Raw genomic sequence first — 288,358 nt, forward strand, 5'->3', positions numbered from 1 at the left:
TAGATGGTAGCTAACTACTATCTACTATTCCTCGTTGCTCATGGTAAAAGAACCCTCGTTGCCAAAGCTGTGCAATGTAACACTAACAAAAAAAATCATAAAGCCGTAGTGGAAATTTACTCCAGATCTAACTTAATGCTTTGTAGGGTGCTGAACAGAGTCAAAGCTAGTCAGGGATACATGATAGACTAAAATTATTCTTAGCATTCTGAGTTTTAATACAGGGTTATATATCCGCATTATTGTATAAATTAAATTATTAAAAATAATCTGGCCTCACCATGAATCTTGCACTCCTGAAGCGACTGGGGAGGAAATGTATTCTTCAAATCACAGATTACAATCAATCTGATCAATTGATCACCAATAATATAAAGGGTGAAAGAGCAGATTATTTTTAAGTTGGTTAAAATCTGCAAGAAATTTTTTTTTACAAATTATAAACAATGTTTATGTAAGTCAAATCTGGCACTGGCATAGAACATAAAGTCCTTGTTAAGCTCTGCCTCAGCAGGAACTGTTCTGGTAAAAAAAATCTGAAAAAAATCAACCTGGATTATTTGACCCATTTATATAGTCATTATATGCTATTCAGTCTAATGCTCTAGTGGATGTAAAGCAAGTTCCTACAGCAGTCTTTTTATAGCATTTTAAACTGATATACTTTATACCATATTTAAGGCTGAGCATTATTTGTTTTTGTGGCTTATAATCCAAAGAAGAGGTACGGGTTATAAGAGTCTGGCATATAGTTGTTGACCAAAGTTTGCTTCTTAGCCTTCTGGGTTGGTTACATTAATGTTGTGCTAAATTAGCTCTGCTGGAAGTCTGACTTCTGACCTGAGACCAGCAGTGACCTGATGATGGCAGTTAAGAACTGTCTCAACCACTTCATTATTTTCTGTTTTCCTTTTTATAACTTAAGAAGATGGGTGATCACAGGAAGTTGAATTCCATAAATATCAACAATCTTTGAATGACTCTAACCAATATCAGTGTATTATCTAGTACTGTAAATGCAGTCTGCCTAAAAGGTTGTGAGGATATATTACACCTGCAATGAGAGTTTCTCTGTAAGGTAATGGTTTGTGATTATTTGATATTGATATATGTGTTCTCTCCATGGGTTAGATAATTCCTTGTCATGACTGACAGTCATTTTAATTTTGCTGGTCTCTAATTAATCTGTAAATGTCACATTCCAAGTTACTTAAATGATGGAGATTTCTGGAGTTTGAAGACTATTTCTTTTTGCAAATGATAAATGATCTGACAGAGATGGTCTGCTAGGCTTGCCATTTACAAACAAGAAAATTAGTTGAAAATGAGGAAGTTGAGACAAGGTTTAACTGCAGGGATCATTAGACTGTGGAGCTTAAAACCCTGAAAGAACCTTAGGCTTTAGAGCAGCAGATTTTTGACTTCTTCAGGGAATCTTCTTGGCAGGAACCCATGAAGCACTTCCCTCGTGGCAAACAGGGCTGAAGAAAACTCTCTGACCTGCAAGTGTAACATCACTGGAACACACAGAGAGGCCATTCAATGTGCAGAAGGTAGAGGAGGCCTTGTGGAAGGCCAGCATAGATGAACACAGAGGGTGTGAACTCAAACATGCAAGCCTCCTTAGAAGCTTGGGATGAAGTAGAATCAGGGATGGGCCACCCAGGAAGGATATAGAGACAATGCTTGCATTCACAGAGTTAAGAAGCTCAGCTGGAACTTGTGAGGAGGGCCAAGGGAAATAGCAGTGTTGTTTCTCAGTACACTGTTAGCACAAGATACTGTAGGCCCACTGCTCAGGGGAACAGGGGGCTAAGGAGCAAAGAACATGGGCAAGGCTGAGGTTTTTAGTGACTTTTAAAATCAGTTTTCGTGAGCTGGCTTTGCCCTCTGGCTCTTTTAGGCCTTTGAGCCTCCTTGCAGAATGCACAGAAATGATTACCTATGGTAGCCAAAGATAGTGTCAGGGAGCACTTAAGCCAGTTGGGTGTACAGAAGCCCATGGGAGCAGATAAGATATACCTGAGGGTCCTGAGAGAGGAAACCACTGTCATTTTGAGGCCCATCTGTCTTTGAAAGGCCATGATGATCTGGGGAGATTGCTGATAACTGGAAAAAGACAAATGTGACACCTGCCACAGACTCACTATTAGTTAAGCTGGAAAAGACCTTTGAGATCATCAAGTCCAACCTGTGACTGAACACCACAGTGTCAACTAGACCATGGCTCTAGGTGCCGTATCCAGTCTTTTCTTAACACCTCCAGAGACAGTGACTCCATCACCTCCCTGGGCAGCCTCTTCCAATGTCTAATCACCCTTTCTGTGAAGATATTCTTCCTAGTGTCCAACATAAACCTCCCCTGGAGCAGCTTAAGACTGTGTCCTCTTGTCTTCAAAGAGGAGAAAAGGGAAGATCCTGGGAATGACACACCAACCAGCTGCTCCTCAGGCCCATTTAAGGTTGAGGGTAAACTGTTCTGGAAGCCATTTCATGGCACATGAAATGCCAAGAAGCTGGGTGCCAGCAGCCATCATAGATTTAGCAGTGTCAAATGCTTTGTGATCTGTCTGATTGCCTTCTGTGGTCAGATGGATGGCTGTGCAGACAAACGGGAAGCAGCAGTGGTGGGTACTGAGACAACTGTGCTCATTTAGCTACAGGAAGAAAAGGCAAAGGGGAGTTCTTATTGTAGCCTATAATTGTCTAATGAGAGGGTAGAGAGGCAGAGCTGAATTCTTCATTAAGGTGTGCAGTAATAAGAGGCAACATACACAAGCTGGAACATGGGGAATTTCAGCTAGATGGGAACAGTCTTTATGTTGGGCACTGTTACATAGCCCCAGAGGCTGCATCCTAAGACATTTTCAAACTGCAAACATCTCCATGCAACCCACTCTAATTGGACTTGATTTGAGAAAAAGACTAGTCTTGATGACTTTCTGGGGTCTCTTAAAATTCTTGTAATTCTGTGATTCTGGAAGTTATTTGCTGTAACTTATAGCATTTTAGGAAAAATCTCCATGATTTCTAGATGGTTTTTCAAGAGATTTATTTAAAGAGGGATTTTTTCCCCTCATTTTTTAAAAGAAGAACTTCTATTGCTGCATGGCAAATTTAAGCCTGTTGGGCTGAGTTTTTACACTGGAAGTCACATACAAAGACCTCATACACCATGCAAAGAAGTATAGAATCATAGAATGGTTTGGATCGGAAGGAACCTTAGAGATCATCTAGTTCCAAGCCCCCTGCCATGGGCAGTGACCCCTTCCACTAGACCAGATTGTTCAGAGCTCCATCCAGCCTGGCCTTGAACATGATCAGGCATGGGACATCCACAGCTTCTTTGGGCAACCTGTGTCAGTGCCTCAACCACCCTCATAGTGAAGACCTTGCCATCCTGCAGCTTAAGGCCATTCCCCCTTGTCCTGTCTCTACATGCCCTTGTGAAAAGTCCTTCCAGCCTTCTTTTGGGCCTCCTTTATGAGCTGGAACATTTCCTCATTGTCTGCTCTTGTCCAGACAGAACAGCTCCAACCCTCTCAGTCTGTCTTCACAAGAGAGCTGCTCCAGCCCTGTGATCAGCTTAGTGGTTCTCCTCTGGACTCTTTCCAACAGAATGTAAATAATTAATTCCTCAGTGGTTTGAATATATCCATAGGAATTAACTCTATATGTAATATTTAGTAGCATGTTTAATTTTAAATGATAACTCTGTAAAAGGTCAGAGAAAGCTATGGATATTTACTTTTACCTAAATACAATTTTTCAGTCTTTCAAATGTGTATGCACAACTGGATTTGACTATAGTAGGTGGGGAAAATGCAGATAATGCTGGGAAAATGGTTTTTACTCGTGTGATTTTTATCAACATAAGGATGTCAAGTGCTTTTAGACATTGATATGAGTGGAAGCATAGATATTTAGGGACGTTTTAAGCCAGGAATAGCTGTAAAAATGTCTGTTTTCTTGTTCCTAATACTGGATAATTAGATTGTTTTTCTTGGCATTTTCAAGAGGACATTGGATTATATTCTGTCACTGAAGTGGAAAAAATTAAGGCTCTTTTAAGAAGAAAAAACCCTAACATTTCTTGCTGAAGAAAAATTGCTATACTAAGCAACCATTGTACAACTGAAAAATAAGCATGACTGAATGGACTTGTATAAAAAATATGAATAGAAAACTCAGTAATTTACAAGTCTGTAGGTAAAAGATATTTGAAAGTTGCTTGACTGTAGTTACTATATATTCAAACAGTCACCTGTGACAAGGAAACAAAGCTGTCTGTTGACACGAGGATTGCTTCAGAAGACTAAACACAAATCAGAGAAGCAGTTATAAAATTGACTTCTGCAAATAGTTATGTTGCCCTTGAGTATGATGAATTGTATCCAGCCATGTTTGCATGTAAACAGTATCACCTTAACAACACTGTGGTTGGTAGCAGTAACTTTCGAGGCCTAATCTACAGGCAGTAAATTCTGGTGCCTAGAGACCTCTGGTTTCTGTGGTAGTGCAATGTAATTTTCAAGCAATTTGTATGCTCACTAGAACTGAATTTTAAATACAGAGATAAGGTTAATAGGTGCTGGTTTTTTTAGGTCCTTACTCTATTTTCCAGAGTTGTTTTGGTGTTCCTACTAAAAAGGAATGAAACAAGTGTAAACAAAAGTCTGGGGGGAGAGTGCAAAATTATGGAGGTAGAAGTTTTCTCCATGGTTTAGGGCTTGTTCCTGAAAAACACTACTTGATGCTATATTGAATAGTACAATGTTCAGAGCTGGAAGAAAGCAACTTTGGAAACGGAGCATTGTCAGAGTGATACAGGTAAGAAAAACTCAATTTTGAGCTAGATTTAGACTAATAACTATATCATTTGAATGAAGGTGTGTATTGGGGGGAGGGCATAGAAAAACCTGTGTTTCAAAATAAGTGTAAATGGATGATGTTAGTTGCACATTTTGTTTTGAAAGACAAATTTGTACTGGGAGGTGTTTATGTGTTTGACTAGTGGTGCTTCTATCTTGCCCAGATTGTTGCAATGGTCTGGTAATGGCATAATTTCACAAATGCTATGTTAGTATATTGAAGACTTTGATGTTGGATCTGGCAACAAAACAGGGGTGGACTCTGCCAGCAAGGAAAATAGAAGTGTAACTTCACTTTTCCCATATTTCTAAGGTAGGAATAGAATTTTGAAGACAATACTTAGCATTGAGAAGCAACAATAAAATATAAAAGTCATTAAGATACTTAGACTCATTTTAAATCTGATTGTTTAAGCAAACTGTTCCTGAATTAATGGAATTTGATAACACATTTGCATTTGAATTTTGAATTTGAACACATTTGAATTTTGAGATTTAAGAGTTAGCTAAGGGGACAGCCCCAATTCTTTAGAGTTTATATTGTTTTGGAAAGAGGGAATAAAAATGTGTGTTTCTCTTGAAAAGTCAGGGTGCATGAAAACATGTAAAATCGTTTGCAGTTTACTTTTGCAGGGAAATTCATGAGCAAGGTTAATGCAATATAAAATATCTTAGCAAGTTAAAGGAGAGACAAAGGAATTTCCATGTTGATTATATAAATTTTGGATAAAACAGTAAATTAACAATAGAACATTCTGATGTTTTGACTCTTTCACTATTGAATTTTGCAGGAAAGTCTTGCTCATCCATATGACTGATTTGAGCATGTCTAAATTCAGTGATGCACAGTATTCTGACTACAAAATGCGTCATTTGTTGGGTAAAGAGTGTTCAGAACAAGTTTTCTCTTGTGTAATTATGACTTGCATACTAAATAACTTTCTTGCTAAGGCTATTCAGGGTATCTGCATCAGCAGCTACAGTTGGTAATAGAGAAGCTGGCAATAGTCAATAGCTGGTTTCTGAGCCTGTTGTTTCAAACCCTGTTCAAAACCTGTTGTTTCAAAGAACCCCTGGAATCTCTGACTTGTGCTTTTTTAGTACCTGCTGCTTAAATATATATATTTTGTAACAGCTAGGAAACTTCTTTTAAATTTTAATTTAATCTCCCTTTGTTTCTTCAGATTGATGGTGAGATGATTATGGGTTTAGGTATATGTGAAGATAGGTTTAGAAATCTCTTCCTTTTCTTCTTTAGGAGAAGATGTCTACTGAAATTAGTTGCCTGTGCCAAATTTGTTAGTATTTAGGTACTAGGAATTTTAAGGTTTTTTGTAACATAAAACAAGCTACTTGTTATAACTGGACTAACAATCAAAAAAGGACTTTTCAGTTAATTGGTTTAGCTTTGGACCTTCGTCTGTTGTGGAACTGTCATATGTCATATGTGGAACTGTCATATTGTCATATGACTTTTCTTACCTTCATAACCAAGAGTGGTAAAAGAAACTCCCAAACTAAACTTGGCTGTGTTACCTCTGTTCTGTACATGAAATGCTGAGGTGAAGCTCTACCATAAAAAACTTGGACAATCCTTCCAGATATTTGAGCGAGACAGTGTTTATGTCCAGTAAATACTACTTCTTCTGAATCCTCCCACATCATGGGGCATTAGGAAGAGGCTTTTATGTATGACCTTGATCAGAATTGCTACTGATATTTTTCAGGTTCTCATGCAAGTGTTACTGCATGCAGCAGCAATATCTCTCTTACCTACATAAATGATAGCATGTGTGTTTCAGCATCCTTCCATCTTCAAACCTTACTCTTTCAGTGTTCTATGAAATTTTGAATTACATAGAGCTGCCTATTCTTGGGAAGTTTTTTTGTAGAGTTGCTGTTTAGGCCTATGTACTTCTGTACTGATTTCTGCAGGATATAAAATTCACAAAAACTCCTAGGCCATGGCCACGATGTTGGTTTGAAGTGGGTTGTGAGGGTAGCTAGAGGGGAAAGGGAAGAATGAGAGGTAGAAAGCTCAACATTTTCTTGTAAATAGTTCTCTGAGATTCCTAGTCCTAAGTAAAGAATATCTTAAAAATTTATTCTTCTATTAGTATGGGAATGGAAGCTCAGAAGCTAGACTGAAAGACAGTTTCCAGCGTAGATTCTTAGTGTTTTTAAACATGTAAATCAGTGACTTTCTACTGAAAGCGCTGAAGTTAGGTTTCCTCTACTTTTCTGCGTACAACTTAATCCTAAAAGTGAGGCAGAAGTTTCTTCTAATGACCACAACAACTAATGTGTGAGTTTGTGATTGAGCAACACTACAATTGGGAAGGAAGTCTGTAGAAATTATAACTCATCAAATTATAGAAGCATGACAGTTTGAATTGCATTGAATTTTCTTGCATTGCATTGCAGCAACTATCAGGAAAAAAAAGTGTGGAATTTGCATTAGTTATAGAGATATCCAACATATCCATGCAAATGCCTTCCAGCAGTGACATGTGATAAATACAAGTCAGTGTCTTAATCTTCATAAAACCATAGCTTTACTGTGTAGTTAATAGCTTCCGTTTCTCTAGGTACAGTTCATTAAGTAATTTAAGTTAATTACACTTTTAAAGTTTTGTGATATCTTAATGAATACTCTTGTTACTGGACTTAGACATCAAATATTGTCCAATGCTTGTATATTTGTTATAGGGTTTGAGACACAGCAATTAAAAAAAAATTAAAAACCAGAAACAAACACTGGGAAATGATTACTAAGTTTCAGAAGAAGGTGCTCATGATTTCAGTCTGGACAAGCAGCAACTTGTAGAAGAAATGGAGTCTATGAACATGTGAAGAGCATCTGTATAGGTGGAGTTGTTGACTAACCACCACTGTAAGATGTAGTCTTGTATAGCAAAATATCTGGAGCTCTGTGTTGGAGACACAAGCAGAGTACAAAAGTAGTCTCCCTGTAGTTTAGGTAAAACAAAAGGCTTCTTCCTGTATAAAATAAGAGGCCCTATCAGTTGTGTTCAAGTTACTGGAACGATAGTTTTGAGGATTCTAGTGTTTTCATCTAGTGTGAATGAAGCTATTCAGGCAACATGGTGGCTTTTTGCATGTCTAAGTAGGAGGAAAAATTCTACTCATATTTAAAAACATGTAGGAAAGGTCAATCTTGTGAGGACACCTCACTTTCAGGGTACTGGAGACCATGTTAGGGTATGAGAGAGGTAAAGTAGCATAAAGTACATGTACAAATTATCTGCTACTGTGTTTTTCAGACATATCTGTGTAAAGAATAGGATTTGTATGTTTGTCTTCTATATGGAAAAATATTTCTGATGCTTTCAGCATTTATGAAGGCATGGTAGTAATTACAAGTTTAGCAAATATTTCAAAATTCTGTCAGAAAATAGGAAAGATATTTACATAAGGGTATAAAGTATATTGTGCAGGTCGTTTTGGCTCTGCAGAAGCTTGTGGATAAATCACTTATGCATACTTTATAAAGTTACTATTTTTCTCCTAATCACCAGGGAAATAAGGATTGAATTTACCACCAATGAAACATAATTCTAAATTTCTTTTGAAAACGAAATGATATTGAATGCTGTAATCCACAAGCACAGTAATACCAGTAACTATTCCAGAAGGCTATTTTGTCTATAATGTAATGAGGTGTGTTACATATGGGAATTCAATTTAATTAGAAGAGTAGGCTTACTGCTGAAGAATGGTATAATAGCTATAGTTAAGCACATTTGTAAACACTTGTGTACCTTAAGGCTTGTGGTTTGTTTTGCTTCTCATTATATTAAAGAGATAATGTATAAAACCCTGGCTTCCTCTAGCAGCATCTGTCTTTATTAGGGAATGCTTACAATATCTTCCATGAATAACAAAGATCAGTCAGAATCCTGTCTTGACTTGGTTGTCATACGTGACTAGACTGAAAAACTGAGAGGTAGGACTTGGGGTGTTGAAGATAACTTGCAGAATAATGGAGCTGTATGAGTAAAATACATTTTTTTTCCCCTACAAAGCCTTTCAACAAATTAGCCTTCTGTACAACATTATTTATGATAGAAAGGTTGTGATAAATCTGAAAATAGAACACCAGAAACAAACTGTAAAATTATAACAAAGGCTGCTTTTAAAATTTTCATTTGAGTGCCATAAAAACATAAATCACAAGTGTGGAAGAATGGAATAGCCTTATATTTTTAAAATAAATTTTAAAGCTTTCTTTGTTTTTGTCTTCAAATTAGATCGTGAATTTTTCATTGTCCACTTTGTGTTTTATAATAGCAAAAGCTCAAGGAAGAGAGGGAGGCTAAACGTGCTCGTCTGGATGGCAGGCATGATTACTTACTGGATACTGTTGCCTCTTGTGTGAATCTGGACAAAGCAGAAGTAGAAGATGCTATTCTTGATGGTAACCAGGTAATCTGATGAATTTGAAAGTGAAGCTTATAGTATACTTTGGAACGAATATTACTAATAAATACTTGGTGACACAGTTATTAGACTCCATGTCTCAGATTACTCAAGTCTTCTCCTGGAAAAAATATTTTTCAGCATTTTTAAATTAAGTTGAACAGAAGTGTCCTTAATTCCAGGACTTATTGCAACAGTCTTGATTTTTAAATTGATTAGAATTTCTCCTTTCCAGTGGTTATAGATAATATGGTAAAATGTGTGTCTGTATTTCATAGTGGAGCCCCAGTGTGAAATCTTCCAGTCCTTGAATAAACAGCACATACAGGTTCAAGAGTCCTGTTCACAGTAGGTTGCATGTTGTTGTTTCTGTAAGGCTGCCATCGGTGTTTGTGAGACTACATTGTGATCTAGCTTAGCAAATTAAAATAGGTAGAAACTATTTCACGAAATAGAATTATGTGGTCTGACTGACTGCTTGAGGGCTGATGGAGGGGCTAAACAGCTACCAATTCATATATTGAGATATTGAAAAAAATATCAATTAAAAAAACCCCAGCTAGACAGAAGTAGATCTTTTATTTCACTTCCTGACACTAAAGCAAACATGGTTGTGTTTGGGGGTTTTGTTTGTTTTCTCTTGTATTCTCTTTCTGTGTGCCTTCAATTCCCATTTCAGTGCTAATAGTGTTGAGAAATTGAAGGAAGTCCAGTGCAAGAAAGAGGACACAGAGCATATGAAGTGTGAGATGAGGGAGAAGAGGAGATTGAGTGGCAGTCAAATAGTAGCCTGTAGTTCCTTGAAGAGTAGTTACAAAGATGACAGAGCTGAGCTATTCTCAGTGATTGCAGATAACTACAAAGACAAAGCCACATCTTGCAAAATGGCCAAGAGAGCCTTCTTCACCAGGAGGGTAATGCGGCGTGGGAATAGGTTACTTCAAGTCAGTTGTGGAATTTCTGTCCTTGGGGTTTTTGAGAGTCAGCTAGGAAAAGGTCTAGATGATTTGAGCTGTTGGTGATACAGGAGGCTGGCCTCAAGATCTCCCAGATGTCACTTCCAGCATTTCTGTGACTTCATGTGATAGCAGATAAGCTCTGTGGAACACTATCATGCACATTAAAAAACAAGATTTGTTTCAGCCTTTGTGCATACTATCTCAATGGGTTTCCTGGCAAACTATACTGCCTGAGAATAGCTGTCAGATGAGGAAAATATTGGCTGTTGCTATACTTGGAAAGAGAAAAGTGTAATAGTTGTTTTGACCTCATCTTGGAGGGCTCAGCCAAGAGTTTCTGGAATAGCAGTCTGTTATCTTGGTGTAACTGAGGCTTACTATTAATGGAAGAGGGATAATTGTGGCTTTCTTCCTGCTTCTGGTGATCTTTTAGCCTTTTTTTTCTGCACTGGGAAGCATAAATGGTACCAGCTAATGTTTCTGAAGATGAACTTGAAGGAGCCTTTTCTGCTAAAGATAGCTATGTAGTTAGGCACTACATGAAAGAGTGACTCAGATCTAGAAAAATAATGGATGAGGCCAGGCTTTCAAGTGCTGAGACATGGATCAGCATACTGGCATAAAGCAATTCAGTTTCTTCCTCAGCCTGTATGGCCTATACATGAGATTTGGGGACTGCACTCCAACACGTGCTTCAGTGATGCTTGATGGCAGCCTTGAATTGGTGGAGAACTGTGAAATTGTCCTGATGCTTATGAATAAATAATTAAAGGCTTCCTCTCTTGCTATGTTATGAATCAAATCAGTGATGTGTTATGATCTCAACATGATTTCAAACAGATAGAGCGCATTGACAGGTTCCTGGCCCCCGGAGGTCTGCGTCATCTGGTGTTCTACTATCAAGATGTGGAGGTAATGGATACAGGTAAAGCAGCTTATGTTCTTGGGCAATATGTTATAGTTGTGCTGAGCAAATGTGCAAGCAAAAAGCGAAGAGTCAAGTTCTTATAAACTGGGACTTAAAGCAAGTCTGGTTTGGTCATTGATCACTGCTCATGAAATGAGGATTGATGAAATTACTGAAGCTTAGTAGAGTGCTTCTGCATACTGCTGGTATGAAGCATCAAGGTACTTCTTGTGAGCTCAGCAGCTCTTGTCTGTGGGACTGAGAACTGTTTTTTGATAATTAAAAGATGACTTTCACACAAGGTGAGCAGTGACAGGTGCTCTTCCCCCTCCTCTCGAATCACACTATCAGCTGGCCCTAGAAGCCATCCACATTTCTGAGCACATGACCATCCATCTAGGTGGTCCTGTTATATGGCAAATGCCTTCATGAAGCCAACATTATGGGTAGAAGGGGTGTTACCCCAGAAGTCTCTCCTGCGCCTATCCCTTTACCAGTGCCCCCGTGTTCCACACTTGTGGGGGTAGCCTCCTTCTCCCCCTGGAGGTAGATCAGGACCCCTGTGACAAGGACATCCTCCCTTTTCCCGTGGCTTCTCTCCCAGGGCCTCCACTGCTGCTGCTGTTGGGATTAGCCAGGTGCTCTGTGACCTCTCAGGGCCTGTGACTGGTTGGTGGGAGTTCACCCTGCGCTGGTTACCCTGGATGTACACCACAGTCCTGTAAACTTAGCTATGTATATCTGTATAAATGTTTGTACATAGGTAACCATGTACCTAGATGGAGGTACAAATACATATTTATATTTCCTGTATTTTCAGTATATGTGTATGTATCTAAAAGGGATGAAAAGAATGTTTAATATGATCTAAGCAACTTTAATAAAAAAAGTTTCAATGCACATAGAAGTACAGTTAAATGAAAATACAAACCCCAGCCACTAATTTAGAAATCTGATGTGCAGGTTTTAACATGCCTAAGACAAAGTGGTGAAAATGTGACAAAGAGAGTGTGAGGCAAGGGTCAAAGCCTAGGAATCTAATGGGAGTTGCCCTTGCCCACTCCCAAACCAATCAAATCACCCTACAGTATGGTATGATTGTAGTAGCCTTTTTGAGGTGTGGTACTAAATGTAAGCCATGTGGAAAGCAGTACGAAGAAAAACACAACCAAAACCCAAACTAATTCACAGCAACGTGTGCATTGGGTGAATAAGTAAAAGTCCCTAAAACATCACATACACAGGAGGAAAAAAAAAGTTAGAAAATGGTAGTGATGGAGAAGACAGTGGGGATTAAGTGGGTGGTTTGGAGACTGACTTTGTCCACAGCTGTAAGTGTATTTACTTGTAATACTATGAAAGTGTAAAACTTCTGCAGTCCAGTTTCCTTTTGTAGGTGGACAGAGTTTGTAAAAGAATTATCTGTACTGGTTGTTAAAGATGTGGTTCACAGTTTGTCAAAGCAAAAATCTCAGTTGTGGAGATGGCTACTAATTGGTACATCTAAGGGAATTTTTGTGCCATTACATGCACCTTCTTGGCAAGGGCACTTACTACAGCCACTGCATATACAAGCTGGTTTTCTGACCCTGATGTGGATCAACAAACACTTCTGTTAGGGGAGAATATGATCCTGTGAAGGGAGTCCACAAGACATTTTGTGTCCCTGCAGAGCAGGAGACTCTATCTGCAAGTTCAGGAAGATGTACTTCAGAGTCCTAAGGGACTTTTAAATTAAAGTTTGATTTCTTGTAGTGTTTTGGGTATCACTACTAGTGTGCATTTTGAAAACTTCTAGCACCCTTTTCAGTAACAGTACATCTTTTCTAAAGGGACTGCAAGTTGTACTACCTACTTCACCTCCACAAATTGTGTGAATGCTCTGAGAACTTGGATGACTATAGCTGGTCTTGCCTCTGTAATTACTGCAGTACAAAGATAGTGCAAGTTTATTAGCAGCCAAGAAATCAAATTAATAACATTTCCAGGGTTAGGTCTTTTGCTGGTGGCAGAACCCTTGTTGTACTTTTGAGGTATATGAAAAGGAGACTTCTTTAGAGCTGTGGTGGAAAAAGGAAAGGGGAAAGATGATGAGAACAGAAGGGTGGGGAAAGAACTTATGGTGGCCACCTGATCCAAAACAGGGATTGTTGGGGCAGATGGTCATGTACCTGAAATAAAAAAAAATGTGCAGAGGGATCTATCACTTTTTGGATGTTGTCCTTTAACTGCTGGTATCAACAATTCACTTTTTTCTCTTTTTATTGTTATAATGTCTCACTGAGATGTGTATGCATGCAATTTTACTCTGAGGTAATAGTAAAAAGCTAGTAACAAAGAAGAAATGTAACCAAAACCATATTTAAAAGAAATATTTTGCCCTCCAAAGACACTACTGCTTCTTAATGACCCTTTATAAGTGTTGCAAACAGTCTGATCATGGGAACAGTATATTCATGTTGGGGGAAGAAGAAAGCATAAGGAAGTCCCTTGTAGCTCCCTTATTTGTTTGTTTGTTTGCTTTTCCCCCAAAGAATCTGCTGTGGCCTCTTTCTCCTTGTTTTCAGAAGCACCCTATTTATTTTTTCTTTCCCCATGTCTGCATGTTTTTAAGGAAAGACAGTTGATAAAAGCTCCTCTAAGGTAAACTACATCACTGCATTTTCTGATTTTTCTTTAATTTTTCTTTTTCAAGCAATAGGGCATTATCTACAACTGCATGATAGAACCATATAAAAAGACCTTGAGTCTGAACCATTATTTAGAAGGAATAGAAAAAGAAGTAAATGAATAGAAATGAAAGGCTTTTGATGGAAGCATAGCAAAACTAGATTAAATAGTTATTACTGTGCCATGAAGACTCTGAATGCTGCATACTTTCTGTGGATAGTTCCATGAGGTGCCTCCAGGACACTGGGACTCAGAGATGCACAAATAATGACTGAATTGTTTGTGTAGAAAACTTTTCTTTGAATAAATAATCAGTGTGTCTTAACTGTTTCATTTGTTTGAATCTGTAGAACACTTTGGCCTTCCAGGAACAGGAATGAACTCTCATTTGACTAAGAAGAAGAAACTTAAAGTATTTGTGACAGAGGGAAAAGAAGTTGCTCTGACTGGTGTATGTGTTTTCTTCATTAGATCTAGTCTTTCTAAACCCATCACAACTGAGAATATCTATCAGGTAAGTCAGTGACTGCTCATCTCTGTACATAATCTTGTTTGAAATTAACTTTCACCTTGGGGCATTTGCTATTAGGATATAATTTGACAGCTCTTGACATGGGGAAATGAGTAAAGGCACACAGATGGACTAAATAAAACAGGACAAGAAAGGAGGGGAATAGAAAAATAGATACTATCTTGAGGCACCCACTTGAAGTATATAATTGATATGAAAAAATGGTGCTAAGGAAGAAAATTTAAGACAATCTGGAATGACAGAGTAATTACTCAATTCCTAAATAATGCGTTAAATTTTAATAAATTCTAGAAAATTAATTAGAAAAACAGAAATTATTTTAGCTTTGAGAGTGTATGTATAAATTGTATATAACAAAGTTTTTACTGGTGAAAGACTCCTTGTATCGTGTCTCTTTTACAGGAAGTAAATTTTAATATGATGGATATAGGTCGAGATGGCTTATTAAAAAGTGTTGAGCAGTTGATATCGGAAATCTTCATTCCAGCCTTACAGACTATGGACCATGGCCGGGTTGAACCTCAACAAGTTTCGAATATTAAGCAGGACTTCCTTCGTGCCCTTGAAGCATTTGTTAGTGTCCTATCAGGAACTCAGCAAAATCTGTTGGAGAAGGTACTGTGTTCACATGGCAAATACAAAGTGAGCTAGCTGTGGAATGTCTCGAGCTCTGGAGCTTTTGAATTAACTGCTGTTGTAGATTACTCATAAGTATTGCTTTTGTTAAACTGGAGAAAAACCCAACAGTTTTGTTTATTGTCATCTGTAAGTTGTTATACTTTGATCTGTGGTTTTAATAGTTCTGTAGGTGCTTCTGTTCTGTTAATTTTGGGGCTAGTTCTTTAGAGCTATTAACTTCTTGATTCTCCAATGGCTGTGGTCACTCTTAAACAGAGAATGATTAATGTATCACAAAACTGTTGCTTTAACAGTTGGTTTCTACTCAGCTTTTGTGAAGAAAAGGGCATGACAGCATAGCTGCCTGGCTGGTGAATTGTCCAGATTCTGGAGGCCAGTTCTGGCTCAAAACAGTTTAATTTAGACTGAGCTGGGAAGTGAGGTACCCCAAGCAGGACAACCACTTACTATTTAAAGTTCCTGGATTATTTGTCATGAGCTTTCAGCATTTTTTTTTTTTTTTTTTTTGTGTTTTAGGTCAGCCTGAAGAAATGTGAAACATATGATCTGAAATCTCTGAGAGGACCTTCAGATTACTTGATGGTTGCTAACAGCATAGATGCTCTTGAAAAAATAGAAATCTGCATGAAAGAATGGACCAGACAAATTGAACAGGTACACTGGACAAATGAGAAATATGGCAACATCTGCATCATTGCAGATGAATTTAATCCTATTGGTGTTATAGCTGTCTTTCTTTAAATTTAGATGACTTCAATCTCCTCATTTTAAAGTATTGTTGGTATGCTTTCTGTGCTTTTACTTCTCAATGAGAATATTATTGAGAGCTTTTTCCACCTGCTAGTAAATAGAGGATATACAGTTTGGGAAGCTTAGTCCCTTGTCTTTGATAATCACCTGTTGTTAAAGTACAAAACATTCAGTGGTCCCCAGTGGATTTAATGAAAACAAAAAACACAGTAATTGAGCAAACACTATTCTCAGTGGTCACATTTGTACTTTGAAACATGCTTTACAGGTTATTTGGAGAAAATATAACTGTCTGTAACAGTGCTCTTGGAACAGAAGGAAGTGTCTCTTTAACTTGAAAATAAAAGGGCCAACCAAAATTAAATTTCTTATGTGAGGTGGAGGTCAAGTTAGGTAATTTACCAGGAGAGGTTAATACTAGGTGTTAAATGTAGAATTAATCTATGCTACCTCTGCAGATGAAAAATATTAGCATCACTCACTAACATTACTGTATGATAAAAGGTTCTTGCAGCAAATGACCAGTTGAGAAAAGAAGCTGATGACCTTGGACCACGAGCAGAGCTTGATTACTGGAAAAAGAAATTGTCAAAATTCAGCTACCTTATGGAACAGCTGAAGAGCCCAGATATGAAGGCAGTGCTTGGAGTACTCACTGCTGCTAAATCCAAACTGCTGAAGGTTTTTATTTTAAATTATGACAGATATATGGAGTAAAAATGCTCGTTATACCCTAGCTCATTTTGATAATGTATGTAACAATGCTGGTGGGGAAAACATTGTAACATCTTTGGCTTTTGTTTTCTTTCTCCTTCCCTATTTCTTAGCTTGAGTAGATAAAGTTTAAATCTTGTTCAATTTATTGAAAAACACTGGGAATCCCTTCAGTCTAAAGGCTGATAATGTACTGCATACACATGGCTCAAGAGAAATTAATACTTAAAAATATTTGAAAAGTTGCTTATTAAATCAGAATATTGAATTAATGAACTGCATATTTAATGACAAAAAAATCATTCCCCATTTTTTAAAGCCTCTTTTTAATGTTGTTACAGTGCCTGTGAGAGTTGTTTGTGGGATCATAACTTTTTACAGTGACACAACAACTTTAAAGTCCCATAACCAACAGAAAAATAAGTAAATAAAACAAAAAAATCTTGTCTCGTCAAAAGGAGATGTGGAACAAATACATAGTTATATAACTGTCATTCATATATTTTGCAGCAGCTTGACTGGACACTAACACTGACATATTTGTTTAGTTGAGAGGTCTAAATTAACTCTGTTTTCACAGTCAAGTTAGTGAAGCAACATAAAGATCTCATCCTGGGTGAAAAATTATAACTCTGAAGTAACAGATCTGTGCTTTCAAATGTGCTTAAACGCTAATGACGAAACAGGCTGATCTCAGAACTTTTTTTTTTCTGAAGCGCATGGCTTTTTTTTCTTTTCCAACTTTCTGTTCTTAGAAGTGGCGAGCATTGGATATTCGCATCACAGATGCAGCAAATGAAGCTAAAGATAACGTCAAATATCTATATTCTCTGGAAAAATATTATGACCCAGTATACAATAGTGATCCTGTAAGCAGAACTTTTAAATTCTTACTGTAAATGTCTTGAGATAAGCAACATGAATATATTCTGTAGGATTGGTTTGGAAATGAAACAGAGAAAATTTTTCATATGCAACTCCAGTTTGAGATTTTGTGCAGTTGTGGTAAAAGTGGCTTAATGGGAATTTCTGGCAACAAAATAAAGCACCTGTTATTTTCATACCATAGTATCTGTAAAGCTTTTGATATGATGAAGAAACTGGATCCTGTGCTGTGGGAGAAAGTGAATTCCTTATGATAAAAAAAGGAAAAAAGAAGGAAAAAAAAGTAAACCTAGTGCTATGCTAAAGATAAAGTTTGGTCTTTTGTCTCTGTATTGGTGACCACATTATGGTTAGACTAACATTTATGGGGCAATTTTCAGCTTCTTGGGTTAGGAAGAGATAAACAGGATTATGTAAATATTAAGGTGTAATTACAAATCACCTTCTCATACCATAGTATGGAAATGAATTGGGTGATGCAACAAGTAGTAAACAAAACCAGCCACACTAAAGTACAGGATTGGAGGAAAGAGTCTCCTTCTCCCATTATCCTCTAAAATAGGTGACAAATAATTGTTTTTATTAAAACTGGTTTTGCAACTAACTGTATGTGTCTTGCTAGTCAAAGAAATATGACTGGTACGCATGAAGACTCAAAACTTTGACCTGTCCTAGCTTCCTCTCACTCCCCCCAAACTTCCCAAAACCAAATTGCTTCCCAAGAGTGCTCTGGGCAACCATGTTTGTTTCCATTTACTGGGTGCTATTAGAGCAGTGTGTTCTTTCAGTGTTTCCAATCTGCTGTTTTAGTTTTTCTATTGAAAGGTTGGCATGATACCCATAAAAACAGAGTAAAAGTGATTATGCTTTGTCCTGGCACTGTATAGGGTCTGTTGAACTGGCCTGCTTTGTGCTTCCAATGTAGGTTTTCACCAAGGAGAAAGTGGTGTCTGCTTTGGAGATGTTTAGTTTTGAGATGGTGTAGCACTTGGCATAAAAGCCATAGAGGCATGGGGTGTTAAGCCTTTCCCTTACTGATGTTCACCTGTACAATTTTGAGAATGATTTTGTTAATAGAGTAAAAGTGTCATTGTTTTGGAAATACAGATGTGATGAAGAGTTGTGTCCAAAATCTTTGTCTGGCACACTTATGGGTTGAAGACAGGACTGCTACACTTTTGAAATGATGCTTTTAAAAAACCTATTTAGTAAAAGGCATTTCTCTTGTACACAAAACTTACTGAAAACCACAAAGGGTATGGAGAATTGAAGTGGGTGTGATAGGCTACCCTTGGCTATGCATCAAGTGCTCTCTCAATTGTAGTCTTCAACAGGATGGGATGAAAATATAGTATGAAAAAGCTCTTAGATTTTTCCAAGACAGGGACATCACTAACTTATTATAATCATGGGCAAAACAGACTCAACTTGGGGAAAAATGTCTTTATTGACAATGAAACTATGAGTGGCGACAAACAAAATCAGAAATTAAAACCACATCACTGCGCCACCATGCTCAGCTTCACCCTTCAATCCCCTTTTCTTTTCCTCCTCTCTCCAAATGGTGAAGGGGCTCTCTTTACGTGCAAGCTTACAACAGGTTTAGCAACTGAGCATATAAACATGTTTTTTGTGAAAAAACAAGCTCTTTTGAAGAGGCCTTTACTTCTACCAAATTTTACTCACTGATCTGAATTCTTCCAGCCAAAACTCTTGTGAATTTTTTTCCCCAAAATGAGATTGTGGAGCTTGGTGATGATGTAGGATGGGCAGCTCTGCAGGAGAGGCCCAGGCAGACAGGGACCAAACCATTCTGAAGACCATGTTCACAATGCTCCTGCATCCACTAATTAGGTGTTGTGCTAGTGTGTGGTAACAGAGGCACTGAGCGGAGTTCAGACTGTGTGTTTCTTTCCAGGTGTCCATGCTGGATGCTATTCCAGGACTCATAAATGCAATTAAAATGATTCAGAGTGTCTCTCAGTATTACAACACTTCTGAAAAGATCTCTTTACTATTTGTGAAGGTTGGTGCTCATTAGGAAATGAAATATTCCCAGATTGTTTTCTGTGTTGTTCCTTGAGTGTGAGAGATTACACAAAGGAACCAAACAATTGGAGAGGCAGCATTTCAGTCACTTTAATGCTGTTTTTTGAACGTATTGAGAATTTGAAATAGTGATAAACTACTTCAAATTTAGGACTTATTTTCCTGCCTGTAATTTGGAATTGTAGGAACATTTTCAGACTAAAATCTCACCCAATGTGAATAGAGTAACTTTTTGTTATGAGTTTTGCCTGTTATGAATATTTTTTTAGAACCAGGTACCTTAAATGCACATTGCCCTTAAACCTCCATATGCCCATATTGCCCATAAACCTCCATAAAGAAGGAAATAGAGTTGGAAGGACAACCTATTGTTTAACATTTGTAATCTCATGGGCTCTTGATTTTACCTTTGCCTTCAGAAGAGACAAAGTCTTATGACTTTGTAACCCTCAATGCTATTTCAAGGTTGGTACAAGATGTCTAGATTTAGGATGAGTATAGTTAACATCATTTTCATTATGTCATGTTCTGAAGGCTGGAAGTTGCAAGAAGGATAGTCTGTTGATAGGGCTGGAATTTCATATTGCTATTTGTCAGGCTTTAGACCAGTGGAGTCAGAGGAATGGGATGAGAGTGAGAGAATGGCAAGACCTGCTTTGTCTTGAAATGCTGCTTTTATTCACAAAGTTAAAACTGCTTTTAGGTGACCAATCAGATGATCACAGCATGTAAATCTTACATTGCAAACAACAATACAGCCACCATCTGGAATCAGCCACAGGAGAGAGTTATGGAAAAGCTACAAGCAGCTATTAGACTCAAACAGGTAGGTGGGAAGAACATGTGGAAAACAGATTATAAGGTGATATTTAGGAGGGCAGGGATAGGAAAATTTTATTCTATATAAGAAAACACTTTATAATGAAGAAAAATGAAGCAAATGAAAAATATCCTTTGGAACTGTAATGCTTATATTGGAGCTAACAACGAATTTAGTCTGTTGTCTGTTGATCTTCTGGAAACAGAATTTTCATGCTTAGTCTAGCTTAACTATTCTTCTTGTAAGAGAATTTCTTGGATTTTCATGCCTGTGTTTCTCTAGGTGGTTTGTTCTCACATGATGTGGAGAGATACGCAATGGAAATTAAAGCAAGGAGAGTTACTCAGCTGAATATATTCCAAAGATGTGTGGACAAGCTATGCATTTAGAAAGGGCAATTTAGTGAACTGAGAAAAATTCAGCTGTTCAGTTTGCCTAGACTTTTTAGGAAGATAGTCTTTATTTTTTATTTTTTTAATACACTTCTGTGATAATTTTTAAATTTTATTTTTATTTTGGCTTTTCTTTCCCCCCCTTTAAAGCATAGTATTATAGGATAATTCAGCTTGGAAGGGTCCTCAGCAGGTATCTAGTTCAACATTCTGCTCAAAGCCAAAGCAGGGGCAGCTATGAGATCAAACTTGGTTTCCCAATCCTTTATCCAATCTGACCTTGGAGTTCTCCAAGGATGGAGAGATCACACAGTGTTTTTGGGCAGCCTCTTTTAGTGTTTGACTGTCCTTGGGATGGAGGATTTTCTCCTTACATTTAGTCAGAACTTCATCCATTTCAATTTATGCCCTTGGCTTCTGTCCATGTGTTACTGTGAAGAGTAACTGACTCTGTCTCTGACTCTGTCTTTGGTGACCTCCCTCTACAGATTGGAAGCTTCATATAGACTGTCTCCATTATTACTTTTTTTTGTTGTGCTTTTAAGACTAGAGATTTATCCTATCCTGAAACAAAAAATCTTGCATAGTTCTAACACAAATTAGTGTAAATTTGTATGACATCTTACCATCATCAATAAGCACTAAATTTGTATTTTTCTATAAAGATATATCAGATTGTCCAGTTGCTGCATGAAAACATGTTGAAAGTTTAGGTTTTTGTTGGAGTCGAATTAGTTCCAGAAACTTTCAGAAATTCAGCGGATTAAAACTTACAATTTGAATCACCAACATCTTAGGAAAGTCTGGACCCTTTGTATTGATATTTCCAAGTGGGGCTATTAATACATTAGGATGATAAAAAGAATGAACATCATATTATAAAGAAAACTACTGCTGAAAGAAACCATTTCAAGCAAATCTGTTGACTATGGACTCTGAGTTTGGGAAGAATTTAGCATGCTTGGAGTAAGGTTTGTGCCTTGTTATGAATGCAGAATGAAAAGTGGAAGCTGCTATGTAGGAGGATTAGAACTTCAGAAAAGGTTTTGTTCTTGAAAGTGATTTTTTGAACCATGGTTATTCAGTAAAACTGCTCAGCATGCAAAAATTTTCAGTCTCTGAAAACTGAAATCTGGGTTGTTGTCTTGGTTGTTCAGTAAATACATCAAGCCCTGCTATGAAATGGGGGGAACAGAATTTCACCCTAGCTAAGGGTATCTACAAGTACATATATGTGCAGTTCAGTCATTTGATGAAGTGTGTAATCCTATAATGATGTTGCTGGGTTAGTTTTCAGAGGCAAGTTCTGTTACTCTCTTTATAGTGTTCATGATTGTTTATTGATGAAACTTCGACTTGCTATCGAGTTAGGATTATACCTGTCTGTGTAACATTTGTTCTAGCTAAAGACACTGTCTTTTGTTATATGCTTAACATTCTTCGTTTAAATTCTTTGTTTTAAGGAGTATCAGAATTGCTTCCACAAGGTAAAAGAGAACTTGGAACAAAATCCAGCTGAAAGGCAGTTTGATTTTAGTGAGATGTATATATTTGGAAAATTTGAAAGCTTTCATCGTCGCCTGGTAAAGATAATAGATGTTTTCAGTGCTATGAAAACCTACTCAGTTCTACAGGAGTCTAAGATAGAGGGATTGGAAGGAATGATCACAAAATATCAGGTACACAGTAAATTTTGTATATCATGTCAGTCTAACTTGAACCTTAAAAGAAAATTATGAAAATTAGAAAAATGTTTATTGAGAGAAAAATTAACTCGTAAATTGTGCTAAAATTATGAGGTAATAATGTAAATACATGATTACTGGCAAAAAGAGCAGACAAGATGAAGGAAAAGGTGGAAGTGGATGTGTGAAAAAAAATGCTAAAATCAAAGTTGATTGAAAAAAGCTACAAAGTGGGGAACTTGTAACAGGAGTAATTGGAACATGTTTTTGTGCTATGATCAGGAAAAAAAGTGAGAAGTGCAACGTTTCCATCTCTACAAATGTTGGGCTAGCTATGAGTGCCACTTAGCTTGTTAATGTAACTGCAGTATTCGTGCAGTATCATAATTTTGGCACTTATAAATATTAAAATTAATCAGAACTATTCAATGTGTAGACTTTGTAGATTGCTTTTTTGAGATCACATATGGTACGGCGGCTGTACAGGCAAATATGACATTCCAGTTTGCTTTACTCTGTCCTTTGCCTTTTTGTGATGGTCAGGAGTCAATCAGTTTGCTTTAGAGAAATAATTATACTGTAAAATGTGAGCATTCCATGGTCCTCCTGGTTCAATTTACTCCCTTTTGCAGTCTGGGATTTTGATTCTTTGAATACATCCTCCACTTTGCTCTCTTTTGTGGGCTCCTGAGAGTTAGCAAGGGCGCAGCTGGAAGAATAGCTTGTTCCAAGACTCTTCCATTTGGGCAGGGCAGGAGTAGACTGCTCTAAATTTTGCTTCCAAGAGCTGCTCTCCAAAGCTGTGCCACCAGGCTTCTCAGCAACCCAGGTTGCTGAGAATTTTGCAATGAAGGCGCTATTTTGGTAGGCTGGAACACAGGAATCTCATTTGTTTGGGGCATTTGTGTTTGAAAAGCTGCCTGTGACCATTAGTCCAGGCTGTGATGCAAACTATACAGATACAGCTCATTATCCATGGCACCACCCAAGTCCTTAAATAAGAGCTGTGTTAGACCCAGCTACTGCACGGCCAGTTGTGTTTGGGGATGATGAATTATACATGCTTGGGTAAAAAGTGCTGCATGGAAGGTTCTGGATAGTTTGCGTAAAGGGCAGAAAAGTGATTGCACTTCTTTTTAACAGTGACAAAATTGAGGCACTGAAGTGTTTGACATGGACTACAGCTATAGTTATATGACTGATTATATGACTTGAAAAACTTTTACAGTAGGAATTTACTACTTTGCTGTTCTTTATGCTTTAACACTTAGTCCCTATCTAGGATTTGTTTGTTGTTAGAGGAAAATATGGAATGGTTATTTTCAGTAATGCAATGAAACTGAAGTCTAGTTGACTTGCAAAAGAATGTGGGATGTCAGCTGAGCTGAAAATATGCTGAGTTTCATAGTTGCATTGTAGTAAACTATTAGGATGTTGAACAGTAGTTTATCATTAGAAATCCTTTATCTGTGTGTACAGCTCAAGGGAGATGCTGATTAAGATGTACTTTCCTGTGAGTGGACAGCAGCTGTATAAGAGACGCCAGGAATACTAAATTTTGGACTGGTGATGTGCTGCATCTTACCGTGACTTTTGAATAGTCTGTTTATATATGGAATCAGTTGTTTAAAAGACGTGGAAAATAATAGCATGAAAATATTTTTCTATGTTGAACAGTAAATTTTGAATAGAAATGAACATCTGCATGACAGAATGTTTAACGAGTAACAAACGTCTTTGGTGAAAAGCGAGAGTCTGAATTTTCTCTCAGTTATAATTGACTTAAAACAGAAAAAAATAGCATCATTTATTTATAAATGAAATTCAAATTGACATTACACCATCTTGATTCCTTCAAATACTTAAGTTGTTTGCTTATATTGCTCAACAAGTACTGGGAACTAATAGCAAATATAAAATGTGAGCAGGTACAGCCTGTTGTGCTAAATAGATGGCATTGTAAGTCTTTTTGATAAGACATTTTTTGGTAATAGTTTTCTTTTTCTGTGAAACTGTTTAGGGCATTGTTGAAAACATGAAGAATAAGCATTATGATTTCTTGGATCAACGGAAGACTGATTTTGACCAAGACTATGAAGAGTTTTGCAGAGACATAAATGATCTTCATGTAGGTTTTATGATACAAATAAGAATTTAATTTATTGATGAATCCTTATTATTCTCTCTGAGTTACCACCAAAAAAAAATGCAAATACCAAAGTTCATATTCTGAAATTGAACAATTATTCCAATATATTTCCATTTTAAAGCATCCATTTATTATCTTTCCAGCCAGTTTCATGGAACAGATGAATAGACCATTAAGGGCCTGCCTCCAACAAAAGGATTTTTCATTACTGTATGCTAGCAAGAATAACACAGAAATGGGTGATATCGTTTGGGTGATTTCACTGAGTGAATGGTAGTGCAGCACAAATAAGTCAGATAATTAACTTTCCCATAGTTCTGAAATCATAAGCTGGTGAAAGGAAAGGGTATCTACAGAAGAAAAAAAAAATTAAATAAGTGCTTGTGTTGCTTTGGCTGCCAAGAGGTAAGCAAGCATTCTTTGAGGCTTCTCAGCATGGTAAAACATTGGAGGGTACAAAGTCTTTTGTTGGTTGCACAGCTACAGAGGGAATTTGGAAAGAAAATGCCTCAGAAGTTGGGTGTGTTTTGTTTAATTATTGTGGGAAGGAAAAAAGGGGGAAATATTATTTATTGAGATTAGTTTCACATAAACAAATTATCTTCTAATATATTGCATGATAAATCCTGTCAAATAATACCTGGTGTATTTGAGGTGTGTGCCCTATGCGCTTCTCTGATGTAGAATTATTTACTCTTCTTCAGGATCAATTAAGGAGTTTCATGGACACTACTTTTGAAAGTATTCTGAACACTGAAAGGGCACTGAACATGTTGCAGAAATTTGAAAGGTAATATGTCCTATCATCTAGATTGCTAAAACTCTTCCAGGCTGTGGAAATAAGACATTGAGGATGGTGGAAAGGGCAGGGGGAAAGAAGGAAGGGAGCAGAGCAGGAGGCATTTTCTTAAATACAAACAAAACCAGCTCAGTCTATTCTCAATCAACTGTTCAGCTCTGTTAAGGGTTGTCTTCTCAGTAGTTTGAATGAATAAAAGCCATGTTTTTTGTATCAGCAAACTCAAAATACAAGTGGACTTTGAACTTCATCTTTCAAAATCAGCTTAAGTACAGGAATACTTTGTCTGTTGGCATGTTTGCCTTGGCTTTGTGCTTGAACAATGACATTAATTTGTTACCACAGTGCAGTTGGAAGAGAGTAAAATGCTTTTATTAGCAAACAGTGAAATTTTTCTTTATAAATTAACATTGTGCAAAACAGGCTCACTCTTTATTCTGTCAGTTTTCTTATTATAATCTGTTTAATGGAATAGACAGCTAGTGGTGAATTGGTTACAGTTTGCTGCACATAATTTCAGCCCAGTGTTTGAAAACAGTGACAAACCAGAAAATATGTAGGCTTACTTGGAAACTTTTGTCATCTGGTCTAAGTCTTGGTTGCTTGGAATCAGGTTGTGACAGCATTTGTTCAAGCTGAAAACTGCTTCTAAAATAGTTATTTTCTAAAGCAGGCAAAGGAATCTGGAATGACTGTATTTTCCAACAATGCATTAGAAGGATTTCAGAAGTGTTGAAAGAATTTTTTCATGATTATTGTTTTTCTAAGCAGATTGCAAATCCCCAATCTTGGCATTGATGAGAAGTATCAGAAAATATTTCAAAACTATGGCCATGACATAGAAACCATCTGTAAGATCTACACTAAGCAGAAGAAGGACCCTCCACTGGCTCGTAATCTGCCTCCAATAGCTGGTAAGATCTTGTGGGCACGCCACCTATTCCATAGGATCAAGGAGCCCATGGAGACTTTCCAGAGACACCCAGCAGTTCTGCAAACACCAGATGGCAGGCGCATAATCTGCAACTACAACAAAGTAGCAAAAGTTCTTATGAAATTTGAGGTGATCTACCACAGGGAATGGCTTCAGCAGGTAAGCCAGCTGATTTTGATTAAGACATTCCTTAAAGAAAAAATTTTAAAAATGGTTGAATCCCTGGTTAGTAGCAGTAGTCAGGTATGCTAAACTATAGATTTACGATGCCTCTTAAGTGAGGGATGGAATAAGAAAAAGTACTTTAGAAAAAGCGTTCCTGTTAAAAAAACAACACCTTGTAGTACTGTAGCTGAATGCAGAAAAAACTGAAAGACCATTATAATTAAGAAGTTAGAAAGAAAAATATTTCTTTTGGAAAGGTATAATGAATATCCAGTGGTAGGCTTAGCTGCCCCTTTGTCTCTGCCATATGCTTCTGACTGGTGCAAAATCATCATGTGTGGGGAGAGGAGTTTTGTCAGCTGATTAGCTTAAGGTCAAAGCAGACACAGAGGTTTCTTCTGCTCTGGACATTACAAATTTTATTTTGAGTGAAAATCCATGGGTATACTCTGTAAATGTACATTTAAAAAGCATCCAGTCTGAACAGATAATAGGATACTCAGTGCCTAAGCAGGCTTTGAGCCTGGTGTGGGTTTACCCTGACAGCTAAGCACCACACAAATGATTGTTCACTTCCCCCCTTGCACCCCCAGTGAGACAGGGAAGAGGAAAGGAAAAGCAAAAGAAAGGAAACTTGTGGGTCAAGATAAGTTGTTTGGTTAGTGAAGGAGAAGAGGAGGAAGAAAGAAAGAAAGAAAGGAGTGTTGCAGAGGCAATCAGTCACCTCCCATAGGTCAAACAATGTCTAACCAATTCCAGAGCAAGGGGTGGCTAACCCTTTTGACTGCTGCCTTTCCCTTTTTGTTGCTGAGAGTGATGTTATATGGCATGGAATATCCCTTTGCTTATTTTATAACATCCTTTTGTTATTTCACGACATCTGCCTGGTTTTGTCCCTTCGCAGCCTCTTTTTCACCCTTCATCCCCATTCCCACACTCCAATCTATTCACTGCGTGGACAGAGTGAGAACAAGAGAAGGCCTTGATGCTGTGCAAGCTGCAACTGTTCATCTGAAACATTACTGTGTTATCAGCTTTGTTTTGATAACAAATCTGATGGCACCATGCAAGCTGCTATGGAGAAAATTAAATGCAGTCAGAAAATTAACCCAGTCAGACGCAGTACAAAGTAATTTAATTTCCTGTTGAACATTTTGGGATGCATGTGTGGGGGGGGAAGGGGCAGGTCAGGCTTTGCCCTGGTGAGGCAGTGCACTGTCCCACACCCCACCCCTACAGCCTGCATCCCAGCCCTGCAGTGGCTGCCAGTGCCTGGTACACCAAAGGCACTCCTCCACACCCACCTCTGGAACCCTTATTCCAGCACCTGGGTGGCCAAATGACTGCAAGTCCCACCTGGAGGAAGGGCCCAGGATGGCCAAGGGGTATTTAAGGCTGAACATGAGGCTATCAGATGTCTTGACCCTACCTCCTCTTGGAATTTACATCTGGACACTGCTGGAACCCAGGCTTTGTTAGCTATATGTGTGCTTTTCTGTCTCTTTTCTTTTTATCTTTCTTCTTCTAATTCCCCTTCTTTGGAATTTTTTGGGTAACTTAAAATCAAGTGGGCTTAGATTTTGCAAAGTTGAATGGGCCAAGTTAATACTTTGAGAAGTGTTTCATATTGATTGCGTGTTGTACTAAACTTTTGCCAAACTTTTCTGATTTTTCTAAAGTTGCCAGTAAAATATTTTTTGTTGTTTTGATCTCTTGAGAATATCTGGTTGGTGTTTCTGCTGTTCATCTAACTCTGAGCGCATGAACAGCCATAAGCCCTTTTAAGTATCTCATCAAATGACTTGTTTGGGGCCTTACAGGCAGAACATTTTGTAGCCTGCATATTCTTCAGAGACCATGGCTTATCTTAAATTCTAAATCTTATTTGACTCATTTTGCCCTCTTGGGTTTTGTACATAGAACCTCTGACTACTTTTATATTATCAGATGGCTTCTGTAGGGCCTACTTTAAAGTCTTGGAATCTCTGCAAGTTTCTACTATCATTTTGGCAAATTTTTCACCTGCAGTTCCTTTGTTGCCTTGTCAAGAACACATTATAGAAAAATTGGCTGCAGCCCTACAGAGCTGAAAAAGAAGGATCAGAATCCCAGATTATGGTTTTGGAGGTGGTATCACACTTATCAGTGCATCTGCCTGATGTTTTTAGAACTCAGGCCCAGCTTTTGTACAATGTGGGAATATCTGGTGTTGATAAACATCAGTCTTCTCACAGGTAGAGTCTTGAGATCTGGAACCAGAGGTACCAACTACCTTTTCTCCAGTCTGTATATATTGAGATTTCCTGACTCTTCATTCCTCTTTCACACCTGGATTTGATATGCACTGTGAAATGTAGTTTAAAGAATCACCAGATTTGATTGTCTGATACTGAAAGTGGGAATGTTTGTGTCAATTTGGTATACTAAGTTTGGAGAAATGATTGCGATATTAGAGTACATATAAGATGTTGTGTTCAGACTTCCTTGACTCTGGTGCTGGATATATATTATTGATGATTAATCCAGTGTTGAGTGCAATTTTGGCATCAAGGAACCTGAAGAGTAGCACCTCAATTGTTGTTTCATTATAGATTATGTTGCAGAAACATCAGATCCAAATTTGGCACCATTAACCTGTCTATAGTTGCTCCTGCTCCCAGGCAGTAATTAAAACTGCTATTGCACTTAGAAAGATCTTTAACTTCAGTGCCTATTCTGCTAACTTGGGAAGGTCATATTTGTTTTCATGCACTCTTCACAGAGAGCTGATGTGTATCCTTCATATTTTATGGAAGGAATTGCAATGCTTCAGGAAGCCTTCTGCATTTGTTTAGTGTTTCTATCTTGGACTCTGTTTCTGTTTTGATTCCAGTACTGAGCTGGATACCTGTATTATTCCTAGTATATGGATGATAATTTTCACTTCATTGTTTCATCTATAAAGACTAAGGAGAATATATGCTTCTTGTGGGGCCACATCTGTCCCCTTTGGCTAGATGATTTAGTGATCAGATTTTCTGACAGATATCATGCCTGGATGGAGCAGTCAAGTACTCTCAAAAGTATTTTATCTTTTGTAAAATAGCTAAAGCACCCAGGGCATCTCGCCTGAACTGGTGCCTTCCTTTATGAGGTCTGAATGATCTGTGATCTGACTCTGATCTGTGCTAAAACAACCCATCTGGTTTCTCCTGTAGCACAGTCAAATCACACTTGGCAGCCGTATAAACTTCCCAAGCCCGCTCCAAATTTATATTCATTAGGTGGGAATAAAGGGAGGTGGATTTGAACAAAATGTCAAGTTTTGAAACATACACACGTCTTGAAAACACGTGAAAAGTATATCCCCTTTGACATCCATGCACTTGTCTACCAGGTACGGCAGAAAAATGTGACTATTACTCAGTAGTCTCGTCTCTTGAGGCAAGAAATGCACACGGGTTGGACATCAGTGTCACAGAACACAAGGTGGAGCTCCTGCTCTTCTCCTGAGCAAAAGGAAATCGGGAGGGGGGCAAGTGTCCTGTGGGGAGTAGAAATGGAACTCAAATAGGGATGTACCTCCTATTGCTTTTTATTCCTCTGTACAATGTAAATGTTAAGCTTTAGTGTCCCTTTCTGATATTTCTGAACATTTTCCCCCCTCTTTTCTCTACTTGTTACTGCATGGTTACTATCTTATTAACCCAGTTATATTTTTTTAATAGCATAAGATTTAAGACCATATTTTTTTTTCTAATACAAAAAAATTAACATAATTTGGCATATTAAAATAATTACCTGGAAGTTTAAAAGTTACTGTAATTCTTTGGAAGTGTAAGATTTGTTCCTTCAATGTACCCCTCATTTCCATTACCAGTTTCTGTTACCCTGGCGATGAAAACTGCATGTAAAGAAAACATAAACATGAAAGGAAGACTTGATAGTAGGAATAATAAGTATGAAGCTCAGAACTGAGTGCAGTAAGATTTGCTGTGGAATTTTACAGAAAAAAAATCAGCTTCTATTTAACGCAGTTGTGTGGTTTTTTGGGGTTTTTTTTTAAGACTGATGATAGCAGCTAGAGCATGACAACTTCATTGACAAAACTTCATTAGATGATTTCTTTAAAAATGCTGCCTAAAATGTCTTGATAGTACATGATATTGCTGAAGCAAGCTGTATACTCCATTATATTTTAGATGTTGAAAGGCAAATTTTCTTTGTGTTCCATAATAAAAGTAAAAAAGCGCACTGAAGGATATCTGTGGGTTATGAAACTGTTGCCTAGAAATATGCTCCATCTCAGTGTAATGTGGTGCATGAAATTTGAGGAGTGAATAAAGAACAATAAAATTACTTCAACAAAAGGACAATTGGAGAATAGGAATGGCAGCATAGTTTTTAACACAGGAAAAATTTGCCTGCCTGAGACAGGATTGCTTCTTGGTGTAAGCCAAGTTTTCAGTATGTGATGATCTAAGGAATGCTCTCCCTTCTAATCACACAGAGAACAAATCGACTTCTGATATTTAAATAAGGCAGTTAAACCAATTGTGTGATTAGACTTTCCTTTCAAGAAATTAAAAAAAAATCTATAATGAACTTTAATTTTATTATTTTAAAAGATTTGCCCAGGGTTTGGATATAATTGGCAGTATCATTAAGATTGGAATGTGGTGTGTCTGTTAGGTATTGGGAAAAAAAGTGGAAGGAGAAATGGGGATACTTTTATTCAAAAAATATACAAAGAGGTTATCCAAGAATACTTTAATTCATTGAGGAGCTTGTGTGCAGCCTTATTGCAGAATGTACAATAAGTTCTAAGGAGATGAGGGTTAAGATTGAAGATGATTGAAGCAAGAAAATCTATGGCTTTGATTTGATTTTGGACTGTGGAATGCAGCTTATAACATCCAAGACTCAACAGAAAAATATCTTTTGGATAAATACCAGTTTGATTGTTAAGCATTTAGGTACATACAGATCGTGTTAATAAATTTTTGTTTTGGACTCATATACCATATCAATCTTTGTCAGCAGTACTTGATTTTAGTATCTGCCAAAGTAATATTTATATCCAAAGCAAAGTATTTTGTTGTAGTGGTTTGTCTGATCAGGAATGATGACTTTATTCCCTGCAGGTTGAATTAACCAAAAGAGGACTTCAAGCAACTCTCTTGGTAAAAGCACCAGAAACAGGAGAAATATTTGTGAATTTTGACCCTCAAATATTAACTTTAATCAGAGAAACAGATTGCATGGCTTACATGTGCCTTGAAATTCCACCACTCGCAAGTGTTATTCAACAGCAGAGAGACTGGTACAAGAAGATTGTCAACAATTTGCATGTGGGTTTACTTTAGTTATTTTACGTATGTGTCGTGTACATTGAGATGCCTGGGTTCTATACATATGGAAGAGGAAAAATTAAGATCAACAATTATGCACTAAGAAAACATTTCCAAATGTAATTTTTTTTTTTTTGTATGACTGTCTTGAGGCACTTCAAAAAAATCTTGGCTTTATGTTTTCTGTGAAGTTGTTTTGCAGATGCATGAGTTTGGGGAAGCTCTGCAGAGTTTGGGACAGAGATGCAGGTGGGGAGGAAAGGAGGATTACCAGATGCCTCGTGATGTTGCTTGCTTTCTAGATGATAAGCAATTTATCTCTCATCCAATAGTAAAGTCAACATTGGACAGAATTTGTTTTGAGGATAGCTGGGAGGGAGGAACAGGTGGTTTGCCTTAAAAAAGTGTAAAGCATGCAGCAAGTAGCAGCTTTTTTTTCAAGCACTGGTGTATTACACAGATGTCTTTGGAATAGTTTAAAAAAGAGAAGCCAAAACTTCCCTTTCTCTCATCTTTTAAATCCTTTGGATCATTTTATCTGCCTATGAACAGACAAGATTCTTGATGACTCAAGATGTGGATTCGAAGATAGGCGTCCGGAAACCTATAGCTTTAACGGACTACTTGATTCTGAAATAAAAAAAAAAATAATAAAAAACCCCATAAGTCATAAAGTCTTTATGACTTTAAGTCATAAAGTTGTTGCCAAACATGTGAAACTAGATCTGCAGGTTAAAGAGGCTTTAGAAAGCAAAAAGTATATTAAAGTTCTGGTAAGTCTGATCTTACTAGAATTGCTGGAAAGTTCACTTAGATGTATTTTTTTCCTTGGGCTTTTTTGCCTTCTGTAACACCCATTTACAGGTTGAAATTTGCAAGCTTTTTCTGTCATGTGTTTTAAACCCAGGAGGCAGCCAAGCATCATACAGTTGCTGCCTTACACCCCTCCTTGAAACAGGGGAGAGAATCTGAAGGTTAAAATAGAAAACCATGTGAGTTGAGATAAAGACAATTGAATAGGGAAGGCAAAAACTCCATGCATGAGGAAAATGAAATAAGGAAATCATTTACTACTTCCCAGTGGCTGGTGTTTAACCATTTCCAGGAAGACAAGGCAGCATCACAGCTACTTGGGAAGACAAACACTGTAGCTCTGAGTGTCCTCCTCCTTCCTCCTTCCCCCAGCTTTCATTTTTAAGCATGATGTCATGTGCATGAGATCCCATTAATCAGATGGAGTCCTGGCTGCATTCCTTCCGAGCTTCTTTTGTGTCCCCAGGCACCAGCAGGGTAGTGTGAGAAGCAGAAAAGGACTCAATGCTGTATGATAACTGTTAGCAATACCCAAAATATCGCCATGTTAGCAACACAGTTGTGGTCACAAATATAAAACATGGCATCATGTGAGCACTGTGAAAGAAATTAACTCCATCACAGCACCAGTGCAATCAAAGATTGATTTCTGTGTGAAGTACTACTTCACACAGAGCAACAATTATATATAGAGATATAAAGAGAAACAAATAGTGAACTGCCAAAAATAATGAAAGCCTTTCCCAAGCAATTAATTATAACTTCTTAAGAATATCAGTAATGTATATGCAGATGAATTTTGTTAGTTTAAGTAATCATAAATATGTGTCTATAAAGAGGTTCAAATCAGTGTATATTAACTAATGTTCTCATTGTTTCAGGTGATGCTGGCAGAATACAAAAGAATTAAAGTGAAAATACAACCCCCTTTTGAACAACTGATGGCCCCTCGATTAGTAAATGTAGATGATGCTATCCAGCCAGGTCTAATGTTACTGAACTGGACATCCTTGAATATTGAAAAATACATTAATACAGTTTTTCACAAGCTAGGTAGGCCACTTGCCTCTTTCCATTAACTTCTGGTTATTTGTTCTATACAAATGCAAGTTATAATATGAGATTACAGTTCTTTACATGATTTGCACTGAATTGATTTATACATGAAAGATATTGGAATTTTCCCATCCTGTATTTCAGAAAACCTTTGTTTATAACACCACCTTTTTGTCTCAAATGTTCATCAAATTTTTACTAACATATATGTTAGGCAATTGGGATTACATCAAACATTAAATACTGTGCAAAGGTTCCAGTGTATTCTGAATTTAAGGATTGATAGCTACTTTTTTAAAGAGGTCTTAGGTTTCAGACTTTTCCTAGTCCTGTTTCTTGTTTCTTTAATGTACAAAACAACTTTTCAGGGGATAATACATTGACTCATTTGGCACTGTTGTTGCTCAATAGCATTTCATATTAATATTTTTATTTTTTAACATCAATCTCTTTAAAATTAATGCATACACAACTGGGACAACAGCTTTAGAAAACAGGTGAGCTTGTAATCTTTTCGAAAGATTATCACAAGGTTGCACTGAGATGCATTTTTTTTCCTCAAGGTACCAAATTCCTTTTTCTTCAACTTAATTGATACAGCAAACAGATTTTGTTTCTTGCATAAGTAGTTATAGTGGAAATTTTCTTTATTTGAAATGGCAAACTCAAGTGCATTTTGGATGCTAGCCTGACATTACGCTCAATTTAATTTTGAATAATACAAGTAGTTTGACTCTGGAATGGGCACCTTGCTGCTATTTCACCTTCAGCATTGAGAGCAGATTACTATTAAACTTTGAAAATTCAAGTGATTGTTTTCTTTTAATGGTTGTTTGGCTTCTAACATTTGTTTGAAGCACAAGGATTTTATTTGCTGAAAGTTTCTGTTGCTAGTAGGTACTCCAAGTTGTAACTAGTTCAAGCTATAGGAGAAGGTAAAATATTCTTGGCCCTCAATTAAATATTACTGTCTTCATGTTTGAAATATGTATCCTTTAAGTTAATCTTATATATATTTATACAATAGATTATATTTATGTGATATAGTTATTTTTTAGCATGTAGATAGCATATGCTAGGTAAGCTTGTGTTATGCAAAAAGTTAATTGTGATATCTGTGGTGAAGCTGGCCATAGAAGTTTAGATGTTTGAAGTAAATTGGTTAAGGTGCAGAATTCATTGCATCGATTGAATATCCTAGTTTGTTGAAGCAGAAATTTAAGCAGAACTCTGCAAAGGCTATTGTTCCAAACTTTTAAGCCTGTCTTGAGTCTTCTGTTTTCTCCACAAGCTGGGCTGGAGTTATTGCTTGATCGAGTGAATGACTTGGTTGAATTTCGTATTGATGCTGTCCTTCAAGAGATGAATGGAGTGCCACTCTGTATGCTGCCAGAAGATGAACCACTGAGCTGTGAGGATTTTCTCCAAAAGACAAAAGTTAGTAGATAAAAGTCTCATGAAGAGGAGATTGATGACTTTGAATTCAGATATTTTTCTTTTTTATGAGATAAAAAATTCTGAATGCAGAATTAATGAAGCATACATGGGATACCATGAAAATACCCACTTGCTTGGCTGGCACCTTAAAAAGGAACAAAAGTCCCAAATGCAAAGAGATCTGAGCTGAGATGTTCTTTCCTATTCATTATCAATGTCAAGTGAGATAGTGTATGATATTTATTTTATGCTTTCATATAATTCAAAAATTTTACCTCTGTGATAGTATTTTTTATGTCATTATTCGTGTTTAATTAAGGGAATTCTCCAGCAGATACCTGAAGAGAGTGAAAAGCCCCTTCCTTCACCCCATCGAAATACTTTCATGTTGAGGGTAATTAATCATAAACATGTAACTTGTTGGTTAGAAAGCTGATTAAGGTCATAATTAAATTGTTAGAATAATTTTCTGAGGCAATAGTAAGGTATTCTTGCATTTTAGGTTATGACGTCTAATGTACTTTCTCCTGAAATAAACTTTGGTTTGATAAAGATTGTAGAAAATCAAGTAGAAAATCCCCATCCCTTTTCTTTTGTTGCTGTAAATATTACAAATGAAAGTCTCAATTTTCTTAGTGTTTTTAACTCTTTGGCCTTTTCTCTTTTGGCCATTGTAACAGCTCACCTTGTTAAATACAGAGTAAAATTAAAAATATTGTTTTATGAATGAGTAGTAGTTTGTAAGCCTCACAATCCATCGTTGTTTTTGTTGATCCTGCTGCCCCCTTCCTGATTGGGCAGGTACTAAAATGTGTATTCACTAAGGTATAAATATGTTAGAGTGAGCACTCTGCACTGTATGATAACTTGAAAACTTGAACTGCTACATGGCAATTACACACATAGCAATTACAACAGCCAGTTGAGTTAGCAGAGTAATTGGCATACCATCCCTGGTTATGGGTACAATAAAAATAGTAACAGTTTTTAAGCTTATTGTAATTTTTAATTAGAGTGGGCTAGAAATAAATTATGTCACCTAACAGGTGTCTTTAAGTTTCTAAAGAAATCGCTGCAACAAAAATAATTACCCAGTGGAAAAATCCCAGTGTACTTTTAGTGGTTGCTGTGATACTGCAAATCAGATCTGCCTTCTCTCTCAACTCCACAGAATCATGAAGAAGGCCAAAGATTATGTCCTAAAATTTGGAAATGACTTAAACTTTTCAGTGGCTGAATATTTCCAAATATTGATTTCTAATTAAGCAAAGGTAGCCATGTTTGATTAAGCTGAATCTAAATGAAATATAAGACAAAGAAGAAAAAAGTTTAAAGGCTATTATAGGTAAAAATTGTAGGTAGCTGAAGCATACTTGATTGATTTTATCATAAGTATTAGAGAAAAAAGATGCACAATACTGTAATAAGTTTCTGAATTTTATTTAATCTCAATCTTTGATTTCTTCTCTCTCCAGCTGATAATTTTTGTGTTTATTCTAGTAATACAACTTGTATAGATTTTATTTTCTATTTAGCTGTAAATGGGAAATATATTTGACTAGTACTCATTTTGGCACAGCCAATTAATGTAAAATGACAATGATTAATAGAAGTGTTGAATCTCCCATGTCTACTTTGGAAAGCTATGAAAATTAAGAAGTGCTTGATTTTGGGAGCTTTTTAGTGAAACCAGGCTTTATAAACATTGGTTCATGATATTAACTATGGTTGAATCATGTGATTTGAGAAAGAAGCCTAGGCAATTTTGGAAGAAATCTATGACATCTTGTCAACAGTTAGTAGTTTGGAACAGAGGAATTTAAAATTAATGTTATAGGGATCTGTTTTTTCCCAAATCTTAGGCTTTGACATTTGTGGTAATAAAGGCTGCTATGACTGTGAAACTGACATGAGAACTGTGAAGATAAGAGCATATCTTTGTTTTGGTTTGATAACAGGAGCTCTGTGTAAAAGGTTCTCGGACTTTACACTTAAAAAGCTCACTGGTGGAAGCTGCTGCTAATGATCTGATTAACATGTTACTTGACACAGAGGAACAGGCCAGTAAAGATGAGAAGTCAGTTGTATCCACAGGTGAAAAGAAGGTAAAAAATGCAGGTAAGAAGAATTTATTGTATTGTATTATATTACTTGGTGTTTCTTTTTTGTTTCTTTTTTGTTTTGAGGGATATTGTAGTTTAGGTGACTGAAGTACTGAAGAGTATATTAAAAAACGTCTAAAGACTTTTCTTTGAATTTTCCTGGATAATGCATAATCTGATAATCACTTATAGTCTACAGAATAGGGCAATATTATTTATCTAAATTGCACATTAAAAAGTCAGTGCCATAAAAGCAGCTACTTAGTATCCTTGGTTAATTGCTGGACTTCCTAGAGAGCGAGAGCAAGAAATAATACCTAAATTTTGATAGTGATCATGCTAGTTTTTACTGAATAAGAAGGCAGACAGGAATAAAAGGCCTGTTACATTGAGTTTAAGATTACAAATGAGTAATTCTGCGCTTCTTTAAAATTATTCCAGACACCTGTGGAGGTGTTGCTTTATTGTATTTTCAAATCACTTAAGTCAACTTAACTAACAAGATTTATGATGTTTTAGCAACAGAAGAGGAAAGAAGATCAAAGAGCTTGACTTTCTCACAAAATTCCAGTGAGATGTGGGCTGGCCTGTCTCCTACAGCAAAGAGGAAGAGAATGGATTTAGAAAAGTTAGAGGAAGAAGCCAATGAACTGCTTTCTTACTTCAATAATTGTAATGTTGATGCCCTTTTGAAAGTCACTCGAAACACTCTGGAGACCATCCGGAAGCGCATTCATGTATCTTCCAACATCAACTTCTCAGGTGGCTGCATTGCAGTACATTGCTCTCTTAGGCTATATTAAGAAAATTGTAAATGTAATATCCCACAACTGTACAAATAACAGTTGCAAGTGTAAAAGAGAGGAAAACAAAGGGAATTTGATTAATCTGTCTTGCTAAATTACAGTTGAAATTGTGTATTTCTGAAGGTGGTTTTTTTTCCTGTGACAGTAGGAAAGTGTCATTACAATGCTGTTTCTCTTAGGACTCACTGTACTGTTGTGAAGATGGATATCATATTTGGAGCTAGAGATAATATATAAGTCTTTTATAAGACCTTAATAACTTGATAAGTTATCACTTAAGTTACAAATTATCAATGATTAACTTGACAAGTTAAGACCTTGATAACTTGACAAGACCTGTTTGACCTTGGCTTTTACGTAAAACTGCATGAAAAAAGTAGAGAGATGTGTTTTTTCTCTTACTAATTGCCTTCAGATATTTCCATACATGGTGATGGAACACTCTTCTGAAGTGTTTTATTGTTGCATGCCTTCAAGAAACAAATATAAAGACAATACTAGGAGACTGTAAGGAGGCTCTGTGCTCAATTTAATATGCTGACTGGGAGTACCAGCTGGATAACAAAATTGTCTGCTAAAGAGAGTTTAGCTGCACAGAACAAGCTGAAGAGGAGCTTCATGGAGAAAAATAGCTTGACGCTTACTTTTTGCTTGAGCTGCTAGAGAGTTCAGCAGTATATCTTATAAATTACTCAGGAATCTTTTTTCCCTTCAGAAATTACACTCAGTACTCTACACTAGAAGATACATATATTGGTTTATATCAAAACAATACCTAGTTTGGTGTCTTGAAAAAAATGTGAACAACCTTTTGTTTTTGGCTTTTTTTTTTTTGTCTCCTGTTTTTGTCTTTTATTTAGAAAATCACAGTAATTATAAGCAGAAAAAAGGTCCTCATCCTATAATTAGGACTGATATTAACCTAGCTATCCCTAATATCATCATGACACCCTCTTTGGATGAGGTACAGCAAACGCTTAATAAAGCTGTAGACAGCATTGTGAAAGTAATGAAAGGAGTTCAACAGTGGAGTAAGGAGAGAATATCCAAGGTGAGAATCTTTAACAGCCTTACTTAGAACTAATGGTTCAAAACTGCTGCAAATAAAAAATAAATTTTACTCTCTCTTCAGAAGAAAGTGCTAGAGAGAAAAGTTGTTCTGTTGCAGTGTGGGAGCAGAGACAGCGATTCTGATGATGGAATGAAAGAGACTGGAAAGAAAAATATCCATGGTAATGGTAAGCTCTGACATCACTGCATTTGAATGTTACTTAAATGTGACTTATACAGAATGTATTGGAAAATATTAATTACAAAATACATCAGAAACAGTAGACTTCATATATTTTATATTACCTCATAGCTTTTAAGCTCCCTCAGAGAAGAAATCTTTCTCATTAGAAACCAGGTTTGCCACTTCTCCTTGTGTAGATTTGAAAAAGGGGATTTTTTTGGTGCTTCTTGAAGTGTTGTACTGCTTTGGGTTATAGCATATATATTGGGGACAATTAAAGTCACTCTTGCTACAATAATCTTTCATGATTTGCCAGTGTAGTTTGTAACCTAGCACGTTCAAATGGAATCTTAAACCTTGTGCTTACTCTTTAAGAAGGGTAAGTTGAACTTACACAAAACCTGGTACTGAATAGAAATGTCTATATTCACACAGAGAGGATTGTGTAGAAGACTGAATAGACTAGAATTTCTAAAAGGATTGTAATTAATCTGTTTTGTGATCAGACATTGTTATTGAAGTCATTAGTTCAAGGAAATTTAAGATGGTATCTTTGCTTGCTGGGTTTTTCTTCTCTGAAGTGGTTTAAAATCAAGCCTAGTTAATTGTTCTGTGTTGTACCTGAGATACTTAAAAAATACACTGGAGTCTTTTTAAGTTGGCTCTTTCTTATACACCTAAAATATGACAGTAATATGGAACTGGTTAAGAAGTTAAATTAGTCTTTCAAAACTAAGAATTTTGCTTGCAAGACATGAAATAAAAGATGATGGTAAACTCAAACTTGTGGATATTTGCTAACTGATGGCCCTTCCTTTTATTTCTTTTTAGGGACTGGCTATGGTCATCTTCTCTGAGTTAATATTAATTTGTATTTTTAATTGTCAATTGTGGGCTATTTCAGAAAATAAAAATGTTCAATGCTGATACATAAATAAATATGGATATTTAAGTAAACCACTTAGGTGAAGTATACAGGATAAATCTTGTGGAGTGGTGAGAGGAAAGGAAAGATTGTATTTGAAAGATTGGAGTGGAACTTTTTCCAAACTTGACAGGGTACCTAGATGAAGCAATTTTCCTAAAATGGAGATGTTTATGACTTTACGTTGGCCTACTTGACTTCTAGTTGCCTTTTTGAATAAAAGGAGCACCTAACTTTAAAATGCATGTTTATTGAAGAAATAAATAATTTGTTTTTTTTTCTGTAGGAATTTACTTGTCCGAAACAGTATGTCTGTCTTAAACCTGCTTTTGTATTTGAATCTGCTTTGATAGATAGTGTATCAGATGCAGCATCACTCAGTTCATCTGATCCAGGGCAAAGCCAGAACTACTTCAAGAGTGTTTCAGAGAACAAAGAAATTATTAAATTAGTGTCTTTACTCAGCAGTGCTATCAATTCTACAAAAAGGGTAAGACAATTGAGATATTAATTTAATATCGCTATCCAAAGAGCATTAATGTATTACTTTTAATATCCTTGGGTAATAAGTGTAGGCATTTAAAGCTGTGATTAAATGTAATAGCGAAAATGTTTAGGATGGTGGATTGAAAACAGTTGGCAGAGAATTTGCAAATACGCTTTAAAAGTTTAACATGGATTAAGTGTACTCTGTTCCAAAATTTAGGAGGTTTTGAATACTGCATAAATTAAAACATCACAAAAAACTCTAGGTTTAGTTAGGTTGTGTATAGCTAATGAAGCCAGCATGGTTTCTGCCCCATTATGAAGAGGTTATGAGGGTTTTTAGAAGAAAACTGTCTGTCAGATTGACATTTGTAAAGTGCTGCGTAGGATTTGCTAGCGTAAGTTAGGATTTAGCTTCAAGGATATGAATAACTTCTTTGCCTTGTTCTAATTCTATGCACTCTTTAGTGAACTGTAGGTATGGAACTGTTACTTTGTTAGGGAGCTCTGCATTAGTTTCTTCTGGGGCTGATACAACCTTTTAAGAGTCTTTCCATGTGAGAATCTTTGACTCAAGACCTTGTGACTTCAGTGGTGCTAAAGCATAACTACCAGGCTGATGCTGAGCAGTTGGTAATGGTGGATAGTTATGGTATTTTGGTGCTTGATATTCTGTAATGTTGTACACTTTTATCATTTATCCAGCTTTAAGGTCTGCATGCACATTATTGTAAATCATGACGTGGATTATCTCTCATAGCAGTCATCTTTCTCTTAGCTTTAACTTTCTCACATTTTTCTGAACTCCTGAGAACCAGAAAAATTATTCTCTTGCACACTCCTTAAATGATACTCAAATCAAAGAGACCTGAATTGAGTGTAGAAATTAATGTTAAAAAAACTTTGTCTCAGAGCTTCATTACTTGAGAATTAATTGTTCTTGTTACGTTGGGCCCTGGAGCTCAGGTTCCAGTTGCTAGCCCAATAAATGGCAAGGAAGGATAAGTGTACTATATCCTAGTTTTAAACTTTACTTCCCACTGATTCCTATGATTTTATGGACTGAAGAATCACTTAACTGCTGAATGTTTAAACTGATCTGACAAACTGGTTGTGATAAACATACAGTTTCTAGCATGAGTTCTGATCAGTAATGGAACTTGATTTAGCATAAATTTATCAGCAGCCTTTTGTTTAGTGAGGTGATTCAACCTGCTCTGCTGTGGAGTTTGTAGTGTACTCTAATGAGCAGCTGCTAAGAAAGCTTATATATATGCTATACATGTGGTGCTGAGAATCTTTTTCTGACCTTATAAATGTTTTTCAGGAGGTTCTTACAGCTTTGGAGAGTTTTAGTTGTTACCACCATATATGGCAGAGGGACAAGGAGGAAACCATTGATAAATTGATGATGGGAAACCCATTACTCTCTCAATTTGAATCTGAAATTCTGCATTTCCAAGACCTGGACCTGAAAATCAATTCTGAGCCTGAATACATCTGCGTGGGAGCTATTGCACTGTGCACTGGTAGAGTTCAGCTTCTCTCCAGAGACATATACTTTCTGACTGCAGTAGGAAGGAGAGATATGACTTAGTTTTGGATGGATGAACTAGATTAAAATGGAAAGCAGAGAGAGAGAAGGGTTGTTTGCTGTTTTGGCTGTAAATGCATGCAAACAAAACACACAAGAATATCTGCAAGGCTCAGCTGGTGTTGATTACTCCACCTGGATACTTCTGCTCACTTATAGGGTGGATGGTAGATGTTTGCCTGTCCTTCTGTCACTGATTCCCAGGGGTACATATTTCATGGGGGTAAGACTCTAAGTTTATGCTGCTTTTCTCCTTGCCTGGCTGCATGCAGTGAGAAAGCTGAACCCCCTTCCATTTAACAGTTATTTTGTTCTGCTGAGGCTATGATTGAACTTTGTTTCTTCAGCTTCCTCATTTTCTCCCCACATTATTTTTTTTAAGATTTATTTTTGAAAAAAATTTAGACTTAGATGAGAATATTAACCAATTCGTTAGTGTTGTATAGGACAGAGGTTTGTATAATGGTATACGAACAAGGTGACAAATATGGAGTCCAGCCTCATCTTTCCAGGAGATACACCCTAAAAAATTTCTATGGTATCTAATATCTATTAACTGGTTAGTGCTTTTAGATGATCTTTCCAGTAGAAAAGATGATAAATTCTGAGAAGAATAGGAGAAAAGAAATTGTGAATTGCAAGCAATTTAATAAACCACTTCAAGGTGTCTATGTAATTTCATCATATCTGTATGTGAATGGTTGGACTGAAAAACCAGAGCTGATACCAAAGAGAACACATGTAAAAAAAAAGATTGAGTGCATCTTAAAGAATATCTACAATATCTGACATCTATTAATTATTCAATGTTTTTAGCTGATCTGAAGCTAGCATTGAGATCAGAAACCAAAGCCTGGATGACTTTGCTGGGGTATCATTGCAATAAGAAGTACCGAACAGAGATGGAAGAAATTTTGACTTTTATAGAGGAAACTGGCAAGAAGTTAAATCGCAGCATCATGGACCTGGATGATATCAGGATAGCCATGTCAGCTTTAAAAGAGATCAGAGAACGACAGATCTCTATTGACTCTCAAATTGGGCCCATTGAGGTAGCTAATGGGAATGTTGCATGTATGGGTACTATTTCAACAGAGCAGTTATTTTCTGGGTTAAACTTAACTGTTCACTTTGAAAATGTATGATTTAATATATGTTGAATGTTGGTTGACATACCTGTTGCTTTCCTGTAAACCTTTTTGTGTGAAATTCTGATTTGGGCAAATGTGAACTTGCTGAGGTGAGAGGTACTTTTGTGAACAGTGCAGATTTTGAGTGATGTAGGTAGGAGATCAGAAGATGAGAATACAGATATTTAATGCAAGAAATCTTCTCATGCTTTGTGGAAGTCTGTGTCTGAAAAGGAATGAGATTCCTAATTTTTTTTTTTTAGCTAAGCCTACAGAGGAGTGAAAAGCCAATGTTGAGCAGACTGTACGAGATTGATTGCTTTAATCAGCTATACCATAGGTTAAAATAAACAAAAGCAACTGACTTCCTTAAAGAAGTTAATGTGATAGAATGCATTTACTGAAGATCTGACAAATGACAGAATTAAAAACAGTTGGTGACTGTTTCTCTACATCCCTGACTGGAGTATTTATTTAAGAATGCTATAGTGTGGCAAAATACACCATTGGTTTTTCAGTAGAATTCTTTTTTCTAAGACATGTTCATGATTCCTGATTGCCCATAATTTCATTATAAGTTTCCAATTCTGCAAGCAGGAGCCTCGAGTCCCTAGGCACAAGAAGCAATGCTTCAGGTTTTTGAAAGGGAGTCTGACATATTTTCCACATACTGGGGTAGTAGACAGATAATTACACTTCCATTTTTGCAATTTGCCTACAATTTGATCAAAATGGAAAACATAAATGAAAATCATTTCACTTCATACAAAAATTTTCAAATGAAACTGTTATGCCACAGGTCCCTTGCTACCCTACCCTGTGCTAATTTACAGAAAGTGAATTTCAGTTGCGTTTTTGTGAAACGTCACTAAGGGTTTTCAGTATGTGGACTGTTCATATGTTGGTGGTGCAAATACATATTCTGAGAAAATAAAATTCTGATGTTTCTTCCAGTTTGGTATTGGTTTCCCATTTTGATAATGGCTATGCAAAAAGAACAGAGTTTCTTTTTCTAACAAATCGCTCTCTGTTCTTAAAAATTTAAAATGCTAGTGTACATATATGTATACAAAGTTAACCGAATTTGCCATTTTACATATCTTGATCCAATCTTCTGGCAGGAATCCTACATTATGTTGAACAAATATGATCTGCTTGTTGCCAAGGAAGAGACTGAGAAGGTGGACACTTTGCGCTACACTTGGGAAAAACTGCTAATCCGTGCAAATGAAGTGCAGAATAAGCTCGTTGCTTTGCAGCCAAACTTCAGAGGAGAGCTTATTAGTGCTGTGAAGACTTTTACTGAAGACTGTGCACAGTTCTATTCAGATTATGATCAGGCAAGAGTTTCTATTTTATTGTATTAGAGAAATTTTTGAGCAGCAGTGGGAGCTTGGAAAGAATTTTGGATTTGACTAATTGATGGGATGGGCCTCTACTGTTGAGTAGGTTTATTCTTGTTAGCATGGTTGAGTTTCAGTGCAGGGAAGGCTTTGGTTAATGTTTTGCATGTGACTGAAGCATGTAATGCTAGTAATCAGTACCTGAAAATGAAGAATTGAGATATGTAAAGTGTATGAAAAACATCTATTTAGCATGAGCAAATGTGAAGACTAGGATTAATGAGAAATTATGTTAGTAAGAAGAGTTTTCTGAAGCTGGATATATTCACAAATGACTTAAGCTCTTACGTACTTTTTCATTAGAATACGAATGAATGAAGCTGAACAAGTCTTGTATAATCTCTTAAGTAATGCTGACTTTTACTCAAAAAGGGAGCTATGATTGCCTAGATTTTACAGTGTAATGAAAAATTTCTGCATTAAAAAGACAATTAGCTACCTTCTTTTTTTTTTTTTTAATCCTTTTAAAAAAAGTGCTTGTTCTAGTAGGTTAAACATTATCTCCTGGTTCAACTGTTATCTGATGTAGTGAGGGGATCCTGGAGGCTGCAAAAGTATTTACCCTGGAGGGTATAAATGTTTTAGAAAATGCTGATTAGAAATATGTTGTGATTTTTTTCACCCTCTATATTCACTTTGTTTTTGGGGTTTTTTGTATGTTTGTGTTTGTTTTGGTTTTGATTTCTTTTTCCTTTTAGAATGGGCCAATGGTGGTTGGTTTAACCCTGCAGGAGGCCAATGACAGGCTTACTATATTCCAGGTACTGTTAATTCTAAGACATAACTTAATACTTTTTGCAAGTGAGCTAACACCTAAAGGCTCTGAGAATGAATCTCAGCAGTTGAATGAATTTTCATTGACAGATAGCATACTGATTTGCCAAAGTCTGTTTTAACTTAGTGATAGCTAAGTTGGAATTTTTTTATAAATTTGCAAGGAATGCTGATTAAATCTAGATTTTTTAGGAGTTAACAGAAAGGCTGCATAGATAATCAGTAATGATTACTACATAGAAATATCCTGATGAGAGCCTTCTCACAAATTCAGTGTATTTGGCTATAGGCTATTCTTGTATTCATTGTCGTGTTCATTTTTTGCTATTTTTTTTCTTCCCCCCATAGAATTAAAGGTTTTCAATTAAACTGACAATTTCCCCTGTTGAAATCTTTGCATCATTATTAATATCTATTTCTGCAATGACAACTTTTAATGCTTTTCCTTTTCCCATACTGCTTTTCATTTGACGTCCTACTATGTTCCCTGAGTTATATTGCAATTGACAATTAAATTAGGTTTTTCTTTGCTGCTTTAATGGCAGTAATTTCTATTTCAACATTCAATAAAATATTTGCACAGCATACTTGGAGTGGTAGAATTTGCTGTATCCAGCTTTTTTTGCTTTGTGTGTCATGCTTCACCTCTTTCAAGTGTGATCTTAGCATTTATTGTTCTGTCAATGTGCCACATGAAGTAAATGGCTTTCCTGTCAGCTTCTAAAGATGTGCCTCCAAGCTAGCTAAAAGTTAGTTTTCTCAAGAAAATTGTTGACAAAACTGTTGACAGTGTAAGCGTTATTATCTCTCTATATATTTCTATTATTTCCTAGATTTTTTTCTGATGTAGCTGTAATAATAATTTCAGAGCTTGAATATTTAGTTATTTGATTTTATTTAATATTTTTCTCTTCTTTCTTAGAATCGATGCGATAATCTGTTTCGGAAATACATTACTTGTACAGATGGAGAAGATCTTTTTGGTTTGCCAGTTACTCAGTATCCTCAACTGCTTGAAATAAAGAAGCAACTGAATCTGTTACAGAGACTCTATAATCTATATAACAGTGTCATTGACACAATCAGTGGCTACTACGATATTCTTTTGTCAGAATTAGATATTGAAAAAATTAACAGTGAACTTCTGGAGTTTCAGAACAGGTGAGAAACTGCTGCTATGTTAAAGTTGCCTAAAGTACTTCTTGAATATGATTAAAATTTATTAGCACCAATAACTGTATATGAACACATATTTATTGAGGCACAAAAATGTGAATTTTAATTGAAAAAGATATTCATTTACAATATCATAAAATAAATAAACAAAGTTAGATTCTAAATATTGAGCATTATTTTTCATGAGACAGATTTTTGGCTAACTTTTTAAATGGGTTTGGAATATATGTTAAAATTGGTATTTCTTCTGTTCATGAAGGAAAGTTTCACCTTTGTGTTGTAGTATTGTTATTCATGGGAGACAGATTTATGCTAGATGTCAAAGGCAAGTTAGTGAATTGCTGAATAGTTTTTCTACAAAATGGGTTATGTTACGTGCAAAGAAACTGAACTTTCCATCAAACCAGGAATCAAACAATGTAAAGAACTAAACCCTTAGGAACAGGGTTCTTCTACAATTCAGAGCAGTGCATAGCATCAGCCTCACCAAAAGATGAAGTCAAAATGTAAAGCATTTCAACTGGATTTGAAGATAGCTTGCACAGAGTTATTAGAATGATGCAGCTACACTCCTTAAGGGGAGCCTGTAAGGCGCCTACCCAGTTATCAGTTATTAAAATAGAGTGGAAACAGATTTTCTCACAAGGAGAATCACATACAGAAGCTCCAAATTACAGGTAACCTGAATTTGGAAGGTATGTGTTCTGCTGTTAAAACCATATACTGTGGCTTTAGAGAAAGAGTATTTGGAACCTTTTGAAAAAGCTTGCTTTGTCTCAACATAGGTGCCGTAAGCTCCCTCGTGCTGTAAAGGAATGGCAGCCTTTTCTTGACCTAATGAAGACCATAGAGGACTTCAGTGAATGTTGCCCATTGCTTGAGCACATGTCAAGTAAAGCAATGATGCCTCGGCACTGGAAGCAGATTACAGATCTCACTGAACACAGATTTGATGTGGAGAGTGAAATGCTCAGACTGAGGAATATAATGGAAGCTCCACTATTAAGATATAAAGATGAAATAGAGGTATTGTGAAGGAAGAAAGATAGGTATATGAAACCAAACAATCTGCTCATATAGTGTAGGATTAACAGCAGCAAGAAGGAAATCAAAACATCTCTATAGAAAGAGCAGAAAAATGGACTATCTCTTCAGGTTTTTCTATAAAATAATGATGCAAATATATTCTGGTGACAACATGTTTTTTTAAAATCATGCAGTTTGGCCCAGGAGTTCATTTGTGAGGGTGCCTTGCTTTGTGACATTAAAGATATGAGCAGTAATCACTATGTTGTCATTTTATTCCCCCAGAGTTGATTAAATTGTGATGTGGTATACAGATGATTAACTATGGTGTTTGTATATCTGTAGATCTTTCCACTAAATAGTTGCTCATGAGCCTTACCTAGTGTTAAAGGAAATAAGAGCTAGATTTGTATACCAGGGACTTGAAGCATTCATAGCTTGTTTTGGCATGTTGTTTATTTAAAAGGATATCTGCATAAGTGCTGTGAAGGAGAGAGACATTGAGCAGAAGTTAAAACAAGTGATAGCTGAATGGGATAACAAAACGTTTATCTTCTCAAACTTTAAAACTCGTGGAGAACTTCTTTTAAGAGGTGACAGCATGTCAGAAACAATTGCTACCCTGGAGGACAGCTTGATGGTTCTTGGTTCTCTCATGAGTAACAGGTAACAGGAAAGGGAGGGACGGAATGGGGGAAGAGATAAAAATATTAGCAAAAGGCTTTGTATTAGTGAACAAATCTATTACAGAAGAGAAGGTAAATAAACATCTAAATAAAACCTAAGAGCTTGCTCGTCCTTGAACTGTTCATGGGCTAGTTCTTATCGTATCTAGTGTATCCCTCCAATAAGCTCTTTTGAAAACATGTAGATGCACTTCAGATTTCCTGAATAAACCACTGGACAGTTTTCATTGATGCAACAAAGTAAGGGAAAACACTGGCTGGTTATGGCAGGCATGGTATGGGCGTTACAGGCACTGCTACTTTGCTCCTGTGATAGGTCATTGCCTCATGCCAAAAGTACTGAAAATCCCAGTTCAAGTGAACTTCAGTTTGTCTGATTTCACATGCCAAAACACACAGATAAAATCAGGAGCACAGAACCTGATCATCAGGCAGGTGCTCAAAAGCACAAGTTTAGGAGAGTTCAGGAACACTGTAATTTCCCAGCATTCATGTTGTGTGGTCCCTTTTTGAAACCACTTTAACTTAGAGTGAAATTGAAGTATTACTCTTATTCAGCATCTCTTGGATCAGAGCTGTGCTATGCACCTTGTGTAGACAGCAGCAAGTTGGAGCTGATTTGATTTAGAGCTGCCAATTAGATGAAGTGAGCATGGGTTTTTATACTTTCAACTGAAAAATTTTAAGCAAAGAAATTATTCCTCATCCTGTGAGTACTATGCTACTTTTCAAGAGTCTTGTTTTCCTCTTGAAATGAAGAAATGTCTCTTTTTTTTTTTTTACTGTAGATACAACACACCCTTCAAGACGCAGATTCAGAAATGGCTGCACTATCTTTCCAACACAACAGATATCATTGAGAACTGGTTGACTGTGCAGAATTTGTGGATTTACTTAGAAGCTGTTTTTATTGGTGGTGACATAGCAAAGCAGCTTCCAAAGGTTTCTAGACATGCCTTTTTTTCAGTTTGCTTATCAACATTTTAAGAATAAAACTTAACTGTGATGTCATAATTGATGCAGTAACTTATTTTCTTTTGCTATTTAACAAAACTGGCTCAGAAATTAGGTAAGCAGTGCTGATGGAAGGTATGGTGTGAGAAAGAATAATAAAATTGTCTGAGCTATTTGGTCTTTTTATTTCTAGATTGTAAAGCTGTTAACCAATATGTATTTAAACATTGTGCCTAGTAGCCTAGTCTAGTGTACCTACTACTAGCAAAGTAGTACCTAGGAATCTTTATCTTAAACTTGCCAAAATGGCTTTTCAAATTAAAAAATGAGCTTTAGTTTTAGAAAAAAAACTTCAGATTTGAAGCACTCAATTCAAGCATAATGAGTTTTCTGTCTTTTTCTCTAAAAATGATTGTAAGAGAAAGTACATAGCAGGCTTGACAGCCAAGTATAAAATAAGCTCTATTGTGTAAGGAGAAAGAATTGTGGTTTTCTTAGCTGAAAAATTTCTAGAAGCCACGATTACTAGTGAGAAGATTGCTGTTGAGATTACTGGGTGCTGGTTCTGCAAGCAGGTGCCTCTTCCCTCTTCTTCCTTCCTCAGTTTCTTCCATTCCACATTCATTGTCATGTTTCAACAGGAAGCAAAGCGTTTCTCTAACATTGATAAATCCTGGGTAAGGATCATGACCCGAGCTCATGAAACACCCAATGTTGTTCAGTGCTGTGTTGGAGATGAAATAATGGGACAGTTATTGCCACATTTACTGGAACAGCTTGAAATCTGTCAGAAATCGCTCACAGGGTAAGATTACTATGAGACCACATTCTTGGCCAGATGGTTGTGTGCTGTGTAACATGGGAAAGAGCAATTGCACAAGTGCTGCCCCATAAACTTTGCAAAGATCATGTTCTTATTCTATTATGAATTCACTTGAACTGAGCAAACAATTCAGCAGGATAATACAACACCTCCAAAGAAATTTATGCCAACTCATTGATAAGTATTTGATTTGTGGCTAAGGTGTCACCCACTGTCTATCTCTGTTGAAACCAAAGCTTGTTTCAGACTAGTTTCAATCCAGAAGGCAGTCTTGATTTGTGTGTGCCATTCACACTTTTCACAGATCTGGGAGAAATTCAGCTTGAGAAATCTAAATAGCAAATAATAGAGTTCATGTAAAAATATGTTTTTTCAGTTTAGTTTCTTTTCTTTTTACTGGTGTTCAGATTATAGCAAATAATAAAAGTTTTCTGTGAAATGATTTCTGATACTAAAACAGTAGCTTTAAAACAGATGCTTAACATGAATGTGTGATAGATAAAAATTGTCATTGTTAGAGCTAAAAATTGGAATAACAAATTGTGAGAAATACCACTTTTAAAGAGGGAAGGATGTATAAATTAACTTAAATCACTTGCTATTTACCCCCTCCTGGCTTCTCTAACAATTTTTTAAAAAATGCAGGTACCTGGAGAAAAAGCGCCTGCTGTTTCCAAGGTTCTTCTTTGTGTCAGATCCTGCTCTGTTAGAAATTCTTGGCCAGGCATCCAACTCTCACAATATCCAAGCACATCTGCTGAACGTGTTTGACAACATTAAAACTGTCAGGTTCCATGAAAGGGTAGGTACTGCTTTCACCTCACTGTTACATTCCTGCACATTAACAATGTAGGATACCTGCTAAATTAGAGAGCTACTTGGTTGCATAAGGCATTCTACTGTTGTACCACGTTCACCATTTGATGCTGAGTAGGTTTTCTTCATTTAAGATTTAGTTTAATATCTTCATTTATGTCATAGTGAAACTTCAGGTAGAAGAACAAACCAAAAAATTGCACTGATGCTTTTTCAGAAAAAAACACCCATGTACTGAGTTGTTTTCTGTTGCATCCTCTCAAATAAGCTTTTGAGCCTTTATGAGCTTATCTTTACGTTGCCTGTATTTGTAATTTTCCATTCATTTTATCATTGTAAATAAAAGTGTATCTAGAGTCTCTCTTCTTTCTGAGTTGTCCTTACAATGCCTTCAGACACAGTGTTTGAAGAACACTCCACTTATACCCTTTACAAGAACAGATAGCAACATTTTTTCATTTGTATGTATGTGTTTTCTAAAAAAGTAATTACTTCTCCATGCTTTTGAAATTATTTTGATTGCCCATGTTCTTTAACTTTTCTGTTTCCGTTATTTTTGATTCTAAGGCTGTAAATTTTGTTAGGCTATTAATCCACCAGTAATGGGAGAAGGTTTCCTATATTGTGATCAGCAAGTGAATGTTGTCACAAAATCATCGAATGGGTCAGGGTGGAAGGGACCACAATGGGTCATCTGGTCCAACCTCCCTGTTCAAGCAGGGTCATCCTAGTGCACATTGCACAGGATTGTCATGGAAACTTTAGTGAAATTCGGGAATTGTCAGTATATTTGGGCTTGTCTCCTTGTTCATGACAGTGTTTTGTTTAAAGCCTTTATGCACAGCAAAGTAATGATTTAATAGTTTTTACATTTCATTGAACAAGTTGATATAATTTATTAGTTACTTATTTAATGGAATGATTGCAGAAAAATGTAAAGTATTTTAAAGCTAAACAATGGATCTATAAACACAGGATGTTTTTGCTTTTATTAGATATATGATCGTATATTGTCAATTAGTTCACGAGAGGGTGAGACTGTAGAGCTGACTAGACCTGTAATGGCTGAAGGTAATGTGGAAGTTTGGCTCAGTTCTCTCTTGAAGGAATCCCAGCTATCACTTCATCAAGTTATTCGCCAGGCAGCTATGGACATCCAGGAAACAAGTTTCCAGATTACTGAATTTCTTTCAACTTACCCAGCCCAGGTAATATTGTTAAATTAATGAAGAATTATTCACAGATGTGTGTCCAGTTTTTTTTCCTGTCTTTGCATTCCAATTTGCAGCCAGTGTTAAATGCAAAACTAGCATTTAAATTTATTTGAATTTCCTCAGTCTTTTAAGTTATACTTCACATATCTGAAACCAAAAGAAGAAAACTTACCCTAAAGCTCTTGTTTAAAACCCATGTTGAATGCAATAAATTAGTGTAATGAAGTTAACACTATTTCTTTACAAGCTTAATACTCAACTACTGGAGGAAAAGTAATAAAATTATATGTTTGTTCATATATTCAGGGTAATGCTATATATTGCTGAAGATTTGAAACTGAGGATAGTGTTGAGGGAAGATTATTTTCCTAGTAGAAGCTTCACTAGTGATGAGGAATGTTGTTGGAGATAGAATGAAGACTGAGTTACTGGAAAAAGTATTTTAAATTTAAGTTCCAGTTATTCATTGCTTAGTTACAATTTATATAAAGTCTATTTGTTACATGTAGTATTTTTTAATCTACTGTAAATTATACTGAGCAGTTATATGAGCAATGCACTGTAGGCAGCATCTACAAGATTGAAGTGCAGACTTAACTATTTGTTTATGGGTGGAGTTGAAACACACGAAATAAGTGTGTAGGTTCAATGACCTCAGTATGAATGCATGAAAAGTAATTTTATACACACAGTAGGAGAACCATTTCTTTATTTTTTCTTTGTCTGTGAATGTACATTTTAGGTGAAAGAGAAAAGATTATGGAGCATATGTTTTTATGTTTCCTAAGGTTGGGTTGTTGGGGATCCAAATGATTTGGACTAGAGACTCAGAAGAAGCTTTGACTCTTGCCAAGCATGATAAAAAAGTTATGCGTAAGACAAACCAGTTTTTCCTGGATCTTCTAAACATGTTGATAGATATGACAACAAAAGACCTTAGTCCAGTTGAACGAGTTAAATATGAGACATTAATCACTATTCATGTGCATCAGAGGGACATTTTTGATGGTCTTGTAAGTATTAAAAAATTGGCAGTGGGTTATTAAGGGTTTTTCACTTGAAACAATGTGAAATTATAACAAGAAAATATTACTTTACCTATGAACTCCTGCTTCCTAAGGTAAACGTTTAATTTCAGGACTGTAATGATTATGTGACCTGGAATATTATAAAAATGCTGATTTTGCTTCAACCGTGTCTTAGTTTCTTTTTAAGTAATTCAGTGGGGTTTCCCCTCCCCAAGCAGTAGCAGAATTTTATAATGTTTCATGTTGGTCCACTAAAGTTAAACACCTCTGTTGCATGATCAGTTAGGGGCTTCTTTTTCCTCATACATTTTGTTGCAAGTAATTGTCCTTTCTTTGGACTGCATTATGAATTTCCATGAGTAAATAAAATTAATGTGGGGTTATAGTACAGGAAAAGCTTTGAAGCTGGTTGAAGCTGCCATTCTCTCTGTTCTAGTTCCAATAGCATACTTAATTATTACTTAGGGATTTGTTTACTCACTTTACACCTTCTCATGCTGACACAGGATGCTAAAATTGGGAAAATGAAAGCATTTAGCTTAATCAAACTTTAAGCTAGCATACCATTTTACCTATAGGAAGCCTTGGACCTAATTCTGAAATTAAGCTGTCCAAGAAAAAAAATATTGAGTTTTAGCCCATTGTTGATAGTCAGGCACTTATATTTGCACTGCAGAATAATTGGTTTCTAGTTGTAATCATTTTATGTAAAGTGTAATTTTTAGATACAGCCTGAATGACATTTTTTAAAAAATCCTCTTTTAATATATGATGTGGCAACTTCGAATTATTATTGTCAGCTCTGCTGAATTTCTTAGATAGTACCTGCACCATAACACTGCCTTGAAATATCTTTCTTTTCCCCAGTATTCCTGTGGTTTCATACAATTTTTATAGCAGTTTTTGAAATCAAGTATCACATTATGTGCTTCCTACTGATGTAAAACTAAATTGGTAGAGATGACTAAAATGAATGGCAATTTTAAGGTTAAACTGAACTTAATGACTCTTGTCTGAGGCTTATGGACTGTTGATTTGTATTTGGAATTTTGACACACCCATCTAAAGCCTGAAGTTCCTCTGCCTCAGTATGTGATTCAGCACTAACACATTAGCAATTTTTGCCGTAAAAATCCATATCCACTATTCTTTTGTCACTAGCTGTTATTTATGCCTTTAATTGTGTTTGCAGAGCTGCCTTTGCATCTACTGCTTAGGTGGCATAATATAAATGTGAAAGTAAATGTTAACCATGAATGCCACATCCTTGTCTTCCCTCTCTTCTTAGTGTTGCATGCATATCAAGAGCCCTACGGACTTTGAGTGGCTGAAACAATGTAGATTTTATTTTAATGAAGACTCTGATAAAATGGTGATTAAGATCACTGATGTGAGCTTCACATACCAGAACGAATTCTTGGGCTGTACTGACAGGCTTGTCATAACACCTCTTACAGACAGGTGAAAAAACTACTTTTATTCCTTTAGTCTTTGCTGCCAAATCTCAGCTTTTACAAGAGCAATTTAGTCATTCCTGTTGGATATGAAGTTGATCTCTGCAGAATTTATCCTTCACCGTCTTGTCAAAGTCAATAATTTTATATGGAATGCTTCAATATGTGCTTATTTCTGTGCTGTGTCATGTGAATAATATCCAAAGTATTTTCTGCCACATACTTGCATGGTCCCCACATACATTATATATGACCTTCATTCTTATGTATTTCAAGGCAATATTCCTGAGGATCAGTTATATCTAACAGATACAACATGTAGAGATACAGGACAAAAGTAGGTGTTTAAAGGCAAGCTAATGAAAATAGCTAGGGCAAATAGACAGGAAAACCAATTTTATTCGGCTTAAATAGTTGGGAGATCTTTGATCTCAAAGGATGTTGAAAGAATTGAAGTCCCATTAACAGAGAGGTATAACTGTCTGACTCAAATAAGGCAAAGAATGCGTTATAACCTATTATGGGCAAAATAAGGGCATTGTTTGTTTTGTTTTGATTTGTTTTTTTCTTAATTGTTCCACACAAAAAATTCTAGAGCTAGTCTTGATATATAATTATCACCTGGTGTTTTGCTGCATTATGCTTAGATGTTTCATTTATGAAAATGGGATGCACTGTGTGATCAAATTTTAAAGACGCATGAGAAAAGTAAAGTTGGCTGTCTTTCATTATTGTACTCCACAGTATAATGTATGTCCAAAACACTCCAGATAAAATAACTCAGTATCCAAGCTAATCAAACTAAGATTAGACAGCATCTCTGTATCTGCTATCTTCTGTTCTTGTGATCTTTCAGGTTGCTGATTATGGAGGATTGTCTGTTCTTTCACTTTATTTACAATGAAATGAACCTTAATATTCCCTGCATCAGAGGCTGGGTGAAGGGGTTTTGTCCTTACTGGTCTAAATTGTAGTTAGTGGAATGTAATTTCATTGCTTTCCTTTTCTGCTTAAATCAGACCTTGTGTAAGTTCCTCTGGTGCTATAGAAAAAACTCTCTGTTTCAGCTTGATTGATTGTTGCCTTTTAGATGTTACATCACCTTGGCCCAAGCTTTGGGCATGAACATGGGGGGAGCACCTGTGGGACCTGCAGGAACTGGAAAAACTGAAACTGTCAAAGACATGGGACGGTGCCTTGGAAAATATGTGGTGGTCTTCAACTGCTCAGACCAGATGGATTTCCGAGGACTTGGGAGGATCTTCAAAGGTAAGATGTGGGCCAAAGGTAAGCTGCCAACCAAACAGGCAACTGCTTTCTGGAGTGCACTAAGCACAGTATAACTAACTGGGCAGAGAAAGTGATAGTTCCACTGTACTCAGCTTTGGACTGGCCTCATCTCAAGCACTCTCTCCTTTTCTGGAGTCAACAATGTAAGAGCGTATAAAAATACTGGAATGTGTCCAAATGAGAGCAAAAAAAGATGGTGAAACAGCTAGAGGGTATAACAAGAGGAACATATAAGAGGGTATATTCAAGAGGAACAGCTGAATATATTATGTTTGTTTTGCTTTGAGAAAAGGAGACTGAGGGGTGCTCTCATTGCTGTTTAAAATTTCCTCATGATGTTTAGTGGAGATGGAGGTGCTGATGGCTCTGGTGTCTTATAATAGGACATGAGGGAATAGCTTGAAGCTGCATAAGGTGAAGTTCAAGCTAGATATCCACTGAGAGTGTAAAGAACTAGAACAAACTTTCCAAGGAAGTCATTGGGGTCTCAAGCCTGTTAGTGTCCGAACAGTGCTTAGACAACAATCTTAAATATATGGTTTAACTTTTAGATACCCCTTTGTGGAGTCAGGAGTGGTACTTGTTGATCCTCATGAATCCTTTATAGGTCAGGATATTCTGAGATGATATGATTTTAAGAACTATGTGAAAGTTTAAAATGCTAAGAGGACGTCTTTATCAAACAATGTTGACTCATAACTGGCAGATGGTTTCAGCCTTTTAATAAATGCAAGTAATTAATATCTTGTTATGAATTTCAGTATTTTGTCTCCTTCAAATGCTGAAGTTTCCATCAGTAGAAGGAAATGCATGGATAGTGCTATGTATGTTAAAAACAATTGGCAGAGCTCACTGAAGTTAGGTACAGATAAAATTTTTTTTGACATCTGAAATTGATACCTGTCAGTCATGGCAGATGTCAGATTAAAGATCAAATGGAGGTTCTTGACTATTGTATTGTTGCAAGTGACTGAATCTATGATTTTTTTTTTTGTTTTCCACAAAAAATCTGAGAAAAAATGCAATTCTGGAACAGACTAACCTCCAACTTCTTTTCCAGGGAATGCAACTGTATTGTTCATTTTAATATGTGCAGTAATCTATTGACAGCCTGTCATATTTTCATAGAATTACTGCAGGAATTTTTATTGGAGGGGTAAAGATGCACAGAAAAACATTCAAGATACGAGAAAAGGAGAAGAAATCAAAGAACATAGTATCCTAGAAAATCTTAAGGACTTCGGGAACTTGTATATTCTTACTGGAAAAAAAAAAATATTCTTCTCTTTGTCCCTAGCCCAAGACTCAAAATAAACACATTTTCCCCCCACCCCAAGACAGATTAACCTAATTTTTGGCTTGTGAATTGTACCTCAAGGTATCAATTAAAGTCAAAAAAGGGTTAAACACATGATAGTCGTGTGCTTAGTTGCTTCTCTCTTTGAAGGTCTTGCTCAGTCTGGCTCCTGGGGTTGCTTTGATGAATTCAATCGTATTGATTTACCAGTACTATCAGTTGCTGCACAGCAAATAGCAATTGTGTTGACGTGTAAGAAAAAACGTAAAAAAAGGTTTATTTTTACTGATGGAGACAATGTGGAAATGAACCCAGAATTTGGCATCTTTCTTACTATGGTGAGTATTCAGTAAGTTTCTAATACGCCAGTGATGGTTGTACAACAATTGAGTCTAACATGGTGTATTTAATGTATTTGCTAACTCTTATGTCAGTCAGCTCTTAGAACCAACTCACTGATAATTTGAGAACATTGAGCATTATTGTAAAAGTTACAGGGTGTTGTTTCAATAACATCACTCACATGTAACTAACAAATGCAGGCAGCACCATAAATACAAATTATTATCTCAATTTTGGATTGCTTCTGCATGCCAAATTCTGGCTCCCAAAATATGCTTTTTTTTACAATTACAGAAAAATCACCATAGAGATATAGGTAGAAGTAACCAGTAAAAATAGGACCTATAAGACAAGCTCAGATTAGGTGGAACATTTTTCGTATCTCATGGATGTACAAGGGACAAAAATTCCATAGAGATATGGTGGTAAGTCTGCATGGAAATTAATTCTGACATGTGACTTAAAACCATCAAATTATTTTTATCTACCAAGATGACATATTCCTTTGCTGTTTCTTCTGTTTGTGCAAGGCACACTCAACTTCAACACCTGTTTTTCCTCTCCAGAATCCAGGATATGCTGGGCGACAAGAACTTCCTGAAAACTTGAAGATCAATTTCCGTTCAGTGTCTATGATGGTTCCTGATCGTCAAATCATAATTCGTGTTAAATTGGCTAGTTGTGGTTTCATTGCTAATGTTGTGCTGGCAAGGAAATTCTTTACACTCTACAAGCTGTGTGAAGAGCAACTGTCAAAGCAGGTGATTATGCTCATATGATGAAACTTGATTATTTAGGGAAAAGCTATATATGAAGTCACAAAATATTCATGTGAAGAAAATGGAAAGGTTCATGTTCACTAAATAAGCTAGGTGACACTTGCAGTTTTAATGCACCCCTCTGCTCTCCTGGAAGATTAACTCCTGCTGCGGGTTGTCGGTTCAAGAATGGGGCTTTCATTCAGAACGCTGCTTATCATTAAGATTTAGCTTTAATCAAAGGTGGCAACTGAGAAAAATAAAGGCTTTGTATACAGCCTTTTTTGGTCTTACAGAGTGGATTGAGAGGTATTTGGTTTGTGCTGCTTGTTCTTGTACAGGTGTTTCTCAGCTTCCAAGGGCTACAGAGAATTCAAAATAATACTGATAGAGTTTCTCAGTAGTCCTTAGGAACCCTGTTTTGATTCAATGACTTATGATTACATTTCTTTTTTCCTGTCATACCTTAGACTTTAATAGATAGTAGCAGATTTGGAGAGTGAAGTTTCCTACGGTCATACAGGCAAAGAATAATTGTTGGATGTTTGGAGGCATTTGAAACACGTGTGCCACTTGTCCTACATATCCATGTCTTAAATAGTAAATAAGAACTGTTTCATTCCTGTTGTTAACTTGGAAAAATTTTTTGCAAACTTCACATACCTTGTAGGTGCATTATGATTTTGGCTTGCGGAATATACTGTCTGTGCTGCGTACACTGGGAGCAGCAAAAAGAGCAAATCCCACAGACACTGAATCTACCATTGTCATGCGTGTGCTGAGAGATATGAACCTGTCTAAACTGGTAAGTTCTGAGGGCCTGATAAATAATTTAAATTGCACTTTGGAGCTACGTGATGACTAGAAGATTGTATGTGACCTTTACACTGAAGCTAGCTTGGAAATATTTCATTCTCTGTGTGGAAAATTTTGGCTGGGATAGAGATAAATTTCTCATAGTACCCTGTGTGGTGCTGAGGAGAGAGGGAAGGAGGGGCTGTCTGTTGCTTGGCTTCCTAACCAGATTAAATCTTGAATTTTTCAGATTTTTTTCCCATATTTCCCCTACTGCCTTTAGAAATAAGTGACAAAATAGATGTCTGTACAGTAACTTCTTTAGAAACTTTGTCTTAAAGTATTTAGGCACCTTGAAAGAATCTGTTATTCATAGTAAGGAGTACCATCTCATCTGTCTAAATAGCTAACAACCCTCTTCTGTTGCTGCGCTACCTTGTCTTTTTTTTTTTTTTACACCAAATAAAACAGACAAAAAATTTTCTAAATGTTATTGCTAAAATCTACAATAACAAGTTCAGTCTGTATGTTAGAGGTTTATTTAGACTAATAGCAGTATCACGTGATGTCTTTCTGCTGGGTCCTTCTAGTGTTTAGCACCTAGGGGATTGCCGTAGATGGCTCCTTATGTTCTCAAACATTTCTTTAGCTCTTCAGGATTTAGGAATTGGGGTTTTTTAAATTATGAAATAAATAAACCAGGTTTTAATCTGTGTGGATTTTTGTTTTCCCTGGTTTTCACCAGATTGATGAAGATGAACCCCTATTTCTGAGTCTGATTGAAGATCTGTTTCCAGATATCCAGCTTGATAAAGCAAGCTATCCTGAACTTGAAGCAGCCATTGACAAACAGGTGATGTTTCTTGTGATCTGTGGCATAACTATCATGATATGATACCTAAGAAAATTATTGTTGTGGAGTCTATCCAGCTGGCAATACTATATTTTACTATTTAGAGGAAGCACAAGTTTCCCATAAATCTTTACCACTGGTATATTGTTATTAAGCTTATTCTTCACGAGGCCACTGAATTGGGATTGTAGTGTCCTGTGGTTTTCTTGACTTATGGTTGTTGGGGTTCAGTTTGAAAAATGCATTTATATGGGCTTGTCTTATGTGACACAGGATTTAGTATTTGTCTAAAGTCTTAACAATTGGAATATCAACTTGACAAAAGATTTACCTAAAATGACATTTCTCCTATTTAATTTCTCATTAGATGTTTGTAACATTTCAGTAGGGCCAGCTTAAGAATATAAAATGTGTGTGTATATATATATATATATATCTAATATATATATTATAGATGTATCTAATAGATAGATTGTAATGTGTACAGAGGCTGGTTTACCTTATTTTTCTGAATCCATATTTGAATACCAAATACAGCTTGTATTTTCAGCTCTAAAATAGTAATTTGATTTTCTGTTAATGTCTCTTAGGTGGAGGAATCTGGCCTTGTTTGTCATCCTCCTTGGAAACTGAAAGTTATCCAGCTTTTTGAAACCCAGAGAGTAAGGCATGGATTGATGACCCTAGGGCCTAGTGGTGCAGGAAAAACTACTTGTATCCACACCTTAATGAAAGCCCTGACAGGTAGGTTAGTACTTACATGGTAAACTGCTACTGAACTTTCATAGTGTAAACTTTAAACCCCACTGCTTCTTTTCAGAAAACCTCAATTGCTTCACTGTGAGAATGTATTACTGGAAGAATGAGTTTGTGTGTTGAGAAGAAAGAGGAATACTGTCTAGGTAGGCAGCTCAGACAAAAATTTAAAATGTCTACTGGGTTTTGCTGAGGTAATGCTGAAACCTTTCCCTAATTGTAAGTATTTAGGTATTTTTGAACACAGTACACAAGACAGAGTCTTTGCAGTATAAAATAACTGGTTTTATAACCATAAATTCCCGGTTTAGGCAGTTACAAAGTCTTCAAGGGTATTAATTTTGTGTCCTGGCTGGAGGCTTGAGGACTGTGTGTGCTTTTTCTGTCATCTGTATTTCTAAACAAAAGTATTAGTTGAAGAATGTCTGTTTGATTTTATTAAAATAAAAGGCCATAGCCTGGGGAGAAAAACATCTCTTTTGAGGTAAGCTTGTGTCACCCCACTTCACAAGCTGCTTATATGATTTTCCAAAAATGGATAAATTCTGTAAAAAATAGTTCAGCAAGTCTCTCATACATGCAGTACTATGCTGCGCTTAAGGAACAATGTAAGCTCTACATTGCAGTGGAAATTACTGTTCCACTTAGGAAAAAAGCAGAAAGAACTAAGTTGCATTGCACTATTTTCCTATCTTTTTTTCTAGCACTGAGATGTGAACTACTACCAAGATAAAGCCACCACACTACTTTTGACAAAACTGATCTTCTGCCACAGCCTCATGAAATGTTAAACTACATGATTTGTCAGGCTTCTATCTTATGTGATAGTGAAATCTGATTATAATGAAGATATTTTAAAATAAGTAGTTTTTTCAGCTCTTTCTTTCAATGTCTTACTGCTGGCTCCTGGTTAAGTCTTAATATTGGCTTTTCTAAAGATGTCTGGCATAGTAGTTTTTAAGCTGTTGCTAATGAGATAAAAATAAAAGTTATATGATCATGGTATGAATAGATAGAATTTATCTGTCTAAGAGAATTCCCAGGAATATGCCAGTATCATATACTTTACTTATTCTAAGATGTATGCAAGTCGACAGAAAGACAAAATAAAAAAATTCCACTCAATCCTGTGCAGAATCTGTCTGGTATTTAGTCATTGGGTTTTAAACATGTGCATCCAAACCAAAGGTTTTAAAGCCCTATTATTTGATAAGCCTTCAAAATATTAAACTAAACCTTGAATAAATTTCAGCTTGCTGCTCTTCTGTTCCTAATGAAGCTATGAAATGCGAATTGTATATTCACAATTTCAGAACTTTGTTCTACTCTTTTTGATGTCTCAAATTAATGAATTTTGCATAGCAAGAGAATTTTTCCCAGTAAATACACAAGTTCTTATAATTGTGAATGCATATTAAAGCATACATTTAGGTGTAATGACTTTGAATTTATCAAAGTTCTCTTACTGCTGATAAGAAATGCAAAAACTAACTGATGATCTGCCTTCATAGATTGTGGACAGCCACATCGTGAAATGAGAATGAATCCTAAAGCTATAACTGCTCCACAAATGTTTGGACGTCTTGACGTGGCAACAAATGATTGGACAGATGGAATATTTTCAACGCTCTGGAGAAAAACTTTAAGAGCAAAGAAAGGTATTGTGGTGGATTGACCTTGGCTGGACTCCAAATGCCCACCAAGTTGCACTACCATTCCTTTTCCCAGCTGGACAGGGGAGAGAAAATAAGATTGGAAAAACCCCATAGGTTGAGATAAGGCAATTTATTAAAGTAAAAGCAAAAAATTTGTGCATGCATAAGCAAAGAGGAAAAAAAAGGCTTATTTTCTACTTCTCATCAGCAAGTGCAGCAAGTGATGTTCAGCCAATTCCCAGGGTGCAGGGCTTCAGCACATGTTGTGGTTGCTCCAGAAAGCAAACATTGCAAATAACAAATGCCGCATCTTCCTCCTCCTTTCCTTGCTTTTATATCTGAGCTGATGTCACATGATGTGGAATATCCCTTTGGTTATTTTGGGTCAGCTGGCCCAGTTGTGTTCTCTCCCAGGATCTTGCCCACCCCCAGCCCCTGATGGTGGGAATATGGGATAGACAGCACTGATGCTGTGCCAGCATTGCTCAGCAGTACCCAAAGCACTGCTGTGTTATCAACACCTTTCCAGACACCAGTGCAGAGCACAGCACTCTGAGGGCTGCTGTGAGAAAATGAACTCCATCTTAGCCAGACCCAATACAGGTATAATGAAAAAGACTTCCCTTCAAAATAAAACAATGAAACACCCCAAGATGCAGGACATCTCTATAAAGCACATTAGCAGTTAGCAGGCTTTTTTGTTTTCTTACATGGAAGTGTTGGGAAATTGCTGCAAGAACTCCTGTCCCTTTTATAGTCTCTATTCTAAATGCTTTGTGTTCAAACCATGTAGTGTAACAAATATTCTTTCCCTGCATTTACTGAATCCTCTCTTTTGAATATTAGGCCCTTGTATAGAACAAAAGTGTAAGGAAAGATCAGCTTCCCAGATACTGGTATCCTATAAAAAACTCTCGTGCTGTCAGGCTTTCTACCTGTTTTCCAGCTGCCATGTTATAGGGAAATGGTTCTCATCAGTTGTGTCATACCAGCTAGCCCTGCACATATCATAGTCCATTTCAAATTACACTAGATAATTCTATTTAGACAATCAATTTCTGCCTAAAATTAGGCTGAGATATATTCTTAGACTGCTATATTAATGAAAAGAGTGGCCTTGATATTTTGATGCTAGAGGGATTCTTCCTTGTTTTGTCTGAAAATTAGCATGCAATCTTATCATTAGGCCTTAAGTACTAAAGAAAAAAAAGAAGAAAATCCTAACACTTGTTGCACTATTTTCATACAAAAATTCTTCATCCTCAACAATATAAAATGTTTTTAATTTAATTTTTATAGGTTTGTTTCAAATCTAAAAATGTTGCACCCTTGAGAATGTAGCATAGTGTTAACTACTGATTTTTATATCTTTTTCCTTCAAGATGAAATATACATTAGCACACTCATATGACTTCCTCAGATTTACTCTTTGCAACAATTCTGTAATTTCTCTGTATGAATTAGACACCAGACCCCATCCCATGTTTGAAATGCCTGAACTGTAGCTGTAAAACCCCTCTGCATATAAGCAGTTGATAATCTGGTTCATATCTCCTTGGTTCAATGCTAGCAACTCTCCAAGCCAGCTAGGCCAAGATAGTAAGGATTGACTCTGAAGGCAGATGGACCATCTCTGGCTAAAGAGCTGTCTAGCAATGCACAGCAGGGCTGTCTACTCCCTAATGGCTGGGCAGCCAGAAGCCAGGGTGGGATCTCTTTCCAGCCAGGTCCTGTTGCTCAGGACCCAAGTGAGGTGAGCAGAACAGACCCAGATCCCCCCTAGGAAACAGAGCCAGGCTTTAAAATTAATTTCTGTTACTAAATGGAAAGCAATGGAAAAACTTAAAAGGAAGCTGAGTCAAATTTAGGCACAGAACATATTACAAGAATCTTCCCTTAATGGACCTCTTTTACTTATGACAGTGTGCATGCTATTTGAAAGAGTGATTTTTCAAGTGTTCCTTTCATTTAATTTCTCTACATTTACAAAACTCATTGGAAACAAATTAATGGTGTTTAAATTTAAATATATCTGTAGTTGTTATCTTCTTTATGTTGTTTTATGTAACTTGAAATAAACATAATTTATTACTGTCTTGAAGACTGGATCTGTAAAACTCATGTTTAAAAATTCATGTATTAAAATTCATGACTTATGCTGATGGCACTTTATATACTGAAGAATGGATAATTATTATCAATAGGTGATAAAAGGAAGTACCCCATAGAAATTGAGTGATGGAAATTGTAATGCTAATAAAAGCTGCAATTGTGGCTGTGTGCATGAATTCACAATTAGTTAAAAATTTCTTTGTAGACATAAGAAACTGGTCCTTATTATCCATAGGACTTTTTATATGTTATTTTGGATTATAGGTGACCACATCTGGATAGTTCTTGATGGTCCAGTTGATGCTATTTGGATTGAGAACCTTAATTCTGTCCTGGATGACAACAGAACTCTAACACTAGCAAATGGTGATCGGATACCTATGGCGCCAAATTGCAAAATAGTCTTTGAACCTCATAACATTGATAATGCTTCTCCAGCAACAGTTTCGAGAAATGGGATGGTGTTCATGAGCTCATCAGTTCTCAGCTGGAGTCCTATCCTTGAGGTAAAATAGCCAAGTGTCTGTGCATGTACTGAAAGTTTTTCTGGTTGCATATTCAACACTTCAGTGTCGTTACTTTAGGACCTATTTTTGTGCCTTTTGCTATTAAATACCTTTTACTCTGTGTAAACTTATGGGTCAGTACTTAAAATAGCAATGTTTCTGGTAGTTTGTACAAGAGTGGATAACCTTTAAAAGAACATAGTTGACACATTACACTTTTAAAAACATTGCTATTTCACTTTGGGACAAATTTGTAATGAAAAGTATTTTGTACAATTGAAGGACAACTCACTTCTTGAAATACTAACTACCTGGCAACCCCTTGTGAGGTTTTCTCACTCTGGGGAGGCAGGGAAATCCCAAAAAACCCACAAAAAGAGATTCCCCCCGAGTGCCTACCACGCTACTGTGGGCGGAGCGGATCCAGAACGCGGAGAGCCTGGGCTCGAGCTGGCTTCTCGAAGGCAGGATAATAGGAGCCTCAGCGATTAAAGGAAATGCAGTCTCTCAGCTTTTAGAGGTTTATTGGTGGGACAGTGGGGAGGAGAAGGCAGATGGGACCGGGACGGAACGCGGGGGAGGATAGAGCTGGGTTCTGAAGAGCAGACAGCGCCAAACAGTAGCGAACATCGGGTTAAGAGGAATGGAAAGATGGGAGGGGTCTTGAGAGGATAAACAGTAGGAGCACGAGGGATACAGAACTGACAGATAAAATGGGGAATAGGAGTGGAAGGGGGGCAGATACAGAACTTTGAAAACCAATAAGAACACTGTGGGTAAAGAACTTCCTAGCTTTTGAACTGTAAATGGGATAAAGAGGAGGAGAACTCCAGGAACCAATACCTCTGATTCCTGACCCATATTCATGGGGCTAGCCTCAAAGCTTGTTGGGGAGACAATTTTCTGTCACCCTAACCAGAAAGGTTCTTCAAACCCAGGGGGGTTTGCTGGTTATTTCAGACTCTAAGCTCACCTGAGTAGATCTCACTGCTACACCCTAGTACAGCTTCAGACTAAAGAAGAAAAAAGAGTAAACAAGTTGATTCAGTGAACCTTAAATCGTCAAGAAAATATAAATTCTCTTGATATTTCTTAAAATCTATTGCAGTTCGGATTTAGAACCAGAATAAAGTCAATGCAGCATCAAAGCATGTAATTTTTAAATTGATGTTCTTACTTGGTTGCCTATTAATGTTCCTAGAAGTAAAGTATCTCAAGAACCAGGCAGTAGCTACTGTCTCTCTGGCATGGAATGAGTAATTCAGAAAAACAGAGCATGTTTTAGGTGTGTTTTGGGAGTCAAAATCCAGTATATAACATATTGAAATATAAAAGCCATTTATAAAGTCATTTTTAAAAAAATTCTATTTGTCATCTTACATCTTCCAAAACCCACTAAAAGTAAATCCTGATCTTGACAGAATGCTTGTAACAGTATAGTGAATGACAACTTCTGAGACTTGAGCATACTATTTTTTTTCATGTAGCAAAAATCTTGATAAAGACGAAATATGAGAGTTCCCAAGAATCTGCCTAATGTTCCACAGTAATATATTTCAACAAAGCTTTCAGCACTTTATTCCAGTTTTCTTCCCTAATAGGAAAACAAAAGACAATGGCAGTTAGAAAAAAGTTGGTTTCTGATTTTTTTTCTTAGGCCCTATATTGCCTTAGAAATTTATCAGTGAAGTAGACTACTCAGGATTAACGCTTAAAAAAATAAAGTAAAATACATAGCAATTTGTTTTTTCTGCATTTTTTCTTGTCTAGGCCATCTTATTGAGAATGTTTGGTTGACATTATTTTGCTTTGATAAAATGTGGACTGTTTCCTGAGTATCAAAAATGAAAACTTTCTCCTGTGTGGCTAAGACACTGATTGCTGTGATCATACAGATGATTGCTTAATTATTTTTCCCCAAAACCCAAGTTATACTTGGTATACTTGGTCTATTTCAGTATAATCCCAAATCAAATTCCTTTATATGGGCTTTAAACTTTATTTTAAGGTAGGAATTATTTACTGTTTATGAAATTGGAACGCCATCCAGGTATTTTTAGTGTATTTGTAACCTGTTTTTCAGACTCAAAACAACAAACTTTATAGGTTACTATGAATTAACTGGCTAAATTTTACTGTCTTCTCTTCTAGAATGTATTACATGAACAAGTTTTTAAAAATATTTTTGAAGATTTATGTTTCACAGCCTCATTCAGTCATTTCTTTTTCCAAATCAAATAGGGTAATGGTGGAAAATGCAACTAATCCTCACCTAGTTGGTGTTGCTCAACTAGCCCCCTGAAAATACTGTTTGCCTCACATTAACTTTCAGATATCTGCATTTTGTAGTGGTTACTGTGTTATTCTCAGCTTTCTTATTTTTTTAACTGTAAAGGTTCTTATGCTTGTAAGTTTTATATAGCGTGCTTGTTTATAACCATATTCCTTGTCCATAAATCCCTGATTTGTCTGGAAATGGAGGAAAAGTTGGCTTGTGGCTCTGTCAAGAACCACTGTCCTTAGCAAATTAGAGGTTTCAGCCCAGACAGAAATCAGAAGAGACTTTATACTGTGTGGCCCAAGCCCTGAGTGCCAGGCAGTGCCTGCTGCCTCTCTTTGGGACTGGAGAAAGTGGAGTCCCTCTGGGAAAAGTGTACCCAGGGTGTGGATTTTGGTGAAGAGAAGCTATCAAGATGAGGAAGGCTGTAAACTTGTGATTTCTGGCAATAGACACACGGTTTCTTTTCCACCTGTGGATCTGAAATGGCCTGTCAGGCACAATGCCCTCAAAATAGGTGAGGAGCAGCAAAACCCACCAGAGAAGGCACCAGAACCCAGCTTAGCCTTAACCCATTAAGAGGAAAAGGAGTGGGATTGTCATCAGATACTCCTTCCTGTGTTGGAGGCACCTGTGCTCTGTGACTTGTCAATTGTGGAGGTTTGGTGCTTGTGAAGAGCTAAGGGTTGCTGCAGAGGGCTGATGCTATATTTTTTCTGTAGTGTCTGAAGCTCTTTCCTTTTAGAATGGCATTAAAGTGTATGGAACTGTCTGTCAGCCACAGCTCTCTGTAACACTTGAGAATCATAGCTAATTCATTTGATAAGTTCCTTTGCCAAGTCCAAAATATTTGTAATCTTATTATGAAAAAAGTGTTTAACAAGTTTCCTGAAAAACTGTCTTGGAAAACTTCAGTTTTACCAATGCAAATATGTGCAGTCAACACAAGCGCCTTATGTATGTTGCTACCAAGCTTTACTTTTTTAATTTTTTTTTTTAATTTAACTAATATGGATACTTGGGAAAGTGTAAGTGTAAATTATGCATCTAGGACAGTGGCTTCCATGAGATTCCACTTGTGTTGTTCCTTTCTGAGCTTACAATGCTGCATAGGGCCTACTGATGTTAGGTTCTCACAGTTCTGCCTCCTTGCATTGGTTAGTTTGCAGACAACCACTTCTTGAATGTTTAAATTGTGCTAAAGATTCAGCTGTGAAGACAGCAGAAAGAAAAGCATTTTATTATGCATTAGCACTCATTATTTACCTTCTCACTTTCAAGTGAGATGCAGGATAAATTTAGTTGTGTTGAAGTGTTATATGAAGCTAGTTTTCCTTAATCCATAACCTTATGATTTTAGTATATTTTGGTGATAGCAACAGTGTAAAGAAAAGAAACCTTTTTTTTTCTGTAAATTTGGATAACATGAACCAAATTATGTTCATTTCACCATGAAGTAACCTTTCCAACTTCCCTTTCTTTCCTTCTTGAAAAAACTGACTATAAAGTTGATGCTTATAGTTATATATAATTTGATCTAATAGCATTTGTTTGGTTTTTATGTTTGGTCTTAGTTCATCAATAAAATATTTTGAGGGCTTTTTCAGTATACCTCTCTTTAAATCTATTTTGTAATGCAATATACTCCGTATTGTAACAGGTCAGGGTAGGTGTTAACCTTGTTAATTCTCAGCTGCTGAATAAAATATAGCGTTTGTTGATATTTCAGAAGAACTTTAAAAAATAATTGAAGGCAAATATGTATAACTCAGGAAGTCGTTTTATGTGTTTATATTTTTAAACCTTACCCTTTGCAAACAAATAAATATAGCTGCCTGTTGGGAGGCCACTATTATGATATATGCAACTTCCTAGTTCAGTGAAAGAGTTCTCAAACTTTTCATGTTGCTGTTCTTGTTAAGCAGATTTTCCAAAGTGATCAAATGTATTGGATCCATTACTTGTCAACATTCTCCAATGCAAAAGCATCTTATCAGGGTTTCTACTTACCCCTAATATTTTCTTTTAACAATCAGTGAATTTTTGGCTATCTGTTTTAAGTACTTTTGCCCTTTAATTTTTATCACTTTGTTTTACACCTACCCATTTCTAGAAAGATTTTTCACACATATACCTATTTGACATCAGCCCCAAACTTTATTTACTTTGGGAAGTAAAAGTAGAATTTCAATATATTACGAAGGTAGTAGAGAAAATCATAGAAGCACAATATAGTTGAGCTTGGAATGGACCTCTAGAGATAATGCGGAATACGACATAAGTCAACCTAGAGGAGGTTGCTGAGGTCTGTGTCCTGTTGAGTTTTGAGATGAAGACTCCAGGAGCTCACTGAGAAGCCTGTTCCAATATTTATTACTCTCACAAGAGAAAAGCATCCTATGTTTGAAGCAAATTTATTTGATTACAATTTGTGCCATATTTTGAGTTTTGGGGAAGAATCTACAGCAGCATTTTTGCTGGTGATTGTGTTTTATGTAGGAAATAAATTCATGGGAAGTAAATGAAAAGTATTCTGCCATGCAGATGAGAGAAAGCTTCAAGGTAACTCAGTCATGTTACTACTTTGAATTAAAGTCATCAAAGAAAGAATCCTGTTCTATGATCTTAAGAAATAGGTAGTTTTACTTAGGTTTTGTTTATCCACCATTACAGATATTGGGGTACACCATAAAAACACTATGCACATCAGCAGACATCCCCCTGATAGCCTGAATTATCTTCTACATCTTCCAGATTTTGGGGTTATCCTGTATCACTGTTAGAAATAATGTTGTGCAGAATAAATCAAACTTGTGTTCAGTACTTATTATACTCTTTCTTTCTAGAATTTTTGCATACCTTTTACAGCTGTTGTGATTTAAAATATTTGAAATTCATGATTTTTGTGCTGTTGAAAACTTTGAAGTGCTTTTTCTCTTCAGTGTATCTTTAAGATACAATTGGAATTATGTACACTCAGGTAAAATTAGACCTTCTGTTACTTAAGCCCTGCCCAACGGGTAGGGAATCTCAACCACCCTATTTTCCCCCTGGAAGAAATCAACTTTCCATGCTTGCCAAACTTTTTCAATTGCTGTATTCTATTATTTTACTATTTCATTAGTTATTTTCATTTTTTAATTATATTATTACTATTTTATTTATTGCTATATATGATATTATATTTTGAATGTACTGACACTTGCACTGGGAACTAAATTTGTTTTCTTGATGTGCTTTGCAACAGGGATTTTTGAAAAGATGTTCCTTCCAAGAGGCTGAAATTCTACGTCAGCTGTATTCTTCATCCTTCCCAGACTTGTATCGCTTCAGCATTCAGTCTCTGCATTGCAAGACTGAGATGCTGGAAGCCTTTGTGATCATGCAGAGCATTAATATGCTGCAGGGCCTTATCCCGCCTAAGGTAGGTGGTGTGAATGTTTTTAGATATGCTTAACATATTGGACATAATTTTAAGTAATGAAGTTTTGTTGAGAGGGATTATTTAAAGACTTGGAGTATCAATGGAGATATGGGTTAGTAAGAAATACCTTCTATTTCTTTAGAAAGTAATAGCTAGGTTGTGTCATCTTGCATGATCTCACATTTGGATCTGATGTTAAGTACGTGATGATGTTAAGTATGTTAAGCACATGGAGCATGAACCAGCAGTTTTTCCTTTTCCTTTGGCTGGATTTTTATAGTTTTTTAAAATTGATTCTGTCTGTTCATTAAAGACATCTGTAAATTTAAATATGATTGGAGACTTCTAACCTGATGTTAGTAGTGATTATCAAATAGAATTTTCAGACTGTTGAAAATTAAAACCTAACTCAATCCTTCAGGAGCATGGTGGGGAATTGACTCCAAAATACTTGGAAAGGCTGTACATCTTCTCTCTGATGTGGAGTGTAGGAGCATTGCTAGAGCTGGAGGACAGATGCAAAATGGAGTACTGGCTTCGAAACCAGACAACAGTAAAGCTTGATCTTCCCTGTATCCCAGAAGGCAGTGAAGATACAATGTTTGATTACTATGTGGCTTCTGATGGTTAGTAACTCAGTAGGGTGATATGGGGTAAAATTTAAAAGGTATTTTTAAATTGTGCTTCTTTTAGAGAATTAATTGGGAGGTATTTTGTAGCTTCCCTTTTTTGTGTCCCTTAGCAAGTTTTGTTTTACAGCTATACTTTATTGGTGATGTTGTGTTTAGCTTTTTCTCTGTTTCCAGTAGGAAGTCAGAATGTGGATATACTTCTACAAAAAGCTGCATGGACTTTGTGGTGATCAACTGTCAAGCGAACAAAACCAGATAATCCTTGTCTTTGTCACAATTTATGTAGGAAAGAGGAGTAAGCCTCTTAGATACAACTTGAGGGATTCTATGGTTATGTGATTCTATAAATTTTAGTCTGAATAGAGAGAGATTGCTCTATGTGAGACAGAAGCACAGACAGATGAGTCAGCTCCGTGGAAAATAAAGGAAGCAATGATGCCTTGTATTTCTAAAACATTAACTTAATTTCTTTCTGGTTAGGTACATGGATGCACTGGAATACACAAGTTGAAGAGTATGTGTATCCCAGCAGTGGTACACCAGAGTATGCCTCAATTCTTGTGCCTAATGTTGACAATGTGAGAATGGATTTCCTTATTGAAACCATAGCAAAACAGGGCAAGGTACTTTTTCCATATTTCATATCAAAGCAGTGCCGACAGTACACATGATATAAGTTTTAGATTAGCAGTGAAATATTATGTTATTGAAAAGGAATAAATTAATTTTTTTAGATACAAAATGGTGTTTCCAGAGGTACATTCATGCAAATATATTTTAACTCTTGAATAGTCACTGCTTCCAGACTTTTTTGTCTTTCCCTCACCCCTTCTTTCTGTAGTGGAAATAACTGTAATTACAGCTGAGTTCAGGTCAGACAGAACCATTATTTTCGTGTACTGATGGGAGAGGGAGAAGCACATAGGTCAGAGACTCATATCTGACTCTGCTGATCAAATTCTGACAGCATGGGGCAGTTACAGAATTTATGTAACTTTAGGTTATGCATCCCTATTCTTCACCAAAACTGTGTCATATACGCAATTGAACTTTTACAGATACTGAGTGTCTAGACAATTAAACCCTTTTTCAAATAATATGCTCCTTTCCTTGTTAGTTTGATTGTGCTGACTGACATGACCATTAACTGCAAATATTTTTAACTTGTCAGGCCTGCAAAAATCTATTGACATTAACTATTTTACTTGTACCTGTCACTTGTTAAGAGTTCACTTTACAAAACTTTTCTAGTTTCTTTTCTCTTTAAATGCTTCTAGTTTCTTTTCTCTTTAAACGCTAAATGAGACTGTTGAGCCTTTGCCAAGACACACAGCTCTTGTGTTTTATCTTATTTCAATATTGTCTTTGTCTAGGCTGTCCTACTAATTGGTGAGCAAGGAACTGCAAAGACTGTTATTGTCAAAGGTTTTATGTCAAAATATAACCCTGAAAGCCATGTGACTAAGAGTTTGAATTTTTCATCTGCAACAACCCCATTAATTTTCCAGGTATAGTAGTGATTAATCTTCTCATACAACATGTCTGGATTCAGAAAATGTTCTGATAATATGCCAGGAGGATGCCTCTGAAAGTGATTCTGAACAGCAAAAAAGCACCTGCCCAAATGGTCCATGTGTCCTAACACATGATTTAAGACTTCTGTAAAAAAACGTTCTTTTCAACTTCTTCAGTAGTTACTGAGCTGTTCTTGCACTGCTACTATACCGTGCATATTATTTTGTTCATCATATTAAATATTTTTGTGTCAAATATATCAGTTCTCACTAACTGAGAAGAGCTGTTAGATTTCACTAAACACCATGAGTAAAATAAGTGTTACCCACAACAATCTGTCATTAAAAGTGTGCTGTCTGCAACTTAAATTTCAGTAATTTCAACTAGCCAATAAAAAAGTAACACATGCAGTGTAACTGCTCTACATGCAATTATGAATGCTTAAATCCTGAACTGTACTGCCTGTCCACATTTCTACTGAGTTAATTTGAATTATTTCAGGTGTCTTTAACCTGCTGACAATATATTTGGGAAATATTTTTAATGCAGTCTGGTATGCCAGGCCAAAGCACTATGTGGGCTCCAAGTGCTGTCTATAAGCTTGATGAATCACCTCTCATTTGCCTCTATAGCATAGCAGAAAGTATTAACAGCTTATATAATATACATGTATGTAATTTTGATCTAAATTTCCTTAGGATTTTTCTTTCTACTTACTGGGCTATAGACAAAAGTGACTTATTTCTATAAAATAAATGTAGATGTAATTGATGATAGATGAGAGTCTGATGATCAAGACATCTGAAATAGATGTGCAAGACTAAGTTGATTCTCTGTTAACAATCTAGATCAAAACATTCTGTTACAGCACATGCTTTAAAATTACTTTAACTTCTTAAAAGCTTGGTCTAAATGATGCCACTTGTGTCAGAAGACAGGAATCTAGGCTTAGTGTAAGAATGCAGATATTTAGGTTTATACTGAAGAATAATTATGTATGGCTAGGTGAGCTTTCACTTGGTATAGAGGAAATAAAAACTGACCTTAGGAAGAACAGAGAAAAAAAAGATGATGAGAAGAACAGTAGTGGTAAGGCTACCATTAGGCAAAATTATCTCATCAAGTGTATTTATATATGTGAGTTTAACTATCACTGTATGCCTTTAGGAAGTACATTGATACTTGCTGGAAAGGTTTTCCAGAATTGCATCTTTAATTTAATCTTTATTGCTAGAAATCATCGATTTTGCTGATAAATTAATAAAATGAAAGACAAGTTTGAAACTTCATATTTATGAAACTGTTAGGCATAATTTTCTGCTATAGACATGAACCTAGTGCTGTATAGCTTGGGATTTCAGACATTCTAGTTGAACTAGTGGAATTGCCTCCTGCAGATGCTTTGTCTAAACCTCACTTAGTAAAATTCTGTGTAACAGAACCATCAATATGTTTAAATGATTGAATCATGTATGAAATGAAATTCTCTTTGTAACTATGCTGCTAATTGCTTTTTAACAGCGTACAATAGAAAGTTACGTGGATAAGCGCATGGGCACAACTTATGGTCCACCTGCAGGCAAGAAGATGACAGTCTTCATTGATGATGTGAACATGCCCATAATCAATGAATGGGGAGATCAGGTTAGTTTGTGAAAGAAGGAAAAAGAAGACAAAAGATTTTCTTTCTGTTCTTGCTACACTGTAAAATCAGCTTGTCAATCATTCAGAAGAGGGTAAATTGATATGTAGTACATTAATTTAAAACGGTCTTTTTAAAGAACCCATCTACATTACTTTGTCAGGAATAAATTGAAAACAGATATGCTCCCTGCAAGAAGCAATTTGAGTACTCCTTAAAACACGCCTGTATAATTTTAATAATGCTTTTAAACAACATTCATTTTATAATTAAAAAAATAAGTATTTGGCACATGAATTGTGATAGCAAACTGACGTGGGCAATAATTAAAATACTGTGAAACCTGCGAGATAAGAAGTGTCTTCTCTGCTTTAGATAAAATGGAAGTAATCTTTATGTGTATTGACAATGTTGTTCTGAAGTTTATTGCTTTGGAAGCTAATGTTAGAATTTCTATAGAAGTATAGCTGTAGGATGTACTCTCTGTGGGGTGTTTTCAGCTTGTCAAAGAGAAATATAGGGTATCTGTTTACGGCTTAAGAGAAGGATGTGGCATTCTTTTGTATGGAAGTAATTCTGTTTTCAGCTTGAAGACTATGCTTGTGATTGTTACATAGGAAACAATACAAATATTTTGTATCATTTGCAACATGTAAAGATGCATTAGTTTGGGCTTGATTAGAACAAACGGGATATTTTGTGTTAAAAGGGAGAGGTATTTCCAGCAGTAATAGAAATCGTGCACCATTCAAGTGAGAATAAATTGTAGTATGAATGATTAATTCTAAATTAGGGATTCCCCTCTACTCCCAAGATTTTTAGCCATAGATATTACCAGTGAAAGGGACAATGCAAATGTGCTTATTCCTAGTATTTTTATCCTTAAGCTAATAAGCAGAAGGTTAGGGGAGAAAAAGAATTACGTAATCTTTATTAGGTATTTGATGTACATAGGTATGTTTTGTATTTCGTTTGGTTGTGTGTATAATATTTTGTTATATAAAACCTGGTTATTTTACAGGTCACTAATGAGCTAGTTAGGCAACTGATGGAACAGAAAGGACTGTATAACCTGGAAAAACCTGGTGAATTTACCAACATTGTGGACATCCAGTTTTTGGCTGCCATGATCCACCCTGGGGGAGGTCGCAATGACATTCCACAGAGGCTGAAGAGACAATTTTCGGTGTTCAACTGTACCCTGCCTTCTAATTCTTCCATTGACAAAATTTTTGGTAAAGGGAAATTAGCTTTGTATCCATCCCCTTTTTGAAAATAGTAGTTAATTTTTCGTTATCCTTCTATTTTTACACAATATTGTTAAAATTGAGGCGTAATTCCCCTCTGATTTTTTTAGCAGCAAATTTTCCTTCAGTTATCACTCCCCACCTGCAACATCACCAGTCTGTAAGTTTTTCAGGTCGAGTGACATCTCTGAAACTCTTGGTATGCTCAGATTTAGTAAGAATGGCATGAAGGTATCATTTTAGTGACAATGCTGGACAGTTGCTCAAGTGCTACTGTTGCTAAGAATGAGTGACTAAAGACTAGACTTTCACAAAGGATGGGATCATACTGATTTCAGACAGGAGATTAGCTGTTCAAAGCCAGTGGAAGATATTTTGGGAGAAAAAAGAATATTTTAATGGGCAGTTAATGAAAAGCTAAATAACTATTGAGCTGGTGGCAGAATGGAGTTGAGAATAGCTGAATTAGATTTGAACAAAGACTGGAAAGCTATTTCAACAAATTGGAAAATGTTTTGGGGATTGAAAAAAAACAGAGAAACGGAAACTTCAGATGATCATTGCTCTTGGTGTTGCACTAGCATGACTTTGATCTGGCAATCTTTTTTTCCACAGGTGTAATTGGAGAAGGGCACTACTGTAGTGAGCGGGGATTTTCAGATGATGTGAAGAAAACAGTAGCCAAATTGGTTCCATTGACACGCAGGCTGTGGCAGAGAACCAAGATAAAAATGTTACCCACACCAGCCAAGTTTCATTATGTCTTCAACCTCCGAGACCTCTCGAGGATTTGGCAAGGAATGCTGAACACAACATCAGAAGTGATCAATGAACCACAGGTACGTGCAGCACATCGGTGATCTTGTTATAATTAGTGTAGGAAAGAGGGTGAAGAGTCTATCTTGCCATTCGAGTTTGCTTTAAAAAAATGAAACTTGAGTGGGTTTTTTGAAGCAAAGATGTTTTAATCGGATTTTTATGGTACCAGCTGAAATGACAACTTTGTTTCTAAATGATAATAAAACCCATTTCTTTCGTCACAATGGTTTGCTTCATCTGCTTTTCCTATTACTGACAAATGCTAGCTTATTTAAAAGAAGTGAGCAAGTAAAATGACGAGAAACAATGTGCTTACATTAACCCAATGAAAATACTCATATATTGATTAAAAAATTGAGTAGTTCCCCCTCTCCATTACTGTCTTGAGACTTTCATTCACTACCCAATATCTGTCTAACAAATGTTTTCTGTCTTGTGGCTTAAAAGGAAGAAGTGGTAACAAGTCATAGTAATATTTTTTTTTCCACAATCCATCTTTCTACCAGTAAAACATAATTTCTCTTCTAATTGTTTTAAGAAAAAGTCATTTAGAGTTTTGAGCTCTGACACATGTAGTGCTGGAAAAAGCAATGTTTATGGTAAACGTGGAAATTTTGTTATATATTTGGGTTATTTAATTGCTTAATTTCTAATGTGCATCCCTGTTTGTTGAATAAGTTCCTGAATGCTACTGCATCTAAAATTTAAATGCTTGAATGAATTTTAATTTCTGAAGCTAAAAATATTGAGCACTAAGATTATTATTTGTATGTATATACTTTATTAATGTCTTTTGAAGCATAACGAATAATTGCTCAAAACATGATTGTATAAATTGACATACTAGCTCAGAAATTGACATAGTATATGTCATTTTTACTTAGTGCTGTAGTCTGAAACAAAAGGTCTTCAAAGGAATACTTGGAATTTTTTCTGCTACTGTATAGTGATAGTATAGGATTAAAACCCATGCTGCTACTATTAAAAATGTCACGGGTTTTCCTTCTCCATTCTATGAACAGACTGAAGGACTTTAAAGGTCCATTGAGTTTGGAGAATGAATAACATAAACACTTAAACATTTTTCTTTGTTATTATTCTCTAACTACTTTGGCTGTAGTGTTGGCAGTGACACCTGTGTATGGCATGAAATTATTCCTGCCATGATGCTAATGTTTCCACCCGTCTTCTAAATGACCAGTTAGAAAAGTGGTTTTATCAGTAGATAAACATGCTAACTGGTATGGATATAGTTTTAGGGCGGGGGAAATAAAATCTTCATTGGTAAATAACCTCACTTTGGAATGCTAGATTAAGCCTTCTTCCATAGTTAACTGAATATAATCTTAAATTGCTATTGGGCAGAATAAGAAGCTCAGAAGAACCCCCCAAATTCTATTTCTTTTTTTAATGTTAGTGTGATTTTTAAATAAAGAAATAAAGACAAATCTTTGAAGTTGGTATAGCTTCTTTGCAAGCCAAATGGGTTCCTCAGCACAAGAGAGACAAGGAGTTCCTGGAGCACATCCGGCAGAGAGCTACAAAGATGGTAAATAGACTGGAGCACCTCTTTTAAAAGGAGAGGCTGAGGGAGCTGGGCCTGTTCAGTATCAAGATGACTGAGAGGAGACCTCATCAGTGTCTGTAGGGGTCTGAAGGGAGGGTGTCAGGAGGACGGAGCCAGGCTGGGTGATAGAGCACAGCAACGGATTGCCCAGAGAGGTTGTGGAGTCTCCCTCACTGGAGACATTCAAGAAGAGTCTGGATGCAATCCTGTGCAACAGTGCTCTAGGATGACTGTTCTCAAGCAGGGAGGTTGGACCAGATGACACACTGTGGTCCCTGCCAACCTGACCCATTCCGATTCTGTGAAATGTCTTTATTTTTTTTTTTTTCAATGTAGGTGCTGATAAAACTGTGGAAGCATGAATGTAGGTGTGTTATTGCTGATCGCTTCACAACCTCAGAAGATATTAATTGGTTTCATGCAGCCATGGCAAAACTCATTGAGGAGGAATTTGAAGATACAAAAGCTCTGCTGAATCATGAAACAGATGTATTCTTTGTTGACTTCTTAAGGGATGCACCTGCAAGAAATGGTAAAGATGAACTCTAATAATCATGGAAATTACAAGAATAGGAAAGGGGATATGATAATCATAGACGCTAAGAAAAATACATCTTAAAAATTTGTATTAAGTTTATGCACCAAAAGTGTCTGTTTTGTCCAGTGACTTTGAAGGGAGTCTGTGTTACCAGCTGTGGCACATTTTTATCCTAATGGGATTTCTAAGTCGGTATTTATATTCAGGTTGTCAGTATAGGAGAGCCTTGCTTTCATTTAAATTGACACAAAGACACAATTGGCACATAGGCAAAACTGCCAAATAGTGAGCATGGGTCTTTATTATGCCAAAATGATGAAGGAAGTGTGTTATGAATGACTGGAAATGGTAGGGTTGCAATTCACGCCCTCGAAACGTGGTAAAAAAATACTGTCTCTGGGCTAATCCAATGCTCCCTAGAAAATAACTGGTACATGATTTTGTAACAAATGGCCATTAATTCAAATTTTCCTGAATGCTAGTTAAACCTCTTGAAAACCCTGTATGGTTTATTGCAATATCTTTACGTATTTCAAACATAAACTGGTGTCACTGACCTCACTAAATGACCTGGACAACTGGCATTTTTCAGTTGATACAAAAAACCAGGCAATACTTGTTTGTGTTTAGGGGAAGGTCATTGGATGATTTAGTTATTTGTGTTGGTATCTCTGCAACAATGGAGAGAGGAGAAAATACGAGACTGGCATGAATGGCCAAATGCCATTTGAATCTTTCCCTGAACAATTGAAGTAGTCAGAAGGCAGTGACAGAAGGAGAGTAAAGGATAGGAAATATTTTATTGGAAGAAATCAAATAGAAGGAAAAGTAAACTGGTGTAAGAAAGGAAATAATTACATCCCTAAATAACTTGCTAAAGTTCATCAGTGTAGAGAAGGCTGAAATGTAAGTCAGAATACATACTGAGAGGGTGAAGAGGGACCTTTAATGTGAAAATTTAAGTCTGCACTAGAAACCATCACGTTGAACTGAAAAATAAATGCAAAATGATGAATGTATTTCTCAAAATTACTTGCCTTCCTGGTGACATGCACCTCCCCTGTAATTGGTCTTTTAGCATGAAACTTCGTCTAAATACAAAGTAGGACACCCGCATATAGAAAGGCTGTATTTTGTCCTCAATAGGTTTGCCTGAGCCTTGAGAAGCCCATTCCTAATTTTTGGCTTTAAATGAAAAGAATAACAGGTGTAATTTGTTTTATTTGTCCCTATAGTGGGATTTAGTCTTTCACATTTTTGTGGAAGTGTAAGAGCAGGACCTGGATTTCTGAGTTTTTAAGTATATAAAAAATGACATCTGACATCAATTTCAAAGAGCCCTATGCTCAGATTAACAATATCTTAATTGGTGCTATGTACTCTTTTGTCTCTGAGTTGTAAAATCACAACATATTTGTCCCCGAGATAAATAAATACGTGATGACTTGAGATGAAATAGCTCAGAAATCAACTTTTAGATCTTAGCTTCAAAGGAATTGTTAATGGTGCTAGTGAACTCTAGACCCTCAACCTATTCAAAGGTATTTTTTTTTGTTGTTTTTGACATTGCTATTTAGTACTTGTGATTATGAACCTTGAGACTGATCAGGAGTTTAAAATAACACATTTTGCTAGCTGCCTCTGTAAATAATGGAAAAGTCTACCTTTTCTTAGGTTTTGTTCTTGATTATACTGTCCTTGGACATTAATAATAAGATGGTAGGAACAGAATTGAGATTATATAATTCTTTTAAATGGTTTGAAAATGTACAAATATCACTGTTTTTTAACTCCTCAATGTTTTTCTTATTAGTTCCTTATCAGCTGCTAAATTGTTTAAATGTCATATTCAATTTTTAAGAAATTTATTTCCACCTGGAATACTCTTTTTGTTTAACCAGTGCTTTTACAGGTTAAAATAAGAAGTCAATTGATTTCATTAGGTCTTAATCTAGAAGAGCGCTCATGTGCAGAAGCAATACAGAGCTAAAAATTCTGAAATTAAGGTGACTTCAGGCATGCCAGAAAATGCAATATGAAGGACATCTGAAAGGGAATTAATAGTCCCTGTATTTTGAGAGATTAAGTTCTGTGATAAAATGTGATTTTCTTAAACTATGGTTTCATATATGTATTTTTGGGTTTTAGTTTTGCTAAGGTTTTTCTGGTTTTTTTCCTTGGAAACTGCATTCCAAGTATTGGAATGGTGCAATGGAAATGAAGTGGAGAAAAAATTTGAAACAAGAAAAATGTTACAGAAACTATTCTAAATACAGCACAGTTTGGTTGAGGATTGGGGTTTCCCCTCCCCTCCCCCCTTTCTGTCCCTTCCCTTCCTTTCACACTGGCTTCTAGTGCTTTACTAAGCATCAGGAAAATACTTATTTTACTGGAAAGACTTATTTAATTGATTTTAATTCTACCATTTAGAGATAATGTTGTGAATTGTAAATTTCTTCAGTAAGTTAGAAGAGGCTTAGCAAAACTGATTGGTCTGTGATATCTGGAAAAATACATCCTGTGCCGTATATAGATCATGAAATCCTGAAACTAATGGAGATAAATGTATGAAAGTAAGAGCAATTACCAATATTATACTAGTATTATTGTTTAAGAAATCCAAACCACCAGCTAAAAACTGTATGATCTCTGCTGACTGATGCTGTTCCAATGAAATTTGTCAATCATTTATTGATGAAATATGGGCTGGATGAACAGTGAGACAGACTGATGATTGGCTGAATGGTCAAGCCCAGGCAGTGGTGAGCAGTGGCTCAAAGTCTAATTGGAGACCAGTAACTAGTGGTGTACCCCAGGGGTCAATGCAGGATGCAGTCATCCTAACATTGTCACAAGTGGTCTGGGTAATGGGGCAGAGTGCACCCTCAAGCCAGTTCCTAGATGACACAAAACTAGGAGGAGTTGTTGATATGCCAGATGTTGTGCTGCCACCCAGATGGACCCTAACAAGAACCTCATAAGGTTTATGAAGGCAAGTAAGAAGTCCTGGACGTGGGGAGGAAAAATCCCATGCACCAGTACATGCTGCTGGTCACCCACCTGCAAGGCAGCTTTGCAGAAATGGACCTCGAGGTTCTTGTTGACACCAACCTGAACATGAACCAGCAGTGTGCCCTTGCAGGAAGGAAAACTAGTGGCATCCTGGGCTGCGTGAGAAGAAATGTGCCAGCGGGTCAAGGGAGGGGGTCCTTTACCTTTATTCAGCACTGATAAGGCCACACCGGGAGTGCTGTGTCCTGGTCTGGGCTCCCCAGTACAAGAGGGATGTAGGATTTTACATCCTAAAGAAGGATTTTATCCAGATATACTGGATAAAATCAAATGAAGGATTTGAACATCAGGAAACACTTTTTTTACTGTGACAGTGCTGCTACGGGTTGTCCAGAGATTTTGTGGAGTCTGTCTTCTTGGGGAAATTCATAAGCCACCAGAGCATGATCTTGAGGAACCAGTTTTAGGTGGCTGATCTTGAATAGGTGGTTGGACCTGACAATCTTCAGAGGTCCCTGTTGATCTCAGACTTTCTGTGGTTTTATTTGCTGTAAGAATTCTTATGAATGAAAGCATGTCAACTTTAAGCGTGATTAAGCTTATGAATGAAAAGATGAGGTAGCAGCACTGTTACCTCATTTCTTTGGGTGGGGTAGAGTTGACTTGTGGCTTTCAGATCACCTAATGAAACAAATGTGTGCTAAGTCACAGTGAATATACTTTTTTCTTGTGGTAGTTATTAATTTCAGGAGTAATTTTTTTCTAGCACATTTCTTTAATCAATTTAGACTGCTTTTCTTTTACAGAAAAGATTATTTACAATTTTTAACTGCAATATTTATTTACTTTCATTCTCTGATGCTACTTTTTTTTCTAGCACCTACATAAGTATAATTTTTCATAGTTTAAGTTTCAGATATAGAGAAAGAAGGCTAATTAGTTTTATTTTCTCATTTGTCTTTGAGAATTAACTAGCTGAAATTACCATTTCTTGCAGGCAGGGTGTACTCAACACTCTCTTATGTACATCTAATATGTAATATTATGTATAATAAACCTGGCTCTGGGTGGTGAAACTTCTAATTATCTTCACTTGTTTATCCTCCCTTTGAACCTTTGTCAATTATTTAAATTGCTAAGGTTTTATTACTTGATTTTTCTTCTAGGTGAAAAACCAGAGGAAGGTGAAAAACCAGAGGAAGGTGAAAAACCAGAGGAAGAAAATTCAGATATTCCCAAAATCTATGAACCAATCTCCTCATTTCATCAGCTACAGAATCGTTTAAATAAGTTTTTACAAATATACAATGAGAATGTTCGTGGTACTGGAATGGATATGGTATTCTTTGAGGATGCTATGGTTCATTTAGTCAAGGTACAGTCTTGTGGATTGCCCTTTGTTTTTGTTCACTTGCCCTCACCTCCTGTGAGTAGAGGTATGCATGAATCAAGGCAAATTGCTTCTAAAACTGAAGCAACTAATTTATTGCTAGCAAATATTTGATCTGTCACTCTGTGACTAGATATTAAAACCTATTAAAAACTTTTCAGAAAATGCACCAGATGGAACTTTTCTTTTATACCTAACTTTTATGTTTTGTAGGATCATGGTGCTAGCTATTCTAACTCTATTTCAACATTCCTTCTTCTTAATTCTTCTGGGAGACCTTCCTGTCTTTGTAATGAGTCAAATGAAATTCAGGTTAAGACATAATTGGTTGCTTCTGAAGGAGTACACGCAGCAGAGTCGGAATTAATGTAGTCTAAAATTCTTTTGTAGATCCACAGTATGCTCACTGCTTTTAAAGTCCTTTTGAATAGGGATTGGAACTGACCATAACTTTTAGCACAGCACAGCTTGATATGGTTGTTCACACAGAATAGGCCTCATACAAAGGAGAGTTCTTTTTTTTTTTTTTTTTGCACTAGAACCCCTGTTGTCTGGGTTGAAGGCTGAGGTTTTCAGTATTTCTTATAATAAATCATTAGGAACTAAATATTGAATTGCACCATTCCCCACAATAATATATTAAATATCAAAACTATTTAAATTTAATTATGGTTGAGAAACACATTGCATCTGCAGTTTTCAAAATTTTTGGATGAATTCTTTTCATTTCACAAAATTAATCCTTTTCTTTCTGAGGTTCTGAGAAATGGGTGATGTCCTGCTATGGATTTCTTTAGGACAATTGTAAATCATCATCACACTTACTAACAAATCTCTCATTTACTCCTAGTAAAAAAACTATGCATGTTCAGAATCTAGTAAATTTTTTTTTCACTGAACAGTCACCTGTCATCAGAAATATCTTCTTTGGGTAGCTAGAAGGTAAATACTGGAAATATTTTATTAGTCTTTGCTTGTATAAAAAAAATAGGTAGTGCTTCAATGATTCTAAATTCTTGAAAACAGCAACAACTGTGTAGACCTGAGACAGCTTCTAAGAGAAAGTGAGATAGGCGTAGTTGAGTTAATGCCTAGTCTCAGCTGACATAATATGACTTGAATGAGTTAAAGCTGAGGGATATCTTAAATAGAGAACAAAGTTTCTGATTAACAGCTTGTGTGCCTCTGCCTGGAAAAGATCTAATAGCTATTATTGAGATGATCAACGGTATTCCAAGGGTGGTGTGCAAATTAAATTTTCTTTCTCTGGTTAAATACCAAGTAAGTAAGCCTTCATACTTGATTTTATCTTTCTTATAAAGCATTAACCTATGGAAAATAACAAATACATTACACTCAATATGTAAAATAAATAGTTTTAAAATTAGAGGAAATTGGCATGACTATTTTTAATAGCTTGGAAAGAAGTAATTCAGAGGAAGGGCAAATAGGCCTCCAAGGTTGCTTCTTGACACGATGAAATTCTAGGGTCATCAAAGAAATGTTCAAGATAACAAAGAGAACAGAAGCCAATACTATGCATCATTGCTTGTATGGAGTATACCAGCTGCTAACCAAACCAGCTGGCTGGTATTATCGTCTCTTTGAGAGGGAATTGGCTCTGTGCTGCTCTGGGTGTTAATGTAGGCTCTTCTGGGGGGTCTGTCTACTTGGCAATTGATGGCCTGTGGAGCAAGTTTGTCTCCTTTGCTTAAAGACGTGTTTTCTCAGCATCAGGTAACATCTTCTACCTGTATGCATGTTTCATGGCATTGTTTTTTGACTGTGGGTAGTGGGACAAGCACCGTATGCAGTTCACAATTAACACTGAAATTTTTTTTTCTGTGAATTCTAAAGGGTCTGTTTGTTTACATTACATGGTCTGAATTGAAATGTGGACCAGTAGGAAGCTACTGCCTTTTGATTTAAAAGATAAATAATGGAATGGGAAAGAAATGTAGATCTGATTGGGAAATTCTCTGTGATCAAATATTCGTACTGATACTGTGCATTTTTACAGTCAACTAAATGAGAAGCTTAATAAGTTTTATTATAAAGGCAGGATTATTGCCTGCATCCGAGAATACTGAAGACTCTTGTCCTGAATTTAACATGCCTGGGACATCTTGTCTTTCTGGTCACAATGAACGGGCCTGGTGAGATGAGTCTTACCAAAGTTATTCAGAGGTCATTGTATTGGGGAAGTTATTATTTCCTTCCTAATTTTGATAATCTGTCATGCTGTGATAGCACATCACTAAGAAATCACAGCTGAGATTTAGTTGTACTTTGTGGAAGTGAGAGATGTAATTTTACTCGTAACTGAACATACACAGTGATGGAATCAAATGGTTGCTATACTATTTGAAAGGTTAATAGAAAATATTGCAAAGTACTAATGTCCACAGAATATATTATTAGGAATATATAATCCCTTAATTAAACCTTAAAATTTTCATTTCTTCTTAATTTCTAACCTATCTTTATTAATGCAGTAGCATAGAATTTTTGGATGTGTAACTTTTACACATTGTAGCAATAAATGGCTGGTATATTACACAGATTTCTCGTGTGATTCGCACTCCTCGTGGAAATGCTCTTTTAGTTGGAGTTGGTGGCTCAGGAAAGCAGAGCTTGACTAGACTGGCATCCTTCATAGCTGGCTATGACACATTCCAGATAACGTTAACAAGGTAAGCATTAGCTGAAATTTAAGAAATATGTACTTTGTGTTTTAACTCTTCCTGTAAATAAAACAGGCTCAGAGTCTCTGCAGTGAGAGAACAACAAGCTTAACATAGTCTGAGCACTGTAACATAGAACAGAAAGATATGAAAATTCTTTGAGACTTACTAAATTTGCTTGGTTTTCTACAATAATCGTGAATTTTTACCATCTTTTGGGGAGTAAACTATTCTGTGTGTTGCACAGAAAGAGAAGGAATACTTGCAGTGTCAAGTTATCTTTGAGTCTTTTACACAGTACATTAAATTGTACTGAAAATATTTTTAGTTGGTATTCTATCCATAATGCCTTTATGAATTTTTCTTGCAATATTTGAAATTCTGTTATCTCAGGAGGTTGAATCTTTATCCCTGCCCATTAATTTGGTAGATCTTATGTATTTATGAGTATTTGAACAATCTTTTCCAAGTACGTTTTTCCTCATTTCATATTGTTCAACTCAAAGTGGTTTCTTTTGAAATAACTCACAAAACATAAAAAATAAATTATAAATCCTTCTCTGAATGCCTTAGAATGAATATCTCCCACACTGTCTGTAGGACAGATCAATTTTGGCACGCAAATAAGGTGTCATTTCAGAGAAATAAAACTATTTTAAATCTTTTGCAGGTGTGTTGGCTGCAGAAGAAATTGTAGATTCACATGTGGGAATGTCCCTTGGTGAGGGTCTCATCAGAGCATCTTTACAATAAGCGCCTTTTTGCCTTAATTTCAAGACATTGTTTCTAACTTAAATTTGCTTGGATTTTTACTCTTAATCCGAAGACTTTTTTAAAAAAGGAATGAGCATTTGTTCAACTAACTATTTTTTAAATTTTTTTCTTTTTCATTTGTAGATCATACAACACTTCAAACTTGATGGAAGATCTGAAACTCTTATACAGAACAGCAGGACTGCAAGGCAAAGGCACCTGTTTTCTTTTTACAGACAACGAGATCAAGGATGAGTCTTTCTTGGAATACTTGAACAATGTTTTATCATCAGGAGAGGTAAGATGCCTCCTCATGATCCATTTTCTGCTTTATGAAATTAATAATTCTGAAGTAAAAGAACAGAAGTTATTTCAATATTCTCTTACAAGTCAAGGGGTACACTTGCAAAAACTAAAACTCAAGTGCTTTTTATTGTTAGAGTATTATTAAAAATGGAGGTAGTCTACAAAATTGGCAAAATCCTAGGTTAGAGTGAGAGAAGCTGTCTCAAGGGACATGATAATAGCTTTAAAAAAAAAAGAGATTTGGGAAATATTACTAGTATTTTAAAAGTTGTCTGCTAAATTAACTATTAGTGTACAGTTTTTGTGTGGTAAATTTATATCCAGAATGGATGGGATGTATTTTATTGATTTTTGTTTACTGATTTATTATTTCAGGGTTATGTTTCAGAGTAATTGCTACTAGTTATTTGGAATATAAAGAGAAGGAATCAAAGCCATTGGAGAGCAGGGTTTAAATTTTTACAGCAAGTTACATTTCAGTCTGTTTAATGGAATCACTTCAGTAATAGTTCTTATTTAAAGGAGATGGTGGGTCCTGATAACTTCAGTGTCTGAGATATATGTCCCTTCCTGCAATGCTATGTATTAAAAGAATCTTGTGCTATATCTTCTCCTTTTGATCATCTCAAAAATAATGAAAAATCATCCTTTTTCCCGAAGGTGTCAAACTTATTTGCACATGATGAGATAGATGAGATCATTAGTGACATTATACCTTCCTTCAGAAAGGAATATCCACGAAGACCTTCAACTAGTGAGGTTTTGTATGACTACTTCATGACCAGAGTCCGTCAGAACCTTCACGTAGTTCTTTGCTTTTCACCAGTAGGTGAAAAATTCCGAAATAGGGCCCTGAAGTTCCCTGCTCTCATTTCTGGATGCACTATAGATTGGTTCAGCCGATGGCCTAAGGATGCTCTGGTGGCAGGTACGTGTAGGCTTTATCTCTGCAGAGACATATTTTTCTGATCAGTGGTCATGTAGCTGTTTTAACTGTGTCAAATTTTGCTACAAGACACGTGATTTGAAAATTTGATGTAGGTATTTTCTTCTTTAAAGCTTGCTGTATTAAGCCATTGAAATAGTTCTAACAGAGGAAAGATTTGGAACACAGTTTGAAGAAAAATTCCCTGTGAAGATGTCTTAAAAGCATCAGTAAAGAAGGCAAAAATACTACTAAAGAAAGAGATTATTTGTGACTGTGTCTGTGATAGGGCATACAGAGGAAGGCTGTTATTACCCAGTCCATGGTATGTAGCTGTTGGACAGGTTCAGAGTGAAAAAGCAGCTGCATGCTTTAGAGATGAAAGAATGTCAGGTCCTTACCTATATTTTTTACTGAGAAGTGTGGAATCATATTCAGAACCTAGTGGTGAAGAATAAAGAGTGGCATTTCAGAAGCTGGGTGGAAGCTGTCATAATACACGCTGACTTGTTTTATCTTAACTTGTTGATAAGCTAAGGTGTTTTCCTAGATATTTACTTACATTTAGGATTTCTTTCTTTCCTAAGTATCTGAACACTTCCTGTCCTCATTTGATATGGACTGCACTGCTGATACAAAGAGGGAAATTGTGCAGTGTATGGGCTCATTCCAGGATGGAGTGGCAGAAAAGTGTTCTGACTACTTTCAAAGATACAGACGTTCTACACATGTGACTCCCAAATCCTACCTGACCTTTATTCAGGGATATAAAACCACATACAAAGAAAAGCATGCTGAAGTGCAAACATTATCAAACAGGTAAACTATCCAGTTTACTTCTGTTTTTCTGTAATTTTCTTCCCCAGGTAGCTATATTCTGATATGCTTCATTTCAGTGCATGACTTGGCCCCTTGCACAGCAAAAAAAGTTACTTTTTTAATTCCTAGAGCTGTGTACAGGTGTAACTTATTCAAATATTGTAGTTGGTCCTGTCATATAAACTGAACACTGTATATATTTGGAGGGGGGGAAAAGAGTAGTTGTGCATAGAAAAATTGAGGTAGAGGGAAATATGAGGTGAATATAAATTATTCCCATGTGCTTTTTAAAGAGTAAAAAAAAAAAACTTTTACATGCAATTTCATAATATATTGATAATAGCATTTAATTTACCAGGCACCAACTTTTGTTTTCTTGCTGAACACTTGTAACCCCTTGTTATGAACATGTAAGAAATACCCTTGGTGGTTTTGTGAACACAGAGCCTCACTTAGACTGCTGAGTTTTTACTTGTAGATTATTAAAATGGTTTTACTATACTTACCCCTATTTTCAGATGCTTTATGAAGCGAATGAGATCTATGTAGGGACATACCTTCATGTCAGGACTACTCAAATATAATGTCCAGTTAGTAGTTAGTGTATCAATTGGTGACAGCCTTAAGAAAAACTGCCTTCGCAGTTTTGGAAGATTGTTAAAAAGAGCTGGAAACCTTTAAGAAAGACCTAAGCTAGTTTATTTCACTTTGAAATGCTCTTTGTCTTCAAAGTCAAAGTGAGTTTGAAATCTGTAGTTACTTTATGGGTGAAGGTTTGTAAAACAGAAGGGTCTGGACCTGTTACCTACCTTCAAATTTAACAAGTTAGTTCATGAACTCCAATTAGTTCCACTTAACCTTAGTGACTTAGTTGCACTGTCTGAATTGCTTTGTTAGGAGTTACACTTCATCTGTTCTCCTATATTTCTTCAGCTGTCCAAGCACTGCTTAGCGTTTGCAATGGCAGCCTCTGTAGAGGACATTTAAACTTGTCTGAAAAGTCCCAAGTGAAGACTTACTTTTTGATAGAAAAAAAGAACTGCTGAAGAGGCATTTTAATGCTGAATCAGAGAAGTCTTACCTCAATACTATTTTTCTGTTATACTCATTTGGTCTTGGTTTCTTTTCAGTGTCCACTTTAAATAAGAAATATTGATTGGTTATACTTCTCAGAATTTTGGTGATTAGAAAATGCTTTCTGCTGTACAGGACTCAGTTCTTTGAGTATTGGCTCAAGAGGGACAGTGACAGTTATGGAACCAACAAATAGGGTTTTTATGCGACGATAAAGACATACTGTTTGATTGGAAGTGGGTAAAATTTCATGCCACAAACTTTATCATGCACTTTAATTGTCCACTTTATTGGTTCTGAAGACATCAGACACTTGGGGGAAAGTTCTTGTCCAAGTTTTATTTTTGGTGTAAAACATCTTTTGCAATTCTTCATTCTGGTTGATGTGATTCATTCTGTAGATGGAAACTATAGTGTGAATTGCACAGTGAATTACATGCTTTTTATTTTGCTTTTTAACTTCAGAATAAATACTGGACTGGAAAAATTGAAAGAGGCCTCTGAGTCAGTAGCTGCTCTAAGTAGAGAATTGGAGGTAAAAGAAAAGGAACTTCAAATTGCTAATGAAAAAGCTGACATGGTATGTACAGCCTTCAAAGTGTATTGATGTTTGGTTATTTTTCTCCTTTTATTCCTTCTGTTTTGAAAAGATTAAATAAAATGAAGTTAAGTGTTGGAAAGAAAGAATCTAGGAGGAAATTATCTTGTTTGAGTTTACAAACAAGAAATTGAACAGATAGGGTTTTACAACAAAAATTCTTTTAACTATGGCATGTCGGTTTTCTCACATCCTAGGTATTGAAAGAAGTTACAGTAAAAGCACAGGCTGCTGAGAATGTGAAGGGTGAAGTTCAGAAAGTGAAAGACAAAGCCCAAGCTATTGTAGACAGTATCACAGTCGACAAAGCCATTGCTGAAGAGAAGTTGGAAGCTGCCAAGCCTGCTTTGGAAGAGGCAGAAGCAGCCTTACAGGTTAGTACTTGGACCACGTATAATGTGACCACTAAGAAGGTGGATGTGTTTGAAATATAAAATTGCAGGTGCATTGCATAACTTCATTTGACAAAATAAATATATGTATTTTGAGGCTTTTCAGGTTCAGTTTTTTTTTTCTTTTTGCACTTGAGTGCCAAACCCCAAATAGTCAGTTTTAAGAAAAGGCCAAGTTTTAACTTTCTTTCAACCTGTAATTGATAAATCATGTGCTGCAGGCTGATATTAGACTAGTAACTGAATGTTGATACTGTTATTAAACAACCTGTATGCAATGAGGGAAGTGCTTTCCTTGTAAAACCAGTTGCAATTCCATCCAAATCCAAACCTCCTATTTTAAGTTTTCACAAAGAAATTGCATTTTCAATAAGTTTTCTGGTCCACTATTTTCTGTCTTCTTAAATAAAAGATGTTTTTTTTGAGTTGTGGCACTACCAAGACTTCATTTCTTTCAACATACTTTTCTTGTAAAGCTTTTTTAATAGAATGATAACCCTTTACCCATATATTTAAGATTTAAAAAAATTAATATTAGTTGATCTTGCATAATACTTATCTTTTTGTCTGTTTGGCTGACTGGATAGGAGGATGTGCCTCAAGAAATTTTGCTGTGAGCAGTAGTAGTGGAATCTGAAATACACCTGTTAGATGCTAGCAGGCAGCTCACATCTCAAGAAACAGAAAAGTATGAAGAAAATCCTGAAGGATAGATACATCTCAAAGGGTTTAATGTAGATTTACTAGAAGGTTTGCCTTTCCGTTTGAGAGGCTGCCAGCAGTTGTGATGGTTAAAGACTGATTTGAAGGAATGCCATGATTATCTTTGAAATCTAGCATAGGAAAATTTTCATGGATCTTATGAATGTATGACTTCACTTTGAGTGAGAGATGTTTAACAGTCCCTGAGTGCCATGATTCCTAAAGGGCAGAGTGGAAAAGTCTAAATGAAGGTTGATGACCTGACAGCTGGGCAGTGAACTAAGGGAGAAGGTACTGTAAGACCCTGATATTTAGCCACAGGAAAAAGCTTAAAGAACTAGCAACAACAAAACAACAATCCTGGTTGTGGGTGAGCATTCTGACAAATGAAAAAATAAGCAATGTTAATTGGTCAGCATCTGCAGTATAAAGGGATCTCCAGTGTTCTGTGTCCAGACCCATATCTTATTAAAGCTTACTTTCTGCTTTTGACTAAAATGGCTGGACCAAAACAACACTGCTCTTCTTGAAATGTAGGGTGCTAATAAATGAAAAATTTATTTCAAGAAAGACCAATGCTAGCATTGAGCTAGCATGTGAAACTTCACAATGGGAAAAATTATTTGGGTTTAATCTTGAAATTCCTGAATTTTCTATAATAAATTGCTTTGCTTGTGTCTAAAGGGGAAGGGCAAGCTATCAGAAAAAGAGGCCTATCAGCATGTGTATGTGTATTGTCAACATTAGTTAATTAATTCATTAACTCACTTAAGCAAGAAAGCTTTCTGTATGAGCCTGCATCTTTCAAAAAATGAATCCCATGATCATTAAAGATTTGCAAATTTCTAGCTGGGGATTCCTATAGTAGAATTCTGCTTGCAGGGTACATAAACGCCTATTAAAGTATCTGATAAATAGAGAAAGGTCATTACACAGATGAAAAAAAAATTGTGATTAGCTATTTCACTCTGCTTTTAATGTATTTTAGGAATGACACATGCTACACTAAGAGACAGGTAGGTACAGAGCATTTCTAAACATAGAGTGAGATTAGTTTTTTAAAATATGAGTAAGAATTGTCAAAGTTCAGTAAAACTTTGTTGCACTTCGCCCTGTAATAAAAATAGCACATTAAATGCACAACTATAAACAAGTAAATAAATAAATAAAAATTAAATATAACAATTTTGCCACAATTTATACATTACCAAAAAAAGCTGAGCTGAATTTCCTAGCAGTCACTAAGAAACACTGGTTAAGGTCTTCATACAGATAATGTGTGCTGTAGGAGTGGGTCTGCCCATCTGCAGTTCCCATTGTTCAGTGCCTTTTTTGCTCTGTATGTGGTGCAGTAAGCACTGCTGCTCAAATTAATTCTTCTCTAAGGAGACATCTTCAGCAGACTTTTCTGATAGTCCTTTCTGATTCATGATGTAGAGTAATGAGTTACAGTGTTAGACTTGTACCCTAGGCTTACTTGGCTTTACTTAATAGATCCTAGGCTTTCATACATTATTATAATTTATTTTTCTGGCACGCCTGCTTCTATGCCAGAAATATTCCTGGTACGATGTATTAGAAGGTGCAAACATATACATTTATCAGGCCTTCTCACTGGTTTCCTTAATTCATCTTCATTTGCCAGATGTCAACAGAATGTATTTCCTTTTTAGGCCTGGTTTCTGGTCAATACATTTGCATTTAAAAAAAAAAAAAGTAAAATTTCAAGGTATTTCTGTTTTGCTCTCCTTTTCATCAGAACTGTTGATGGTAGTTTTAAGTTGCTGCTGTGGAGGTGCTGTGCTGAGGTTTCCTCATATTTGATAGGAGTTAGTAGTGAAAATCTGACTGGGAGGGTCCTTCTAGCTTTATGCTTTTTAGAGGTGAAAATAACAGAAATATTTTTTTCTCCCATTGATTAATACTGTTGGTGAGCTTATTTTATTAAATAAACAGTATCAGTAATTGCTTTGCCCTTTGCTTTGAATTAATAGACAATCAAACCTGCAGATATTGCCACTGTCCGCACGCTGGGTCGACCTCCTCACCTCATCATGCGGATCATGGACTGTGTGCTGCTGCTCTTCCAGCGTAAAGTCAACCAGGTGAAAATTGATCAGGAAAAACGCTGTACCACCCCATCATGGCAAGAATCTTTGAAACTGATGACCACAGGGAACTTCTTACAGAGCCTACAGGTGCTTATGCAATCTTCTCTTTCTTTTTTTCTTTTTTTTTTTTTTAATAATTTAAAAAAATAGAGGACAATATTTTCTCCGGCGTTCATAGGAGAACAAACGTGCAAGGCAAATCACACAATAGATCAGAAATGTTAAGGGCTTAAGAATAAGTATGTCAGAATAAAATAAGCTTGAATCCTTCTTGCAAAGTCACGTCATAAATCAATTATAATTTTTTATAATGAATTGGCAGTGAAATTGCTCTCAGTGACGAATGACTCGAAGCTTTAAGCATTTGGTTTGGATAGCCATTACTTATCTGTTTCATTAAAGCTGATAACAAACATCTTTTTTTCTGGTATTTAACTTTTCACTAATTTTCGTCATTGCAACTTGTGCACGGACTTGCAAAAGCATGGTTGATTACTAGGATGAGCACAATCAGAACTTTTTAAAATCTGGGATTTTCTTGTTCATAGCATGTGCCTAGGAAAATGGAAAGAGTAACTGGTAAACTGTGGCTAGCACAGGTCTTTCCCATGAGAACATTCTCCTGTGTTTTATAAATAAAGTTTGGATGTTGTTGAAACAGTGTCTCGAGATTTGGACAGTTCAGGCCTGGCCAATCAGGCCTAGGGGGAGGTTTCTGACTGACCAATCTGGGTGACCTCTGAAAAGTCTATATATATGTTGGATTGAAAATAATAAAGCGCTTTTTCTATGCCACGCTGAGAATCCGGGATCTCTTCTCTGCTAGCGGCTCAACAGCGACAGTAAACAAATTCCTTTCCATAACTTAAACTAATAATACTATGATTTATCTAGCTGGAATAAATATCCTGCTCCACTGAGTGCTATCATCTCTGATTCCTGCATTTTGAGTGTACTTAACTTGTCACTGGTCTAGTAGGAGGCTTCACCAGTTTGTGTGGTTGGTAGTGGCATGGATGTTATTTCTGTAGTATTCACACTGCATGTAATTATAAGGGTATTCAATTTACTAAAGGACTTCAACATTTCATTTTGCTTGTGTATAATTAAACCTATCTGTGCTTCAGGGAACAGCTATTTTTCAAGTTCATCAGTGACAGAGTTTCATTATACTTTGTAAATAAATTTGAGGGAAAAGATGGAGAGCTTTTCAGGAGGAAAAATGAGAAATATGCTTTTTCAAGAAAAAAGAGGATAAAAACAAATCCTTTAAAAATGAAATACATTCCACTAATTAGACAAGGTAATTTAAGTATAAGATAGCTGGCTTGGCCTTTGAAAGGACTAAATGTATGTTTATGAACCAGAGCTAAGCTCTTTTTCTTTGTGAAGATTGTTAAAACTTATTCTGTTGCAAGCAAAATGAAATTTCAAGCAGAATAAGTGATATTTTGAAACACCAACTAGCTGTGTAACAGTAATAGTGAGTGCAAGATAGCAAAGATCATAAATGAAGGCATTTTTTTTCCATTATGCAAGAGTATATAACAGTGGAATGACTTTGTAAAGGTCTCAAAGATCCATGAGACAAATAACTTCATATTAATTGCTTGTAAGTAACATTTGTGATCTTCATAGTGTTCTGTGTGTTCTGACCTACATGTGTCACTTATTATTGCACTTATTATGTACCTTATGTATATTGCACTCTTTTAATTTTTTTTCAGCAATTTCAGAAGGACACAATTAATGAAGAAGTGGTAGAACTTTTGAGCCCTTACTTTGAAATGGTGGACTACAACATTGAGACAGCGAAGAGAGTATGTGGGAATGTTGCTGGCCTCTGCTCATGGACCAAAGCTATGGCTGTATTCTTTTCCATCAACAAGGAAGTATTACCTTTAAAGGTACGTCTGTTAGTTGGTCACAGACACACTTTTCTCCTTCTCCTCCTCACCTGTTTGAGTTTGAGGATTTAATTTGTTGAAAAATCCACCTGCCTCATTTGAGCTGGTGCTTTGCTCTCCAGGAATTTATTATCTTGAATGGGGTTAAAGCATCTGTCATCTAGTTAAATGCACTACTGCAGTTGCTCTACCTTAATTTAGAATTAAGTAGAAAAAAAGCCTTAATATTTGTTTCTTTTATTATTGCAGTTCTCAGTTCACAAGAGGACTGTGTAGAGACTCTTCATCAATGTTATTAAAAGAAAAAAAACAGGCCTCAGTAGTTAGAATGAAAGTCAGGAAGAACATGGTCAAGCATGATTTTAACAGAGAATAGCTTGTATTTATAACAGGAATGACTGGGAGGGGAGCAAGATTTGTATTCAGGCATAGAATATTGGTTGGACAGATCAAGTAAGCTTCCAGAGGCATCATTGTCTTCTGCAGACCAGGTCAGAACAACTTTTGTGACAGAAGAATAATGACTGGCATTCTCAGAAGTCTTTTTAATTATTTTTTTTTTAATTGACATTAAACCAACTGCTTAAGTGCAGCTACCTGAAATAAGAATTTAGTTTGCTGTAAAATTCAAATGAAAGGTTTTTCTCAGTGATGAAGTCTCTACTGAAGAGTTTGATTTCGAGATGCAGTACAGGAAAGCTTTCTGAAATATATTATAGCAAATGCTTTGAGATTATCTGTGTATGTTCACTTTTATGTTTTTATGCTCTGTAGGCTAATTTAGCAATTCAGGAGAAACGCCTGAACAGTGCTATGCTGGATCTGCAGAAAGCTCAAGAAGAATTGGGAGCCAAGCAAGTAGAGTTAGATGTTGTGAAGGCGGAATATGAAAATGCAATGAAAGAAAAACAGGTGAACTTCTCTTCACAGAAAAGAAGCTTCTACCCTAACTTTAAGGAATACTTAATGTGTTCTTTCAATTTTACTTGAATTCCTTGAATGCATGTTGATGGACAGCAGATAAGAGATAGTATTTGGATACTGCCTCTGTGGTTCCTACCTCTCTCCTTTGCATCTGATCTTCTCCCCTTCTCCCCCCATCCCCTCAAAATCTATTTAATCTGTATTCTTTATTTAGTGCCTACTACTGTAATATCAAGTTTCATGTATGCTATAAATATGTAATGTATTTGAAATTCTGGGTAGAATTCCCCAGAATTAATAAGTATCAGGAATTTTACATACTATTTAACAACTGTGCCAAAATGAAAGTTAAGAACAGAAGTATTAAGAAGAAATATTGAATCATGTTTGGCAGATGTTGGTAAATTTGTCCTGATATATTTTTTCAATCTCACTTTCACTCCTTCTCTGCATGGTGATAGAGATGTTTGAGAATATATTTCTAAGCTGTTGTTTATCTACTGGTTTAATGAGATGTAGAGATTTTTCTGGCCTATCAGAGTAAACAATTTCTCTTGCTGTATGGTTTTCTCTAGACTTTGCTGGAAGATGCTGAACATTGCCGACATAAAATGCAAACTGCCTCAAGTCTCATAAGTGGTTTAGCAGGTGAAAAAGAGAGGTGGACAGAACAGAGTAAAGAGTTTGCCATACAAACCAAGAGGCTAGTTGGTAAGTTTTTGTCCACACCTTTGAACTTGGAAGCAAGTTGCTTGAGTTGTAATGGGTAGTGAAACTGAAAACATTTGAAATGTCAAACTTTTTCTTTGTGTCTTAGATCCCTGTCTCTAAAATGAGGTTAATTGTTTCAATTCTCTTGCTAAAGCTCCATTAGGTGAAAAATAAATATAAGGCTAAAATTCATATTTAAAAAAGGAAGGTAATGGACTTTGTGAATGTAGTGCATATTTGGGACACTAATGTTTTAACTTGAGTGATGTTTGTAGGCAACAGTCCAAAGAGAGTGTTATGTTAGTAAGTGCCAATAAAATGTGTATAGCTGAGAATATATACAGAGGAGAGGAAGACTGATACTCAGCCACTGACATTTATATATAGAAATCAATATTATTAACTGCAGTTACTAATGTTCATAAGAATTTGCTTCTCGGAAGGTCATTATTATTTTTTAAATTTGCACTTGTAAACTAAAGTACTTTGTAATAAATAATTAGTTCATTAGTTAGATCAATAAATGAGATTTATCTTGTCATCTACTGTGGGCCGAAGTTCCTTCTCTGACTTTTACCTTGAAAGGCTGTAAAAAGCAGATATTTTTGTATAGATTGTACTATGTAACTAGGCTGTATTTTATTTGCTGATGTAATATGTATATGTGTATTAACTTACTAAAAATGTGGGCTACCTTCCCGACAAATTCATGCTGTTTCTTTTATAGATAAGTTGAAAATATTACTATAAAAGTACGATATCTTCTCCTGTTTAAATCTTGCATTCTTATTTCAGAGGTACAAAACCCCTTCAAGCTATGGTGTCATGAAATTTTGGGGGGAAAATTTTGAACCTGAATAGAAGATTAAAACTTGTCACACTTAATATTTCCACAATGATGTCTATGACAGTTTTTATTAGTAGTACTCGTAATTGTAATTGATTTACAATAATTCAATTGAATTTGTACTTATAAATAAGGGTTTTTTCTCCCCTCCCCAAATATAGTTTAAACCTGTTCTCATGATTGTGCAAGGAAATGATGGAATTGGAAGCTTATGAGTGAGGTTATTCTGCCATGTCCTGCTTGTGCAAGATCTGGTGTTTGGAGCAGTGTTACTTGTGTGTGTGTTGGGTTGACCTTGGTGAGCTGCCAGATGCTGATGTCTTGATTTATACAATTGCATTCTAAGAATAAAGTAAATGTGGCCTTTACTGAAATGTAGCATTGTCATGCCATGCAAGTAGCCTTGGGAAAAAGTCTGATTTGCCTTCTTTGGGGCTCAAAGTGTGTTAGTCAGTTACCAACCAAAAGATGAAGCAACTAGTGAAGGAAACAGCTTGTTCATTAATAGAATCAGCAAAGATGTAATGCTTTGGTTTGTTTTTTTTTGTTTTTTTTTCTCTTTTTTCTCCTTAAGGTGATGTACTCTTGGCAACAGCTTTTCTGTCCTATTCTGGTCCTTTTAACCAAGAGTTCCGCAGTTTGCTGTTAAATGACTGGCAAAAGGAAATGAAAAGCCGAAAAATTCCCTTTCGTAACGACTTGAACCTCATAGAAATGTTGACTGATGCTCCAACTATCAGTGAATGGAACCTGCAAGGATTGCCAAATGATGATTTATCCATACAAAATGGAGTCATTGTCACTAAAGCATCTCGTTATCCTTTATTAATTGATCCGCAGGCACAGGGGAATATTTGGATTAAAAATAAGGAAGACAGAAATGAACTTCAGGTAATAGAAATGCTTGTGCTTTCATAATCCCTAAAAACTCTTAGCTTACAAAGCATTACAATTCAGGGATTCACATAATGCTTAGTAAATGCCATTTATGTAAAATATCTAGTCTAGAAATAAAGCATATCTCATATACATTTTAGTAGATTTGAGATTCGGCTAGATGTGGCAGTGTACATTTGTATCCTTTAGCACCAGTGACTCCATTTGTGCAATGAATTAATTTTAATGAATCATAAAATGTTGGAAAATAGGCCGCATGGACAATGTCTGATAATAAACATGTTTTCAGAATACTATAAATGTTAGGAAAAAACCATCAACTAGTTGATTAATACAATCTCATGTAAGTGTTTATAAATGAAAATTCACAGCATGATATTTTTCCATATTTTAATCAGAAATTATTGTTAATTTGTGTTGCCTTAGTATGGATGTCACGTGCTAAGTATTCTGTGAATATACAGGGGACCCATATTGCTACAATGTACAGTCTGAGGCAAGATTCACAAATTGAATGCAAACAGGAAAATATAAATAAGAAAGTCCTTATTGGCTACCATTATGATTACATCAACAAACAAGCTTAAAAAAAAAAAAAATCCCTGAAAGCCATTAAAAAAACAGTTTGAGGTGTGATAATAGAGGGGCTCTGAAAGTATTGCTACTACTTTCATGTTGATTGTTATCTAGGTGTGGAAACCTTTAATGGTTGCTTAGTTATGTCAAAAATTGTTTCTAGTTTATAGCTTTACTAAAGTCTAAGCTGAATGTGCTTTGTGCACATGTTAAAAATCATAATTATACTGGGGACTACTTTTTAAAGGAAAGAAAGACTATGTAAGGTCTTGTTCTATTTAAACCTCTAATTTTCAAGGGTGAAAAAAAACCTCAGAAGAACACTAATCTTGGAATTGACCCTGCTGCAGTTTGACTGAGGGAGCTGGGGTTGTTTAGCCTGGAGGAGACTCAGAGGAGACCTTATCACTCTCTACAACTACCTGAAGGGTGGCTGTAGTCAGGTGGGGGTTGGTCTCTCTTTCCAGGCAGCAACTGACAGAACAGGAGGACACAGTCTCAGGCTGCACCAAGGGAAATTTAAGTTGGATGTTAGGAAAATGTTCACTGAAAGAGTGATAAGGTTCTGGAATCGTCTGCCTGGGGAGGTGGTGGAGTCACCATCCCTGGATGTGTTTAAAAAAAGATTGGATGTGGCACTCAATGCCATGGTTTAGTTGAGGTGGTGTTAGGCCGTGGGTCGGACTCAGTGATTTTGGAAGTCTCTTCCAACCTGGTGATTCTGTGATTCTGTGACTTGGAGATGTTATCCAAGATAAAATTGTAGGTGCTGAAAGGTTCCTGTGAATTTTTCCTGTGAAATTCTTGGGTAGTTGCACTTACAGGACATCAAAACTGCAAGTGCTCAGTGCTGCTTTGCTACTACCCTTGCAGCTGAAAAATAGAACTTTGCATTCCATGAGATCTGGCAATGTGTTTTTTTCTATGCTATCTTTTCTTGTGGTCAAAAACTTTGCCTTAATACTAGTCTACTCACAGGATCATTGTTTTTGGCAGTAATTTAAAGAAAATTAAATAACGTATAAATATAAAACTAACAAAAATCTTGTTAACTGGGCATTAAATATTACCCCTATGTTTTTAGATCACGTCTTTAAATCACAAGTATTTTAGAAACCACTTAGAAGACAGTCTTTCTTTGGGAAGGCCTCTTTTAGTAGAAGATGTTGGAGAAGAGCTTGACCCAGCACTTGATAATATTTTGGAAAGAAACATCATTAAAACAGGGTCAGCAAACAAGGTAAAAATAAAACAAATGAGCAAATGTGGAAATTCCCCTTTCCTCCCTTCCCCTCCCCACACCTTTCTCCTTAGCAAAATAACTCCTCATATATATAGGACTATAAAAAATTAAACAAATTTAAACTTGATTAATGCTAATACAAGAAAGAAAAAGGTAGGGTTTAAGTTTACAAATGGTTAATATATTTAATGTATAGAATTCCTTATTCCTTTGCTTATGAGAATTTTTAAAAATTGAAATAATCTGTGAATGGGCCATTTAAAGTGGTCCTTGGCTATTCTCAACAAATTGTTTGCATCAGATTTATGATTTAAAAGTGAATTTTTATGCCTTTAAGCAGAAAAATATAACCTTTTTGCCTATATGCTGTATCTGAAAAAGTGTGTCTTGCTTCTTGATATTTTCAGACTTTTTAATATTTTTCTTAAGGTGAAAGTTGGTGATAAGGAAGTAGATGTTATGAAAGGCTTCAGACTTTACATTACTACAAAACTGTCAAATCCGTGTTACTCTCCTGAAATCAGTGCTCGAACCTCCATCATTGACTTTACTGTAACCATGAAAGGTCTTGAAAATCAACTCTTAGGAAGAGTCATTCTCACTGAGAAACAGGTAAAATAATTGATTGTATCTGTTTTCCTGGCTGTACTTCTTACATTTGCCTGTAGAATATTTTACTGTAATTTTAATTTATTACTCTCTTTTTCCCATATTGCAAGGTAACTTTCTGGCTCTCTCTATTGTGATTATTCTTAATATAATCTATTTGTAATGGTCTAAAAACTGGCACAGAAGCAATTGACTCATTCATTTGGTAGTTTTTCTGTCTCTTTATTGTTGCAACTCTACCATATTCACCTTGTTTTTCCTGCCTCAATGACTTATAGCCTCATGATAGTGGCCTGTGAAAAGCAAAAAGAATTGAAACCAAAACTGATGTTCTTCTGTCTACACACCCTGGAGCTCATGGCAACATAACCTGGTGGGAAGAATTCAGACTTAGTTACTTCCTTGCTCCAAGGGAAAATGGGCTACGTACTTATTTTGGCATGGCAGATATATTAGTTGAGGAAGTCCAAGTTCAGGATGCCAATCCCAATCAACATACCCCCAGCAGTTCCTGAGGGAGGCTGATTGGTATCTTTTAAACTATTGCACAGCTTATCCCTGTAACTGTAAAGTCAGCCATAGTTGATGCCCTAATAGACACTGTGCAGCTGTGACTGTGTATTTACCAAGCTTTTGGCAATAATTCCAGTTTACCTTCAGTGGAGAGGAATGAGAAGAGTGTCTTTGTTTCCTTATTGTGGCATCTGTTGAGGTTCTCCTGCCCTTCTAACACCTCACTCTGCCCCACTTATGTAAGATGTTTCTTGTTAATAGCCTCAGTCATCTTGTTCATGTTGAGTAGTTGCATTTCATTCCCAAGCAGTACATGGATCTCATGAGAGAAATCACACTCAATCTATGAAGGTCTGTCTTTTATCAGACAGCTTCATTGCACCATCAGCTTCTCTTCAACCACTGACAGCTTGTCAACCCACTATGTAATGAAATTATCACTGTCTATCTAAAACACGCTGTGATGTGTATATTCACAATGCCTTACGCCAGACTTCACTTCTGGGGCCTTGAAATACCACAACATTTCTCCAGGAGGAATTCAGTTTATCAACAAATTCCTCCAGTCATTGCTGTTGCTCTGTGCTTGCTCAGAGGACACAGAAGAGAGAGGAAATTACTTTTCTCAGAGGAGCAAAGCAAAAGATCAAGAAGTTCCAACAGACTCAAGTCGGAACAAGGGGAATTCTGATTAGATGTTAGGAAAAATAATTACATTGAGAGTGGCCAAACCCAGGAACTTTGTGGAATTTCAGATCTTGGGAGGGTTCAAGACTCACCTGGACTTTGCTCTGAGCAGCTGAACTCTTTAGATGTGCACTGAGCAGGGGGTTGAACTAGTTAATTTCTGTAGGTGTCTTCCAAATTAAAATTATTCTACTTTTCAATGGCCTCTTTGCCACTAAATGTCACTAAGTGTCTGGATTCTTGCTGCCTTTGGTAGGAAGGTGGTGGAATTATTTTACTGTGTGTTTGCCAAATGATTTGAGCAGTATGACTGCTTGGCGATATCCAGTGTTAGAATGTATGTGTGGAACTTCTGTCCCAAAAGGAGAAGAGTTGTTTTATTTGAAGTAAGGGTGTTCATCAAGGTTTTTATGCACATTTCTATCCTTCTTGCCATTCCACCATCCCTGATGTGGTTCTGCTCTTAGAAGGAATTAGATTTAGACCTGCAAAAAGGAAAAGGATTGTTCACAGCATGTCATTTAAAGTTTCTGCAAAGTCTGACTATCTGTTGTCTGGTGTGCCCATTAGTAGAATCTTTGTCACATATATCTCACATAATTAATTGATTATTTTTCAGAATTCTGGTCCTGATTTCTTATTTTCCACCAGAATGTTGAACCAATTGCAAGATATGAGTGAAAAATAAGAAGGTCAAAGGGCAGATTTTGTAGCTGTATAAATTTGATTCTACTCTTGTTCTTGGAATAATAGAATTTGAGAGACTTGATATATGTCTGAATGTAGTATAAATTATGAAGTTTTAATAATATCATTATTTTGATACATTGGCTGTTACATAATTTGACAAAAAACTTGTTTATTTAGTGTCGTAGATAAGTCAGATTAGTAGTGGAGTTGTAATATGCAAGAAGTATTTATGGCTTTTTGAATTTTTACATTCATATTTCAAGATTTTTGCTGGAAAAGCCTAAAGTTTTGTAAGGGACAGTTGATGAAAATTCTTATGCTTGTGAATCATTTTGTGACAGAATGATATAAGCTATGTAGCAGCTTTCATATTTTATGAATATTAACAAGAAATAGCATTCTTTCGTACAGCCTATAAAATGTCATCTGCTTGTGAAAGGAATTCCATAAAACTGGATTTGAAATAGTCTCTTTGGTGCAAGTTCCTTGAATTTATGTACATGGTAATTTGGCTTATTTTTTCTGCATCCTTGGTGTTATGACTGGAAATTTTTGAAGATGCGAAAAAGGCTTTTATCTGTGTACATTTTCTTATTTGCAAAAAGCATTTTAGGAGCTTAATAGATGGATTTTTTTTTGCATTAAGGTTTTCGTTTATGGTTGTTTCACTTTAGTTTGGTAACTCTGTTTCCAACTTGTTTCTCAGGCTCTTCTGAGCTTTCTGGTTTTATAATGCATTGAAGTCTAAAGTATGTTTAAGTTTTTAAAATGAATGCAGCAAAACATGAAATTTAATTTGGCTCAGTATGTAACTTACTATATTTAATTTGATGCTAACTTTCTTTTAATGCAATTCTTTTAAAAAAGTGTTTCTACTTAATCAAACTTGCATGACAAAAATGCTTCATGAAACTGTAACCTGCTTTTCTTTAATTCCATGAAGCATCAGTTGATTGAAATGCTGATGACTGTAGTTTTCTTGTCTATTTTCATCAGTTCTTTTCAGCATCTTTTGAATAAGTAAGCACACCTTCTAAGTTATGTTGCATTTGCATTATTCTATAATGATTGTCCCATTAAATATTTTCTATTATGATGTTTAAAAATACCAAGAAAAAACTCTAAATCTGATAATAATAAGGTGATTTTTCTTAATTTTCTTTTAAGGTAAAAGGGCATTCTTTAAAAGAAAGAAATGCTTGAATTAGGAAGGTAAGGTGAATGTAGGCTGAGAAGACCAGAAGTTTAGAATGTGGAAAAACAGAAAAAGCAATTTCAAAAGTTGTAACAATTTTTCAAAGCTGCATAAATAATGACTACTCAAATGGGAGAGTAAAACCTTTCCTTAAGTCTTGCTGAGGGCTCAGGTCCATTATGTCTCAAGTGCCATATGAGAGGTCATTTATTTCTTAGTGTTGTCCATGTTTCTCTGGAATATTAGCAGCCAGTGACCAATGTGGGAATGGACTTGACAATGATGGAGGGAACATGGAACTTCCAAGTTTGGAGAGACATTGTTAAAATTATTCACTTTGTAAACTTTGTGAAGTACTGCCCTGGACACAGCAAATATTTCTATCAACTGGCTCACTTACTGTTCATTTATAAGATTCATATTAATCTTATGAAGAACTCTTAACCCACCCTCTCCCTTTCCTTTCTTTTTACTTCACTGAATTTAAACATTTCATAATATTTCAGTAGAGCATTTTTATCTCTGAGGGACAGATCTGTATTAATTTTTTAAAGGTTAATTTTAAGAATGAAATGAAAGGACTATTATATCTGAAAAATATTTTTCTAGAGATTCCAAATAGTTGCCTTTTTTAATGTAAAACCATTGATAAACAGTTATCCATCTTCTGTATTTGAGCACTGGAAAACAAACCACCCAGACTGTATTACTAAAAGTATAAAATAAATATTTACAGTGAAGTAATTCAAGTTCTACATTCTTTCTCAATCAATGAAGCATTTTAGTGAGAGGCTGAAATGATCCCTGTTTGATGGAGGAATATTGGCAGTTCTTGAAATATTTGGTGCTTGAATTGATAATTAAGAATGGCCATTGATACTGAAACTAAATTTTCAATATGGTGATTGTAAAACAAGGCATAAATGAGCATGAGATTACAAGGAGGGAAATAAACTCCTGTGCCTGCAATGGTGTTTGCATTTGTCTTTTCTGAAACAGAAAGAGAAGAAAACCAATTACTATTGTGAACTTATTATTCTTTTAGGGCATGATATGAGCGTCTTCCATAATATTTATAGAAATCATTTATTAATTCCTACTTATGTAGCAAGTTCAGAACCTGGCAATAGGTCTTGTGTCAGAAATACCACTGGAATTCTTGTCCAAATTAATGAAGCTAGTCTTGACCTAGACTGTTTTAGTAAGATCAGTATTTTTTAAACTAAATACTTTATTTATATTTTTGATTTCTCTTCGGTTTCCCAAATATTACCATGTAATCCAATAGGAATTAGAGAAAGAACGAACGGATCTTATTGAAGATGTGACTATGAACAAAAGGAGGATTAAGGAACTAGAAGATAACCTTTTGTTTCGACTTACAAGCACTAAGGGTTCTCTGGCAGATGATGAAAGTCTACTAATTGTATTGAGTAACACTAAGAAGACTGCTGAAGAAGTAACACAGAAACTGCAAACTTCTGCTGAAACTGAAGTACAGATCAATTCAGCCCGTGAAGAATACAGACCTGGTGAGTGAAGGTAGTGATGGAAGACAAATGGCTAGACCATATCTTTAAATCATCAATACTTAGAGTAGGAGAAATAGTAGGATGAGATCAGGAAGACCAAAACTGGTGGGAGAGATCTGTGTTTTCCTGTAAGTAAAATGTATCTAGGAAATGTCATACTGAGCTACAATGGAAAAATAATCAGTGTTATGCCTCATGTGGAATTTATAAAATTGAGTGAACTGTTCTCTTTGTAGACTTCCCACTGCTCTGTAAACAAGTGTATCAGTGATCAGAGTGTTTAGGTAACTATGTGGTTGAGTTCAACATATTGACATTCTTTTATAGGGCCAATATGACTTTAAATACTCTTTATATCTGTTGTGATGAATGCTTCATCATTTATCCTTAGGTTATTTTAGTAAGCACATTTCATGAGCCTTTTGACTTTTAACAGACAGGTAAAAATGTGAAAAACTGGGGGGAAGAAAAGCTCATTCTAATTGCCTGCATTTTAGGAAATGTGTAAAATGGTACAGTTCGTGTACCAGAAAGCATTGCAGATATTGTAAAACCTTTGTATTTAAAACTGAATGGCTGCTGAAAAGAAATTAAATCAATGCTGGGTAAGTTAAATCAATACAGCTCATTTGACTTTTATATGATTCTTGTAAAAGTCTGTAAAAAGAAATTTGTTTGGATACTTAAACTGTATTTCAAACAGCCATAATTTTTGTATGTTCTACTGATGATCTGAATATTGCATTGTACCATCGAGCTGCTCTCCAGATATGCTCATATTTGAAAAGTGGGCTTTACACAGTATGCATTAATTACAGAAAAGATTTTATTTTCTGATGTATAAATGAGGATTAAACGAATGATTTTATTATTTTTCTGGCAGCAAAGAATAGAGAAACTCAAGAATGTTCAGTTACCATTAGTGTTAAATCCACTTTACATGTTTTGGAGAGTTAAATTTTTCTGCTCTGCATCTCTACTTTGAACACCTTCTTGTTTCTTGTTCTTCAGTTGCAACTCGAGGTAGCATCTTATACTTCCTTATCACAGAGATGAGCATGGTCAATGTCATGTATCAAACTTCTCTTCGGCAATTTTTGGGGCTTTTTGACCGCTCCCTAGCCAGGTAATTTAGCTCACATTAAGTATCATCTGTATTTACCCAGCCCTGGAGGTGCTTGTAGTATAGCAAAGATTTATTGTAAACTAATATAAAGTACGTATAATATAAACTAAACTGTTGCTTCTTACAGTCTTGACCAGGAATTGTCATCTTAAATACCCATAAAAACTTTGTCAGCAAGGCAAAGAACCTCAAAATGTACCTACAGTCCTTCAAACTTTGCCACTAGATAATTAAAAACCATTATACTGCATTGATTTTCAGCTGGGCAAAAAGACTTGATTAAAAAGGATTTTTGGTTTATTTGTCCTTACTTCAATCTGAAAATTGCTGCTAGCTTAATGTCTGATATTCCGTATTTGTGATACATTATTTTTCATGTTTTGAAAATACTGAACTATGGCTTTTTTCCTTTTACATAGTATTCCCTCTTATAAGGCCTAAGCAAATCAACGTTCAGCTGCAGATGTTTCTTCCAACAGGTCTGCCAAGAGCCCTATAACCAGCAAGAGGGTTACTAATATTATTGAACATATGACATATGAAGTGTTCAAATATACTGCCCGAGGGCTGTATGAGGAGCACAAATTTCTTTTCACATTACTGCTTGCTTTGAAGATTGATATACAAAGAAACAGAGTGAAGCATGAAGAATTTCTGACACTTATTAAAGGTTGGAACTATGAATAAATTTTAAGGAGAGCATGTTATTATAATAGGAAATTTATGTATTTGTATCTCCTAGCCAGCATGCTCTTTCCTTTTGCACATGAGAAACCAGTCAATGGTAAGAATAAACGCTTATCATTCTGATCTAGTGACAGACAACATGGTATGGTAGTTCTAATTTATAGTAGCACACTGAATATGGATGAATATATCTTTGAAACTGTGAGAATATAAAAGGAATATTGTTAAGTATCCTTTATGTCTGCTGCTCAAATACAATCAGGTATGTGTTTAATGTAGAAAAATTATTATTGTACTAAACATATTATAGTTTCTTCACTAAGTGCAGCAGATAGGAACAGAAAATAATACTGCGTTTGAAAGAATATCAAAATCTTAGTTGAATGTGACAGGTTCATGGCTTTGGTCTTAACTGCATACAAGCATTGAGTTCACTTGAACGTTTGGATCCATTTTGTATTACCTTTCCAAGAGACTTAATTTTCCAGGCAACATTTATTTATGGATGATATCTGTGAATTTTTCCATGTTGAATCTTCAGAATATCTTTTCCAACAAAGGTTTTATTTCCAGGCACATTGCACAAAAACCCAGAAAAGCCTCAAAATATAAATTGGTTAAGACTCTTTTAAGGTACACAATAGAAAAAAAAAATAAACTAACCAAATTGCAAACTCAGGTTAATCAAATGTGGCATGGTTTTATAAGGTAGAAAACTCATGATTAAAAAAGCTGGATTCTTGACTTGTTTTTTCCTTTTTATTTTGTTTATTTTTCTTTGTCCCTCGAACAGTACTAGTTAAAAATAATTTCAATTTCTTGCAGGTGGTGCTTCCCTTGACCTTAAAGCTTGTCCGCCTAAGCCAGCTAAATGGATTCTGGATATGACTTGGTTAAACTTGGTGGAGCTCAGTAAGCTTAACCAATTTTCAGATATTCTTGATCAAGTACGTAAGATCCTTTTAAAATTGTTCTCTTTGACAAGTGATTATCTGGTAGTGATCAAGCCATGTGTTGGGAAACTGCTTTATCTCAGAGTACAGAACAAAACAAAACTGACAACAGGTAGCCACAGTTGTGGCCCTGACTGCTTAGCAGCCTATGTTGATATAAAGACTTCAGCCCCTCCAGGAAAATAAAAAGAAAGTAAAATGTTGACACTTTATATAATTATAATATTTTCAGATTGGGATTCAACTTGTCATTATCCAATTAATGCATTGCAACTTTAATCTTGTTCTGATTGGTAGATCTCTTTGCATCCCTGTTGTGATCTCTCACACTATGCTTTTATGATGCCTGTTCCAATACTTCTCTCTTTACATGGAGTAAAAGTTAGGGAGAGGGTGTCCAGTAAATTCAACACTTGTAGGAATAGTCTGATTGGACACTAAGTGTGTTGTAGCTAATGGTAAAAAGCATTTGGCATAGGTGAAGAAAACTTTCTGTACGTTCATGTGGGGAGCAGTTATGTCCCTGCGGTTCTCAAAGCTGTGTCTGTGCCTAGCTATCCATGTTCTGACATAGCTATGCTATTATATAATAATAGAAAACACTGATTAGTAGCTCCTGTTTTCAGAATATGAATACTCAAGGGTGTTGTATTCTACAGTACAATACTTAAAATCTAAAAGTTTATCCTATCATTTTTAATAGCCGTATTAAATCTGCATACTAATATTGCTAAACAAATGCCTGTGTGTGGATTACATGTGTCTGACTCTCATTAAAAGTTTGTGACCCAGTGGCAGGGCAAAAATGACTTGTCTGTTTAGTGATATTTACTTTTTTGATGGTATAATTGCAGATTTCCAGAGAAGAGAAACAGTGGAAAATGTGGTTTGATAGTAAGAATCCCGAAGAAGAACTGGTTCCTAGTGGCTATGGTCAATCTCTGGACTGCTTCAGACACCTTCTTCTGATCAGATCTTGGTGTCCTGACAGGACCATGGCTCAGGTAGGTTTGTATAGCCCACATGGTCTATTTAGATATCAATAGAATAATAGTTTCTAGATTGCAGTTAAGTACTATTTTATGTAATGCTAAACACCTTGTTGTAATGGACCTTTATGTTGTGTTTTCTGAAATTCTTTTCAGACCATTTATGTATTTCTTAAAAGGGCAGTGATAGCAAAATTATTGCACTATATTGAACTAATATTATCCAGTGATTACACTGTAGTGATTTCTGCTGGAATCATATGTGTTTATCCAGATGTGCTTTATCAGTTCGTTTGGCAGTCCTTGCTTACTCATTAGAATTTTAGAAGTGTCCCCACATTAAGCTAAAGTAAAATATTTTAATGAACTTGGTTGGCTGAGAGAAAAACAAATTGAAAACTATTTAACTGAGGAACTATTTCTTACAGGGAAGAACTAGACCCACTTTAGAAAAATCTTCATTAAAGTCTATTCAAAGCTCTTTATTTAAAGCCATTTATTAAAAAAGGTATAAAATTGAAGTTCATTAAGTAGACCTTTTTTAAAGAAAAATCAACTTCTAGGAGCCTATTTTTAATCTTTATGTTCTTCTCCAGTGCAAAAGAATAAAAAATTACAAAATTGGTGACAATTCAGAACAATTAATAACAACGTTCTGAAATTGGAATGCATCATTGAAAATGTGTGATATTAGTTTTATTGATACACATCTTTAGACATCAGGATTAGATTCAGAGAAAATCTCGGCAATTATTGGTGTAACTGCAGTCAAAGGTTAAGCAGTACTCTATAAATAATACCTATATGATGCGTGCTATGTGTCTGAAACAGATCTTGCAAGATTAGTTCCTCCCTACTGTTAATGGGGCAAGGTAAAATTTCATCTTTCAATGGTTTTATGGAAACTGATAGTTTATCAGCTACTTAAAACGGAATGTCTTTTGTCTCTGAGAAGTAACCCAGAGGTATTAAGGGGATTATTTAGCTAAGACAAAAGCATTGTGGTGGGAAAGAGTACAAGAAAGATTATCTCAGACTGTTTGAAAAAACCTTTTCTAGTTCTTTGTTAAAAAGAACAACAATTTTTCAAGATAAGTAATGAAGGAATTAAGATGTTTGGCACCTGTTCCTGTGGATCTTATACTTAAAGATAGTTATTTTAATAATTGCTACTGTTAATTCATTGCTTGTTTAACTGTGAAGCTGCGAAAGACCTAAAAGCTTTGAATCCCTTCTTTAATCCTTTCCTCCCATTTTCCTAGATTTTAAGGCTAGGAGTTACACTATCTAATGGAAATACCATCTTTAAACCATTAAAACTTTTCTAAAGTTTTAGAGAGATTATTACTTTAATAAATATGAATATATACTCTTACTATACTCTAATTTATAGTTATTATATATAACAATACATAGAGATATATGTAATATAGTAATTATTTAAAAATTTTAACTAGTCTTGTAAGGCTATAAGAAATAACACCTTCAAAGACAGTATGATGTGTTGACATGTAAAAATAAACTTGTTGCATATTTATATTTCTGATATAAATTTTTAGCAGCCTTTTGTCTTCAGTTGACTTATTGGTTGTATTTACAGTGGGAAGAAAACAGTATTAAATGGTTAAGTCACAAGTTAAATTTACACATTTTAATATAGGCAAGAAAATATATCACTGACACTATGGGGGAGAAATATGCAGAGGGAGTCATCTTGGACTTGGAGAAAACATGGGAAGAATCAGATCCTCGTACTCCCCTCATATGCTTTCTTTCCATGGGCTCTGATCCTACGGACTCAATTATTGCTTTGGGGAAAAGACTGAAGACAGAAACGTGTTGTGTTTCCATGGGCCAGGGGCAAGGAATCCATGCTCGTAAACTTCTACAGCAGACAATGGCTCATGTAAGCAACAAAAATCTGAATGTTTTTCTCTCTGTGTGAAAAGCTTAGAAATAAAAATCCTGTCCTGAAATAATGTTGCTTGGTGGGTAGTTAATGCTGATGCAAACCCCTATATTTAATTATATAAGTGTCCTAAGCAGAACTGTCTTTTCAGAGTCCTTCAATTTGCCATAACAAGCTTTTTGATACTGTGCAGATGTTTTTCATTGAAAACTGAGGGCTTTTCATATAAAATGATGAAATGGAGTTTTTGTAGTAGATTGCTGACTGATAAACATAGCTGAATTGATTTTTAAATTTTTTGTTACATCATCACTAAATGTTCTTCTGTAAGCATTTCAGATTATTTTTTCATTTTTGTATTTTTAGTAATATAGATGCGTTTTATTAAAAGAAGAAAGTGAATTCCAAATATGCTATTGATATTTATATAATCTTGAGAACCATTCAGTTGTATAGCAAGATATTTTCTATTTCTAAGTCTGAATTTGGACTTGGGAGGGACAATCTGGTAGCACAGGCATTTTACAAGCAGAGGAATTAAAGAACAAAACTATCTGTATGAGAAAGGTGAGACGTTCTAATTTGGCATGCTTTGCCCATTAGGTGAAACTACTGCTATGCCTGCTGATGTGGAAAGTTTGAGCTTCTTACTCTCCTGTGTTATGACCTTTTTTTTGCAACCTGTCATGCTCTGACATTTCCTTCAGATTCTTGTTTGATAACTTCTCATAAAAAACTAATTAGCAGATCAGATCAGAAGGAACTTTTTCAAAAATAGGGGGGAGGAGCAACTTTTGTTTAGTTCAGAGAAATGCAGTTACTTTCCCTCACAGTTTCACAAGCCCTCTTAGTGAAGAGGTACATGAGTTGTCTATAATGAAATATGATAATCCATGTAAGAGAATTTGACATCTATGGATAGGTAGCAATAGATTAATTAAGTATGTGTATTTGATTATTTTGCAAGCCTGGGACCCTTGTGAGGAACAAGGTTTAGCAGCTTGCTCTATGGAGCTACTCCTGAGCTCTCTTATGTAAGTCAAAATTTATCAGTTTCTGTCATCACTGTAGTCATGACAAAGTATGCTTTAAATGTATTGAAATGGAAAAGGTAGAGACTACTTGAAAAGAACAGATGAGACAAGTAAGGAACACCTGTTCAGATGAAAAGAAAGAAAAAATCTACCACCACCTTCAGAAGAAACAGCCCATAGCTTAGCTCCCCTCAAAGAGTGATTTCAGTTTGTGAACAATGTTGATAACTTCTTATGTTCTGTTGGTTTAAACTAGGGAGGTTGGGCACTTCTGCAAAACTGCCACCTTGGGCTTGACTTTCTGGATGAGTTAATGGACACTGTAATAGAGACAGAGAATGTTCACGAAAGCTTTCGACTATGGATGACAACTGACATTCACAAGCAGTTCCCCATCACCCTTCTTCAAATGTCCATTAAGTTTACCAATGAGCCGCCACAAGGGCTCAGAGCTGGACTGAAGAGAACATACACTGGTAAGTGCTAGAATGGTAATGATTTAAAATTAGAGTTTGGACTGTGATGTTATTGTGTGGTCATGTTAAACTGATAGTAGGTGTAAAGCTAGTATGAGGAACTGAACACAGTGATGCCAAGGCACATCTTGGGTTTTGTTTTGAAAATTACAAAGAAGAAAAGATTTGCTGAAGTTCTGTTGCCAGACCTAATTGGGCAGCAAAACAGGAAATGCTTTTTCTTTTCTCACATGTTGGCTTCTAATATCTCAGTTCAAAGTGTTTGAATTTTTAATCCTCTGTCTTTTGGCAGAAAAATGCCATGTTAATCGTTGTTGGCTACCAAGTGTTCTTTACACTACGTAAAATAAAGGACAAAGATTCTATGCAGAAAGCAACTTGATGTGAATTCAGCTGTTAGTAAATTGTGGGTTTTTTTCCCCCTGAAGTTTACTCATTTAATTTGGGCATCTTAATAATAGGCTATAAACTCCCGCCTAGAACACTTTGTGGGACAAAAATTTACCCTTGGGAGAGGCAGAGAGCCAAATGAATATCTCTGGAGTGGTATTTTAGCACTGATTGGAAGTACTTTTGAAAAAGACCATTACTGTGATTCTCATAAAGCTGATTTGCAATCAATAGGTGTCAGCCAGGATTTATTAGATGCCAGTAAAATGGTGCAGTGGAAACCACTGTTGTATGCTGTAGCCTTTCTACACTCCACTGTTCAAGAAAGACGCAAGTTTGGATCTCTGGGTTGGAATATACCCTATGAGTTTAATCAAGCTGATTTCAATGCTACTGTGCAGTTTGTTCAAAACCACTTGAATCGCATGGATACCAAGAAGGTAATTAATGTTGTTGTGGGGAAGGTGGATTAAGATGATGGATCTTTCTAGTAGTGGAATGTATGTAAATGCTTCTTAATAACTGAGCTACAATAATGATTTTAACTTACTATTTTTTTGCACAAACATTCAATATTTCAAGTATACATGTCTCTAGAGCAACAGACTTAGATTAGAATTCTAATCCAGTGCATGTTTAATTTCTGTATTAGCCTGTACATTAAAAAAAAAAAAAGCCTTCCCAGCCATCTCAGAAACCTAAATCCTAGAAGTGCAGACCTTTTCAATTCTATATAAGTCAATTAGTTAAAAATTGATGACTGTATTTAAAATACTCTTTGGTTTAAATCTGTTTTGAGTAAAAATAATGAAATTTGGCCCCTCTAACCTATCTTCACAGCATGAAGAAGTTGAAAGGGGTTTCAAATGATTATGTAAAAATTACTCCTACGTTTCTTGCTTTCATGTGGTCAATTGTCATACAGAGAGGTCTGTGGCAAAGCAATTTGCAATTGGCATTTTAAGTGAATTTCAAAGGAGGATTCAAATGTATCTGTAACTTTCTTGCCATCTTCATGATGCTCTTGAATTTGTTGTCAGTTAATTATATTTTGAGAAATCCTTGCAGGTGTTCTGGGAATGCCAGACTATAAGGAAAAAAAAGTAATAGGAAAGTAACTTTCTTCCAAATGGGACAGATATGGTACATCAGCTGCTCTTACTAAGGCACATCTAAGTAAATGAGAAGAGGACTAGCTAAAGTCAGTGCTTTCTGCTTGGTTTTAGGGAATCTCCTGGAGTACTGTTTGTTACATGATAGGTGAGATACAGTATGGTGGCCGTGTGACAGATGACTTTGACAAAAGACTCATGAACACCTTTGTAAAGGTTTGGTTCAGTGAAAATACATTCAGTCCCGAATTCAGCTTCTACAAAGGATACAGCATACCCAAATGTACTATGGTGGATCAATACCTTCAGTACATACAGGTTGGTTAATGAAAGCTAGTCACTTGTTTCTCATAATTTCCTAATTCCCTATAATTTTTCTTTTTTCTGAGTACCTGTATTTTATCTTTTAATCACAGAGTTTTTTTACTCATTTCTATCATTCTGCATATCTATTAGGGGCAATTAATTAATGTAATCAATGTTACCATCTTCTTGACAGGAATATATATTTTCTTTTTCATGTGGTTTGCTTGTGGGACATATCTAAAGGCACAAAGTTATTGAATAAGGCAAAGAATGGAGTCCAGGCATTGGGTACAATCTCTTGGAAATAAAAGGTCTAGATGTATGAGAGTATAAATTTACAATTACAATGGCACATAGATGTTAAAACTCGATTTGTTTGGTGTGATTTGGGCTGTGATGTGACAAATAGATCACAGAAAGTTATTTGGCCTAAGACTATTTGAAGAAATCTAACTTCTTACTCTACAGTATTAGAGGGTTCTTTTTTGTTCTTCATTTGCTTTTGTTGTGTGTTGGATTTTATATTTTATGTTTGTTTTTTTTGGGATTTTTTTCTGTGTTTTTTTTTTCTTAATGAATTGCTTCTAAATCTCCAGTTGTACTCTCTTTGTATTTTACTGTGTAGAGCCTTCCTCCTTATGACACACCAGAGGTGTTTGGTTTACACCCCAATGCGGATATCACCTACCAAAGTAAAGTTGCCAAAGATGTATTGGACACCATCCTGAGTATTCAGCCTAAAGATAGCTCTGGTGGAGGAGGTGAAACTCGAGAGGCAGTTGTAGCCAGACTGGCTGATGATATGCTGGAAAAACTTCCTGCTGATTATATACCATTTGAAGTGAGTTAATGAAATTCTGGCAAAAACATTTGCTCCATCTAGCCTTTTAAGGATTTAAAAAAAAACCCCAACTTTTCTAAAGGCATATTTGAATTAATTAGTACAGGAAATACTTCCAAAACGTATTTTAAAGAAGTGTGACCAAACTAATGTTTTTTTTAATGAAGTCGTTAAATATGTGCTGAAGTGCTTTTGTAAGAACTTAAAAAAAATATTAAACCTTTTAATGCTTAAGTTGTCACAGTGGTGGAGGTAGGGTCATCAGCTTTTTACTGAGGTTGTTGACACCATAAAATTTCTAGTTATGTTCATGCAGTTGTTTATTTGTTAATTTACACTTTTGATTAAAAAGAATCAATGAGTTTGGTTAGAATACAAGACTGCCTGGTATTGTGATAGTTCCCAGTCATGGCTACTATGTTGAGGCAAAGTAGCTGGGGCAGTTACTCTTGGTGGCTTTGTGCAAAGAGACCTTGAAACGGTTTGTTGCAATTAAAGCTGAATTCCTTGAACTAAGGTAAACAGCTTACAAGCTCTTGAAATGACATTTGCTCATAGAAGGATATACAGACTCAATCATGACTTGGACTGAAAACATAGCCAGTCTCAGCATCATAGATTCCTCTTGGAACAATTCCTGTGTTTGTCTTGCAGGTAATTTGCGGGAGGTGCCAAACTGACAATTTAAGTTTATGAATAGATTATGTAATGTCTTACAGATCATATTGGGTCCTAACCTTGACATAAAGCCAACTTTGTTCTTTTCACTTCTATTGAAAGATCTTTGGTTTTCTACCTACAGGTAAAAGAAAAACTAAATAACATGGGACCTTTTCAACCTATGCACATATTTTTACGACAGGAGATTGAACAAATGCAGAGAGTTATTTCTTTAGTGAGAAGCACTCTCACTGATCTAAAACTTGCCATTGATGGGACAATAGTTATGAGTGAAAATCTGAGGGATGCTTTAGACTGCATGTACGATGGAAGGATTCCTGCTAGCTGGAAAAAAGTAGGTGTACATCACTTGTTCTGGAAAGAAATTAAAAAACCTGTTTCTGAAGAGACTAGATTAAACTGCTAGACTGATAGTAAACAATTTTTTTCAAACTATATTTCAGAAGTGTTAACCAGAGCTATGCAACTGCTGGAATAGATTTTGTGCTAAAATAAACACAGTCAAAACACGCCTTCTTTCATTTATAAAAATTGAAATGAATGTGGGGGATGCAGCTATTTCCCATTTTAACAGCCTGCTGCATATAGGCAGGAGAAAAAGCTAAAGAGAGGAAAGCAATTTAAAATGTAATGATGGATTTTAAAAAATAGCACCCACATTAGTGGACTACACAGGAGCTATTTATTGAACACATATAATTTGTATTTGTTCCTTTTCTGGGTTAAGTAGAGGTGGCCTGTCTACCTTGGTCAGAATTGGTGTTCTTAGAGTATAGCCACACAATTACAGAATAATAGATGCTGGAAGTGACCTATGGAGATAGTCTAGTTCTTTCACACTTCTGAAAGCAGGGTCAGTTAAAGCAGGTTTCCCAGGAGTCGCCAGAATCAAGAGTCCACAACCTCTCTGTGAAACACATTCCAGTGTTTGATCACCTTCACAGTAAAAAAATGACTGATCAGCCAACCACCAGCCAACCAAACAAAAAACCCCTAATGTTTAAACAGAATTTTTGACATTTCACCTTGTTCCCATTGCCTCCTCTCCTATTGCTGACATGGATCAGGCTCCTTCTTCTTCCATTCTCCACACACGAGGTATAAACTCACTATCTCATTTGAGCCTTCCTTTCTCCAGGCTAAACAATCCCAGCTCTCAGCCTCTCTCCACACTCTCAGCCTCTCCCCACAGAAATTGTTTTCAGGGACAATTGGAGCTGTTAACGACAACTAATGGAAAGAAAAATGGGGAGGTTTTTTGTTGTTTGCTTGTTTTGTTTCTACTGACAAAGTGTTTTCATGGTCGAAAACCTAGACCTAAACAGATGCTTCATAACACAGCTGTATCTCCACATAGTCCAAGTTCAGTTTTCCTTAGCTTTTACTCAGGAGAATAAAAATGCAGAACAATTTTACAGAAATCATGTTATCTTGATGTATTGACCTTGGAATTGGAAAGACATGTATACAATTTTTCTTCTAAGTTTATTCAGCTATCTAACCTTGCAAAAATGTCATAAAATGTAAAATTAACTTTAAGTGTGTGTAATAGGAATAGGAGACATGAATTTGAACAAAGAAAGAATTTGCTTCAGGTTTCAGTGATATGCAAAGTTTAAGCATCAGATTAAAGTTAACATATGATAGATCATCTTCAAATATGGTTTGCCAATATTATATGATTTATTACCATGTGAGGAGTTAGCTTTTCTGAACAGCAGTGTGCTATTTCAAAACACGTTTACTGTTTTTAGGCATCTTGGCCTTCCAGTACACTTGGTTTCTGGTTTACTGAGCTTCTAGAAAGAAACCACCAGTTTTACAAGTGGATTTTTGAAAGTCGACCAAACTGTTTCTGGATGACAGGGTTTTTTAATCCTCAAGGATTTCTAACTGCAGTAAGGCAGGTAAATTGTATACGAAGTCTTAATCTGCTTATTTTTTGACATGATTTTAAAAATAAAATGTATTGTCTGATGAAGGATGGGTTTATACACATGGGAAGATACATGCCTGTCTAACATTTCCTGAGTGAGCTGCTCTTCCTTTGCACATACTATTTCAGTATATCAATCACTTATGTGTTAAAATATATTTTCTGCTTTGACCAAGGCCCAGATAAGTAGAGGCTACCTCACAGAATTATTAATGTAGACTAGAAAAATACTGTCCTGTGTTTCCATTGAGATATCTCTGAGAATGGTCATTAAGCCCATGAATTTTTTTCTCCCTCTCTTTTGTTCTGTGTTCAGTACTTACCTGGCTGGAGACTTGGCAGAAAAGCTACTCAGAATTAGTCTTATATTTCTCTTCTGCTGTTCACTAGCTGATGAAGTCTTTCTTCATGAAGTGGGAAAGACTTTCCTTTATTAATGCATATAAGTGTGATATTTGATGAATTTTCTAGTGTATGTATGTTGACTTGGTGATTGTGTTGGTTGCTCAACAACTTTTTTTACTTTAAAAGGAAGCAATAAATGTCTGTGTTGGTCAGCATAAAGGGACATACTGGAGACAGTAAGTGTATGGAATGCGCAAAATTAGAAAAGAATATTCAGGTGAAAATACAATGGGACCCCAGGAAAAGAACCCCAAACTTTTGGAGAAGACAATAAAGATCTGTGCTGTATGAAAAATGTCCCCTCTTACTCTGAGGTCTGGGTAATGTAATCTAAAATTTCAGGTATATAGCCTTGGAATTATGTAACAAAATATTTCTTTTGAGCGAACAGTCCTAAACTAGGACTACCTTTTGCATCCAAGGTTGTGGAAAAAGTTTACTAGCAGGATGTGAAACAGTTGGAAACTAAGAAAACTTTCTGGTTCCATAAAAATGGACTGTGGATACGTAACAACTGTGGATACGTAACAACCTAATATCCCAAGTAAATACCAAAGTGAGTTTCTGGGCTTTGCTATATGGTGAAACAAATGGAAATGAGAATGAGAAAGAGCCGGAATGATCACTGAATTATAAACCTCGTGTTCTTCTAGGTCATCTACGTTACTGCAGCATAGGGCAAGCATTAATTCCAGTTACTTCAAACCATGATCTTTGAAAGCCATTGCAAGACCAGGATAAAACTTTGGTTTGCCATAATTTAATGGCATGGGATAGTAAGGAACTGGGCAACTGACAACTGAGTGTTTTCCAATTCATTAACTAACAGGTTTCTTGCAGTCTCTTTACATAGCTTTAGAGCTGAGTGAGTTCTTACTCATTAGGAATAGAGTTACTGAAGAGTAAAGGTGCAGAAAAAGGAAGGTAACCCCAGAAAATGTTTCACTTACCACCTGCAGCTAATGTTTTCTCATCTCATTAAATCTTTCAAATTTTTGCGTTTGCAAGAGCTAGCTACCATTGGCATTCAGTGGTTGTGTTACCTGGTCAAGTCTTTAGATGTATGTAATAGAAAGAAATTAAAATTAAATACAGTGGGAAAAGTACTGAAAGCTTTCTTGTAGTGTCATCCCATCACTCCCTTAGAGAGAAGTCAGACTTCTGTAAACATGGATATCATAAAGTTTTTTTGGTTTTGTTTTTTTTTTTTTTTTTTTGTACTGAAGAGGATATATTGTGACCATACAGATTTATTTCTAATAACTGCTGGGAAAAATGGTTCTGTGCACATGTGAAAATGTAACCTAACTTTTGTCTGGTTTGGGCAGGAAATAACGAGAGCTAACAAAGGATGGGCTCTTGACAGTGTAGTGCTGTGCAATGAAGTCACTAAATGGATGAAGGACGATATCACACATCCTCCTTCAGAAGGTGTCTATGTGTATGGGCTGTATTTGGAAGGAGCTGGCTGGGACAGAAGAAACATGAGACTGACAGAATCTAAGCCCAAGGTGCTCTTTGAGATGATGCCAGTTATAAGGATATATGCAGAGAATAACAGTAAGTAATGGTTTTATAAAGGATCTTATTTCAATAGAATTCAGTGAAACTTTTTATTTAACTGCATGGAAATCTTTTGGGCTGTTGGGATTTCATGAGGCTGTTGCTAATCATTGTATACATACCAAATCTCTTTCAATGGGGAAGACTCCCCAGTCTCTCATTTAAAATGTCCTTTCAGACTTGCTTTATAATTGATAGAAGGCACTTTCTTTTCCTAATATTTATGTAGGTCTCTATACATAGTCTCAATGGTGTTAAGAACATTTAACCCATTTACAGGCAAGCTATGCATATTGAAAATATGTATCCTAGATTGAAAACACCAGCTTTCTTATACTTAAACTCTGTTACCTCTTTAGTCTCTGCAACCTAAACCTAAATGTTCTGTTTCATACATGCCAAAAATAAGTGAAATATATATATATATATATATGACATATAAGTATGTATACACAACATATAAGATATAAATGGATTATATATATACACACACACACATATATATATAGCATTTATAGATAACATGTTATGTATAGAATGTGTGTATTTATAAAAATGTATTCTTTTTTTCCTGGAAAAGTCTAGTTTTGAGCTCATGGAAGCAGGCAAGAGGTGGAGTGAGGTGGTAGAAGATGTTTGGTCTTTGAGGTAGAAAATGAATGTAGGAATGGAAAGGAAACTATGGGGCTGAAGAAGAGTGCTGTGAAAACATGTAATTCACATCAATGTGGTGGTTTTTTGAATATAGAATAGGACATACTGTTGAATAGGGATGTAAAACAGAAAAGAACAATCCACTGCAGAACATAAAATTGGTGGAAAAGCATTCCACCTCTAAAAGCAAAATTTGCTAACGTGCTATTTTGCACAGCTAATATTTTATAGAAGGCATGATCAACAGCCAAGATACTAAATAATGACCACTGAAGTATTGAGCATGACTAGACTACTGTTCTAATTCTGCAGTGAAGTAGTTGATGACTGGTACTCTCAAATACCAAATGCATTGCAAACTAGGTTGTTCAAAGTAGGACAATTTTAATTTGATATCATACATTGATAAGCAGTAATGTTCAGTGGGCAGATTGAACTAATAAGAACACAAATTACTCTGGTGTGTCCATTTACATATCTTGCTGTTCATCAGTTGCTAGGTGCTCATGTTAAATCTTAAACCTACAGAAATTTCAAAGCATATATGGGCTTCAGCTGGCAAAACCAAATAGAGAACAGTGTGCTATTGAACTTGGATTCAGTTTTGCATTTGTCTTACGACCAGTCTCTTAGGGCCCCATTTTTTCAACTTAGTTTAATTGCTCTTTATGTCTTTTCTGTCTTTTCAGCTGCAAAAGATCCACGTCTGTACTCATGTCCGGTTTACAAAAAGAGTAGTCGAACGGATCTGAATTACATTGCTGCTATGGATCTTAAAACCCGTCAGCCTCCAGAGCACTGGGTACTCCGTGGAGTAGCACTTCTGTGCGATGTCAAGTAATGTTAAAAAAAAAAGTTTCCAGGAGTTCTTTTCTCATTTTAAATGTAAACATCTATATGTAGTTAGATACACACTGGAACAATTATGAAAAGATTATTTTTCAAACATAGATTCCATCATGATATTTTTAGAAATTTCTTCTCAATAAACCTACAACAGGCTTATAAATGCCATATCTTAGAGTGACATTAACTTTGGTGTCTTTGAAAAATCATGACAGATATTTACTGCTCCTATCACCTATGTGTGCATAAGCACTCCTCCTGTGTGCTTAATTTTACCTTGAATAAAGATTAATTGATTTGAACATTGTTACTTCTTGGTAGTATTTTTGTGTCAGGATTTAGCTTAAAGAAGCTAAATGCAAAGCTGCTTTTTTGTTTGTATCTATGGAAAACTGAACCCAGTTGCTCATTCATATTAGTTAAAATTTTTCAAGATGATGTTCCAAGATTATTTCCTAGCTGATAATTTGCCTGCTGTCTAAATAAAAAAGGTAAAGTTGGAAAAATGTCACACTTTTTTTCACTGCTTGGAAAACGAATTCATTGTATTACATAGGAAAACAAGCATTTGACAGCTGCCAGAATTCCTTACTATCTGGTTCATGACTTACAAATATTTAATGGACCAGAAGCAAATAGCTCCATAAGAACGAATGGACACTTTTTTGTGTGCTAGTATATCAGATTTGAGTCTCTCTTCATCAATGTTATTAGTGGATGGGTTCTTTTCTTTCTTTTTTTTTCTTTTTTAACTTACTCCTTTTTTGCTGATGTGCTGCAGCTTTTTTGGTGTCTTAGCTTGATAGAAAACTTTTCATGTGGGAATTAAACTTAAAAGAGAAATGTTAGCAGCTCCATTTAGTTGGGCACTATTGGCCTCACACATCAAGCACACTTCTTTAATCATCAAAAAGCCAGTGTGTTTTTGTTGCTGGGTTTAGTAGGTCATGTATCTTAGTGATCCACTAGTCATTCTCAAAAATGGCTACTTCAGAAGAGGAAGCAGAGAGAATCAGTATTCCTGGTGCATCTGTCATTCATAAATGTAGCAATGGAGAAACTGTTTTCAATTTTATGTCAAATCAATACAGGAGAACATCAACATTCATTTCCACAGTCAAACCAGTTATAAAACTTCGGTGGAACATTGATTCTGTCAAACAAAATCTGGTTGTAGAAGTCTTTCCATCTTGGAATTACTATTATTGTTTTCTTTTACATAACTAATAAATGAAGAAAGTGAAATATGTGAAAATATTTTTTAAGGAAATATTTTTAATTTAGTCATGGCAATAAATAAATAGGGTTAGAAGGGTTTAAGTGTTCTCTATTGAACCTTGAAGCACCATGTTCCAACTTCCAGGAGATCCTCCAGGTACGCATTGGAGTTCTAAGTTGCTGTGGACTCATGTCTTTCACCAAGACCTTTCTCTCTGAAGAGATGCACATATTTCATCCTTGTGCAAGTCATTCCTACTGAGAATTTACAAGCCACATGCACTTCAAATACCGCCTTTCAAGTAGGAGATTTTTTCTACCATCATTGCTGTAAGATACAGTGGACGCATCAAAAAGTAATTCTCAGTGACTGGACTGTGCGCATTTTTTCAGTGTGATTTTTCTATAGGAACAGTAGGGAAAAGGATATTTCCCCACAATGATGATCCTAGTTATTCCAAAGGCCGTTAGGTCAGTGAAACAATTGATGTTGTCTATCACTGTTGTATCTGTTGATTAGGCTCTCTTTTTCTAAGAGGTTTGGCATTGGCTCTGTAGGTGTCTGCAAAATCACCACCAGGGATAGAAAAATGAGGCATGGGAAAGTTCAATGAAAAGGACTTTTGAAATGTAGTATCATGTCAGGGGCCAGGGTGCATAACCCTGCTCTCCCAGAGGTTTTGCTGCGTGGGCTGGGAGAACACTTGGTACAGCGCGAATTGGACCTGCCTCATTTGCCATGGATAGCCTTGCCTGCTCTGTGGGGCAGTGTCTGGTAAACCTCATCTCTTCAGGCCCTGCCTTGCTGACCCCCCTTTCTGGCTTGACCTCAGATCTGCCCTGTTATTACAGCCCCATCTGGCAGTAATTGATATGTTAGCTGGCCCTGGCTGCTGTCATGGACCTGCTCTGCTTTTTTGTTCAGGTGCCGTGGGACTGTGTCCTTGTCAGAGAGAGCTCTGCTCTGCCCACCCTGCTGTGGCTCTTGGCTTCCAGCTCCACTGTCCTTTCCAAGCAGCCTGCCTTTGCTGTTCCCTGACATATGCCTTAAAATGGGGGGGGGGGGGGAAATGAACTGTTTCTTGTTCATCTTAGCAGAAATGGGTAATAAAATCTTTCAATGGAAAGGAATATCAATAAAATAACCAAACCTGAGGTATTATAGAACTGGATGTCTAGAACTCTTTGACTCTGCTATTGACATTGCATGGATTAGTCAAGAAATACCATCCACAGACTTCAATTATGCTGCTATTAAGCGTGAAGCACTATAAATTTGAGGGTCTGGAAGGTTCAGGATGACAGAAGGTACTCTCTATATGATTTTATTATATTAGTCATTATAAGTACATATATTTTGGACAATATTGAAAAACAAATGTTATACAAATTCATCTTGGAAATTAGTAGTACAATAATGTTCTGAATAAGGTGCAGATATTAGAGTTTCATCATAGTGCTTTGAAATCCCTCATAAATTTTAGACTATTTAAAATAGGCAACCTAGTCTTTCAAATACATGCTCTGCTATGTAGGCTATACTGCTACTATATGAGCTTCTCTTCCAGAAAGGTTTTTCCTTTGAGCTCTGCGCCTTCATTCATACCTCATAGCTCTGAGGTCACTTTTCTCACAGTTGTGATTTGTTGCACTTTCTAGAAACAGAAAAATTGAAGTTTGTACCATGATAGGCAATGCAATTCCAAACTTACAGTAAGTGTGGTTGTCATAATTAAAAAGGATTTTTTTCTTAATCAAAAGTGCATTGCTATGGTATACATACAAATTTGGATTAATAAGAAATAGCCTCTTACTCTGAAATACACTTCATTAATTTTTTTATAATTAAATCAGTATTGAAGAAAATTTAGTTTTTCCTTATTATGTGGGGTTCTTTTTTTCATTCCTTGCTTGAACAGTTATCCTATTTTAATTACCCAGAGCTGGACATATCAAGTGGCTTCCTCATGAATCTTGAAATAAAGCTTGAGTAGTGTTCGTATTACCACATTTTAATTTTTAGCTTTCACATTCACATTGCACAAGCATTATATGTGTATAAAAATACCTGAAGGATTTTAGAACACATCCAACACTTAAAAAAAAAATGCTGCAGAGGTGGTTATATATGAGACAAGTTGGTTTTTGTTGTGTAAAACTAAACATCTAATAAACAGATGAAATAAAAAGACAGTTCTTGACATGTCTGTGGATCCCAAGATGTACCATTTACCGGAGTTTCTGGCTTTTAGTTTGCACTATGTAGCTTTTCCAAGGACTATACTACTCTCATAACTTTTGTTCTTATAATAAAATTAAAACATCCAGTGTAAGTGACCATGTATTATGAGTGTCTGTATATTAAGATAGAAAAATATAATTAAAATCAGAGCTTTTAAAGATAAAAAGCAAATGTATGTTACCAATCGTTGTAACGTGTATCCTTCCTGTCCCTGACCCCGCCCCCCTGACCCCTTCTGACTGGATGTGAGTCAGGACCGCCCCCCATCCCTAGAGATAAAATCCCCAGCCAGATCCAGAACGGGCCTCTTTGGTTCTGGACTCATATGGAACCTGCACCCTCCCTCGCCTTCCCTTCCCCCTCCTCAGTCTCCCCATTCCTCCCCTGTTTTCCTCAATAAAAACACCATGGAGACCAGGAACCAAACAGCTGCCTTTCTAAACCTGCAACGCTTCTACAAGAACCGTGTCTGACCAGCCCCACAGCTCGTGGCCATGGAATGACCATCCTGCGTGTTCCGGTTCTAGGGCAGCCCTCCCCCGCAGCAGGGGGGGGCTGCCCTCAGGTTTTGCACTGCTGCAACCAATCTCACTTTGCCTCTGAAGTCTACACATAAAATTAGAAATTTCCTAGTATTTACTTGCACATTCAATCTTTTAAACAAATATCCAAAAAAAAAAAAGAGATATTGGACCAACACTGGAAAAACTGACAGAAGAAAAACAGGGAAGAAGGGCATGGTTAAAATATTTCTTAGTTAGAGCTGTTATTTAAAATGGATACTGGCTTTTAACTTTTTAGTAGAGTTATTATTTACATTGCAATCACTTGGAGAACTGAAGGAGTTATTTTAGTTTTTGCTGTCAGAGGGTATGAGATATCCTATTTTGGTAAGAAAAACAACAGATGTTTGCTGATGTAAAAACATGATTTTTTTTTCCAAAGGTGTTATCTTAGAACAAGAAAATCTACACACAAAAAAGAAGAGTTAGGAAACTCTGTGAACCGTCTGTGAAAAGAGGTTAACATGATTGAACAGAAGGCAGAGTAACTTGTTAAGGCACTGTTTTTACATGAGTTGCCTGCAAATAACAAAGTTTCCCTGTTAAACTGCTACAAGAATGGCAGCCAATATATATAGCTCCTCCTGAAAAGTGTCTCCCCCACCACCTTCCACTTACTGAGTATAAAAAGTGTAATTTTTACAGAAAAATGTAACTTGGAATCTCTTGTTAACTGACCTATTTAGCTTACTACATTATATGTCACATTACGCTTTCCTCTCTTTAAGCTGAATTAGCTCTCTCTCTCGCTCTGAGTGAACTGCAATTCCAGCAAAATAATAGTGGCTTAGTTTGGGAAGAGCACTGTAAGCAGTTCATCTTATCTTTCAGTGTCTTTTCTAATCTGATTAATATACGCTTAGAAAGGAAATGTTAACTGATGATGAAGCCTATAAGCACTGCAGAAGATTGTGACGAGTGTGTGCGCAAAGAATATCTAGAAATGCTTTGAGAAGTAAAATGTGCTCAATACAAGTTCCTTCTGTGGGCCATGATTTTCACAAATCAATTCCATTGTGTTAACTTGCAGTACTTAAAATGGGCTTATAAGAAAGATGGGAAAAAACATGTTAGTAGGGCTTGTTGTGGTAAAACAAGGGAAAATGGTTTTAAACTAGGAGAGAGTAGATTTAGACTAGATATAAGGAAGAATTATTTTTTTTATATAATGGAAGTGATGAAATAGTAAAGCATATTGCTCAGTAGGTGGTAGATGTCTCATCCCTGGAAAAATTCAAGGGCAGATTGGATGGGGCTCTGAGCAACCTCATCTAGTTTAGGACTGCAAAGAGGTTGGACTAAATAACCTTAAAAGGTCCCTTCCAACCCAAACCATTCTGTGATTTTATTACTTGCATAAATGAGTATTGTTTCAATTAAAATACTTTGTATAAACTGTGCAGATGAGACAAAATAATATTAATTGCAACCAAAGCTCAAATGACTGTGCCTTCCAAGATAAAATGTTTACTTCATTTTACCCATGAAATAAGTTGCTTTGCATTTTTTCTTGACTCTGCATTGTAGTGTAGTTAAGCCCAAAAATGCTTGTAGTAGGATTTCCTTTCAGTATTTTGGTCTCCAAATTCTGCACCGTAATCCTTCCCAAAGGCAAATAAGGCTATTCTTAATTCTTTCAAAGCAAGCTGAGTGAGTTATAACTCACTCAGGCGAGTTACGTTTGACAAACAATAAGTTTGTTACTTGGATAAAAAGAGAAGACAATTAAGAAATGCATGATCTGTGCAAAACAGAAGAAATTTCACAATAGGAGGAGGTATGTCAGAACATAATGGGAGTGAAATCCTTTTGCAGAGACATGATGATTTGTCATCTTTGGATCACAAAAATTTGAACAATTGGCATAACTGTTAGACTGTGTCATGTCAGCACATTAAAAGTTTTGCTTGAGCCCAAAATCCTAACTGAGAAATTTAATACCGAATTGAGCTTTGTTTTTAGGCAGATTTCAGTGAGTCTCTGCTTGTTTTATCCTTTTCAAAATGAAGAAGGCAATATTAATGCTACTGAAGCTACCTGTACTCAATGCATGAGCAGTAGTTTCTAGTCTACAGTTTACTAAAATGGTGAGATGGGAAACCAGGCTCTGGAAATTCCCAACCCATGTGTTTAATGAATGAAGTCTTGTACCGCTGGAGATCTCAGAATACTACTTCGTGAATAAGACACTCTTTTGCACTGTTTTGAATGAATCCTTGCATTTGAAAAGAAGAAAAAACCTGGGGTGAAAGAGAAGGAGGACCATGTGTGAAAGCTGGGATGGATCAGAATCACTTCAATATTTTAGTGAATATTCTACTTATTGAAATAGTTTTAAGGAAAATGCTGTCTGTGTTTATTACTTGTAAGGGATGTTGTGGTATCACAGGATTGCTGAGGTTGTCAGCGAGCTCTGGAGGTCATCTTGTCCAATCCCCTGCTCAACTAGGGTCTCCTAGACCTGGCCTACCTAGGACTATATCCAGGTAGATTTTGAATTTCTCTAAAAGGGTGGAAACTGCACAGCTGCTCTGGACAACCTCTGCCAGTGCCCAGTCACCCTCACAGTAAAACAAATGTTTCCTGATCTTCATGCAGTACCTCCTGTGTTTCAGTTTGTGTTCTTTGCTTCTTGTTCCATCACTGGATGGCGCTGAAAAGAAGTTGTGCTCTTTACACCTTCCCATCCTGTATTTACATATGTTAATAAGATTCCCCTTGAGCCTTCTTTTCTCCAGGATGAACAGTCCCACTCTCTCAGGCTTACCTTATGGGAGAGATGTTCCAGTCTCTTTATTATACTAGTAGCCTTTAATTGGAGTCTCTCCGGTATCTCTGTAGATTTTATGGCAGATTTCTTTTACAAGAGTTGGCATATGTCTGGTTCCTAATAATGCATGTGTTACAGGAACAGGTATTTTATTTACAATAGAGCAAATAGCTTGCTATTCCTAGTTTCACACTGTTGTGCTTTTACCAGAAACATTTATTCAAATGAATCAAAAAATGTCTTCCCTATAAAGAGGTGGTATGCCTGCCTCTTTAGTCTGGTTAATGTGCTGTTGATTGGCTGCGTTGTAATGAAAACTGGTAATTTTTAAAATGTCTTCCTTTGATATAAAATTAGAATACATTACTTTTTTGTAATGCCAGCTGTGTATTGAGCTACAAGACGGTTGCTGAGACTGACAATATCTTATGCAGGTGTTGGGAGTTGGACATGTATAATGTACTTGTGCATCTCTTGTACTAGATAGGAAAATTTCAGGAGTACGCTGTGGTTCCAATTATTGTATCAAAGCTTTGAGAATTCTGTTCCCATTCAAAATTGTCCTCACAGCTTGATTGTGTGGTAGTTTCACGTTGCCTATGACTGTACTGAAAGCAGCAGGATTTGACAGTTTGTGCTGAGGAGTCAGACCCAGCTGGAATTTGGATGTTGTCAGCAAATTTAGTCACGCCAGGTTTTTTCCTTTTTCTTGTATCAGTGCATTAGATACATGGAAATCAGGTATGTTCCAAGGATTATATTGTTGGTATTTGCAAGAGGCTCTGACAGTTAAAAGCATCAAATCACTACAAATGTCTTTCTTTAGCAGTTCAGGGCTTTGTTGCAGCTACTGTAACTTGTACCTGATGGGTTCTCAAGCCAAGCTATGGAAATGGGACAGACAGTAAACCATCTTCCTGCTTTTTCTCAAGAAGAAAATGTCTCCTGCCCTAAGTGGAGATAAGAGAGATCTGAGGAGGGATCAAGACAAGTGAAATGAGAACAAAGAAGTTTCCGCCACTTACCTAAAAAAGGTTAAAAAGCAGCTCTGCTCCTGAACTTGTTGGATAAAATTATCTTGTCTTTGTTTCCCTTCTCACTTTCCTTTTTTTTCTTCTTTTTTTCTTTTTCCAGTGGGAATATGTTATTTCCTTGAATATTATTTAAACTCCATAATTATTATTACAAAATGGTAAATGTAGAGGTAATAATTTTGGATCTATCAATTACAATTAATACAGGTCTAGCAAAAGACATAGTAAATGATTCACTTTGTTTTATTAACTAATAACAATGATCTTTAGCATCTCAGGCCAAACAAAATAAGTTATGAGAAATACTAAATGAGTATAGGGTAAAAGCATGCTTTTAGTAATAAGATAAGACTTTTCTTTTTACAAGATGAAGATTTTAATTTACTTTTTGATGACAGAGACTTTATTTGAAGTTTAGCAGCAGAAAAAAAATTACGAACCTTAATTTTTATTAAGTTGTGTGATAGTTTAAGTCTGAAATTTATCATAGATGTAAAATATATCAAGTGGCAGTCTCAGACCTATATATCCAAAAGAACAATTAATCACACTTAAATGTAGTTATAGAATAAAATGTCTCTCACACTTATAGACAGTTAATTGCAGTTATCAGAAAGCTGCTTAAACACTGAGGCTTTGATTAAGGTCTGTGTCTGAATGTTTAATTGCACTACTCCTAATATAGTTGCAAGGCAAAAATATATAAAACCCTGATGTTTCATCTGAGCAGTTTTATCTTCCCCTGATAACTGGGGGATGCATAAAATAAAAATTATAGATATGGAAGTATTTTGGATGTAATCAGCTTTTAGTCTCAAGAGATTCAGCACCCCAAATGTGAGAGTTAAGATGATAATCCCAGAGCATTCTTAAGTGCACACTCTGGTCTATCTGGAAATATTAATTTTGATTATTTGGCTGTGGAGAAAGAAATAAAAGTGACTGAACTCCCTGTTAAAATGCAGGATTAAATTCTGACTGACTGAAGTGTCAGTGAACAGCTTGAGCAGTGTCTGAGAGGAGAAGCCCAGCCACTGTCATGAGCATTGTAAGAAAAGCACACCCAGGTAGGCTCTAGCTATTTTTTTCACTAACACATGTGTGTGTTCTCTATTATTTTGTGGTAATTTTCAGCTTATGCAATCTTTAGTATCTTGGTTATGTTTATGATGCAAAGAGCTACATACTGTTTGTTTTAGGAGCTTCTTTTATATTGCTGAAGTGAAGTTTAATTACCCTTAATTTGCTACAATGCAAGTTTGGAGAAGCTTAACTCTCTCTGTGTAGGTGCTTTTAAGCATCCAAATACATGTGCATTTTGTAAGATTCTGATTAGATAAACCATTTCAGAAAGACAGATTGGAAATTCTCTTAAGGAAACCTAAAAATTCCTGACCAACAGCTCTCATGAGACCAACTTAATGACAGTTTGTGGCAGTATGTGTTCTCACATTTTTCATGCAGGAGTAATGACTGTAACATATTGGAGCCATGTTTCAGGGAAGCAAAATGTGATCTGATTCATCTTTGCTATGAGAGGTCAGCACTTACCTTCATTTGTTCAATTTCTTTTGAAAAGAGGAAGTCAGATTTCTATTTTTTAAATTGCTTTTGTGTCCATTGTAAGTTGCAGAATGACTTGACATCAGAAAATGCCATCTCACCCGACTGAGGCCAGTTTCCCAGGCGATATTTAGCCACTTCAGTGAAGCTGAGAATCTCATGTGAAACTGCCACTCTCCCAAACAAATCCGAGGATAAAATGACCTGTTTATACTAATTTAATGGTGGGATTATACTGCAATTAATTTTAAGACAATAATGAGTTGCTTGTAGTTTATATTTTACATTAAAAACAAGCAATAAAGTAGTCATTTACTTCAAGTTACACACACTGAGATATCCCAGTTAAACATGTGAAGCACAGAAAGCAAAATAGTGGCAAATTTTATTCATCCTTGCTAAAGGTGTTTATTATGTGAGGGAAAGACTTTGACCATCACTTCTTTTCTTCAGGCTTTTTTTTCCTTATGCTTCCTTTTCCTTTCTCCTCTTTACTATCTTTCTACATTTTCCTCTCATTAGTATTACAGTGTTCTCTGGGTTGATATATGATTCAGCACTCTGCTGAATCACAGACATGGCCATATAAAACATTTTACTGCCAGTGGAACGAAAAGAGCAGCTGCTCTGATACCACCTCTCTTTTTCTGAAGCTGTTGGAGCCGAGGCTCGCTAGGTGTCAGCAGAGCAGTCCAGAAGAAAAGCTTTATTTCCCCTGAGAATTAATAAAGGAAGTAGCAGGTAACAGTTAAAAGTTCATGCATATATCAGAAATTTTAAAGCATATTATGTAGTTGTTTTAGTTCATGTTAACCTAACCTAGAAAACCGGTGTTATTGTGCTTCCCATGCCATCAGCCCTGTTTTTATTTCATTGTCAAACTGCTTTTCATATGTACAAAGTCTCATATGTGTCTAGGGAATAGTGACTACGTGCTGCATTTCAGGCAGTAAATGAGAAAGACTGTAAGCTAGAAAAATGATCAATTGGTGAACTTTTCAAAATACCCAATCTGCTCAGACATGAGGTCTGCAGACTGTCATGAATTCTCTTCCATTTCCTGTGTGTTACCCTGTTCTGTTGTTTATTCTGAAGACATGCAGAAATCCTTCCTCTTTAAAATTATTATTTTTATTCTTTATTCTACTAATTGATAAAAATTTATGCATTTTTCTCTGGCCTTTCAGCTAGGTCTGACAGAAGATAGCATCTGCCTTCACACTCAAGGGAGTTGTGCTTGCCAGCCATTCAGATGTCATCTTCCACTGGCACGCTTCATTCTGGCTGATGCTGGGCTCAACAGTGGGTGTTTGTTTCATTCTTTGACAAACACTAGCTGATAGATCAGCTTCCCTCAGAACCTTGCCTTCCTTTCCCACTGCGTTTTAAACATTTTGGCTTACTGTTAGAGTGGTTTGCAAAGGCTTGCCTCGCCTCTCAGTGTGGCACCAAATGGCTTGGAAAGCCTTTTTATAATCAAAAATTAGCTCTACCTGGCTCTTCTGTAACACTAGCCATAGCTTGCTCCTTTAGAGCAAGCATCTTCTACTACATGATAGTCGATAAAATGTAACTGTTACAATCCACACATAGGGTGCACAATTGTATACATTTCAGCATATACATGTTTATATGGATATGAAAAGTATGGCATTGTAAATTTTTTAAATACTTGGTATAAGATGCTCCTTTGAATAGCTTTTTCTTCTTTATTTATCACTGGATAATTGGTATCCATGTAGAAGCAATTGCTAAGTGACTTAGGGAACTGTCTCTGGAAAGTGGAGCTTATTTCTGTATTTATTCATGGAAGTGATTCAGCCTCTAAGCAGGAAAGCATAGATATTGGCTTATTGAGGAGGCTGAAAAGTTCATCCTCTGTGTCTGATGAGATTTGTTGAGTTAGAGATGAGTCATGCTATAAGGCAAGAAAGAATGGCCTCCGAGGCTCAAGAAAGAGTATCAATAAAAATGAGTTGGCCAAATTTAAGGCTATGCAGTATTAAATGTGTGTGAAGCTGCTGGTTAATATTTAGCTACTGCAAATATTCACAAGGATGCATCCTCCAAAGAAGTAAAGCACTGAATGTAATTATTTTTACCTTTATATATATCTTGGTATTTATGGCTTGAAAGATAGTGCTCTACAAGACTGCTGCAACATTTAACTTCTGCATTAGAGGGAACTGCCTTATTTAAAAGCTATGGATCACATAGACTGTTTTGTTGGTGCATTAATGCATGTAGGACAGAGAAAAAGTGTCTTTTGCCTTTGCTGTATCTGGACGTTTGTCAAGAAACAAAAGAAACCCAAGATTCAAAAATTACTTTGACGGTAATTCAGTCAAGAAATCAGCAATATGGGTTTTCTGTTTACATAAGTTTATAATGATTTAAATTTTTTTTATTTTTTAACATGGGGAAAAAAAGCTTATTATTTATTTCAGCAAAAATATCCATGATAAAAATAACCAACATAGTATGAAAAATTAGTGAATGTAATTTTTCAGAATGTAAAAGAGGTGTGAGCATCACTGTCAATACTAAAAGAGAGGGGAATCTTCTGTGTCTTAAACCGTGAATGAATAAGTGCATGTGTAAGAACTGTAGCAATTCTTATTAATTCATGGTGATATATGTGCATAACAATACAGGAATAATAGTAGTAATAGAAATAGTAATAATAATAGTCCTCCACCCGTATATTTTTCAAAAATGGTATTTAAATATCCTGAAAGCCACCATAACTGACTGCATGTTTGCTTGCTTGTTCAGAAGCTTTTGCTTATGTTTTCATGTTATGTCAGCTTTTGATAAAGTTAATCCTTTTCTCAGATTGGACATTAGTGTATGGCCACTCCCTGTTTCAAACATAATGAGTAAGATCAAGTAGCTCTATGTAGCATGTTGCATTCTGAGAAGTGGGTCCTGCACAGTTTTATTCTCCATGAGATTTTAATAAGGTGTGCTAGGGATAAAGATCATTAACAGTCTTGTTTGTAAATCTCTTAAGTGCTGTATATAGCACAGTGTTTCTTGTGGCCTACAGTTGGGTTTTGCTCTATGAGTTAGATTTCAAGTCATGTTAGCAATGGTTATTTTATAACAAAGGCACTGTCTTAAATCTGGCATTGATACAAGCTCCCTGAATAGTAGCAGTGACAGTGCAATTGCTTTATCTTTCCACAGTTAGCTTTGGAACACCAAATGTTCATATGGAACACTGTATGAAATAATATCTAATATTGTAAGAAATGTTTTAGGGCTTATTGTAGAAGTCTGAAATCGATTTTGCTGGCAAATGGAAAAAACCCCAACAGATTGCAGGTGTAACACGATTGCTACGTGATGTCTGTTTGGCTGCTGATGCATAGAAACACTGTGGTGTCAGAGTTAATATCATTAATTATAGAGAAGGTGCAGGAGTTCCCAAGCAAGGGAACAGCTGTCACTGAGATCAGGCACACCAAGCTGGGGAAATTTCTGGGGACTCACAGGCTCAGTTCATTGCCACGTGCGTTCTGTGAAGCAGTCAGACTTTAGTTTCATGGACATGATGAACAGAGGGACATCCCATGCAAAATGTGTTGTGGGTTTTCTTGAGGTGACGAGCTTTCCCTCATCTCTCTGGGATTTAGTGCTTTCAAAGGTGCCCCGTTTTGGTTTCATGAGTGTAACTTTGTAGCAGGTAGGCTTTGAATAAAGGAAAAAGCTTGCTGCAGATAAACTGGCTGCAATAAAGAGTCATAAGGCTTTGACTTGTTTTAAATAACCTTGATTTCTTTAATTGGCTCAACTGTAATTTTTGTATGCAAAAGATGTCTTAAATGCTACATGTGCTAACTTTCTGAGCTCTTCAAATTTATTTTGCTGCTATAGCTAAACAGTCATAATAGAGAAATACAATAGCAGAATAAAATCTTGGGTTACGTGTTCCAAGTATACCTCTGCTCATAAAAGCATTTATTGAGGTGAATTGGCATGGCTCAGGCCTCTGATGCTATTTTTTGGAATTGTTTGTAAGAATTCTGAAAAAAAAAAAAGTGAAAGGATTTTTTAAAAATAAGCTAGATAATTAGGGCAGAAGCATCTTAATATTGCAGATTGCTTCCTTGGCATAATAAAAGTTCTTGAGTGTCTATAATTTTTAAAGACATTCCCCTGAGTCAAAAACCAAAACAAGAGTTGGAAAAATCATACATACCATTGAATACAGCAGAACTTATTGGAGAAAAAAAAAATGAGACTTGCTTGCACTGAACATACTGGCCTGAAAGGTTTAATTTTGAAACTATTGTTTTTTAAAACCTTTGGGTACATTGTTGTTTTGCATATAGTTTGTTTAGTATCCTGAGTTGGAAGGGACCCATGAAGATCATAAAAGTCTGACTCCTGGCCCTACACAGAACACCCCAAGAGTCACATCATGTGCCTGGGAGCATTGTCCAAACACTTCCTGAACTCTGTCAGGCTGATGTTGTGACCACTTCCTTGGGAAGCCTATTCCAGTGCCCAACCACCCTCTTGGTGAAGAACTTTTTCCTGATAACCAACGTAAACCTTCCCTGACACAACTTCAGGACATTCTCTCAGGTTCTGTCACTGGTCACCAAGAGAAGACATCAGTGTTTTCCCCTCTGCTTCCCCTCATGAGGAAATTGTAACTGCAGTGAGGTGTCCCCTCAGTCTCCTCCAGGCTGAACAGACCAAGTGACCTTAGCTGCTCCTCATACCCCTCAAGGCCCTTCACCATCTTTGCTGCCCTCTTTTGGATGCTCTTTAAGAGCTTAATGTCTTTCTTGTATTGTGGCACCCAAAACTGCCCCCAGCACTGGAGGTGAGGCTGCTACAGTGCAAAGCAGAGCAGGACAAATCCCTCCCTTGCCCAGCTGGCAATGCTGTGCCTGATGTTCCCCAGGACACCCTTGGCTCTCCTGGCTGCCAGGGCACTGCTGACCCAGAATCAGCTTGCCATTGACCAGGACACCCAGATCCCTTCCTGTACCTCTGCTCTTAGCCTCTCATTCCCAGTCTGTACACACAACCAGGGTTGCTCTGATTCAGTTGCAAAATCTGGCACTTTCCCTTGTTGAACTTCGTATAGTTGGTGATTGCCCATCTCTAATTTGTTGAGGTCCCTCTGTGGGGCCTCTCTGCCTTAAAGGGAGTCAATAACTCCTCCAAACTTGGTATCCTAGGCAAACTTAGTATCCCTTTGAGTATGAAATCTTATTTTTAAACCAAAGTGTCAGAGTTCTATTTTTCTATAATTTTCCTTTCTTTAGTGACAAGAGTATACAAGAGTGTGATGGGAAATAGTAAGAGAAACAGAGAAATTCTGAATGGTTTTATAGCCGTGTAAAAAAAAAAAAAAAGGAAAAGGACAGCCCCCTTGATATAACTTCTTTTGAATATGTGTTTAAAGGCACATGCTGAAGTGTTTATAAAAATGAAAGTACTTAATCATGATATGTTTGAAAAAGGATAATTTTTACAGTCAGGCTGTGTGGAAGCATACATCTTGTATTTTCTGGGGATACATAAAATCAGGTCCAACCTCTGTCTTGTGTAGTCTGTTAACAAGTGATATGTGATATGATACTTGATATGATACTTGAATAAATAAAAAATATATGGTATTCAAATCAGTCTACTCCAGCTTAGCTTCAGTTTATCTTTGAGAGGTGTATATAATGCTATTGTACTGGCTGATAGGAAATTTTATACACACTGGCAATTTAACTACAGAAAAACTGCAAGATAGGATTATTCTTTTACTATTTTTAATGAAATTTAAAAGTGGCATTAAGAAATGTAAAGCAGTTAGTGCTGTACTTAAAATGATTATACCTGGAATGGACACGAGCTAGAAGCTTTATGGTTTAAGCCATAGTGGTTTGAATGTTACGTGCTGAAAACTACAATTAACAGCAGGAAGTTTTTATTTTATTAAAAGAAGATGTATGGGTTCCTTAAGAAGCATCGCATACAATGACAACACATTGTAAGGCAGTGCAGAATTTGAATGCAGTTAACCACAGAGGACATGGAGAATGTTTGAGTAGAAACTGGTTGAGTGTATGCAGGCTACACAGCAAGTATTAAGCTTGATAGTTCTCTGAACTACCTTGCCTGAGAAAGCAATGTACCAACTAAACATATTTCTTTCCAGCTGGTCCCACTTATAAGGGGAACAAAAGTCATAGTTGACAGTAACATTTATTGCTAATTGATGCAGATCACTCCTTTTGCAATTGGGGATTTCTCGGCCAAATTTTTAATGTTGAGATGTAGCTGTGGTTTACATGTGTAGTGCAGGGTTGTCAGGGCTATTATTGGCATTTGCTGATAATTTAGTCTTCAGGTTCCCTCTGACTTCTCCAGTATTCTAACTCTTTATGCACAATGGTTTTTTGTGACTCATTAAAACTGAGAAAAATTTCCTTGGAGTCCTGCTTCCTTGCATGCTGTCCATGTGCAGGAGGACAAAGGTATCAACTGAGAGGAGAAAAGCTGAGAATGTCAAGAAAGAGAAGAACAAAGGATTGGGGAATAAAGCCAAGACTGGCATATGGAAGAGGTAGGGGACAACATAAGGAAAATCCAGGCTATGGTTAAAAGCAGGTGAGAGTAGGGGAAGAAGGAAGAGATATGAGCTGATTAGGGAACATAAAAGTTTAATACTTGAAAACAGGGAAGAAAATAACTACCAGAAGAAGCAGGGGAAGAAATGTGGTAACAAAATCAGCACAGAGCCTAGAAATAAGAACAGCCTTTTGCAACAGCTGTAGGGTTCTTTTGCAAGCATGTCTTTGCACCAGTGATTCCTGTATCTTGATACTAATTTATTGGAAGAAGAGTGGAAGTGAAACATAGCAGTTACAAGTGTATTCTCCCATATGCTGGCATCATTGCAAAATTCCCTAAAGATAATTTCTGGGCAGTTAATTACCCTGAAGTGTTTGCTGCTGTTCTGTAGTCTCAATTGGGAGCCAGTAATGAGCTGTGTGCGTCTTTGTTTCTTTCAGACAACCTATCCCTGGCCAGTTTGCCAATCTGTTATCAGTGTTAAGCTTTTAAAAAAATAAATAGTTTTAAATATTTTTATGCAAATAATGTATTTATTTCAGTCAAAACTGCCTTTTTTTCTAATAGAATCTCTTCTGCTGAAGTGATAAAACCCATGGCAGTGAAATGACCAAACTCTGGCATTTAAAATGTTTCTGTTGATTTCCTTTTATTCCTGCTGTTTCTATGGAGTAGTCACTGTTGCTATGTATTTTTTCTCTTTGTGTTTGCCAGAACAGGACTAGCTGGGTCAACATGCTTGTGGTTTTAGTGGGCAGTAACATAATTGCTGCTTGATTAGAGGAGGTATTTCAGAAAGAGATTTCTGAGACAGAAAAATCCCTATAATATTTAAATTTCCCTAGCAATGGCATAATCATCAGTAATTAGCTAAAAAAGCTATGGTTAATTGTGATCAGGTAACAACCTTTATAATGGCAAAAAAAAAAGCAAGGATGGAAGTAAATCTAAACAATATTTGATATCATGGTATCCTGAACTTTGCTGCTGCTAAATGTGCACTTATGCATATCAATCTAAAGTCTCTAGTGCAATGGAGCAGTGATCCTTTAATAATTTTAATCAATATTATACATTCAGACAGGTTAAGTAGCTACCTGCCATAGCTGACTAAACTTGATGAAAAGAATCCCCTTTCAGTCTGTGTTCTCACGGGTGCACTCAGATGGATGCACTTTCACCTAAAAGGCATGCAGATGCCTGACAGCAAGCTTTTGGGAAGTGTTTTGAGTAATGAAAATTTTAACAGTTAATGGGCTGCTTTTCAAAGATGTGAGAGGAAGTGAAATGAGGAATGCATCACCAGCAAAAACTGGCATGTTATATCCTCTTGTCCCACTTTCTGTGTTAGGTTTGACTACTGAATTTTGGTCACATGTGGTGCCTTTTGTTTTTCTGAGAAATGTCGAATGTAACTTATAAACTAACAAAAGAGAGATATTGTGCTTCTTGGTTTTTTTCTTCACATGATGCAGAATTTCCAAGTCAGTCAGAACCCACAGCCTTGTGGTTCAGAATGTGCTGTAACATGAAACTGAATTTTGTCATCTCAAATATCATGTTGATGGAGAAAGTGCCTCAAGAAAATTCCTAATGGAACCAAGACAGAATGTGGTATAGAGAAGAAGAAGCTCAGAGGTGAGAAGAGCTGATTTGCACCATTAAGTGCCATTTTGGCTGAAGTCTGACCCCTGCGCTGGCACAGTTTCATTCCAGTGAAACCTCAGGGATGCCAAGAATTTCCTGCCAGCATAAAAAATTCATACTTCCATAGCTCATTTTAATGAAGGCTTCTGCATATACAGATTTGCCTCTGAATTACTAGAAATTACCATCTCTGAGAAGACATAAAATAAAAATATAGTACCTCAGAGCAGGAAATAGAGCTTTGAAAGCATGTCCAAGAAGAGTGCCTATAGCCCAGACTGTTTCAGTTATGCAGCAGGAGAAAAACTCAGCTGTTTGCACAAAGTCAAAGTTTTGCAGTAGAAATGACTGTGTATGATCAATTAGGAATAAAGGGGTTTAGGAGTATCAGCAAAGGAATTGAAACAAAAGCTCACTGCCACCCTTGCCAGTGTGCCATCCTGTGCCAAATATATAATGAACTTCTGGCAATACAGTGGCCACATAGTACCAAGATCATGGGCATCTGAGGATCCTTATTAAATTGTGAATACTCCACATCCACTGTTTATTATATGCCATTTGCTTTAGGCTTAGAAGATCATTAAAAAGCTACAGTGTGACCTTTAGAATTTTGAGAGGTATAATTTGCTACATAGCTTCAATATTTTGATAGTTTTTTCTCAAATGAGTTCTAAGCTTGGAAGTAACAGTAATATGGACAGGCTTGTTATGATGCATGTTAAAAAATATGTTGCCAGAAGCAGGTTAAAGAATGTGCTATAGTTTTATAGACTGAGTAAACACACAGAGTTCCTAGCTCCTATAAACCAAGAAATGACAGATAATTGTTTAGAAAGTCAGAAAAATTTGTGAAGATACAGCTTAACTGAAATTCTTTTTGAAGTGAGACCCTCACCATATATTATAACAGGAATAATTGGACACACTGGGAAAAGAAGTGTATATGCACTAACCATGGAGGCACCTCAGCATTAATCAGAAAAACTGAAACCACTGTCAAGGCTCAATCATGCTTTGATGAAGTGTGCTTCAGAAAATACTTGAAAAGAATAGCAATGCACGAGCCATGAAAGGAATCCTGAACTAACAATACAGAAGCAAAAGGTCAGCAAAAGCTTCCTACTGTTTGGAAACAGCTTTTGGAAATAGCAGTGTCCTGGTAAGAATGAAAGTGGCACATTGATGTGTTTTTATTCAGTGATGGTAATTAAAATGGAGACTTACATACCATCCTTGATGACAAAAACCATTATTTGCTTTACACAGTGTCTCTGCTCATGGTTGAGATAGCCATCCTTCCAAAGCCTGGCTCATGATACTGTCTTTAGTGGGGTTCACTTCTGTACTACTTTTTGCTAGCAATATCACCATTACTGATTTGGTGCTGAGCACAGGTTTTTTCCTTTATTTTTCTGCCCCCAAAATGTCACTAGGCACCATAACGTGTGACTTCATTTGCTACAAGTTATTTGATACTTACTGTGTCCTTGCCTGCTGATGGGATACTATTGATGCTTCTCATCTATGAACTATCAATTATTCATGTCCACCTAATGAAAACACCTCTCTGAGCTCACCTGAACACTGGTAGAAATCTTGTTGTAATTAAAATTTCTCGTTTGAATGGAAGATAGAAAGACAAACTGGGGAAAGAAACAGGTATGGAGTGATCATTAGAAGCAGATTTTAAGGGAAAGAAAATTAACATCAAATTTCACTTTCACAAATATTTAGTCTTCTTGCTGATGTATCCTTATGCAGTGAATGTGATCAAAGACATCACTGATGATGTTTCCTAGTAAGACAGTGAACAATTGAAAACTGCTGGACAAAGCAAGATTAAAATTAAGTTAATGAGTTGGTTAATTTGGATCAATGAAATTTTGACCTTTGAGCTGAGAGACAGAAAAATAAAGGAGCTGATGTGAGTTGAAGATTCAGTACAGTCATACAATCAGTTCCATAACTCCATCTCTAAACTTAAGAAACACAAAGAACTCCTAAAATGCTGGTAGGGACAATATTTGGTAGCAAATGTTTATCAAAATTATTATCACTTGAGGTTACCTAGGTTTTGCAGAGATAAAACTATAATAGCTAATGATTGGACCTGTACAAATTTAAATCTAAAGATACTTAAATAAACAGATTATTTTGTTCTCTGTCCAGGGTCAGAACAAGACAAATAAATTATCTTGTGAAGATCTTTGTAACAGAAATAAGTTGAAGGTATATCTTGAGAAGACTGCTACTGCAGAAGTAGGGTTATGACTAAGAGATGACAGCATGGAGGAAAGCCATGCAATGAGTTCAGTTTTTGGGTAGACATGTGACTAGAATATCCTCTTATCTGAAGTAAGATGCACTTGTTCCTAATGACTAGAAAGACACCTGAGTGTGAAGGCTGTAAGCAAATGAAGTTTTAATTTCAACTGATTCTGTAAGTTTCTGATTGTTCTCTTTATTTTAACTTGTCTCACCAAAACAGAAAGCATGAGAGACAGGGCAAAAGGTATGTGAATGTGCTCCTGAAACTACACAGTCTCATGTAACATAAAATTTTTGTGTATTTATGTTAGGAAGACTTACCAGGCAGAAGCTGTGCCTGAGGAATCAGAAGCACATTGTTTGATGTTCCTGAAAACTTTCCTTTATGAAGCCCTTGTGCAGTTTGAAGGTAAGAGGTATGCAGTTACTCTTAGAGATAAAGATGTTAAAGACATTGGGAGTGCATTTTACTCTTTATGCCTTAAAATGTCACAAGGAATGAAGTGTGTGGGGAATGATAATGTTGTAATGCTGCACTTTAACATTATATAATGAGACTATCAGTGTATAACATTCCTCCCTACCTCTCTTCAATTCTTCTAGGATATTTGAGAAATACAGCTGGTGGATTTTTCCCCATGGATGGGTCTCTATTCTGGAAATGTAACAGTGTGAAAAAGCATCAATTCTTTCTTAAAGCACACTAGATGATTTTTAGTATAAATTATTATCTTATTCAGAGTACTTAAGGAATATTACCATTTCTTTTCCATCACAGGCAATGTAGACTTGTTTAGCAATGACAAGGGATAATATGGGAATTTCTAACTTTCTAAAACTTCAGCAATGAACATGAAAGAAAATATCAGTTGGTTCCCTATCCGCTTATGCTATCTGTAATATTACTCCACAGCTAAGAAATACTTCCCTCCCCAGCATTCTTCCTATCCCCAGCCATCTGGAAGATGGAGAAATCGTGATAGTTGCACTGATAGCCAGAGGGGCTACAGGTTTGTAGTTTTTATGTTCTGTGCAAAGGCTTTCAGCACATCACAGTTGTGTATTTCCTTACAGAGAGGGAGTAATGTTCTTTTCTGTTTTATTTTGCTAAGAATTTTTGGTGCCATTTGAAACCTCTGGAGAAAAATATGTTCCTCTCTCATTAAGAAGATGTCCCACTGCCTTGAATATGGTAGCAGGAATTGAAATGTTAGGAAACTTCCTGCAGCATCAACAGAGAACAAGTATGTCTTTGGATCTATGTTACTTGGAATTCTATACAGCTTTTATCATGTGAAAATGAGATTGCCTCCAGTTACCCTAATATAGCATTGGTAGACATAAATGCTAATTACATTACCATGAAAATGCTTTTCCTTATTTTCTGAAGGAGATGGTGCAAGTGTTAAGGAATTGTCCTGAACTGTGCTTTACATCCTGTAAAACCATAACAACCATACTGTTCATCTGTCTGTAGTTTTGTTTATAATGGTTTAGAGATTCCCTCATTCTTTAGATGTTTCTGTATTGGTGGAAAAAAATGCAAGTAATTATGGACAACATATTGGATGAAGTTGGGTGAGGAAGGAAAAATGGTAAGGCAGCTTCTACTCTACTTGAATATGTTTCTTCCAACAAATCCAAGAGAGACAAAAGTTTTTACTGAAGGCATAGATAAAAAATCTATGATAACTTACTGGTCAACTAAAAAATAATAGAGTTTTTTTTAGTACAGATAGTGAAAATGATGCTTACTAATAGAGTTTTCATAAACACCTTAAAATATGAGTTGTAGGATTGAGATTTTTTCCCAGTTTTCTTTTTGTTTTGTTTTGTTTTGTTCTAAAAGAGAAACAATTTGGCCATGAGAAATCATGCAGAGCAATATCTGTGTTAAATTTTTGTTGTTTTTCAGGTAGCCTCTGACTGTATAAAGCAAAAGATAGATATGACTCTAAGTTTAAAATCAAGCTTTCCTTGACAATCAAGCTTTCTTTGACAAAATCAGTACACAGTACATGCTTTAGGGTGAACTGCAATATTTAATCTCTGTACACACTCTAGTCTTTGCTAAAAGATACAACCAGTTATGGCTAGACTGTGATGGTTCGTGACTTACTGGGAGAAACATTTCTTAGATGATGACGTTTTATGACTTTATGATGAGTTGGGTTTTCCAGGATTCTGTAGGAAGTGCAGAAGTCTTAGTAATGTGTGTATAGTGATGAGGACCTTCACTTTCTAGATGCCAGGCTGTCAGAAGCTTGCATGTGGACATTTTGTGCTTAGTCTGGGAAAATGCAATGTTTGAAATGGCAGTGTCCAGGCTGATGTTAACAGTGAGCCAGAATTGTGCATTTTCAGGGAAAGGGGGTTGACGATCAGGTCTCAGTGTCTGGTGAAGTTGTCCTTCTGTGTGAAGGCTGCTGGCAGTGTTATCTTGTAGTATTTGTAAATTTGTGCTCTTAGAAAGTTAACTGTGTCCAAATTGAGTTTGAATTGGGATACACTAGTTAGTTATCAGACTAAAAAGCTTTCTTTATGGCCTGCAGCCAAGTCTAACAGGCGAATGAAGGTAAAAATTTTTTGTGTCACTAGTTAATCAATCTATTTACATTTCTAGAGCTTTTACTCCTTCTTCAGTGGACTATGTATTTAACAGCTTCAAGAAACTGGTAACCAGACATTAAACATGTGGAACTATCATCTGAGGAGCTTTCTGGAGAAAGGGTGTTGTGCATCTTTAGTGTTCAACCTACCCAGCAGCAGGAGAATGCAACGCTCTGTCACCCCATTTTCTCAGCTTCCTCAGCAGTGTGCTGTTGGCTTCCAAGCCTTAATCCTCTGCTGACAGATGCACAGAACCTGTGCCAAAAGAATATAATATGATGTAGTCAGGTTGGGGCATAATGTGTGAGGACAAGATCCTGGATATAGCACTCCTTCAGCCTTCTTAGCTGTTGGAGTTCCTCTCTCCTGTAAGTTTCTGACAATGTTATTTCATGTGCATGCAGGAATAGGCAACAGGAAAAGAGCCAATAATTTAGGAACTAGATGTTACTTCTCTAGGTCTTTCCCAGAATATATCAAAAGCATGTTACATATTAAAAGCTGCTTCTTTCTGCACCACAAATATCTTCTTGTCTTCTTGTCTTTATCCTTCCAAAGCCAATGTGAAGTAATAAAGCATTAATATGAAATGTCAGAAAGAAACAAAGGAACACTGAAGATGACATACCTATGTCTCTTGCAGTAAAGGCAAGATTAGGGTGGTGTATGACCCAAGATCTGAATATATTCATGAAATATGTTCATATACTCCATGAAATAGGCTATTGAGCAGAGTCATGGTGGCTGCAGTTTTACCAGGTAAAGTGTGCTACTAGTGCTTATTAAAAAAAAATGTTTGTACTTGTTTGTCATATATATATATATATATATATGTATATATATAATATTACACATATATAAAATTTTCTCCATTGCATGAGCTCTTTCAAACTGGGATGACAGGTAGAGAAGAGGCACCTTATTAATATGCATTGACACATTAATATAGCAATAGAAGTCGAGGGGATAAGGTTTGGATACAAACCCTAAATGTTCTTCCCTGCATATCTTGAGATAGTTGTGCCACAGGAAAAATCAAATCCAAATTTTAATTGAGCGGAATGATCCAACCAATAAGATGCCCACTGTGAGTGGGCAAGGGGAAACACAGTTAAGTCTGACGTGTTTCAAATCAGACATATTTGGGGCTCTGGAAGGGAAAGTACCATGAAATGACAGGATTTCAATTATTGCGACATAAGTAACAGCCTTGTTTAATCAAATGGCCAAGCAGGAATACTATATATTATGAAAGAAAACTGTGGAAGAGATAGGAGGTTTTTAAGCAAGTTGGAGTACTATGCAAATTAAAGACCCTGCAGAGATTGTGAAGTAAAAGATTTCAGTGTTTAGGGCTTTTCTCACCCAAATGATGGATTGCAGTGAGGGACTGTTGAGCGGGCAGAGGAAAGGAGCAAATAAAGCAAAGACTGTAAAAATATTATCTTAAGTTTAAGAATTTTGACTGCTTTTTAACTAAATGCAAAGCTACAGAAATGGTCATTCAGAAGGAATTATCCTCAAGAGGAATACACCAGAATGTCAAGCTCAAAGTTAGTAAAGTTTGTGTATTACTGCCTTAATATGATGTTTTTTCATTTATTCAAAGAAAGTGCTTAATTATCTGGAGAAAAATGTCCTATCATTTAGTTAACACAAATATGATGCTTCATAAATCCATTCAAGCAATTTTTTCTGAGGAAGGGAATTAATTATTATCCTTTTATTTAGAAAATATTTCCATTATCAAAAAAATGCTAAACATAACTGTGCTTGAAAGAGATATATTTCAACAATAGTAGAGAAGATTAAAATGTGATGAATATGAAAGCAATTTGACAAAAAGTTCTCTAAACTGATAAATTTCAGGCTGATGCTGATTCTTTTTCTTCATTTCCACTTGTCCTTGAAAAACATGAAGTTGCTGTATTAATTCATCACCTAGTATTTTCAGATTGATTAGGTAATAACAACTTTGGATCCTACTGGTGCATTGTTTAGACTATCAGTAAATAAGTAATTCATCTCACTTGAGGGCTTCTCCTTCTGGTTTAGTAAATGAATACTGAAACAGCGCAGTGTTTTTCAGAGCACAAGGTTTTAATCAGAACTGTAATGCTGATAATATCTAGAAAGGGTTTAATTGTAGTGTGTTGTGATGATTTAATTTTGGTTGCACAACAAAAGCAGTCCCTTATGGAGTCATAACAGCAGAATTATTTAGTTCATACAGTCAAAGTTTTCACAGCTGTAAGCTTGGGGAAAGAAAGTAAGAGGTTGAACATTGGTTTGTTACTCCAATAAGGCTGCATTTAAAAGCTTCTCCAGTATAGGCACTTATTCCTGTCTCCATATCTTGCTGCTATCAGCCACATGCATGATATAAACACCTCATAGGTTTCCCCATCTTGACAGTAATCTTTTGGCCGTATCTTTTGGAGATTTATGGCAAAACAGAATCACAAATCACAGAAATTACGCTATTTTTTTAAATTTTATTTTATTGAGATAATAGCAATAAGTGTGGAACAAGACATTTATGACTGACATAATGATAGAGTTTAGAGATGTTTAGAACCTGCCATGATAGTAAATACCTTGAGAAGGGGCACAACCAAGCTCAGTATAGAGGAGCATGAATGGGTGATGGTAAGACACAGGGGGTGGGCTGGAACTGCTTATGGCTACGATTAACCTACCAGTGGTCAGCTAAAACAATGCAGACCTGCAGCTGGACAAAACATCTCTGAAGGGTGACAGAGAGAACAAAGAAATAGCATCTGAAAATTGTAAAATGTATTTATTATGACTGTAATGACAAGGAATTGCAGACAAGTAAAGAAAAATATGTTTAAAAATCTTGATAACCATATAGAAGTGACTCTAAATGGATTCTAGGTTAGGAAGAAATCATCATATTTGGGTAAGAGATCAAAATGATATTACTAACTGTGAAGTGTACCAGATGTTGACATCTTGCCATACAGTCCCGAACCCCCACCAGACTGAAGTCTCCAAATTTAGAAGCCAGAGAAGCAGCAGAAGGGCAAGCATAACATTAAGAAAAAAGTGGAAACTGTAAGGTGTGTGTGTGTAACAATCTCAATCCAGTGATTTCTGAAGTTATGAGGTGTGCTATTGTATTTAATTTCATGGAGCACTGATTACATGCAAGTCTGATTTGGTATGGCAAATTACTGGGAGGAAAAACCAGCATGAAGGAAACAAGCAACTCTATTCCTCAAGAAGGTTTCAGTTTGAGCAGGGTTCTATATATAGGGGTAAAAATTTTTCTTCTAATTTTGGTGCTATTGTCTTTTGTACTGAAAATTTTTCAATGCTGTAACAGACAGCTCTTCCACCTTTGAATGTCTCTGTGAAGATAACTGCTAAAACTCACTTTCATTGTTCTTGAGGGCTGGAATCCTTTTTCAGCATTGTTACGTGCTCTTAAGAGAGCAAAAATATCTTGAAGTATTCATAAAAGGGAGCAGTTTCTGACTGCTCCTTACTTCCAAACACAGTGGAAACAGTTTGTTATCTACACAGTAGCAGCAACCTCACTTTTTGTGAGGCTTCATAAATTTCTCGAGTTTATAGCAGTGTTGTTATTAAACATGAGGAAGAACAGAATGATCCTTCTTTATATTATTATATTTTTAAAAGTATATGTTTCAAATAACAGGCACAATATTATCTTCTTCACTTGTTCAGCCAGGGAGTGCCAGGAAGAGTCAAACCCTAGCACCAAACAAAAGGCGAGGTTGAAAAATCATTGCAGTTTTTGTAATGCCAGCACATATTGATGACAAATTCTGTTGATGTCACGTCTGGAAAAGTAAATTATGGCATGTTCCACTAAATAAGTTTGTACTGATTTTGGCTGGGATACAGTCAGTTGTACCCCAATTAATGATGGCTAATGTGGGGCTGTGTTTTGGATTTTTGCTGAGCACAGCGATGATAATAGAGATGTTTTTGTTAATGCTGAGCAGGGCTTACACAGATCCAAGGCCTTTTCTGCTTTTCACAATGCCATGCTCCTGAGGGGGGCTGGGGATGCTTGGGAAGCTGGAGGAGACACAGCTGGGATGGATGATTCCAGCTGACCAAAGGGATACTCTGTACCATATGACATCATTTTGGATGATGGCATTTGTCTTCCCAAGTCACCATTAGATGTGATGGGCCTCTGCTCTCCTGGAGATGGCTGAATACCTGTCTGGTCATGGAAAGTAGTGAATTAATTACGTTTTTTGCATTGCTTGTGTGCACAGCTTTTGCTTTTCCCATTAATCTGTCTTTATCTCAACCCAGGAGTTTCCTACCTTTTAGCCTTTCAATTCTCTTCTTGATACTGCTGGTGGGGGAGCGGGCCAGTGATGGCTGTCTGGGGCTTGGCTGCTGGCTGGTATTAAAGCATGACAACATTTCCATGATGAAATGGAACCATCTGTACACTTATACATACATGAAGTCACTGTAACACAGAGAAAGTCAAATTAGGTGAATTAATTCCAAAATTCATATGGGATAATTAGAAAATTTGTATGACTCATAAATGAGCAGCAAGGGAAAAACAAGGATCATCTCCTTTGGAGAGCACAGGGAGCATTTTAATTAAAACAATAAACTTTATAGAATAGATTGGAGATAGCACTTTAACATACTAATACCTAGGTGTGAAGGCTGCACAATAATTTAAAGGTGGCAGTTTCGATTTAGTATAACTCTTTGCACAAAGAGATAGTGAAGAGAGTAATCAATTATGTAGTGCTGAGGGTTACCAAACAAGGCTGAAGTGACAGCAAAAGGCAATGAATGCACAGTGGAAAAGGCAAGTTTGCAAATTTAAAGGCTTAGATGCAAGAGCAAGAAACTGAGTAATGGTGCATGCAGTAACGAAAATCAGATGCTGCTGACATAATGCCTCTTGATCTTTGTGCCACTGAACATTGATACTGATGCTGAGTGCTTATTTGTAATGATGGCCTCAATTGCCACAAGGAGGAAGGGAAGGTTTGGTATAGCTACATTGCTTTTTGAAACACGCGCATTACATACTTTTTATAACATGTGCATTAAGTTATCATGAACACCACTAATTATTAATTCAGGAGTGAGATAGGAATTTAAAAAAAGCTGGTGATTATTGCTGTGATTTAGTATCAAATGCAGTGGTTGATTAGGTGCTATATATGTGAGAGGCTAAACGAGTGGTTATATTAAAAAACTGGAAATAGCTACACAAATTCCTTTTTTTAGTACAAGGTGGGTGAAAGCATCTAATCTTTCTTGTAGACTAATCACAGAAAAACCTTTACTGGAACAGCAGCAGCAGCAAAAAAAAGGCTTAATATTTCTTACATTTCTCTGATGGAGAAGAAAGCAAGTGAAGGGTGGGAGAAAGACTGAAAAATTGTGTGCACTTTAAATCAAGGCGGAGAGTGAGGAAATAGTCCTTGCAAGCTGACTTTGCTCTTCAGTTGCCTAATGCTCTTCCTCATGTATTGATGCTTTGGTGCCATCAGAGCTGGCCTCTATTTACTTGTGTTTTGCAAGGTTTCGTCTTTTTGCTCTTCAGCATCAGTTGATTATGAAGAAACCAACATGACTGGGGTAAAAGCAGATGGTATGTATTTATTTCTAGGACAGACACAGATGCATGATAAAGATTCTAAAGAAGAGAAGCAAGTGTATTTTGCCGGCTTGCTGCATCAAGAAGAAGGTCTTATATATGGAGGGTATATATACTTGAGTCTCACCAGTGGCTCCCGTTGTTACCCAAGAAGACAGGGTAGGAGAATTTCTGATGATTTGTGCAATGCAGATTTAGAGAAATTATTGGAGGCTCACATGGTTCTGAGAGCTGCAACGTCACTTCAGATGGACAGAGACATAATCAGTTACATTTGGAAAGAGGAACCAACAGTGAAGAATGAGCAGCTTCATTCAGTACTAATAAAACATACCAAAAAGGAAAAGCATGCTATGTATTGAAGAAATTGCTTGCATAGCTTTAACAGGCACAGTATTGTCTGCTGAGTCATGTGGAGCTCCATTTCAAGATTCATTAACCTCAGAGCTTACATATATCTAGTTCAACAAGCTAATCTAAGTGGGTGAAATCCCTCTATAAGCATTAAGCTCCTGATTTAACATTTCTGCTCATAGCACAGGTGCATGTTCACACATCCAGAACACCCAGGCTGCTTTAAATAGCTTATCTTTCAATCAGAAGTTAAGAAAATCTGCCTCTGTCATTTGGTTGTATTGTAGAAGCTAAAGAAAAGTACTTCTGTCAGTATTAAGGGTGTCCCACTTTTGAATGTGTTGGAGATTATCCTCTTGTATTGCTTCTACACACTGTTGCAGAAGAAAAGTAGCTTTAGCTGAGGCTTAAGCAAAAATCTTTGATTCCCCCAGAGTACGTGTTTAGCTAGATCTTTTAAAAAATGACATACTGACTCTTTCCACTTCTCATGTAACATTAAAAATGAGGCATATGTACTTTAAAATGAAACCCAAACATTAGAGCTAAAAGTAAAAGGAAGTTCCCTAATAGGCTGTCTATGAACAGAAAAGAAATGGGCAGTAATAAATATTTTAAAATTATGTAGTAGCAATAAGCTGTTAAGGAAAAGGGTCTGTCTTTGCACTATTTCTTCCAGTTGTACTAGCTCTTCAGTCTTACTCTCATTTGTGAAAATGTTGTTTTTGTTCATATGCACATATGGGTGTCTCAGAACATGTGTCCAACACTGAATACATTGACTGGATAAATGTTATGTTAGAGAGCTAAATCTAGAGAAACAATTCCAATTTGCTGTTATCTAGATGACCATTGCTTACACCAATGTAGGTAATTTCTGAGGATGAAGAATTTGCTTGAATTTTTTTTACCACCACTGATAATGATACCAATAATGAGGCAAATGTTTAAAGTGGCAAACGGAGCAAGAGTATAAACTGAAATCAGGGAGATACAGGTGGAAAATGACTGTTGCTAAATTTTCTGATGGCAAAGTTCAAGAAGTTTCACTTATGATGTGTTAAGAACAAGAAATTTGACTCTTGGCTGTTGTATCACGGGCCGGGAGGGTGGCACAGGCCGGCTCCCCCCCGGACCGGGTCCCTGGTTCTTGTAAATCCCACCGGATCCGGGGCGAGCGGCCCCCGAGGTTCTGCGGCATGGCGGCAGTCTTCTAACCACGTCAATTCAAGCAGGAATATAGTGATACGAAGGAAGAACTGGACTGCATCTCTGTTCTACTAGGGATGTTTATTTGGGGTAACGGGAAAAGGGGTGCAGGGAAGGAGAAGGGGGAAGGGAGACAAGGCAGGGAGGGGATGCTAGCAGCCCAGAGATGGAAAGACCACGAGGTAATCCAGGCTCTGCCTTTTAAGGGGAAGGAGAGGGGGCAGGGGCTGGCTCTCTCTGAGCCAGTCCCAGGAGGACAAAGGGAAGATGGGCAGGAGGGTACACACCAATAGGTTTTGAGGTACAGCAGAGCATATTTCAAAATGAACCAATGGTATACAGAGCAGAGGCACAAAGGAGCACATGGAATCCTAAAACCCACGTTGCTACACTTGGCTGGTCTCAAACAGAAGCTGCCATTCACAGTGTTCAAGTATTCTGTGCTGAGATGATATGAACTGGCACTGTGATCCAGATATCCAGCTTTGCATGGTAGAAGGTCTTGAATTTGATTTGAAATCATGCTTATCAGTGGGACATTGAAAGTATTTGCTATGGCTTTGTACTGCAAAAAGTATTTTACTACCTTACAGCTTTTTTCATTTAACTTTGACAAAGTTTCTCTTTCTGGGAGAAAAGAGAAACTGTAGGAAAACTGGGAGAGCATTAATGAATGGTCAACATTTAAAACATCCCAATGGATTTATAATCCTGGCTGCCAGGCCCTGTCATGACCCACCCTGGCAAGTCCCTGGCATTCCAAGTCCCAGGGAGCCACAGACCCTGCAGTGTCTTGGCACTGGAGAGCATAGGATATGCCTTTGCTGGTATAGGGAGGCTATTGACTAGGAAGGCAATTGTGTGGAGTTCAAGCTCACTAGGAGTGCAGCTTCTGCATCAGTACATCATCTGTTCAGCAGATTTAAGTGGTTGCTCAGTAGCTTTCATAGTGCCAAGCCCTTTGATTTCGAATTTTGACTTTTTTCCCCAACATTTATAATTCAGTAAGGTGGGTCACAATCCTATGTTGAGATTGACCTACATTTAATCTGAGGATGAGAAATTTCAAAGCATGCTATTGATTGCATAACCACATCTGAGGAAAGCACCATAATCACATGCATTTATTAGTCAATCACAGATCCAGAATAATTAATCATAACTTGATTTATAATGCCGTGGGCTGGCTTTGTGTAGTGTTTTAGACTTCACATTACTTTGTATCAGAAATTTACACCTTTTATTAGCATTATTGGACTTTCACTCTATATAAAAGAAAATGCCTGCAGGTTATGAACAACAAGGCTGTGGAAGACTGAATCCATATTATATTCCTCTGAGACTCTGTATCAAGAGAGATTTTGCTGAATGTGAAGAAAAGTCATTTCACATAGTAGTGCTGGCACCAAGCCCAGTTTCTTTATGGAGGTAAGATAAATGAAAATCAAGGTAAAGATATATTTATTTGATCATATAGCTTTTCTTCCCCCCCTTTTTCCCTCCTCTATATCAGCTTCTAAATAAAGTTATTAAAGATAATTCCAGCCCCTTTACTAAACCAGATTGTATTTGAAGGAAAAGCGGTCTATGCTCCTGGGAGCAATTTGCTATTCTAAAATGGCTTTCTCTGAAGTGTTTATTGAAATGGAGAAATTATTCCCCATATTCTTTCCATCTGGAATGGAAAGCTACTCTAATACAGTGAATGATCCAAGGAAATGAAAAGTTCAGAGCAAAAGAGTTTTTGATGAAAGCGTGGGAGACAGGCTCAAGAAGCAGACAGTAAAATCAGTTGAAGAAATGGGAACATGAAGTGCAAGTGTATGAAGAGTGAGTGATGACCACATTTTTCATTGGCAGAGTAATGATGACAATTTGAAAGTTGTTTAGGCAAGTGACATGCCACAATTTAGGTACTTTTATGTTGACCTTTTGTGGATCAACTTCTTGGAGAGTATCAGCTTCCTCCACTTCTTAAGAATCAATGATAGGGGAGTGACACTTAAATTCTGCTGAGTGAGTTCAGGAAAAATGATAAATAACAAAGTTTTCCTTATGTGATATTTTGAGATCTGTGATATTTTCAGATATCACCTTCTGTATAAAGAAAAATGCTCAATCCTCTCCAAGATTCCATTAACTTTCAGTTTTCCAACTTTGAAGTTGAAACTGGGACTATGTCTAGGTGAGCAAGGTCTCCTGGATCTGCTGCTGTGCAGGACAAGAGTGGAGATTGTACCCTAAGACTGCTCTACCCAATGTCTTTTCTATCCACCGTATTTGTCCTATGGCAAATGAGAATTTAGTGCTTATGGAGTACTTCACCTAAGAAAGAAATGTAGGCTCAGGAATGTTATAATCTTGGGGATTTCTTTGTATTACCTTTCTTTCAAGACTTAACTAGGAGCAACAAAGGATAGATACAGATTTTGGAGGTCTCTATTTATAAACATCATTTTGCACTCCTACCGAGCATCCTGGGAAAGCTGAAATATTGCGAGACATTGGTGAGATAATCTTCCCTCACCTGAAACTTCAAAAGGAAAATCAAATAACTTGACAGACATTTTTTTTTTTTCTTCCCAATACATTTAGCAGGAAGATAAAGAAGCTAGTGAATATTCTGTTTCCAAAGTATTTCTACAATTCTTCTCTATGGCTCATCTGCAAGGCAAGCTCTCACTCAGACTTTGTGTCTGTCATGCCCCATATCCTCTGACTGGCCCTACCTTTTATCCAAAGTGTCACTTGCACTGAGGGGCAGCTGGTCACACATGCTCATCTCGCTTCTGTTCTTTAAGCTCTGTTGATCACTGTCTGGCTGTGGCCAAGCTCAGCTACCTGCTTGGACAGCCTTCACAGCCCTGCTCTTCAGTTATTCTTTTTTAGTAACACCTGCTGTAATGTGTAAGATAAAAGTCATGTGCCTCTACCAAAGAAAAACCTACCCCAAAGAAGCCTCAGTTCCTCCAAATTATGTCTCTTGAACAGGCTGCTTTTCAGTTTGATTTTTTGTCTTCCATGTCTGCAACATGTATTGGAGACTAGGGCAAATATTAATCCTAGGCACATTTGGGCATACTTAATTGGCTCAGATGTTCATGTATCTTTACAATCATAAAGGTTATTGACAATTTCTTTTTAAGTTGTTAGAACTGACATTCCCTCAAACTCTTTAAACAAAGCTGTAATTGCATGTTTCAGATCTGCTCTTTAGTCTTATTCCTTTCCCTTTCATGACATCATGACCACCTTAATCGATTTTCCTCCCTGTGACTCTGTATAGGACTTCTTCTCTCCTAGGCTTATATCTAACATTTTTTAATGTCTCTTGGGAAAACAAATAAGGATGTTTCTAAACTTTTAAGAAGACTAGTCATGTCACAATGGATGTTTATAAGGTATGATCATCACTTTTAGAACAGGATCATATACTATTTGGGAAAAATGTTTAAAAAGAAAAAAAACAGGAGATAGGCAGGGGCTTGCTTTTAGCAGTAGATTAATGAAGGTAAAAACTATTTTAGAAATAAGGCTGAACAAAATGACATCAGACATTGGCTTTTGTGCTCATGGAAATTAAATAAATTCTTTGCAATTTTACAGGACAAGAATGGCTTATTATTTGCTTTTTTCCCCCTGAATCAAAACTTGACTATTGCTACCTTAACTGATTTTTTGAAGTGTAAATATTACTGGAATGTAAGGGTTACATTAGCTTTCTCTTTTGCCTAATGCAAAGTGTAATGGAAGGAACAAGTAACACAACTTTTAAATATTGTGCTGCTGTTGGCATGGTGCTATCAACATCAAGAGATAATAGGTCTGTTCTCTTCATATTTAAGATCATAGACTAATTATATCTGGTTAAGGTTACTGCTTTCTTGATTATTTCATTGATTTAAGCATTATCTGCACAATAAGTTGTGTTAGGAATTTCTTCAGGTGTAGAAAAAAAAAGCATTGTTAAACTTAAATGGGAAAGATGTTTCTTTAGAAATACAAACTTAATTTCCTCTTTTCTTGTTAAAAAGGAAAAAAAAAAGGAAAAGTAGCTTTTGAGATGTCTCAGAATAGTAAGGAAAACCCAGGGGAAGAGTGTGAAAAACTTAGTTGTTCACGGGAAATAATTAAGCCAGAAGTCTTAATAAAGGTTGTAATTAAAGACCCCAACACTTTAGATTAGACAGTTTTTAATGACATTTGGACTGCATCAATTGTTGTTATGCATGACTGCAGCATCAGTAACACATGGTTAGTTGTATATTTTGCCTAAAATACAAATGGTTAATAATGTTTTTGAGCAAAATCAGGAAAATTTAAGTAACCCCAAGTGTGTTTATGTGTCTGTGTGTCAAGGCTCAGTGGAAGTTGGCTGAAGACAATTGTGTCCTCTTGCCCTCTCTTTCAGTCAGTATCTTGTTGTTCACTGTCACGGTGACAAATGAAAACATTTCATGGCAGCAACTGTCAAAAGCCCTCTTGTGAGCTCTGCATTTTCTTTCTCTTTCTCTGTCAGGAGCTGCCATGAAATATGACTTCATATCAGTAAGCTACAACTTCATAATCAAATAGGCTAGCTGTTAGTCACTGGCTGGTGGCCATTTAGGTGGTGAATAATGGGCTTTACTTACCCATTTTTCACTGAAAGAGGAAATAAGTCTCTCTTTATAGGCTACCTCATATTACAAACATGGAATATTTATCTGTGACATAAGAGCCTATTCAAACAGTGTGGTGTCAAACTTGCTATAAATGGATGTGCTGGCTGATACATAAAAATGTGCTTGGTCTGTATCCTGCTGGCTATGAAGGTTCCAGCAACTTTGTCTTTCCTGGCATCCATGTCACTTAGAAAAGGAATGTATGCACATATATTACTGCATATGGTACTGCTCTCAATAATTAGCAGCCACCTACAACCAATTGTTTTTCTTCCATTTCTTTCACCTGATCCTGTAACTTCTCTTACCTGGCTACACAGGATCTTCATTTACTGGAAAGCAAGTAATTGCATTTTGGGTCATAAGTAAGCAGTGGTGCTGGGTTGGAAGTATAAATTTGAAGTGGTGCATAAAATTCTTCAGGGAATGAAAGATGTGTGTCCAGCACTAGGGATAGTGTTAGTACTTAAAAGAAATCACTGATGAAACTTCCTGGGAAGTAAATTGGTATGTTGTCCAGAGCAGGAAATAGAAACGAGTATATAAACAACGTAAAGAAAGAAAAAAAGACATCTGGAAATTGTGTAACTCATTTTTTTGTAATCACTTTTCTCTCCTAATGAACACCTAGTGAAAATCCATGTGTGTTGTATTTTCTTGATGGTCACCAAAGTGAGTAAACTATTGTAATGAATGAAGAGTAATTTGATATCAGCTGGTGTTGTTAGGTCATTATTGATCATCCACTCTCAAGGCTAAAAAGTTTTGGAGCAGAATTCACTCTGTCAGATTTGTCCTTCTGCTCTCCCTTGCTAGTTCCTCTTAGCCATGGAAGAGCTGAATCTTCAGCAGAGGGCGACAAAGATAGTTAAGGAACTGGAGCATCACTTTTAAGAAGACAAGCTGGGAAAGTTTGGCCTGCTCAAACTCAAGAGAAGATGACTGAGAGTCATGTAAGTACTTGAAGGGATGGTGTTGAGAGGATGCAGCCAAGCTCTTCTCAGCTGTGCCAAACAATAAGACAAGAGACAACAGGCAGAAACTGATTCATGGGAAGTTCCACCTGAATATGAGCAGGAAATTCTTTACTGTGCAGGTGACTGTGCACTGGAGCAGATTGCCCAGAGAGGTTGTAGAGTTTCCCTCACTGGAGATATCAAAGAACTGTCTGGATGCAATTCTGTGTGATGTGCTCTAGGATTACCCTGCCTCAGCAGGAAGGTTGGAGAAGATGACTCGTGGTCCCCTTCCAACCTGACACATTCCATGATTCTGTGATTCTGTGAAGATAAAAGGGAGAGTGGATCTTTTGACAATAATGCAAAATAAAGTGTCTAGTAGTTCTCTGCCCTTCAAATTAATGTTTGGGTTTCTTAATTTTATTTCCTTTTAGACTTATTTGCACTATATGTTACTTGCCAAAAGCTGATTTCTGCAAAATGGACCCAACATAATATCACATCTGACCTTGTTTCAATTTTGACTAAAGTCCTGGCAGTCTTCAAATCACTATTTACATAATTTTGGTGTTTCCTTTTAACAGCAGTGTTGGGATATTATTTGTTCTTGTATGATCCCACAAAGAGGTTCAACATTTATTTCATATCCCAATCTGCCTTGTCAATGGAAAGGCAATATTCTAGCCAAACTATCAAACCAAAATTTTATAGTAGGATAATTTTACTCAATTTTAAAAACATCTTTTATATCCTGTGTATAAACTTAACATTATCTCCTTTCTTCATGTCTTCTATTAATCCCCAATGAAAAGCTGCTCACGAATCTCATACGGTAAAGCAAGCTAGTCTTAGCCTCTTTGGGGTAAATTCAAAATCTGCAAGTTTCAATCTCTAATCCCTGTAAAAAATGAACACAATAAATATTACCTTTGCTGCTGGTCATGCCATAATTTCAACAGGTATAATTTCTACAAACCTTTCCCATTCAGAATATACTGGTCCTATGATACTGTGCTAAAGTAATCTCTAATTAACAGTACAGACCCCAAACTGATCAGCAAAACCAGAATGGCAGCAGACAAGACAGCATCAGCTGGAGCTCTGCCACACTGATGCCTGGTGATTTTTTGTCTTTTTCTTTTATGTATCTTTTATATATTCTCTTTATTCTTAGCATATATATTTGTAGTTTTTGTAGCCTAATATTGTAACTTAGTTCCAGTATTTTTCTAGGCAGGAAAACAAAATATTCTAAAAGTCTCCCAGCTGTAAGCCAGAAGCCACTACGCTATCTTGTTTCTCCATGGAAACCAAAGTTCAAATGAAGGTTGAAACCAGCTCTCTGAGACATATTTTTGTAAACAGGGTTCAAGCCTCATCTGAGGGGGGGAGCTTTAGAAGTCGCCAGAATAGGGGGGACATTACTTCATCTATTAAGTTTCTTATTGGGGAATCTTTGTCAGATATGCCAGTTTCAAAGGTCTGTAAAAGTTGTAGACGTGTCAAGCACAGTGTGCATCTTCTGCATTTTCCACCTGGATGAACTGTGCACCTAAGGATTCTTATTAAATACCAAGGTAAAACCCCTTTCGTCTCTTTAACCATGTCTGGCTCATAATTCTAAGACCAAAGAAAAGGCATCAGTACATCATCAGTCTCTAGGCTGGGGATGGTTACTTCAAACCTGACTAAATCATCAGACCTTGGCTGTCAAGAGCCTCAGTGCCTTCATGGACACTCACCACAAACCCCAGAGACAAAAAGCCTTGCATGTTTATGCAAATTCATAAAGACAGTGCTTAGTCATGATGCCAGGCTGAGTCCAGATAAGTAGAAAAGAAGTCTCTGGTGGATAAATCATGGTGATAGTGCAGCATATAAAACCTTTCAGTGTTCATTCAGGCTGCGAATGGGATTTGTGGAATGAAAAATATAATGCTGACCTTGGTCTTAGAGCAAAGTTAGAAAAGCTTGAAGCAGGCCCTGGAGCTATGTGAATGACTTCTAAACCATTTTCTTTTTTTTTGTGTGTCAGAGAGGTAAACCGACTCATGGCACTAGGCGCTTTCCTTCTCAGTGGTCCAAGGAGAGGTCTCTTTGCTTCAGTGGCAAAAAAAGGCTTGATAGCTTTCGCTCACATTTAAAGTGAGGAATGGGCTCAAAGGAAGAGAAAAAAGGGAGAAGAATTAATCTGCACAATTGATAGTCAAAATTATACATTCAGTAATACTCTGGCATTCCTTTGCTTCAAGCTGTAGCCCAGTTTGTGTGTCTCAAACGCTGCATGTTTAAATTCACATACTTGACTACCTATATGCATTTTGCAGCAAACATCCAAGTTTTATATGATACTGTTGTCTGGACTGATGTGGCACAGAGCTTTCACAAAGAACTTTCACTTACCAGAAATTTTAGGAAGAAGGGAAGAGTCTCATGTCTGTCTTATGAAGTTTCTGAGATATTTTGAGTATTGAGTCTAGTGCCTGTTTCAGTCATGCTCTCAACCATGTTGTTATTTCATGGGTTAATTGCAAGCACCTCATTACAAGAGTAACTGAAACCTTCTTCAGATAAGTGAGGATGAGGTGTATTCTTAAGGAGTTATATCATTACACCACGGTTATGTTTGTTATATTTTTAACCTGCCTTGCTGACATGCCTCATGAAGCATCAGTCTTGAGCTTTTTAATATTGCTTGTCTTTAGGCCTTATTATCACTGAAGACAGAATTTATGATATGAATATGAATCTGAAAAGGAAATAAAGTCACCTATTTGCATGATCTGGATGTACGTAGCACTCAGTGATGCAGATGTAGAAATTTCTGCTCCTATTAGTTTTAGCATAAGATACTGAGAACAGCACATTGTGCCATGAAGTGCATTAAACAAATTTTGGTCTTCAGGGTAAATACATATGAAGGACGTTCTCATATTCCCTGTGTGTAGCATTAGGATATACATTAGTTGTGAAGCCATTGTAAATCTTTTTAGGATATGCTAATTGCAGCATGGCCCAATGTTTATTCATAATAATTTATTTTTATTAGCTTGGAAAAGCAAACGACGACTTCCTACCTTCAAAAATCTTAACACTTTAAATTAATTCCTATGATTTTTGGTAAAATCCCCAACCACTGGTTTCAAGGATTGAAATGGCAGTCTCAGACAGCAAATAATTTAAAAAATTGCCTTTGCCAGACATTCAAATTTTTGTAGAGACAGAGATGAAAGTTATTATTCATCTCTGTGGGTAGTCAACTTCTATGCTGTAAACAAGATGCAGAGATAGTATACTAATCTTGTCAGTTATACTAAAGAAATGCAGTTTAACCTGGTATGGAAATTTCATTTTAGCTTAAAAATATTGCAATAGAATATTTACTTAGTCTCCACTGGGATACTCTTCATAGTGTTTTTTAAATCATTGCAATATTTAACCAAGATGATGATGAATCACAAAAGAATCCTTCTAAGGTTACTAAAAGCAGAAACAAACTCCAAATACTATTCTGCTGTTTCTAAAATCCAGGATGCACTGTTGCATAAACAAGGCCGAATAAAGCTACATTTGGCAGAGAGGTTGTTATGTATATGCACTGAAGAGTATAATGTATTTTAAGATATTGTGAGCATCTTCAGGTGCTACTGTTGTAAAACTCTGTATAATTGCCAGCTTTTAAGTTTTGATTCTCAGCCAGTCCTGTCATAGATGAAAAAGATCTATACAGACTCTATCACTTATGCAATGATTTATGCCAACTTCATCTTCAGTCAGTCAACTTCAAAAATTTGAAATCCAACAACAAATTCTCATCTTCCATCTACCTTTGAAAAGACATGGTCAACAATATGAACTAAAGTAGCCACATTCACAAGTAGATTCTGTGCTATTAAAGATCTGTGAGGCTGAGGGCACATTTAGTTAGACTTAAACTAATAAAAGGAGTGGGTAGGTAAATAAAGTGCTGAAAACAGTTTTACTTTCCATGGTAACAGCACAATGCAGCTTCTGAGAATATAATGCTGGAAGAAGATCAAAACACAAAAAAGAGAAAAACAGCAGCCAGGGTGAGGTGGTATAGTAGTAACTCCTTGACATTTTTATTAATCTTGTCAGCTTGAATCATGGAATTATAATGGTATAATTCTATGATGTTAATTTTAAAAAAGAAATGTATTTTTGAACTTTGCAAAGATTTGTAGGAATGGCAGTGTAATTCAAAAAATCACAATGAATTTTCATCTATCTCTGCTTCAAAATATGCTGTGGCAGAACATATATTTTGATAAAAACACAGGATCTTTGTCTAGGAACTGCTCAAACTCTCAAGTCTGGTGATGTCATCACACTGTATCTTATATTGGGTGAAGAATTAGAAGAATCAATAAATGGTTTTTTTCCGCTCTCTTCTACACCCACCTCCCCCCCCCCCCCAAAAAAAAAATACAGCTAAAATAACTTCAGAAATGTTTTAATAAATGTAAGTGGTATCAAAGTTCCCACAGAGGGCAACAACTGGTAGGTTTCACTACAGTTTGTTTGCACTAGCAGAGTGCTGAGATTGAAGAGGAGGCTGTGACTCAGGAAGCCCTGGTAAGTTGTATCTTCCCTCTTATCTATTTTCTTGTCCACTAATTTTCAGTTGCCCTAACTCACAGAGTAGAACCCATTTTCCCTCATCCCCATCACCTTTAGATTCATGGATATTCCTCCTGTGCTCATCCTTGCCAACTCCCCTGAACTTTTCATAGAGGTGTAGTAGTTTCTGTTTCTTATTGAAGCTTTGTATGTGTCATTTTGGCTTCAGCAGTGCATTGTTGAGAGTGTCAAGTAACCTCCTAAAATTTACCTGATATTGACAGAAACGTTGGAGTGTCTGTTTTTAAAGTTTATCAGGATGTGCAATTTTGACAAAACTGCAAGCAACTGAAGACTGATACCCATCTTAATAAAACCATGTTGCAGTTGTGACCAAAACATTATGAGATCCTGCACTGTATTTCTTCTGTAGTCTAATGTAAAAATGTCGCTAACTGTATAGCTCAAATTCACCAACTGGCATCTCTTAATTATTCCCAAGTGCTTTCTTAAATGCTTTATTGTGCCTGTCAAGTCGACTTTTTTTTGGTGGATGTAGAAAGGAGAGTTCTTGCAGGTAAATCTGTCTTTATCACAGAAGAGGAGATCAGTGATCATACATCAGAGATCAAAGAGCAAACACGTGGTTAGGGCATTTATCCCATATTGATGATGCTGGATTTTGCTACTGGTTTTAGTTTCACTGTCTGCACCACATTTTTTCTTAATCTGTGGCACAGTAAAAGACCATGTACCTACTTATAAATAATTAAATCAATGACTTTCAATGAGATAAACCTAGGAGTACATTTGTTAGGAAAGGTCACCCAGTCTGTTATAAGGGCCTGACTGGAAATAACTTCCTTAGTTATAGCCATTTTGACCTTTCAGTTTTTCTCTCCATAACTATAGTTGCAAACAAATAAAATTTTAGACAAAGAACATTCAGGTGTTGATCCTTCTTGTGATGAAGCCAATATTCTTAGGAAATAAGACACTGATAATTTTCCACATATAATTTCATTCTGACAGTGCAGGAATTGAGGGGGTGAAAGAGTAACCTGAGGCTTTGCAGAGGAGAAACAGCTGTCCTTTTCTAAGAATTATTATCATGTTAACTTAAGACTGCGCTGTAATACTGAGTTCACTAATAACACTTCGTCTAGAAATTTGATTCTGGAAATGTCTGTGAGGCAGGGAGCTACTGGGCTCCTTTAAAACATTTGTTTCCTCCATGTCTTCATTCTTTACCCAATCATCTGGAAATCAGAGTTGGAGATGTTTTCTACAGTGCTCTGTTGACCTAGAGATGAAGGTTAAGAATGAAGGAAGCATATTCACATTTCCATGCTTTGGCTCTGGTCCTACATCTGTGTCTCTGGTCAGTTTTATCTAGTTGGTTTTTTTTTTGTTGTTACACTACTGCCGACTGAAAAAAATAATGTTTCGCTATTTCCTAAATGTAATAGCTCATAAGCCTTTACCTTTTTATTACTGTAATTATTGGTGTTTTACATAATTCTACAGTGATAGCTGACTTTGTGTCCAATGTGTGATGGATTTTAATAAAAGTTCAGAGATTAATTGATACAATGAATTGGAATGGGTAACAGGTGTTTCAAATTAAAAATGATGAGAAATTGTGATAAATGCTTATGGTAATATCTTCTTTTAATTGATACCTTTTTGGATGATGCCTCTGTTATAAGTGCTGAAGTGTATTTCAGGTGAATTTATTATCTTTTTTTTGAGCATCCCTTATTATAACTTAATGTCATTTCATAGAAAAAGATTAAAGATGTTACAGCTGCTGAAACTTGTTTGATTTTAAAACTTCAAGGCCTTTTTTTTTTTTCTTTTGGGGTCATTCTTTTTAGGAACTATTCTTTGAAGAAGTCATTCTCTTTTCTGCTTTTTAAATTTTTTTCCACCTGGTATATTAACCTCATTTTTAAAGGGAAACTGTATGGGAAACTTATTTTTCTGGCTCTGAAATGGCTTTCTCCAGCAAGGAAGAAAGCTGAATTGCTGCTACCTCAATTTTATTCCTTACAGTATTTGATCTCAGATGATTCTTTAGGCACTTTGTAAATGAGATTCCTAGGGATGGTGGCCTGAACTACATTTCAAACTGTGGGGTGTGTAGGGGCAAGTAGGTAATTGTTTTGCAAAAAAAGAAATGATGAAGAAGACTTTTTACAAGAATTGGCAGTAAAAGGGATTCATTAGTGATCATTACTGACTGGGCCTGCTGAGATAAAAAGTGCAGAAAACCTTTATTATCTGCTAATTGTATCACTTGATTTTACATTGTCAAAATGTCATTTTACTGTTACATTGCATAAGACCAAATTCTAGGCATTCAGTTGCAAGATGTCCAGGCTGTGTGTACATCAACACAAAGCTCTTTGACTTCCAACAGAACAACATGATTTTATTAAAATTCTCTTCAATACACAGAAATAGAGGAGAAAGGAAAAAAGAAACTAATTTTCCTTTAAAAAAGGAAGGCAAAACTCCCTGAGTCAAGAGCTTTATGTTTCTCCACATTTACTTAATAACAGCATTTTATGATTGTTTGAACATAGAAGGAGGCTTTTCTGAATAGTGAGTCTAGCTTTGGGTTGCTATTGACTAGAGTAATATAAAAAAGTAATAGATTACTACTTTGTAAGTTTTAGTATTTCAATGTTCAATAAATGCACTGTCCAGTCCTATTGTATCCAAAATAATTATTTTCTATAGGCTTAAAATACTGATCATATAAATCCAGAAAAATTCAAAATGCACCTAATTTGTAAATATGTCTGTATAATGCTATGTACAAGAAAGATCATATTTTCTCTACTTAAGATGCACGTGGTTGCAAATATTTTTTAGGCCTTTGATGGAAAAAACCTGTGGGTGAGTAGTTGCAGTGAAAAATAATGGGATGTTTTTGTATAACCTAGTTCTTTAATTTGCTTATTTAGTTCTTTGTTCCTGGGTGATATCAAAGGCTTAATGAATAGTCACTTTACAATTAGAAAAGGGAAGTTATCAATTTAATAAACTATTTTTAATTAAGAATTTCTTTTAAAACCTTCCTTTACAATTGAGTGTGCACTTCAGTGATGTCCATTTGACATCTGAGGTGGGAAAGGTGGGCTTTGTTCCTGTAGTGCTGACTCAGAGCTTTATGACCAAAATGGAACAGCTTATAGCTAGCAAGCTCCATAAATTTAATCTAAAATATTAATGGAGAATTTTTAAGGATAAAAATTCCTTGTTTTTGCCACAGGTCACTCTCATCCTCCTCAATGAGGCAGCAATGGGGGCCACATTCAGTCTGTAGAGGTTTCTCCCTACTGCTCCTTCTCTGACACCTCTTTGCTAGTGCTGGTGTGAGTTCTCTGTAGGCTGCAGAGCCCATGGGTCTGTGCAGCAAGAAGGGAGAGAAGAGGACATGCACTGTGTGTGTGTCCGTGCTGGTCACCAGGGAGCATCAGGCTGGACCAGCTGGTATGTAGGCAACCCAGTGTTAATTTGGCAGTCCTAACAATTTAGGGATCTTTTATGTCTCTTTTTGAGCTGTTTTGTGGATCCTCCACGTACCATGGGCAATAGGATCTCAGCCAGTGGTTTCAACATTGCACATTAAGGTTAGTGAGCAAGGTATATTTCTAACAGCTTCTAAATGGTTTTACTTCATTTTTAGAGGAGAAATATCTTTTTATCGAAGTTTATTTGCAAGTGTGTCCTCTAAGATACTTGTGCCTTCCTGAGATGTTAATTTCTTTTTAAAAGGGAAGTTTAATACATGGATCCTTCTTTCACAATATATGTTAAACTTTTCCAGGCTGGTTACTGATCTCTGCCCTGATCCGATTTCTGCTTCAAACATTACATGTTAAACATTTTGCATTTTCATTTCATGCATTTAGAAATGAAGTAAATAAATTTTAAATGTTTGTGCAATATCTGCCAGGAGTTTAAGCCATCTAATCACTAGCTGATGATGAAAGTTGTTGTCCTCTTAAGTAAGAAAGGCAAAGAAATTACTTTCCTCTTTTAAGGTTTAGATCACTCAGCCAGGGTGTCATAGTTTAACCTTAGCCAGCAACTAAGTACCATGCAGATATTTGTTCACTCCCCTGCCCCCTGGAGAATGGGATGCAGAGTAGAATCAAATCAGAACCAGGTAACACCCATCGGTTGAGATAAAAACAGTTTAATAATTAAAATAAAATAAATGCTACTAATAACAACAACAACAACAGCAATAATGTAATTGCAAGGAAAAGGGAGATAACAAAAAGAGGGAGTAATAAAACCCTAAAAAAGACTAGTGATGCACAATGCCATTGCTCACCATCCACTGACTGATGCCCAACCCATCCATAAGAGGTGATTGATCCCTCTTGGCTGACATGCCAGTTTATGTACTGGGCATGGTGTTTTATGGTGTGGAATATCCCTCTGGCCAGTTTGGGTCAGCTCTCCTGGCCATGCTCTCGTCTGGCTTCTTGTGCACATGCGCGCTGGCAGAGCATGGGAAACTGAAAACCCCTGAGTTAGGGTAACCACTGCACAGCAACAACTAAATCAGTGATATCAACATTATTCTCACATCAAATCCAAACACAGCACTGTACCAGCTATTAGGGAGAAAATTAACTCTATCCCAGCTGAAACCAGGGCACAGGGAAAGAAGGTACTGGCTTAAAGTGAATTTTTGTGTGTAGTTCTTGGTGGGATAAAATTGTTATGGGCATAACCAATGTAGGACTGAACTGTACATGCAGAACTCTAATAATTAATATTGGGAAAAAGTGTCAGCAAGTTCCTTAATGACAGAGATACTTTTCATTGAATTGCTGCTTTTTGCCCTCTTTTGTCCTAAGGTTGCTAAATAATCTAGTGGCTAAAACAGTTTTACTGTGGAGCAGAAATGCAGTGGCTGAGTGATACCTAGGAGTTATGACATTATTCTTTAATTACTAGTGGCCATGCAAAGTCAGCAGAAGCGAACTCTGCTGATGGTGTGCCTTAATTCTTGTTGCCTCTGAGAAATGATATTGTAATGATTATTACTGGGTAGAAAAAAATTATCTGAGTGACTTTAATGGGTTGTCCTACAGCTACAAACTATTGGTCATTTATGTGCTTGGAATGAGAATGACAACTGGATTTCGCCCTTTATATTTTGTAGCTGTTTCAGTCTTTTAGATGACAAATAATTTCAATTTTGGTTATTTTTCTTTTTTTTTTTCCCAAAGTATTTCAGCATATGAGCTTTTGGGATAATTGCACTTTTAATATGCAATTGTGACTGTTGAAAAGAGAAGGGGAATTAAATGCAATATCTAGTGAAGAAAAGAAAAAAAAAAGAAATCATATATTAGTCAAGGGGATGGTAGGGATGGAAAATAATATTTTTTCTTGCAGGGAATCAGAGAGAATTATAAAACTGAATGCTCCTTTTGAACAAATTTTAAAAATTCGTATAAATCAGAGTAGGAGTAGAAATCTCTTTTAATTGATGATCTGTGCATCTGGAATCCACTCCTGAACTCTAAATGTGCTGAAAAAATCATTGAAGTCTAATTCTGTACTGTTAGTTACTTCTCCTTTTCTGTATGGATACTTACAGTGTGTTGGGTAAGTTATACAGAGGATTTTCCTGCCAATTTTAAAGTTTGCTTTCAGTGCAATATTTATAAATTTTGCTTCAAAGACTGATATTTTAATTGACTTTTCTATGACACTAATTCTAATAGTAACCAGTGCTTCAGAAATATAAACAAATCTGTATTTGAAGCACCTCACTTTTGTGAGGTGACATCTACATTTTTGCCTTTTCCAATTTACCAGAACATTAAGTTACAATTATTGCAGTTTAGTGGAATACTCAACAGAAGAGTTTGGAACCTGATTTTGGAAAGTATTTAGTGTTCTGTGACACTTCACATTGAAAGTACATCCCAAAAGCCCTTCTGCAGACTACAGCTCTCTAACAAGCACCCAGATCAGCTGCCAGTCAGCTGTGGAAAACCTAATTAAGGCCTTGATGGCAAAAGTCACAACAGCCAAATCCTGACTGCACTGTTTACTGCAACAAGTTTCTTTATTCCTCAAATGTACCTTGCTGTCAGGATGAGTGCACAACCCCCCACAGCTGAGGAAATAGGGCTTTTGGTAAGAAGCAGGTTCTGTCACTATCATCCTCATGTCACTGTCTTGTGACTTGTTTCTCCCTTTTGCACTGAGTCCTTTGTCCAAATCAAGCCACTTTCCTAGGAAATCACAGAGGTTATCCTCTTTGCTGAAGCAATAATATTCCTTATTCACTTTACATTTATTTTTTTCCATCTGTCTCTTGCCATTTCTGTGGAAAAACCTGTCTGATCTATTTTTAATTTGGTTTTGGATACCGCTCAGTTTTGTTCCCTTTTTATCCCTCTTCATTTTTCTAGATTATTGTCTGTCTACCTTGTTGCAGGATCCTTTCTTTGTTATATCCTTTTTTTGTGAATTAAGTTAATCCATTTTTGAAGTGTAATGAGCACATTTGGAATAAGAGTTTATGCACAGGGAGCTGATTAAAGACAAAATTAGCTGTCTCTGAAGGGCAATCCTTATTACAGTCCTTAGCCAAATACCAATTTTCAGGTTTTTATGTCTGCATGTAAAACCAGGCTTTAGTTTGCCAGCTTCACTTCTGGCATGCTTAAAAGCAGCATTCTGGTGGATAGCAATATGCTGTGGACTAAAACTCTTGTTCATAGGTGCTACCAGTTGGTACATAGGGAAGAAGAAACTTGAAAATAAACCTTGACAAGCAATTCAATATAGAATTCTTCTCAGAGAGGTCAATTCACCTGTTCTGATGCAGAAACTGGGAAATCCTACAGTGATATGAGGAAAGGAGGTGAATAAATACTCTGAGCATGAGCTTGTAGTTTGTGATTTTGCCTTGTTCTTTATAGCATAAAAATATGTGGCAAAGAGGATCACTATGTAGTGGGGAAGAAAAGGGAAAAGAGCAGTTTATAAGTAGATTTGCCAGAAGTTCTCTGGCTCAGCAGATTTCCTTTAGTCTCTGATAGACATAAAGCTTTTGCACAGTAACATTTGTTCACATCCCACAGGCCCCCTCACTCTCCCAAGAACCAATCAAATGACCAACAAAAAATGCCATTAGATCAGTGTAGTCCTCTGGAGGTTAGTTCTACTGCAACTTACTCAGTAAACCCACTAATGAGCAGCTTAAACACCTTTATGTGCCTTAAGAAAAATTGAGTAGATTCCTTTGTATTTAGCTTGAAAAGAGCAAAATGACTCCCAAGATGTCATTCTCTCCATGGCTGCTATTTTACTTCTCAAGAAGTTACAGAAAAATTGGGAAGGTGTCAGATAAGGGCTGTTCTTGCTTCAGCATCCTCTTATCTTGGGTGATTACAAAGTTATTTTTGAGAAGAGATTTTATTTTAAAGTACTTCTCTGACTGCTGATTTTTGGAGAAATCTTTCATTTCTACCTTAGCTTGTTTCCTATTTAAGACCGTGAATCATAAGAGAAGCATTAATCAACATTGGCTTTGATACCTGGAAATTATTAATGCAAACTATGACTTAATTGTCAAGACTCTAATGGAGCTGTGTGATTCTAGGCTGTATTTTATAGCATCACAGAATTGCTGTGGTTGGAAGGGACCTCTGGTGATCATCACATCCAATGCCCCTGCCAAAGCAGGGTCACCTAAAGTGGCTTACACAGGGTAATGCATCCAGGTGGGTTTGGAATGTCTCCAGAGAGGGAGACTCCACGACCTCCCTGGGCAGCCTGTTCCAGTGTTTTTCCACCCTCAATGTCAAGAACTTCTTCCTCATGTTATGATGGAACTTCTTGTGTTTTAATTTATGGCCCTTACTCCTTATCCTGTAGCTGGGCATCACCGAAAAGAATCTGGATACCTCCTCTTGGCACCAGCCTTTGAGATATTTGTATACATTAATGGGATCCTTTCTCAGTCCTCTCCAGACTAAAAAGGCTCATCTCTCTGAGTCTCTCCTCACATAAGAGATGCTCCAGACCCCAATCATCTTTGTGGCCTCAGCCGGACCCTCTCCAGTAGCTCCTTGTCTTGTGCTGAGGAGCCCAGAACTGGGCACAGCACTGAAGATGTGGCCTCACTAGGGCCAAGTAGGAGGAACAGGGATCACCTGCCTCGACCTGCTGGCCACATTCTTCCCAATGCACCCCAGGATCCCATTGGCTCTCCTGGACACAAGGGCACTGCTGGTTCATGGCCAACTTGTGATCCACCAAGATCCCCAGGTCCTTCTCCACAGAGCTACTCTCCAGGAGGTCAGCCTGTGCTGGCACATGGAGTTATTCCTCCTCAGGTGCAGGACCCTGAACTTGCCTGCTGAACTTCATTAGGTTTCTCTCCAGTTCCCCAGCCTCTTCTGTCTGTCTCCATCCTATTTCTGTCTGTCTGGTTTATTCAAGGCTGGTATCAAACAGCAGTCTCCTTGGCTACCGACAGCTTACAGTTCTGGGATTTTCCCCTTTGTTTCAAGCAGCTTCATGCTTTGGATTTGCAGAAATTTATAACCTAAGGGAACAATACTTCAAGGTTAATCCAGTCAGCCTTGACAATCTTCCCCCAAAAAATTGGACATTACCTGATACAGGAACAGCTGTGATATGGCAGAAACATCAAATATAGCAAGTATTTTAGACGCTGCATGAAATACTTGTATTTTTATTTTCTCTGTATCTTTCCACTTTCCTTTGGAGAACTGGTTCCCTTTGAAGTTTTTCTGTTTTGGCATGTTTGTTTGGGTTTTTTTACCATGCTGACATTTCGCAGTGTTGTAGGTAAAGCAGGAGGATGTGAAAGCAAGTTATTTAACATACCTGGCATCGCACACATGCAAGGAGAATTAAACTACTGTCAAATGACACTGACAGGATCTTGTGTTTTTATAATTTTTTTTAATTTCTTTTTTTTAAACTGGAAGAGAAAAATTAATGGCTCTTGGCCATAAAAAAAAAAAAAATAGGGTGAAGTTGTATTTGGCTTCCACAAAAGCTGGGAAGTTAACTTTTCTACTTAAAAAGTGCTTGAACAGACTGTATTGATATCTGAATTAATTGATAATACAAATGGGAAAGAACACTATCAACTCACTCATCTCTTCTAAGACAGATGGCGAGCCAATGTGATGCCAGATACTGTAGCTAACTCTGCTCCTGATTCTGGAACTCACTGAATTAACATAATTGCAAAGAGTTAAGAGTGCAGTGTCCAAAAATACTTTCTCACGGTAATTTTTAGACAAATGTGGGAAAAAAAATTAACATAGGTGTCTATTTATGTCTATGAGTGTAGAAAGCAGAGAGAGAAAACGTTTCAGAATACAACCTCTTAGGCTCAGGATGTAATGCCTACTTTCTAACAAATTCTTTCTCCAAGTTGTTACATGAAAAATTGGGTGATTTAGAGATAAGAATTTGTAGCTCTTTGAAATATGGCAAAAGAAATCTTGTTATTCAAAAGAGAAGACACCCATTGAATGTCAGCAGCATGCAGAAGTAGTATGATATTAATCCTTAAGGTTCTGATTAACATCTCTGCAGCCCTCTGCTTGTACAAATGGTAACTAGTGTGGCAGAGAATAAAATATCTTTAATCCTCAAACTAAAATATAGCATTTTCTCTGTGTAACCAGTGCTTTTAAAAGAAGCAGACTATTTTTATTTCCCTTTACATTGCTGCTATAAGCACTCAAACTAGGGCAAGGTAGTTAGAGTAATTTTTCGAAATATTTAAATTTTTTTTGAGTTCTCATCTGACTATATACTAATACTTATCATGTATTGGATGAAGCAGATCAACTTGAGCATAAATGTGGAATAGGCTCACCTTGACATCTACTCTTACATTTTTTTTGGACTGGGTGTCTACAGTGGTATTTTAGAATATAATGCATGAATCATTAGAACAGTGTGCATTATGACAACAAAAGGGATGCATATTTGTGTGACATTTCTCATCACAGTACTTTGGCCCATCTTTAGAATTTGTTCTGAATCTTGGTTGAGAAAATATGTCAGAGGTTGCTACAGCTGATGAAGTTATTATTAGTCAGTTATAGTTTCTTTGACAAACTAAGCAGAGACATTGTTGTGAGTTTCTTTTTGTCTTTATTATTTTCTGTATATGAAGTGGAAAAAACCAAAACCTTATAGCTTATAATTTTATAAAATGAATATTTGATTTTGGTTATGGATGGTTTCCATGAAGCTTATTCTGCATACAGGGGAAATTTATATGTTATTCCCCTATTAGTCAAAAACCTTGTTCTGCAGGAACATTATCCACTGAATGAAGGGGTTGACCTGCCAGCCAGATGTGTATTTTGGATGATTCCAGAGTCAATAAAGGAAAACTGAATAAATCTTATTGGCTTAAATAACAGAAGTGTATTAGTGAGATGCAAAACTACTGACCTAGGTGAGCCTGCAATCAGATATCAGAGAGTGCAGTAACTGGGGAATTATGGAAGAGAGTGTTGATTTGGGTGAACTGAAGTTAGGCATGGGGATTATAGCTGGTCAAAGAAATTTTGGAATCTAAGAGATTGTGTGAGAAGATGAAATGCAGTGGTTTCTAAGAGGTGCAAGTTAATGCCTCTGAGTTCCTGATTTTCTGTGACAAGGCCTCCCAGACCTGCATTTCCACCACCACTCATTTTAATTTCATAGCTCAGTCCCACCTACTGAGAGAGTCAGGCCTACCTACTCCATCCAATCCACTGTTTCAAAAGCTCAGGCTGTCAACCCTATCATATCCCCATAGTTTTCCTTTTCCTCCCTTGATACATCAGAGAGTGCATAGTTGGATGCTTCAGGCACTTGATGTCATACATGTTTTCCACCTTCCATTTTTCTATTTGTACAGCCTGTCAGCTTTTTTCACCCTTTCAGTAAAGCGCAGTCACTGTTGATAGCTTTGGGACCCTCTAGCACACACCCAAGTTTTGTGCTTTTTTTGGCTGAAATCTGCCTCTGGATGTTGAAACCAACCTTGGGCTAATCAGTCTTTGCATTCTATAAAGCTTTTTTTCACTCAGGCTGTTGGTAGCTTGAATTTCTAGTGCAATTTGTTTTGGGAATGTGTGACAGGCTTGATGTGATTTAAAGCTTAGAAATAAGTCTCCTACTCATTGAGAGATCTGTCTGAATTTGAATGCTCCTGTGGGCACTTAAAAACTATTAAAATCTTGAGGGAGGTTGACCTCTGGCATGACTCTCTTTGCTGACTGGGGCTTATAGCTGATTCCTCTGTCCTCTTTCCTTCATGTGTTTGTCACTTATTGCAATGGTTGCCCCTGTTGCAGATGAGCTGTTCTTTTAGATATGATGCCCTCTTGATGTTTCATGCTGAGTCTAAGAAACAGCAGCTCCACTAATTGTAATTTCTCTTTTTCCCCTACTGACTCCTCCTGACGATAAAAAAAAATGTTTCTTGGAGGTAGGCCAGTAGTGAAGCTGACAGTCCCAGAAGCCTCTTAGCAATACTCCTTCAATGAATTTCCAGGCGTGGTGACCGCAATGCAGTAGAGCAGATTCTTTAGACAAGGTCAGACTGGTATTCAGCAGAATGCAAATAGAAATTGTAACTCAGCACAGACATATCTCACTCTGTCACATGTGCTGCCTGCTGACAAATTAATAACTCTTTCAGGATTTAAATGCAGATGTTTTTCAAGGCTGTTCACTACTTTGGTGGCAACTATAATGTTCTTGGATATACTAACCGTATACCTTTCTTTTTCTTTATGAGGTGAATCACTGAGCAGGGAACAATTATTGCCTAACTGCTCATATCCCACAGAGCATTACAGTGGGTTGGTGTTAGTTCGTAGTGCTGTCTGCCAGCTGTCCATATATCAGTGGTTTGAAAGGTATCTCATGAGCTGCTACATGATGTGGGCAAAAGCTGTGTTTTATTTCATACTGTCTTACAAAGACGAGGTCACCATACCACTGCCTGCGGCAGAAGAGTGATACTAAAGCGTTTCATTCTGCCATCAGTTATGACTTCAGTCAGTTTTAGGAAGTCATGCTGGTGTTACTTTCATCTCTCTCTGCTTCTAGTCTATTAATCACAGTACTCCATAGAGTGGATCATATATGTTTTTCAGGTGGTGGCATGTGAACCCTGTCTTGCATGGGAGACAGGAGCTTTATGAGTTTCTGCAGTTTGCCAGGCTTCTGACAACAACCAGTACATTTTATTAGGGTCTCTAGCACCCCAAGACTTGGTCCCACTTGCAAGGGTCTTTGATTTTTGGCTGATTACTCTAATATGATGTAAAATACCATTTATTAGACACAGAAATAACAAACATACAAACGTAGGGAAGATTGACACACATACACACACAATAAATGCATAATTGCAAAACTATAATAGCTAAAATGCAATTATGGGGTAAATGCTTGCTTGAACTATAAAAATAGTTTAAAAAATGCAAGTTAAGAAAGGTACCTATATGTTAGCCAGAGTAATACAATTTAGGAAACCAATGATCTTACCAAAATCCAATTTGGTGCTGGGATACATTAGAGTCCACTCTCAATCTTGCAAGAAGTTACCACAGAGCTGCGTCCAGACTCTGGGGAGAGGCTTTCCTCACTCTCCAGTGTCCATGTAGAAAAGCTTCTACCTTTTCTGAAAATTCATGGGCTTTTGGCTAGATTTCTACCACTCCTACAAGTTATATAGATTGAAAAAAAAGTAGCCTGATTTTTTTCTACTGAAGCAACCCAGTGTGAAATAATACCTTTATTTAAAAGTTTTTTCCTCACTCTGTCATGAAAAATGGTATGGGGAAGGTGTGAATAAATAACAGAGTAAATAAAAGGAAAAATAACAAAGCTTTGATTGCTGCTCACTCTTGCAGTCATTGTAGAAAGCTTCTATATTAAGAAATAGGGAGCTTGAAAATGTTGATTAACTCCGTGGGTGCATCTAAACACTGTACAATGTTTACACTACAAAATCACATTAGCAGTTCACTTTCCATAAATTTAACTTTACTTTCCAGCTAACTAATTATACATATTAGTTTGGCATCTTCATAAGAAGGGGAATGAAATGTATGATACTTCAAAAACTTTGTTATTGGGTAATTTTGTGTAAAAACTAAAATACATGACCATTCTTCTGAAGGTAAATTAGATGTGCTGTAGCAAGACAAAAATTCAGATAGGTCAAATAATTATGGTCATATTGTCAGAGATTTTGTGAATTTTCTGCCCTAGAAAAGACACTGAAATTATAGACCAGGGAGAAGGAATGGGAGTAGATCCTGCTTTTTGCTTAACAGCAAAACAGATTCTGTGCAAACTTTAAATTAAAATACATGTTTTGGGGAGGGGATGCTCAAATGTGAGTGAAGAGAGAAATTAGTAGTATATAGTCTAGGGTAGTAAAGAATAGGACACATTTCCATTTCTAAACTGTTTTTGCACTTCACAATGCTTAGCTAATATGATTGCAATCAGAAAGATGTATTTTTTCTGGAATTTGTTCACAGTTGCTGTAAAGTAAAGCATATATGGTCACCTTTGAGGCTGCTCTCTAAGGGCTAAATGAACCCATTTCCTCACAACACAATAGATCAGTCTGTATTCCTAACAGATTATGTTACATGCTGCTTTTGTTCATCTTTCCATCTCTTCAGAGGAGATGCATGGTTTTCAGCCTGGGAAGTTAGCTTAAATTGTCCTCACTGTTCTCTTAAATAGCAATTCACCTTAAACTTAATTGTTTCCTTTTTATAACAACTGAGGACAGATAATTGAAGGGCACTCTGCTAAGAATAATGTGTATTAGAACAAGATTTTGTTTTGTCATTGCACATATCTGACATTTCTTTACTATTTAATTTCTGTCTTAAAATTTATCCAACACTTCAGAAAAAATAAAAGCCTCTAACAGATTAGATTTTATTCTTGCTTCCTCCTGTTGTGTGCTAGCCATCATGCTTAAAATTGAGCTTTTATTAAAGAATTTTAGAGTGTCTAATAGAAATCAAGGCTTTAGACACATTAAATATCCTTTGACTTCATGTTCCACTTCATAATTTAATTTTAGGGAGAAAAAAAGAAAAATTACTTTGTACCTCAGTTGGCACTATAACAATAAAATCTTAATATATTTGGGAGAATATTGGTCAGTATCTACATAATATGTCAGAACCATATTGAAAACATATTTGAAACATAAATGGATTTTATTTTGTGGTATGTTTTTTTGACTTTCCACTTATCAACTGATTTTGATGACTTAGTTGACTGTGTTAAAATTACTATTTTTTTAAAGCATTAATGTTTATTTTGGTTTTTAAATTATTATTATGTGAAGTGGTATATTTGCAGAGCTCTTGTTTGTAAGGTATAATTTAACCAAAAACTATACATTAAAAAATAACTAGAAAGACTTGCAAAAATTTACCACATAAGATTCTTGGCAATATTTTTGGCTCAGTTCATGTATGTTTCTCACTTTTTACTTTTAACTATTTATACCTGACAATAATTGTTTGCTTTATTTGCTGCTACCAATTATTTCAAATATTCAGAATTTTCTCTTGGAACTAGTGAAGACTAGAAAAGGCTCTCCCTGGCCAAGAATATTCTTCTCTCCAGGGGCAAGTGTCCATTGTCCTTGGATTAGATGACATGTTCCAGACTCAGTTAAAGTGTGTGGGAAATAAGACTGTAAATGAAGTACTATCCTTTACTTCTGCCTAATGTTTATCAACATTTCAATACTTCTTTTTTTTTTAAATTAATTCACCAGTTTATGATGGTCTGGTTCTGACTTTGAATATTAGTGTTATGTTCTTATTGAAGCTGTATCTTTTGAGAAAAGCAAGAGCACTTTTTGCACTTAACAAAAACCCATCTTTTTCAGTTGAGAGTAGGTAATATGAATTCTTTTTTCTTTATTCAGGTCATGACAAGTCATTCTCAAAAAACTGTATTATCTGTCAGAATTTGATCTTCAAGAACAATTAAACTTTTATGGATTTGTAGTGAGATTCACTATGCAGTCTTTCTTTGACTCCTGTGTGGTAAATGAAAGTAAGAGGTTTTTCACATTTTCCATAGATTGCAATTTCTCATTGTTGAATCTGACACTGTTGGATCTCTCTCTCTTTGGTCTTCTGGATCTGCTGGCACTCCATGCTCTCACTTAAATTCTTGTGGTGCTGTGCTGTCTTCACAAGACAATACCTTCAGTTTCCCAGTATGTATCTTTCAATCTGTAGTAACGACCTCTTTTCTGGAGCTAGGAATCTAAAAGTTCTTTTTTTGTCATGGGCCAAGGTGATTGCCTCGAACGCATGTTCCATTCTCCAGTTTTGTCTTTTCCATTAATGAACTGATCTCTTTGATCCTGAAATCAATGTGGGACAAGAGCACTCAATGGCTATTAGATTTTATTATAATTATTTTTTAGTTTGTTTTTCCATGTAACATGCGCAAATATACTGTCTCTGGCATGTTTAGCATTCTTTTGCTGTAGAGCAAGCTGGAATAAGAGTTTCAAGGAAAACATTGCTACCAAATGCTAGATAGTTTCAGTCTGGTTTTGCCCAATTGAGGGTCTATTTTAATTTTAATATTATATGGTAAATTTCTACCTTGATTACTGGTACCAGTCAATGTGGAACTTGGTATCCTGATTTCTGCCTTGAAGACAACCATAGTTTTCCTCCATGTCTGCCTTATCTACATTGGAAAGGGTCCCAGGATCTTGACATCTACTCCTGAGGCTTTATTCTGGAGTATTCATGATTGGGAGAAAAAGAACTCTATTTGGTAGGTGGAATGTATTATTAGAGAGGAAGTGAAGCAGCCTGCTGACTAATCTTATCAATATTCCTCTGAAGAGACTTTTGAGAAAAGTTTGCTTTTCTGTGCTTCCTTCACCTCATTCCAGACGACAAAAGTTGATTTACAGCTCTTAAAATTTTTATTTTCATTTAAAGCTGGAGTTGATGTGTTTTATAGACTCATAAAGAAAGCAAAGCCAGGACAATTACTGGAAGTGATGGCAGTTATAAATTGACTTATTTGGGGCTAGTGTAATAGTGGATTACTTTTATGTCACTTTTTTTACAGTTAGGACACCATGATAGAATTAACCATTTCTAAGCATATGTAGTGAGACAGAAGGTGAGTACGTACAAGGCTTTATGATAGTCATAAAAGGTTATGACATTTTGCACATTATATTTGTGGCTTCAGTAATTCTCTTTACATTTGACTTGATTGCTGCCTTCCTTGTTGCACAGTAGAAAGTCCAGGAAGAAAACGTAGGTTGTTTTTTTTTATGTGGGGAACAATAAAAATGTACCTAGGCATTTTCTTTTAAAAGATTGGATTAAATGAAAGTGACAGAAGAAAATTTCCTTATCAGAATTTGCCAAAACACTAAATCTAACAAACTGCAATTGATTTCAACTCCAGATTTGCATACTGAAATGCCAGAAAAAGGGTTACAACTTTTGAGTCTTATTCAATTCTAGCCAACATTTTTTGTAATAACATACATTAATTTATAATTTTCCTCAACAAAGAAGTTTTACATTGTTATTTTTTATGGTTTTGAAACTATCTGAGTGTGAGAAAACGTAGAAAGTTATCACCCTAGCACTAGGATACTTAAATGTATATTTTTCTGACATATGATTACACAGTCCAGTTGGTTTTTCTACAAAACATGAGGACATTTGTTGCTTAAGGTTTTTGTTCATGTGTGGATATGAACACATTAGCACACATAATATAATATGTAAAGAAATATCACAAATATTTTTGTTTTACATGAAGTAGTAATAATAAACACTAGTACTTGTGTCAGACTCAAATAATAATAAATTTGAACACCCAAATAAAAATATACTGAAGACCACTTGCTAGTCACTCATTTGTAGGTTTGAGTTTCCATGACAGCTTTTCTGTGTTTTGTTTTGACGCTAATGAAATAAATATGATGCCCTCAAGTGAGAGGTGATAAGAAACTCAGCTGCACTGCAACCTGAATGTAATTAAACATTAAATTAGTACTTCAAAATATTTCTGTGCTCATGTTTCTAATCTTCTTTACAAAAAAATGGCATCTTGAATCCTTTTTGCTACTACATCGAAGCAATCCCTCTTCAATTATGTGTAAATATTTGACTAGATGTTTATATTGAATTTAAAATGAGAAGATAAATAACAGTTGATGCTTCTCCTTTAAAGTATTACAGATCTTGATGCTTTTCTTAACACCATATATATTTAAAAATATTTACTTTTCTATATTAGGTGAAAACCATATAGGATTTAGAGAAAATTTATTTTTATATTTTTGGTAATTTGTATTTTACTACCTGCCAAGAGAAGGAGCAGAAATCAAAATAACCTAAATTAACCTTAGATGTTTGAAGTGGAATACACTCTGTACAGGTTTGAAATAGAAATGGCTGTGAAGGTGTGTGTGGTCAGTTAAAGTTTCATGAATTAAAAGGAGTAAGCTTTATTTCAAGATCAAAATGTCTTTGAAGTCTTATCTACCATTATGAAATGTAATGTCCTACTTAGAAGTCAAGCATTCACAATAGAGTGCTGTGAATCAGAAAAGCTGATTACACAGCTATGACACGTATTCTGAGATCACAGGTAATCACTTATTTCAAAATAAATTAAATGAGGATTGGTTTTGGCAATATTCTGTTGTAAACAGTTGTAAACATTGTAATGAATCCCCAGGAAAGCTGGATCTTGAGTGGCAGGTTACTCCTTGGAGAGCTGTTGCCAAGGTCTTTGGGAAAGAAGTAACAGCTGCCAAGGAGCTCATATTCCATTGTATTAGGTGCAGGTGCCAAAGTTTTGGTAGCACTGGGAGCCTGCAGGAGCAGGGGATTGTTTCCCTCTGTTGAACTTGAAGTGGTTCTCCTCTCTAGATTGTTGAGGTCCCCTGAATGGCTACAAAACCATTTGATGTGTTGGCAACATCTCCCAGTTCTGTGTCATCTGCCAAGGTGCTGCTGGTACGCTCTCTTCCCACCATGTACGTCACTAATGAGGGAGTTAAACTGTGCTGGCCCCATCAAGGACTCCTGGAGCACAAACCTGGTAACACTGGTGCCCCTGGTCACCACCTTTTGGGCCTGACAGTTCAGCCAGTTTCCAACCCACCTCACCACTCTCTGATTTAATTTGTACTTCATCATTTTTTCTCTTATAAAGTGAGCAAGTGCTGCATGCCTTGCTGAAGTCTGGATAAACAATAGCAACTGCTCTTCCCTCATTCACCAGGCCAGGCCACCATTTGTGACACTGAAGAAGGCTGTGAGGCTGATCAAGCATCCTCTTCAGTTTTATTATTATTTTATTATTTTATTATTTTATTATTGTATTATTTAATCAGTTGTGTCAGCTAGTGCAACTTCCTTCAGTTTCTTTCCTCACATATTTTTTTGGTGGAGGTAGGAAGCCTCCTGAAAATATTTTTTATATTAGTACTGTTTGCTCTGAAATGGTAGGTTTCATTTTAAAAATAAAAATATCGAACATATAAAGGTTAACATAATTTTACTTTCCTAAAGCTAATGGAAATCAATGAAACTATGTAGACAACACTACACAGAGTCATAAATACCATCTAGTAGAAGTAAGAATTAATAGATTTAATGGAAATAAGTGAATGGATGGCAGCTTTAGTATTCTCCTGATAAAAGAAGGGATGGAGAGAGAGAGATGCTTTGAAATCAAGTTTTGTAGCTATTTTGATGCAATGTGGAGGTTGCGAGACAGGCAATTTATTTACTCTGTTTTCCAGCTTATGGTTTCTTTAAAGTAAAGAAAAATCACTAAAATTGGAAATGGCTGAATAGCAAAATAAGGGATAATATTGGTCTCTTCAGACTAAGACTGTTATCTAAACTTTTACTTTACTTTAACAAGGAAACTGTTCAGAAAGACACGAAAAAATATGCTAAACAATCTAATAACTCATTCATAGATTTAAAATTTAAAAAGAGAAACGTTTAGCAAGTAAATATTGCACGTTGTATAAATATAAAAATGTTTAGTCAAAGCTGAAATATTTGTTATGGTTGTTGGCCTTTCTGTCTCAAAATTATTTGCTTGTATTAGAATAAAATGCACAGGAAGTGAATACAATCAATCTTCCTCCTTCATTGCATATGAAAAATAACAAACACAGGGAATGAAGAATCACTCTTAAAATCATCAGTACTCTGAACTTCCTTGTTGTTATGTGTCTGATAGAATTATAGAAATATGAGGAATTATCAATTGTTGCCTTTTCTTTGATGAACCACATTTTTTTTTATTTTGAAGGGTTTTATAATAATATATACAGTTTAAAATTACTTTGAGTTATATTTCCTTCAAAATTATGATGAGCCATTTGAAATAATCAAGTCTGAAAAGATGTATAGGACTACATTGTCTTATGAAGAATCACTGGAGACTGGATCAGAAATTTGGAATGATAATAAACCAAGGCACCTGCTCCAGCAGTGAAATGACCTCACAATGCCATTTTGCAACTAAACTTGAGGTGTAACAGATTTTTGCTCACTATGAACTTGAGCTACCAAAATTATTTTCTAAAAAACTTTTAGTAATTTGTTTTTTTTTTGGTGGTGAATGTAGAATTTAATAAATATATCTGAAAACAAATTCTTCAGACTTAAATTTGTCAATTTCATTTGTAATCTTCTCAACGACTGGCTGCTTTTTGTATAACTTGCTGCTCCATCAAATGCTGTTATCCACTGTTATCAGCACAATAACTAGAGTTCCCTCAGCTGATCATAAATATATTGTGAAGTTCTTCAAAGGAGATGCACCCCTCCAATAATGCTTCTTTTTACTGTTTTTTAATATGGTGCACAGAAAAAAAGTGGCATATATGAAATTAATTAATTGCAGTAAAATATAGTAATCTCTTTATGATTAGATTTTAGGGTTGTCTTTCAACATTCAGACATGTGAGTGCTATAAAATCAAAGGGTATCACAGATGACTCTCAAGCTTCCAAATTGCAAAGCTTCCAAATAGCATTTTTCAGTTTTGGCCTTAAAATCATGGCTGATGACTAAAATGGGGATAACAGGTTGTGTGTGGACTGAAAATATCAAAATTAAAAGCTAGGATTAGTAAAATTTATGATGATTTTGTGAATAATTTACTCTCTTGGAAGGAAAAGAGGCTATATTAAGCAACTAGGAATTCATACAGATGAAAGTAGGTTTTGTGAAGTATTGGAATAATACAAGGGATGGAACTGCGCAGTATATAAAGTAAAATTTGAGCTCTTACAGTGCACATTACCAAGTGTGGAAGGTCATCAGTTTTAAATGAGATAAATGAATTGAACTGTAGGTGTAATATTAAATCCTAGGGTGGTGTTTGATTAGTTTGTGAAGGTGATTCTTTGATCTGCTCACCTGGAATCACAGGGGGCTGAGATAGAAGTCCTTAGAGTGTTACTTCACTGTTTTTCCAAAAATGAGGGATCATTTGATGATTTTGATGATAGTCTTTCTACTGTGTCCTAACACTTAAAATTGGTCATCTTAGGAGAACTGGACTTTTTCCAACCTGGATGAAATGCTTGTGTGGGGGTTTTAATTTTTTTAAATTATTTTTTTAACATCTGGAGTCACAAAGTAATCTCTGAGGGGAACTGAGGGATCAATTGACCTTGTGAAAGTGAAAACCACATAAAAGATTTTCTTGTTCTTTCATGCCACCAACAAAACAAAAAATAGAATACTAAAAACCTCTACCCAATAGGATGTTAAAGACATATCAGCTGCCTCAATACTCCTGGAGGAATTTATCTACTATGTTTAAAAAGCTGTAGCATTTGGAGACATTACCATCTGATACCCAGAACATCTTTCAGTGTTTCATATACTGTAGATCTGTTAGTGTGTGTATGTGTGTGTATATATATATATATATATATATATATATATGCATGTATAAAATTTTATGGAAAATCCTGAACTAATATCTAATCTTGACTGTCCTTTGTCTCCTTGAGTAAAGAAGATACTTACATAATTTTTGTCTTTTTCTGATAGTTTAAAAATTCTGTCTTTTTTCTTACATGCCCATCTTTTCTATATAATGCACAGACCTGGACACAGTACTTCAGCAGGAAACTTATCAATAGTATGCAGTATGGAAGATCGTGCAAGAATTGGGGCATTCATACTCTTCATCTGTAGATTTTTCTCAGTGAAGGAATGGTATAGTACTTTGTGTAGATTTTAAACATGATTAAGGGAAAATCATCTTCAAAGTATCATTAATGAAAATGTTATATTTGAAAATGAGACTGTTCAGTGTTAAAAAAAAAGAAATCACTTTTCAAAAGTTCCTGTTCTATGTGTTTTAAGAATTGGGTTTTTTTAGTTACTAGGAAAAAAAGTCTTGTTAAAATGAAGAAAAGTAGAAATGAGAATAAAGAAGCTACGTGTGCAATCACAAGTTCTAATTCTTGAGTAATAAAAATGTCTTGTGCTGGTCTATCTGTCTCTAAATAGGAGTAGGCATGTGGATTTTGGTAGCTTAAGCAGTACTGGTTTTTCATGATGGCCTAGTATAAGAATAAAAAGATTAAATCATCCAGTTTCTTATGACATTCATACTTGTCAGGAACTTGAAAGCTTAGGAAATCCTTAACCTATGTTTGGAAAGTAACTTTTCCAAATGAATGCACAAGACCTTTGTGCAACAAAGAAGTACAAAAAAAGTTAGTATGGTTAGAGAACATATTTCTGAGTTGGAAGCCACAGGCCCATGCAGGTGCACCTTGCAGTCTCTCCAAAGTATCTGTGGAATGGCAGTAATCCTTCTGAGCTATCAGTTAAAGGGATTTTTCCTGAGAAGTGTACTTCAGTTCCAACCCCACAGCAGGGTGGTTGGAACTAGACAATATTTAAGGTTCCTTGCAACTCAAGCGATTCTTTGAATAATTCTATGATTATTGTAGGAAATTGTTCAAATGTAATTTAAAAGTTGGTGATACAAAAAAAAAGGATGTACTTATGTATCATGGTCATATGTAAATTGTGGGAGAGCAGGGTAGAACAGTGTGGTGGAAGGAATGGTAACTTGCCTGATGGCATCTAGGAAATAATGCTCATTTCCCTTCCAGAAAACTCACAGTAAGCCCCTTTTCTCCAAAGTTTCTTGCAATGGAATTACTTAATCTATTAAAAGTATAGAGGAAAAATTTTAAGAAGTTTTTGTTTGGTTTGGTTTTGTTTTTTGAGATGTTTCAGGGACAGAAGAGAAGAAATTGAGATATGGAAGAGGGATCTTGTCTCAGTCATTTGGGGAGAAAATGTCCAAAAGCACAAGTTAAATTTGAGAATATGGTTCACACTTATTTGAATAGTATAATTTTTATATTTAATTGTTAGAAACTTTAGTAGACTGGTGCTGATGAGTCATGTAAGTGGTGGCAATTACATTAAATATGTGTGCTAGAATCAATAAAGCCACTGATTGCATTATTATTGTCTAAATTTATAAACTTTGTTATCCTCACAATTGATGATTTAATGGTAATTTCTGTTATCTTTCTGATTTCCCAGTGTAATTTGGAGTCTCTGCTAAAGGTAATAAATGTAAATTTAAATGTCTACAGTTGTCAGAATAGCAATTGATACAATGTGTTTTATTCTTGATTGATCATTGCTTTAGTCAGATGGTATAATGTACATAATTTCTTGTGTTTCTCTTCTTCAGAAGGAACTGCAGCATACATGCTTTACTGAAGACTTCTTCCTACCAATAAACAATGAAACTTTCCTTTTCCCCTTCCACTCTTTCACTTAGATTTTTATTTACTTTGTTGTCTTTAGAAAGAACACAAATATTTGAATGGTATTTTCCAACTGTGGACCATTTTTTTTTTCTCAACCTTTTTTATCACATCTTACTTGAGTTTTATTTTTCATTCTTCATCCCTCTGCTCCTCTTACACCTCTTTTTTTTTTCTGCCAGTTTGTTCACAGGAACATCTTGTAGCATCACTATGACTGGAATGCCAATGATTTGTTCAGTGAAACAATATGTTTCAATCCTTAGAGATGGTGATTAGAAAAATGAATGAACTCCTTGATTTCTTAAAAAAAACCCAGCCCAAATGATCACATTTTGACATGTAGAACTTTCATCTTAAATGAGTATAAACAGGAAGTGAAAGGTTATACGGTGGTACATTTTCATACAATTAAGAAGAAAAAATGTACAAATTCTTCTGAAATACTATATTTTCCTTCTCCCCTAAACTCCCAGCATCTATTTTGCAAAGTTTTCTATTAGTGCTAGGATTTTCTTTGGTAAAAGAAAATTCTCATGCTTTCTCTCCTTTGAAACCAAGAAAAAAATCTGTAATTCTTAAAATTATTCTGGAAAGATATCAGCAAAACCAAGGATCTGCCATAAGGCCTTTATTGTCTAAGTGTTAAAAATTCTCCTTCTGACACTCAGCATGCTGCTGTTCTGCTGCTGTTTCTATTGTTATGTGTGTTTTGACCTGGGTGGCCTTGCCCTGTAGTCACTTAAACTAATATTGCTCATACCTGAAGATTTAGAGATTTTAACTCTGGTAAAAGTTTGATGCATGATTTTTCTCTTCCACATCTCCTTCCAGTGTGGTGAACCTGCTGTTATTGTGTAATAAGAAAAATATATATTTTATTTAATAGTTTTGTTTTCCCTTAGAAAAGGCATATATCAGTTTTGTATTAATGTAGTTCTCCTGTACTACAGTCCTTTGTTCTACTCTTTTTTCACTTTGTTTCATTTTTCTGTTCTGAACACTGTCACACTTATTGCAAAGTGGTCACCCCAAATTTTGCCCAGTTCTACCACTTAACAAGACATTAACTCCTCTTTGAGCTGCCAGAGCTCAAACAATGGGTTGTAGAGAAATGTGTGCATAATGAGAATAATAGCTAAGCTGTTCGTAAAGTAACTCAGTATCTGCAGTTATGGGAGAAATTGCTTTGTTCTGTGGTTTAATCCTGGCCAAATGCAGTCTCACTTATGGAGCACTGCAAAAAATGAAGATGCCTCAAGTGAAATCAGGTGAAATACCTTATTATGAAATCAGAGTAGAATCTCTGGAACAGTCTGTGGAGCTGCATAAGCAAGTAAGTTTTGTATTCATAGTCTGGAAGCTTAGTAAAGCTGTACTTGAACACATGCTTTCTAATTGTTGCTCGTTAACTTCACTGCTGTAGGAGAAATGGAAGCCTTACCAGGTAGTCCACGTGGTTTAAGACAAAAATAAACTTTTCATGGAGAAGAATAAGGATGCAATCATATGACATAATTTTATCTGGGATTGGCAGATAAAGTCTTTGAAAAAAATTTCCTTCCATACAGCTTCCATACTTATGTGTGAAACTTGGTTTTAAAAGAGAGTTTTATGTTGAAAAGATTCATTTGAGCTTATAATTAATGCTAGCAGTAAATGGTTCTGATTCTAAGCTGAATGATGGAGTTAGTATGAATAAGTGCCTGTGTTAGCAAATGCTCTTCTTTCTTGTAATTGAGCCATGACTCATTAGAATTATGGTGTGCTATAAAACTTAATTAGCATTAAAGTATTCTCTCAGGTGATATACATTTTAACAATCCTGTATTAATAGTCACATCCCACAAGTCCATTACAGATTTCACGGTTTAATTATCTCTTCTCAGTGTTTAGAACCTGTCTGGATTTGTCCATTCTTTGGCAATGAGTGGCAAATTTGTCCAAGTTTTAGTAAGTTTCTGCATGAAGTGGTTTCACATCCTGTTAATATCTGTCTAAATTTTGTCTGTCTGGGCAAACAGATAGCCAGGAATAGCCAACATGGACTTATGAAGGCTAAATCATGCTTGACGTAATTACTTTCTACATTGAAATGAGGAAGAGGAAGCAGAAAGAGTGGTGCATGCAATATACCTTAATTTTAGTTAGATTTCTTATGCCATCTGCCACAGTATTTTCACTTGGAAGCTCATGAAGTATGTACTAGAAATAAGGATAATTAAGTGGACTGAACATTGGCTGGATCTTCATATATAAAATGTAATAATCATTGGTGGAACATCTATTTGGTTGCTGGTAAGAAGCAGAGTGCACTTGGGGTCAGTACTGAAGCCCAGCTAATTGAATATCTTTGTCACTGGCCTGTGTCATGACACAGACAGCACTTTTATCACATCTGTTGATGACAGAAAATGGGGTGAAAATAGACAGTAAACGGGGTGAAATGACTGACATACTAAACTCTGAAACTTCAATCCAGAGAGAACTTTGGAAACTTGAGGCGCAGGAAAACAGGAACATGTTAATTTCAGCACAAAAGGAATGCAAAGGTCTGCACCAGCAGCAGAATAATCCATTCATTACAGGCTGATAACCAACGGTCAGAGAAACAGGGCTGCTGGAAAGGAACTGGATATCCTTGTAGGTGTCAAACTGAATATGAAGCAGCAAGGTATTTTCTTCCTAAAGAAGGCAGACCATGCACTACAACTCCTTAGGGTGAGCATAGCTAGTGCCTTTGAAGGAATTTCCTCTCTGCTTGAACTGGTGAAGACACACAAGAACTGCTGTGTCCAGGAGCTTGTTCCTGCTTCAAGCACAGTGTTGAGTAGGTGGGGAGGGTCCACTAGAGGGCTGCTGCAGGGATTTGGGGTACACATGTCCCACAAGGAGAGAGGCAGAGGAAAGTTGGCTTGTTTGTTCTACTTAAGAGTAGCTTACAAGAGTGGCCTATAGCTACTTGAAAGTGTGAAAAAGGAGGTGGAAATAAATTCTCCTCTTCAGTGGCAAGTGATAATCAAGAGAAATACTCTCAGGTTGCATCTTGGGAGGTTCATGCTGGACATCAGGAGAAAACATTTACATAGTAGATTAGTGCTGCCATGGAACAGGGAGTGGTATCTACATCTTAGAGCTTTTCAAGACTTGAGAGACAAAGCACCAGCTGACTTGAATTGTTGATTGCCTAACTGAGCAGGAGAGCGGACTAAAGGTGCCTTCAAAATAATCCATTTATGATTATGGAAATTTTATTTCCATTACTACTAATTCACCCAATGACAAAAATATTTTCAAATTTTATGATCAGGGATAATTCTGCTCACAATACTGCTAGGCAAAGTAATGTGCTTGAATGTGTAAACTCTTAATGTGCTGTTGATTCATCAAATGAGACACAATTTCCTTTTTGTTAAAAACAGAAGTCTGGAAACATTGATCATGCTTATGATTTGAGATCTCTTATATCAGTTATATTTTTAAAGATTTTTTCCAAACTGGAATTACTATTACTAGCTCTGCAGCTGAATCAGTGCAATCCCTTCCCATTTGCCTTTTCTTTCGTCTTTCTACCTTTGTCAGTTTTAGGTCACATTATATCTGAAATACTTAGTAAAACCATAATTTCAGCAGAAGGTCCTCAACATATCATGAAAAGAAAGTGAAAAGCAAACATTTAAAAGGTTGTATAAGCTTATTTTTAACTGAAAGTTTGATGCAGAGAATGAAACATAGAAGACTGAGATACAATTCAAAATCATTCCACATGAATAGAGGTGATTTTACCCTACATGTCCAACGAGGGGGAAAAAGTCTTGGAGACTGCTTTAGGGAAGTTTCACTGCATGAGGGGGAGAAAGGTGCAGGAGAGTTAGGTGACAGCGTTAGATCCTAGGGCAATGCAAAAATTCCCCTGTTGGTCTCTACTGCTGCTGGTCAGGTACTGTCTTACTCTAAAGTGTAGTGCATGTGAAAGTAATTGCTATTTGTTTCTGGATAACTTAGAAAGACTATATGCTAAAAAACCCAACTGCTTTGCTATTTATGTCAATCCTAACACCTATGAATATGAGCGAGCTGCAGTATTGATCAGTTCAGACTACTTCCATCAATACAACATTAAAATGTATTGCAAGCACTCAATGTAATATTAATGACAATCAATCATAAACAGGTTTCAGAATGCATTTGAAAAGTCTTTCTGAGCTATAATCACTGCTTTTGTGTGGCCAGCCACTGGAGGATATAGAAGAGGGCTTTGGAAGGCCTTAAGGTATCTTTCTGCATGTGGGAATTGTCAAATAATATGACATACACAAGCTACAACTATTGTATGCCTGCTGTTCCACACTGATTCCCCTGAATATCATATTTACTTTACTGCAATTTTCTCTTTTCTTCAAGCCCTGGTAGCTTCTACAATTCAGGTGATGATTCTTATGATATCATTTTCATTTTCAGAAACCATATTTTTGCATTCATTCATGTCTCAACCTCATTTCAGAATGGATATAGGCAGAATGCAGAAAAAATGCATTAAATAATGAAGGACAAATATCTCCATTTAACATTATTTCCAAAAAGGAAAAATCCAATCTTCATCAGAGTCATTATTTCCACTTTAAATCCCTTCTCATCGCTAAACAGAGATAACTAGAATTAGCCACTTTATTGGAAATCAAATATCCTTTTGGTTCTTGTCATGTTTTGTGCACTGCTGCTTAGAGGTGGAGGTGGTGAGGAATAGTGATAATGCATTTCTTCAAAATCTCAGTAATCCAAATACTTTTTTTCTTCAGAATAACTCATCTTGACTTTTTCCACTGTTGTTCTTCATGATGTTAATTCCATTCAGTTATGCAGTGCCCAAGGTGGTTATTCATATGAGAAAAAGAGGCAAAAATATAGATTTGCAATAGAAACAGGTGTTTCATGAATACTGTAGTAAGTTTTGTTAATTTTTCTGTTTATTAAATCTGTTGAAACCTTTGAAAAATTATGGGTTGAGCTTCCTTCAACATAGGAGGAAATGAAACCTACAAAGAGAATTTTTAAATTTGGTATATTACTCCTATGTTCTGATTGACTTTAGCTATGACTTTTGCATGTTTTTGTGTTATAAAGCAGAGAAAGCAAGTGGTTTTTCCTTCAAGTACTTTAATTGCCATAGAGGTAGGCAGCTTGGTAGACCTTAAGGACTGGAAACAGTCATGTGAGCTGGAAAGTTGCTTAGAACATGTTCTATTAAAGATGTTGAATGACAGCTGTCCCAGTCCTCTGTTACATGGTTATCACTATTGCAAGTGATGGCATGATTGTATGTGACCAACCACACTGACCACAGTGTAATGTGATATAAAGTAGATTATAGTACTACTAGGACACAAGTTTTCTGTCATCCTGAAACTAAATGTAAGCTAAGACTGAATTTTTCCCAAAAAATTTGAGTGTGAGTCAAAACATTTTTAGAGAGATTGTGCCACTTCTCACTTAAATTCTCAGAACTTCTAGCGTTAATTCCAGGATATGGGAGTTTTTATTTCAATGTCATTCTCTTTCTTTTCATAACTCAGTTTAAAAGAGTATCCCAGTTTGTCTTGACTTTGGATCTGTTGGTTGTGCAATGTAATTCTCTCAACCTGTGCCGTTAGATTTCTGCCTTGTCTCATAAAGTGCTTATATCTGAACAATAAAAATGAGTATGATCTAGTTTCATGGCTGGAGGATCATCTAGGAAAGTGGGAGATTTGGGATATTCAGTTACTTATTGTTTAGACACTCATAGAAAATTGAACCATACCAATTGGAAAGATGAGATGACAGAGAGGGAGAAAATGAAGATTCTAGTAGTTTTTGGCAGTGGAAGAAACCAGTCTGAAACATGTGTGTGTTTTACTGACCCTGGGCTATTAAGCTTTTGCACGAATCAACCTTTCATTACTTTTGTAAAAAATTAAGCTGAAAACTTAAAAAAAATTCAGTAGATCTTTTCTCTAGTTCCAACCTATTTTCTAAAGTACTGAAGCAAAATTAAAATAAATCCAGATCCATCTGGAAAGTTAAGGATGTGCTTGTTATGGGGAGAGTTCTGCTTAATCTTAATTTACATGCTTCTTGAATCTAAATCTAACTTTCTCTGAAACGGATATTTTTTTGTATGTGTAAAACTGGTCAGAGTCCATTCTGCCTCTTCCCTACAAGTTCCAATTATGTGTAAAATTGACCATGCTTGTGTCAGGATAGATACCTAACTTACATAGATATACAAAATCTGCATCAAGTAGATCTTTTCTGCATGCTATGTATTCCCTCCTGTGTAGTTGTAGCTTCTTTTGCCATGTCTACAGCATAGGGGAAAACAACAAACAAAGAGCTCTGTCCCGTGGAGGGTTGGCTTGTGTTTGTTCTGCTTAATAACTCTGAGCTGTTTTCAGAAATAATTCTATCAAAGGGTTGTCAAATAACTCTTCTCAAAAGAGCAATTATCCAGATGTAGTGCTGCAGATTCTCTCTAGGCATCTTCAGGCTTGTTTCCAGTCTAATAATTTGACATCAATAAGTCCTATTCTGTCATTTAGTGTAATAGTGCCACTAAACTAGCTACCGACCTGAGGAAACAAACTGTAAGTTACCCACACCCACTACATACTTAAAAGCTTTGTGGAAAAATGGAGAGCACATAAGAAATCAGCCATTAGGAAATACTGTTGTAAGACGTAAAATATTTATAGAACCATCAAAGAGTTCTTAATACTATGAAAATGCTGTCAGGAAAAATTAAATTTAAATAAAAATTACTGGAATACATACAGATATAAAACTAAGTCTCTAATATCTTGGATGACAAAAACTTTGGTTCATAGTTTAGGACAGAGAGACTATGAACAAGACAAATGAATAAATGTTTGAACTGCTTTGCTGTATTGAATACTCATTCAATACAACTGAATACTCCTCCAATTCTGTTGAATATTCAGATTTCAGATTTGCTTACTATATCAGTGAGACAAAAAAATCAAATTAGTATTAAAAACTCATTGAAATTCTTTTGCTGGAAATACATTTCATTTCGTAGGTAAATCCTTGTTAAATCCCTTGTAGAGGGAAGGTCTAGTTTATTTGTCATGAGTTAAAGTGGTTAAATTGTCAGAGTTTATGGTTCCATGCATCTTTTTCTTAATAAAAGCCCTTTCTTCCTAGAGAGGTTTGTTAACATGGTAAGACAAACTATTCAGCTCTGCAGTAGTAATTTCATATATATATGTAATACACCTATTTATAAAATATTTATGGAAGACACAATTGTATTTCTGTACAGAACTTTTTTATCATATTATCATCGAAATAGTGTGTGAAATAGACATTAATAAGTAAAACAATGTGGTATAGTGGAATACAATACAGGCATTAATATCTTTAACAGCACAAAATATTTTGACCAGCTGATATAGAGATTTGGATATCTATGCAAATAAATCCCCTAGTTTATTTGGAAAATGGTCTATATTTCATTATGAAACTTTTTTTACTGCTTTTTATCTGGGCTAGAAGCTGGAAACTGAAATATGCATATTTATATTAGAATCAGTAAATGGGCAGGTTTAATGATTGGCAAAGAAAAAGAAGGAAAAGCCTCTTTCTGTGACTTTTAATTTTGAGAAGAAAGGTCACTCGAGTATCAATGGGGGACCAGATAGTCTTTTCTTAAGCAAACTTCACAGAATTTTAGATACAACAAAATTCTTTGAATTGCTCCATTAACTTCTTGCTTTTGGTTTATCATTATCTTTGCGTTGGTTCTTTCAAGTTATTCTTCATTACTAAGGCATGTTTTAGAATATAAGCATGCAGAACTTCACAAAGTAGCAAAATAGAGCTCTATTTTCTCTCATGTTTTTCTGTTTTCATTTCAATGCATGTTTTGATTTTTTTCCTTCTAGTATTATTGTCTCTCCTTTTGGGGAGGTTGACTCAATTGGACTGCTTCAAACCAGGTACCTGAATGGGATTTAAGATTTCAAGTGTTATTTTATGTTTTACTTCTGCCAGCATATGTGGTATTCTTGTCCCTTTAGAAATGATCTCTGAAACTGTTGAAGCAATTGTACAGATGGAGCTTTATTAAAATGATAAAAAAAAGACATGCTCTTGGCTTTTTAATATAGTTCGCTGTCTTTTTTTCAGGACTGTGTGCAGCTGGATTGAAGCTTGTAGTCCCTTTCCTACCTCATCAGATGGCACTTACAGCCCATGGTTCTATGAAAAATAGCTTCTGTTTGTTTAAATGAAAAACACATTGTTTCAATATCTTTGGACTTTGCATTTTTTATAGGGATGCATCAAAAGCAGCATGCACAGGGAAGAACCACAAAATAAATCCTTTGGTCATTTAATTCCCTTCCCTAGACATGGGATGCTACTGAGCCCCTAAAATCACTTAATTAGACAGTGATACATGTTGTGTGGTTGTCATTTGTGGTATTTGAAGCAAAAATAATAATAGAGCAAAAAAATTCACCTGTACTGACCTTTGTGTGATTGTACAGTGCAGTTCTTTCTACCTTGATTAATAACCTTGACAGCAACAATTTGGCCAGACAGTAAAATCTAGTCATAATGGAAGAATTTTTAAATCTACTGTCAGTGTTCTTAAAAAAAATGGCACTTTAGGTTTTATAGTACAGAAATATGTAGCTTCTTTTGAAATATTTTGTTAATTATATTCAAAAACCAAAATGCATAATCAAAACGGGCTTGTCTCTATAAGGCTTGTGAAATGCTGATCAACAGAGCAGGCGAATTAACATTACTCTCTTCTATGGTGACAGAATATGTGTGAAACAATGTAAATATTATTTATCATTTGGATTTCATACAAAGTATTTGGAGTTGAATGCGGTGTCAGAGGCTGTATTTTTGTGAATGATGTGGTGAGGTTTACAGACTCAGAAATGCTTGCAGTGGTTATGGGTCTTCACTGAACCATAAGCAATGTCATTTTGAACTAGAAGAACCTAGGCATTTATAGAGAAGTCTGTAGTTATCAAATATGCCTTCGTGTTTGTTTTTTTTTGAAGCTATCTAGTGAAATTCTACCAGTGTGAGGAAGCTTCCAAAATGAAAGGTTGAGAAGCTCTCCATGTAGAGATGAAAGATAAAAATTTTAAAAGGTAGGCACAGGACAAAACTCCATGGACACTATGGGTGATTGAGTGCCCAGGATGATGCTATAGGCTTCCTTTTAGGTACTCATCAGTTTTGACAGAAGTTTCCAAAATCAATCTAGCCTTTTCTCAAGGACTAGTGTCTTGGTTTGAAAGACAGGTGTCTGCTAAGAGAGGTTGAAACCTCCCTTAGGACAGAGAATGTGATTTCCCCTCCCTCCAAATTATTTTAATTTTGAAAATCAAGGGCTTTCAGGCAAAGCTATGGGAAAAAGAATAACAGTTCTTTACTAGTGTCTATAAACAAGCAATAATGATAATGGCAACCACAAATAGATCCAGAAACCAACGGCAAATGACTTTTGAGCTGCCGAGCCCTTTTCCGTGTGGCGTAATCACAGCTGCAAGCAGCAGGGGCGCTGTTGAGCAGGGCAGGTGCGATGACTCCCGAGCTGCTGCAGGTGGCGCTGTGGCGCAGGGTCAGGTCAGCCTCAGGCAGCTGGTGATGGCGGACAGGCTGAAGAGCAGGCAGGGCAGCAAGCAGCTCGGAGCGACGAGCAGGGTGGCAGGGGGACAAGGGCTGGCTCTCCCTGGCTAGCCAGCGAGGTAGCAAGGGCTCTGCAGTCACAGCAGACACCGCAGTCTTGTGCGGCAAAGCGGGGCGGGCGGCAGGGACAGCTGGACTCCCCAGCAGCTGCTGTGAGAAAATGCAGCCGGGGAAGCGTGCACTTCCCAGTGGGAAAGAGGTTAAATCAAAGCTCATCCAGCCAAGAGGAGAAAGGCAGAGCACAGCTGGATTTTCCTGTGGTCACAGCCAGAAGCAAAGAGCAGCCTCTCCTCCTGGTGTCCGATGACGAGAGAGAGACAGTCTCCAATGGCCGGCTCTTCCCTTTCCCTGCCCTGCCCAGCACACCCTTTTGTCTCTTACAAAAGACTTGATGGCTATAATCACCCAGCTATTTGTTGCTGAGTAACAGGGATGGAGAAAAAATTCCAATGGCCCCAACCTCCGACAACTAGGCATGCTTCTAGGTCAAAGATCTTACACCATTAATTTGGATAAATGAAGGACTAGTTGTCTACTCGGTCAGCCTAGCATCTTTGGAATCACTTTCTGTAGAAACTGGAAGGAAATGGTCAAGCTCTTGTACACTAAAGTAATAGTGTGTGAGTGCTGCACTGGAGGCAAAGTTACAGCAACTGAACAAGCAAGTCTATGTGAAGTGTTTAAACCTCTTCTAGTTTAAACCTCTGTGTGGCCTGCCTTCCTTGTGCTAACACCATCAGTAGTTTCTTCTCTCCCTCCTTCCTCAGTCTGTTCTCACAAAACACCTTGAATTAACCTGTGTTCAGTCATCTCAAGCAAGTTACCATCTTCCCCTTTTACAGAAGTTTTAACCCAATTCAGAGCACAGCCCCTAGAGCAAATATAACAGGCAGCTTCCTTCCTGCTGCCAGGCTACAAGCTTCTAAAAACTTGTGCTCCATGGAGCTCTTATACTATTTGCACAAATAGTAATGAGAATTAACAGGGGAAAAGAGATCTAAGCAGATACTGAGGTGGGTTTGTCCAATAGATTTTATTTTGATGTTAGATGAGGATAATATGAGTCTTTCAGAAATCTAAAGAGATGTCCATTTATTGTATTTTGGTTGTTTGTTATCAAGATTATGCAAGTTGCTAATTCCAACTTCAGGTAGAGATTTGTATCCCCATATTGGTGGAGAGTGAGTATAGATGATTAAAATGGTGATTAAAATGCAGCTATAAAAATAAAAGCTGTATTTAAACTCTGCTCTCTAAATAATGAGAGGACTTTCTCAGCTTGTAATAAAAAATGCTATTAGCAGTTCAATGAAATGGGTCAAAGTAAATCTAAAGCAGGCAGCTTGCAGTCACCAAAACCTTAGAAACCACCTCTAAATTTAAATCCAAAGGTTGAAAAACAGCATTGCTTGTTGTCATGCTCCATATTCAAAATGATGTGAATGGATCTTTACATAGATGGGTCCTTGCACTTGATATAACTAAAGGAAGTTGGGTTTAAGCAGGAAACTGGAAAGCAGTTTTTTGCAAGACCAAAACAAATCTAATGGAAAGCAAAGAATTGTAGGAATGACTACAGCATGTTAAATCTTTTGCTATTGCTTGCATGAGGCTATTAATGGTCAGAAAAGTCATCAATAAGTAAGCATTTGTCACTAACACTTTAACCCTTGCTAGCCTTAAAGTCCCAATTTTCAGGGGACACACACAAAGCTTGCCTTTATTTGCTTCTAAAATTCAGGAACTTGCCTGAGTTATGGATTAGGGTTTGCATGCAGATGGGTAACCCTGACCTGTGGCACCACTAACAAGGTAAAAACACGAGGAGTTCCAGGTTGCTGCAGATTACAAAGGCAGACTGATGTTTGTGCAGATGACCCACCTTGACCTGTGGCATCACTAACAAGGCAGTGACACGAAAATGTCAAGACTGCAGACAACAAAAGGGGGGAGGGGAGAAGTTATCTAAGCAGAATTATAACTAGCACAGAAATTAACAGGGTATCCATATCGTAAATACTAGGTCATTCTAGAAAATCGACCACTGGAAAAACGGGAAATAGACATGTTCTGTATTTGGGAAGGGATGGAGGTCATACAGGGAAAGTATTTGAGAGGTTGGATGAAAAGTACTATAGAGTTAAACAAACCTTTTGATAAGGGTGATTTAGAGTCCCTTGTTGAAAGTCCTATATCTGATAAACGTATTCTGGAGCAGGACATCTGTTTTCTTTCCAACCACACTTGTGTATGACTTACTTCCAAGGTTGGAGGGGATGCTTCCCCCAGGGCTGACAAGGGAACACCTTGAGGACATTGCCATCTTAACACTTATTGATTTTATAATACCTTGGGGTTTTCCCAAACTTCAGCTTAGACTTCAGTGTTCCCCAGGCAAATGTGTGCCCATCTGTCTAATGTGCTAAGAATTGTTCCCTTACTAGTACTCTTTCTCTTTTCTGCTGGTAAAAGCATTCTTTTCTCTCAGCTGAAATAATATAATCAAATTAAGTCCTGAACAGTTCTTTGCAATGTATATATTGATATATTTTTATATATAGTATAAAAATATAACATTATATTATTATAGAAATAAATGTTGTAATGGCATATTTTTGCTTTATATAGCATAAATTTCTAATAATATATAAATATAATATAAACCATATATATTCAGCATTTGATCTCACTGCTTTTATTTGAGACTTTCTGAGGGGTTTGTGCATTGAAGAGCAATCTTAAAAATTTTTTTTTTGGTCTTACAGGAGTACCTCTTTTCATGTGTCTTGAGACACATATCCTGATTTAGACATAATAATTGAAATATTCATATACTCAGACCAAGCTGATTGAACTTTTTGTGGTTTAACCCCAGCCAGCAAATAAGTACAGTGCAACTTCTTGGTCACAATTACTTCTGCCAATATAATTAATAGACAAATTATATTTATTAATACTAATACTAACAATAATAATAGCAATAATAATAACAGCAGGAGCAACAACAACAATAATGTAATGAAAAAAGATATAACAAAACCAGAGAGTAGTAAAACCCCAGAAAGATGAGTGATGCACAGAAACATTGCTCACCACCTACGGACCAATAGCCAGCCTGTCCCTGAGCAGTGATTGAGCCTTCCGAGTTCATATACTGGGCAGGAGGTCCTGTGGTGTGGAATATCCCTTTGGTCAGTTCGGGTCAGCTGTCCTGGCCATGTTCCTCATGGCTCATTGTGCACCTCATGGTTGGCAGAGCATGGGAAACTGCAAAGTCCTTGATTAAGGGAAGCACTTCCCTTGATTAAAGGAAACATCAGTGTGTTACAATTGTTGTGTCTTACTTAATCCAAAACACAGCACTGTACCACTTTCAAAGAAGAAAATTAACTTCATCCCAGCTGAAATGAGGACAGTGAACTTTTTTCTTCCTTTTAAATTGCTTACTATGTTAAGAAAACATAACAGGCTTCCTGTTCCTTAAGGGGATTCCTGTTAAGAATCTTTTTTTACCCTCCTTTCATGTTCGCCTACACTTTTGGGCAGTATAGTTGAGAACTTGGGTTTAAAAAGATGGGAAATAAAGAACAGAGGTATTAAATTTTTGCTGTTGATTGAATTTGTGATTTCATAGCTTATGAAGTGTTACGTAAGTGACATGCAGATAAGATGGCTCAGTGTGAGAAGCTACAAACTTTTTTGGTCAGGCTTGCCTAGAAATTTTGGATTTAGTGCTTTTTCCTGTTTTCCCTCACACACTGTTACGAGCTACACTGCCCTATGAAACAAGTTTTGGAGATTCAAATCTTGAGAAGGTACAGGAAAATTTAGTGCATTATGTGAAGCACTCGAATTTGCAAAATATTAGTTCTGTTGTAAAGAAAAATACATTTTTATTTGGTTCCATTAACACTGAGGTGCAATCTGTAAAATGGCAAGCTACATTTCTCATTGTAAGGCTTTAATTTGCATTTATGGCTGCAGAAAGAAAGAACACTTCATATTCACCTTCAGATGGATAAGCTTTGGGTTTTGTGTGCAGCACTTCACTTGTGTTTGTTGCATGAGAAGGAGCTCAGTGTTCAGTTTCAACATGTGCCATCAAGTAGAGTGGTAAGTGGTAATTTACCTCGTACTGATAGTTACAGGTTGGATGCATTTTTTACTCTGAAAACTAAGATTTTCAGTCAGTTTGAGCATGAAAGTAGGTGAAAACTTGAGGGTATGGTATTACTTGGGTCAAATTCAAAGCAACATTAAATCATGCTGTTCAATGATAAGGCAATTTAGGGGCTGGGGGTGGGGTGTGTGATGTTCATCTTTTGGTTTTGGTAGAGTGCATTGAAGGGTGTGCATGTTAGAAAGCTTGCTGCTGTAATTCCACAGATGCTATCTTGAATATTTTTAGCCTCAGTTTTCAAAAAGTCTTAGTATAATGCTGTATATTGGATTAAAAGAAGTCAAAAAATTAAAATGTAAACCTTGATGGCTTCTATTGATACTTGTCTTCACAAGAGTTTATTTGGATAATTGTGGTTATACATACAAAAACATACTGCACATTTCTGGACATTAGAAATCTACAACAAAAAGGTGGTCAGACAGAAGCAGAACACATTTAGTAGGGAAAGGAGTAATACTGAAGTAATTTTTCCACTCATTTTGCCTTGTAAAAGAATATTAGATGATCTTGGAAGCAAAACAAACCAACCCACAACCCCTTCAAAAATTGTTTTGTTCACAAAAATCATTCATTGTAATAAACTTAATAATGATAAAAAATCAAATAACTTCTGTTGATCTACTGTAGGACTGTCTATGTTGAATATAAGTGTTGAAAATTCACTTACTCCTCAGATATACTAGCCACAGCCTAGCTGATATAGTTTGCCTGTAGATGTGAGGCTGAACAAAAAAACCCTGTTGGTGTGACAACATCCATACAAAGTCCATATAGCATCCATATAGCAAACACTAAGCATTTGCAGAGAAGACATTAGGAATTAAAAGTATCCTGGCACAGTAATTCTCTCCATCTAAGCCAGCAGGGTACATGTAACTTTGTTCATGTTGAGAGTTAAGTAAAATTTTACAGGAAATAACCTTTTTTGCACCTGTTGTCCTTGGAAATAGACAACAGAAGTGTCTGCTCTTTCCTGATCACCATCTAATGTGCAATATTTCCTCCTTCCTCTGGCTTATGCTTTGCTTTAACAGAAAGCAGAATGCTTTACAATGCTTACAATCTGTTTAATGAAGTAGTCCATTAACCCATGTTAGTGCAAAGCAGGAGAGCATCCGCATCAGTTTTCTTACAGGTGTTGGCTGCTGTCAAGGTAAACAGGGAAAAGGCTGGATGTTTACCCAGGGTATGAATGCTGGTGTCCTCAGATATTCTGGGTGGTCCATGACAATGAACATCAGAAGACTCATTTTCATCACTGCACAATATTAGCTATGTAACATCTATTGTTCTCTAATTTCTCACTCATCACTCTAGAAATGCAATCCCAGGTGTCTCATTCCTATGCAAGCAGATGTGGAAGCTCATAAACAGAATTGCAACCTGAAGGAATGAGTTCTCAGATCTTTTGGTTGCCAGGGAAACTACATTCTCAGTCTGTGTATGTTTACAATAGCTTCCTTTCCAAAGCTGTCTAAATTTCTTGTTGTGGCACTTGGGACCAAACTATGATAGAGAAATAGTAATAAATGTCTACTAAATGCTATCATTGATTTTTTAAATAGTATTTACAAAAATAGGTCTTACATTCTGTCTCAGAATATGTATGATTTTACCAGATATGTGAAAAATCCGGGTAGTATTTAATACTTATTTTGATCCTTCTGGCTACTTTTGTGTGCTCCACTTATAAATCAGTCTCCATTAGAGTACAGTTAGGTATGGCCTGAATGTCTAAAGAGGAAATTCTCAATAAAAAGTTCTTTCAGCAGAAACTGTATTTTTCATGTGAGAGAATTTGGCAATTTCTTTATAATAACTCAAAATCTTTGTGGCATTCCTATATTCACCTACTCTGACTGGTATTTATAGCTTTCTTTAATGTACTAGTCCTAATATCCTACTTTTCCCTTCAGGATCATAAAGTTAGATTTCAGACAGTGAAAAAGGCCAATTTCCAGACAAAAAGTATCAGACTTTTTTTTTTTGTTTCAATTAGTCAATGAATTAATTTTCAAAATCTTATCTCTAAAATGTATATGGATAATAACACAGTATTAAATTTGTGCTTGTTCTCCATGGAGGCAGCTTTTGTGGTCCACTGCCTTTCTTCTACACCATTTGTGAATCAGTGCAGTTCTCCAGATTCAATACAGCAAAAACATCTGTCCTGGGCAGCTACATGGTGTGCATGCAACCTATTTCTAACTAATTTTCTTCACAGCAGCAGCAGCAATTTTACCCACATTATTTCCTCCTGGGAAATGAAATATAGAAACATTTGCTTTGTCCTCTTCTGGGAAGGCCTATCATCACTAATATTTATTATTTTTTAGGTTTGATAATTTTAAAAATCATAATCATTGGGTATTTTATCTATAAAGGCAGCTTGTAGGAAGCTGTCTGGAAGACTCTGCTGTGCAGAGACTCAAAATGATCAGTAAAATCCAGACAACATAGCAGATCTATCAGATTTCTTGCCTCTGAATAATTTCTCAACAGAATGTATTATCAATAATAAAATTAATGAAATAAATATCTTAAGCAAAAGAATATAATTTTTAAAAGTCCCACAGGAACATTAATTCACTTTAAATATGAATCAAAAGTGATGTAGGGTTCAAAACCAACAGGTGCCAGACACTTGAGAAACTGAAACAGTTATGGAGGAGTTCTGTAGATACCAGCATGGGATGTTGATACATATTTAAAGCTTTACATTATGCGAATACTGACTTGAATGGGTGAAGAGGCTCACACAGGAGCTGAGAGCAGCAGCTGGGATGCTGTGGAGAAGCTGCTGACAAACACAGTCAGATCTGTGCCTTTAGACTGGCTCTGTGGTGGCTATGAAGAATCCTGCAGTGAGTCACAGATAAATGAAACATTATTGTATATTTTAGCTCATATTTTAAGGGAATTAACCAGTTGATTTGAGAGAAGGAAAACATGGGTCTGTTGATCTCAGAACTATTAACATGCTCCTGTGGCTTGTGCTGATGAAGGGTCAGGGTATTTGTATTTCTGTTGTTTAAGCTGATGGTGGGAAAGAAAATCTTCATGCACCAAATTGTGGATACTGAGCAATATTCAGTACTTTGACTGTCAAGTAGTTCAGCCCATGTCACTCCCTACTTTTGTGCCCTGTGTTGCAGCCTGTGTGTCCAGATAAGAGACTTAATTTTCTGAATTTCAACTTGACTAACTCCCTGAATATCTGGCCCATTTGAAGTAAAAAAACCTAAATTCCAATTTTACATTATGTACATCCATCTTTTAAAGATTCATTTTCAGAGCTTCTCAGTAGTGTTTCCCTACAACATCCCACAAAATCAAAAGCTGTAGTGCCCCAATAAATTTGCTGCCCTTTGTTGAAAGAAATCTTTTCAAATCATATTGTCGTATTGCTTTTCCCGTGTCCCCTTCCTCTCTTTCAAAGTGGTCATGATACAGGTTTTTGAGATAAGAAAAGCTCCTTACTAAAGGAACATTTATTTCAAGTCCCATCCTGTAAAGAGCATGATGCATTAACAGCTTAAAATCTGGCATAGCTTTCTTAAATTTGTAGGTATACATTTGCAATTCTGTTTTCAATTACCATGTAAGTTTTCTTGAACTGCTTCATGTATTCTGCACAGGGGATGAGTGGTGAGACTTGAAAGAAGAAGGAAGGCAAAAGGCCTCTGGGAATACTGATTTAGTTAAAAAAAAATGTTTCTGAAGACTTCAAGTTTACAGCACTTGAGTGCACCTAAGTCATAGCCAAGATACATACTTTTTATTTGGAGAGGAATTGCACAAACCAGCTGTTGGTTTGTCTCAGCACTTTCTCTTCTGCATAAAATGAAATACATACTTCCCTTATATGCATACTGTTGCTAGAAAGGAAGATATCAGTGACTCTACCATACTCAATAGTGAATCTTTTCTTCTGGCTTCTCCTTTAGTATCTTTGACTACATTTGAAGTGGGTGGAGGGGTATTTTTGTTGGTTTTTTTTGTCATTCATTTAGAGTGGACTACCTCCTTGCAGTAAAAAAATTACACTGCTTTATGCCACTGAAGTCTATTGAGACAAACTTACTATGATGTCTATTATTTGGCAAACAAGTCTTATTTATGTCAAATTAGTCAAGCAATTATTTGTCTTCTCAAGTAATTTTTTTATTAGAAGCAATCTGAGTTTTTTTACCAGAATGAGATGTTCCCTCATTAATTGAATGTTCTCCCATCTGGAATTTAACAGGATTTTGAGGTGTATTCACTCTTAAATGATTTCCTGGGTATGAATCTTGGAAAGGAACATATTGTTTTCAGAGAAAATAAGAGTGAAAAAGACAATGAAGAAAGTTTGTCATAAGCTTTAATGGAAAATTAGAAACAAAGTGAGATAACAACATTTTGTTCTGTCACTCAGCTATAGTGTAGCAGTGCACTTATGAATTTTTTTTTTACCATTCAGTAACTGCAAGGCCATTTGCTTTTCAAATTAATGACAGATAAGCTTCTGCACCCTTTCAGCAGGGCAAGTGTGCTCCAGTGCTAAATCACCACTAAAAGGCTAAAACCATTTGCTATCACACCAATCTTTCCCTGCAGAACTGGTGTGTTGAAACAGTTGGTAATAAGTGTAAAATTGTTGAGAAACTGGTCATGTTTCTGAGAAGTCCACCTTCTGGTCTGTTCTCTTCTGCTGCTTCAATAGCAGCTGTTGCAGTGTTTGCCATTATTAGCAGAGTCAGTCCTAGATATCTTGGTTTAAAATTGATCATATGAATAAAAAGCTTTCCAAGTGAGGCTTTATATGAAAATATTGTTTTAAGTAAATAAGATGCAAAAAAAAGGCTATATTTGCTCTCTGATTATAAATGTTTTAAACTTCCTTAAAAGTATCAGAAGTTACTGTTCTTAGCACTGTAGAACATCCTTCTTTGGAATGGCTACAGATATATTTGGGTATTAGAAAACTGATTTCAGTGGGATGCCAAACTGCATTTTACTTTTGAGTCAGACAGGAAAATGTTGACACAGTGAAAATGCACCTTGCCATGGAGGAATCCTTTTTATTAACACTTCCTTCTTTATGCAAAGTGCATTAGAAGGTCATGGTTCAAAAAAGAAAAATAGAACAAGACAATGTCTTGTTGCAATGTCTGTGTATTGTGTTCATAGCATAAATGTACATTTTTCAGTGATTTTTTTTTCTGTCTTGCATTGCTACATTTGAACAAAACGTAACTATGGAGATACTGAAATAGGAAGTTTTTGTAGTAGTGGAACCCAAAGATGCATGGAGAGCTCCAAAATTTTACTGGTTCAGAGTGATTCTAAAGCTAAACCTAAAATTACGGTGTGAGTTTTTCTGCTTAAGGTGATTTCTTCTGTAAAGTTTATTTATTTATTTATTTTTAAACATTCTTTTCTATTTTTTCTAGCATATTGTCAGGAATAAAGAGAATATGTGCAACCTAGTTAACAATTCTACTGGTCAGCGTGTGGACAAAGAATTCAGCTCTAGTGAGAGTTGGCAGAATGAAATTGGAAGCAAGAGCTCACTCCCTGAAAATCTTGTAGATTAAGATGGCCTAAGTAACCTCAATGTTTCAATGCTTCACACTTTAATACAGCAAAAAGATCTGCATAAAAATCATTATCTTTGTTTCTATAAGATAGAACTGTATTCTTCTCAAATCTCAAATTTGAAAAAAATTAAATTAACGGTTATGTTCGGCACACTTAATAAAGTTTATCTTCTTTGTCTTTTGTGTAAATTAGCTCAAACACAGAAAGCTGACCAGTGCAAATAGGCTTTTTTTCCCCATGCTTTTGTTTATTCCCTTAACCTGCTGCATTAGTTAGCTAGATAGATATTAAGTATCCCAGAAGTGGTGGAGCTAGAATTGCCATCATAAAATTATGTTGGCAGTCCATTTGTTTCCTACTATATCCTGTGGGAATAAGATGGTAAAATTACACCTCTATCTCAAAGTGTTTTCTCTCCCAATGTACATTTTAAAGGCCAACATCAGCATTGCCTGGGAACAGAGGAATTTTTACATAGACCTGGGGTGGGTATTTTTAAGAGTCACGGTGAATTTAGCTAAGTATTAAAAATCCTTGTCATATTTTGGGTCATAAAAGTCATGGAAGGTAAGGTGCTAAAACCAGAAGTCTTTGCAGCTGCTAACACAGGCACATTCAGATCAAGGACTAGTTATTCCTAAATTTGTCTGCTTAATTCCAGTTTCTTCTCTGGGTAATAAGGGGGACTGTATGCAAAATATAAATAAGCCTTGCATGCTATGTCCAAGGTGTTATCTTTTCAAATACATAGAACTTCTGTAGTCAGAAGTAACCATTTAAAAATGTCCTATCCTAAGGCCATCCCTATTCTGTCATCCTATTTTCAGGTCAGATTAACAGTTTGTGAACTTGAATTAACTGATTTGAGTTGAGATAACCTGATTTGAACTGACTGCATTTGCACTCTCACCACGTATCAGATTTTAACAGATGAAGAAGGATTTTATAAGATGACTTCACAATGCTAAAATTGATGGAAGATAATTTTTAGCTATTAAATTTGAAAAACTAACAAGCAAACAAATCAACTATGAGGGTGAGCCTTTCCCTCAGTATCCCCTCTTTTCTTTGGAAAATTGTGTAAGGCATAGGAGTTACATTTAAAGTTTGAAAATGGAGTTTAAGAAAGAAAAAATGGAGTCTGGTCTCAGTGGAAATGCAAACTATGGGCATAGATAGCCTGTGCTGTTGCAGAGCAACTGGGTTTTCAGCCTGAATACTTGAGGGTTGTCTGTTTGCAGTAACATAACAAGCTGCCAGTTGTCCTTCTGTTATTTTTTCCTTAAAATCATCCATGCATTTCATTCTTTCTCTTTGCCTGTGTTCTTGATTTTTTTTTCCCTTTCTGCCACACATCTTAATACTGTGTCTTCTTCACCCATCCCTTCTTTTCAGTATTTTCTGTCAGCAAACAATGACATGGAAAACCTTGGGTGGCTATTGCTACCAGAAATACTTCTCACTTTCCGATCTAGAAATTAATATCATGCCACCTATAAATAGAAGAGTTTCCTAAGTTGACCTTTATTCACTACTGAGACAAACTTTAGAGACAGACCTCTTTCAAGATAACTCTGTCTGATGCGCCATTCCCTTTCTTCTCTAGCTGTGCATCATAAGGTGTATTGTGTGCAAATTAATTTCCCAATGCAAAGAGAGTTGTTGTGTGCAGCAATGGAAATGAACATAATTTTCTGTGTACAGTAACAAAAAGGATGTCTCCTCTATAGGACTGAAATAGTTTTCTTAGTATGAGGAGTACGAGTGCTTGCTAACTGTAGCTTGATGGATCAGAATTTGAGTGAGAATAGCGTTTAATTAGTAAAAAAAAAATAGTTTCCTGTGGCTTAGCTCTTTTGCTTTACTACTGAAAATTTCCAAATAATACTATTAATAATGAAAATGAAAACAGAGTATTGTATTTCTTTCCATGCTTTGTTCTATAGGTTTTCTTATATGCTTTTTTTTTCACAGATTATTGGTAAAGATTTTCTTCTGATTGACTGTGTAGATGGGGGTATAAATCCACTATTTCATAGGTTTTATAATGGAAATGTGTGGTGGTCCCTGCCAAATACTCTTTCAGTGTTTTCCTAACTATTGGATGTCATTGCATTTTCATGAGCATCTCTGTAAAAATTTTGGTTCTCTTAGGAAAAAACACATCTTGATATTGAAGAGACCATTTTTCCTGGTATAAGGTTTTTATTCTGTATTAAAAAACTGCAAAGACAACACATTTTGACATTCATTTATTATTGTTACAATACTTAAGAAAATTAATTATAATTTTAACAACTTAGAATTATAATATAATGAAATAATTTAATTACCCATAAAGTAGATCCTTCTCTAAGCAGTCATTAACTGTGCTCTCTTTCCCCCCATATTTCCTGTGATTAATATTTATGAATAATTTCATACAGAGAGGTGTTCAACTTCAAGACCCAGGAAGGGAGGGTAAAAACAGAAGGAGTGAAAGGTATAACTACAATAAACTGTTTTTGGTTGGTGGTTTTTTGGTTGTTTTTGGTTTTTTGTTGTTTTTTTTTTGCAAACACTGAGGCGACAGTTGACAAATTTAATAGCTTGGCACTGTAGGAAGAACCACTGAAAACATTCCATAAGAAAAACACTTTCTGATTCTGAGGAAATATTTTGATGGGAACATATTGATTTTTTCTCTGCTCTCGGGAGACACTGGCCAGCTTGCTTGTTTCTCAGTTTCCATGCCATGCTTCTCCCTTGTGCTGTCAGGGGAGCAGGAAGGTCCTGCCAAAGCTCTCTGTTTCTGTTTGAACCTAACTACACAGGGATCCAGCTCCAGACTTGTAGGCAGCTTTTTCTTCAGCCTGCTCACTTTCCCAAAGAAATGTCTCTTTAACGTGTTGGAGAGTCCTGAACAGCTATGTCCATCATTCTGTCACCCCATATAATAAATCAGTTGCATCCCATTATAGCTAGTCTCACTATGAAAGTAGCAATTAGCTGAATTTCATATCACTGATGTGTTTATATAACTGCTTCTAGAGTTTTATGACATGAAAAATGTATGTACTGAGACTCATAAACTCAGAGGTGATTAATGTCTTCCTTTCTCACCACTTTGTCCAGATGGAATATATCTGCCCCAAAAGTGCCCTGGCAAGCTAACTCATAACAGAGACCAGTTACCCAGGCAGTTAGCACTTCAAAAATGTGTTTGCATGTCACCAGTATCTTGTCAGGTGATCTTACATTAGCTGGGGATTTATGAGTTGATATCCTGATCACATTGATCAAGGGTACTCTGTATTATAGGAAATGGGGAAGGAGATATTCACATTAAGCAGAATGCCAGCAAAGATTCTTCAAGAGTAGATATTGCAATCTGGGAAGCAGCTCCAGAGGCATGTATGCTTTCTCATGAATGAGACTTCAGATCTAAGAAGCATGAAATCCCTCTTGTCAGCTCATAGCTAAATGAGCACAGAAAAAACTTTGGAAATGAACTCCAAATGTGGCTAAAGATGTGTGTTCTTTCCTGACTATTTCATGTCCAGTTTTTCACATTAAGGGAGTGAGGTTTTTGATTTAATGTTTTAGAGAATAAAACACCTTCATGGTTTTCTTTTGGATCTTCCCTGATATGACAGAAATTTCTAGAAAATTGTAAACCTACACAAAATTCTTCTCCTGGGAAAATGATAGAAACACAGTACTGTCCTTGGTGCAGCTAAGATTGGTGTCTCTTGTGCTTTCTATGTGTAGCTGCAAGAAGAAACTGACCGTGTCCTCTTTTTGAGGTCTGGCCTGTTTTAACAGCTGGTCTGTCTTAACAGGCCTATGAAAGTCTTTGAAGATAGATAAGAGGAAGTATTTTGCTGATGCTGCAAGAAACAAGCAGCTGGCCAGAGAAAACTGGATCTTGCCCAAAAGTGGAAGGTTGCTTGCTGGCCAAAGAAAACAGGAAATATTGCCCAAAATTAGGAAATTCCTTGCTGGCCTAGGAATATAGGAAATATTGCCCAAATTAGTAATCTGCATATACCAATGACATAGTGCATGCTTAGCTTTGTTTATCACCTATGACCAATTGTATAATCTCATGGCGTGTGCACAAACCATATGTAGAGTTCCGTGTTGTGTGTACAGAAGGTAAAAAGCTTTAAAAGAAGCACTGCTGAAGAGTAAAGTGGGATGACTTTCTGCATCACATTGGTGTTATGTCGTACCCATCTCGCATGGATTTATTAAACCCTGACGTCCTCTCCTTGACTTCCCAGGCTAGCTGAAGAGAGCAGGTAGCTGAGAAAGCCTCCTTGGTCTTTCTTCTCCAGATTGATCTCAGCCAGCTCTGTAAGTGTCTCCCCCTGGGTTCAGTGCTCCTCCTGCCCAGGTAGCCGGACACTCACACAGCTTGGGAATGTCCTTGCTGTCACAGGGAACAGCAGCAGAGACCTGGGCCAAAGGCTCTGGCTGCTCCTGTGCTGTGGTGCTGGGGGTTAAGGTGTTCATCTCCATGGGCTTCTGTGCTGGTCCTGAGCCCTTCGTCTTCCCTGCTGCTCCACAGCCTGCTCACCTCCTCCTGCAGCCCCATACTGAGGATTTTGCCCTTTGGAGCAGCAGCTGCTGGCCTGGTTCTCTCTTGCATGGACCCTTGATTTTTCTTCACTTGCTGTGACTCCCTGCCTTTTCTTCATCTGAATTTCTCAAGGTGAGAGGTGAGTTGTTGCCCACCAGAGCCAATTGCCTCTAATCAGGTGTTTTTAGATGTCCCACAAGGAGGGTTTAATGTTTACTATCAAATTTACTAATGTGATATATATGGCATTACATGGAATTTTTATTTAGCAGAGGCATACAACAATGTACTGCATAATACAGCAATTTCAATAAATAATTTAATTATGATATGAATGTGATTCCTATTACCAGTCTCTGCATCCTGATGCTGGACATCTCCAGTCACTGGGAAGGAGTATGTGGATGAAGTCAGCACAAATTATTTTTTCCAAAGATTGTTTTATTAGTTGTCCAGTTTTACAATATTTGCTGGGCTGAGCCATATTCACACTTGCACCTCCACACACCAGGTTGGTCACACAGCAGAATGATACTGCTCTCAACTCTTTGTCTCAGGGAAGGCTGCTTATAGAAACTGACAAATCATTGGAGCAGCCAAATATCCAAAACAAAGGTGACCCTCCAGTTCTGCCTTGTTTTGAGATAAGCTCACCCTGCTTTATAATTGGTGGTCATTCTTGACATTCTTCCTTTTGCCCATAAAAAAGATTTTGAGCCTATCACTCAGCAAAAGTGCTAGATAGCAGTGCAAGTATTTTAGTTTTTTTGCACATCATTAACTTCTACCCAGTCCCACCCACAAAAAACAAAAATAGTTTCTATTAGCTTGCAGTGAAGGATACATTGTCAGTGAAGGATACATTATTCCCTTTTCTTTCTGAGGGCCTTTTCTTCTTTATGTCTTGGACTTTTTTCCATTTTGTTTTTGGATTATGTGTGCAATATTCAATGTATACTTTTTACTGTTGCAGCAGTTATAGTCAGTGAAGTAGTGAGGACCTAATGAATTATGGATGACTGTTACATCCAAGAATCTGAGATGAATAACAGTATTATTGGATAAAATTCAAGTCAGAAATGTGTTCTAATAAATGAACTTAAGTTTTCTTGTATCTGCCAAGAATGTGAAATACCATCCAAATACCAACTAAAATAACTTAATGCTAAGAAATCAGTCTAAATGAAAGTTTGCAAAATTAAGGTACATTTACCAGAGGGAAGATGTTTTGCAGCTGCTATTTTGTCCATTACTTTTGGCAGTGGTGGCAGTGCAGTTAAAATGGCTATAATTAGTAGAGTCACATAATTGCTATTCCTGTGTGTCTCAGCCTGAGATGAGGCTGTTCATTGCTCTAGAAGTGTATAGTTCTCACAGCTCCAGTGCAAGGCGTACTCTCTCACATATTCTCACATACTAATAGCTCTTTTGAGAAATATATTACAGAGCTCACCAAGTTTAGGTTTGTTTCTGTTTGTTTTAGTCAAATCCTAGCCATGGAAAATTAGGAATTAGATGTAGGTTACCACTGTGATTTTTAGCTACACAGTTTGTGCAGAATTAAAAAAGTATACAAGCTGTGATGGGCTGTTGATTGTGTGGGAGCATGAGAAGGGAGGACTGTTTGAATAAATCTGTGGCTCAAATGACAAGACATAATAAGTGTGACCTGTTATTAGTGATTACTGAGGAAAATTGCAAACAATAATATACTAACATGAAAACTAAGACAGAGAGTTACTAAGTGATTTCTTACTGGATATTTGTAGCAAAATTTATAATCAAAACTTGAAATTTTATATGTTCCTTTTATTTATTAGTCTCTACAAATTTACATATGATATTGAAAGAAGTAGAACAGAATTAAAAATATAAAAGAAGTACAAAAATTAAAAAGAATTATATTTCTAGGGAAATTAGAAAAATCTCAAATCCATTTGTGTTATACAACCATGTGTACAACAGTTGCTAGGGAAAAAGGTAGACTAAAATGAATGAATGAATGAAAGCTTTTCTGGATTCTGTTAATGCTGGTCTGATCCCACATTTAATGCTTTCATGAATTTTGCATATTTTCTGTGGGAGGACTTGCCTTAAGGCTGGTTCACTCACCAAAGTGGCAGCCTGGTGTGTAAAATGACCTCTTGCCCGTGGCTGGTTGCAGGAGCAGCAGCATTTTGAAATTATGCCTCTGGGGAAGTTATAATGGTTTTTCAGAGGATTTGAAGAAGCAACTTGTACTCAACTTCTTGGCCTGACCATCCTCAGGTGGTATCACCCCCTGCATCACAAACTGGCCTGCTGGAAGCCCTCATGGATGTCACTTAGTTTTTCTTCTACTACCAGAGTTTATCTGGGAGCTCTTTGCAGAAGGCTAAACTGGATGAATTTTTGCATGTTGTACCCTGTGTTTGTATAGCTGAGAAACGACTCACACCTCTCAGCTGCACCAGCTGTTAGCTGGCTGTAAAAGCTTAAATGTATCTTGCTGCATTGGAATCTTAAAGTGCAAATTAATGACTGCTGTTGCCAACAGAGTGCTGTGCAATAATGGCAGCACAGACAGCTTGTTCCAAAATGCCCTCTTGACTGTAGCCTTGCTTCCACCATAGAGCTGCCTTCTACACTTCTGCCATTCTTGGGCATTTTTAAAGTTGGTCAAATACTGTGTCTGAATTGCCCTGTGTGAATATTTTTACAACTTCCTGCTGTATCACCAATATTCTGGTGCAGGTCTTGAACTCTTGGTGCATTTTCATTGCCACTATCATAAAATAATTGGCAGACCCTAGATGAAGCTGTATGTGTGCTTGGTGTTTGAAGCATAACCTTGTGCTAAACAATCTGACTGCACATTTTAATGTTATCTGTAATTTTGGCATTGTTTTTATGAAAGAGGCAAGTTACCTTGGTATAAGATTGAATACCACGAGGATCTGAGTACATGTGTATTTGCTGAAGTCTCTGCAGTCAGAATAGTTTGACTGAGATTTTCCCAAATCACATCTCAAAAGTTTTTCCCCTTTTTTAGAATTAAAACATTGCAGCAGTTAAAACATTGAACAAGTATGATAAAAACTTTCAGTTGGCTGATTACCTAAATGCTGGATGGAATATTTATTTTGAATGTTCATTTTTAAGCTGTAGTACTGCTTCTGTTTTTATACGGAGGAATAAAATTCTCTACAGTTTTGCAAGTGTGTTTTCAACAACATTAGGGAAATGTAGAATGGAAAGCAAAGTCTCTCTCTTTTTTATATACATACATTTTATTTCTGGCGAGGAAAACTGCTAGATATGTATGAGAAAAGGCACACTCTAAAAAAAAAACATTTGAAAAGAGTAAATACAGAGATTAATTTTTAATTCTTGATTGCGTGCAAATTCAAACAAATGTTTTTGAAAAGTGAAGCTGTATATGTCAACTCAAGTATAATTCCCATGAAGAATGACCATTTATACTGTTGTTATTTTATAGGCAAAATAGCTGTGAATGAAATGTGGTTGCTGGTTTGTTTGGAAAAAGAGGTTTTGAGCTACCTGTATTTATAACACAGACCTTAATACAAAACTAGACCCTGAAATTAGTGCCTTTCAGGGTTTTATTTTTTTCTTTTTCTTTCTTCTCCTTCCCCCCTAATTTGTGTAATTTTATGATCTTAAAATTATTGCTGAGATAATATTGTATTTTTAAAATATTTTCTGAATGTCTGTACAATGCTATATCAAATGTATTAGACAGGGTTTTACTTGCATGAATCATAAATTTTATATGTCATTCTAACCACGGTTCTTTAATTATTTTTTGTGGAGATAATAAATATGGAAACCATAATTTATAGTGATTAAGCTCCTTTTTATAACACTAATTTTTAAAAATCCATCATGAAATAAGACTATGTAAAATAAGTAGTTAATTTGCTTTTGAAGGTTCATTTTGAAGAACTATTTTCAAGCCAGAATCCCTGTCTGCACTAGATAGATGTAGTGGTAATTTATTCCAGGAGGTGTTCATGAAAATAAATGTAAAAGACCTTCTCACAATGTCTTTTTCAACCTTGGAATAAGTTAAATAAAGTCCCTTAGTTGGTCATAAACCATAAACTTGTGTAGCTTTGGTGATATATGTTCTGTCAATGAGTCAGAATCCTCAGCAATGAAATAATTATCCTGATCAATAAAGTAAATTAGGAATAAAAGGCAGAGTGTAAGAGGAAGATGCAGGGTAGGACAGTGAATTGGGTGTTGGTATTTCAGTTGTTTGATTTTGCTTTTATACAAAACCTGACAAAACTAAAAATAAAAATGCCAAGATTAGTTTCTGTTGAACAAATTTTATTTCTAATCTTAAATAAATAGTCATGGTCAGTCAAACCAGAAAGGTTGCACTCAAAAGACCTCCTGAAGTTTAATGGGACTTAATGTTGTGGTTCTGAAATGCTGCAGCCACCACTGACAGCCTTTGTAAGCTCCTCCCAAGCTTGAAGATAAAGTACTGTAGTGTATCAGGTATGTCAGAGGTAAGAAGCCTGAGCTAGAGGAGTCATATGAATTGGTGTGGGGTTTTTTGTTGCTCAATATCTGATCACTGGAATTAAGGAGCCTGGAAAAAAAAAATCTATTGAGTAATTTGCACCCACTGTAGCACCAGCACATGAAGAATGAAGAGCTATGTCTCTGTCTACAGCAAGTTTGTCCACCAGTTGCAAGGTTGACATAATTGTATTTAAAGCTGGTGATTGTGTGGGAAAAAATGTGCAGTTTAGTAGCAGTGGGATATTTTAAGTTATTTGACCATTTACTAAGCAAATTAAATCCAAACACATGGGAAGTATCAGAGGCACAGTATCACCTTACTAGAGAGAGCAAGAAAAGCTCAGTTGACTCCTCCTACAGCCAGCAAAACAGAGCAAAAGGTGTGAAACCCCCCAGGATGACACAAGGACAAAAATGCTCTCCCTAAAGAACCATTTAAATTGCCATCTTAGAGACAAATAGAATTTGCTATGGGATGCCGGGAAAAGTGCAATTTGCAATGGGTCAGCCACAAATTCAGGGATTTTATGGAAGGGGATTTTGGTGTGTGTAGTGTATTATGGGATGCCTAGTGGAAAGAGCAAAAGCTTGGAAAAGGAAGGATCCAAGTGGGTTGGGAGGAGCTGGCGTGGGAAAAGAGAGGGGCAAGGGCTAAATAGGTCTGGTCATGTTTGAACAGCTTGCTGCTCTATAAACTTGTGTGACAGCTCTTGTGCTTGAACTGTAGCTTGCCCTATGTTCTCATTAAATTCTAATTTTGCATTCCGTGACTTTCTCAAGGGGAGCAGTGAAGGGGGAGGAGCTGATCTCTGCTTTCTGGTGACAAGCATCAGGACACAAAGAAACGAAGCAAAGTTATGTCAGGGAAAGTTCAGACCGGACTGTAGGAAAAGGTTCTTCACTGAAAGGGTGGCTGGTCACTGAAACAAGCTTGCCAGGGAAGTGGTCATAGCACCAAGGTTTCCAGAATTCAAGGAGTGTCTGGATGATGTTCTTAGTCATATGGTTTAGTGCTAGGTGGTCCTGCAAGGAGCAGGGTGCTGTACCCAATGGCCTGTATGTGTCCCTTCCAACTCCTGCTATTCTATGAGTATATGATTCTAAATAATAACTAATCCAAATTTGTGGCTAGCACAGGTCTTTCCCATGAGAATTCCTTTTGTGTTTTATAAATAAAGATAAAGTTTGGATGTTATTAAAAACAGTGTCCCAAGATCTGGACGGTGCAGGCCTGGCCAATCAGGCCTAGGGGGAGGTTTCTGACTGACCAATCTGGGTGACCTTTGAAAACTCTATATATGTGATGAAATCAAAACAATAAAGGTCTTTCTTTCTTGCCACTGAGAACTGGGTTCTTTACTCTGCTAGCGGCTCAACAGCAACGCAAATTAATTTAAGAAAAAGACAAAGATTACCTTGCAAGTTAATGTTAAGGCATTATAATAGGGAAAGATTTCAAAACTGGCTCTGATGACTTATTTTGAAAATGTTTGCATTGTGACCTACCTTTCTAAATTTTAGAAATCTTCAGGTTTAGCATCCCACTCTATCCTGTGGGGAAAGCAGCACTTTCAGAGTGATCCATTCCATCCTAAACAACTGAAATGAATCTCCATCTGGAGGCATGTTTCCCTTTAGAAGACAGTGGAGTCTGGATGACTGATATTAGGATATTAATCTCACTCAAATAAAAGTAGGTAAAATGAATCTCATCTAAATGACAATTTGAAGATATGACAGTTCAGGACAGGACAGGAAATGTTATCAGTTAAATGGAAAACAAGCTGGTTGTCCACAGCATAGAGAAAAAATTCTTAATGGGACATTGACATTAGATAAAGAATTTCAAAGGCAGATTGTTTACTTTATCATTTCAGATCAGTTCACAATTGTGATGTTGAAACAAAGCTTTTGATTGTCCCCACTTTATGTGCCTTGGTTCACAATGTGGAGCAGCATTTCCTTCTGATGAGGCTGAACCAGAAGATACAGCCCAATTTGGACTCCAGACCAGACCAGATTTAGTCTGAAGTAAGTCCTCTTAATGCATGTAAGTGTGGATTTCCAGTCCTCAGCTTCAGCTGCTTTGTTTTATTAAGCACCAGTTGATTTACTTTATAAATATAGTCCTATAAAAATGCAGCAATACTAAATAATGTCTCTTCAACTCAGCCTGAAGGGAGGGGATCCTCTCAAGTAGCAAAGGTACAAAAAAGTCCATGCTGCTGCCTTCTCTTTTTGTATAGTAGACTTATGTTAATATTGAAAGTGACAAGACACAGTTACAGTACAAAAGGAAAATCCATCAAAATGTTTACTTCAGCTGTCTCATACATTACTCATGCCTAAGAAATAAGACATAGAAATGCTTCCATCTGCTCTTACCTATTTTTTACACTAAAATCAACTTTTCTATACAGCAGGAATGCTCTAAGTCATTATGAATAAGCTGTTTTGTTCAAAACAGATTTTTTAAGACCTGAAATTTTCACTCTACAACACTGTACTTAGGCAGTCAGTTTACTTCTCACACGGTTAAAAATGGTTAAATGTGGCAAATCTATGCTTCATATTTAATAACAGTTTATGATATATTCCTCGATCAACATTCTGAAATTTTGGAAAATGTATTTTTTATTAATATTTCTGAGCACAATAGAAAGCATTAGATGAAATGAAATATACACACATTTTAAAGTGACTGTAAAAACCCATATATTTAGAAACAGATGGTGTTTTCCAACATATTTGCCCAAGTACTTGAGCATTGATTTTCTGCAGGTTAAAATATTCCTCAGGATGACTCCTGGTGCACACACCCAGCCCAGTCTCTGACTCCTGCTCCTAACCACATTTCAGAAGCTTTTTCACACTGCAAGTTGCTAATATCCTGTAAGGAAGAAGCAAATGATGTTGTTATGCAGCTGTTTTGGGTAAATGAAGACCTTTTCACTGCTACTAGTATGCAAGCTGAAGCTGATTGGCTGCAATATGCATTTCCAAATATTAACAATGTTGTCACAGAACTGCTCTGGCTGTTCTACAGAATATATTTAATCATGACTTCATTCATCTCTATATTCTGCCTTTTTCCTCCTGTGTCTAATATTCTGTTAGCAGTAACTATGCCCACAGGGGACTGGCCTTGGGGATTTTTTCCTGTCTCAACAAGGCTGGTGCAGTTTTGTCTCTCCCAGCTATAATGAGGCTGAGCACATATTTACTGCAGGTGCAAACACACCCCCACCACAAACTGTACCTATGACCAGGCACACAGACTGAAACAGACAGAGAAAAGTGCTTTCATCTGCACCCTCATAAACATGGACTCACATAAGCATGCATTAATGTTAGATGACTTGGTTCTGTTTTTCATTTCCAGCTGAGCAAGACTGGAGTTTGATGGCTAAAACATGCACACACATACACATCACGACTCTCTCAGGTAGCTAGTGTTGGACAAAGTTGACCCAGTAGCTGACACCTACACCCTGGTGTCCTGGAGTTGTTCCCTAGACCCTCAAATCCCTCAGACTTGTGATACAGCTTTTGAAGGCATTTTGATGGTGCTCAAACCTCTGCTGTCCAACAGGACATTAGCTAATGTTCACACAGACGTACACAGAGTAAAGAGAGTATAGCACTGCTGTGATGAGGACACCATCAGCCTTCTCTGTGCTGAGCAAGCTGAGACACTTCAGACCCTTCTCATAAGTCTTGTCCTTGAGACTTTTCTCCACCTTGTCTCTCCTGCCCTAGACACATCCTAAAACTTTAATAACCTTGTATTGATGTACCCAAACAGCAGACATCCTGCATGGATTTGGGTGTGGGTTTAAGGTATGACTGCAATTCCTTGCATCATAAACAGATTTTGCTGACTGGTGAAGATGTATCCTAGTCTTCCATCCCCACCCTAACCCCCGAATTGCAGTTGCTGTAGGGGTTTCTTGCATGTTGCTGAAATCTATCTCTTCAGATAAACGCATTGGATTATGTTAATGTTCTTCCATAGTGGCTTTGTCTGGTAAGGAATATGCTTGCTTAGTGAGAGAATTGAGTATTTTCCACATATGCTCATTATGCTCATACAGTATATCTTGTTCATACTAATTACTTCTTTAAAAACAATAAATGACCCCATGAAATACAATCTATGATAAAAGATGGATTATCTCAAAGGTAGAATATTTTCTCTGGTGTTTTTCAATTATACACCACTTGTTCTCTTGTGTTATCTCCAGCTGTTAATGTGAAACTGCAACTAATGTACACAAAAAAAGGAAGGCTATGACTCTGCAAAATGCTGAGAGGTGTTATAGCAGTCACTGTTAATGGACTTGAATGATAGGAGAAAAGTCATGTACTTACTATTTGTCTCTGTAGTTAGTCAGGGAACGATTGTGGAACTGCAATGTTTCCGTTTTATGGGTGACTGTACAGGGGGAGGAAGACTATGGAAGAGCATAGCTAGGAAACCTAAAACATCTGTAGAATCCATTCATTACAGATCACATAACTTGAGTGGGCTTCCCAGAGGTATGGGTACACTCAGCACACATGATAGCAGGTCTCAAAATGTTTTAAAACTGTGTTTTGTTATTGATTATAGCTTTAATGAAATTTTACATGATAAATACTCTGCACATTAATCTTTGAAGACTTCATCTACCTCCTTCCTTTTATTTTTTAAAATTATGTATGTTAACCATTTTGACCTTTTTTTCCCCCTTGTGTTGAAGTGTTTCCGAGAATGGCTCACTTCAGAAGCCTAATGCTGATGACGGTTACATTCCTTTCAGTGACATAACATTTATACAGAACATGCAGAATACAATCACATTTCTGAGCTATATGCAATCTCAACAAAATGAGTACATTCTTCATCTGTGATCAAAATGACCTAATTAAACATGTTAGCAATCACAGGAGGTTTGAATGGCTAGTAGAACTATGCTGGCTCCCAGTAATTCGCTGAAATAATTATTTGTCTGATGAGTAGAATGGATCCATGGAGGGAAAGTAAATGTCAAGTGTTGTTCTACTTTTTCCATATATTTTCACATTCAAAGTATGCTGCATTTTTAAAAAAGTCTTTGGCTCTATCACAATAAGCAGCCAGATGGCAGTTGGTCCATGTTAACTTGAGATGGGAGCAGCAGAGGTCAGATTTCAATGACTGAAATCTTCCTTTCTGAGTACAAAGAAAAAAAGAAAGAAGGAAGGAAAGAAGGAAAAAGTATCAACTAGCTATTATTTTAAAACAGGCTTTCACAGTAATGCTAATACTCGTTTTGCTAGTAACAGCAAATAAAAAAAATAGAAAATGGGAAGATGATTGAACTATGGGAACCATGACATGCAAACTAAACTTTGGCATTGTTCCTGCCAAATTTTCTAAAGAATTGGATAGGAGATTGCAGAAAGTAGATTTTTTTTAATTACAGTTTCTAACAAATGTTTAGAAAAAGATGTTCACATGGAAGTTCACTAAGGGCATGCTCATAAAAGTCATTGTTTTGTGTAGGGGAAGGCAGAACAGTTATGCACTTCTTTTTATTCTCTTACTATTGATACTTTTCTCTTGAACAGTAGCAGATTTCTCTTTCCTGAATGACTTCTGGATTTCTACTATATATTGGTTGCATATTGCTTTTACAGACATGGCTGTCTTTCCTGGGGAGCTTAGTCATAGTAATTGAACCTGAACTGGGAAAGTGTATGGACTTGTACAGTTCAGTTACAATTATTGCTAAAATTTGTACAGGATAAGCACTCTCTGATGTAAAGTATATGACCTGTTGAATTACTAATGTTGCCAAATCTCTCATTCATTGTATTTCTTGTACTCTGTGTCATTCTTTTATGATACAGATTTTTTTACATTAGTCAAAGCAAAATTAACAGTGTGCTTATCTACATATATATATGTGAGTGTGTGTGTATCTGACAAACTCATTTCCAGTCTTAGGCTTTTCCTTGCTTTGTTGATAATTCTGCATTTACACTACACTCAGTAATTGTTAAGATGATTTCAGGACTGAGATAGACAAATGTGCTTTTTTTTTAGTGATGGAGTGGGACACATAATCAATTTGGGGTTTATTTTATATTTTTTCCAATGGTGTATTTTATAATACTTGTTACATAATCTGATACAGCAGTAACCTGGAATTTTCTCTATGGCTGATATGAGGCAGCTATTAAAAGTATAACAGTGATACAAAAACTTTTTTCCCCAGACTTCTTTGTAATCTTTGTACCAGCTAATATTTTCTCAGCCTGACTTGCTCGTGTTCCCAGTGTGAACATCTTCCACAAATGGAACTGGGCATCCCACTGCCACTCGGTTTGATAGGAGAACAAAGTGATCTACTCATGACAGCAGTCATCCCTGGAAAAATGAAGCAAGCAGACATGGCTCTTTGGCTGGTACAACCTTGCAATTTCATCTCTTGTCAAGAGCTTACTGCACTGTGTCAGCTTTAGATTTGGACCTTAATAAGGTACAGAAACAGATATTCTCTCTACAGCTGCTGTCATTTCATTCCTGAGATTGCAACAAATGTCCTGAATTTCATGTCCTTACTGAGGCGATTGCATGTTAAGAAAGCTACTGGAGTTTCATAAAATGAGCACCCTGGTTTTATCAATTGCCTGCAAGAGTAATTCGTGTAGGCTTTTTCATCTTTCTTTCTAAATGTGGAAAGGTCACTGAAATTAACCATTTTGATGTAAAAGGCTGCTTTTTAATACATCGACAGATAGGTTCAAGTGGCTGAATGCCACTTTTCATATTTCACAAGGCACAAACACAGCTGTCATACCTCGTGCAGTAACACTCCTTTCCTTACTTACTTTTTTCAAAAAGGATCAGAATATCTTGGAAGGAGTTTAGTGGTTTGCTTTTTTTTTTTTTTATTTTTAATATGACATAATTTTACATACTATTGAATCTCTTTCATGCAGAGATTTAGGAACTCATTGTCCTTGGCAAATCATGTCCTATGTAGGCCGTGCATGTGTATTGCTTTGACTTGGGTAACTCTGGATAGGAAGCAGTGGATAAAAATTTCACCTTGCTGTTACATGAATGATTCATCCACTTGAAATGTGGGAGCCTTCTTTCAGAAGGCAGGAAAGAGTCAAGGCAAGATGGCAGGCAAAAAACTAGACAGAAAATACTATGATCCTCTTAATTCAGAGACATAAGCCTGCACTTACTCTAGGAAGTGTTGATGAAGCAGTGGATGGAAGATTAAGGAGAACTAGATGATGATGTAGACAGTTACTGAAGGACTTTGCAAAAGAGGAGCTGCATTACTTCCATGTGATAACTGTGCCTCTGGAAGTTACATCAAGAGGTGTTTGTTGACTCCAGAAAACTCACTCTTTGTATCTGTGGATGTTCCTTTTAGGATTCTGGAAGGTAACTTTTAGGATGAATTCTAATGGGATTTAGGTATCCCCTAAACTACCACTATAAATTTAACAATAGGGTGTTTTTTACAGAATAGATGAAGACTTTCTGTCTTCTCAGTTGGATGCAGTCTGTGACTTTCTGTATGTGACTTTTAGGAAGGTGATTTTGCATGTATAGGGAGAAGCCTGTTGTTTTTGTCAGAGAAAGCTTTAGGGTAAGCCTGCAAGTGGCATGTGAAAGGACTGTCTAATATACAAACAATAAAAAGATACTTATCCCATTTGAGATTTTTTAGTTTCCCAAGAATTCCACAGAAACCCCAGGAAAATACAATGTATGTGGATAATCATATATCACTATGTATCCAGAAAGGCTTAATTGTAAAGATTTTTTTCTCAAAAATTTATTTCGTTTCTACCAATTCCAGCAGTCTGCACAACTCAAAAGCTTTGTGCATGTATGTGACTGGAAGTTTCTTCATTAAGTATATTTGATGTCAAAAAAGGTTTTGCCAGGGAGAGGTTTCTTTTAAATTCTTAAATCTTTGAAGTAAAGTTGCACACATCTGCTTGTTAGATGAATCCCCTTATACAGTGTTTTCTCTTTTGTCACCTTCTACCAGTGTCTAAAAGGAAGAGGAGAGGAGAGGAGAGGAGAGGAGAGGAGAGGAGAGGAGAGGAGAGGAGAGGAGAGGAGAGGAGAGGAGAGGAGAGGAGAGGAGAAGAAAAGAAAAAAGAAAAGAAAAGAAAGGAAAAGAAAAGAAAAGAAAAGAAAAGAAAAGAAAAGAAAAGAAAAGAAAAGAAAAGAAAAGAAAAGAAAAGAAAAGGCTAGACAACTGATTTGCAAATGCAGTTGCAAATCATCCTGGCTTTCCTTCACATGTACATACATGCAGAAACCTGCATATAATGAAAAGGTATTTCTTAGACATGCATAGTCATTCTCAATATTTGTTCATCCACTGGCAAACAATGACTTCATATTCTACCAGACCTGTTTTTAACTCTTTTTTTTCCACTTGACTAACAGCCTTGCAGTAATATAAATATTGCAAGACTGCTTCATAACTACCTAGCTTTTGAATGAACAGATTTTGACAAGAGCTCTTCAGTTGCCCAGGACTAAATGGTAGACTGGTAATCTTTACTCAAAATTTATTCTAGCAGTTCCCAAGGAAGGTTGTATATCAAAACCTTTGTCTCTCTGCTTAGATTGAATATAAAACTGGGCAACGTGCCCTAGTATTCCAAAGTGGTGGAATACCTGAGGTGGCACTCTAATACCAGAGGATTGTGTAGATGCCATTTTCACACATTTTGACATGAGGGTTGGTTTTTTTTCCCCCATTTCTTTCTTTTTGGGCTCTTGCGTAGTACTATTTTAAGGCTTATAGTGGTAGTTTAGGAGGTGACTAAATGTTTAATTTCTATGTTCTCTCCAAGGACTTCATTTCTTGCTGTTATAAAAGCCATGGGCATGTTACTTCCACTGGCAGAGGAAGAGTATATTTTCAGAGGAAATTTTTTTTTCAGTAATTGTGCTGTAGTTTTTTAATAACCCAGGCATGAACCATAGTCCATAACGTTATAATGTTTGTATCTCAGTATACTGGAAAAACACTGACATTTAAAAATAATTTCTTTTAGGAAAATATAAGAGACTATGTATTACACAGTAGTTTCCCTGAAATGTGAGGAATATTAAGTACAACTTCACGGATGAGATTTAGTTCCTTGGTTACATGGATTATTCTGCCTAAAACAGACATAGTTAAAATAATTTCTCTTCAGTTTCTTTTCTTTCACATGTCCTCCTGTTTTTCTCTGCACTATGCTGGAGACAATATCCCTTCATTATTTTAGTTTTCCTGTCTTTAACCTTTGCCTACTGGTTCTCAGTTTCATTTCTGTGAAATAAACCAATTTTAAGGGAAAAATCAAACCATAATAGAGCCTTCTGTCAAGAGAATAGTGAAACTGATATGCTGGAGCAGGAACCACCAGTGTTGTGGGAGAGATGGCCAGGATGATAATAGTTTAACACAGATCTACTGTAACCACAGTCCAGGCAACTGTGCCCTTGGGCAGGATTATACATTTAAAGTGGCTGGAAGGTAACTTTCCAGAGATACTTCAGCAGCATTACTCTTGCTGTGAGGCCCTTTGCTCCCCCATGGCGTCATCTGCTTCCTAAATGTCAGAGCAATGTTTGACTGCTGCCTGTACTTTGATTCTGTACAGAATTACTCTATGAAAGCTAAAGGTTACTGTTCTACTGGTGGAAAGTGTGTGAATGATTTGCAAGAGCAAAGCTAAAATCATAAAAGGAAGGAACTCAATAGATCAGGGCATGCCCTAAGACATGCTGGTATAAAATTAATCAAAAAAAACATTCCAGGCCCTGCTCCCCCTTTCCACCAATTTAAAGGTTGGGGAAAAATAGAGGAAACGATAAAGAAACCATTTCTGTAGGAGACAGATGGCATCTTAAATGTTTTGAAGATACAATTAAGCATTCTTATGGCAGGATATAACTTTCTGCAACTCTTCCGAGTCTTATAGTTAAATTACTAGTACTGAATATTAGTTTTGTGAAGATAGATAAAGATTTTGGGGGGGTATGTGTTTGTTTATTAGAATGAATCCTTTAGGTTATTGCACAGGAAATGTGAGTCCTTTGTATCTGGTCAACTAGCTATTTAGAGAACTGAACAGCAAACTTTATTGCAAAAATTTGCTGAGGCACTGAAAACAGTTTTAGCAGTAATTTTAGTGCATGCATGTCTGATTATGGAACAAGCAACCATATGGAATAATAGCTGTAGGGGTCTGCAAGAGAAATGGTGTTACACATCTGAAGTTTTCTTTTAAGCTTTTCAGCTCATTTATATTAAGCTGTAATCCCCTGAGGAGTTGGGAACTAGAGCTGAGATATCTGGTGTAGAACTGAGGCAAATCTGCTGGAAGCCTCAGGGAAGAACAGTTGTTCCTTGCAAAAGGTAGTCAAGTATCAATATTGAATATTCAAATTTAAATATTGGATGAATAGAAAGAGGTTGGCTTCCTTGCCTCTGGTCATCTGTGTCAGTAGCAGTTAAGATATTGTACTAACTTGTATTAAGATAACCATAAACACTGGCTTTAAAAGCTTTCCTTGGCAGCCACTTTTTAACCTCTAAATTATTGAAAGAAGAATAAAAGAAGCCCTTTAACTACTTGAGTTTAGAGTAATTTAATTGGCAGTTTCAAACACAGGAGATATTTTCTGTACATACTCTTGCCATTAAATAAGAAAGGACATAGTTATATCCTTTGAATTGCCTCATTATCTTCCATTGATTTAATTTGTGCCTAAATGTTTATAGCATACAAAAGTACTATATCATCTTTACTTCTCTAAACGTATGAATGGATGTGGACAGTCAGGCATTGGGATCACTAATACAAGACAAATAAGCAACAATTTTTGATTCCAAATTCTCTATTCTACTGAGGATTTCGGTGGCATTTTTTTCATGTGGTGTGTACAGATTGTCTGTCAAGCTGAGTTTCTTTCCACCAAGTCCCTCCACATACTTTAATGAATACTTAATAAGGCAAATCATTCCGTGTCTGACAGGCTGTGTATGCTGTGGTAATCTGTGCAAGCCAGTTCCATATTTCCCTTCTTTTGCTCATTTACTATTCTGTCTCAGTGGCTGAACACAAACCTCCTCTATCACTGCAGCTTAAATTTAGGCAGTCATTTTGATGATCTGACTAATGCTCAAAGTACCACAAACATGAAGATAAACATGTTCTGCCAAGAGAATCTCCATCAGCAGCCATTGTGCATGGATGTGGGCTAAGCAGCAGCGGATTTCTTTGTTGCCCAGCACTCTGCACCAGCAGAATCATGCCTGTGTCAGTTAATGTGTGCCCTGTGACTTTTAATGCCATTCTAAAATCAGAGGTAAGAACATTTAGACTAACCATATCTGATTATCACAGTCTTCCCATATTTCAAGATGGTTTCACCCTTTCCCTTCCTTTTGAATTGTATGCTTCCTAGAAAAATCTTTGCAGCAGCAACAGCAGTACCAGTACCAGGCTTACAGCTGGAGACGTAGTGTAGTGTTTGCTTCCTCACAATATCTGACATTCTGTGCAAATGCCAGTGTGTCTCTTTGAGTTCACTTCAGAACGTACTGTCTTTCCCCCTTCCCCCATAGAATATTCAGGATGATATTTAAGAAAACATAGTTCTGATATTAAGTGAAGTACAGGTGATTAAGAACAAACAGAATGTCAAGAAAAGGTTATGGGCAAAAATGTTCCTCATTTTAATTCCAAATCTTTTCAGTGAACTCCTCCATCATACTCTAAAAAAATCAGCTTGCTACATAAAACTTGGTTTCTGACAATTTCTGTGCCAGCTCTTTCCTGAACACAGTAAAATGTTTATTCTTGGTTTATTTGGAACCTGTATTCAATTTTTAGATAAATTAACAGAATTTTGCCCTAGATCTTGAACCTTAGCATCAGTCAGAGCAACGGATGTCAGCTTCAGTTTCTGTCACTAGGCTGAAAATCTGTATTGGACTCAGAGAATATATGGGATTGGAAGTAACGCACAAGGATCATTGAGTTTGACTCCTGGCCCTGCACAGGACCTCCCCAAGAGTCACACCCTGTGCCTGAGAGCATTGTCCAACGGCTTCTTGAGCTCTGTCAGGCTTGGTGCTGTGACCACTTTGCTGAGGAGCCTGTTCCAATGGCTAGCCACTCTCTGGGCGAAGAATATTTTCCTAATGGTCAACTTAAATCTCCACTGACACAACTACATGCTGTTCCCTCAGATCCTGTCACTGGTCATCACAGAGAGGAGATCAGTGTCTGTCCCTCTTCTTCTCCTCACAAGTAAGTTGTAAATGCAATGAGGTCTCCCCTCAGTCTCCCCTCAGTCTCCCCTCAGTCTCCTCCTCTCCAGGCTGAACACCAAGTGCCCTCAGCCATTCCTCATACGGCTTCCTCTCAAGGTCCTTCAAAGTCTTTGTTGCCGTCCTGTGGACACTCTCCAACAGCTTAATGTGTTTCTGACATTGTATCACCCAACACTGCCCTCAGCACTCGAGGTGAGGCTGCCCCAGTGCAGAGCAGAGCAGGACAATCCCCTCCCTTGCCCAGCTGGCAATGTTGTGCCTGATGCCCCCCAGGACACACTTGGCCCTCCTGGCTGCCAGGACATTGCTGACTCAGATTCAACTTGCCATCTACCAGGACCAGAATAATTAAATAATTCTATGATCTGTGTCAACTTGGTTGTCTCTGCTCTCACAGCAGTGATTTTCTCCTATATTTGTATAACTTTTGTCATGTGTTAAACTCTGACTTAATAGGCAGAGGTCCTAATACATCTAGGAAGTAATCAGTGTTTAAGGGGTTTAGGTATGGATTTACATGCTTGGACTTTCACAAAGTCCTGTGGTTAAACATGATGATTCTGGGAACATTAGAATAACAGAAACTGTAGGCAGTTGTCCAGACCTTGATGTCTGCACAGATTATATATATGAACACATGCTGGTTGTGTCCAGTGGCTTAAATATCAGCTCAGAAAAAGAATTTTCCAGAACCTCAGTAGAGAGATATAAGCATAATTTTTTCTTTCTTAGTTACAAAAAGACTTGCTAAAGCTTGACATAAGATGCTAGATTTTTGTTTTATTGAAAAATCTCAGCGCACAGTTGAACTTCCCCATTTTGCCAGATATCTAGCTTACTTTGCAAAGAATAATTACCCAAGCAGAAACACAACGTGCTACTCCAAAGAAAAAAGAAGCCTTGAAAGTCCCCCTTAAATATCAACTTCCATTGAACTACAAACCACAGATTTTTGTCTCTTTCTCCTTGTTTTAATATAATTAAAATGTGTTAAAATTTTCTTACTTAAATGTTTATTTTAAATGTTCTCACAATAATCAAGGTAAAGGAAGCAAGTTTGTGTTTTACTTTGATGAAGTGTTAGACTTAATTGCTTGCTGAGTAGAGTGATATGACATTGCAATTTAAAAGGAAGATTATAAATGGGGCTTTGCCGGGTGTCTTCTGGGAAATGCTCTGAAAAAATAAGCCTCATAGTTTTTGTCAAATGTTAATGATTTGTTTTTAAGAGCGACTTTTGTGAATCCCTGTGATTAAAGTAGGGCTAAACAGAGGCAATACCACTAATAGAGAGCAGCTGGGCTTGCTATAAATGTGGCTTTCTTCTTGTGGATTGGTTATAAACTTTGCCCCATGGCTGGTTCTGCTCCAGTAAATGAAGATACTTCAGTTAGAAATGGAGTTTTCATCTTCTCTTTAGATACCAGCTGAAGCCCATATATTCTGATGAGAGAAGTAACTTGTTTTGTTGCTGTATATTGCACAAAACAGTTGGAGTTTTATGCAAAAGATAATGCTAAATTTTCCCAAGGGAAGAGAGGAAAGAAGAGGTATAGGGAAGGAGAAGAGAGGCTCCTTTATAGCCGTCTGGCATAGCACAATTTGCTCAATGATGTAATTATTCTGTCCTGTGCTGTTTTCCAATATTGCAGGTGCACGCTGTCTCAGAATCCTGTGACACACGTGCTGTGATATAACTTTGTGTCCTCACTGCCTTGTTGAGCACTTGTTGACTCTCAAACTTTTTATGGCAGCATATGGCTGTCTGATGTTAGCATTTCACCATGGACGACATAAAGAAGTTCCAATAGTCTATCGCTCCTCTAAGCCTCATGCTAAGTAAGTGGTGGTGAGCTTGACTGGCAGATATAGTGCTGCTTCAGAAGAGTGTGACATGAATGTCTGGAATGTGAACAAGGACCCTCTCCATCTTCCCATCCCTAATTAAAACTGCAAAACCTTAGGTTTTGCTCCAACCCTATTTAGGTTCTGTCTTCTTTTGATTTTGAAAGTACTATTATTTTTTACATATGTAGATATTGATTGTTTTGCTGTCTCTTCATAAAGTCTCCATGGTTTTGGTTTCTATTAGTTCAGTTGGTGAGGAATAAGATTACGAATGGAAATTTTGAAATTGTGGTCCAATGCCTTAATAATAACTAGCCCTTTTAGCTTTCTGTTTAGTTTTAGCAGTATGTTGTTACAATTTTTTACTAGCTTTTGTGTGAAATGATAAACTGTTCTTACTTTTTTCTCTTCTGCTTCTTCAGCTTCCAATATTTATGGTCCAAATATTTTGACAAATTTATAGTATTTCAAATTGTTGACAGATGTAGGCAAACACTAAAGATTTTGAAAGTTTTAATAAAAGACCATGCAGCCTGCATAGCTACAGGGGGAAATACTGCATTGTTTAGGAGCATAATTATTGAACTTCATAATCTACTTTTGGCAAAAGGAACAGAAAGTTCAATGGAGGAATGGTTGTATATCAAAGTGGAAATGTTCACATAGGTTTTGTAAAAATGTATGTATTTATGTAACTAGACTGGAACATACACGTTGGTTACCTCATTTGAGCAACTGGTGATTTGGAGGAAGTTTAATAACTACTGCCTGGGTTAGGAAACAGGCCTGAAATTTTCATTATTTCAGAGCTGCTGTCATACTTTAAAGCCAATAGTGTTGTGGTGATGAGTTTTTTGATAGTATTAGAGTCAAGGGTAATTCACAGCTGCTCTCACATTGAGCTAGAACTTTCAGCCATTTCTTTAATACTTCAGAAATTTTAAAATGAGGCTATTAGAAGTATTCTAACGCATGCAAGAGGAAGGGTCAACACCAGCCACTTAGAGGACAAGACCACTCACTCCTTGCCTGGAATTTTCTTAGGAGTCAGTCTTCCAGTACAATTGTCAGAAATTCGGAATAGTGTTGTTTGGTATTTTAGTCAAATAGGACTCAAAAATTTCACCTGTTTGTTGGGTCCAGTATTTATTATGCAATCATCATGTTTTATATATTTGTTTAAATAAATTCATTGATTATCTTCTCAGAAGCAAAGGGATATTTTGGTATTCCCTCTTCCCCTGAAAGTTTGTTCTGGTACCTGAGTGCTCTGATGGTTAGCAGTAGGATATTTTTATGTTAAATTCATTCTTGGATGGTTTTGTTTGTTTGTTTGCTTTTTGTTTGATGGAGTAGCTTCATTTCTAGGTGCACTTAGAGACAAAATTTACAGCCTATTTCAGTTTGTCATGGGTAGTGCTTGCAAAGCTTATGTGACATTGAAGTTTCTACTGTGGCACAAATTTAAACCCAGGAAAAAATAGTGCCTATTCACACTGCAAAGATTGAATTAAACCAGATCCTTGATAGCTGGTGTCAGCTGTATAGCTCTGAGCCCATGAAAATCATTAAGTGCCATATGAATGCTAGAGGAAATCTAAGGTTGCAGTCCAATGATGTCAGAATTTTTAAGCAGAACAGCCTAACTAGTTGTTATGAAAAAGGTCAAAGAGCTGGAAGCAGTATGAGTGAACAGATTACCTGGACCACTCTGGACAACTTATACCATGTAGGTAACAAAAAGACAGTGGAAACTACTGCTTGTGAGGAGCTTCTTAGCTTGACTGAATCCCTACTCAAGGGACATCATTAATACTGATTCCAGTGGCAGAAGAAGAAGAATCAAAGCAAGTGTTCTGTCTTCTTGCTATCTTGTGATATGTAGGATCTTAGGGGAGTGATTTCTACTGTAACAAAAATTATTTGGTTTTATGTTAATTGCATGCTAATATTGAATATTAGCAGTGCTGGTCTGAGGAGCAATTGAGAAATCACAGTTGCTGGTCTCACTTTCTAGTGTCTTGAAGTGCTGAATAGAACATTGAATCAAGTGAAGCCTGCAGAGCTATTATGTTTCTTGTTTCTTTTAGGTAAACAGTCACTGAAATGAATAGAAAATACTGTGTCCTGCCAAATCTGAGCCAGATACAGCAGGTGTTTCTCAGCAGATAACCTAGGGATTTTTAAGAAAGACTGGGGTGATGGAAAGGCTTTGTTTTCACTTCTGCCCCATAGCAAAAACAGTTTATAAAAGACAATGATATTTTAAATGGATAATGTACTATAATTTTTAGACTATTGCCATAGTCTATTTAGCTTAAAGAAAAGTGGGAATATAATGGCATTATGTTATTCTTGACTCTACCTGCCAGGAAGGTGGACACCCTTCTTCCATATCCTTCTGTTCTGACTGCCAGGTCTACGGCCCAAATATGATATGGCATCTGTCTGGCCTTGAGTTAGCTACATGTCTGAGCAGGAGGTTTCCAAAGCCTTGACAGACACGTGTGCCCTTCAGATGGCTGGTGCTTTTAAACTCAGGCTCTTCCCGCTGGGATCTGTCTGAACAATGCTGCAGCTGTGTCTTTGCCTGGCCAGGTGTCTTGCTGCACCTTGGCTTCCTGGCTGGCCTTAGAATTGCCTCATCACCATGGGCTTTTCTGGAGATCACTGGTCTTCAGCTGAACTCTGTCACCATCCTCAGGCTCCCTCTGCTCAGCTTTTGTGGGTACCATGAGTCTGTGCCCATGCCAGTGAGGGTGTGTCTTGGGATGATTTTAGGATGACACTCTATTCCTTACTCTCTGCTTTATGCCCAGAATTAGGTCCTGTTGCTGTAAACTGAGCTCAGGGGCAGGGAGGGGGGCGGGGCAGCTCCGCTGGGGTTCTCTTCAAGCCCTGGCTTCCAGTGTGCTCTGCCCATGGGGACGCATGCTACATTGTGACTCTGAGCTAGCTCGGTTCGTGCTGGCTGAGTGTGAAAAACAAATTTTCACTCTTCTGTTAAAGTTTAGAAGTTTAATAAAGGGAAATAGAGGACAAAGACAATAAAGCAAAGTAACAGCATTGGGTGCTTGGCACTTAGCCAGAAGCACACCTGTCAATGATGGAGTCACTCTTTATATACCTTTCCTATTACATCAGCTTAATACATATTCATAAGCAATTATACATATTCAAACATTTCTGTAAACTAGTTTGCATGCTCCAGGAACTGTTTAGCACGGTCCCTCTTCTGATCCACCTTTTTCAGAGCATGTGCAGTCCTCTTGGCTGTGGTCTTGGTCAGTTGTGTTCTCATTCCCAGTTTGAGCCTTGTTCCATCGTCTCTGCAGATGACAGTTGCTCATAGTTGAAATGTCAGTGGTAGGAATCTTCATCACACAGGTCTTTGGATGTTATCCAACCAAGCAGGCGGTCCAGTTACTATGAGTTAACCACAAGTATAGTAAAATAACCATGTCAGCTATTTCACCACTGTGTCTAAGTTTAGTTAGTAACAGAAATAAAGGCATTAGTTATTATTACACTACTATATTTTTATAACAAGGCTACTTTTGTAAAAATTAAAATTATGTATATAGCATCCATTTTAATATTTGCGAAAAGCAGATATTATAATATGTACTTATCACACTGAGGCAAGAAATTTTTCCCTGGACTGCAACAGTATCCTCTGGCAGCTTCTGTGGTTTCTGCTGGAGCTCTTTGGCTTAGCTCTTGTCCAAGATCATACCATCGGCAGGAGCTGCCCAGCGCTGACCTGCTGGGAAGCTGCGGGGACACCTCATCTTGGCCAGACCTTGGGAAAAGCTGAGCCAGCGAAGGAAGGGACTTTAAAATCCACCAGTTTCATCTACAGTGAAGAGGAGACCAGCAACATCGCAGTTCACCAGGTTCCTATCTGTCCCCGATCTGCTGTATGGACTCTTCCTACCCCTGCATTTTCAGGTTTGTTTGTTTTGCTGTGGGTGGGTAAGTTTCTGAAGGTTCACTATCTAACAGTTAATTTCTTTTGTGTCATGGGGGCACTTTGTCAAAGAAACTTTTTTTCCCACTTTCACCAACTAATATTTATTTCATATTGGCGGTAAGAGATTGCTAAAACCCCTTTTCTTAGAGGAAACACTCATTCCAGAGTCTCTTCCCCCAAAACTTGTCTCTAAACCAAGACAAGGTGCTGCCATTTCAGGTTGCTGTCACACCCAGGTGCCAGGTCGCCTTCCTTTACTGAGCAACCCACTCCTGCTACTCCCTTCTGATAGCTGCCAATCTATTTTTTAGCATAAAGATTCCTAGTTTGTGATCATGGTGGGCTGATTTGCAAAACAAAGGATTTTTTTTTTATAGCATAGCTTTTCTTCAGTGTTTTACAGTTCCATTACAGAATTTTTATGATACAATAAATATTTGCTATCCCCTGATATTTAAGGTTAAAATGTATAGTGTTTGATCCTCTTCCAGTTTTCGAATCAGGGTGTTTGATGAATACAGCACTGTTCCTTTTTTCTTAAATCTTCAGAAGAATATTTCTATAGTGTAGTAATGCACTCTAGAATATGGATATGCTTCCAATTATCCTGATGCACTACAGTGCTCCACAAAATCATTAAGGTAATCATGCATGCTGGTGACTGTGTCCTTCAAACAGACACAGCAAAACATGCATCTGATTAGGAGTAAATTGGCATAACCTGGAGACAGCCAGCACTCAATTTATAAACTGGCTTTTGTGAAATACAGTACAGGTAGATCTATAATTATAACTGGAGCACAGAGGGTTAAAGGCATCTGCAGATTAGCCCATTTTTTCAACACCTTATTCAGTACTACCCTCCCTTATAAGGCGTTGGCAAATCCAGAACCAATGTCCCTTTTGCTAGCAGTCAGACAAATTTGGATTCAATGTTACCTGAAGATGTTCTCTGTTCACGTGCCAACACTGCCTTTGCTGTTGATATATATGGCTCTGGCTGTGTGTAGATGCGTGCTGTCTTATGCGTAATGCAGCAAGGTATAATCTGTGACAATAATATGTTGCAGTGCTGCAGGATCCTCAGGACTGAAATCCTGACAGTCAAGGGGTATTTTTGTTGTGCTAGGATTGTATTGAGAATGAAAGACACTAAAACACTGAAGAAACTTTTCTCATGCTGAGGCTGAAGTAGTGTACTGAGTAGAATGAGACTGAAATCAATAGTTGGGAAACTGTAGACAGCAAAGGAGCACACAGTCATTTTGGCTAGTGAGGCTCAGCTGGGGAAGCAAAAGATGGGTAAGGTTACAGTATGGGAATCAGAGTTTTCTGGGCATCGGATTAGAACCAGAGATTTCATGTTTAGTTGCTAAAATCTCTCTTTTATCTGTTCACAAATAGGACATGAAATTGGATTAGTCACATTTCTTTTATGGAAGAGAGAGTATTCTGAGTCAGGTAATTTCTGATTAATGAAATACTACAGGAACAATCTCTGCATTAAGTGGCACAGAGTCAATAAAACACAAGATTGGTTACAGGCCTGCAGAGTCTTCAATGGCAGTGATAATAGTACAGCCCTGTAATTCACTGCATAGTTTTGAGCCTGTTTTAATAGGACCTAATTAGTGGCTTTCTCTAGCATTCAACACAAAGACATCTTTGTTTCTCTGCTCCCCTCTAAGTATCTAAGTTACTTCCCTTTGCTTAAAGCAAACCTTATTGCATTGTAGTATCTTCATGTCTTCTTTCACATCCTTGTACAAAACATGGTTCTGGTGCAAGAGATGCCTGTAGAAAAGAACGCTGTAGCATTGTAAGTCAGTGTGCCATATCAAATCACAGACTGAGTCCACAAAGACCTCGAAAAACTCCATGGCATCTCACAACAAACCTGGAACAGGCACTTAAAGATTTTGTGTCAAACCTGAGATGTCACCAGAGTGAGATGTTACCCAAGCTTGCTTAGTGTTGTTAAGTACATTTTTCAGGTGACACTAGAGAGTGTATGGATATGCAGAATATAAGGGATAGGTAGATCCTTGGAATGTAAGGACATGTGGTTTATGGGCATATATGCTTAACAGGTATTCATGATAAAAGCAAAAGACCAGGGACAGAAAGAGTAATAAAACCCACCTAGATACACAAACACTAAGACACAGGAGTTAAGGGAGACCAAAGAGCATATCTCAGATGAGGGATTGAGGAAACACAACTGAGGGAACAACTCAAAATCTCTGAGATGAATATTTTGTAAAGGATAAGTGGAGGAAGTTTATATCTGAGATATTTGAGAAGGCTTTTGAGATTATGTGAAACTTATAGGGGGATGTTATAGGGGCAATGTGGGAATGTACAAAATTATTCTGTGATGTTAGGGGTAGAGTCAAATACAGGGAAAGGAAGAGATCATGGTGGGTTGGAGAAGGAACAAGCACGGAAAAATGGAAATAAGGAGGACAAAAGGAGACAGTCCCATTTTAACTTGCCTGCTGGTTGCCATGTTTGTCTGAGCTCTGTCCCTGACCACTGTAGTCTGTCCTATATTCTCAAACTCTATTCCTAAATCTTTTCTGTGTGATCTTGCTGTCGGAGTGGTGGTGCCTCACTATCATGAACAAGGACAAAGACTAGCTGACAAGTGGGAGAGCACCAGAACATTCAAAGATCCAAGGTTAGACTTAGTCAGGGACCAAGTCCGTGACCAAATTTAAACAAGGTCATGGGCTTGTGCTCAGACTCTGCTGCCCTTTTCCCAAACTTCCATTTGTCTTTAGCATACCAGAGGCTTCAAAGGGGAGAAGAACCCTCTAAGGTCCAGAAAGTACTTTGAAAATCAAGGTTTGTGGTCTGAGGTACAAGTGGATCCAAGCATTCAAGACTGATAACACACAAGTGAGTTATCAAATACCTTCAAAAGTAAGGAAAACTCACTAATACTGCAGTTGTAACAGCCTGTTATAATATTGTCAACTGGTAGCACTGGTCACTAGCAGTGGACTTAAAAATTACCTGTCATCACAAATGCAGGAAAAAAAACAAAATAGAAACAAATAAAAATAATAAAATAAAGTAAAAATAAAATAAAAGTAAAAAATCTAAAAAAATTAAAATGAAAAATAAAATAAAAAAAATAAAAGAGTATCATTAAAATAAAAAATGAAAATAAAAGTGAAATGAAAATAATAAATTATTTAAGTTAAATAATTAAGAATTAATAAATTAAGTTAAACTAAATTAAATATAAATAAATTAAAATTAAATAACAGTAAAATAGAACAACTTACAATAAATTAGAAGAATTCAAAATAAAGTAACAAATAAAATAACAAAACTAAAAAGTAAAAAAGATAATTAAGATAAAGTTAAATAAAATAAATAAAATAAAATAAAAATAATTAAAATAAAATTTTAAAAAATCTAAAAAAATTTAAAAAATAAAATAAAATACCCTCCTTTCCTACCCCTCCCACCCCGTAAGAATAATCAAAAAAGAAAAAAATGAACTTCAATTTACCTATCCTGTCTCTGTTTTCTTTCTCTCCCTTAGTGTAGGAACACTCAAGGAATTCAAAAGTTTTGTAAATCAGTCAAGGTTTCCTGGGTATCAATTAGCATTTAATGATCTTGTCATGGTTTGAAAGACAAGTGTTTGCCAAGGAAGGCAGGAACCTTCCTTAGAACAGAGAATATGACCCGCCCCCCTTTCCCTCCAAATATTATAACTTTGAAATCAATGGGCTTTCAGGCAACAGATATGGGGAAGAAATAACAGTTCTTTACTAGTATTTGTAACAAGGCAATAATACAGAAAAGAATGGTTTAAACTGACAAAGTCAGAATACAGCCTCCCATCCTGTTGGTCAGGGTGGTGGTAGCAATCCAGTTAAATGATGGCTGCAGTCCCGTTGGAGTGATGGATGTGGTCTGATTGAAGTGGTGATCCTGAAGAAAGATACAGATCTCCACAAACTTTTGCAGTCTGTCTTTTCTTTCTAAAGAACACATAATTAGTCCATTTTCTTGTACTATTTGTGGTACAAGAAAGTGGAGATTCCAGATTCTCTCATGTATGTTTTCAAAATATGACTTGTGGTATTCGTTTCCGTCATTTTGTCTTTACTAGTAGATTCTCATGCCATGAACCCATCAGCATACTCATGTTAAGTACTAGGACTCTTCTGGTCACTCTCATGTATTCGAGCTTCATTGCTGTAGTTTTTGTTCTGAGAGCAATGTGCTTTCTTTCCATTACTGGAGATGGGCAAGAAAAGCATCTTCTAGATGAATTGACTAGGAGAACTAGGGATTAAAAAAAAAAAAAAATCAGTTTAACTGTCAAGGACCTCTGTGCCTTCTGACCTGTAAATAAGTAAAGTGCTTTCAGTGCCTTTCTGTGTTGAGAATTAAGTTTCTTTTCCTTTCTGCAGATTGAAGTGCTGTAACTCTCTATTGCTAAATGATCCATGTCAATTACATTTTGGTTGGGTACATATTTTCCCTCAGTTCAATTGCAGGATACTGTAGCTTTTGTGGTTTGAAATTCATCTTTTGACTGGACAAATAAGTCTGATTTACTTGCAGTCAGTATTGTCAATAAGTAGAAGCTTTCTACCTTGCCTTATTTGATGGTTTTCTCCATTATTTCCCTTTCATGAAATGCTCCTGTGGAATAAAACTAAGGTTAAATGAAGAGCTAAATATTTTTATGTTGCCTTATATATGCAGATCATAGTGACAGTATGACCTTCTGTTTTTAATAAAAACAGTTTGAAAACAAATTTTACTTGCGCTACTGACAGTAGCAAATAATCTAAAAGCATTATGGTCACAGTCTGTATGCTAAAGAACTTCACCAAGGCTATAATCTACCTATTGACTATATATTGTAGCCACAGCTGCAAATGATAATGTTGGGAAAATTCCTTTCCCCTTTGAGAGATTATTTCTTGCAGCTGAGAAGTAGAACTGTAGGATGCTCTGACTCAGTTACAGATCAGATTCACAAATGTAACATGGCTCAGTACATGTTGTCTGGTGGTAACGATATGGAGGGGAAAAGTGAGAGAGAGAGAGAGAGAGAGAGAACCAGTATTGAGACAAAACAAAACTGAAATAGCTCCTCACAAGTAGCAACACCGTTAATGCAACAGGATGCTACTGGGTAGAAGACAGTACAGAAAGGTGAAAAAATATTCTTCTGGTCTCTCTCTTTCTTAAGACAAAAACAAGTGCAGTGGAGGGATGGGAGTTTCTTAAATGACAAAGTGGCAAAATCAAAATTTTGAAGCCCATCAGAATGAAGGAAAGAGTTTCATGCTTCAGTAAAGTAAGTTGTATAGATGAGACCTACATAACAGGAAATCCAGACTATGTGGCTGAGGTTTGAAAAAGAGCAATTTTAAAAAGGAAGAGAAACCAGAATTTCATCAGATATTAAAAAAATTACAATATCAGCATGATATGAGAATTCTTTGTTTTAAACTGCTATTTGTTGGAATAAATAAGTTGTTCTGATTTTCCTGCAGGCTGTTTCTAAGGCAGTCATCCTCACAGATGCACAGCAAACATCTATTGGCAATACTTTTTTATTGCCATCCAGGTTACTAGTATAAAGTAGCACTGTTCACTGCTCAAGAGGTAGGTACATGTGTTGCTGTCCAAAGCTAAAAAAATCTGGGTATTAGCCCAGGGTGCTGTACAAAATCTATTTTTCATGCAAGCAAACTATTAATACATCCCTTGTAAATGTCAGCTCTTGTGAATCGACACACTATAAAGGCAGTCACAGGATCACAGAATGTCAACATACCTGCTTGAGGTTGGGAGGGACCACAATGGTCCATCTGGTCCAGCCTCCCTGCTCAAGCATCTTAGAGCACATTGCACTGAAATACATCCAGACAGTCCTTTAATATCTCCAGCAAGAGTGACTCCACAATGGTAATCTGTTCCAGTGTGCAGTCACCTGCACAGCAAAATTCTTCCTCATTTTCAGGTGGAACTTCCTGTGCATCAGTTTCTGCCCATTGCCTCTTGTCCTATTGATCAGCATGACTGAGAAGAGCCCGGATTCATCTTTGTGACACCCCCCTGCTTTAGATACTTATACACATGATGAGGTTCCCTCTCAGTCACCTCTCCTCTAGGCTAAACAGTATTGTATTTTCATATAACAATAGTTAAAAAGAGGAGCAATGCCCAAGATTCATCTGAATTTAGTCTTTCTCAGTAAAGGAATTCATTCTTTGTGCTATGATATGTATTCTATGTGGAGTCAAATGAGGTGCATGTATCTTCTTGCAGAAACTGACATTACTATGGAGATTAAGCACTAGAAGCATCTATGTGTAGTTTATAATTTCATAAAAAGTTTGCATACAATTAGAAGTCTTGAGAAGAAGTGCAAACACAAAAAGTTTCAGACTTGAAAAAAGTTGGAGAATCTGTATTTAACTGCTTGTGGCAATGAAAACTATTGCAGAAAAAGGAGCATGAAGCATCAAAAGTTGAGAATTAGATTATTGTAGGTGAGGAACTGTCTTCACCTATTTTTGGACTACAGCTCTGTGTATCTGATTGTCAAGATGATGCAGACCAGTGGCCTACCACAGTAAAGTATGGACATCTCAAATGGATGTGTCCTGAGAGTGCAGGCAGAATTGTGACCTAGAGTAAGCTCCAGAGTATGTTTCAGAGAAAGTGAGTTTACTGTAGAGAGTTGTGTTACCTTACATTTTCTCTCTGCTAATCTGGCCTTAATAACAACTATTTTGAGAAGCTGTTTGCAAAATCCTGTATTGTTATGCTCGTTTGTAGTCCTGGAAAAAAAAGAAGAAGCGAGACAGTGATTTTCCAAATAGGAGGCATTGTTCACAAAGCATGGTCTGCCCCACCTCTTCTTTCCTTGGCACTGTGCATTGTTTCACAGTAATTTGAGATGACCATAATAACAGCTCAAAGATAGGCAGTGCAGTCACTCACTGCAAATCTTGTTATTATAATATTATAAGGCATGGACATAACATGGACAACCTTATGAATACATAATCAGTTGGTGCTTGGCTTGGGGAGTGAATGAGTGGCTCTGTGGGACTTAGTTGCTGTCTAGGGTTAAACAATGACTGAGGGTTAGTTAGAATCAATATATTTCCTTGCTTGGAATAAAATAATTTAGTATTAGTTTCATTAAAGTGTAATTTCATGACAGTCACTGCTTGAATACCATGTGGATCTTTTTGAGTAAAGATGTTGAGTTTGGACAGTCAAAGGAATACATAGATAACAAAGTGTTTTCCTCAGAATTTTGTCAGTTACTTTAATGTATTTATGCAAAATAATTTGCTTGTATAAGCCTGGGCAGATTTGGAAATGTGGTGTAGCTAAGTTTCAGAAGATGAATAGGTATCCAAGATGCATCTAACATGTAAAGTTTGTGTCCAATATAATTTGAAAGGCTGGCTGCAACATTACCCTACTGGAACTTGAGTACAGCCATTTCTATTAAAGACTATTTGAAATGAATAATAATGCAGTTCTTGCCTTTTGAAAGAGGCTATTCCATAGTTTTTCACTTAATGCAGGGCACCAAGTGGAGAAAAATGACAGCTGAAAGCAATAACTACAGTTTTTTGTATGTTAGCTTCATTTTGCTTTCAGCTCATATCATGGAAGAGGGAAAAAATGCAGATTTTTTTCTCCAAGATTAGATTTCAAGCAGAAAATTCATGACTTGCTAAAAGGCTTTGGTTAGATCACCATTTCTGTGGATTCATGTCAACATTTGATCTATCAAATTTATTTGCACAAAGGATAATGAAAGTAAACTCTGAACTTGCAAAACCATATTATTAGGAAGCGATTATATTAATTAGACCATCAGATGTCATATTTTTCTGCTTCACTTATAATGGATAAATTAGATCAGCTTTGAAGATAATAGAAGACTGTATAGTGTGCAAGAAGACTCCTGCTTTCTTTCTTTGTTAAAATTGAAAGGTACATACCATGTAAAGCACAAGATTTTAGAGAGAGAAAGGACCTGCATGTTATTCAAAGGGCCATGTGCTGTCCAGAAGAACAGTATTGTCATTATTTGGCTACTGGCCAGGCACCCACAACAGCTGCTCACTTTCTCTCCCCTACCACAGCTGGGCAGAGGAGAGGAAAAAGAAATTTAACAAAGCAGTCATAGGTTTAGATAAGGGCCAGGAGAAAACACTTCAAGGGCAAAACAGGCTCAACTTAGAGTTGCAAAGTGAATTTATGACTCACAGAGTCAGAGGAGGATAATGAGAAGTAAAATAAGCCCTTAAAAACACCATTCTTTCCCCCAAACCCTCCCTCTTTCCCACTGACAGCACAGGAGGAACAGGGCATGGGGGTTTGGGTCAGTTCATCACTGATGTCTTTCTTCTGCCACTCAGGGAGAGAAGTCCCCTGCTGTGCCATGGCGTCCTTCCCATGGGAGACAGTTCTCTGTGAGTTTCTCCAGCTTGGGTCCATCTCACAAGCATCAGTCCTCCTAAAACTGCTGCAATGTGAATTCCCTGCACGGGCAGTCAGTCTTCCCAAACTGCTGCGACATGGGTACCTCATTCATGGGGTGCAGTCCTCCAAGGACAGGTTGTTCCAGCCTGGAAGCAGAGGCCCTTTATCTCCATCAGATCTCCCACTGGACCACAGCCTCCTCCAGGCATCCACCCACCCCAGGGTGGGCACCTCCCCACGGGTTGCGAGTGGAACTCTGCATCCCCTGTGGACCCCATGGGCTGCAGGGGCACAGCTGCTTCACCATGGTCTTCACCATGGCCTGCAGAGAAATCTTGGCTCTGGTGCCTGGAGCACCTCCTCCTCTCCTTCTTTACCTTGGTGTCTTCATGTTGCTTCCCTCACATGTTCTCACCTCCTCGTCATTCTCTGTTTTGATTGATGCTCATTTGTTTTGATTCCTTCTTAAATATGTTATCACAGAGGTGTAACCAACATCTCTAACTGATCCAGCCTTGGCCAGCAGCGTGTCCATCTTCAGAGCCATCAGTGATTGGCTCTGCTGGACACGGTGGAAGTTTCCAGAGGCTTCTCACAGGAGCCATCTTTATGGCTCCCCGTTACCAAAAACCAGGCCAAGCAAAATCAACACACATATTTATTCCTATTTTTTCTGTTGCTAATGGTCCTGTTTGGGTCAGATTTATTATATGAGTAGGATTCAGGTATACTGGCTGAACTGAGTGCCTAAAATTGTAGTCAAATATACAGCCAGTGAGAATAAGACATATTAAAAATAGAGAAGGAGCAAAATATCAAGGCTTAGCTGTACATCCTGGCAACCACTTATACAACAGGATATACCTGTTCTGCAAACACCAGCCTAAAATATCTATGCTTTGTTCCCTGTCTGTGAATTGTTTATGAGTTTTGCCTGTCTGTACTTTGGAGATGGAAAGTAAAAAAATCCAAATATTTCCTTAACATACGTATGCATTATGGATATGGTAAGAGAAAAAAGCCATCCAAACCCCTCAAACCCCAAAATAAAACCTCTCCCCTTACACTCAGTGCAATATTTAGCACATATAATGCAAGAGGATAATACTGCAAAAGAGCAGAACACCACCTAATAATTTTCTCAGTGTGGTGGTTATTCTGAGTAAAAGCAATACATGATAATCTTACTAGCAGGTTGTGAAGGTTTTTTAAAAGTTCTAATAAAAAGCCATTTAGGTAGGAGGCTTACTTCAGCTCTGTAATTATAGATCTCATGAAATAGTTGATTATTCCTATTCCAAATTTTGCAACTATAGCCCTTGCAAACTTGCTGATTGGTAGCAATCAGCTGATGTCTTAAGTGTTTAGTCATGAATGTCTTAGGAGTGTTCAAGATTACTGACAATAACCTGCAGCTGGTAATAAAGCCTTAATAAGGCTATGTACATTTAAGAAGTGGATGCACTTGATAGGATTTCTTTTTCACATACAGCATAAATTTTTGCTGAAACTGTTGGCCAAGGCTAAGCATGCATAAAATTTATTAGATCAAGACACCTGAAACACAGCCATTGCCCTGAGCATACATCAGATGAATTAAATAACATGTGCCACATAAAACAAGTTGGTCTAAATACCTTTTCAGCCTCTGTCTCCAGCTAATTCTGGATAGCCTGGGAAAGCAAAGTGTAGGAGGGAAGCTACTGATGCATGCTGAGGGTAGTAGGGCTGGATTACACATATACTTCAAGTGAAAGTAAATGCTACACCTATGGAGACAGTTAATCTGCAGTTAAAGTGCTAACTCACTTCCAGTGCTTTAAGAAGAGGTGTCCATCCATACTCTTGTTGACTGATATTGATATCTCTTTTTCCATTCTGTTTATTTTCTAAATGACAGACATGTTTTTATTCTGGTCAGGCTCTGACATTTCTCTCAGTTGCTGCTCAACATCCTGGTGAGCTGATGAAGAGAAGCTTGGTACTGCTCTTTCAGCAAATGCTCTGACCCTTTTGGAGAAATGTTTGTAAAAAGGACATTTTTAGGGAAAAGGAAACCTTTGAGTAACAGAGAAAACAGAAAGTCTGAGCCATTTTTTCTGTATATAATCCTTTATTTGTCTCACATAATTTATTTAAATTTCATCTTTTTCCCAGTTAAGCATAGTCTGTGGTATTCTTTCTATTATTCACCCATTTTGGTGAAATTTAATCTTTTTTAGTGAAGTGTTACCTTTGGCCTTAATTCTGTTCATGTTTTTAATCCCAAAATCATTCAATTTCCATGTTTTCATTCACAAGCTCAGTTTTATGGAGCTGTTTGTAACAGGTGCATATTCCGTTGTTCACCCATTACAGAAGAGCCTATTCAGCTACATTTACTTCCTTTCTTCATATATTGAATAGGAATGGGTTTCTGAATTCTTGCTGTTTCATGCTCAACATTTCACTTTTGCAGCAGTACATGCAATTATTTTCTGTTATAGCTATTCAGACTTCTGTTTCAGATATAGTCATTATCAATGGGGTTACTTTTGGTATTAAAACATGCTATTTCTATTGGAAATTAAGAATGAAAATTTTTGCTTTGCACACATACCTACTTGCTCCACATGCAGTCCATTTCTTCAATTTATGGCTTTATTTTAAAATTTGTGAAGTTTTTTCACTGGAAAAGTAGATCATAGGACTCAATGTAAGAAAAAAGTTGAATGAGATCTCAGCAGGTCATCTTTACCAATCCCCTGCTCAAACCAGAGCCAGCTTCACAGTTAGATCAATCATGCAAGGTGTCATCCAGCTGAGCTTTGAAAATCCTCCTGGGTAGAGGTTTCAGAGCCTTTCTCAGCAACCCCTTCCTGTGCTTAACCTATGTCACTGTGAAGAATTATATTCTCTTGGAATTCTACTGATGTACCTTTTTTTTTTGTTGTTAAAACTAGTTGCTATTCATAGTGGAGATTAGTGAATCATCATTATTTATGATCATTATCTTCTGCACTTCCAGGAACTCCTTGCATCTCAGAATCCATACAGATATAGGAAGTCTTTTGAGCAAATGCATCACTTACTGCAACACATTAACCTACCAAAAGGTTCAGCTGTTTACTGGACCAGTAACAAATTTATAATAATTTAACTGAGGTTTTTTTTAGACAGTCCTTAGCAGTTTTATGTAAGTGAATTTAATAGTTGTCAAATTTCTGATGTGGTGTATACAAAGCCTGTGCATGTATTAGGTTAGTTTTCTTGAATGTTAATGTGCAGATATTAATATCAGTGGGAAGATGAAGATGTGATGCGAATGAATGAATTCTGAATGATGGAGGGCTGTCATTTGGACATGAATCAAGACTGATCAAAGAGACACTATGTTTTTCTTAGTCTTAAGGGAATCACAAAGGGAAAAGTGGTGCATATCACCACCCACTCTTATGCTAAACAGTCTCCCAACAGAGTTGTAATCGGAGAAAACATCAATGTAGAGCAGGATGAATGAGTTACTGAGGCAGAGTCCTCACTAGGGGAGGTTTAAGTAAGGTTTTGCCTCATTTTTTATTATTCCCCTTTTTATATCTTATTACCAGCAAACCTGCTACTCAAAGCTGAATTCTGCCAATTTTGCCTTTAAGTTTCTGTTGGAGGAGAAGATACTAAATTCAATTGTAGTTAGGCATAAGAACATTATTTTTTCAATGTTTAATATTTGATTTTTTACATGGATAACTTCTTTTATTTGCTTGTTTGTGCAAATAGCTTATTGGATAATCTAGATATCTCATTTAGCAGATAACTCAGGTAAAACACAATTTACATGAGCCTGTGATTACTGGTGCAGTAGCTGTAATTAAAAAGACAACTTTTCTTTCTGCAACAGGACAAAATAGTTGGTGCTATTCTGCCATTTCATGATGAACAAATCAGTCCACCCTGGAAGAGGTCATCACTCTTGTTGGGAGGTTATTGCACTTACTGTTCTTTGCAGAAAAGGATTGTGTCTGAGCAAATGCTACCTCAGGCTACTATGTAAAGCCAACACCAAAGGGGATCTGAGTCACAGAATTTTCTCTTTTTTTAAACTCTCTAATGATGATGGCACAACAAATTTCCAGCTAATGGAGCTTTAATTGCTAGCACTATTTTAGGCTCATTTCTCCAGGTGTAAATAGCTATCTCTGCTCCACTTACTGCTGGATTCTCCTCTTTGTGAGAATTCACCTCCAGAAATCCACACTAATTTGGGGATCAGAACGGAGCTTTGTGGCTGCAGCACGGTAGCACACTAACTCCAGAAATGAAACTGAATACATCATTTCTTTCAGATATCTGCAATCCTGAAAATACTATTAAGGGTTGTTTCAGAACACCAAAAGTAATTTTACAGGTAATATATCAGTTCTATTAGTCCATGAGATTTACTAATATATAAAGTTACTGTAGTGCCATTCATTTATATTGAAGAAATGATAATTTATTACATGAGATATTTTTCTTAGAAGAGGAAAATTGCAGTTTGATATAAATGTATATATGTGCTTATGAAATACAGTTATTGAGTGTTGGTTTATTAGCTTATTTTTTAGATTTCTGAAATAAATAAATAAATATTTGTATATAAATTTAAACTGTATAAAGAGTTTTAACTCAAATTATTTATATATGAATTTAAAGTAGATTAGCTAACAAACTAATTCATGAATGGATGCTTTTAAGAAAAATTAAGGAGGTTCCAATTTTGTCCACACTGAGTGATATTGTGTATAAATAAACCTAAACACCATTTTAACTCTTAGTGGAAGGTCAAACAGGATTTTAATGCAGTTTAAAGATTCCATGATATTATTTTTCCATGTAGCTGAAGTGTTTGAGTGTTTGGCTTCCAGTACTTGGCTAAATTTACTGGAGGTATGGGATTAAAAGTTTGAAAATTTATTGAAAAAATCCAGCCTCAGAATGGAAGCATTTTACATCACAATTTGCTTGTACTAGGAGTATGTACTGTTAGGTACAGTATAAGGTTTGACAGATGTGTCTGTACGATGTCATGCTAGTGAATCTCAAAGAAAAGGAATTGAGCTTTTTGATGGGTGATCATGAATTATATGTAAATACGATAATATTTGCGTTAGCCTCAGCCAAAAATCACAGTTCTTCCCTTTGAATTCAGTCACAGAATGTTTATATACATTGTGTCTTTATATGCCTTTAGGAATGGACACCAAAAATTGCTGTGAAAGCATCAAAAGGAAACTGAGTTCATTATTTCAAAGAACTGCTGTAAAGAAGACAGTAAGAACTCCCTGTAGCATGGACCTGATTAGCCAGTAGAAGTTTCTGGAGCTTTATGTAAGCCAACTGACTTAATAACTCTACTGTCATCATCAGTTGTCAGAGGGGTGACAGCTCTCAGTGGACATCTTGGCTGTAATGAGCTCTTGGCTAAAGTTTGAATTTTGAATTGGGAGTGTAACTGTGCAGCTTGTTGCTCCATGCTTGGACACATTTTCATTTCTTCTCTACATGCATTTCCCCCTCCACAACCATTTGCTCACAAGCCAGCAAAGTCTTCCATCTCAGTTATTTTCTCTGTTTTATTTTTGATCCACACCTCTTTCAGCATTTGTGCTGTTGGTCAGAGCAAGTTGTGCTGCTTTCTGACATTTCTCTATGGTAACAAGGAGAAACATAAAGTGGTGACATCTGGGTTGGTGCCAGGCCAGGGACTCTGGCACAGCACATTATTGGCAGAAGGCTACTAGTACTAAATACCAGGAGATACTTCTTCATGCTGCTGTGACTATTTTGCTTCACTTTGAGATTTCACAATTTGGACTTACCCATAATGCAAGAAACTAAAGATTTACTCTTCATCTTATACTCTGCTAAGCTTACCCAGACTTTTTCTGAATACTATTGCCTTATCATAATTTATTTTGCCCATGAAAAAAGAGCCATTCGCCAGTATGTTACACTGGCCAAAGCACAGTTCTGCTGAGACTGTTTGTTCACACTTTGTTACCTGCCTACACTCTGCCCTAAGTAAGGTCAGACATTCTGGAAAGAACATAAAACTGATATCGCAAAATTATTAGCTTTTCAGTTGTACTCCAGAGCTTTTAAATCATGGTTAAATCAGTTGTCTTTTCATGAGTTTAGATTACTGATTTATGAAGGTGACAAATGCTGGAGTTAAGTAATAAAATTCTGTTAAACTCTTCATAATATATGGGAAGGAAATTACATACCTTCATGCATCTCACCCTTTGGAAGTAAACACGTTTTTCTTTCTCTTGTCTCTCATTGAGACAGAAGATAAATGTGTTACTTCATTTTCCAAGACTTAATAATTCATTACATTTGTTGGACTTACATGGCAATATTAAACACAGCAACTCATAACTGATGAGGATTATTGTAGTTTCCTAGATAAAATAGGTTAATTAATTCCCTGAGGGGACTAATGAGGCTGTGCTTTTGGTAGACTCAAGTTAGTTTTCTGATTGTGAAGGTACAAACAATTGGACAAATAAAATAATAGATCCTCTTAAAAAGCTGTTTGATTCTGTAAAGTGCTATGTTTGTTAATTACATGGTTAATTTCATGCTGGCACTGTGTTCAGAATGTAAGAAAAATTAGTTCACCTGGGTGAATTAGGGTTCATTCATATCAGTACTGACTCCTGTTCAAAAGAATCTGTTGACGCTTCTTAATGACAAAGGAATACTCTATTTTCATAGGAAGTTTGAATCAATCCATTTTGCTTTCATGGACTATTAAATTATCTGACTTTTTCTGATGGACTAACAGACACCATAGCAGAAACTCATTAGGTCACACTGACAGACCCAAGAAAATACATCCTGATTGGTTTTACCTTCCAGTGCTGTCTTACAAAGTTAAGTGGGATTTAGTGGTGTTATATCAAAGTTCCTTTGATATAATTTAAGTCTTTTTGCATCTATGACAATCAGACAAGTTAAATTTTTCTTCAGAAGAACTAAATCCTGCAGAACATCAGTCCAAACCCTGGGATACATCTAGTATGGTTTTTTTTTTCCACACTGACTAGATATTTAGGTACCTTGAGCACTTTGATGAGGAACTTAATTTAAAGCAGCCTCCAGTATTTTAAGTGCTACATGATCTGACATGCACACTACTACATTTTCAATTCTAATTTAGACTAAGAGCATAGTTTTCATTTATTCACATAGTATAGAATAAAGAAATAAAACATCCAACTTAAAATCAATGCTATATCACAAGTAATTTCCTGAAGAGTCAGCTTATAGTAAAAAAGACATAATAAACATCAAAATTAAATATATTCTGATCAAAACTCATGTTTTGTCCTTTAGAGAACAGATGTTCACAAATTAATTTTGCCTCTAAGATACTCCTCAAAAGCAGAAAGATATTTTAGTATTTTAAATTAAGATAATTGCTGTGTAAGTTATGTTTTGTTACCCCTGTAGCCTCAGTCTCTTACTTCTGGTGGCACTTTTTGAAATACAATCATCAGTTTTAACACTATTGCAGTTGCTGCTTCCATTTACATGAAAACAAGGGGAAACATTATAGTTTAAGAAGTGCTCTAGTCTTCAGAAAGAAAGGGGTATTTTAATCTGAACAACTGTAATCCTGCATAAAGCTAACATAAATTTAAATTAGAAAAAATCTTGAAACCCCAACTAAAATAATATATCAAACTTTAAACCACAAGTTTTGTAATACAGTTTTTCTTCCCTATTGGTTAAAGAACAGCAAAACCAATTGCTTTTCAGGTCCCCTTACTCTGACATATCTCCTTGCAAAGTACATCACTTAATAGTACAAGATTTTCCAAAAGCTGATATTTATACACATTATGTTGATATCATGAACACCCTCATATTTTCATTCTAGGTGCTCTTTGGTTGCAGAATTAAACACAATTCACAGGTTGACTGTATTTGTATTTTCCTGGAATGCAAATACCCAGTATAAGACTTTGCTTCTTCATTTTTGTTTACTAAAAGACCAGTTTATTTCTAGTAGGATTTTTTGGTTTGAAAAGCAAGTTGTTGCACTATCTGAATTATAAACAGAAGTTCAGTGAAATCTCAGAGTAAACAGTGTGAATGACTGATAAAATAGTACCCTACTGTTTTAGCGAGGTAGAAAATGAAAAGATTCCTAAGTGAATCTCAAGAAAAGTATTTGTCCATACTTACAAAAGCCCGAATTACTATACTCAGGAGAAAGTTGAAGAGAAATAATGCAGTTCTTTCTACTACAGTTGCTTGTACCACTACAAGGAAGGACTCTGAAAGAGCTGACTGGGTTCTCACTCCAGGTGGAGAGAGAGTTTTACTTCTCTGTCTGCAGTGCTTCTCGCCCTCTGGGAGTGACTCCTTAAAAGCTCAATTAGTTTTGGCTCATCAGGCTGAATACCAAGCTGCCTTATGGGGCTGAAGCCCTTCAAATCCCACTGGTTTTTTTTCCTGTGTCTTTTTGTGATCCATGGCTGCCTCTTTCAGGTCAGTGGGAAAGTCACACTTGTTAAAATTTGTTTACTTTGTATCCCCAAAGAAGGAGATTTGATTTTTTTAATATGAGGATGATAGCATAGTCTTTCTTACAATGTGCTCATATGCTTAACTTTTGATTCTTACTTGTATAAACTTGGACATGTGATATTATGTATTCTGCAAATTTAACCTACTTGTGCTCCACTAATCTTCTAAATTTCGTACTGTCCTTGCAAGTGAACTATAAAGAAGTTGAACTTCTGGTATCAATTATATGTATGTGTTGCAACGTCCTTTTTGTATCTTATTCTACTGTACTGCTGTCCACTGCATCAAGATTTCCCAGAGAAATCAATTTTCACTCCCATATTTATTTTTTATAATCTTTCAATTTATGTCAGACATTTTTTATGAATAGGTATCTTCTGTTCTAATATTTAATATTTTTTCTACATTGCATGAATTGAGTCCTATGCAAATGTTTTAATTTCAAATATAAAGGAAGTTTATTATTGTTTGCTTCAACATTGTTATAACTTAATACTGTTACAGTCATTTAAATCTTCTGTTACTTGAAATGACAGGCAATTCTCATATTGATCAAGTTAATAGGACCTGTATGGTATAAGGTCCTATTACACCTTATACCACAGTTAGTTCACACTGACAGACCTAAGAAAATATATCCTGATTGGTTTTACCTTCTAGTGTTGTCTTACAAAGTGAAAGTTCTTGCTTATGGATAACGTCAAGCATATGATTAGCTGTTTTTCTTAATGGTTGATGTGTTTACTTGGTTATTCACAGAGTAAAATAGTAGATTCTCTTGGAAATCCTGAAGTAAATATCTTTATGTCTGACAACAGCATATTTTATTGGATTACATTTGGAGATATTAACTGTGTTCATAGTACTATTTCACGTCATTTCTGCATTACTTACCCATTATTTGGCTAATCAATAATACATTTCATGTAAAAGGATAGAAAAAAAAACCTGGAGGGATATCAGTCTTAACCTGTATTCTTTTAATAACCTATTTTATAACAAGTTTTCATTCTAATGTTAACCTCTTAGAATATTGTTTTTATAGTTGTATCTCATGATAGAGAAGAAAGCTTTAGCATCACTGTTGGATTGCAATGGCAGATAAATAAATTCTGGAATAAAAAGAGAAGTCAAATTGAAAATGTCAACACCCTAGGCTATGCCTTTAATGTTTCCAGAAAAGTTTCTTCAATCCCTTAGCAGAGAAAAGCTGCAGATTTACACCAGAAAGAGAATAAGAACAACAATTTCCACCCTTAAGAAGCAGTGTAATATTTTGTAAAAATCTAATTAGGCTCTTGGCAATTCTTGTTAAAGTGCAACAAAAGAATTAGGTTTTTTTGATATATCACAATGCATTTGAACTTTCCAGCTGACATTTTAATATGAAAAATAATATTCCTTTTCCAACATGAATGACTTTATTCAACTTAACTTTGTAGTGCTGTGAACAAACAATTCTTTATTGTTTGTAGCATCTTAAATCACTTGCTTGTTTCAGTATAGTAATAAACACTACTTGTTCCTGGAAAAATGGAAATCAGCAAATCCTAGAAAATCATGAAACCTTGAAACAAAAGCCAGACTTACAGTGTGTAACTGAATTTATGGGTCAAGAATGTCTGAGCGTGGAATAACCCAGAGTGGTGACAACAGTTAATCCAGACCCAGGCAAAGCTGCCATACCAGATTTGTATCCTTGTTTTGTGAGCAAAGGAATTTATGCTTCCTTAAGCTTCTTTAGAAAATTGATTATGTAAGTGTAAAACTAACATCATTTCTTGGTGCTGAAATTAATCAACTAGAATTATGTGATTGTGTCAAAATAAAGCTTCCTAAGTGCAATTTGAACTTATGGGCTTTCATTAGTCAAATGGAAGAATGTTGAGACCTGATGGTCTATAAATCACTGGCAAATCTTTTGTAAAATGTCATAGATTTAATTAAAAAATGCACATTTTTAGTACCACTTCAGATTTTGCGATATTCGCAAATGCATGGAATGTCATGTCTTCTGCTCTTTTTCAATCATTTGTGGGAAAAAAAAAAAAAAAAAGATGCTAGTTGATAAGATACTTTGTTCTCAGGGGGAAACATTTTTTGGCTCTCTGAAGATAATTGCTAGACATGCTATCAGGATTTATTGACTTGGAGTCCGGAAAAAATACAGGTATGAATTATCTCCTCTGGGAATTGCTTTAAAGGGATATTATCATTATGAAAAGTTGACATATTTAGTCTGAGAACTGCACTCAAACAGAAAATTGTAGAATCACATTGTTAAGACCTGCTGAGGGCTATTCAATTGTGATGACAGTGATTATTAGGTCTGCCTGTTCCTTTTTCTTTGGTAAACTGCACACACTAAATTATACTGCAGTAAATTTGTAATGTTTTTCAGATATCTAAATTACTGTTAAAGATATATATATATTGTGTCATAATCTTCTAGATTACTTGTTACTACTGCAGATTAAAATTGTCTTGCTCACTTTGACTCCTCAAATCCCAAATTTTACATCTTTTATTTTTTAGTTCAAAATTGCAGGCCTAAATCAATTAAACCTTTTTTGAAAAGAAGACTAGCTACAGTAACTAGTGGCTGTATTTTGTTCTCAATGTTGAATTCAGTTGAAAGAAATATATTTTTATGAAAAAGAAGAAAATTCAGAAAATAGATCCCTCAGAATCCATCAGCATGTTCAATTGCACTGCAACAATACTACATTAAATTGCTTTGCAGATAAATGCAAAGTAAGTATATATGAAAAGTGCTTCAGAAATGGTTAACCTACAGAATTCCAAATATATGCACTCCAGTTATTATTAATGAAAAATGTGTCTCATTGCAACAGTAATAATTTATCTGAACTCAGGGTTCACAAAAAAAAAGAGTATTGAGTATTTAGTACTTCAAAATTATCAATACTTACAGACATTTCTCAATTGGTTGTGGTCAGCTAGAAAGAGAGCAAAAATGAAATGATTCTCAGAAAGGAAAAACCCATTTGTTGTTGTTAAGAAATTATGAGAAACCCTGCAACAACCACAAGACTAAAAATAACAGAAAGGGTCTTACTAAAAGAACTATTATACTATGAAATTAATCCTAGTTTTTCACATCGATCATCTGATCATAATAGCAAATTAAGTAGTGTTTTCTGAGATTATTTGATGAGTAATTGATGTAATGTGTTTTGTCAGAGAAATGTTATCTTGTCCTTCAGCTCAGAAAATGAGTTTTTGGATGAAAATTTTGTATCTGGGGCCTCCAATACCCCAGAAGAACCAATGAAATTGAGGACAATACTGCCTCAATGTCCAGATGGAGATCAGTCACAAGTGATGTCCCTCAGAAGTCCATACTAGGACCAGTCCTATTTAATATCTTCATAAGTGACAAAGGCAATAGGATCAAGGGCATCCTCAGCAAGTTTGAAGGTGACACCAAGCTGAGTGGTACAGTTGGCAGACCTGAGGGACTGGATGCCATCCAGAGAGACCTTGGCAAGTCTGAGATATAGGCCTATGTGGAATTCTTGGGGTTCAACAACCCCAGTTCCCACAGCCTTTACTCACAGGAGAGGTGCTCCAGACCTCTGATCATCTTCCTATGGACTCACTCCAACATGTCCCTGTCCTTCTCATGCTGGGACCCCCAGAGTTGGATGCAGCATTCCAGCTGGGATCTCACCACAGCAGAGCAAAGGGGCAGAATCCCCTCCCTCACCCCGCTGCCCACCCGGCTGTGGATGCAGCCCAGGACACGTTTGGCCCTCTGGGCTGGGAGTGCACGTGGCTGGGTCATGTCCAGCCTCTCACCCACCAGCACACCCAAGCCCTTCTTCCCAGGGCTGCTCTGGATCTGTTCATTCCAAGCCTGGGTTGGTACCAGGGGCTGCCCAGACCCAGGTGCAGCACCTTGCACTTGGTCTTGTTGAACCTCATGAGATTCCCATGGACCCTCTCACTAAGTGTGTTGAGACATGGTCAATAATGAGTAGGAACAGGAGAAAAAAACATGCCCTGATAAGGGAAATGATGCATCTCTGGGAAATATTTAAAATTAAAAATACCACATTGGTCCTTTTTAATATAAGCATTGCATATGTTGGGGCTTTACCTGGGGCACAGAAGAATCACTAATGTGTTCAATTCAAACGAAACCCCAGTACATTCTGGCTTAAAAAACTCAAGGTCACAGGTAACACTCATGCTTCCCCTTGCTCCTCTGTTGCATGTTTCAGGACAGAACGCGAAGATAACATACAAGACATTGCTCTGGCCATGTGTTTGTTCTCAGTGGTCTATTTATGATTCATTAACATTATATATTGAAATCATCTAAGAAAGAACCCCAAGCACTGGAAATTAGAAAAAAAAGCCATCTGGCCATCAAAAGACTGGTTATTGGACCCTATCTTCAACAACTGACCCATGTATATCCCCCTGGATTTACCCATACTGGTATCCTTCAAGCAAGGAAATATGCTAAAACTCCTGAATTCCTAAAACATATGTTTCAAAAAGCACATAACTCAGATAGAGCAGCAATTCTAATCTTTGTTTAGAAGGAGCTGGTTATAATATTTATTTGTTGTACTTCACATAAGGCTAATTATCAACATCAAATGCCTGTAAGATGAAAGGAATAGACAAGCATTATTCTTTTTTCTAAGACAGCCTGGTACTTTATGTACCAAATCTTTATTGGATAGAAATAAGAAGTTGTATTACAATCTGTTGAACTTTATGCCTTTCAACAATTAAAGCTTTGAGACCATACCTCTGAATTAAATGTTTTTATGTCTTTCTCTTTAATTTCAGTTTCTTTTCTGTTAATATTTTCTTCCAGGTGCAAAGTGTGCCACTCCACAATCAGTTCCCTTTTAAAACTTCAGCTTTATTTCAATCTTTTATACCTTGCTAGAAACTTACTTATTACATTTTATAAATGAAATAACATCTTCAGGTTTTCACTTCCTTTAAATTTTAAATGTAGCAATAAAGCAAGTTTCTTATAGTGTGGCTAGACATTTGTATGTTTACTACTTAAAATTCTATTACACTCCCAAAATGTGATGTACACATATTCTCCTCTTAGCAGTAATCTACTTTCATGTTATTATAGTCCTTGTCACAGTCACTCAGCTATTGTACTTTTTTAATTTTGTGCATTGCCAATACCAAACCCAGGAAAATGTGTAAGCTAAAATCACTAAGCAATATATTCATTTGCATAGCTGTCTTATGTTTTTCAGCAATTTGGTGAGCAATTAGTGACTTAACAGTAAAACTGTAAGCACTTCTACATGCACGTGACAATTGTCTGATTTAAAATTTTGACACAGCACCTTAAGATCAATCCTTTGCAGTGATCAGATTAAGTTTTTTTAAGAAGAGTGGATAAGGACTCATTAGGTGTGATATGATGGTGAATGTTTAGTAATCATCATAAGAGCAAGATGCTGGTGAGCCATAATATGTTTTTATCTGCTGCACCTTGTTTATTCCAAATTCCCTAGTTATACCTACCTTAGGTTTTGTAAAGACCGGATTTTTCTCTCTGGATTCTTTTTTCTGTCTATTCTCATGCATAACTGATATTCAACTGTGGAATTTATTGAAATAAATTCTTATTCTTATCTCTTATTAAGAATGATTTCCATTCCTGGAGTTTAGTGCATCGACCTGTAAGCTGGGTGATTATTCTTTTCCTCATATAGAATCTTTAAAATGTAGATTGAGTTATAAAATTAAAATAGATTTTGTGGTTATGTACAGGAGTGGAAAAAATCCAAACAAAACCCAACACCTGAAGGATGTCTAACTTGCTTATCCTTTTACTAATGTCTATTTTCATTTCCATGTCTTGTGCAGAAGGAAAATACACATGGTATGTAACTGAACATTCTCTCTTAATCTAGAGATGGTCCTCGCAACCTTTAAATATGTCACGTAAGAACAATTTCAGGAGAAAAACTCCTTTGACTTGACTGAGTTCAGAAGACAACCAAGAACTAAGTTCATCAGACTTGAAACAGACAGTTAATAACACTTGAATTTCAATGTTGAATACATCTCTGCCTGCCTATCTCTTTTATTTACTTCTGTGCTACTCTACAGTATGCTGTAAAAAGGGTTAGTTGCTATAGGGAAGGAAAGGGAGAGAGGACCCACATAAAGTCATTGATCACATAGTAACAAATGCCCTTGTGACTCATGGACATTAATTCTAGAAGGTAGAAGGAAACTTAGGCAATGGCATGCCACTGTAGCAGCTGGTATTCTTGCTGTCCCTTGGTATTGTGTGCATTCAGAATGGCAATAGCGTGGTACTGCTGTCATATTGTGCTCCTGCTAGAAGAGAGCAGTAAGGGTTTGTCATGTGTGTCTTGAAATACTGTCCCATTCAGAATTGAATTCTCAGTCCTCAATACTTTGGTTTAATGTATTTACTGTGACAAATAAAAATATTTGGGGTTTTTTGTTTGGTTTGCCTTTTTTTTTGAGGTGGGAAATAATTATGTGATTTTAAAAAAAAAGTAGTCCACAAATAACTATTACATGATATCTGAAATAACTTTGAAAAATAATATGACCAAGTTGTCTATCTTGTTTCTACAGACAGCAACGTGACAGGAGAACATAATCTTGAGAGAATTATAAAAGCCATCTACACTTTCACCCGTGATTATCATTAAGATTCAAACTCTGTGTTTATATATGAGAACTAATCGGTTGATCCATACTTTAATTACTATCCCTTGCAATAGTGAAGTAGATCTGAGCATGCTAGCAAATAAACTTAATTGATTTTGCAATTTTAAACTCAGAGAAAGAGCACTGCAACAATGTTCCTCTATTTAGCTTCTTCTTGTGAATGCAATCAGAACAATACTAAGTTTTCACACCATAGTTCATGTCATTTTCATCAGCAATTTTCACACATTTGAAAAAATTAAATAATCAAATAGCAATGATGCAACAGAAGTATTCCATTTACATTCACAAGCTTCAACTAGTCCTGATTTATTGCTGGTAGATGTTTTTAACAAGCAGGCCAAAATGGCAAACATTCTCCCTTCTTATGGTATTATTTCCTTTTAAGTTCTCTTTTTACTACAGTATTGCCCCAATATATAAATTTTATATATTATCTTCAGTAGATTGCAAGACTGTGATCCAAAATGGAATTTAAATATGAGTATTTGAAACAGACAGTCTGGTCAAGAGCATGTTTGTATCCAAATATTCTACACAGGGATAAAATGGAATTTATTTTCCCAGACATTTTTGAACTGTCAGTATTGCAATCATTGATGTTTGAACATTTATGTTTTGTACTTCCTTATATAAATACGGTGAATGTGAGTAAATGAGTTGTAAAATGGGAGTAAATGAGCATATGGAAAATCACTTTTCTTTAGCAACACAACCCTAAAGTAAAAGTCAGGGTCTTTAACATTCTTCTTTTACAAGTTATCTTTATACTCAAAAATTAAAACCAGAAATGAAACATTGTTTCAATGTAGCATTTTAATATTAAGTTTCATTAAAAGATAAATTGTTACATTTACACTTCCTCTAAAAAGATGGATGAGCATCTTCAGAGTAACTTAAAATTAATCACAGAAATTCTCTGATGAATCTTTTTAATAAAACATGAGATTGTGCTCTCTGAAGCAGGGAGGCCCTTTATAAAGAGTTATTTTTAACAACTGTTCAAAATGACACAGTGCTCAGTCATTATATTTTGGCAATCTTGCAGGTGATTTTATAAGGCTAAAATGTTGACCTTTAATTGACATTAACACTTCCAATTATTGATAGAGGTGCTTAATTTGTTCACTAACAATGTTTCCTCCTCAGCTCATACAGCTGAAGCTATAAAATTGCCTGTTTGCCAATTATAGGCGTTAATACAACACAGAGAGATGAACAGAGTGAAGACACTGTAAATGTGATTATGGGTGGTGGATAACAATGCCTGCAAATGTGGCTGTGAAATACTTTCAAGTGTGGCCAAAATTGTTTGTAGGTTTAATTCTAAGTGTAGAAACAATTGCTCTCCTAATGTGAAAATGCTGTCTTTTTTTAATGTCCTTTTGCAGCCCAAGGAGGATCTTGAAACTCTTCCAGGAGCTGGCCTTTGCATCTTTTGCTAACCTTGTTAAAACATCACAATCATTAATCAAATTTGCAATGATAAACAGATCACCATTCTGAATGTCTTCCAGGACCTTAACAGTTTAAATATTGGACTGCTGTGACCACACTGACCCCGTGAAAGATTTCTTAGCTCACTGTGCTAAAAACTCCAAACAGCCCAATGTTCTCTACTGCTCTATGAGGAGACAGCAGGAAAACATTTCCCTCGAGTCTCTGCTCTGAGAGGAAAACCAGCAAGTTCTGAACCTCAGATCAGTGTTCCACGTTAATCAGAAGCCAGATACTTCAGGTGAGTTAGTGTTTCTCCATCTGTGACAGTCACTGAAGTGGCAGAAGGTATTTCCTAAAATGGTTGGTACAGTCTGGCACAAAGATTTGATTGAACAAAAGATCTATTGCTATACTCACAATGAGGGTCTTCAAAAAAATGGGAAGAAAATTAATGGAAAGAGAAACCTAATGTTATTTGATTGTAAGTCAAAATATTTCTAGCAATGTTATAGAGGATGGCCCCTGCCTCCACCTCATATATCCTTTGAAAGGGATTGAAAGAGTTAGAACTTTTTTAAAAAGCCAATAAAACACATTAAAATAAATGAAAAGAAACACTCCATAAGGCAATCCTCCCTGATACTCTAGCAACCAGCACACTGAAACTGCCTAATTCAAGGACTGCACCAGGTCTAAACCTTAGAGCAGAATGTGGTCAGGACAAGAGCCAGGGGGGGAGGGTGGGGGGTTGTGAGGTGCTGCAGTATCCAGGATGAGTATGTCATGATGGAGGTGTTAGGCTGTTTAAATATCATCATTGTAGATGTTAACAAAAAAGCAGGTTTTAGTGTGCATGTGGGACTTTGTGACAGGTTCAGTCTTAGTTATTACTTGGATGAAGCATATATGAGGAAATTGGCTTAGAAGCAATTTAGAATGACTTACTTGAAGACCAGAGATTCAAGAAGGCAAGGGTGCAGAGGATACAGATACAAAAAGATGAGGGTGCAAAAGGCTTTAGTAGCACTTAATCACTCACCAATTTACTATTTATAATGTGATCCAATAAGATTTGCCTTAATAGTGAGTTGATTTCAGGTTCACAATTATAAAGCTCAGACCATTATCAATTCACATGCACACACAAAGACACAAAGATGTTCACAAAACATGTAGATGCAGTGCTTAGGTTGCACAGGGTGATACAAATGAGGCCATCCATGTCTCCCACAGGAGGCATCTACAAGTAGTAAAACCACAGTCCCAGAAGGGAGGAACTAAACCCTGCCTTGTGAGAGAGGTGATTTGACATCATTTTGCATGTGCGTGGGATTAGAACTTTTTGAGAATAATTATGCAACCATGTTTTGCAATTTGTAGGTATTTAATAACCCTTTGCAATTCCCTAGTCTCTGTTGCTAAGTTGATGTTGATCCTGATCCACTGGCTGTAGGTGATTATGTATCATTAGAAAATCAATAAAACACTTCACTTCTAATTTTGTTTAAGCTTCATGAACTGAACACTTTTCCCATAATTAGAATTTCATATGTGTCGTCGGTAGTGGTCCAAAAGTCAGGTATCAGCTTAATTTGCAAAGTAGCGAGGGTGGATGTACCTAGAAAATCACAAGGTTTTGATGCTAGGTATTTTGATGCCAATCCATGGAATTATTTTCAGGCAGCTTTTACAAAAATGTGGGAAATAACACACCAATAAGAATCTTCAAAGAATATTAATCCAAACTGCAAAGCCTAACAGCCAAAAATACCATATGATAAAACAGCATAAGATAATACATTCTAAATATTGGTGTTAAAGACTTAAATGAGTAAAAGCACAGAAAAGGTTTTCATCATTTTCTAATATAAGGACCATGACTTGACCACTTAACATTATTCTTCATACAGAAGGAATTCCATCTCCTTATGTCTATTAATGAACATTTAAAAAAATCTACCATTGCATTACATAAAAATTCCATCTAAGTAACAGTTACACTCAACCAGAAGAACAATTGATAAAGGTATAGTCAGCTCAGTGACTTGAATACCTGAATGTGATGAGTCTTTGCAGCCAGCTAAATTAAGGCAAAGTCAGTTAAAGACTTTTCCAAAATCATAGCTGAGAGAAAAAAAAATATGAAAGAGAAGCAATATGCCTAAGCTTTTTTCAGGCCACGTTTCCATTATAGTTGTAAAATATCTCCTGAGGAATCCATAGAGATTTTGTAGAACAGTGTAACATGCTGAACATGTTTCACTTATTTCAGTTTCTAGATAAAGTACTTCAATGGTAAAAGAATTTTACGTTCCTCTTTCTGCCCTTTTTATAGGATCCTCAAGCTCTGTTTCTGTTCATTCTTGTTTTCTAAAGTTGGTTGGTTTGTTTTTTTTTTTTTAATATTTTAATTGAAATGTGCTTTTGACTATCTCCTTGTTGAACAAAAAGAAAGGGAATAGAAAAAAGTACTTTTTCCTACTGGTACATCTGAACCACACTGGACTTTTTTTCAAATTTTAGCTGTCACGTCCAAAAGCTCTATCTCCAAAAATCCAGTTGGCTTTTTTAGCTTGCCTTCAATGCTACTCACCTCTGAATTTACTTTGTTCATGAAGCCTCCAGCATAATGTTCCTCTTCAGGAAGCAGTCTCTGAACCTTGCTTCCAAATGAAAATTGAAACACAGATATTTTTGCCAATGCTGTCTACAGAATTTTTTTTTTTTTTACTTTTGTGGCTTATAAAGGAATAGATACCCCACAGCTTCTTAAACTTGTCTAATGAAAATGTGAGTTCCTCATCATCTCTCTTTACTCCACACCTTCTTGCAATACGCTGATGAACATGATCAACATGATTGCATGGTCAACAAGGGAGATGAAGATATTCCCAGGAAATTATTCTTATTAAGTCCAAGAATCAGCTGCTTAATAATGGAAGTCTACAGAATATGGATATGTAGCATAGTTTACATAATAAACTAAATCACAGGTTTAAGAGGCCATAAAGTTTGTTCTAATTTCTGGGGAGTAATAAAAGGGAAAAGTGCAGTAATAAACTAAACATATGATGATTAAGCAACTTTGAACTGAGCAAGTTCTCTTTCTAATAACTTACATTATTCACATTTTGCTTTGTAGCATATTTATTTAAATTTTTATGACACTGCATAATCATGCAGAAGAAATTGAATTACTGCATACACTTACAAGAAATCTAAGCTCAAGTACAAATATAATTACATAACTGACTGTTGTAATTATATGGTCATTATTGCAAGAAGAAAATATTATACAATTTTAATAGCATTGATTCTATTTCTCTTCATTCAAAAACATTTCAGTAAACAGATTATGCAAGATACCTATACAGACACAACTTATCCCACAGAAATATTTTTCTCACAGTTTTACAGCAAGAGCAGAAAACTAATTGAATTTGGTCATGATTCTGATTAAAAACATACATTTTACTTGCTGGCAGATACTTCAGCTAACAGTATAAAAATAAGAAGATTTTTCTAGTATTAATATTTATTTTTCTTCACTTCATCTTTCTTCTACTCCATCTCATATCACTACATATTGATACTTCCATTTTATTTTCAGGAAAAGAACTGAAGCACCTAATGACTACTTCTGAAACAGCTAAATTTAAGGTTTAAGGAATGAATTTTGGACCATGAAATTGCTGCTCCTCCGAAATAAATGATTATGTATGAAACTTTACTTCTTCATTTTGCTTTAGAACTGTAAGCTTATTTTTATTAATTAACCAAAACTTACATCCAGGCAGTCTCTGCTTCTCTTGTCTCTGTCCCTATTAAGAAAATTTGAAATTCATAAAATGATCATTGACATCAATCTCTCAAAGGTGTGTTCTAAGGCTTACATTTATGCATGAACTTGATCATTAATTCTATGTCACAAATCTCAAAAAACAGCTAATTAAAACATAAACATATTGCAAACATGTCACTACAGATTCACACAGCAAGTCCATATTTCCATAAAGATTCCTTAGGAGGATATTTTCCCTCTGAGTTGCTGTGATTTGTCAAAAAAGTTTTTTTCCAGCTGCATAAGAATCTTCCCCTCCATTCTAAACTATGTGAATGGAACCATGACATAGCAGAGGTGTCTCTAAAACACATTATATTTACTCAAGAGCTTTGAGTCTTGAAAATAACTCGAGTCCTGAGACATCTTCACTTGTCTGTATGAGCTCTTTCGTAACTCCATGGAGGCAGAAAACTAGTTCATAAAAAGATGAAGCGATGCGACAACAGCTCTAAAGGAAGCTTCATGGGGCATATAACTCGGATTCCTGCAAGTTTCATTTAGTGCAAGCACAGAGTAATAGTTTCAGCATATATTCACGGCAAGTGGAAAAATAATGCCTCTAAAAATTTCCCAAAATGAAGGATCATTTACCTTCCCCATAATTTTGAGTATTTACATTGTGAAGGGCAGTGCTAGAAAACTTCTTTTCACTTCTTTGAAGATACTGATTTGTTTCACCTACACTATAGTGTTTTTATATGAACATCTAATTGTTATCAGACAAAAAAACCTTAAAAGCTGTTCTTTTAAGTAAAAGAAAGATAATATTTCCTAATGCTGATTAAAAATCTGAAAAACTTTAGCTTATAAAGACATGAAAAGCTGCTATCTCCCATGAATTCAAGTACTCACTGAATCCTTTCATAAAAGTGGATTTACTCATTCTATCGGTATTTATATAATCATTTGGTATAACTACCTACATTCCTTTTGTGAGGTTCTGTAAATGAAATATAACATTTTTTATCTTTGGAGTCAAAGAACAAGCAGAAAAAGAATTGTTTCAGTCCTTTTAAACTCTACAATTAAAGATAAAAAGGTATTAGACAAAATTTTAACCAATTGCCCCATTTCGTAATTTAAAAATGCAGATGGAGAGGAGGGAAACGAGATTATCTTCTGAATTACTGTGTTCTGGATTGCTTTCTATTTTGCAATATTGATTCTCAAGCACAAATATTATCACAGAATATTATTTGTATGCCTCTTGCTACTAAAATAATTGGCAAAAATTTAATATTTATTTCAGACAGTAACAATTATACAACTAAACATTGGCTTGCATACCAAATGAAATAAGTTATATAGAAAGCAAGATGGCACAATGGAAAATACTTTTTGCCATGGCAACTCCTACTGATTTTCAAAAGAATATTAAAACTGAAAAATGAAGATCCACTTTTCAGTTATGTCTTCTTTGAAAAGAATCCTTGATAATAATTGAGCCATAGAATGGTTTGGGTTGGAAGGGACCTTAAAGAGGATCTAATTGCACCCTGTGCCATGTGCAGGGACACCTTCTACTAGACCATCCAGCCTGGCCTTGGACTCTTCCAGGGATGGGACATCCCTCTGGGCAACCTGTACCAATTCCTCACCACCCTCACAGTAAAGAATTTACTCCTAATATCTAATCTAAACCTATTCTCTTTGTGATGCATTACCTTAATTTTTTATTTCTGAGAAATTTAAGTATGGATATGTTAATCCTTGGTAAATGATAAAATTGCACATAACAAATACAGGACTAAAGGAGAAAATAGGGAGTGATGTTCAGAATAGGTCAAAAGGACAAGAGAATTAATGACCGTCAGGCTCTTCACAGTGTGAAAGATGTTATTAAAAAGTACCAAGCAATGTAGTGATTTTTATTCTTATTCTCAGCTATAATAGTGGGTTACAGCTAGGCCAAAACATTTCACACTCAAATTAAGTCAGATCTATTAAATGAAAGAAATTGACCCTGTAAATTTGGGATAGTCAGAAGATACTTATGACAGAAGGTTTGTGACACTTATTGCACAAATTAATATTAATATGACTTCTTATAGAAGTCAAACTACAGAGCATCATGAGCAAACTTATCCCTAAATTTAAAATGAAAACTAGTCTATTCTAAAGAAGAATGGAAAACAGCTAAAGGTTGTTATCTGATACTAATTGAGGGAGTTGTGAGAAATCCGTTGTCTCTGTTGTTTTCTAATTATACATAGAAGTGCAAGAAAAACACTAGGATATGAGTTAAGATATATGCATGAAAGTGGGACAGTTTCTCTCAAACAGAATTTGTTGAGATACAACCTCCAAATCCCCATGTTCGAACAAAGCAAGTTTCTTTAAAATGAAGAGTATCTTAGTTGTCATTGCAAAAAAGAGCATTGCTCTTGTCCAAAAACTGATATGGACGTGTAATTGCCTAATCTGAGATATAATTTTAAATCCAAGTGACCTGTAGAAATTGCATAATCTGAGATATAATTTTAATCCAAGTGATCTGTAGAGTGGATGAAAAGTGCCATATTTGTGTCCTAATTATCTGTTAGTATTAATTAATTTCAATCAATCAATCAATCAATCACATTTCAATATTACTGTAATGATATTTGTTAAATGCTTAATAGTTATTAATAAGTTAAAGACCTTCCTTCTTACTCTTTAAAGAATAAATATCATCTATTTACAAGCAGCATGGAACTGGAGGACAATGTATTGGTTTTACGACTTTGCTTTCCAGAAGATGCTTCATTGAATTAGGACAAAGCTTTATTTGAATTCTTGCTTTTAGGAAATTCTCTGCTGTTTTTCTTTGATACCACAACATTCCCCAATGTGTACAGCATATTTGCCTTTGTCTAAGGCAAAGCACCCAATGAGTTCCTGGAGTGGGGAAGTTCAGATGCAGGCAAAAAGGATGGAACCTGAGCATTTCAGACACCATGGGCATAAGGGTCACCATGATTTGCAGCAGGCACTGCTCTCTCACACACTGCTCATTCACAGGGTAGAAAAGGACAGTTAATCACTCCTGGAGAACTGTCCTTATCATATAGCCAACATTTTCATCAATCACTGAGATGAGAAAAGCCCAAAAGAGGCCTCAGGTTTCTTTACATGTGGATTGATTGCCCAGGGAACAACTGATCAGCTGTTTTCTGGTGGACCAGCACCGAGGAATGACATTTGAAATTGAAATTGGTAGGGTGGCTCCAGTGCATAAACCCCAGCTCAAGTAGGTGGTCTGCTGCAGATGGACACAAGCATGCCTGTCAACCTGACCTGCCCCACACAACTTTGAACGTGGCAAGATGAGAGTAATGGGCTTCTGCAGTCCTGGGTCAGAAACAGCCTCCACAAAATGCCCAGACAATGCAAAGCCTTTTACAGATCTCAGGAACCTCATGTTCCTTTTTCCACCCTTCCCCACAGGTCTCACAAGTTCCATGGGGGAGGCCCTCTCACGGCACAGCACTAGGCTGAGCACAGCTTTTTGCATTTTGATTGTGTTTGCTTTAGGAAGGGAGGAATTATGAGCAGTGCTTTGTGCCAGTGGTTACCCTCTGGCAGCCAGAACAGCTTCAGAAAGCCAAAGTTTTGATGGGGGATGGGGGAGAAATTTTCAGTGTCACCTGTCTCCTCCCACTTCCACATCATATGAGGAGGTAAGAGTATACCCACTATCCAAATAATCTTTTTAGGCATGCAGGAGGTTTCATTCTAACATATGACTTGATTCCAATGAATTGAACATTCAAAATCCATTTCACACTTTCTCATTTGTCGCTGTTGAGCTGCTAGCAGAGAAGGAAAGCCCCGATTCTCAGTGTGGCATAGAAAAAGGTACTTTATTGTTTGAATCCAACATATATATAGAGTTTTCAAAGGTCACCCAGATTGGTCAGCCAGAAACCTCCCCCTAGGCCTGATTGGCCAGACCTGCACTGTCCAAATCTCGAGACACTGTTTTTAATAACATCCAAACTTTATCTTTGTTTATAAAACACAAAAGGAATTCTCATGGGAAAGACCTGTGCTAGCCACACTCATTTACTAAAATATCAAATCATTCATGGCAGTGACTTAGACAGAAAATGCACATGACCATCTCTTTTGCAGCTTGTCAAAAGTCAGACAACAGGACTGTTGCTCTTTTCAGATATCTCTGTGGCTATAAAGATATATTTATTTTTCTTGGAAACAAGTATTTAGGTGTTTTAAAGAAAATAGTCTCATAAGAATTTTGATGATTTTTCTTTTATGGATGTACCATCACCCAAAATAACAGAATAATGTCATGCTTGAGCACAGCCTTTCTATATTTTTCCCAAAAGACCATTAGAATGAATTTGTTTCCCATGGCTCCTTACAGAAAGTTTCCTTAAAATTTTGCTTTAAAACAGAAAAAAAAAGTTCTTATTAAAATCCATTGCTAAACACTGCCAGTTTTATAACTAGGATATGATTTTGTAGCTGAGCCACTTACTCCTAATGTGGGTTTTTTTATATGTCATTTTTTATGGACATGACTTTTTTAATGAAATCAGATATTCTATACAATGTCCATTGACAGTGAACATAATGTCAGAATCAGTCACTTCTCCACATAGTGTGAAGGCTTTTTGGATGTAACAGACATGAGAATCGCTTTCCTGGAAGAGAGGGACCAGAGCTCTGGCTCAGCTGAGAGGGTGAGTCTGCAGGGAAAGGGTGAGCCCTGCTGCCCATTTCTGTCCTCCTCCACAGCTTCCAAGCCAAGTCCACTGGCTAAAATGACTGTACCCTGTATATGCTCATAAATTGCCCAGGAATCATGTGCAGACAAGGATAGTCTGAATTATTTCAGGAAGAACTTTAGCCTCATTTACAACCAGTCCCCACTGCCTTGAGATGTGCTGTACATTACCTTAGGTGGCTTTGCCCTTTGTATTATGAGGTTCTTCTTTCTGTCTACCCATGGGCTTCTTTCCAGGTCCAGCTCCATATCCCTTCACCCAAACTGCCAGGACTGTTTTCCCTGCAGTTCTCATGCAATTGCTCTTGTGTTGCTATGCCCATGGTCTTGCACCTGCAGACCCCAACAGTGCTGCTGTGATAGATCTCCTGGTCAGTGAGTGTAGCATGCAGAACCTGCCCTTGATTCAAGCATGCTCCAGTCAGTACTAACAGCATCTCCCTCCACTCACTCCACTTACCTTCTCACACAATTCTTGTTCTTAATTTTTCTTCAACATTACTTTCCTCTTAATAAATTTTCATATATATGAAGTTGCCTCAAACCACTTTGCTTAATCAAGAGTCAACATCATGTGTCCAAACAACATTAAAATTAAATTAGCTAACTTGCCATATGTTTATGAAATCAAGAAATTTGGGTACAGACATGGTGAATTGCTTCAGATGTTTTGTAGTATTCCAAATGATAACAGTCAACAGTTCATCACATCAACATTTAAATTAAAGTTAGAATATTTACTGTAATTTTTAAATTTTTGAAGGGGTAGATTATGCCATATGATATAAATAGACATCAAATAATGTTACTGGGCATTTCAAGAATAACTCTATGCATATTATACTTTAAATAATATTTTATCATTTTGTATAAATTATATGTATATTTTTTTTTACCTGCAATTACTAATATTTTACTTAGACATACAGAGAGTTATAAAAGTAATGAAAAGCTTATATAATTAAATACTTTGCTATTTCAGAATAAATTTAAGATACTACATTAAATATGGAATAAGACAAGATTTCAGTTAATGGTATAACTAAGTGATAAATCTTATAATGCTAATTTGTTCAATTAATGTGCAGAGGAGGTAAATAAACTTATTGACTGTGTCTTTTTAAGACATTTTTGAACTTGAGATGTGTCAATATACATTATGTGATACTTGGAAACAGGAGTGAATACCACCTTCATGTTGCTAGTTCTTAAGTTTGTATATGCCTAACTTGATAGAGTTTCAAGTATATTGTGTTACATGAGTTGTACCATTTATTTAAAATATGGGAATGAAAAAAAAATTTGCATGACAGTCTGTGTATCCACTTTTCTGAAAAAGAATCTGACATCTCACCTTATTCCTGCTGAAGTAAGGGGCTGTGAGTTTGACATATATGTATATCATATGGTAGATGGTGTAAAGAAGAAACATTTAGCTGGCAAATTTTTACCTAGCAATCAACAACATTGCAACCACCAGTCACTTTAGCTTTCAGGAAAGCTGATGCTCGCCATGTTCAGTTGATCCAAACACAGTTCATAGATTAATGATCATATTTATAAAAGACAAATTCTGCTCATTTAGGTATTCATTAAGAGGTAATAAATAGGTTTCTACTATCAAATCAAATATTTATCTGTAAAGGTAAGTGGAAAAACTCTGTGTTTTTCTAAAAATGTAATTGATTTTGAAGTTTCCTATTATATTACTTGTAGCAGTAATATAGCATTCATAATAATGTGCATATTATTAATTAATGTAGTAATTATTATAATTTTAAAAAAATAATTATTTTACAATTCCTTTGAAGCACCATAGAAAAAGCATTTCTAGAAAGGAGAAGGCAATACTCCTGTTGTATAACAATAGAAGCTACATTTTTTGATAATATCTACATCACACTAGGATTGCTTCTACAATATAACTAAATAATAAAGAATAATAATATTTAGTAGAGTAATTTATATTTTGATATCTATTATTGATGACTCTATTAAAATAAGTTGTCTGTTCCAATATTTTTTCATCAGAAGTTGCTTTAAGTCTCTTTGTCATTTACTTAATCAATTCCCATTTATATTCCCAGTACATAATTTTATTCACAGCATTGTAAATCCTAGAAATAAGTTTCTTTCTTTTCCTTTTTAAAGAATGCTAGTAATCAGGGTTTTTTTTCCTCCAAAACTCATTTTCTAGCAGAATTTCATGTTTTATTTCATACATCATTTAGAGCATGCTTCATTTCAACCCCAAAGGCAGTATGCAGGTTAAAAAGAAAAAAAATACAATTGAAAAGCAAGGTCCTTTTATAACTGTGGTCATGGTTTTGTTGAGAATGACACTGGTATAATAATAAAAATGATTGCTTTCTGCCTTAAAATCATCTCTAGGATTTCAGTAGGGTGTTTCACAAAGGAATTGTTATTCTCTGAACAGCTCACTGACATACATCAGAAAAGGAAAGAAATGAACAAGTTGACATCCTAATTTAATATTGCATGTTGCTACATTGAAGCCACTCAAAGCTCACAAGAATACAGACACAATACCTGTGGAAAGGTCAATTAAGAATCAAAGCAGTGTTTTGAAAGCAAGAAAGAATGTTTGCAGTAGTGTCACAAGGACTTAACTCCTTTAGAGATGAAACACTCTTGTATCATCTCTGTGACTGACTTTGTTTCTTAAGGTGAGTAATACCTGATGTCAAAAGTTCAAAACTCAGGAAATCCACTGAATTATGCTAGCCTAATGGCATGTCAAAAGATTTCTTGAAGGAATATCTTCTTATATTTCAGTACATCTATGTGTACACGTCTGGAGATCAAATTGATGCTGCATTCTGAATACCAGGGATTCCAAAACTCTTCAGTAGAACTTCTCTTGTTGTTACCAGTTTTCATGAGCTAATGTTTAAACACAGTTTTGCTAAATATAGCTCACCATTTAATCAGTTTGGGGTTTTTTTCATTATAAGTGGGCACAGTATTTCTTTGCAAATTCAAGCTGGTTACAAGTATGAGATGGAAAGACCTGTCTGTCGTTTTGGTTATTGTCTGCCATAGGGTTCTTTTCTTTACATAGTTACAGGCAGATATAAACAATATTTAATCATTCCAGTAATTTTAACATGATTCAAAAGATAATAAACTGTTGAAAGTTCCTTAATTCTAAATGATGGGTACTAACACACACTGATATTTTCAGTTTCCTCCTACTGAATGCCGTGCTGCTAAGTAGCTATGTACCTCAGTACTGTAAAAAATATTTCAGGATTTTTTAAACTGAAAAGGATTGGGTGAATTAATGATCTGAAGACATTGAATAAAATTCCATTCTGTTCCTTTAGATATGGTTAGTTTTTGCAGATCAGTTTGTGATACTGCTGAAATATAGATATTTTTACTAGGGATTCAGCTTTATGGCTCTAGAATAAACCAATAGTTCTTTTTTTAATATTTGCAGGTAACATACAGTTCAACAGCTCCTGTGCATCATATCCTAAGTCAGGAGACAAAAGAATTGGACAGCAATAGCATTGAAAAGGGATTCATTATGCTGTTGCATCTGTTTTGTCTCTACTGGGGTAGTAAAGAACATTCTTCTGCACAAATAATAATGGGACTTAAATTAGTGGAAACAGCCAGTGAAATTTCAGGTATTTTGATGCTACCCTTATTGTAAAGTCAAAATCATTACATCATGAATTAATTAGGCATTAAAAAAATAACAAGAGGAAGCTGAATATATACCTTTTTTTTGTCACCTTATAAATAAATATGGAAGTCTTTGAAAACCAGGTCCCAGAAAAAGTGCTAACCTCGTGCTGGATTATTTAATAGCATTCATATGCAACTTCAGGTAGGCAAACACTTTTCCAGAAGTAATCAGAAATGGCAATTAACCAGCCTTGAGAGAAATGTCTTGTGAAGAAGATGCATGCTAAAAATATTAACAGCCATTGTTATTTGTGGTCACATTCATCATGTATGAGTGAAATAAAAAGGTGTAAAGAACAAATCATTACCAAAAGCTTAGTAGAGGAAGAGAGAAGTAAACAGTAATTGTCTCAAATTTAGAGAAAAAAACTGTTTTTGCTATCTCAGTTAAGGAGTTTATGGTAGAGATATTATTGCACAGTACATTATAACAACAGCTTTATGAAGTGGAAAAGTTTGCAGATAATCATAGTAATGTGCAACCTGCTCTGTAGTTTTAACTTTTTCCAGTGTAATGCCCTTTTGCTAATGTGCTAATGGCCTACTACCGAGTCTATTGTAAACAATAGCTCTGATGCAGTCACCTCTTTGCTCCCTGATCCAGATTACTTTCTTCTGATGCCTTTTTATATGCCTTGCTTAAAAATAAACCTGGTTTCTCTGCTATGAATGAAGCTAATTTCCATTCAAACACTTTTATTTTTCCCTCTTTGATCTATTTCAAATCCCTTGTGCTGATTGAGCTTTTCACTTTCCTTTCTATCTTAAAACACTTCTCAGTTTTAGGGTTGCTTTCACATTGGCCTTTGGAATAAAGCACTTTTTATTCTCCATTTGCCTTCATCCAAACCCCCCATTAGTTAACAATTCCTACCTAAAAAAACCGGAATAATAGAGTGCAAACTCAGTGATCACTGCAGTTCCCTCCCACTATGAAGCAGTGACTACTGTTACTTAGTCCATTCAGTATTTCTTATATTGTTTGGTTTTCAAAATATGACAAGTGCCATCCTGAGCAAAATAAAGAAGTCTCCTGTAGCATGGAAAAGCATAAATTCAATGGTAAAGTTCACTCACAGTAACAGTTACTGCCATGATTTAGGAATGCTAATTCCTCAATTTAGTTCTTCCACTTAGACTTTCCAAACCACACTGCTGCTTGCTCGTTCCCTCTTCCCCCTCTTCTGCTCCCTTTCCCCCACTGGGAGGGTGACCAGGTAGGAGAATTGGTGGCACAAAAGACTAAAATCACAGTCTGAGATAAGAACCATTTACTGGAAACAGCCATGAGATGAGAAAATGAACAGTAGCAGCAAAAATATAATTAACAAGAATATACAAAAACAGAGAATGTTTCACATGCAAAAATGCTCACCACAGAGACCAAGACAATGAGCAATGGTCAAGGGGTTTCTCATCATGCCATGCTTTTATTCCACCAGGAAGGGACACTCTTCCTTCCTAGAAAAGGGAGACAGAGTCCCTTTGTCCAGCCTCTGGGAATGTAGCGCAGTAACGTAGTATCAAATAACATGTTGTCTACCCTTGCCCCCTCCTGCTGATCTGGGCCAGAAGCAGGACGCTGCTGCAGTTACTAAAGGTTTTGAATAAATGGCTTGCACCAGCGTTATAGCCACAAAAAAAACATAAAATAATTTCATACTGAGCCAACGGTTTGCCTACCACATTTAAAGAATGATTTGTAAGCACATTTATTTATCTATCTAATGCATTTATTTAAAGAACTGTTTTGTTGAAAACAAGATTTCTGTGTCTCTCCTTCTCTGTGTGCATACTCCTCATGCAACAAGACTCTTATAAGGGAATTGGTGTTCCCCATCCTCAAATAAATAAAATAACAAAAAACAACCTAAATTTTCATCAGTTTAAGTATTCATCATGTTGTAAATTATTTAAGGATTCAAATGTATGCTATGTGATTCTCATCCAAATAGTTTAAGGAACTGTTGAAAATCCCCAGCATGTCATTCAAATGAGGATGTTAGAGTAGATAATCTCTCTAAATAAGGATTCTCTTTCAAACTATTTCCCTTCTGAGCATACACCAACAGACCAAAACGAACTCATCTCTTCAGAAACAATCACTTTTAGCTCATCAGGGGCTGAGACACTGATACAGAGAAACTATGAATAAAGGTAAACAACATTCAGTGTTTTGCTGAACTGGTTCATGCACAGGAATATTCCAGTTAGAAACCCTTATGTTTCCATTTCTTTCCCCAGCCAATTTTTGGAAGCTTAATCTTTAGAAAAGTCAATATTAGGTCAATACACAGGAGTCAATGAATCGTTTTAATGCTGTATTTGCGATTGCTCCTTGGAGGCATTACCTCATTCTGAATTGTAGATTTCCAACCTCGGTTTTTGTTTATTCAGTCACTATGAACAACTCTGCATTCATTATGATCAAAAATCTCTTCCTAGTCTACTTCTGTCTGTTCTAATATTACCAGAATATTTTGTGTGTTGCTGCTGTTTACTCTCCTGGTAGCTCACCTACCATTATGAATCTACCTAGATAACCCATAAATCATAGTTAACTTAATCTGATATAAAGCAATAACAGTCAGACAACACGTATACTTTTTTTTCAGAATCTCCACAATTTTTTGGTCAAAAAACCCAGCAGGAAGTTGCAACCACCATGAAGTACAATTGCTTGAAGAGTAAAAGACGATGCCTCATCACAGTACAGGAAGCTGTGTGGTAAATCATCTGGAAATATGTCATACAACCCAGCAGGAAAACCACTGAACTAAAACTATTTAGTCTGCCAAAGGCTGTTGCATAGACAAATGGACACAAAAACACCAGAGGGATTCAGTTGTGGTGTTTACAGGAACTCACTTCCATCAAATGCAAAGCAGTATGTTAGAGGTGGAAGCCAATTACTTGTTTGTATTATTAAACTAGGGGAATGCAGAGAAGAAGTCTATATACAACATTTTTTCTTCCTGCATGGCTCATGGCAAGGATGGAGAGGTGGTGGGATAGGCCTGTGTGTTAGGGAGTGATTTAATTGTCTAGAGCTTAATGAGGGTGATGACAGGGTTGAGTATTTATGGGTAAGAATCAGGGGGAAGACCAACAAAGTGGGAGTCTGTTATAGATCACCCAACCAAAATAAAAAGGTAGAGCAAATGTTCTAGTAGCATCTAGAGAAGTCTTTTGGGACATTTAACTTACAGGATGTTTGCTGTAAATACAACACAGCAGAGATGAAGCTGTCTAGGAGGCTTCTGGAATGTGTGGGAGAGAACTTCCTGATGCAGCTGCTGAATGAGCCAGCTAGGAGAGGCAGTCCACTGGACCTGTTTTTGTGAACAGAGAGGGACTTGTGGATGATGTGGGGATCAGAGACAATCTTAGGCACAGTGATCACAAAATGATAGAGCTTATGATTCTCAGAGGAGTAAGGAGAGGGGTCAGTAGAACTGCTATCCTGGACTTCTGGAGGGCAGACTTTGGCCTGTTTGGGAGACTGGTTGGCAGAGTCCCTTGGAAGGCAGTCCTGAAGGGCAGAGGAGTCCAGGAAGCCTGGACATTCCTCAGGAAGGAAATCTTGAATATGTGGGAACTGGTGTCCACATGTTCTGAAAGGCAAGTCAGTGTGGAGGAAGATCCTCTGGGATGTACAAAGGGCTGTGAGTGGAGAGCAGGAAAAGAGGAGAGTTTATGGCCATAGAAGGGACTCACAACTCAGGAGGACTAAAAGTGTGTAGTGAGGTTATGTAGCGAAAAAGTTAGAGGGGCCAAAGCCCAATTAGAACTTGATCTAGTGGCATGAAAGGTATTAAAAATTATTCTATAAATACATCATCAGCAAAAGAAGGGATAAAAAGAGCCTCCATACTTTACTGAATGTGGAGGGAAAACATAGTGACAAAGAATTAAGAAAAGTCTGGGGTGCTTAATGCCTTCTCTGTCTCAGTCTTTAAGAGTAAAACCAGTTTTCCCCAGAGTACCCAGGCCCTGAGTTATAAGACAGGGAAAGGGAGCAGAATGAAGCCCCCATAATCCAAATGGAAATGGTCAGTGACTGACTACACCACTTAGACACACAAAGGTCTATAGGGCCAGATTGGATCCACTCAAGGGTACGGAGGAAGCTGTCAGAAGGGCTCACCAAGACACTTTCTGTCTTTTACCACCAGTCCTGTCTAACTGAGGACGTCCCAGATGACTGGAGGTTAGCAAACATGATGCCTATTGGCAAGAACTGCCAGAAGGAGGATCGGGAGAACTACAGGCCTGTCAACCTGACCTTGGTGCAGGAAAAGGTCATGGAGCAGATCATTATGAATACCATGACATATACAAGACAACCAGGGGATCAGGCCCAGCCAGAGTGGGTTTAGGACAGGCAGGTCCTGCTTGACCAATGTGATGTCCTTCCATGGCAAGGTGGCCCACTTAGTGGATGAGGGAAAGACTGCGGATGTTATCTACCTGGACTTTATTACAGCCTTTGGCACTATTTCCCACAGCATTCTTTTGGAGAAACTGCCTGTTCATGGTTTGGATAGAGACAGCTTGTCAGGTAAAAAACTGTCTGGATGGCTGGGCCCAGAGTGTGATGATGAATGTAGCTAAATCTGTTTGGCAGCTGGTTATGAGTGGTGTTTCCAAGGGCTAGGTTTTGGACCCCATCCTGTTTAATATCTTTATCAATGTCTGGAAAAGGGCATCCAGTGTACCCTCAGCCAGATGACAAGGTGGGCAGGAGTGTTAACCTGCTGAAAGGTATAAAAGCGACATCTGGACAGGTTGATGGGTTTAGGCCAGTTATAGGAGGTTCCACAAGGCAGAGTGCTGAGTCCTGCACTTGGGTCACAACAACCCCCTGCAGCACTAGAGGCTGGGGACAGAGTGGCTGGGAAGCTGCCTGGTAGAAAAGGACCTGGGGGTGTTGGTCAACAGCAGCTGAACATGATCCAGTGTGTGCCCAGATGGCCAAGAAGGCCAATGGCATCCTGGCCTGTACCAGCAATGGTGTGGCCAGCAGGACCAGGGCAGTGATTGTCCCCTTGTTCTCAGCACTGCTGAGGTCACACCCCGAATCTAGTGTCCAGTTCTGTGCCCCTTAATTCAGGAAGGACATTGAGGTGCTGGAGCCTGTTCAGAGGAGGGCAATGGAGCTGGGGAAGGTCTGGAACACAAGTCCCATGAGGAGTGCCTAAGGTAGCTGCAGTTTTTCAGTCTGAGGGGGAGATCTTATTGCACTCTACAACTACCTGAAAGGAGGTTGTAGCCAGGTGGAGGTTGATCTCTTCTCCCAGGTAACATGAGATACAACAAGAGGGAGCTGCAAGCACTTACTCCACTGTATAACAGTAAGTGGGACTTGGATCAGGCTGAAAGCAAAGTACTACACAATGTCAGCATCAGAACCTGGAGTAGGTGATAATTCCCTTGGGATATTAAAATATTACTTTTGTTGTATTTTAATTTGTAGTTGAATTAAATAAAAAGGGAGAAATTTTATGAGTTAAAACATTTTCAATCATGATAAAAGATTAAAATTGAGTTATTTCTAAGTGCATTGTAAGATTATAATTTATGTCAAAGGAAGTTTGCTTTAATACAGTAAAATTGGTATGCATTATTCAGGAGTAGACTTTCAAATTTTACACACAGACAGGAAAGGAATTAAACAGCATTTTTTCATATTTACAACATATTTTAATCCTTAATGTGTTGCTGAAAGAGAAGTGCACAATACAGAATGGTCCAGTAAGTGTTGTTTCGAGGTTGCACAGAAGACTAATACCTTCACCTGTCATAGACTTTCAATATATCCTTAGAGATTAAGGCAAATCTAATATCTCAAATACCGAGGTCAACAGCAAACCATGGTAATGAACATAGCCCTCTTAGTAAATAATTTCTCATTTACAATGCTAACACTACTCTATAATTTCACTGCCAATTCTAAAACAGGCCATGAGGAAATTCCATTTTTACAGTATAAGAATGCAATAGCCTAACTAAAGTTAGAGGTATTTTTTTCCTTCTTCCCCTACTGAGGAAAATCAAACTTTTCCATCTTGAGAGACTGCACAAGATCTTCTGACTATTTGCTGTTGCCATGTCAACTACTTTGCTCTTAGTTATTGCTATGTCCTTACATTCTTGTGCTGGAAATTTAGTTGGAATTGTATAAAGACAGTCTTCTCTGGTCTGTATTAACAGCAAAGTGAGGGGAAAGGGCTAGAGTTTTTGTGCAAATGTGTATGATAGCAATAATTAAAAGGAAGACAGAATATCAATTCCTTGCATTTATATTTTGTATTCAGCTCTTTCTCTCCTGCTCACTTCTTTACTGTCTTTTGGAGGCAAATGTTTGTTTCTTTCCTATAAGGCATACACCTAGGAAATAAGTCACTTTTTATGGGTTTAGCTGTGCTAGAGATAGTTTTCTTCATGGTAGATTATATGGGGAAATATTTTGTATTTTTTGTGAAAACAGCATTGAAATCACAGGGATGTTTTCGTCACTGCTGAGAAGTGCTGACTATGCAGAGTAAAGGCCTTTTCTGCTCCTCATCCCAATCCACCAATGAGGGGTCTGGGGTTGCACAAGGAGCTGGGAGGGGACACACCTGAGCCAGCTGACACCAACTGACCATATTGCATAACAACTGACATCATGCTTGGCAATAAAAGATGGGAGGGGAATTTTGCTGGGGCTCCACTGATTTGGAAGTGGTTGGATCTCAGCTGATTATCAGTTAGATGATGGCAAGTAACAGTTTGAGGGTTTTTTTCATCACTTTATTTTCTCCCTTCCCTTCCCTTCCCTTCCCTTCCCTTCCCTTCCCTTCCCTTCCCTTCCCTTCCCTTCCCTTCCCTTCCCTTCCCTTCCCTTCCCTTCCCTTCCCTTCCTTCCTTCCCCTTCCCTTCCCTTCCCTTCCCTTCCCTTCCCTTCTTCCCTTCCCTTCCCTTCCCTTCCCTTCCCTTCCCTTCCCTTCCCTTCCCTTCCCTTCCCTTCCCTTCCCTTCCCTTCCCTTCCCTTCCCTTCCCTTCTTCTTTTTCTTCTTTCTCTTTTTCACCCCTCTGTTTGTGTATGTCATGTCCTGTCCCTGCCCTCCCCCTTTTCTCTTTTTTCCCTTACTTAAATGTCTTTATATCAAGTCACAAACTTTCTCAGCATTGCTCATTCTGTAGGGTGATTCAGGCCATATGGCCTTTGTTCTAGTATCGTAGCTTGGCAAAATATGTGATGCGATGTGATGTTTAAAAAAACCCTCAGAACACAAGATAGAAAAATAATAACCTACAGTTGGGCCATGTAATCTAGTTTCTGTACACCTAATGTCAAGTCTGATAACACCTGCTAGCAAGCATCTGTTCTTATTTGTCTTTATTCCATAAAAGTAGCTGGAAGGCATTTAAGAAAAGGTTTCATGCATATTTTAATACATACTTGTATATTGCTACTAATGCACATTAATATAAAGCATATTTTTTCATATTCTTGCAATTTAGGTTTTGAAGCAACAACCTAAGTTGCCAAGCTTAAACTTTATTTTTGCTCTTGCAAATAATTCAAGACTTTGACTATTTAGTTTCTGATGATGCAAGTCTGGTGCATTAGATTCCATTTTGGCCTCTCCAGTATACAAAACCAGGTGTGGATACACTGAGGAAAGTTCAGTGAAGGATCACCAAGATGATTATGGTACTAGAGCACTCATCTATGAGGGCAGACTGTACAAACTTATGGGGTTTTTTTTGTCCAGGAGAATAAAGATCAAATGGTGCTTTATCATCTTCCCTCCTCTAGCAGATCGATAGCCCATTCCAGGACTGCGATCTCAGGTAATGAGTAGCTACAAAGAAGACACAGCCATGTTTCGCAGAGGTGCACAGTGGTGCAACACGTACGAGCTACATAAAGGCAAATCTAAATTATTTTGAATTATGTATAATATATATTCTTGGTATAGATATTAAATCTGAAAAAATCAAAGGATGGCAAAACACTGCAAAAATTTGCCCAAGTAGGGTGTGAACTCTCCACCATAGAGATATTTAATTTGACCGAACAAAGCCCTAAACATGGTCTAACTTCAAGTTGGCAGTGCTTTGAGCAGAGGATTGTACTAGACTTTAACCCAGAGATCAGAGTCAGAATCAGGATCAGAATGACTGAGTTAAAATTTCAGAAGTTATTTCAAAAGAATACTTGTATTTTCTGAGCTCAGACTGCTTGAAGTGTCTTTGTTTTTGATACAGACTTGCTCACTTTCCCACACACACTTCCTTGGTATAACCCTCATATTAAACCTTCACACTAGCAGCATGTGATGCTGCAGATGAAGCAATGATTATACTTAACTGGTTATAGGAAAACTCATCTGTTGGGCAGACTAACTTCTCAATATTAGAACTGTCTTGTCCTGTTTCTACTCTGCTCCCAGTAACTGAGTTCATTGGACTATGACTAAGAGGATGCACCAGGGTTATATCTGTTCTTTATATCTCTTCAGTCTTCTGTTGTCTCTTCAGAACAGAGTGAGGGAGACAAGCCAGAAGTCATAGGCTATAAATCAAATAATGAGCTGGGATTTTGACAAATTTCTTGCTTTGTCATTTTGAAAAGCTGACCACAGCTTTCAAACAACCATCAGGGTCACAGCACTTTTGTTCAGCAAAAGTGAGAGGTTATGACTGAATAAAAAATGTAATATTTTCCGGAAATTACATCAGTCTCAGTATAAACACTCCCTTATGAGTAATGGTGACATCAATATTTTACAATTAATTTTTATAATGGAAATTACTAGACTTTATAAATCTTAAGGGCCACTGTCATCCTCTTGGTATGGTCTAAAGCAAGGTATTCTTTGTATTAATTAAATTAAGTATTGGATTAATAAGACTTGTAGCAAATATTTTATTTGACTCTGCATGGGTTCCAACTGGAACTTGTGTAAATTTGTTATATAGAACTCCCTAGGACTACCATGAATTAAAAAATATTCCCAAAGGGAGCTTGTTGGTTCTGTTACACATACGGCTTTTTTAGGGTCAAAGCTTCTGCAGAGAATTCTATTGTTTTGTCCCTTAGGGAGAATGGGTGAAAAAACTGTGGGTTTCAAAGTGATATACAATGCTTCCTTAGTATCCCAGGGGAAAAGTTTAAAATAGAAGGTAAAAATATGAAGAAAATTTTAGCACTTATTTTCTGAATCTTTTATTGTTAAAAACTCTCTGGATGAGCACAGTGCAACAAAGAGCCAGGCTCCTGTGGTGCTGGGAACTTCTAGTCTTGCATCAAAGATGAAACACAGAGGTTTAGTTGTGCAGGCTGGGATCTAATGGCATTATATTTAAAAATACTGCCTAACTCTACCATTTTTCTTCTTATCAGTATATGCCACAACATTTTATAACGATTCTCAGTGTCATTATTCCCACTTCAAAGGCAGAAGGAAAGACAAGTGAAAAGATCATGGCTAAGATTAAGTGGCAGGCAAGTTGTAAAACAAAGGTATCAAGTCCACAAGCAGTGCTCTTCTCATTAGGAAATACCATGAATTTACCAAGTCTTACAATTTATATTAGAAACCTCTTCATTCACTGAAACCATTTTCAACAAAAGAATAAAGGTGGCACAAAGGAAAAATAAGCAGCACACTTTCTTTCTTATATAATCATTTTTTTAATGAGTAGGAACAGTGTGGAAATAAAATTCTAAAGAAGGCAGGAGAAAACCAATTTAATAAGAAAATCAAACTTTGGTGACAAGCAATGGGTCCATTTACTTAATCTAACTTTCAAATCACCTTCTCTCCAGGATATCTAAATCCAATCCACAAGAATCAATTCCAGGGTGAACACCTCATATTTCACACCATTAAAATGCAGCACAATAGCATGTTTCTTATCTTTTGAAGAAATGGAGCTTTTTTATTTGTCAATATGCATCTCCAAGGGCAAAGAGTTTTCATGTTGGCTTAAGCAACAGGTCTTTCATAGCATTATTGAGATGAAGATGAAAAAGAATGTTTTATAATAATTGTGGGACGTGGTATTAAAATATAAATATCTATATAGTGTTCCATTAGTTGTCTAGATCTATATTTTTCTACTTCAAAAGAACTTTAAGACATGCAAATTTTAAAGCCTGCAATTAAAAAAATTCAACATTTTATAATATCATGACAATACCTAAAGTATTGATTAATAACTGTGCTAGTATGTTATTCCAGCTCTCAGTGGGTTAGACTGAGTCAAGGAGCCACTAACAAAGATGTGTTGAGGAATATTGCTCAATGTCCTTTCTATTAATCTTTCTCTATATAACAAAAATAACTTGCTATTATAAGAAATATTTCCAGCCAGTATGAGTTCATCTATTACAAACTCTTTGTGAAATGCTAGCTGAGCATCTTTCTCTTTGCTACCTGGATACAAATAAATAGACGTGGCAAGGCATTTATTTTCTGGCCCTGGCTTCTTCCCTGTGTTGATAAACCAGACCAACTTCTCCACAGATGCCTCAAGGCTATGCTCAAAGGTGGTATACTGCAGACAACAAAAAAAATTCAGTAACACTTCAGAGGTACTGCCTTTGTAGACACAGTGAGAAGTGATAGAACTGAGTAACCAAGCAGTGCCTTTCCTCCTTCCCTTACATGTGAATATCAGCTAAGTCATTCTGAAAATAGAGTGCAGGAGTGCCTCAGGGGTTCAGTCCAACAATAAACTGAAGGATCACTTTCCTCATGGCACAAACAACAGTCTAAACACAAACCATGGTGTCTACTTTCTTTGCTCATAGACATTCCTTGAAAGGGTAGCCATTGTCCTTCTATTCTCATGTATTCTCAATTATTTGACATTCTGCTTTTCTGCATTTTGTACCCTCATTAGGGTTTTTTGCTGTGTCTCAAAAGACTTTTTTCTCTCTCACTAGGTAGAATCACATGGAGAGTCCATGTGTATTCAAAGCAGTCGTCAATGCAATCCAGTTTTGCAAAAAGCCATTTAACTGCTAAATAATATATGATTCCTTCTCGGAATGTCTCAATTTCTACTGAAGGAATATTTAAAATAAGCATGAAGAAATATTTAAAATAAATATTAAAATAATATTTAAAATAAACAGTCCATCTTCAGTGTAGATTAAGAAAAGTTGGATATCTCTCCATTGAGATCTTTATCCTTCAGGGGACATCAACTGAGCTGTCTTCTGCAACTGTGGCAGGTCAAAGCAATGTAATTTCAAGAAAGTCAGAAACTAATATAGTTTGGAAGGGAGAAAAGTTGAAAACTTCTTTTTACTGAAGTGAATGCATACTACAGTGTTTGGAGGCCCCTGTTTTTTCTACTTTAGTACTTAATATTAAAAAGCAACTGTGACTCCAGAAAATCTGAACTGGCAGGAGCAAGAGACTCTGTTTTTGTCAAGGAAAGAAGAAAATATAAAGGGATTCCATTGAAGATAAGACTACCTGAACTTTGCTTTTTCAGCTGCCTCATTGCCCTGGTAGTGGGAAAGAAGGTAACTGGCAACAGTGGACTTTGAGAACATTAGAACATTTGGAAAAGCTTGGTGAACTTTTTGTTCCCAAACGTTCACATTCTGGTCCCAGTACAGTTCAAGTCCTCTCACAGTCTTGTTTTTCATTTTTAATCAGTCCCTATCTGCTGTAGTTTCATTTCCTATAGGAACTAAGATTTTCACTACTTCCCGAGTAGAATCATTAGATTTTCCTAATTTCTTAAGAGCTGTCATCCAGCTTTATACAGCACAGCAAGTAGTCACTCCAAGTGAAAAGTCAGCCAAAAAAACTTCAAAAAAACTCGGTCACTCAGTGGTGGCAGCTGGCAATGGTTTCCAAGTGCTGGATACAGAAAGCAGAATGATAACAAAAGGGCATGAGACAAGACATATGATACAAGTAGACTGTAATAGCAAAATTACTTCTATACTTCTCCTCAGCCTAATTCCTACTTGCCCCTTCTGCTCCTATTCTGTCTCAAGAGCAGTCTCTCACACTGTATTAAAGTTTTCTGCTAAACTTCCGTTTATTCTTTTACCATATTATGCTCACAGTCACAAAACTGTCTGCTTTTTCAGCAAGACAGTTTGTTCTGCCTGGAGATGCCCAGAAAACCTGTTGACAGCTTTAATATCCATCCCTTCCAGCAAGTTCTGCCTGTACAACCTCTTGGGAGCCATCATAGACTTTGCCCTTGAAGGTTGAAAGCATAAAATATCTTAGTTGAGGTGCCTATGAGAGTGCCCTGACTTTTGCTATGGGATCTTGGAAGAAAGCTAGTTAAAACAGAAGGGAAGATTTAGATATATTGCCACAGCGTTCCTAGAAACCAATGTCTAAATCTCTGCTTCAAATACTGTAGATTTGATGGAGCAGAAAATAGGTGACTGTTCAGATCAGGAAATGAATCCAAGGGAATTTTAGTCATCACAAGAAGCCAGCTAGTTCTTTGTTTTTCCTTCTCTTCATTGGTGTTTCAAGGATCACGTGTAACTCTGATTCTTCCAGGGTGTTTTAATCCTTCTGACATCTTCTAGGGGGAATGCATGGTGGAATGCAAATAATCAAGAAAATTTAAAGAAAAATTCTAAAATTTGAACTCTAAATGATCTCTTCAAAGTCACATCAGGGACCAAACCAGAAAAGAAATAAGGTGTTTTGAACCTGTACTTCCTATTTCTCCCCTAGAACATATGGATTTTCCTTGTTCTTCTTCCTACTCTCATCCTTGTCACTTAACCTTTGTGTTTCATCTTCCTCTTCTACAAGAAAGAAAATATTTCTGGGATAATTTTCTTTTATCTGAATATGTTTCAAATCCATATCCTGATAGTTGAGAAAACACACTGTTGTGCTGACAGAAAAATGTGTAAGATTTGCAATTATCAGGCTTAAGACAGATTGCACGTGTAGGTTGCTGTAGAAAAAGTTGTGCATAACAAATGTAAATAAAAGTACATTTGTATTCCATCAAGAAGAAAAGTTATACTGATTCTTCTCCAAATTTGGAAGTGTGTGAGTAATGTCTACACAGTAAGTTATATCATAACTTAGATTTCATTAAAAAATATGAAGTTCTTTTTTTATGTGACAATTCCACAGTTTCAGGGAGACTATTTCAAGTAGCATTATGTTCAAAAACAACAAAAGAGGCAGAAATATTAAAAAGCTCTTAGAATACAATTAACCTTTTGAAGAAGATGTTTTAAAATGTCAGTAGAGAGGATATGTATATATCCATAAATATTCTCAGTTAATCAAGTTGCAATCCATTTTACCAAGAGGAAAACCCATAAATTTAATTATTATTTTTTTAGAAGTCTCATTTAAAAAAGTATGATTTCACTCTGGTTTTGACACTTAAAAGATATATTCTGGATATAAAAATGCATTCCCAACTTTCGTAGACATTATAGGGAGATATTTATCTGCCCCTAGAATACCATCAATTAAAATGAGAGGTTTTTTCATGCCCAAAACATAAAAAGATACCTTTTGCAATCTTATACCCACTGGTTCTATTGCAGATAGATTGCTACAAAGTCAGTTTAGTGCTATTGAAATACAAAAAAAGTATCTTGTCAGTGGTAGTTAATCTGGTCATGATGCTTTGAGATTGAAAATAATGCCAGGAAAGCAGAAACACTACCAACAGCCTGCAGAGGTGGGATACTCTCTGATGTGTGCTTAAAAAAATCTCTTATAAGCTCTCTAATAGATCTAAACTGTCTCTAATTGTGCCTGGGGTTAAAACAATAATGCAAAAATGACTGTTAGTTTTGAATGAAAACTTATCAAGGAAACTAAACTACATGCTTTAAATCCCATGGAAATTGTCATTGCAAACCTAGTGTACATTCAGAAAAAGATCAGTTTTAGACTTTTTCTTTTAAATAGAGAACTTAAATTTTTAAAGCCAAAGCTATTCTAGAAAGATGTTTTATCTGCTATATGTCAACCCTTAATAAAATTCGTTATTTTTTACACAAACACGTGCCATACTTTTAATGATAATGTTGCAGATAACTACATCTATAAAGAACTAAAAAGTAGCAATTTTTCAGTACTGGGACCTTAAGATGGATTTGTTAATACAGAATTCTTAGGATGTAAATGTGAATTTGCATTAAGTGCAGCTGCACTGCCATTTGAAACAACAGTGAGAGTAAAATTTATGTATCAATATTTCCTGATGAATATAAATGAGCATTTATTTTCTTCCCTGTCTCTCAAAAAAGTGGAATCAAAACCAGACTTAAACAGAAATCAGTGATTTTATTATGTCAGGGTTTTCTTGTAAGAATTAGAGGAAAATTTTTAAAAGGTGATTTTCCCTTTGTCTTTGGGACATTTAAAGTGTTTGTCTTGTTTTGAGAAGATAAAGTAATTCTCTGCCTTTAAATATATTTTTGTGCACAACCTGGGATACTTATTGACTTTTATTCATGATTCAAGAAATATTCCTATTTTTCCTTAAAAAGAACAGATTAGAATCAAATCTGAGAGCACAAAATCATCTTAACTTCAAAAATTTTTATCATGTAAATTTAGAAGTCATTCAATTAAACAGTAGTCATTTTTTTACTTGTAGTTTAAATCAGCAGGAGATGTGGCTGCCCAAAGCCTAGCATCAGATGCCTAACTGTTTGAAAGGGTTTTATCTTTATTAAATACAGACTGAAAGCATTGGTATGAAGCTAAAAGGCATTATTTATGTTTCATAACAGCACAACTACAACAAGTCAGTAATCATAGTGAATGTAAAGAGTCACAGAATCACAGAATCAACTAGATTGGAAAAGACCTTTGAGATGGTTAAATCCCACCTATGATGGAATAGCACAGTTGTAAAGTAGACCATGGCACTGGGAGGCCACATCCTATCTTTTCTTAAACAACTCCAGGGATGGTGACTCCACCACCTCCCTGGGCAGCCCATCACAATGCCCAATCATCCCTTCTGGGAAGAAATTCATCCTAGTCTCCAATCTAAAAGGACACAGTTGAAGTTGCATCCCTGTTCATGGTAATTATCTCTTGTGCAGGTGCTTTCCACCTGTGGAGTGGTGGATTGCAGTGTGCAGGATGCAAAGCCCAGGGAAATGCTGAAACCTGCCAGGAGCTGGCAACTTGAGGCTTATGAAACATGGGCTGGGTCTGGAGTAATGGTGGCCAATCCTCACACGAAATAGGAACAGTGAGAATGACCAGAAGAGGCATCACTAGGGTGGGCAAGCAGTGTGTGGGGAGTTTTTCCTGTGTATTAATATTAATGTGTCCTCTTACATGAAGCTCTTATCTGTATGATAATACGACATTAAAATTCACTTGAAACTAGGGAAAATACTTGTGAAAAATGTATATAAGCTTGCAAAGAATCATGAGATATTTTGATTTTAGAATTCCTTCAAACCTTTCAAATTTTATAAAAAATGTCCTAGCTACAGTAATTCAGAAAAAGCTTGTATTTGACTTTGAGTCCAAACCTTTTGAAATCCAAGTCCTTCCAAAATGCCAAGCTTAAAATTGCAACTTTATAAGCTTGTGGTGACCTGTCATTTGTACTTGTAATAGTAGCTTGGAAAATATTGAAAATTGCTATCACAGCTTTAGGAAATGTTGATTTTTACTTTTTGGCCTTACCTTCTTTGATTCTAATTATTTACTTTTTAAAGGAACATTTTAATTGCTAGTGTATGAAATGTTTCCTGTCTCTGTAACAGGAAAATATTTATGTTAAATAACTTTATTTATGTTACAATAAATTGCAGAATAACATGACAGATATCATGAATAAATTGATGCCAATTTTTAACTAGATAAAATGTATTAAGTAACCACAAGAACATCTGGTAGTCAATTAGAACAAATTTTCAAATTTTGATAAATCATTTTCCAGGTTATAAAATCCTACTGTTTTTCCTTATGTAGACTTCAGCAGTTATTATTTTAACATCACGTCTCACAAAGAAATTAAGTTCAACTAAAAATACACACACAACAGAGAGTAAGCCAACTGCCTACTCCACAGGTTATTAAAAACCAATTGTCACTGCTGTCATTTATGTAAGATAATCAATAAAAAAACCAATTTGAAAATAACATGGAGACTTCTGGGAATGATTTAAAGAATCATTAGTCTTATTTTGTAGGTAAATAAACTTGGGACAGTAGTTTTAAAGTGGCTTCTAAAAAAGTCTATAAAACATAAGTGACAAAGCTATCTATATAACCCAGGAATTCTTCTGTTGTTGTTCTGTCCATTGCTTCCAGTTCTTCAGTAGTTCATGTCTTATTACCTTATATATTCAGGAGTGTGCTGGCAAAGGGTAAGAAAAAGCAGGAATCACATAAGTAGTACAGTAAACATGTTGATATTTCTTTCAGAACAGACACAACTGAAGAGGTCTTTTCAGTGCCCATCAAATCATTTGAAGGTGAGGTGTTAAAATCTATATACGTCCTAAACATATTAGTTTAATTTCCCTCTCCTTGTCGTGATGATTTTTCATATATAGTTTAAAATATTATGTAAGTTTCAATCTATATCAAGTAGCAGGTCAAAGTTTTAGATGTTATCAGAACCAGCTGAAAAAAGCCCCTCCTACCAAAAACTAAATTTTAAATTTCCTCCTATTACTACATCAAGGCTTTTTTTATAAACAATCTTCCACAGGAATTCCTGATTTATGTTAAAAAGGAACCCCCAAGCAATGATGATTTTCAGATCTAAATATCATGCCAGAAATCTCTGTCCATTTCACCTTTATCTTTCCTTCACTTGTGTTATGGAAAGTACTTAGTGTGCATTTGTAACAGCATTGCAGTGAAAAAAAAAAGATGTAGAATATCTATCAGAGATTCTCAAATTATTTGACTAAAATTGACAATTCCTCTGAAGGAAAGATAAGTTTACTGAGATGGCTAGGTCTGATAAATAAACTTTACAGGCAAATCATTATCTCCTCCCTTTCCTGAAGGGAAAATGCTTCTATCTGGGTTTCTTTGTGATTCATTATTGATATGTGTAGATCCAAAGATAGAGGAGGTCAATGTACAGCTACTTTTTACTAGTTAGTTGTTTTTTAGGGAGCTTTTATTTTCAAATGCGATTACTGCCTATGGCAAAAGCAATTGAAAGTCCTTTCAATTCAATATTCGCCAACTGAGCAGGCACAGGGAAAGGCACTCATTTCCTCTTTCCCCCCAATCTCCACAAACAGAAGAAAAGAGAGACCATTTATTAGCCAAGCAATTCTATAGAGTGTATAGAATGTGTATAAATTAAAGATCTATGGGAAAATATACAAAAAAATAAGAAAAGGGAAGGAATGAGTGAGGGAAGGGAAAAAGGGAGGGAGAGTGGCGGAAAGAGAGGAACTGAAGAAGGAAGGAGAGGAGGAAGGAGAGAGAGAGGAAGGGAGGAGAAATGACTGAAGTTATAAAAACTATAATCAAATGCAGAATAAAACATAGATACTAGTAGTTAAACTATATCCCATGTATCTGTGAGCCACAGTCAGAGCTTTTAAAGTAAATGCAGAAAAAAGAAAACATTGTTGGACTATATCTTGATCTTTTTAATTAGCTGTCCAGAACATAAATAAGATTGTCTGTAATTATTTTATTTTCAGTAATTAATTTCAGTTCTATAGTGAACGCCTTCTGAGAAAAAGCTATTGATCTTTTTTCCTATTAAACACATAAATATTAATGGAAATTGAAGAACTCGACATTTTCAGATATTACAACAGTTCCATCTAACTTAAACAACGTCTGTCACCTCAGGAGAAATCTTCCATCAGCCAGTAAGACTACCCTCATTGTGTGAAAGTTCAATCAAGCATTTATCCAGACCTAGCTAACAGCACATTTTAATTGTATAACTTATTTTTGTGTAATAAACATTCCCATGCAATATCTCTGAAATTAATTTCAAGATCTTTCTAATAAAAAAGAAGAAAAGAAAAAAAAAAGACACAGACACTCCCCTTGCCCTTCCCCTTATTGCACTTAAACTTTAGAGGTAACTTTTGTATACTATTATTTTTGGGTGAGGAAGTGAGAGCCAGGACTTTACACGGAGATGGTAAAGATGAAGGTGATGGAAGATGAAGGACTTGGTTATGAAGAACCCCAGAAGGCGTTCCAGCAACAGAACAGAACACCACCAGCTGCGAAAGGCATGAGGACAGTGCACCTAAAAGTGATTATTGATGGTGTTTCCCCTGGGTCAAACATGCTTCAGATGTATAGCTCAGTCCTTTACTCTTTCCACTCCATCAAATTCTCAGCACGGCTCTCAGCTTGGGTGATATAGTTCATATACAGCAAAAGCTGAGATCATGGTTGATGTCACAAGGAAAGGGAAAAGCTTAGCAACAAGGTCAAATGCATTGCAGTATTTAATAAAGAGAGACGTAGGACTTGTGAAAAAGTTGAAAATCAGAAAAGGGATGGTTAAAAAATCCATATGAAATGTTGTTCTGTGTAGGATATAAATGATCTGTATACCTTAATACAAAAGTAAATTTATGCAGGAAATGTTCTACCAAGCTATGCATAAATTTAGAATGGGAAGAGGTGTTAACAAGAAGAAAAATTCGGTGACATGAATTGGAAATGAGAGACACAGTGTGGTATATATAGAAAGAAGAGATCAACTATGCATATCTTACCATGAAAAGAAAATGTAAAAATGCAAAGAATAATGATTCCTTGGACAATGTCATGTATTCACATGTACAAGGAGTAGCAAATTTAAAGAAAAGGTATCCTAGATTTTGCTTGTTTCCACACACTTGGCTTTTGCTTTTTTCCCTGCTTCCGGGGTCTGAAGCTTCAAACTATATTGATAAGGCACTAGAGCGTCAGTATGTACTCTATTTTTAAAGTCCTCACTTCCAGCACCTCTTTTGTATTTAAAGGTCTGAAAATCACCTGTAATACAACTGAGACCTAAAATGTATCTGTTTTCTCTCTGTCTAGCTTAATATTAAAATATTCAAAGTGAGCTAGCTTGAAGAAACGTTACAAATAATTTCATTTTGGAACGTATTTATAGTACTGTACCTTGAGCTAGAAATGTTGTGGGTTCACTGTGCTTTGGACACAGAAGATATACATGAACAGGCATATATAGTTGATCATCTCTTGGCTTAATAGGAGACGACATCAAGTTCTTCTTTTGCCAGATAAGACACCAGTTTCAAAAGAGAGTGAGAATCTATACCTTGGAACCCTGGGGATGGAATACTTAGATCCTGATGGAGGGTAAAACTGAGACATCTCTGTTTAAGAGAAGTGAATGGCAGCTTTATAGTACAAACTCATGTAAAGGAAACCCGTGGGTGGCGGGATGGCAGTGTTCAGCATTACAATGATTAACACCTTTTTAAATGTAATATGTTATGAAATAGACCTCACTATACAGTTGCTTGGGTTTGGATTTTTTTCCTAGAAAAAACAGATCAAAACCTTAATTCATTGTAGCAAGATTTTCTGTGCAACAGCTGATACAATGCAGACTGCAGTAAACAGGAAGCCTCTTTTTTAGCATGTTAGATATGATGAAT

General features: G+C 36.4%; 1 protein-coding gene across 1 annotated transcript; it reads left to right on the forward strand.

Annotated features, from left to right (window-relative positions):
- Window positions 1-4,490: 4,490 nt before the first annotated feature.
- Window positions 4,491-121,968, forward strand: DNAH5 (dynein axonemal heavy chain 5). Its single transcript, XM_085052130.1, has 79 exons — window positions 4,491-4,830; window positions 9,183-9,317; window positions 11,111-11,195; window positions 14,198-14,361; window positions 14,782-14,994; window positions 15,535-15,672; window positions 16,273-16,449; window positions 17,238-17,351; window positions 19,286-19,393; window positions 20,120-20,242; window positions 22,092-22,307; window positions 24,334-24,441; window positions 25,167-25,252; window positions 26,033-26,354; window positions 31,484-31,690; window positions 33,385-33,556; window positions 34,851-34,996; window positions 36,955-37,114; window positions 37,618-37,860; window positions 38,765-38,955; window positions 39,037-39,142; window positions 40,417-40,553; window positions 41,877-42,078; window positions 42,960-43,195; window positions 44,395-44,613; window positions 45,375-45,437; window positions 46,373-46,611; window positions 47,412-47,652; window positions 48,119-48,318; window positions 49,127-49,280; window positions 49,934-50,097; window positions 50,761-50,917; window positions 51,927-52,139; window positions 52,934-53,158; window positions 54,462-54,634; window positions 55,718-55,896; window positions 57,365-57,552; window positions 58,123-58,317; window positions 58,985-59,119; window positions 59,855-59,962; window positions 60,553-60,706; window positions 62,230-62,376; window positions 64,750-64,991; window positions 70,517-70,693; window positions 71,115-71,319; window positions 71,806-71,948; window positions 72,699-72,833; window positions 74,362-74,484; window positions 75,504-75,717; window positions 76,345-76,568; window positions 78,452-78,647; window positions 82,868-83,040; window positions 85,618-85,748; window positions 86,637-86,790; window positions 87,459-87,726; window positions 88,311-88,542; window positions 90,082-90,196; window positions 90,412-90,588; window positions 93,303-93,506; window positions 95,147-95,326; window positions 96,101-96,238; window positions 96,826-96,961; window positions 98,383-98,699; window positions 100,366-100,521; window positions 100,954-101,136; window positions 105,507-105,750; window positions 106,762-106,876; window positions 107,356-107,546; window positions 108,389-108,510; window positions 109,371-109,520; window positions 111,166-111,411; window positions 112,705-112,924; window positions 113,549-113,754; window positions 114,541-114,744; window positions 115,358-115,573; window positions 116,376-116,588; window positions 118,009-118,161; window positions 119,924-120,155; window positions 121,502-121,968. The coding sequence occupies exons 1-79, from the start codon at window positions 4,774-4,776 to the stop codon at window positions 121,651-121,653; spliced, it is 13,887 nt and encodes a 4,628-aa protein (XP_084908256.1). The 5' UTR covers window positions 4,491-4,773; the 3' UTR covers window positions 121,654-121,968.
- Window positions 121,969-288,358: the final 166,390 nt, after the last annotated feature.

Source organism: Lichenostomus cassidix, chromosome 2, assembly GCF_008360975.1.
Source record: "Lichenostomus cassidix isolate B80296 chromosome 2, HeHo_3.0, whole genome shotgun sequence".
NCBI classification, from domain to species: Eukaryota; Metazoa; Chordata; class Aves; order Passeriformes; family Meliphagidae; genus Lichenostomus; species Lichenostomus cassidix.

Coding starts and splice junctions, on each gene's coding strand:
- DNAH5 (XM_085052130.1), top strand. CDS start 4,774: ATGTTCAGAGCTGGAAGAAAGCAACTTTGGAAACGGAGCATTGTCAGA. Junction 43,196..44,394: donor CTCAAATTGGGCCCATTGAG/GTAGCTAATGGG, acceptor ATCTTCTGGCAG/GAATCCTACATTATGTTGAA. Junction 116,589..118,008: donor TTCCTGCTAGCTGGAAAAAA/GTAGGTGTACAT, acceptor TACTGTTTTTAG/GCATCTTGGCCTTCCAGTAC.